Genomic DNA, 288358 nt, shown 5'->3' with positions numbered 1-288358 from the left:
GGCATGGGCACGAAAGTTTGAGAACCCTACAAGTTATGTAAAACTGGAAAAGAAAAGCAAGGGCTACCCAAAGTAATTCATGTCTTTTTCTGTCCAGCATGCAAATTCATATTGTTATTAAAATTTTTATTAATCTATTTTTTTCTTAAGAATATGTTATATAGTCCACATATTGAGTTGTCAAAGTTCTGAAGATGTCTATGATTACTAAAAGTATAAAACCAAAAATTTTGCAAGGTTTATTAGTATGCCAGTGAGCAATAAAATTTGGGCTATTTTGGATGACAACTTCTTCAGAGTTCATGGGGATAGAGACTTCAAAAAATATATATATATATATAGAAAAAAACCTATGTATATCACACTTTATCCTATTTTGCTTTCTGCTGATATTATGGGATCATCATTAAAATATGTTCACAATATGTTACATGGATTTACCTCCATAAACAGCAATATTGAAATGACTCAGAGTTCTTGAAAACTCAGTTAATACATAGAAAAACAATTAATTGTGCGATGTCCATCATGTTTTGTTGAGTATCTGTTCATATTGACCAATTCTCATGTCACACCTGTCATTAACTATTTTGAATAGCATTCCTTGAAAACAACGTTAAAATTTTCACCTTTGACATTAAAGAGCAACACTCGATAATTAATTGACCTTAAAACATTCAAGAAAAGATGGACTTTACAAGAATAAAAAAAAAACAGAAAATCAAAACAATGATTAAAAACCAACATTCTGAAGTTTCAAGAAATTCAGAAGAACCAGGAGCATAAAATTAACTACAATGCTGTTTTGATGGTAGGAAATGCCACTTGTATTTATATTAATCTGTGTTTAAATATCTGTGAAAACTTACATGTTCATTTGCAGAAAAACTCAAATTCCCTACAGAGCAGTTTGTAATATCCCTTATTATCAACTAATGAAGAAATTACTTCCATCTATCTCTTGATTAGAGGTGGAAATGAACTACAACACACTGGTCAACTGGTAGTTAAAATATTTTTTTAACATGAGAAGAGAAAAAACTTGTTTGCATTATTTTGTTGAAACAATCAACTTTAGGTCTTTTAAACAGATAAAATTGTTTGAGGTCACTGTTAGTTTGGATTTCCTAGAAATGTTTGGAATTGTGAGTTTACTCATAACAACATGAAGAAGCGTGGAGTCTTAATTTTAAATGCTGCAGAAATTCTTTGAGTCTTCTCACCCTGTTATCTTCCTGGTGATTATGGCAGTTAGCTGTGTGCTGGAATGACTACCCTGCTGTGGTGTTAATCAGATGAGAGAAGACCCTGCTGGGAGTTGTGGTAATTACACTGGCATAGTTCATCTCTTTTTGAACTCTCTCTAGGTCTTCATTTTTCCTAATAGCAACAGTGATACTAATTAAAAATGGATGTTAATTATAAAACTTTAAAATGCTCTTCCTTTACAAGTTAGTATAATCTTACTCACCAAGGAAAGAGATAAGTTTTTATATTCCTGCAGTCATATTGAAGCTTTATTTTTTTCTCTTCTAAGAAAGTTTCAATATGACTATTTTTGTAGAAAAGAAATGTTCCTTTACACAGGAACATATTTTTCATCCTCATTTAGACATATTTTGGTTCTTAAGCCCTTTTCATTTATTAATAAGTAAACTTTCTATAAAACTTTATGACTTATAAAATTGGCATCCTGCTTACAAAGAGTAGAGTGCTTATTGAAGCTTTGAAAACCAATCTTTATTTATAGATGGTTACTAAACTTCAACTAGCTGATGTTTTTGTGAGAATGACAAATGCAAATTAGAATTTGATGTTAATGCATTTATATATCCATTGAAACGTTTCATCTAAACCTCGTTTCTCATTGAAATTAAGTTCTTTAAATACTTGTTATTGTAAATAAATTCAAATAATATTTATTAAGGAAGTTGTGTTTCTGAAAATAATAAAATCGGCCTAAAATCACAAATGTATTAGTAACATGTATGATCATTGATAATGGAGAAACTTGGTAGCAAAATTGTACTGAGATGATGTGAATAGGGACATTAATATAAGAAAATCTTATGCATTTTATATCCCTAATTTAAATGTAAAACAGTAATTCTAAAATTGGAAGTATTATTAGTTGTGTTCCCATTTAACTTTATTTTTTTGCTTTGGAAAAATGTGTTAAAATGTCTAGCAAACATTTTCTAAAAGAATAAATGCTTCTGACTTATAAGCACCAGATAAGGTTCTAGCAATTATTCCATGAAATTTAGGACAAAGGAGCTAATTGAATGTATTATCATAAAACTCTTGGGGGAAAAACAAGTTTAGCAGAACTGTCAAAGGTTTTGCACATCTCTACTCTTTGTAGGATTAATCTCTTTGGAAGCACAAGATCTGAAGCAAATCATTAAAGAAGCAATCACATTTTAAGTGCCAATTTACCTAAAGGGATTGCCATTTTATGGATAACTATAGCATCTTTAAGTATTAGATGCTTTAAAAAGTTAAGATTTTGTATTTAGTCATCCAAAAAATTCTAAAACATACTTACCTATCTATGAGTAAAATAGGCTAAATATTATTGAATTCTTTAAAAATAAATCTTATTTCACAAATTTTGAATATTTGAGTATCATAAATGAATCTTGCCAAATGCAGCATATTTCCTTAAAATTCTAGACATTCAAATTTACTTAACTCTATGATCACAGTTTGATGACATTGAGGTCCTGCAGTTTTAAAATTCAGAATATATATAGTTCAGGTTCTCAATGCCTGGTTAGATTTACTCTTTGTCATCATCCCAGTAATAAACCAGTTTTGAAAAGCCATTCTTCTAATTTCTCTTATACTAGAAAAATGGCACTTTACAACCACGGATTCCATAGAGGACTAGTTTGACCATCAGTAGAATTTGTAGGGCCAAAATATTTAGGCCTTGAACTGGAGAAACAATTAAGACATTCAGGAAAGTGAAGAACAATGTAAAGAGATTAGTTTTCAATTATTTAACCACATGGCTTTTAGGAAGTTAATTAGTATATGTAAGCCATAATTTCCACATCTAGTTTGTTATGGGAATGCAATGATGTAATAACGTTTAGGAACACCATAGAGAGTATTATTATTATGCAATGAGTATGGCTTTCACCATTCTGCCCATACCAAACTCTTGATTACTTCATATAAACACGAGGAATTTGAAGATTCTTTAAAAAAGAGTAATAACATGATTGCATTGGGAAATACACTGGAGAATTTATTTGTGAACTTTAGAACTAAACCTACATGTTGAGTTATGATAAAGTGTTCCAATAGATAGAAAACCTCTTATCTAACCAAATATTCTAATTCTAATGGACTGATATTTCCAAAATCTGGTAATAAAAATAACATTATTGTAGGCAAGATAAATTAAATTAATGTCTTTTACCATTACAAAGCTTTTAGTAATGTACAGTTACAAAATTAAATGTACTTCTAACATTGATGAAGAAGCTCAATCTACTTTCTGCACAAATTGATAAGAAATTTAGCATCATTCTTTCAATACCATAAAGGATAGTGAATTTTTTGTTACAGAAAGGTCCACATTGAAAGAATATAATGAACAGTGTGTGCTATAAATTCCAAAACTTTTCCAGTTGTTCATATGTCCTGATCTTGATTATTTTTACTCATAGAAAAATACTGATTTATTATCTTGCATAAAACTAGATTAGTTAAGTTTCTTAGTTTCAAGTAAAATAAACCAACCTTAGCTAATTTAGAAGAAAGAAAATGGGGAATTCAGAGAAAAATTATAGTCCAAGAGAAATAGGATTTGAGGCATCCTGAAACAACACCCAAAATTATAAGTTACTGAAACATTCACAGTTTTTAATATGGCCTATAGCTGTCCTTGGATACCAAAAGTTATAGGAAACTTCAACCCTAGCGCATCCTAGAAATTTGAGCTTGCTTCCACAAACTCTACCCCAGAACAGAAGTTTCTGCTGTGACTTCCCTTCTGTGCCACTAGCTCCTGATCGATGGTTCAAGGTCATTCAGTCAGTGGACTGAAGTTCAATTGCCTGCACCCTCATCTTCAAGGGGTCTCTGCATCCAACAAACACACTATAAGGCAGGGATTTTCCATATATAGGAAGGACTCAGATTCTAGCCAGAAAAGAGCATTAACTGTCCAATATGAAAATTTTGGATTAGATGAATTAGTGAGAAACAGTCATGCTTTAGAAAACTCAGAAACTAAGTAACGGTTGGATAGAAGAGTTTGGTTTTTTTCTTTTATTCTTTTTTTTTCAGATGACACTTGAAGGCTTGATTTACCCATATATTGGATATTACACTCCTCTGTATTTATTTTGCTAATATTGCTCTGGACAATTTCCTGTTTTACTCCCTCTTTTCACAAGCAAGTTTATTCAAAGGATATTCTACCTCTGCCAGCGTTCATCCACTGCACCTGGGTATCTGTTCCCACCCTTCACCATAATTGCTCTAAGTTATGAATGCCCTCTAATTTCTATTTTAAATTTTATTTCAGCTTCTAACAACATTTCAACTACCCTGTGGAGAACTCCCACCTTGAAACTCTTTGCCTCTTCTCTTCCAGAAAACCATCAACTCTCAATTTCTACCTGTTTCTTTGCTCCTTAGTGATTTATTCAGTGACCACTAAAACATAGATAATCTTGAAGTTTCTTTTCTCTACATACTTTTCCCTGGGTGAATTCTTATCCAAACCCTTTGCTTCAAGTACCTCTCATACTCCTAATGTCCCATCTAATCTCTATATTTCCACTTTTCTGTTACAGATCCAAAATTCCCCAGTATCTATAGAAGAGTCTTTTAAAATATCATATCTCCTCTAAATTGACATGCATTTACAGACACAAATCTGCTCCACACCCATAATCCTTTTCTAAATTAAAGGCATTGTTACCCCACAGATAGGTTAAACTATGGGCATTATCTTAAAATACATATTTTCAGTGACTCTTCACAGCCAATCTGTCCCTCACTATTTCTTTCCTACTCCCAATGCAATAGCTGAGAACCTTAGCAATTTTCACTTCAGTTACTACATGTTAATATATTCCTAAGTGCTAAGTGCCTAACACACACACATACACAGACAAACACAACCTTTAAATCCTTCAATGGCTTGCCACAGACTAGAAAATAAAATTCACTCCCTTAACCTGACTTTCCCAGTCAAGTGAATGTAGTTCCTACTATCTCCTCTTAAATCTGTGCTTTGCCCTTAATGTAATCAAACAGTGACTCAGCTGATTTAATTTCCTGAAACATATCTTCTTTTACAATACCCTAGTACTTTGAGTCGCTGTGTGATATCTGGGAAAGGTATATGACACGATTTTAGGTATATATGAGAAAGAATCCTGCCTTTGCTTCCTACCTATAATTTGGGCAAGTTTATATCTCCAGATTTTAGTTTCCTGATAAAAATGGAGGTAGGTATTTGACATGGCTGTGATAGTATAAACAAGTTAATGTATCATCACACGTTTGGCACATAATTTTCAATAAAAGTTCCTTTTTATTTGTCTGGCACATAAGTTTCAATAAAAGTTCCTTTTTATTTGTCCCTCCATATACCTTTGAAACCCCTACTTGCATTTATTCAATTATTAATTACTGAGCATCTACTATGTGCCAGATAATGCATTACAAATGAGAAATGTGTATACATACATGAATAAAACAACCATATTTCCTTTTGTCCTTATTCCTTCTCTTTTCACTGATACTTCTCACCCAAATGTTTTTCTCATCTTCTGTGTCTGACAAACTACATATACAGACTCACGGAGGAAACTTTCATGCATTTCCTCCCTCCTAAACTTATGAAAAGTTACTCAAAAGTGTAGTGCAGCTTGTACATCAAAATGGAGTGTGTACATTAATTAATTTCAATTGTGTGTTCCCACCATTAGACAACAAACTCTTTGAATACAGAAACTATATATTATCATTTCAGTAGCTACCCACAAAATAGCACATAATAAAAAATATTCCTATTCTCAGATGCTTTAAACAGTATTTAGATTTCTCCAAGCATATTTTGAACACTGTCTATATATTAAGCACCAAGTTTAAAAAATTGGAGATTAAGATGTATGAGAATCATTGCTAAAAAGGGCATTTACATGAAAAAGAAAAGTTAAATGGCAACATAGTACACATAGTTTATGTAACTAATTAGTAGTTCAGGTAATAATTTCCAAAAGAGATAGAGAAACATCACTGTGGATTACTCAGTTAAGTGAAATTTCCATGGAGAGTTCAACTTTAATGAGAGGAGTTAAAAAAAAAAAAAGGACATTTATTTCTTGGTAGAATTGAAGTAAGCAATGGAGTAGAGCCAGGAATTTGTGGCATATTTTATGGGGAAAATATCAGATTAATTTTCTAAAGTAATGAATTCACTTAAGGAAGTCACAAATGATAAATTTGGAGACATATTCTGGCTTCTGAGATAAATAAAAGCCTTTAGTGGGGCTGTATGTTTCAGGTAGCAGAGAGTCATGACCATTGATTGAGGAGAAGGAGGTAAATAACATTGTTTTGGAAAGATTGGTCTGGTTATGAGTCTTGAAGATTTATTTTTTTTATGTCTCTTGATCTGGAGAGATTAGTTTAAAAACCTATCGTGATCATCTTTGTGTGAAATAATGAGAGTCGAGACTACGTTTGTTGTACATTCTTCAGTCTTCTGGTGAATCTAACTTATTTATGATGTCAAAATGATTATAGTACCTCCAGATAAATTATATGAAGCTCTTCTGTAATATATGTAATCACCATAATTGTATTCCATTTATTTTATTTCCAGAAGATAACTGAAGTAGAACTGCATTAAAATCATATGATAAATCATTTAAGATAAATATGTGTGCTGCTTCTTCATTCATTAAACATTTGAATGATTATCATTCTAGGAAAAAGAAAAAATGAATGATATAATTTCTGCTTTCACTTTGTCTACAACCTATTAAAGAGACAAATTTATTATATAAGTATAATGAGTCATGGATATTGTAAGGGTTTCTAAAAATAAAAAAGTATCAAGGGAGCACAGTTGTGGTAGGAATAACTTGAACAAATACCACTAGAAGCATTTGCGTGTGGGTTCTGTTTTGAACTAGATGTGGAATTTTGAGCCACAGGGATGGATGAGTAAGTGCATGGAGGCTAAGAGCGTCAAATAGGGAGAGACAGAAAAAAACACATGCATGGCATATTTGGAAATTGGCAGGAAGTCTACCTTGGCCTGAACAAAGGATGAAATGAAAAGTATAATGAAAAATTAATTAGGTCGATTGACTATAGTCATGGCACAGGTATATGTGTGTTTGAGTGTGCATGCATGTAGGTGTGTGTGTACACGCACAAAATGTGTGCTTGGGGAGTAGAGCCTTAAATATCATTCTCTGGATTCTGAGCATTATTTTGTAGTGAAAGGGAAGGCACTGGGATGAGAGAATAGGGGCAAAACAAGAGCTAATTGACATGGTTGGGGTTAGATTACAGTCATCTAGGCTTTATGATACTGACATCAAGAACTCATTGGGGATTTTGAGCAGAAGAATCACATGGCTGATTAGAAGCTTGGTTTGAGGAAAGAACTATGACAGTAAAATGTAAGATACACTGGAAATGGAGGTTGTGATTAAAGACAAGGAGATCAGTTAGAAGATTTCTGTAATAGTCCAAATAATATATATAGGAGGCCTGAATCCCCACCCCAAACCAAACACAAAGTAAAAATGTGTAGGAAAAAATAAACTAGATTCTAATAAGTAAAATTTGGTCTTAAAATCCAAAATCAAATACTGAGAATATTTGTTATTTAGGAACAAATCATATTTATTTTGGCTCAACAATTTTTCAGGCACTGGTCAAAAACTTATTATACACACAACCACCATATAAAAGAGGGAACATTATCTTATTGTGTCAAGGAGAAAACTTGTACAAACAATTTCATCATAATATTTCCATTTAAAATTATATTCATGATGAATTCCTTGTATATCTAAGGTTATGTTTTTAACACAGCTTTGATTCCTGATGTTTATAAAACATAACCTTAGAGGTATTGGATATTTCAAAGCACTTAAAAGGTTAAATATTATCTTAGTCAAACACATATAACATCTATTTATCCCTCATAAAGATATATTCTTGTTGTGTATATACATATAACATCTATTTATCCCCCATAAAGATATATTCTTGTTGTGTATATACAATATCATTGTTATACAATGTCATTTTAAATTCAACTGTGAAATATATTTCAAGAAGTATATTTTTGCCTTATCATAGAAGTAGCAATCATATTGAATACTGAACATCTTCAACTGGTTAAGAGCATCAAAATAGAACCAATAACCTGTACATTAAAAATTAAAATAACTTTATAAAAAAATTTGTTCTCTTTCAGAGGAAAGGAGTTATACAGACTATATATAAGCTATGAGAGACTTAGCTATGTGCTACTGTTATAGATGAGCCAACTATGGCTGTTTGGAAAATAACTCACCCAAGTTCTTCATTTAACCAGTGATAGAATAGGATTATATCCTAGGACTTGACTCTTACTCCGATTTTCTTTTCACCACATCATTGAGCTTAACTATCATTTATATACTATAGTTTTACATTAATTTGTAAAATTATAGATCATAAAACAGTGCTTTTCTATGGATCAAAATGTTTCACTAGTTTTCCTCATTAGAAACATTCTGAGGACATTTTATGTTTCTTAACATAAGAACATTTTAAATTTTATTATTAATGAGATGACAATTTTATTGGAAAATCAATTTTGTTAAAACTTAATCTAGTTGTGCATTCATTACCAGAATCAATTTTTGAACATATACGGTAGTATATAGTTGTGAATGCACAACTATATGATGATGCTATGAATAATTGACTGTACATTGTGGATGACTGTAAGGTATGTGAATATATCTCAATAAAACTGTATTTTAAAAACTTAATCTAAAAGATATAAAAAATTATAACTTTGATTTTTTTATCTAAAATTCAAATGCAAAATCGTTCTTCATAATCTTTGCATTATCTTCATTTAGCCAGCTATCTGGTTTTAAGATCTCTTGTAACACGTTCTAAAGACTTAAGCTTCCTAGTATATTTTCTTAAAATTCAAGGAAAGTTTTTAAAATATAGTTTATAAAAATTTTTTGCACATATGTACTTATATGTTTTCTACATTTAGAATATTTAGTTTGTAAAAAATTAATTCTCATAGTATTTACCTTTTTCCTTATCCAAATAATCTTCCAAATTTTTTTCTTTGTGCCATGTATATAAAGACTAATAGGGCTAGACTTTTCCAGGAATACTACAAGGGCAACTACCATTTTGACTTTAGCTCTTTGATTATTAAAAAAATACATAATGACTGAAAAACATTGTTATCACATGACAAATGCATTTCCACAGAAAGATTTGTACAATTTTATTTAGTAAGATGATGGGCAGATAGTTCCAAAGATTTTTAAATACCTTTTGAGTTTAAAATTTTCAAAGGAATATGGTAGAGGTTAGGGTTTCAGAAGTTACATGAAACTATTCCTATCCTTACCCTGACTAACTCATATTATAAGGTTTATTCTGACTGTTCAGTATCTTTTTAACTGCTTTTAGAATTCATAGTTTATTTTGTGCAGTGTTTTTTTGGGGGGGGCATGAACTAGGACATGACATGAGCTGACAAGGGTGGACAAGTCAACTTATTTGACACTTTTAAGGAACCCATCTGTGTTAAATTTGTTTTTCTTTGGATAAAATGAGGAAAATGATTCCTTTTCTCCCATCGTTATGAAGATTATTGTCTTTCTTCTGTCTACATTTTCTACTGAAAGGGTTTTGTATTTAAAAACGTTTTTATTGTGTTGGTAGATGTACCTCTTGCCCTTCTCTCATGCCACATTTTCTTTAGGAAAAGAAGGAAATCATTGAAATTAATTCTAAATCCTCAAAGTCTTATCTGAGGTCAAGATAGTTAAGAATAAATTTGTCACTGCAGATGAGTTGGCAATAGACAGTGTTCAAGAATCTTATTTCATATTCTTATATATATTTTCAAGTGTTAGACATGTAGAGAGAACTCAGCTTCATAGTAGTACAATGAAACAATACCAGAAAGCAAGGCATTCATATCACTCTCTATCTATCTATCTATCTATCTATCTATCTATCTATGAAACTGCAAGTCTTTTATCTACATTAAAACATTGAAATAAGACTTTCAATGGTGAATTAATTAACCAAGGATATAAACATAGTACGAATTTGGAGATCTGAGGGTCATCCAAGTACTGTGGGATCTCAAAATTAGTGTTTTTTTTTGTATTTCTACTGTTAACCTGGCACTAAAAATGAAAATTATCTGAAAGTAATTAAGTAGTGCATAATATTTAAGAATGCTTCTTCTACTTCTTAGGCCAGAAGGTAATTTTGCAGTAAGCCAATGAGTATTGGACTTGACGTCAGAAAATCTGCATTGAAATCATGCTGTAACATTGAATAAGCAACTCAAAATATCTGAACCCCAGTTCCTCATCTGCATTTAGAACTACTTCTGAATTATCTGAGAGTAATTGCAAGCATTATATGATGATTCATATAGAACACCAGCATATTGCCTCATCCATATTAACGCTACTTTTATTGAATGTGCATTTCGTATCATTGTCATCAAACATTTTTGCACAGCCCAAGATTAGGAGAATAATATGACAGAAAATGGTAAAATTTAATTCAAGTGTCTTCACTCTGCACTTGCAAGCAACACAGATTTTGTGAAGATCGTATTTGAGTGTAATATACTATATATGTCCAAACTTATGATAGCATCTTTAAACTGCTCCAATTTAAACACTGTAGTTCTACTTACTCCTCAATAAAATTCTTGTTCATGAATTGTTGATTTATGGGCATTTGTCACAAACAGGATAGGCCCATATGTTAAAAATATTTGTAATTTTTCTGTGACTGCCGTCAGTCAGATTTAGCAGATTAATTTTTATAATCTACCATCTTGGTTTTGAACTACATTGTGTTGGCTATCATACTATTTCCATTTTTTCCCTTAATCTAAGTCGTGAATGTTTTTAGGACTTGTTATATCTTTAAGTTAAACATATTGGTTGATATACAACTTTTTTTATAATGCTTTTGTATAATACTCCTTTTCTAATGTGAGTTTTCTAAGCAAAGTATTATTTCTGATCAATTTCCTATTATATTGATTCACCTTACTTTTTTTTTTTCCCTTAAGTCTCCTCAAGTCCAGCATTTTAAATGTTTTTACCTTTTATACGTCTTTGTAATATCCTTCCATGTAAGATCAGGTATGGTGGGTTGACTGCATTTTCTAGTGAAAATTAAAAACCCATTTGTTCAGCTTGACTTCTGCTTAGTGACAGCTCTGTGTATTTTTTACTGTGATGTGAATACATGAAGGATACCACATAAAAACTCACTGCATTATATTCTGTCTGCGTTGTGTGCTAAATGTGATTGGAGTAATTACCACTGTCTACTTCTTTTACAATGAAGTTGTTATGCCAAGGAGAAAAGTAAATAATACTCAATACCAGGCTTTTATTAGTTTCTGTCTTTAGTAAATGTGAATGACATGAATGGCAATAAGTAAGACTGTAAAAAGTCATAAATAAAACATTAGCACATTTTTTAGGAGCACAGGTGTAAATGACACTAATGAGGTAAGAATAAATATGTGATGCTAATTACTCTGGTTTACCTGAGTGTAAAATGTGAAAGGAAATGTAGTGCTTGACAAGAGTGTAAACAGGCAAATTGCATATATTGTATGCTTTTTTCTAGGAAATACTCAATTTTTTTATTTACCCTATGAGGATAGGTAATATCACAAGTCATACTGTATGAAAGAGCCAGATATGTTGCTAGTCCTAAACTGGTAAATTCACGTGTGTCTTGAGTGCGTGTGTGTGTGTGTGGGGGGGGCGGGGAGGGAGACTATATGCTACAGTTTATTTTTCTCTGTTTCCTTAGCATCAAATGATCAGTACATAATACTGCTTCATTAGACCTTCACATTGTTTTTTTCTGCAATTATTCATTTTTTATATGCCAAGAGATAAGGAAGGCAAACACGTCAGAATCCTAATTAACAAAGTATGCATGGATGAGGAAAGAATACTTTACAAAGCCAACTTATTAGTAAAGTTGATGAGCTATAGCAATGCTTTAAAATTTGGGGGGAGGTTGAATATTTGTTTTTTTATTTCTCTGCTAGAAGGGAATATGAATTTGTTATTATATTCTGTGGCTCACTTTCAGACATTTCACTATTTCCATTTGTATGGACTGGGGAAATAGACAATCTTATACTAATGACTTCATCCTTCGATATAGCAGACAGCTGCACATGGGACAGGTTCTAACGATTCCACCAAGAGATTAGCTCTAAAAATCATCCACTTCTCTCTGCTCATTGAATCCTACTGTATGCAAAAGGAAAAACTAGTTGCCTGTAAGTGTCATTCTGGACACTTTGTAAGTTTGTGCTCTGTCTTATACACAGCAGTGGTTAAAATTTAGCTATTGAGCTCATATATGATTAATGACACTTCTAGTTGTTTATCAACATCTTAGAAATTAGGATAGAGTTTCCACTTGGGACAGATTAGATAATAACAATGACAAAGCAGTGGGATGGCCAATGTCCTGACACTAATGAAATATTAGTAACATAAGTGACTATGGTCACTGACAACCTACAATGTGCAAATTAATTTGTATTCACTATGTCACAATATTTTTTTCTTAAACTTTTTATTTTAAAATAATTTTGAACTTAGAGCACGGATCCAAAAGTAATACAAAATTCATATAAATATCTCCAGCATAATCCTCCCAGATACCCAAACCCACTGTTTTTAACATTTTGCCAATTTGCTGTAACATTCTATCTATTCCTTTATCTACTATTCCATATATCAGTTGATATATCATCTATTTATCCTTTCATCTATTATATATCTTCTATGTATGTATCTATTTCTGTATCTATATTTTCTAAACATTTGAGAGTAGGTTGCATACATCATGTTCCTTAAACCAATACTACTTCCGTATTTCTTGAGAACAAGCATATTCACATATGAAACCAAATTAAGTACAATGACCCAAGTTCAAGAAATTTAACATTTATATAAAACTTCTGGTCTATATTCCAATAATGTCCTTTTGAGTGTTTTATCTCCAATATTAGATCTACTCCAAGATCGTATATTGCATTTAATTGTCTTTGATTCTTTAGTTCCTCTTTTTTTATTTGTGGAAGCATAAATACAACATAAAACTTCCCATCTCAGCCACTCCCAATCATATTATTCACTGGGGATAATCACATTCACAGTGTTGCACTACACTTACCACCATCCCTTACCAGAAATTTTCTGTAACATCAAACAGAGACTCTCCACCCATTATGCATTAACTCCTCATTCACCCTCCCCTCTGCCCCTGGAAACCTGTACTCCATTTTCTGTCTATATGAGTTTGCATGTTCTAGCTATTCCATATAAATAGAATTTTTTAATTTTTTGTCCTTTTATTTCTAGCTTATTTTGTTTAATATGATGAATCAAATTTCATTCATGAAGTGGCACTTATCAGAGCATACTTCCTTTTTAAGGCTAGTATTTCATTGTATTATACACCACATTCTGTTTATTCTTACATCTGCTTATAGACATTTGGGATGTTTCCACATATTGGTTATCATGAATAATGATGCTAAGAACATTGCTGTACAAATATCTGTCCAAGTTCCTTCTTTAAATTCATTTGGATATATGCCTAGAAGTGGGATTGCCAGGTCACATTGTAGTTCTAAGTTTAACTTTTTGAGGAACTGCCAAACAATTTTTCACAGTGGCTGTGCCATTTTACATTCACACCAACAATATAGGATGTTTCCTATTTCTCTGCATTGACCCAGAACTTGTTATTTTCTGTTTTGTTTTGTTTAATGGCCATTCTAGTAGGTATGAAGTGGCATCTCATTGTAGTTTTGATTTGCAATTCCCTAGTGGCTAGTGATGTTGAGCATCTTTTCCTGTGCTCTTTGGTTATTTGTTTATCTTCTTTGGACAACTGTCTATCTATTAAGTCCTTTGCTCATTTTTTTTTTTTTTAATTTGGATGTTAGTCTTTTTGTTGTTTAGTCATTATATATTCACACAAATACTTCAAAGTCTCATTTTATAGATGATTGATCTTTAGATCAGAGAGGATAATTGACTCCTCCATGATCACACAATGACCAAGTTTTAAAACCAGAATTCAAACTGAAACTCAAACACTTTTCATTTTGCATTTATGTTTTTAAAATGATTATGCATCCCAAATGACTGCCTCCATCCCAAATATGCCCTGAACAACATGCCCACTTACTCGGGCATTACTTTTCAACAAATTCACTTAGATGTTGCAAATATGTTTTATTCAAAACTGCAGAAATTTAGTCTTCAATTTTTACGTAATTGAATGAATGACACAACCATGGAGCCAGTTGTTGAGCCCAGAATGCAGGTTTCACATTACACAGATCTCTCTCCCCCGATTACAATACTTTGCCCATCAGTTTGTCCTGTCATCTTTGCCTCACATATGCTTCTCATATTCATTCACATTTCATTATCTCCATTGGTATCATTGATTGGAACAGACTACCATCCCCTCTCTCTCACACCTGCCCAGCCATTGCAGTGCCTCCTCACTGCTTTCCATATACATCATCTTGTTGCCCTTCAAACATTTTCCATGCTATAGTTAGAATGATTAAAGCCTGTTATACCATTTTCCTTTCATTCTACAACACTTTTCTCCTCACTTTGGTGCTTCAACCACTATAGATTTCTTTCAATTTCTCAAATGAGCTGAAAATCTCCTGCTTATAGTCCTTTGCAGATGCTGTCCTTCTGCCTGGAAAGCTGTCCACCAGGAGTTCCTTACTTAGCATTTGTGTATGCCTGGTCATCCTTCTTGTTTAAGTTCACATACTATTTCTTAAGATAGGAACTGAGCTTCAGATTAATTCAAGCTCCATTTTTATATTGTCCTGATTTACAAAATTTTCAGTATACAATTACATATTTATTGGTGTTATGATTTAATAGCACCCTTAATTTGCATAAGAATACATTTGTTGAGGAAAATGAACACATTTGATTTCCTTGTCTTTTCATCCTTCAGATCCAGCATATGCCTAGATAAATTATGTAATAATTAAATACATATTGAACATCTGAAGGTATGCTTGAGGCTAGAGCTAATGTTTTCATATTATGCCAAATTATTTGATGATGAAAATATCAAATTATAAATATCAACTCTTTTTTCCAACTGCTTATTGTGAAAGAATTCACCATAAAAGGATTTTGAAAGAAAATACAATAAACTGCATAAATTTCACCAAATATACCAGTTTTTAAAATTTTGTCACACTTGCTTTACCTAGCTTTCTCTCTTTGCTTTCCTTATCCTTTTCTGAACTGTTTTATATAAGTTGCAGTTATCATGGTCTGATACCACATCTCCAATTACTTTAGCATGTATTTCTTAAGAACAAAGCATTCTTCTCTATAACATTATCATACCCATTGTGCCAGTTTGAATGTATTGTGTCCTCCAGATGCCATTATCTTTGATGTAGTCTTGTGGGGCAGACGTTTTGGTGCTGATTAAATTTGCTTGGAATGTGCCCCACCCAGCTGTGGGTGATGGCTCTGATGAGATATTCCCATGGAGTCATGGCTCCACCCATTCAGGGTAGGACTTGATCAGTGGAGCCATATAAATGAGCTGACTCAAAGAGAAGGAACTCAGTGCAGCTGTGAGTGACGTTTTGAAGAGGAGCAAGCTTGCTAGAGAGGAACGTCCTGGGAGAAAGCCATTTTGAAACCAGAACTTTGGAGCAGATGCCAGCCACGTGCCTTCCCGGCTAACAGAGGTTTTCTGGACGCCATTGGCCATCCTCCAGTGAAGGTACCCGATTACTGACGTGTTACCTTGGACACTTTATGGCCTTAAGACTGTAACTGTGTAGCCAAATAAACCTCCTTTTTATAAAAATCAATTCATCACTGGTGTTTTGCATTCTGCAGCATTAGCAAACTGGAACACTCATGATATTTAACAATGCAAGGTAATAAAATCTTGACTGTCAGAATAAAATAATTCAAATATTCTTCTGAATGTTTTGAAAACTCATTGCATATTAGGTATTTTGTTAGGCATTTTACATCACTTATTAAAATAGAATTACCTTCTATAGATACAGAAAATAAGATTTATAATTTATCTTTATATAAAGATTATGTGTTAAAAAGCAGATTCAATTTTGAATTCTACTGGACCCCAACATACATTATTAACCTAACAAATCATAAAATTTCATGCTCATATTAGTAGGATTATTTCTAGGATTAAATAGAAATTAGACAATGTCTATGAAGTTTTAAATAGAAAATGTAATAGAAAGATTTACTATATACATTTGAATGCCAAGAGGATAAAAATGTCTCATTCAGTACTTTGAGATATTTTCTTTCCTACAACAGACTATATGGATATATAACGTTTTTTTCTGAGCTCATTATGGTAATTAATAATTGATAGCGTCTCTAGATAGAAATAGAATTTTAAAATTTATGAGATTAACACTTGATTTCAGACATATTAAGTTAGCAGATTTTATTTATTTTTAAAATATTCTAATAAAAATCCAGTGACCAGTCCAGGAAGAGCATTCAGCATAATTGACTAGGAGACACATTCTGGTTGACAAAAAGTATTTCATTTCAGGTCAAACCATCTGTTAGAAATTCTGTCCCTCCAGGGAGGGCATTGCCAAGTCCATGATTCATAGAACTTAACATCTTGATGAAATGCATTAATCTTTACCAGAAAACCTCTCTCCAAGTGTATGTGTCACTTCTTTACAGCAGAGTCTCTTCCTGTGGAAGAAGGTAAAAATTCATGAGGATATTTTTACCGCACCTTCCTTAGCAAGCAGAGAATGATCTCTAGTCAGTAAATGATCAAATAAACTGAAAAACAGTAAGATAAGGCTACTATTATGGTTTCATAGGGCTACCATAACAAAGCACCAAAAGGTAAGTGGCTTAAATCAACAAGAATATATTGTCTCACAGTTCCAGAGGATGGAAGTCCAAAATCAAAATGTCAAGGGGGATATGCTCCCTCTGACAAATCTAGGGAAGAATCTCCTGTTCCATGCCTCTCTCTGGGCTTCAGGCAGTTACTGTTAATTGTTGGCATTTCATGGCTTGTGGCAGCATAGCTCTTATCTCTGCCTCCATCACATGGCCATCTTCTCATTCTGTCTGCATTCAAATTTCCTATAGCTATAAGGATATCTGTCATATTGGACTAGGATCCATGCTAATCCAATTAGTCCTTATCTGCACAAACATATTCAAAGATCTTATTTCAAAATCCAAATGAGGTCACATTTATAGGTCTAGGGGTTAGGACTTGAGCATATCTTTTTTGGGGGACACGATTAAATCCAGAGCAGTCATCCCCTGAATTCACATCCTTCCCTTGTGCAAAATATACTCACTCGGTGTCATCATCCCTAAAAGTCTTAAACCATCTAACATCAACTCTACTTGCAAAATTTCATCTTCTAAATAATCTAAGTCAGATATGAATGAGATGAGAATATCAGTAGTGTCTATCATGGGGCAAAATTCCACTCTATCTATGGATTTATGAATTTATAAAATAAGTTATCTGCTTGCAAAATATAATGATGGGTTGATGATAGGATAGATATTCCCTTTCCAGAAGGGAGAAATTAGAATTTACAAAGGGACCATGGGTCCCAAGCAAATCTGAATCCCCGCAGGGCAAATTCCATTAGTTTTAAGGTCTGAGTAATATTCTGTGGCTCAGTGTTCTGTCCTCTGGGCCCACTTGGGCTGTGGTTCCACATATTTCAAACACTGTACAGCAAGCATGCCTTCTTCAAACAGGGGGTAGAATTCCTGTCATCTCCAAATGCTAGGGTGTTGGCCTCAGCCTCTTGACCTAAGGAGGTTCCTTTGGTCCAGATCTCTGCACCCATGGTTCCACCCTGAGAAGCATTCTTCCTTCATTTGTCCTGTCTCTGTCCACTTCAATCCTGGCTGGCAGTGTTTCTGCTGATAAATTATCAAAAAACCTTATTTTTCTCCCATGCAATTCAAGGGGTCCAAGAAATCATAGAATAGGGTCCTCCACAGATTATCGATTAGATCCAATCATTACACATCTAAATTTTTTTTAGCAAATAGCTGTCCAGCCACATCCTCAGACCTGTTTCCTGAGTGGGATAGACTGGGAATTTTCAAAATCATCAATTGTTGGTTCCTTTTGGCTTAACAGTTGTTATCTCTTTCCCCTAATATTTTTTATTAGGGAAATGGTGGGTTTACAGAGCAATCATGCATAAAACACAGAATTCCAATATACCACCCTATAATTAACTTCTTGCATTGGTGTGGTACATTTGTTATAATTGATGAAACCTTATTTTTATAATTCTACTGTAAGCAGCAAAGACAAAGCAGGCAGCACCTTCCACGTTTTGCTTGAAAATCTCCTCAGCTAAATATCCAAGTTCATCACTTAAAATTTCTACTTCCCATCCAACAGTAGAACATAATTCAGCTAATTTCTTTTCACTTCATAACAATTTCCAAAGATGACATTCATCACTTCCTTCTAATAGCTCACCAGAAATACATTTATCATTCATATTTCTAGCAATATGTTGCTCATGATGATCTGCATATTCTCTAAAATGTTATGGTTTCTCTGTAGCTATCCTTGCTTCTTTCTGAACCTCGCCAGAATCACCTTTAATACCAACAATTCTAACAATAATCTCTTCAAGGCAATCTAGCCTGTTACTATCAAGCATCTCAAACATCTTCCAGTCTCCACCCATTATCAAATTCCAATGTGACTTCCACGTTTTTAGGTACTTTTTACAATGGCACTCTACTTTCCAGTACCAAGAAATGTCTTGGCTTCCTAGAACTTCTCTAACAAATTACCATGAACTAGATGACTTAGAACAACAGAAATTTATTGTCTCACAGTTTTTCAGGGTATAAGTCTGGAATCAATGTGCAAGTAGGGCCATACTCAGTCTGCTGGCTCTAGGGAAGAATCTGTTCCATGATTTTCTCCTGGCTTTTGGCAATTGCAGCAAACCTTGACATTCCTTGGCTTGGGGCAATATAACTCCATCTCTGTCTCCATCAGATGTCATCTTCTCTGTCTGTGTCCAAATTTCCTTTTGTTTTAAGGATGTCTATTATATTGGATTAGGGCCCATCTTAAACCAGTTTGACCTTATCTTAACTAATATACATCCTATTTCTGAATAGGGTACATTTATGGGACCAGCAGATAGGACTTGAGCATATCCTTTAGGGGGCCAAAATTCAATCCATAAATGCTACTATATAGAGAAATATTTAATGATAAAATCAAGAAAAATAATAGCATAAAATTTAAAACTCATAAGGATATATAACTAGCAAACTAGAGTATTTCTGGGACAAACATATGATTTCTGAACGGTCTCACAAAAGGCATACATATTCCTATTCTGGAACTTAAAAATTTCAATAGAGGAATTGAAGAAAGAGTTTTCATTACTATTCATTATGTTCACAATTTGGGAGATGTGTCACCACATCTCCAGAAATAAGGCACACAATTTTTTTTAAAAATGACATAAAGCATGGATAGAAAACAAAACATATAAAGAGCATACTTAAGAGAACTAATACTCAAATTCCATTATTTCTGTAACATCAGATAACAAGAGAACAGACTTAAAAGAATTATCAATATAAAAAAGTTTTTCAGTTTATAGAACATGTTGTTTCCATAGACAAAAAATAGCCAATGAGCACAAGAAATAGTTAATTCATTAAATTTCACAAAATCTCATTGAGCATGCCCAATTAGTCAAGCAGCGTTTAAATATTGTAGATTCAACAGTAAACAAGTGAAGCCAGGATTTTTATTGCACAGGTTTTAATGAAATTCCTGGGAGACATTTTTTCCTGGAAAAAAAAGAGTAAAAATACCTATTACACAAAATCATTTCAGGTCATTATATTTGCTAAAATATGAGAAAAGGGTATGGAGTGGTAGTGAGAGTTTTGGGGTATAATTAATTGTGCAGAAATATCCGATCACTGGACATAGAGAAAATATATCACCAGTTTCCCATGAAAATAATTTTTATTAAGAATTTTAGAACAACAAACGCAAAGCATTAAACCAAGTACAATGTCCTTCTAAGGCAGGACCCTTGGCACTGCACCAATCACATGTCTATGTAGCTGGCCTAGGAAATGTTTTTTCAGGAGTCATCCCCATTATGAAACAGAGCCGAGGAAAGTGAAGGAAGGCTGCAAAAATAGGCAAATGATCAGCACACTATATAAAGAGCAAGCAAAACTTGCAATATTGACACTGTTTAAACCAGAATTCAAGCCAAAAACATTAGGTGGAATAAGAAGGAATTTAAATTCACAAGCTTACTGAAAATCTGTAGTTTGAAAATAACAGGAAAAATTACTTAACCTACTGAGTCATGCCTCAGAGAAACTTCATATGATAAATAATCCCTACTTTATTAAAATTATTTTATATTCAAGTAATAAAAATGTTAATATATTTTAAGAAGCTAGTATAAATGTATTAGCAACACTGAATGAGCATAGACCAAAATACAGACATAATTCAATTGTATTTAAGTACAAGAATGTGGGCATTCTATGTAAATTATAAGTAAAGCTGATTTGAGCAATTGATTTAATTATTCATACATCAGTGAGCAAATGCTCTTTTTAGGCAAGTGTATTAATTTTCTATTGTTGAATGACAAATGGCAATAAACAGAGGCTTCAAAAACAAACACTTATTATCTCAGAGCAGGAGTCCGGGCATGGTTTAGCTAGATCCTCTGCTCAAGGCACACAAGTCTGCAATGAAGATATTGACTAGGCTGCATTCCTTTCTGAAGTATGGGGTTCTCTTCCAGGCTCACGTGGTTGTTGGCAGAACTTGGCCTCCTTGACTGCAAACAGAGGTCCTCGTTTTATTGTTGATTGTCAACCAGTAACTGTTCACAGTGCCTTGCCTCGTGGCCCTCTCACAACATGGCAGCTTACTTCTTCAAGTCCAACAAGATAATATCTTGCTCCAGATACATAATGTGGAGTCATACATTATAACATAATTATAATCATATTCATAGGAGTGATTATCCCTTCCCCTTTACCATACTCTATTAATTAGAAGCAAGTCACAGGTTCCACTCAAACTGAACAGGTGTGGATTATGCAGTGAGGTGGAGTTATGGTTGCCTTATTAGAATTCTGTCTACCACAGAATACAATTTTTTATTTTGTTATTTTATTTTATTCTCATGAAATAATGTCTTCTTCTCATGAAACTGATAAAAGTATTTTGTTACATAAAATTTATTAAACAAAGAAAATATTATATTTTAGATAGCATAACAATTTACTTGTGGTCAGAAGTCATTCCTATTATAAAAATAAAAATAAACATGTCAAGAATATAGTAAAATAAAAATTATAAAGAAGCTATGTAAGTATGATAAGAATTATTTACCACAGCAAAACATCAATTATCATAGAGAGTAGTTAAATCCTAAGGCCAATTTTATTAAAATAAGAATCAATACAAGAATGCTTGAACTCATTCTTATTATTCACTATTCTTTAAGGAGCTCTAATACAATAAGAAAACAAAATGCCTGTATATTATTAAAAATATTAGCAAACTGCAAAATACCTGACCAATATTCTTCAAAACTGTTAAGACCATCAAAAACAAAGTCTGAAAAACTGTCGTAACCAGAGGAAACATGATGACTAAATGCAATATGGTATTCCGGATGGGATCCTCGAAGAGAAAATGCATATTAGATAAAAACTGAAGATGTCTGAATAAGGTATGGATTTTAGTTAATAAAATGTATTAATATTGGTTCAATAACCGGAATAAAAGTACCATACAAATGCAAGGTAATAATAGGGGACACTCGTGGTGAGTACATGGAAACTCTGTATTATCTTCCAATTATTCTGAAATTAAAATAATAAAAACATGCAGGAAGCTTTTCACTGTTAGATCCTCTCAGTAAAAGGTTGAGCTCTTCTTCCCTTCTTAAGCTATGTATGCTATTTGAAAAGCTCTAAAGTGATATATTTCATATTTCATCCACAATTCATCTATTTATATGAAAACTTGATTTTTTTTACTGAAATAATTCAGATTTTTGGTATCTCCTATTTTATGTCTTACATGGAAATATCCTTAATCTTTCTTTAAGGGCATTCTAGGACAGTAACAGATCTATTGAAGTGAGTTGCAGTAGTTAGTCTTCAGAAATTATTTTATGTGTATTTGCCATATTTGAATTGAAAACAAATCTTTTGTAAAATAGATATTTGCCATAATTTAATTGAAAGTGAATCATATTTTATAAAATAAATATGTATGGCAATAAGTGAAATATATCTATTAAATGCTTTCTATATCTTTAGCCATATTTATATTGTGCTACTTTCATACTATCTATATGTGGTAATTATATGAATCCATCTTAAAACATTAGGAAAGGCTTATATCATTGAAAATGATAAAAAGGGATATAATGAAAACCAAGAAGACTCACTTGAAAGTTATTAAAATCAGAGAATTTGATGAACTCACAGAAAAAGCCAGATATAAAATTTCTAAGAATTTGTTAAAAACTCCTACTTACAATAATAAAAGAACCCCATAAAATTGTTAGGAATAAATTTCACAAAATGTATACACTATACATAAATAAAACTATAAAAATGGCATTAAAATATGTAAAATCCAGAATAGAGGAAATATTGTATTTCTAGAAATTTTAATTTCAAATATTTAGTTCTTGTAGAAAATAATTATATACATAACCAATTTATAAAATCCCAGAATTTGGAATAGAAAAATAATTGCAACTTTAGATAATATCATAAACTTTCAAAAAAAGTAATACATTATTTTGAAAATGATAATTTCTCTTCAGGGAAATATTTTGCAATATGCAGTACAGTGGATATATCTACACTATTCTCTAGCAATTCCACTTCTAGTATGTAATGCAAAGAAATTTTCACATATTTGCAAGAAAAAACAAGTGAAAGAATTTTGAGACAAGAAAAAAATTATGTTTCTAAAAGTAATACATTAGAAACATACTCCATATCCATCAACAACAAAATGGATAAATAAATTGTGGGTATATTCACAGAATCAAATACTATGTATGAATAAGTATATAAGAATTTGACCCCATTTGTTAATATCATAAAACTTATATTGAGCAATTGAAGCAATTTCAAGGAGAGTATAAGAATGCTTCTATAAAGTTGTAAAATATTGAAAACCATACAATATATTGTTCATATACACATTTATTTGTGTGTATCATAAAACATTCAGAAAAGCATGGGGTAAGAAACAGCAATTCAAGATTGTGGTTATCTCTGTTAAAAGGAGTTTATGCAATGGGTAAGGAGTAGACAGGTGATTTCAACTGACTTGGTAATTTTTGTTTTTTAAGTGGATAGGTGGTACACAGATGTCCAGGACATAATTTTACACAACTCTGTATGCCAAATATTTATAATGCATTTTAAATGCATTTTGCTTGTGAACTTCAATATATATATACAGCAGTGAGAATTTTCAAAGTATGATTTAACAAGTAGTTAAACAGCAAATTTCAAAGAATGCCATAGGTCACATTTCCACAACTTCAGCTAGTTCCATGTATGGAAATATAACATATGTACAGAAAGGTGTTAACTTTTGATGTAAAGCTCAGCAAGCAGTTATATAGGTAATTTCAAAAATTGTTATGGGTTACAGTTCCACAGTTTCAGTTCTTTCCTTATTATGCAATATATGGTATATACAGAAAGGTGAAGACTTTCAAAGCACAATTTAATGAGTAGCTATAGAGCAAATTTCAAAGAACGTTATACATTATAGTTCTACCATGTTATTTACCTCCTTCCAGCTATTCCAACACCCCAGCATCTATTTATCTATGATCTAGATAGATCGATCTATCTATCTATCTATCTATCTATCTATCTAAGTTTCAGTATTCATAGACCTTTCTTAAATCTTATCTTATTTGTTGCTACCCCTTCTCTCAATATCATTCTCCATCTTTGGGGTATCTAGGCAGTGACCACCTGTTCTAGTTTGATAACGCTGCCGGAATGCAAAACACCAGAGATGGACTGGCTTTTATAAAAGGGGGTTTATTTGGTTACATAGTTACAGTCTTAAGGCCATAAAGTGTACAAGGTAAGTCTCAACAATCGGGTACCTTCACTGGAGGATGGCCAATGGTGTCCAGAAAACCTCTGTTAGCTGGTAAAGCATGTGGCTGGCATCTGCTCCAAAGTTCTGGTTTCAAAATGGCTTTCTCTCCAGGCTGCAGTTCCTCAAACTTGTCACTCTTAGGTGCACTTGGGGTATTTGTCCTTTCTTAGCTTCTCCAGAGCAAGAGTCTGCTTTCAACGGCCATCTTCAAAATGTCTCTTATCTGCAGCTCCTGTGCTTTCTTCAAAGTGCTCTTCTTGGCTGTAGCTTCTCTTCAAACTGTCACTCTCAGCTGCACTGAGTTCCCTCTGTTTGTCAGCTCATTTATATGACTCCAGTGATTTAATTTAGACCCACCCTGAATGGGCGGGCCAACACTTCCATAGGAATTATCCAGTCACAGTCATCACCCACAGTTGGGTGGGGCACATCTCCATGGAAACACCCAAAGAATTACATTCTAATTAACACTGATAGGTCTGCCCACACAAGATTACATCAAAGATAATGGCATCATCTTTCCTTTCCCCCCTTTTGGTCAAGTAGATATTTTTAATCCCTTGCTGTCAAGGCCAGGCTCATTCCTAGGAGTCATGCCCTATATCACCAAGAACAGTCATGATCCTTGTGGGGAGGGAAGTTAATGAATTTATTTGCTGAGTTGGGCTTAGAGAGAGAAAGACTACATCTGAGCAACAAAAGAGGTTCCCTGGAGGTGCCACTTAGGCATAATTATAGGAAGGCTCAGCCTCTCATTTGCAGCCCTAAATTTTACAAGCCTCAAGTCACTAGCCTGATTTAATAAGTAGTGGGATCCTAATTTCACTTAATATATATTCTATCCCTAGATAAATTGTCAGTTTCTTACATTATCTTCACTTTAAACAATTATAACATGCAACATCCCAGAGCTCTTATCAGCTGCTAATTATTAAGTACTAGTATTAGTGTAGTGTTGGTAAAATATTCCTATTAAATATAGTTGATAATGTGTAATGGGTAGTTTTTCCATATACCACTCTGTTGTGGACTCTCTGCACCACTGTCATACCTTATAAGTATAACTGCTAACACTTATTTAGGTTTCTGGTGCTACTCTGTGGGTTACATGCCTTTAAACAACCATTTACAAAAATGTTATTCTTCAATGCATCACTGATGCTTATAATCCCATTAATGAACCATAGTCACACCTGACCATTCCCATACCATTAAGTTCACCCTCATCATATCTGTACATATTATATTATCATTCCCCCTTCACTAGCTTCTGTCTATCTCTAGGTCCCCTACATTCTACATTATAAGACACTTATTTTACATTTTTCACAGAGTTCACATTAGTGGTAACATACAATATCTCTCCTTTTGTATTTTGCATATTTCACTCAGAATTATGTCTTCAAGGTTCATCCATGCTGTCATGTTTCATGACCCTGTTCCATCTTACTGATGTGTAGTATTCCATCGTATGTATATACCACATATTGTTTGTCCACTCATCTGTTGAAGGACATTTGGATTATTTGCATCTCTTGGCAATTGTGAACAATGCTGCTATGAACATTGGTGTGCAAATATCTGTTTGTATCACTGCTTTCAGATCTTCTGGGTATGTACTGAGAAGTGAAATTGCTGGATCATAGGGTAACTTGATATCTAGTTTTCTGAGGAAACACCAAACTGTCTTCCACAGTGGCTATACCTTTATATAGTCCCACCAGCAATGAATAAGAGTTCCAATTTCTCCACATTCTCTCCAGCATTTGTAGTTTTTTATTTGTTTAATTGCAGCCATTCTTATTGGTGTGAGATGATATCTCATCATGGTCTTCATTTGCATTTCCCCAATAGCTAGTTAAGATGAACATTTTTCATTATTTTTTTTTTTTTTAGCCATTTGTATTTCCTCTTCAGAGAAATGTCTTTTCATATCTTTTGCCCATTTTATAACTGGGCAAATTGTACTATTCATACAATTGTCATTGAGTTGTAGGACTTCTTTATATATGCAAGATATATCAGTCTCTTATCATATATGTGGTTTCCAAATATTTTCTCCCATTTGCATTGGCTGAATCTTCACTTTTTTGACAAATTCCTTTGAGGTAAAGGTGCTTTTGATTTTGAGGTGTTCCCATTTATCTATTTTTTCTTTCATTGCTTGTGCTTTGAGTGTAAGGTCTAAGAAGCTACCTCCTTATACTGGGTCTTTTGATGTTTAACTATGTTATCTTCTAGGAATGTTATAGTACTATCTCTTATATTGAGGTATTTGATACACTTTGAGTTAATTTTTGTATAGCGTATGAGGTAGAGGTCCTCTTTCCTTCTTTAGGATATGGATATCCAGTTCTCTCAGCTCCATCTGTTGAAGAGACTATTCTGTCCTATTCCAGTGGATTTGGGAGCCTTATCAAAAAATCAACCATAGATTTGGGATCTGTTTTTGGTTGTCAATTTGGTTCCATTGATCAGTAAGCCTATCTTTGTGCCAATGCCATGCTGTTTTGATTACTGTGACTTTATAGTAGACTTCAAAATCAGGAAGTGTAAGTCCCCCCACTTTAGCAATTAGAGGCCCCTTTCCCTTCCAAATAAATTTGATAACTAGCTTTTCCAAGTCAGCAAAGTTGTTGCAATTTTCATGGGAATTGCATTGAATCTGTAGATCAGTTTGGGTAGGATTGACATCTTAATGACTTTTAGCCTTCCTATCCATGAGCACGGAATATCTTTCCACCTCTTTAGGTCCCCTTTTATTTCTTTTAGTAAAGTTATGTAATTTTTTGTGGAGAGGTCTTTTACATCCTTGTTTAAGTTTATTCCTAGGTACTTGTTTTTTTTTTTTTAATTGCTATTGTGATTGAAATCTTTTTCTTGAGAGTATCTACAGCTAAGCCATTTCTAGTGTACAGGAACATTACTGACTTATGTGCATTGATCTTGTACCCCACCATTTTGCTGAATTTATTAGCTCAAGTAGTTGTGTCATTAATTTCTCCAGGTTTTCCAAATATGAGATCATATCATCTGCCAATAATGACAGTTTTATTTCTTCCTTTCCAATTTGGATGCCTTTTATTTCTTGGTCTTGCCAGATTGCTCTGGCTAGAACTTCTTGCACAATGTTGAATAATCATGGTGACAGTGGCATCCTTGTCTCTTTCTTGATCTTAAAGGGAAAGTTTTCAGTCTTTCACCATTTAGTACTATGCTGGTTGTGGATTTTTCATATACACTCTTTATCACATTGAAGAAGTTTCCTTCAATTCCTACCTTTTGAAGTGTTTTTATCAAAGAAGGATGCTGAATTTTGTCAAATGCTTTTTCAGCATCTATTGAGATGATCATTTGATTTTTCCCTTTTGATTTGTTAATGTGCTGTATTAAATTGATTGATTTTGTTACGTTGAACCACCCTTGCATGCCTGGGAATGAACCCCACTTGGTGTATGATTTTTTTTAATGTGTCTTTGGATTCAATTTGCAAGTATTTTGTTGAAAATTTTTGCATCTGTATTCATCAAGGAGATGGGCCTGTACTTTTACTTTCTTGCAGCATCTTTATCTGGTTTTAGTATTAGTGTTATGTTGGCTTCATAAAATGAGTCAGGTAGTTTTCCATTTTCTTCAATTTTTTGAAAGAGTTTAATATGAATGGCATCAGTTCTTTTTGAAAAGTTTGATATAATTCCCTTGTGAAGCCATCTGGCCCTGGGCTTTTAATTGTAGGAAGCTTTTTGATGACTGATTGGATCTCTTTGCTTGTGATTGGTTTGTTGAGGTCTTCTATATCTTTTCTGGTCAGTCTAGGTTGTTCATGTGTTTCCAGGAAATTATCCATTTCCTCTAAATTATCTTGTTTGAACAGTGCACAGTTGTTCATATATACTCTTAGGACTTTTTTTATTATTATTATTTCTTCAGGATGCACAGTAATGCCCCCTCCCCACCCCATTTATTATTTTGTTTATCTGGGTCTTTTCTCTTTTTGACTTTATCAGTCCAGCTAACAGTTTATCAATCTTGTCAAAAAACTATCTTTTGGTTCTACTTATTCTCTCTATTGTTTTTTGTTCTCTATATCATTTATTTCTGCTTAAACCTTGTTATTTCTTTTCTTGTACTTGCTTTAAGATTAGTTTGTTGATCACTTTCTAGTTTCTTCAGTTGTTCCATTAGTTCTTTGATTTTTGATCTTTCTCCCTTTTTAATTTATGCATTTAGAGCTATAAATATCTCCCTCAACTCTGCCTTTACTGCATCCCATAAGCTTTGACATGTTGTATTCTTATTTACATTCATCTGTAGATATTTAGCAATTTATCTTGCAATTTCTTCTTTGACCTACTGGTTGTTTAGGAGTGTGTTGTTTAATCTCCAGATATTTGTGAATGTTCTAGATCTTTGACAGTTAGTGACTTCTAGTCACATTTTATTGTGGTCAGAGTATATGCTTTGAATAGTTTCAATCCTTTAAACTCACTGAGACTTGTTTTATGCTCCAGCATATGATCTATCCTGAAGAAAGTTCCAAGAGCACCACAGAAGAATGTATGTCCTGGTAATTTGGGATATAATGCTCTATATATGTCTGTTAAGTCTAATTTATCACATTGTTTAAGTTCTCAATTTCCTTATTTGTCCTCTGTGTGGTTGTTCTATATATAGGATAGAGTAGTGTATTGAAGTCTCCCACAATTATTGTGGAAACATCTATTCCTTCCTTCAGTTTTGCCAACATTTGTCTTATGTACTTTGGAGCACCCTGATTGGGTGCATAAGCATTTATGATTATTATTTCTTCTTGTTGAATTGTCCCTTTTATTTATATATAATGTTTTTCTTTGTCTCTTATGACATCCTTGCATTTAACATCTATTCTATCTGAAATAAGTATTGCTACCCCTGCTTTCTTTTGGCTGTAGCTTGCATGGAATACTTTTTTCCATCCTTTCATTTTCAATCTCTTTGTGTCACTGGGTCTAAGATGATTCTCTTGTAAACAGCATATTGATGTTTCATATTTTTTAATCCATGCTGCCAATATATATCTTTTAATTAGGGAATTTATTTCATTCACATTCAATGTTTTTACCATAAAGGTAGTTCTTGAATTAGTCATATTAACCTTTGGATTTCAGTTGTCAGATCCTGTTTCCTTTGTGTTACTCTTACTGATACTCTTCATTTCTATACCCTTTCCCAGGCCCCTCTCTCTTGTCTTTTTTTTTTTTTCCTCAGCCAATAGATCTCCCTTTAGTACTTCTTGTAGGACAGGTCTCTTGTTAAAAACTTCCCTCAGCATTTGTTTTTCTGTGAAACTTTCAATCTCTTCCTCAATTATGAAGGAGAGATTTCTGGATGGATCAAAAATTCTTGGCTGCCAATTTTTCCCTTTCAGAATTTTAAATATGTCATACCACTGCCTTCTCACCTCCATGGTGCCTGCTGAGAGGTCAGTACTTAGAATATGTCTTGGAGTAGGTTTATTTGGATTTATTCTATTTGGAGTTCAATGGGCATCTTTGATTTGCATATTTATGTTATTTAGAAGGGTTGGGAAATTCTCCCCAACAATATACTTGAATACTCTTCCTAGCCCTTTACTCTTCTCTTCACTTTCTGGAACACCAATGATTCTTATATTTGTATACTTCATATTGTCCATAATTTCCCTGAGATCCACTTCAATTTTTAAATTTTTTTTCACCATTTGTTCTTTGTGCTTTTCATTCTGTTTTCCTGTCCTTGAGTTCACTAATTCTTTCCTCTGCATCTTCAAATCTGCTATTATGTGCCTCAAGAATATTTTTAATTTGATCAACAGTATCTTTTATTTCCATAAGATCCACTTTTTTTTTATCTACTCTTGCAAATTTTTCTTTATGCTCTTCTAGGGTCTTCTTGATGTCCTTTATGTCCTTAGCCATGGCATTGATGTTTGTGTATACTTTGTTGATTAATTGCTCCAAATTCTGTGTCTCTGGCTTTTTACTTTGGATGTTTAGGTTATCCATATATTCTGTTTTTTTCATATGCTTTGTATTTTTCCATTGTTTTTGGTCCCTTGGCATTTGCTTATCTTGATAGGGTTCTTTTAAAACATGCAGGATTATTTGAACATTTATCTATAATTTGGCAGAGCTACAGCTTGGTGGAGTGCACTTTCCCTGTCCTACCAGCAGATGGTGCTTCTCAGCCACTGCTTACCCTCAAACCAATTCTCCCTCATTTTCATCTATGCATTGAGTAAGGGTTCAAACCATGTGGAAATCCAGCCAGTGCATCAATTTTCCATGTGCACTGGGGACTGCCAGCCCTGTGGGTGGGGGGCATGCTCTGCACAGTTTGGCAGGGAGTCCACTCCAGGATGCAGTGGTCCCAGCCATTCCCAGGGCTGTGGGTGGAGTTCTCTGGGGCTGCAGATCTGCATGTCTCACCTTCCGGATGAAATGCCCCACAGTCCCTCTTGGCCATGTGCCTGCAATTCCCTGGGATTGGGGGAGGGCTTCTAGCACTTCCATGTAGTGCCCTTGCCTCTAGGCTGTGCCCACTGTGGGCTTCCATGGAGGAAGAGTGGATGCTGTCACAAATCCACCGAATCCCAAATTCCCTCTAGGTAGCTCTTGGATGCAGGTCTTTAAAGTGCTAAGGAGTGTGCACAGGGTGTGGAAGGCTGCTCCCCTCCACACTCATTAGCCAGCTCCGACTACCTGTTCCCCAGCAGCATTCCAGGCCATACACTCACCCGTCTTAAATGTAGTCTCTCGGCTTCTCCAGCTAAGTACCCACTATTTGATGTAGAAGTCCCTGCCCAGCCAGTAGAACCCTGGAACTGCTGTTCTGGAGTGTTTTCTGTCCTTTATCTAGTGCTTTTCATGGAGGAGAATGTTGTTCTGTCTCTCCTAATCCACCATCTTCCCGGAAGGTATAATGCATTTTTAAAAGAAAAACATCTCTTGTATGCACTATTTCCTTACATATCTTAAATTAAATTTTCAAGGAATCAGTGAATCATTAAAATTTATTTCATTTACATGTATACTCATTACTATTGTTATCATCATTAATGACAAGCCATTTTACCATGACTTCCAGACTTATTTTTACATTCACCTGTTACAATCATGCATGTAATATTATCAATATTTAGCATTAAAAGTTATCATAAAGAAGTAATATGCCCTTTTTAGATAGAAATATTGGATACTACAGAAGTGTGATAGCAATAATGGCATTGTTAAAATGCAATTCTTGCTAACTTACATTAAATAATAAACATAGAATTATAGTGGGACATGAGAAGGACATTTTCTACCAGAGGATAAAGCTTTCTACAAAGGTCCCACAATCAGAAGAGAATGGACTTGTACAAACAGCAAAATAAGTAAATGAAGAATCACAACTGTAATAAAAAATAAGTTAAGTACCTTCAAGAAAATGTATATACCTTAGAAGCAGAAGGATATACATACAAATTAAACTTTCTCTCCTACTACATTAGAAAATAATATTTATCTCTGTAGAATACATACTTATTCCTCTTAAGAAAGTAATGAAGATTTTTTCCCCTTCCATTCCATTTCTTAATCTGGTACTATATGATAGCAATTAACATCTGGGAGTGGAGATGACTGACATGGCAACTGTAAAACCAAAAGAAGCTTCTGTTCTTGTGCACAAATCGAGTGTTTTGATAATAATCGCAGACATGATGTGCCGTGCTTATTACTATTAAATCATTGTTGGCCTGAAGAAAACTTTGGTGCAAAAAGTCCTCTTGATTCTCTAACTCTCAAAAAGAAATAGCTGTAAAAGAGTTCTAGGAAAGCAAACATTCATGGTAGAGCTATATGATAACATTCTTGATTGTCCCTTCACCATGCTGAAGCCACCTAGCATAGTACTCAATAGAACTGATCCTGGTGCAAAAAGGAAAATCTCCTCTTTGTTGTACAGATGTTCAATAAGCAAGTAAACGTCTCCCTTTTTGTAAGCCTTTTATCAAAGAATGTGGATTAAAAATAAAATGATATAGAGGGAAGAAAGTATCCAGCTTTGCAAAGGAGTCGATTCATACTTAAAGGACTGGAAGGATCTTGTTATAATTTCTCAGCTGCTAAAACAAATGACATTCAATGGATTGGCCACTCAATGGACTTCAGCCATAATGGATTAAGGCCCACCCTCTTTCAGTTTGATCAGATCTTAACAAATAACATCTTCAAAGGTCCTATTTACAACTGGATTCATAGTCACAGTATCACGGATTGGGAATTGAACATGCCTATTGTGGGGAACATTATCCTATCCCCGAGAGGCCTAAGTAGTAAAGCTTTCATGTACTACACATATGTATAGTGTATATATGTGTAGTATATGTTGAAATATATATTGAATTTATAAGCATATAGATACTATTTCGAGTCATTTGATTAGAGGTGGTTCCTGTAGTGAGACTATAGATAAAGAGAGGCAGTGTAAAATCAAGCCCTAGATATCTCTAGGCCAATAAATAGGAAGCAGCAAAACTGTTTGTGAAAAAGTCCTCTGAGGTAGGAAGAAAATGACAAGACTATAGTGTCACAGAAGATGAGAAGCAAGTGTGTTTCAAGAAAGGAAGAGTGATCAGCTCCATTAAATCCTATGGAAATATCACGTAAGATTAAAAAAGAGCTATTTTCTTCACATTTTGCACATTGCAAGTCACTGTCGACAAGAGCACTTAAATAGCAAAAATGGAGGGAATTGAATGAAGCCGTATATGATAGTATAAAAGAGGAAGGAACTGAAACAATCTGAAAGAAAGAAGTTTGAGAAGGGTTGATAATAGATTTCATCTGGTTTGTACTAACTTTCATGATTTGAGAAATTTCAATGGCATTTTCAATGAGAAAAGTAGAGTCCTATGTAATTAATCTGAGAAATTCATCTAAGCAAAGAGGTTAACACTGACAGAAATGAAAGTTAAATCATAACTATTCATCTGAAATAAACAGTCCTGCTTCACCTTATAAAATGATTACTTCAAAAAATGATGTATGAAGCAAGTCTGCTAGTTAGTTGATTACTTGATGTGTAAAATTATCTGATACTTTAAAATAATAGATAATATCTTAGGGTCATTGTTATTTTATTTTTCAATCTAGTTTTTAAAAATATATTGTTTTTCAATGTTTTTTTTTTATTTTTCAAATAGGTTACTAGATATTTAGACAGGGATTTCCAAGGTGTAAGCCACTCTAGAAATAAAATAGACTGTAGGATAATTATTAATTTTTAACAATTCCAGATGTCCATTAAATAAATTATTGTAAAGCCCTGGATGATAACAGAAGCTCTGCAAGTCAGTTGTATAATTAATTGACTGGTTCTTTTTACTATTTTTAATGTAGCTTTATTTCATTTGTTAAAACCATCATAATGATATTTGAATACAAATTGCTTGAATTGCATACAGATAGTTAAAATGTACCCTAGAAAAATAAATAGGACTTAAACTTTATTATTTTATGTGTTTCATTTAGTTAACACTGTTGGCTAGGGGAAGTAATATTGAACCACTATAAACAGGAAGAAAATGCCTACTGCTAATTGTTCAAGCTTATCTTAAAATGGAGTTCCAACTAGTTGTAGCTGCTTATGCTAACAGGAAAAATACATTTTATGCAAAGAGTCCTCCCTTCTTCCCTCCCTGAGCCCCCCACCCTCCCTCCCTCCTGTAGGCACTAATTTCTTTGACTCTTAGCAAAAGAAGATATTTGGGGGATGCTCAATCAGTAACAATTTACATCCAAATCCCAGAATCCCCAGAATTATATAGTAAGAAGTAAAAGACTCTTAGGGATAGAAAATTAATTAATTTAAATCCCTGCTTCCTTTGATCCTGTAAAGTCTCAGAAAAGATTTACAGCATAGTTCTAAAAAAATGGAGCTATACCTCTTATCTATAGTCTTGCTTTGTTATGTTGAGCAATACACACAATACATGTGTGCATTTTCTTTAATAAGAACGATTTGGCCACTTCAGAACAATTAAGGGAATTTTTCTACAAACAGAAGGAGAGGCATATTTATTTCCCAACATCCATTTTTATTGGAAGATACTCAACTAAAAGGATCTTCAAATGTGTTTATTATCTGTAACAAATGCATGAGTTAGGCCATCTTATTTTATAATGGAAACCTATAAAGTTAAAAGCAGAGAATTGAAATACTACCCACTGAAGAGGTGGAACCCAACTGTTCACAATTGCTGGTGAATGCAAAAAGTGAGAAGAAGGAAAAAAAAACATAATATTTCTGATTCATTTTCATGATCCATTGGCCAGCTGCTATGACGAGAATCACTAATGAAGCGTGAGGTTCCATGCCGTTTGGCCTCACAGCATGAGACTTGCTTCACCTTATGGTCACATTCTCTCGCTGCTCCTAACACCAAAAAGTCCACGTGTTCTGAACACATTAAAATAAGATATGTACATATTATTCAGCTTTCTTTGAAAGTCGCTGACAGCCACCATACCATTTGTTAGAGCGAGAGCATTCAGCAGAGCATTGTTCTGTGAAATAGACTACAGAATCACACAGTGTGAAAGGAAAAATGTAAAATCAAAAGTTTTCTGGTATCTATTATTTAGTAAGGTTTTTGTTAAGGAGTTAATACTGGAGTAGCTCACCTATACTTTTTGTTTCTTCTTCTGAGAAAAATTGGGTTTTGGAAACAGAGTACAGTGTTTATTACGTGTTTCTGATGTTCCCGTCACTTATTATTTTTGTGTTGCATTTCCTAGCCCTGTAAAAAAAACAAAAAAAAAAATGTGGTCTTTGACACTGCAACTTACAATTGAGTGTTGACAGCATAACAATGAGATTTTCTTATAAGTGTTAAAAATAAAATTCATAAATGTACTTTTACGTTATGGCATGTCAAAATTAAACAGCATTGTTTTCTCTTAAGCCACCCACTAGTTGGAAAGAATGTTCAGTTGATGTGAGGATTATAAATCTGCAGTGCATTTTTTTTCTCTGCATCTTGTGCTGAGCTTGAAGTTGGGATTGAGTTTCAAATGCAAACAATTTGTAGAATTTCTTCTATGAATATTAGCAGTTGTTAAAAGATGAACACGTATCCTGTGTATATCTATTTAAGCATGCCCTAATTCAGAATGTTTAACCTGAATTAGTAGAGCCATTGAATGTGCTTTCTTACATTACTTAGTTCATTATATCATGAGTTTGTTCTATGAATAATACATTATGCATATAAGGAAGTTAGAGAAATTATAGTAACACAGAAGGCCACATTCCTGGCGTTAGTTGAGTTACAATTACGCCCAAAGCATTTCCTGGATATTTTGGATAAAATAGAAATTCCCTGTAGTCACCAATTGTTATATAAAGCTTAATGGTAATTTTTAAAAATGCTTGGAGTATTTCTTTTTTTTTTTTCTCTCAGAATCCCTCACCTTTGGATTCCCCAGAACACAGGATCTGAGGATCTGAGATCTATCGAAGGCAATCTATTTAGGCATGTTCTCAGAAAGGAAACCTTTCAGGAGGTGGCAAGCTGAATTGGACAGAGTGGGGAGGTAGACTTTCAAGTTGTTGCAACAAAGGCCACAGCTAGTCCAAAACTCAGCTTCGGAGCTAGGATGCTCCAGCTTGAGGCAAGGGGGCCAGGGCTTTAAACACCTGCAGGATTTCTCACTGGATCTGGGCTGCCCTGGGGAGGGGCCAAAGCTTTGGACATGGAGGTCTACTTCCTATAAGAGCAATTCCCAGAACTGGTCTTTGCTTTCACTATCCTGCCAAGCTTGTATCTACTGACAATATTTCATATGAATTTAAGCATTTTCAAAGCTCCCGTCTATTATTGACAGTATAGCATTATTTTCATAAGTAATGACACATAATATCTTAAATATTAGAAGAGATTACAAAGTTTTCATCTGCGGTCGCAGTTGACTTGTCTGGGGGAGGGTGGCGGCCGGTTGCTAAATCCTAGGCTCCCAGGATTGCTCCGAGGGTACCGGCGGCGGGGGCTCTTTCCCGGAGGCGAGGGCGAGGCGGGGGACTTGGCCAGGTCCCCGGCGGGAGGCGTGCAAAGTATGGAGGGCGGCGAGAAAGGAACAGGCGGGACACGTTTCTTTTAGGATGAAGAAAACCAAGAGAGAGAGCTTTATTAGGGGAGAGTACAAGCTTATATCGGGCGTTTAGAGGGCGGGGTAGCTGTAGAGGTTAAAGGCTTGGATTGGTTCTGAGAGGGCGCGGAGGTTGATTGAAAAGGGGCGAGAGTTGCTCCCGTAACGGTGTCCGGCAACAATGTATGCGCACCGGTGGTGATGGGAGTTGCACTGGCAACGGGGAGTGTCCGGGCAAGATAAGGGGGTGGAGAAAAGGCAGTTCCCTCCGGCAAGCCTCCCCTAACACTGGTATTTTGGGAGAGGAAAAGGGGCCTGCCTCCGGCCTCACTTTCCCAGGCCCGGGGGGCTGTGGAGGGCGCTGTCACCCGTACCCACTACCCTCCCCAGGGGTGGATCCGGTCCCCCAGCCCAGGCCCGCCAAGTTGAAGCACGTAATCAGTGTCCCGCATTTCCCCCTTCTTTTCTAATTAAAGGAAGAAGCTTACCGGAGAGGTCCGCTAAGGGATGAGGGAAGGGGGAGGTCGGGGAGGGGAAAAAGGGTTGACGGTGGCTCAGCGAGGCTGGAGCTCGGCGTTGGAGTGGCGCCCGGGCGCTCGACAGGGGCCTTGCTGCTTGCGGGATGGACGAGGGTGGGGGGTTTAAAGTTGGAGGTTTAGAGAAGCTGGAGCTCGAGGTTGGTGTGATGTTCAGGTGATCGAGAAGGGCCTCGCGGTCGGCGGGTTGACCGGTGGCGGTGAGGTCACGGAGGGTTGGTTGTCATCTCGGAGTAGGGAGCGTCAGAGGTGGCGAGTCGCTGGTACTGGACTTGCACAAACGAGGAAAAAATAGCATCCGTTTGTTTCCTTACAAGCTGGACAATTCTGCGGATAATGCAGGGTCCTAAGGTGAGAGCTAGAATAATCATTAGTAGGGGGCCGATGAGAGGGAGGAGGTATGGGAGGAGGGGGGTAAAGATGTGGGACCAATAGCTGGTGGCTTCACGGTCTTTTTTGCGTTGTTCCAGTCCCTCTCGGACCTTTTTTAGGCTGTCCTCGGCGAGACCTGTGGAATTGGCATATACACAGCACTCTTCTCCTAGGGCGGCACAGAGGCCTCCTTCTTTGAGGAGGAGAAGGTCGAGACCTTGGCGGTTTTGGAGCACTACCTCAAAGAGGGAATTGACAGAATTTTTAAGATGGGAAATAGCGTCTTGTAGGTGACGAATGTCCTCGTCAACAGCCGCCCGGAGGTGAGTTAGGGCGGAGTCTTGACTGGCTAACACAGCGATTCCGGTGCCAGCGCCTGCAAGACCTAGGAGGGAGGCAATCGTGAGGACGGTGATGGGCTCTCGCTTTTGCAGTGGGGCAGAAGCTGCAGTTGTTTCCAGGCGGAGGAAGAAGTCTTCCTCGCTGTGGTATAGGACCCTAGGGATGAGGACAATTAGGAGGCAAGTTTCATTAGTTGTATTGAGGGTTTGCACATTAAGGCAGGGGGTAAGCCCTGTAGAGGAGCAGAGCCATTGGGAGGAGTTATGAGGAATGAGAAATTTTGCAGAGCTGCTGGGAGATGAGTAGTCGGCGCAAGCTGTGAGGTTTGGAGAGTTACTTGAGTGAGGGCGGATGCACTTTCCTGTAAAGGAGACTGAATGAAAGGTTAGGGGGACGGCAGAGGTATTCCAATTGCATTCCGAGGGGCTGTCCTCTGTGTTTTCTGAAAAGGAGAGGTTGGAGGCAACTGGCTCATACAGGGGGGAGGAAGTGGAGAGGCAAAGCCAACAAGAGGAGGTAAGATTGGGGTTGGAGGAATTCACTGAGGTGAAGGCCGCTTGGATAAGGCTGAGGAGGGGAGAGGAGTAACGGGCGGGGGGCGGACGAGGTTGGGGTGGTGGTGTTGGCAACGCGCCGTTTGTAGCTGAGGTGCGGCTGGTTGGAGCTGAGGTGCGGCTGGAGAGCTGTAGAAAAAGGGGGTTAATGACTTTATTGGGACCAATGGCAGAGGGGTTTTTTTGTACAGCCTCCTTTTTTACAAGAATAAGGGAACCTGGGTCGACTCCTTTCAAATAAATTCTGAAGCCCCAGGTTCGACCGAGTAACCAGGAGGGATCATTGGGGAGCTGCACACTGAGATTTAAATGTGAGCAGGTACCTGTAGGTGCAATCTGGTGATGGCCTCCATAGATACCCCAGTTAATGGGTTCTTGAGGTGGTTTGCAGTTAAAGGGTGCCCATTTTAGAGTTAGGTAATGATCAGTGGCGTAAGTCTCCCACTGAGTGGCTAATGTTTCACATCCCCAATATGCACAGTAGTATTGGTTGGGGGAATTGCAGTACTGTTTTCCAGGATTTGAGGATGGGCACATATAATATTGGGCTTGATTCCAACCAGTGGGGCGTACGGAAGGAGTGGGAAATAGATCAGTTGCGTTGACAAGAAAGGAAGGTCGCCCTGCTGTAACCTGGGTTTGTATAACTGTGGAATCTTCCCACCGTGCCAAGGTCCATTTCCAAGGCTGGTGAGGGGAGTGGGGCTGGTAGACAGCCTGGGTAGAAGAGGCGAGAGCCAGCATGATCGTTAGAAGGGAAGCAATGCTCGGGTGGGGGTTATGGAGGTGTAGGGGGCTGGCTTTTGCCCGTCTATAGAGGCGTATAATTTCTCTGATTTCTTGTTTCTCCGGGGTTTCACTCGGACTGGGGTCCAGGCTCAGGTGTACTGTTGTCATCTGGTGCGTTATGCTGCGGAGACGGCGGCGTTCTCGTCTCGTTAGACGCGTGGTTGCTGGTGGCGGGCCGGATTGCCCTTCCTGGGATCCAGATTGGTTGTGCTGCATCATCTGGGAAAACACAAGCAAACCCGCGCCCCTGGGCGAGGAGTGGGGAGGGACCCTTCCAGGTATTATTCTCTGGGTCCTTCCAGTAGACCATCGGGGCCTGGGTGGGCCTATACGAGGGCCCCCAATGTTTATGTAGGGGCGAAAGCCCTTCCTTATTGAATGTGAGTAGATTAAGGTGAATAAGGGCTGCTATGATAAGGTCCCCTGGAGTTGCCTGGGGGAGCATTGCCCTCTCTTTTTCAACTTGTGTTTTTAAGCGGCGATGGACTGCTTCCACAATGGCTTGCCCCTGTGGATTATAGGGGATGCCGAAATGATGGGTGATGTTATATAACTGAAGAAAGGCCGCAAAGGAGGCACTGCGATAGGCAGGCCCATTGTCAGTTTTTATGTCCCAGGGGACTCCCATGAAGAGAATTCCCTGTCTTAGGGCCTTGATACAGTGTTTGGCCGTTTCCCCGGCGAGGGGGACTGCATAACACATGGCTGAGAAGGTGTCAATCATTACATGTACATACTTGAGGCGCCCAAAGGACGGAACATGAGTTACATCCATTTGCCATCTAGAATTGGGTTTTAGGCCTCGTGGGTTGACTCCCTGAGGTTGCAGGGGGCCAAGCGGCGCAAAGGGCGCACAAGTTGCACAATTGCGGACAAGATGTTTACAGGTATCTAGGGGGAGGCCACATAAATGATGCAATGACGTAGCCGAAAAGTGAAACCTGGAATGCAATAACTTGGCCTGGTTAACAGCGTCCCCCGGAGGGGCCGCTGTGTGAGTTAGCATAGCTTGGGTAGTCTGAGCTGAGACCGCTTGGTCTACTATACTGTTGCCATTAGCCAAGGGCCCCGGAAGGCCTGAGTGACTACGAATGTGGCTAACGAACCAAGGATCCTGTCTATGCTCTAAGATGCTTCTGAGGTCAGAAAGTGCTTTATCGATGGCCGAGTTCCCGGGGAAAAAGGTGGAAAATGCAAGGACTCGGCAGACCTGATACGTGTAGAGGCTGTCAGTGAAAATGTTTACTGGGTGGTTGCAGTGGGCGTTTAGCGCGTATGACACTGCCAGAATTTCCCCCACTTGGACTGAATGAAGGTTGACATAACTGAATAGGCGGGGTTCCGGATGGTCCTGCGAATAAGAGAGGAAGGCGAAACGGGTTTTGGAGGCGTCAGTAAAGACGATAGTGGCACCCGGGATGGGTGCAGAGGAGGGGAAAGGATGGAAGGGGCTGCGGAAGGGAAGCTTGGCGAGTCCCTGTAACAGCCGATGGCTAGGATAGTGGCAGCTGAATTCCCCATGAAATCCTTCTAAAAGGATTTGCATGTCCGGGTTGTCACGTATAAGCAGGCGGGTTTGGCCTGCGTCTAGGGGCCAAACAATTTTTTCTGGCGGCTCTCCGAATACATGAACAGCCAGGGTGACTAGATCTGAAGCTAGGCTGATCCAGAGCCGCACTGCGGGGCAAATTTTTCTAAGCCGGCTTTTAGCAGGGTGCACCCAAAGTAGAGGGCCTTCCTGCCACAGGCAGCCCATGGGTGTGCCGGGCATAGGAAGGATGAGTGCTATAAGATTGCCCTCTTTAGTGCTGAACCTGTTGAGACAGCAGGCGGCGAGTGCCTTGTTAATAGCGGCAATGGCTTCCTTTGCCTCCTGGGTGAGCTTAATGCGCCGGGAGATTGCTAGCGGCGGGGCTTCAGGGACACTCAGCAGCATAAAGAGTGGTTGGAGCTGTGCGGTGGTGATCGGCAACGCAGAGCGGAGCCAATTGATCTGACCGCAGAGCTGTTGAAGCTCAGTGATAGTGACCCGATCCGGTATGTCCAGCTGGGGAGCGGACGGGGCAATGGTTTTATCAATACTAAACCCTAAGAAGGCTAATGGTGGCACAATTTGAACTTTATCGGGCTGAACCGTAAGGCCGAGGTCAGCTAAATTAGTGGTGAGGTCTTTGAGGATTAGAGGAAGCGCCTCGGCGTCCTCAGAGGCCACCAAGATGTCATCCATGTAATGGATGAGCATGGCCTGCTTTCGCAGGGGGGCCACTGCGTGATTAACATACATTTGGCAGATGGCCGGACTGTTACGCATCCCTTGAGGGAGGACTTTCCATTGGTACCTGCTAGCCGCGCCCGCGTGATTGGGGACGGGAACTGTAAAGGCAAAGCGCGGGCGGTCTCGCTCATGTAGCGGGATGGAAAAGAAACAGTCTTTGATGTCAATGGTGGCTACATGATAGTGGGCCGGGATGGCTACCGGATGGGGGAGGCCAGGCTGCGGGGAACCCATGGGAAGAATATGCTTATTGATTTCCCGCAGATCATTGAGGAGCCTAAATTTCCCTGTGGCTTTTTTATGAATAACAAACACTGGCGAATTATAGGGACTAGTAGAAGGCTCTATGTGGCCAGCGTCCAATTGTTCTTGGACAAGGGCTTGGAGTGTTACTAATTTATGCGTGGGAAGGGGCCACTGCTCCACCCATATAGGTTCCTCAGTATCCCACTGCAGAGGAACGGGCGCTGGAGGTGTTAAACGAGCAGTGGCACACATTATTGGGGGGGCTGCGTGGTAAGCACTGCCCCAGAGGCGGCGAGGATGTCACGGCCCCATAAAATTTGGTCTATGGTGTGTAGAAATAACGGGCGGAAGGTGCCTGAGTGGCCCTCTTCATCCTCCCACTTAATGGGCCCTATGGCCTGAAGAGAGGTGGAGGTACCAGTGGCTCCCACTACCGAGGGACCATCGAGAACCATGCACATGGTGGCATACTGAGTGGGCATGCAAGAGACCTCTGCCCCTGAATCGAGCGTGCCCGTGTACCATTGCCCCTCTATTCTTAACTTGCGAGTAGGCTTTTCTGGGGTGATAGGGACTGTCCAGAGAAGCGTTTTACTGCCGGTGAAGTGATTAGTTTTATTAGAACCGGCCGGCACGCTGCCTCTTAGGGGCGGGGCTGAGGCTTGCCCCGCTTGGAGTTTAAAGCTTGCTCAGTGCCCTGGCGCTGACTGCCGTCAGGGCACCAGGGATAGCAGAGGTTTTTTAAGCTATCCTTGCTAAGATCTCTGGGGCTGCTCTTGCAATCGCGCACCCAGTGATAGCCACGCTGGCAGCGTGGGCAAGGAGTGGGAGGGGGGCGCCCATTACGCTGCATGAAAGGCGGGCGGTTGACTTCTGCATTGGGGCACTCCCGGGCAAAATGACCGCTCTGCCCGCACTTAAAACAACCGGTGGTGGCGGCTAAGGCGGCAGTGACAGCGCCAGAGACAGCCTGGGCTAGGGACGCGGCAGCTGGGTCAAAGGCACTGCAGGCGAGTATCCAATCTCATAGGCTCTTCTCCCGCAAGGGAAGAATAGCCTGCTTGCAAGGGGGATTGGCTCCCTCGAGAATGAGTTCTCGAGCGAGAGCCAGTTGGGCCTGGGGATCATTAACCTTTCGAGCGCAGGTTTCCTCAACCCTAGAGACAAAGGTGGCAAAAGGCTCATTTGGCTCCTGGAGGAGCTTGGTGAATTTAGTAGGCCGACAGGCAGAACAGTTGGCAAAAGCTCGCAAGGCGATTCCCCGAAGGATAGGCCAAAAGGCGGCAGGCGCATTAATATAGGCGGATGCATTTATAAACGCTCCCGTGCCCAAGTAGGCTTCGGGGTGATGATAGACTCCAGTGGCTGCGTCTTGCTCGCTTTGCTTAGCTGCTTCCGCCTGGAAGTGAGCACGCCAATCTACAAACTGGCCGGGGTTAAGAATGGAACGGGCAAGCGAGGCCCAGTCTTGGGGGAGGCAAAAGTTCATGGCGATATCCTGTAGTAATTGGGAAGCATATGGGCTACCTAACCCGTCTTCCTTGACGGCCCTGCGAAGCTGCTTGATAGTATCAGAGTCAATGGGATACCAGTCATACGGTTTCTGTGGTGTGGGGGTAAGGTTAAGAGGAAAGCAGCGAAAAGCATGAGAGAAAGGAGGACGCGCTTGCAGAGGGCTTGGCGCGGGAGTGGGGGTAGGGGGAGCGTTGCCCCAAGGGTTGCCTTGAGGTGTAGAAGGCAGCCAGGGGTTGTTAGTCTGCAGGGTGGGAGGAGCGGCGGCAGCTGCCGGTAGCGGCTCCGAGGGGGAGCTCGCCGGAGGGGGAGGCAGAAGTGGGAGGCCCCTAGCGTCGCAAGACGGCGGCGCGGTGGGAGTGGCTAAGGCATAAGATGGTGGACTAGCTCCGTCCTGTGAAAGGGCGGGGCCCAAGGCATAAGATGGCGGACTAACTCCGCCCTGTGAAAGGGCGGGGTAAAGCGCATGTGGTTTCCGGCCCAGCTTAGGGCTGACGTCATCGCCGGAGCACTTCCTCCCCTCGATGGAAGAAGAAGGAGGAAGTTCGCCATCTTGGCGAGGCTTAGTATTGCTTTGTTTTTGGGGGGCGACTTCGAGCGCGTTGTTAATTTGCTCGACTAAGGATTCTGTGTCCGAATCGTGGTCTACATTAGTATCGCTGTCTGAATCTGTTGGCTGGGTGGATAGGGCCTCCTTGGATTTAATGGGGCCTCGATCAGGGGGAAGGGAGCCTTGAAGGCAGGAGCGGACGGTTATTAAGGTGGGGAGCAAGCCGGGAGGGAAGCGCTTGCTCTCATGTTCCATGGCGTTGGTGACCCGATCAATAAGGCGATCATAAGTAACAGGGTCCCAAAGATGGCAAGTGGTGAGCCATGGGTTAAAGGGCAGCAGGAGGTCCCAGTATACCTGCAGCTGCCGGACAGACACTTTACAGCGATGTGTGTCTAGGAGACCCGCCAGAGCACGAACTTGGGGTGCTTGGCGTGCAGATAGATGATTACCCATAGCGGAGGGAGAAAAGAAAAAAAGAGGGGGGTTGATTATTGAGTAAAGAAAATGAGGTAAACCGTGGTCGCGAGGCCGAAGGAGACGGCGAGAATAGAAGGCAGGAGCCTCTAGTAGCGAGAGCAGTTTGGGGGGGGCGGTCGCAAAGAGGCACACCGCGCCAAACAAAGAAACAAAGACACAAAGGACCACAGCAAAGTAATGGAGGGGAAGAGGGAAAGCTACTGGAGGAAGAGTGTTAGGAGGAATGGGGGGGATATAGGAAGAGAAGACGAAAGGTAGTCGGGGGCAAGAGTTAGGTTAATGCGGGAAAGGAAGAGCGGCCCGGGCGCGGAGCGGCGTGGGAGAGGCGGCCCCAGACGTGGAGCGGCGAGGGAGAGGCGGCTCCGTGGGGCGGCGAGGGAGAGGCGGCCCTTACTTTGCAGGCAAGGAGAAGGGGAGCTGGAGAGGCGTCCGGGCGAGCGGGTGGTTTTACTGGACCGCTGCGTAGAGAGGACTTTTAATTCCAGGGGCCCCACGTTGGGCGCCAGTTGCGGTCGCAGTTGACTTGTCTGGGGGAGGGTGGCGGCCGGTTGCTAAATCCTAGGCTCCCAGGATTGCTCCGAGGGTACCGGCGGCGGGGGCTCTTTCCCGGAGGCGAGGGCGAGGCGGGGGACTTGGCCAGGTCCCCGGCGGGAGGCGTGCAAAGTATGGAGGGCGGCGAGAAAGGAACAGGCGGGACACGTTTCTTTTAGGATGAAGAAAACCAAGAGAGAGAGCTTTATTAGGGGAGAGTACAAGCTTATATCGGGCGTTTAGAGGGCGGGGTAGCTGTAGAGGTTAAAGGCTTGGATTGGTTCTGAGAGGGCGCGGAGGTTGATTGAAAAGGGGCGAGAGTTGCTCCCGTAACGGTGTCCGGCAACAATGTATGCGCACCGGTGGTGATGGGAGTTGCACTGGCAACGGGGAGTGTCCGGGCAAGATAAGGGGGTGGGGAAAAGGCGGTTCCCTCCGGCAAGCCTCCCCTAACACTGGTATTTTGGGAGAGGAAAAGGGGCCTGCCTCCGGCCTCACTTTCCCAGGCCCGGGGGGCTGTGGAGGGCGCTGTCACCCGTACCCACTACCCTCCCCAGGGGTGGATCCGGTCTCCCAGCCCAGGCCCGCCAAGTTGAAGCACGTAATCAGTGTCCCGCATTCATCCATATTAAATTATGAAAATTACATTGTTACTGGCATCAATGCTGCTGATGATATCGATGGCCTATAAATACATTTGTTGTTATTTTTATTATATTTATACTTGTTAAAGAAACATTATCAAATATACTTTTGGTTAGAAAGCACCCAGAATATTTTGTTAAAGTTTGAACACACTTTTAGTAAACAGGTAAAAACCAACATGAAGACAAAAGAAGTAGAAGTCTTAGTTTAGAAAACAGGTAAACACCAATATGATGACAAAGGAAGTAGAAGTCTTGAGAGAAAATATAGCACTTAAAATATCCAAATATATTTTATCTGTATTGTTATTTGTTATTATGAAAAACTCTCTAGGGAATTTTTTAAAAATAATATATAAATCAAGAAATCAACTCATGTTACAATTTCACATTTGTGAGCAGCAAGGTGACATTATAATAGAATTCAGTTACACCATCAGTCTTTCAGAATCCGTGGAATCTATACTCATATTAAATCCCTATTGCCAAATTTTTAATGGAGTCAATATTATTACTCACCTTTTACAGATAAGAAATCAAGGTTCAAAGAAGAGAAAGGAATTGACCATTTGATTAAAAACATAAATGATGTCTTAATGGCCAATGTCCTTTAGAATAAGTTTCATTTAAAATCAGTGAAATCCATCATGCTTCTTGGAAAGAAGAAAGGTGAACAGAAAAATAAAAACACAAAAATTTACAAAAAGAAGGAAAAATGGAGAAAGAGACCTGAAACCCTGCCTTCCAACAGCATAATATGGTAACACGTATAATAAAAAAAGAAAGACAATGAATATGCATTGACTTGAGGAAGTTCTAAACCCCATGTTTGAACTCTAATTATTTTCATTAATTAAGCCAAGTGAGTTCCTAACATATCCCAGGCACAAAAGCACAAATGGCCTTGCCCTCATAAGAGCCGCCTGTTGAAAATGAAGGATTCCATTATTTAAATAGTCTTTTTATTTTTAATACATGTATAATAGTATAGAAATAAAGTTTTAAAAAGGAAACTGTTTTGCTGTAGTTTTCTGTAAAAAACTGCGCAAAATAGTAGATAGCATGGGAAATGTGCACTGTAAGTTGTAGGGATGTTAGTTAATAACTTGTGAAAAGAAATTACTAGATTAGAATAAAAATAATAATAAGCTATTTTTGATAGAAGTTATAGCAATACTTTGGTCTTTGAAGACATCCCATTTACTGGAATCAGATAATAATTTGGGAGTAGTTAGGTCAGAATCACTGTCCATCTTTTGAAAAGGTAAGTGGAGCCTTTTCAAGAGCACGTTCCTTTTGGTGTACAAACTGAATTCTAAGGAAAGTTCCAGTGTGACTTCATCTGAGGTTTCCCCTCTAGCTTCTTTATGCTCTGAAATTTAGCAGGTAAAGTAAATAAAAAAATCAGTGTTTAGAAATGAAATACTGAATGCAAAAGTAAACATTGATTCTGGAAGTTAATGGCTGTCGAGACAACACACAGGAGAAAGATAAAAATAACTTTCCTTGTACCATTTTTCAGAGGTATAAGCCCAAGGGCTAAGAAAGTACAAAGAAAGAAAAGGAAGAAATGTGTAAAAGAGAATATGTATATTGAGAGAAAATATTTCTGTACTTTTCTTCCAAAATTTTATTTAAGATATTCACATTCAGCTGAGTTGAAAGAAATTTCCAGTGAGCATCCACTACCTACTTCTACAACTAATATTTTACTGTACTTGATCAATCATATCTCTACTCATTTTTCCATTCTTTTTTTCATACATGCTTATTTTTTATGTTTCACAGTAAATCCTATTATGATAATTAAATTATTCTTCACAATTCTCATAGTAGTCTCCATTTCCTTGCAAGAAAATGTTTTTATCTCAATTATTCCCTCCTTGAAAACAGTCTATTTAAAAATGCAATCCCTCAACACATACAAGTACATACATACACATGCACACACACACCCACACACACACCAACACTCCACAAACTTGGCATTTAAATTCCCATTATTCCATTTATATTTCTACAGAGCCCTTAGTACTTTTCCAGTTTTACTACAAGAACATAAACACCACAAAATCAGGAATTTAAATATTTTATTTTCCATTTATTTTGAATGCTAGAAGGATGTCAGGTGCATAATACCACTCAATATATAGGACATATTGTATTGTGTGTATATCCTCTGCTATGCTGGATACCTAACCTTAAATTTCCATAAGCAATTATATACTTTTTAAGATATCTAAACAGCTCTGCAAATTGACCCAAAAGTTCCTATCAATAAATTTTGCAACTTTTTCCCCAGTTTATTTCTATAGTTATATCTCTTTCCTGAAGATCTAGTTGCCAAGGTCTAGTTTTAATTAAGAACATTTGCAAATAGACTGATTTAATCCTTAGTTGGCATTTTCCCCATCAGTGTCAGTTCTATTTGTTGATTCTGCTATTATCTATGGCCAAGTGTCTTCTAGTATTTTTTTAACTATGGCTATCAAAATTAAAAAAGGTAACTGAAAACTGAGGCATGTTAAACACAGCCCCTAAACCATTATGAACATGTAAACATATAAATTTTTTGTATAGAATCATTCTCTGTTCTCTCTCTTGCTCTCTCTGGGTTAGGTATAGGAGATCAACAGACTTGCCACATTTAAGGAATAATAGAATGACTAAGCAGTAGGTTGGATTTTTGAGGGCCAAATAACATCACTTTCTCTCATGCCTTTAAATTTACACAAAGCCAACCTCCTGTGTTTCTTCCTATTCTAAGCTGTCCCAGTGCTTGGCTGTCTTGACAACCTGTTTATTATGATGAGGTCTCAGCTTTGACTTGATCTTGACATCAGTTGGCTCTTAGCTCAAAATCTGCAATTGAGATGGTGAAACTGTCATTCTTGTTGACCTTTTAACAGCTTGGTGCCAGAGACTCATTTTCTTTTGCTAGACTTTAGTTAACCAGAGATTCTGTGGGACAGTTTAAATCAGAGATTTAGAAACACAGGCTAACAACCTGACAAATGGGATTAAAACATTCAATGTGAGAAAACAAGCTTGTTATTCGAGCAGATGATAGGAGAATTTTAGTTTGGCTTGCATAAACTGCTTTTCAAAATACATGGGCCAAATTCAGCAGATTATTTTTCATTTCTCCTTTTGCCTTTGCTTGTGGAGATTGCTCCTGAGAGTAAAACTCTGTTCAGTTCTAGAGAACAGAATATATCAAACTAAAAGCTTATAAATAAACTTCAAAAGCAATAGAAAACGTACACCACAAATTAAAAAAAATGTAAAAATAGAGGATGTATATATGGCTTCAATATAAAATACTTACAAAAGTTCTTGCAAGGATAAATGTCTTTAAATTGATTAAAAAAAAAAAAAAATCCACCACAGCCAAATCATGCAGTTTTCAAAATAGGCAGTGATAATTGTTTACATAATAATATACATTTTCTATAGTTAGATAACTGTAGATTATAATTATGTCATCATACTACACATCATAGAAGAAAACAGGTATTTTATATACTCTTAATCTTGAAATCTTGAGAATATGAAAGTATTTATTGATATTTCCTTAAGTTTAGATCCAAATCTATGTGAAAGAACATTTATGGCATGTGTCTCATTTTTACTAAAAGCCCTTGTATTCTTAAATTCTATAAAATTCTTACATGAGATCCTCAGAAAAATGTGTATTCATGATCTAAATTTGGGGTCATATTTTCTCTTCTTTCCCTGTAATTTCTTATAGCAATTTCCCCCATTAAATGTCTGATACATATTAATCCTTTAATAGTAATTCTACCTGATCATTATAATAAATCAATTTAATGAGCATTTTAAAAACACTTCTGACATTCTTATCAAGCATTTAATAGCACAAATTAAGTAAATGGCAAATCATGATTTCATTTGTATTCACTGTAATAAATGATATTCATAAGGCATTATTTAGGCATTTGTCTGAATGCAGCTCTCTATTTCCATGGACATTTATTTTTATTTTGTCCTTAATTGAGTCAATTTGACTCATTGTTCTAGTTGGTTTTGTTAGCTGATTCCTGTCATGGAGTGCCTAAGAATTAATGCAGGTACAAATGGGAGAATTTATATACAGATATCAGAATTTCTGCCTCATCTTCAAAAATGAAGATGCAGGAATGAACTTTATGTTGGAAGTGTGTTTTCCAATTTGTTAACATCTCATTTGACTTCACATTATGCTTGCTTCACTACACTTGAATGATTTCCTGTCCCCTCTAGGCCAGGGATCTTACATCACCAGTGATGCAGGATTTATTAAAGAATATTATGGACACCTGTTCTTTGGTATCACCTGCTAAAGTTGGTTTGGTACCCTGTTAAGATTTGTTCCAATCCCAGTCCAGGTACAAGGCCTCATGTAACAGATACAGTTATCAGCAGACAGATAATTAGGAGGATGATTTGTTAGGGATCTAGTAAACCAAGAAAGAAATACTTGTAATAGAACCAATTGCTTGCCTGAACTAATCTCCAAATCTTGATCACAAGTCAGGACACACTCTTACTGGATGGATATTATGGAGAATGGATGGGTTGCTTGTAACTCTTTGTGTTCTTGTTGATTGCTAAATCCTAGAAAATATGCTTGACCTGGGAAAATGCTAAGGAGCTAAGTTGTTTTTTAAGAAATTTTCAGGAAAAGGGAAGAATGAAATATCCCAACTATCACATTCCTTGATGGTGAGCATGTATTTAATTTGTTTGTTTGCTTTTTTTTTTTCATTCCTTATTATTTATTCTCATAAAGAGAGCCCTGAACTTCACTTTTCCAACACCTTCAATATGGCTACTTCAGAATTGGGAACTTAATTTGTATTGTTTAAAATTTTCTAATGCAACAAAATGCAACATTTCAATGAAACACATTTTTCTCCTTAGCTGTTGTTGTGGAGCACAAGGGTGGTTTTTGCTGTTATTTTTCTTTCTAAAATAGTACTTGCAATAATTAAACTTTCTTGACTTTTGATCCAAGGAAGATGGGTTCTTGGTAACGCCCTTATATATTGAAAATCCCTCCACATCCCCCTGCCTCCACTGGTGAGTATTTTATGCTAACTATCCTTTAGTTTGTATCTTATTTTTGGCATATTCATCATGATTAAAGAGAAAGCACATAGCTTGCTATGCAGAAATCCTTGCTCTGCCATTTTTCAGTTACATTCAGGAGAATATGATCTTAGACAGAAAAAAAAAATACCCTTTCTGGGCCTCACTTTTTCTTCTTTAAATATGGATAATACAACTTGGTTTGCAAACCCCAAAAAGTTGTTTTGAACATCCATGATGATAGTGAATATGAAACTTGTTTAAATTACGACAATAAAGTATTGCTCTTACAATTAATATTTTAGACCAAGTCATTTTATTTTTATGTCTTCACCTCAAAATGAAACTTGTGAGAGCTGGAGTAGAAGTAGGATTGTGGGAGTGACTGGGAGGAGTGCTTTATTCCCAGGAATAAAACAAAAAAGAAACCAGGAAGATTGATTTTTCCCAATTAACAATCTTTCCCAATCGGCATTACCTTTCTAAAACACAAATGTAATAATATTGCTTTATTATGTCCTTGTCAATAGGATAAACTTCAAATCATTAGGCACAGCATGAAAAATCCTCTATAATCTGAATCCTGCCTTTATTTCCAGAACTTTATTTTTCTGCTATTTCCTTTATCATCTAATAAGCAAGATGATCTGTATCTATAAATAATTTTCCAAATAAACTTGTCTGTTTCATGAACCTTATTATTTTTTAATTGTAGGTCTTTGTGTTTGGAATTCCCTAATGCTTTTGTCAAATCTTTGTCTTTACCTGACATTCTAAGATACCAGTCTTATGACAGCACCTCTGTGAATTTTGCTTAACATTATGAAGAAAAGTGATTACTCCCTTCCTTTGGCTGTTATTATGAATTCTATCCAGCCTCTTTAGAAATGGTAGGAGAGTGAGCCTCTGGAGTAGAATGAATATCCAATATCAAGGCTCAAAGGAAAGAGATGAAAAATATATTCTGGAGCTTTACAACCTTCATTGGAAAGCGGACTGGACTGCTTTTGTGTCTATATGGAATTGGCCCAGAAGATGTAGGTGATAACCTGCTTTTAAACTACAGATCCTGGAAATAAGATTAATACAAGAGGTAGTGACATAAACTTGAAAGGGCCATGACAGAGAGAAAGAATCCAGGACTAAATGTTACTAAATCAGAGAAAGATAATTTAGAGTGGGGAGTAGAAAGCAGAGCCTGGAGTGATGCCTTACAATGAAATGTAATAAATTTTGCTGCAGAGTTAGATTTTTGTTTCCTGTCTGTTTGTTCGTAGAAGCGTATTTTCAGATTGATTCATGGAGAGGGAACAAGCTGTTAAGGAAACCAAGCCAGTTCAGAAAGAGAGAAAGGAAAGGGTGACCTGGGAGCAGTCCAGGGTCTGAGTAGTGAACTTTTGGGCTAATTAATGAGGAGGCTTCTTTGGCTTTGTTGCACAAGCCTAATATTCCTTAAAGCTATATCCCTAGGATTTGGTAAAAGCAGACCATATTTTGATAATGTCTGTTAAAGCAAAAAAATTCTTTTTTGGAAGGATGATATCAGGATAAAAATAAAGTTCCATTATTGAATAGTTATGTGCAAGATATTTTCTCAAGCAATATATAAACATAATTATATTTACTCCTCGTTAAAAATTCTGTTCATTGTTTTATAAAAAAGCAAATTCAATCTTGAATGCATTATGTAATTTGACCAGGATCTAAAAGTATTAAGAGAAGTAAGAATATAGGACAAGTCGAGTGTGCCTTCCCTCATCTCATGAGCATAATAAGCTTTCACTCGTCTCAATCTCTCTCATCTCTGTTTGCTTATTTTGGGGTTAAATTTTGCCATCTTTTGTAGAGAAAGCTGTCTGTTTTTCCATACACAATTTGTTTAAGTTATTTTATTTTAAATATTCTTACTAATACAACTTAGCACACATTAATTTTATGATTAAGTTTATGATTTACAAGAACTTAAGTTAAAATCAAAGATAAATATTAATAGAAGTCTTTTATGAACCCATAAAGCAGTATTCAGAACAATTCAGCATAAAGATAATGAATAGGATTTTACATTTTTATTTTGAATAATTACTTGCTGATTGTATTACATCTAACATTTTAAGGTCAGATCCAGAAACATTTTTTCCAGCTCTGGTTCTGGAACTTTGCATTAATTTATGTAATTTAAAAGAAAATAAGGTTTTATTTTTGAAGTTTCCCTAAACAGCAAGGAAACATATTTTAGGATAGATGAAAAGGCAAGTTAATATGCATTTTGCTAGTCCCAAGACTAGGATTATTTTCTCTGATGTTTAATACAGTGCTTCTTAGGATCTAAAATATTTTACCTTTAGATAACAATACTCAAAGTTTTTATTCAATTGATTCTTACTCTTGAATGGTACTTCTAGGTTTTGTAACAGTATTGTAAAGGTTTGAAAGCAGACATTGGAGTCTCTGTGTAAAAGACTGTGTATTTAGGAGAAGAAAGATCTCTTATTTAACTTTCATAAAAGAAAATTTTTCCTCCTTTATTTTTCTATTTCATAATTTATATTTGACTGTTGATATGAATGTAAAAAATAACATGAGAAACACAGGGAAGGAGCTGCTACCACAGATTTAACCATGAGGGAATTTGGTAGTTGGTGTCAAGTTTCCAGATAATTTATCATTCATTGTAGTACTGATAGTATGATAGGGGATGATAATATTAATAGTATACTTTTCAGAGATACGTAAGAACCCATGTTTAAAAAAAAGGAGAGTATTTTGCCCCATTACAAAAGAAAGAGTCTTCATCCTAAACTTGTCTCATATCATCCATAGGAATTAAATTTCTGCCAACTCAAAATATTCTGTAAGAGCTAAACTGCCCCAGAGAAACCAGAGTCCAACCAGTGACATGCCGTGAGACCAGAAGCACCTGCACACATTGAGGACATGGATGTATTCTGGACTTCTAATCAGAGATGGATTTAGTAACATCCCACCTTAATTCTACAGTGCTTTGGGGGAATTTAGAGCTTTGTTTCTCTCTTTAGACCAAGGTATTAGTATTTATCAAAGCTTACCTCCCAAAATCTTGGCTGAATTTATCATCACTCTTACTCATTGTACTTCCTTCAAGAAATTATTTAACAAATTAAGAGCAAAACTAATAGAACACAAACATTGATATAGTTATTGAAACACCCTAATAGGTCAGAAAGAGAAAATTGATAGTTCTATATTTTAAAATTCAACAATCATGTCTACCTAGAAGAAAAAAAGATTTTTTCTTATCTTGGTAGTTACTAACTACTTTTAAGCTAAATATGGCATTATAATTTAAAACTTCAAATTGAAGGATAGAGAGAATAAAACACCAATAAAAGGAAATTTTAAATATGTCTTGTTAAAATATCTTTGGAGATCTTTACCTGAGTTAATTGAAAGATCAACTTCAGTGAAAAATAAAAAGGGAACAAATGAAGGACTTTCCATGTAAGAATATGTTTGCTTGAAATGGCAAAGGGAAAAAATGCCAGCATTCAAATCATAAAGTTTATGACTGAAGTTAAATTAAAAAAAAAATGAGTTTCAAAAGAAAACAGTACGTATTATGAGGAAAAAAAATATATATAGAAAGAAAATGTGGGTTTTCTCAGTACAAATAGAAAGTATTGGCTCTCTAGTTACTGAAATTGAGGAGAAAATCTCAAGTACATTTTGCTTTAATTAATTTATTTACTTGAAGTCTCAGCAACTGAGTGAAAAATAGGCATTCCCCTAGTCCTGGTAAACAGCATATTGTACACATTATGATCCCTCATATGCTTCCGTCGTATGTGAATCAGTTAGGCAGATTTTATTATAAACAATATTAGCTGTGGAAATTAATATTGTTTAATAATTGTATTAGTTTATATAAAGTACTCAATAGTAACAATCCTAAGCTCTTCTTATAGGTATGCTTTATTAAAAAACTATCACACTTCAATTGCATTGCTAACTGCTTATCATTTTTTACAGGAATTCTCCAAGGTGATTCCAAAATTTGCATGGAAATGTGAAAAAACATAGAATACCAAAAATAATTTTGAAAATGAACAATATTGGAGGATCTAAATTACCTGATTTCAAATTCTACTACAGAATGTGGTATTGATGTAAATATAGATATATATGTAGATAAATTTAGCATAGTAGAAGATCCACAAAACCACCCATGCATATATATTGTCATTTGATTTTCTATAAAGCTGTCAAAGTAATTCAATTGGGGAAAGAGATTGTTTTCAAAAAAGAGTACTAAACCTGCTGTATACCCATATGCTAAAAAATGTGAACCATTATTCATACTTCAAAATATACAAAATTTATATAAATATAAACATATACCAAACATAATGTGGAAACTGAAATACGACCTGGAGTTATAGAAATGTTTCACAATCTGGGGTAGGAAAAGATTTCTTAAACAGGAGACAAAAAGCAAAAGCATTAACAAAAGTTACCTTTTTTTTTATCTCTGCTCTTCCAAGATAGTATGTACATATATATGGCTGACAAAAGATGTGCATCTAGAATGTGTAAGTCCCTCTTACAACTTTAATCATAATGATAATAACGACAATAATAATAATAAATTGATAAAATGTTGGTCAGAGACTGCATGCTGAAGATACATGAATAGCCAATAAGCACATAAGAATGTTTTACATGATTAGTCTACAGGAAATGCAGACTAAAACCTCAAAAGTTACCACTCCACATATTTTAGAAAGGTTAACATTATATAGACTGAGAAGACCAATTGGGTTGTAGAGCACATATTGCTGGTGGGAATGTAAAATTGTGCAAAAACTTTGGAAAAGAGTTTGCAGATTGCTTATAGAATTAAGCATTTGGCTAACCATGGGCTCCAGCAATTACATCCCAGGTATTTACTCAAGAGAAATAGCATATATCTGCTCAAAAATTTGTAAACAAATATTCAAAAGCTTGATTCATGTAAACCAAAAATGAGAACAACCCATTCAGTGATGAATGGATAGACAAACGTAGGTGTGCTTATATAATGGGATATACTTTGGCAATAAAAAGGGACAAAGCACTGATTCAACCAAAAGAGTATGCTGAGTGAAAGACACTGAACACCAAAAAGGAACATTCTGGATGATATATCTATGGGAAATTCTAGAACAGGGAAGAAAGTAATCTTTATATCAATTGTTATCATGTGCATGAACAAATAATGTTTATTCAAGTGATTCTCTCACTTTTGGCCTTTCATTTTACTATGTTAATAAGTCTTTGTAAAACAGTTCCCCAAATGGGAACTATAACTGGATTGATTATATATAGTCAGAATTTACTGATGTGAAGTTAAATCAATTGTGCTACTTTTGTCTACATTTTAAATATTGGGGTCTCAAAAGATGCTGTGTTTGGAGGTAGACAGTACTTCTGATCATATAGATTTGGCAAAAAATCTATATCAAAAATAACTATGAAACATTTTGTTGTACTGTCAATTTGGTCAATAAAGAGTATCTCCAATTAAGTGTTTTCACACAGGATGACAAAAAATACTAAAATATGAATATGGATATATAATATGCATCAAAATTATTTCCCTCATTTTTCTCCTCTGGCTTGTACTGTTTCAGACCTCTGATGGATATGACAAAAAAATGGAGTGACAAATTTGAAGACACCAAGAAATAGTGCATGGAAATTGATAGCGCTAGTAAGAGAAGAAAAATTACAGAGAAAATGAAAAAGAATCAGGAAATAGAACAAAAAGAGACTGCCAACCAAATAAGTAACCAAGAAGAGTAGTTTTGGAAATTTTAGAAAAATGAGATAAGAATGGAAGAAGCGACCCAGAATAATGCTAAATCAATTTTCTGGGGATTTTGACAGATTCGTGTTTCTTTTTGATCCATTCCTATGGACCAGTTTCATTTGAATCAGACATATATTTTATATTTATGGTTACTGTATGATATTTAAAAAATTTTTAGGCATTTTGATGCATTCATATCTATTAATAAGAAATTATCTATCACAAACTTTTTTGTGCCTTTTCCAAATTTTGAAAATGTTGTCTAATTTATATTTAGTTAAGTGGTTCTGTTAAAAAATCATGTATGATAGTTAATGGCTAGAAACAATTATAACACCCACAACAAGAAATTTATTGATTTTGTAAGGTTGGTTAATAAACAATATGTACATTAAAAACAAAAATTATAAAATTGAATAAATGAGAAGATTCACTATTTTGCCAAATTAAAACTCATGAAAACACTGTCAGAAAACTAATATTAAAAGCAATCAAATGCAAAACTAAATCTTATATCCTTTTATTTTATTATTTCATGCATCCCCTAAATTTATAGCAAGCTCTTACCTTGAAAGTATTGCAAACTCATTACAAGAAAATTCAGAAAATACAGATAGGACAAAAATAAAAAACCATATTAAACAAGCATAATCTCAATAATCTTTGATTGGTGTGGTGCTTATTAGTCTAAATCATTACATTTGCATACAATGCTCAATATTATGAAATAGAATCATTTTGTACATGCTATTCTTAAATATATAACAATATGTTTAGCCTCTAATTTGAAGCTGTTAGAGATTGTACTGAATTAGTGTGAGCTGATTTAATAGACTAGGATTGGAAGCAGTATATATCAGTCTTCCCACTTTCCATTGGCCAGATTTCAGTTTCATAGAAGAGTCTAGTTGCAAGGGAGATGGGAAATATAGCATATCTGCTCTATTTTCATGCCTTTAGGGCCTCCCAACTTTGAGCAGCATACACAAAAAAGGAAATAATTGACTAAAAATAAGTTTAAAATTGTAAAGTAAACTTTAAAATCTCTGAAAATTAATACATTTATTTAAAAGAGAGGAGTATGAATATTTTCCAGTAGTATGTTAATGGTAAAATGAGTGAAGTTCATCATTTTTGAACAATCATAATTATAACTAATTTGTTTTAATAAAATATTATTTAACCGGTCATTTAGATTTATTCTATCCATATTTATTCTATGCAGTTTTTTTTATGTAATACATCTATTCTATTGTTTGTATTTTTCAAGGAAGGTGCAGTTCTTCAGAAACTAAAAATTGAATAAGAAATATAAATAAAAAAAGATAATTCTATTAATTTCTTAAAATCCTAGAAATGGAAACAAAACAAAACCAAAAAAAGCAACCCTATATATAAAGCAGAGTTATACTACTTCTGATGTTCAGTTTCTTCTTGATAACTTTTCAGGTAGAAAGGATTCTTATTGACTCAAATAAACTGAATAATGTAAGAAATTATTTTCTTCTACACAAATGATGGCAAGCTGTATTAGAATTTGTATGTACCCTTAAATTGTCATTTATTTTTTTGTATTCAAGGCATGTCTATGAGTTATATTGTATATTTTGTTATGACAGTGACCATGTGTTTGTAGTCTAAATAAATGGTAATTTTTTAAAATGCCATTGTGTCAGGTTTTTCTATAGTGTGCTGATTATGACAGGTATAAGTAGAGTTGGGGTAGTGCAATAGGGACTGAGGTTTGGATAAACATAAAGTTAGCATACCTGTTTCACAAACTTAGGATCTATGAGAACTGGACTATTATCTTGTTTACTGCTATGTCATTGGCACCAAGAATTGTTCAAGACAATTAGAAAGTGCTCAATAAATGCTTGGTCAATGAAAAAATAAATAAGTTCTTGTGTCCTACTGGGTTTTGAGATGTTTATCTGACTTATTTGGTTAGGAAATAAATGGCATGCCTCTTATATTCTTGCTATGTATGGAACCAGTGATTGTATAATGGTAAATACATTCATTATGAATTTTGACTGCCTGGGTTCAGTTCCCTTTCTGCCACTTAGGAATTGTATGATCTCAGGGAAGATGTTAGCCTCTGTGTATCAAATTCTCAACTAGTAAAATGGGGATAATAATAGCACATAGTTGATGTGGTGATCAAATGTCAAATGTCAAATATCAGTGCCTGAGATATCATAAACACAAGCAGATACTGCATAATTCATTTAATGGAACATAGAGCTAAATTGTGTGCCCACTTATCTCAATATTCCCATATTATTTGAGTACTTGTTGAAGAACATATATATATATATATATATATATACACACACACACACACATATGTATATATATTCTAAAAGTTAACATTTTAAAAACTAAACAATTTATCTCTTAAATTGCATTAAAAATGTTAAAAATGAGTCTTGAAGGTTTACATTCCTAAAACATTTTGAAAGTAGTTACCCTTTGTGTTGTTCTTTCAGTAGTAGTTCCCTAGATAGCTTTCCTGTGTCAATCAAATGAGATTGCTTGCTATCATCTTTTAGAACAACTAATAGCAATATAAAAATGATAGGTAGATGCTAGAGAGATAGATAGATAGATAGATAGATAGATAGATAGATAGATAGATAGATAATCTGATTTGTTTACTACCTTATAATCGGTTTGAAATAAAGTCCTTGGAACATAGTGGAGATTCATTAAATGTGTGGTAAGGCAGTAAATGAAAGAGTATCAAGTCATTGAAAACATCTATTAATATTTTGGTTTGTAGAAATTCAATTTTACTTATAATTCAGTAGTATACATGCAATTTTCACCAAAGCTTAAACACCATGAAAAGAATTCTGGTTGTAAGAAGCTATTAAGTAATATAAACTCCTTAGTGAGAGGACTGTGATTCCATATTACTCTTTATGAATAATGTATATATACAGATGATAATAATTTATACAGTTCAATAAGGACTTTGTGATACAGGAAGGAAAAATACAGATAATGCTCCCATTCAGGTAACCTTAATTTCTATATTTAATTCTGATGATCTAAATAATTAGAAAAATGACACTCCACATAAGTATTTGGAATGGATTGGTAATTTTAGCTAAAAGGCATATTGTACATGCAGGTTTCTCATGGCTTTGAACTAAATATTCTAAGTCATACACGACAAGATGCAATGCTGAAATTTCCCTCTAAATTCCACTGTATATATGAGAGCTTTTTGAAAACTTGGCTTATTTCATGTTTTAATTGAGTATTTCAAAATTTCTGCATAAAATTATTTGGAACCATATTTATTTCAGTAAATTGCAACCTAATTTAGTAGTCAATTATAGTATTAATATTCATATTTCATTCTACCCTGTTAATATTCCTTATTCTAATCAGAATAAGCAAACCTTTGTTATTATTCACTGTTAACATCCTGCTAACAGATCACATGGGGAATGAAAATGTTCTTTGGCACATTGAAAGTACAACCTGAAATGGGGATATTTTTCTTGTTGGATTCAAGAGGGATACTGGTATAGATATTGAGAAATAGGAAATTAGCTAGAACAGGGCCTGCTTTTGCCCTGGAAAAGTTGTCTTTATGTATATAATTTTCTTTACTAATATAGATATATGTAAGAAATAACAGTCTTTAAGAAAACTATGTAAGAACTTTCACTTTACTGAAATTCATCTCAGCAAATGATTAGCTACCAGTTAGAAACTGGAAATTTTTCTTAGAATGCCAAATTTCACTTTACAGCTGCAATTTACACTATGAAATCTACAGTTCTTATTTTATTGCATAATCATGAAGCTTGAAGGAGCCTCAAGAGTTGTCTGCAAATTAATACACTATCTTCTTCATGGATTATAGAAAATTAACATGTTGATTGGTGTCATTTTGACCATGGGAATGCCATACAAATGGCTGATAATCAAAATTTTATGGCCAAATCCTCTGCCATAGCCGTTCAATATCCAAGCAAATATCCTAGTAGTTTCAATGTCAACAGGAGTAACTATTTTAGTAAATTGTTTCACATATAGTGAGCTAATTGGTCATATGCAATGCCCCCGTTCTAGTTTCTGAACTTGTTTCCACAGTAGCAAATTTAATGTGGCAATGAAAGTTATATTGGTACTTCATATTATTAATGAATGAGGGTCAGAAATGCTAAAGAGTGAAAACATAATGATTTAGTATATTCTGATTTCCTTATGTTTTAACAAAACGTTTCTCAAGAGTCAAAATCTGCAAGTTACAACTACTGTGACATTACTTCAATCCAAAGCTTGAGCCCTGACCTTGCATATGAGGCCAAATGTCATATTTCCCAAGCAATTTATAAGACATTTCTGCTTGCATGTGCTGCTTTTGACTAAAAGTGAATAGTTCTAAAATTTACTCTTTGTTAACCTTTCTCAGTTTTCCTATCTCCTAATAAATGCGGCCAGAAAAGTTAACTTTTCCTTTAAGATAAGTACAATCAACAATTATGGATACCTCAAAATTAACCTTCCTTTTGATCTCCATGGAAATCTTTTGTGTGGATCTAGACTCCAGTCCTTTATAAAGAAGATATTTGGTGAAAAATAGTAAGACCTTACTTAATTTTATTGAGCAATTACCTTACGCTGAGTGTCATAGATAAATTGTTTTAAATAACCCTCATAATATCACTAGGGTTAATATTAATACCATTTTACTGATGTAAGAAGTGAGGCTTAGAGAGCTTTGCCACCTTGTTCAAAATTGAATGGCTGATGGAAGTGAAAGAGGCTATAAAAGAAAAGTAGATATTTAGGGAGAAAAGGGGGAAGGAGTATCTGTGAGAGAGAGAGAACACAATTGACAGAATAGACGAAAAATAAGACAATGAGGTACTTCATGTGTCAATTGAGTACTACTATCAAATATTAATGCCATGAAATGTTGAAGAATATGGGGAAAGCAATTTTCTTTTCTTTTTATATTTGTTTAAGTTCCCAATTAGAACTCACTGTCATTTTCTTTGATTTTGTTGATATACCTTTTATCCACTGTGTAAATGCTTTAGCATTTTGGATGTGCTCTTAAAAAAACCCTCCCTAAATTAATTTACCATTGTTGAGCAAATATATACTTCTATATCCACACAGTCTAGAATAATTTTCTGCTGTGTTCAATATGGTAGCCAGTAGTCACTTGTGGCTGCTGATCACTTGAAATGCAGCTAGTAAGACTGAGGAACTGAAATTTTAATTTCACTTAATATTAATTAATTTAAACATAACCTTCATAAATTGCATTCTGAGAAATGACACCAGTTTTCTCCTACCTTGCCTAGGCTGTCTTAAAAATGTAAGCCTTATTCCTCTGATGGCTCTTTGCTTTGTGCTTTTGCATGTGTGTGAACGTGTGTGTATGAGAAAGAGAGAGAGAGAGGAGAAAGAGGGAGAGTGAGAGAGAGGGAGAGAGAGAAATGGGGGTGGGTGGGGAGTTTGGAGCTAACTGGAGAGATAGTGACTTCTTTTCCTGTGCTACAGCGGATCATGACGGTAGTTAGAGGCTGTCATTTCATTGGCTTCCTTACTTCAGGCCCCTTTTTAAAAGAGAAATATGAGCTGCATACACCCTTCTGCCATGCAAATTTTCTTCTACATAAATGTTTGGGGTGTAGCACCTACAAAGTCCTCACATGTCTTTCCTTATGGGGGCAAATTTAAAGGAAATTAGTGGGAAGAACTATAGATCTTATCCCGCGGTTGGTCTTCAACTACTACAACTATACTCAGCCTCTCACTACTCCACTGTTATTCTAAATTCCATCACCCTCAGCTTTTGCCTCGTTATATCTTGGTTGTTCCTCTGGTGTTGTGACCAAACCCTTATCCTTAAGGGGTCGAAACCCTAGAAATCATAACCCTCTCAGGCTGTGGTTGTTGCAATTGCCCATTTACAGATAAAATTCTAAATGTGAGCATCAAGAAATTCCCCTAGTTGACTCATATTTCCACACATAGTCTCCCTGTCCATATTGGATAACATCAGCCCTTCCTTGACCTGCTGACTGGTGTCAATGTTTCCTTACGTGAAAGTGACTCCTTTTCTAATCTGTTAACAAAGGAGTCCAATGTGCCCTTTAAACAGAAGACAACTATAACTTTTATTAAATAGTGTCCTTGCTGTTTCCCCTGGCAAGAATGCACTTTCTTTGTGATCCAACATCTAACCCTACAGAACTCAGAGTTGTAGTGACAGGAAGAAAAAAGGCTCCAATGTGTCCTTAGGAGTGATGGTAGGTAGAGTCCACCCCTTTGTTCCCAGCCTCATGTATTCTTCCTATGGGGGACACATACCAAACAGAAGTTTCTGATTCTTTGAGTAAACCATACGTTAGAGGATAACATCACAACCTCATAGAGTATTGTCTCCAAGTTGGTGCTTCAGCAGCTCCTTCAGTAGACATTCCAATACTGTCAGGCAATTTACTTCTGGATGGTGTGTCATACCCTTTTCTGTGAAGTGTGTTCCCTCATTGGGTGCTGTATTGCATATGATTCCATGTCTATGGATCAGACATTCAGTAACTCCCTGGATAGCAGTATTGGCTCGGGCTTTGCATGAAGGGAAGGCAAATCCATACCTGGAATAGATATCTATTGTTTTCAGAATGAACTTCTGGCCCATCCATGGCAGAAGAAGCCTGATGCAGTTAACTTGCCACCACGTGGCCAAATTGCTCCCTTCAGGAATGGTGCCAAATCAGGAGGTCAGCATTGGTCCCTTTTGCTGGTAAGTTTGAATTATTGCCATGGTAGTAGGTAACTCATCTTTGGTAAGTGGGAGTCTATGCTGTTGGGCCCATATATAGAATCCTTACCTTTCAGCCACTTCATAGGTTGCTGATCATCCTAGTTTTAGGGTGTCAGACAACAAAGGCTGACTAACATACTGGCTGAATCTTTTCATCTGTTTGGTTTTTCAGTGTCTCTTGCATGGCTGAGTCTTGTTGATGGGCATTAATAGGTGATGGAGTGATCGTCAACAATCTTCACACACTGGATTCACTCCACCTATCTAGACACATATTTCTACTCTAGACTTCATTGTCTTCAGTCTTTCAGCTCTTTTCCTTCCAGGCCCCTGACTAGCCAGCTGGGGCATTTTCCACTGCTTATGAATCTGTATAAATCTTCAAGGTGGGCCATTCTAGCTCCATACTAGAGGATGAACAGGTATCCTAGTCTAAGTTATGCCTTCTTCACTGCTTGTCAAGAACACTCCAGAATGTCTCTGTAAGGCAGACATCATCTATTTTTGCCTTGAACCAATATTTCAAGCCTTCTAATCCATAAACCAAGTTTAGGTTCCTTCAACTGACCTCCCTCCTTATTTCCATAGAAATGAATTGACGGTAAGCTGTTGGCAAAGCCATGACATGGGATTCTGTGCTACTGGCTTATGAAACTTACTAGTAGTTACCCTTTGGCCTTGCTCAAGATTGATCCTGGGTTTCCAAATTATAAAGGACTGCTTCTAGGGCTGTCCAACTATATGTCTTGGAATGTCTGAGAGAAGCCACTTAATAATGGGGACTTGGTGATTCAAGATCAGGTATTCAGTCTCTAACAGGGTCCAATAGCATGAGCTGTTTCTTAAAAGCATACAATTCTCTGTTGCAAATGCCATGGCCCTGCTTCAGATTCATAAGCGCTTGCAATGTGATTCTCCAATTGAGATTTTCCATAAAGTCTATATTGAAATTTTTCCTGAAACTAGCACCCCCAATGGGGTGTGCCAAGTTGTATAGTCAAAGAACAGGGCTGTTTACACCACATCTAGATGTGATATCTCTTGGATTTACTCAAAGCTTAACATGTCACCCAGAATGTGGACCAAAGCAATATTCCTAGGTATGTTAGTTACGGATCTCTAGAGAGACAGAATCAACAAGAGATAACTACAAATATAAGATTTATAAAAGTGTCTCATGCAACTGTGGGTATGCATGAGTCCAAATTCTGTAGGGTGGGCAGCAGACTGGCAACTCTGATGAAGATGTTTGATCAACTCCTCAGGCTGCAAACTGGTAACTCTGATGAACGTGTTCGATAAACTCCTCAGGAAATTAGCTGGAAACTTTGATGAACTCCTCAGGAAATGCTTCGCTGGACAGCTGGAGAAGAAGTGAAGGTCCTCTATCTGTCTTGCTTAAAAGTTTTCAACTGATTGGATTAAATCCAGCTGATTGCATTCTCTCATTGTGGAAGACACACCTTTTGTTGATGCAATCAGTTACCGCTGCAGCCAATTGACTGATGATTTAATAAACCAGCCTTCTGGTTTATTGACCAGCCACAAATGTTCTTGGAGTAATGGTTAGGCCAGTGATTGCTTTACCAGACACCTGGGTACCATCACCTGGCCAAGTTGACACATGAACCTAACCATCACAGTCCACACCTTGTCAACTTGGCAGTTATACACATCACCTTAAATCATGGTTTATCTCTAAGTAGAGAACAATAACAGACATATATTTTGCCTAACAATATTCCACTGTCCTGCGTGCAATCAGAAAAGCACTAAATTTCTCCAGAATAGGGTGCAAGTCCTTGGGTGACTTTAACTCTTAAAATTGATTTCCTTTAACTTAAATAGTGCAAAATGAACAATACAGCTTATGTCATATGATAAGAGAATAAGACAGAGAAGAAAGCAAAGATTTTGCTTTACAGACAAATATAAACATACTCATAACAAAACAAGGAGGAAATATTCATGCCATCATAGTCCTTGTTTCTATAACTGGTCACATGGTCATAGTTCATACTTATCACTACCTTCTTCCACTACTCATTCCATGTTCCCTTTACCCTCAGCAAGCACTTCAGCTGGCTGTGGTTCTTTGCCTGGTGGGGTGACCCAAACCTTCATTCCTGAAGTTTCTTGGCCAGAGGTAGTCCTGCCTGGATTGGGTTGTTGCAGTTTTCCATTGACTTTAATCACAGGGCATGATAGTAGTAAAAGACACCCTAAGATATCTCCTGTATTCCAGAGAAACTCTTCTTTACCTCCATTGTGTAGTTGCAGTGCTATTTCCCCTTGATAGTCAGGATCAATCACCCCACCCAGTACAGTAATCCCCTTCCTTGCCTGTTGATTCAGAGGCATAAGAAGCCCAAAGTGGCCAGATAGAAGTCTTAACTTCCAGTTCAGTGGAATAATTGTTATGTTTCTTGGTGAAAGCACTCCTCCTTTTGGAAGAAAGACTTGTAAACCAGCAGAGCTTAAGATTGCAGGGACAGGAAGCAAAAGATTTCCTAGTGGCTCACTAGGAGTGATAGTGAGTGATGTCACTTCTGTTTTCACCCTTTGATTCCTGGACCCACAAATCCTGGCTATGGAAGAAACAGTACCATAGAATGGATGCTGATTCAGAGCATACACAGCCTCCTGGAGAACACTGCCACATCCCTCAAGGTATTGCCACCTAGTTGATACTGTAGTTGAGTCTTCAACAGGCCATTCCACCATTCTACCAACCCAGCTGCCTCTGGACGATGGGGAACATGGTAAGACCAGAGAATTCCATGAGCATGTGCTTATTCCCTCACTTCATTTCCTGTGAAGTGGGTTCCTTGGTCAGAATCAATGCTGTGTGGAATTCCATAATGGTGGATAAGGCATTCTGTAAGTCCATGGATGGTAGTTTTAACAGAAACATTTCATGCAGGGACGGTAAACCCATATCTGGAGTATGTGTCTATTCCAGTAAGGACAAATCAGTGTCCCTTCCTTGATGGAAGTGGTCCAATGTAATCAATCTGCCACCAGGTAGCAGGATAATCGCCTCAGGGAATAGGGCCACATCGGGGACTGAGTGTGGGTCTCTGTTGCTGGCAGACTGGGCAATCAGCAATGGCCAGGTCAGCCTTGGTGAGTGAAAGTCCATGTTGCTGAGCCCATGCATACACCATGATCACTTTGTTCATGAGCCCATTGGGCAATGACAGGAGTGGCTGGGGAAACAGGCTAATTTGTATCCACCAAATGGGTCATTTTATCCACTTGGTTATTAAAATCTTCTGCTGAAGTACGCTCTGGTGAGCTTTCACATGGGACACAAATTTCTTCATGTTTTTACCCACTCAGAAAGGTATATCAACATACCTCTTCCCCAGACTTTTTGTCACCAATCTTCCAATCATGCTCCTTTCACATCCCTGACCATCCAGCCAAACCATTAGCAACAGCCCATGAATCAGTATACAAACACACCTCGGGCCAGTTTTCCTTCTTAGCAAAGTGAACAACTAGGTATACTGCTGGAAGTTCTGCCTACTGGGAGGATTTTCTCTCACCATTGTCCTTCAGGAACATCCCAGAAAAGGTCTGCAGTGCTGCAGCAGTCCACTTTTGGGTGGTGCCTGCATGTGTTGCAGAACCATCTGTAAACCAGGACTGAGTTTTCTCTTCCTCAGTCAAGTGAGTGTAAGGAACTCCCCAAGAAGACATAGCTGTGGGCTGGGAAAGATAAGGTAAGGTGGCAGGAGTGGAGGCCATGAGCATTTGGGCCACTTCCTCATGTAACTTACTTGCATATTCAGGACCCACTCAAGCTCTATCTCATATATACTATTTCCATTTTATAATGGACTGCTGCTGTGCATGCCCAACTTTATGGCTAGGTAACTCAGGTCTCATGGTAACTTCGTGGCCCATGTCTAAGCTTTCTTTCTCTACAAATGCCCAGTAGCAGGCCAACAGCTGTTTCTCAAATGAAGAGTAGTTATCTGCAGAGGATGGTAAGGCTTTACTCCAAAATCCTAAGGGCCTGCATTGTGATTCACCTATAGGAGCCTGCCAAAGGCTCCAAACAGCATCTCTGTTTGACAATGACACTTCCAGCAATATTGGATCAGCTGGATCATATTGTCCAAGTGGAGAGAAGCTTGCACAGCAGCCTGGATCTGTCTCAGAGCCTCATCTTTTTCCAGTCCCCACTGAAAACTAGAAGTTTTTCTGGCCATTCAGTAAATGGGCTAGAGTAACACACCCAAATGAAGAGTAAGTTGTCTCCAAAATCCAAAGAGGCAAACTAAACATTATGCCTCTTTTTTGGTCATAGAAGGGGCCAGATGCAATAGCTTGTCCTTCACCTTAGAAGGGATGTCTTGACATGCACCACACCACTGTATACCTAGAAATTTTACTGAGATAAAGAACCCCTGTATTTTTGTTGGATTTATCGCCCATCCTCTGCCATGCAAATACTTTACCAACAAATCTAAAGTAGTTGCTACTTCTTGCTCACTAGGACCAATCAACATGATATCATCAATATAATGGACCAGTGTGACATCTTGTGGGAGGGAGAAATGATCAAGGTCCCTGTGGACAATACTATGACATAGGACTGGAGAGTTGATATAACTCTGAGGTAGCACAGTGAATGTAAACTGCTGGCCTTGCCAGCTTAATGCAAACTGTTTCTGGTGGTCCTTACTAACAGCTATTGAGAAAAGAAGCATTTGCCGGATCAATAGCTGCATACCATGTACCAGGGGATGTGTCGATTTGCTCAAGCAATGATACTACATCTGGAACAGCAGTTACAATTGGAGTCACCACCTGGTAAAGCTTGTGATAATCCACTGTTACCCTCCAAGACCAATCTGTTTTCTGCACAGACCAAATAGGAGAATTGAATGGGGATGTGGTGGGAATAACCACCCCTGCATCCTTCAGGTCTTAAGCATGACAATAATTTCTGAAATCCTTCCAGGAATCTGGTATTGCTTCTGGTTTATTATTTTGCTAGTCAGGGGCAGCTCTAATGGCTTCCACTTGACCTTTCCCACCATAATAGTCCTGATTCCATGAGTCAGGGAGCCAATGTAAGGATTCTGCCAGTTGCTAGTATGTCTATTCCAAATATGCATTCTGGAACTGGGGAAATAACCACAGAATGGTTCTGGGAACCCACTAGACCCACTGTGAGATGGACCTGAGCTAAAACTCCATCAATCACCTGACCTCCATAAGCCCCAACTCTGACTGGTAGACCAGTGTGATATTTTGGGTCTCCTGGAATTAATATCGTTTTTGAACTGGTGTCTAACAACCCCCAAAATATCTGATCATTTCCTTTTCCCCAATGCACAGTTACCCTGGTAAAAGGCCATAGGTCCCCCTGGGGAAGGCAGGGAGAAAGATTAACAGTATACATTTTTGGCAGTGTAACAGGGTCCTTCCCCAAGAGTACCTGGCCTTCCCCTCATTCAAAGGGCTCTGGATCTGTAAACTGTCTCAAGTCTGGGAATTGATTAAGGGGCTGTGACTCTCTGTTTTTGTAATTTAGGGTAGGGTTTTGTTCACTTGCCCTAGAATTCTTCTGCTTATACATCTCAAGCAAGAATTTAGTCAATTGCCCATCTATTTTACTACTTGGTACTCCATGATCTACTAGCCAAAACCATAAGTCTCTGTGAACCAGATTATTTTGACTGCTGCTTTGAGCCTGTTTTCCATTATGGTAACCATGCCCACCTTGTCTTTGGTGATTAACTGCTGCCATGTGGCTTCTGCTGACTCGGGATCCAATTATCTCCATTGTGTTTAAGGATTCCAGCTCGGTGACAGCAGTTCCTGCAGTAATATCTGACCTACAGAGAAGGGCGACTACAGAGCTCTTAAGGGATGATGAAGCTAGTCTCACAAATTTATTCTTCACAGTTCTGGTGAAAGGTGTGTCCTCTGGACGTTCCAGGGGTGTGTGAGCAGGTCTTCCACTATAAATCTGCTCTAACATTCCAATCTCTCTAAGCCTTTGAATCCCCTCCTCTACATTATATCAGGGCAGTTATGGCATTTTGACCTCAGGTAATGCCAGTCATCTTTTGATCCACATTTCTCCTAACCACCCGAACAAACTCTTAGCACCCTTTCTAACCCCTCGAGCTACAACATTGAATGCAGAATCTCTGCTTAGTGGGCCCATATCAGTAAATTCAGCCTGATCCAACTTTATAGTCCTTCATTATTCCACACCCTTAATATCCATTCCCACACATATTCCCCTGATATCTGACTGTATAAGTTGGAAAACTCATACAGTTCTTTTGGAGTATAGCATATTCCCTCATGGGTCACACTTTGTACCTCACCCTTCAAGGTCTGTTGGGACTTTAGTCTAGTTATAGGTCTTGAAGCAAAGACTTGTGTTGGAGGTGGGTCATTAAAAGAATTAGATGTATCCTTCAAGCCATTTACCTCTGGACATTCTGTTGCAGTTTTATATCATGAAACAGGATTAATCTTTTCAGACAGAGGAGTGAGGGCTTCTTCCTCAGGGGGAGGAAATTGCAGGTTTAACAGGCACTGAAGGGTTAATCTCTTTAGGTGGAGGTTGCAAGGCAGGCTCCTTAGGGCTGACTGGAGGTGGTGAAGCTGTTTCCTTGGGATAGACCTCTACAGGTATATCTAACAAAGATCCAGCAAAATCCAGAGTCCCAGTGTCCTCATTGCCATTATTATCAATCCGTATGCCCCCATCCCAAGTTTCAGGATCCCATTCTTTTCCAATCAATGCCTTTACATGAATAGCAGACACCCTGCGAAGTAGAGATTTTAGTTTACATTGTAAATCTCTACTCACACCATGAAATTCTGGGTCTGCTTTTCAGAAATCTCAAGTCTGCAGCCAAGGAAATAAGATTTTCTGTCAAAGCACACATAGAAACCTTTACATCTGTCATACGGTGCTTAAGTTTTAAATTTGAAGACTTTAGCTCATCCCTTTCTCTTATAACTTTATCCAGCATATCTAAGAGCAACCAGCCAACATCATTATACCTCTTAACTCTGCAAAACTCTGTTAAGGTGTCAAAAGCTCTGTCACCCAGAGCCTTGCTTCATGTAAGAGCATGATTAGAAGAATCAAATGGTGATATTTTGCGTATTTCTATTGCCAACTCACACTATGGACTGTCAGTGCCCTCTTGATTATTGGAAATGGAGTCACCAGTGCCTTTGAATCTAATCAGAGAAGAAAACCAGTAGTAAAAGCCCATTTTTAGGATTCTGTTTCTCAAGAACCACTCCTGGTACCATGTTTTATTAGCTACGGATCTCTAGGGAAACAGAATCAACAAGAGATATCTATAAATATAAGATTTATAAAAGTGTCTTATGCATCTGTGAGTATGCATGAATCCAAATTCTGTACAGCATGCAGCAGACTAGCAACTCTGATGAACATGTTTCATGAACTACTCAGGCTGCAAACTGGCAACTCCAATGAATGTGTTTGGTAATCTCCTCAGGCAATGAACTGGCAACTTTAATGAACTGCTCAGGAAACACTTCACTGGTCAGCCAAAGAAGAAGTGAAGGTCCTCTATCTGTCTTGCTTTAAAAGTCTTCAACTGATTGCATTAAATCCATCTGATTGCATTCTGTCATTGTGGAAGACACACCTTTTGTTGATGTAATCAGTCACAGCTGCAGCCAATTGACTGATGATTTAATAACCAGCCTTCTGGTTTATTAACCAGCCTCAAATGTCCTTCCAGTAACGGGCCAGTACTTGCTTGACCAGATACCTGGGTACCATCACCTGGCCAAGGTGACACATGAACCTAACCATCACACTAGGTATGAAATGAATTGCTTCTAGAACCCAAAGAGATCTATCCAGCTTTGTTGTAGTAGGTAATGCAAGATGCAGCAATGTGTCTTTTTCTCTGAAGGAGATGTCTTAACGTACCCTCTAGGAATTTATAGAAATGGCAGGTTTGTGAAACTTTGTAGCATTTACCTCCCATCTCTGGGAGGTCTTACCAAGGAGTTTAGCAGGCTAGTCACCTCTTGATCATCATGACTTATAAGCATGTTTTCATTGATGTACTGGCTCAGTGTGGTATTCTGTGGGATGTCCAGCCATTTTATTTCCATAAAAGGGGGAAGCACTAGTTCTTATTAACAAGGGTAAGCCCCTTCTACAGGCCATGATGTTAAGAGAAATCTGCAAAGCCACAATCTTATTGGAATCCACCCAGTATCCCATCTCATGTTTAAGGGCCTCAGGTTTTCCTAAGCAGGACTGACATTACCATAACCAATCTGTCTTGGCTGATAATACAATCATTTTGAAGGTGTGTAACCATACCAGATTCCTGAGTATGCCCATTAGTGGTGCCCTTTCTCTCATTACAAGAGATAAGGTCTTCTTTGTTAGGAACATAAAGAGTCCTGCTGGCACTCACACAACATTTTTTACTGTTAGATAACTGCTCCCCATTTCTCATTGTACCTCTGTAGGATGCCAATGGAACCAGCCTACCCCAATGTCTTGGGATGCATCACTCCCTCCCCAGTATCTTCCAAATGTCTGAATCTAAACTGTGGCAAAGGTAGTCTTCTCCATTGAGGCATTTGCCCAAATTGCAGCCAGCTACTAGGCCAGTACATTGTGCCAGGGACTATCCAGACCCCATACACTTTTCAGCCAGTTGGTAAGTGATCCAGACCCCAAACCTTCTCATATTGCCTGCTTGCTCAGACCATTTCTGACATTACTACTGTGTCTGTTTGTATGCTCCATTAATCACAGGCAATTATAGTTCAAGTGCAAGATATTTGTTGTGAGTTAAGCCCATGCAAGATAAAGTGAAAAGAGCAGGTTTACGTGGGGGAAAGCTTTCAATCTCTCATGCAGTTCTGATATCCAAGGGATAAGAGGTAAAAGAATGGCCATTCTTTCAGAAGAGCCTCAGAATGTGATGCAGCTCTAAGAAAGTCTTGATCATCCCAAAGTGGAACTACAGAGCAGACAGAGTCCATTAGAGGAGAATGGCAATAGGCAGAAATTGCCAGTTTCCAGTAGCCCACCTGACTCAGCCATTCTGTGGGGGCTCCTGCAAACAGCATAGCCTTAGCTCAAATGCTGCAGTAGGTCCTGAGGGAAATGGAGCCAAAGGTTATCATTTAACTGTATTTTTCAAGTCAGGTTTTCTTTTTATAGGATATTTGAGTGGACATCTCAGTATCAGTCACAGCTATGTCTGTGCTGGGAGGTGTATTGGTTTGATTGTTTTGGCATACATTCCATCCTTGTAATTACTCATTCATTTACCCAGTCATCCAGCACATATTTTTGGCTATCTCCTTCATGGCTGACACTAGAAATTGAGTGATGAGCAAGAAGGATTCTTCTATGATGGGGTAATTATAGATTATGAAAATGACTGGAAAGGAATATATGATATGTAAAATAAAGAGTTACAGGTATCAAGAATGAGACTATTTTGATTTGAGACTAAGGGGTAATGGGGTAAGACTATTTTGAATCAAGTGGTCAGAAAATTATTTCTTTGATGGTGATATTTAACTTGAGGATTGTAATATTTGAATAAACCAGGCATGTCTCGAATAAGTAAAACACATTCCAGTCATAGGGAAAAGCAAATGCAAAGATCTTAAATGGAAAAAGGGTTGATGTGTTCCAGGAATTAAGGAGACACTACTGTGAGTGAAAAATACTAGAAAATAATTAGAAAGGAAGGAGGAAGATTGTGCATTCTCTTGTAGTTCAAGTAATGAATTTGAATTTTACTCTATATACCATGAACAGACAATGAAGGGTTTTACTCAGAGAAATGATCTGATTTGACTCCCTTTATTACATGATTGGTTTGTTGTTTTGTTAATTAGTGAAGAAGGGACAGTGGGGAGTTGAAATAGAAATATTCAAAGATATTATATTAGTGAAGTGTGGAGATACTATACTAGTCCAGAAAACAGATGGAGAAAACTCCACACAGTAATAATGGCCCAATTGGTTTATGCAAATATGGTTGAGCTATCAATCTGAAAATGTATTGAACCCTTGCTTCCTCATCTTTAAGTCTTAAACATCAAGAAAATTTTGAGGGAACTTAAATTAGCCTGAAGAGTATACCATTGACAACACCATACACAACATGTCAATTGATAATAGTGTGAAGAAAACAATGGCTTAGTGAATATTCAGACTAACAGTTCTGTTAAAGTAGCATATACCTATTAGCATATGCTTAAATTTATGTCATATTTACAATGATACCTTTCTAACAAAAACCATAATTATCTCTGTGCTTATCATCACTCTTGCACAAAGTCTATAGTGTTATCTTTTTCCCTGTTTTTAAATTAAAAAAATTTTACTGTTTCTCTATCCATCATTAGAATATGATCTTCTTGAGGACAAGGAATGTCTTATTTATGTTTGTATCTTCAGATCTTAGTTCACTGTTTAGCATAAAATATGGGTTCATTAAACATTTTTAATTAAAAACATGAAATGAAAAAAGTGAATCAGTGATTTAGCAAAATGGGAAAGTCTAGTAATGTTTGCTGAACCTATTTGTTTGGCCAGCAATGCATTTTAGTAACAAATAGGGAGTGGTCAGCATTGAAAAGTACCTAGGTTGGAGGGTACAGAATTTAAAACTAGGTATTGCTCACTGGTTCTTAACAGGCTGTGAGAAAACTAAATGAGGTGAGGATAAAGAGATAGGTAACAGCTGAAAGTGAGGGTTAAGGAACAGTTATCAAAGACGTTGCATAGCAATATAGGAATAGACCAGGGAATGGAATTTCAAGGTAATTGAAAGAAATGTCTCAGACAATGGACAGATTACAATGATAGGTATCTTTAAAGTCCAGGTGTGATGCCACTAAATGTATCCAAGGTCTGAAGTAAGTTCAGAGACACCACAAGCAAAGTTCAGAAAAGCTGTTACTGAAGTGCAAGGAAGCCGCCACAAAACATCTTAGCCCAAAGCTCCAAAATGTTATGTTTCTCAAGTGCTCACTGGAAAGTCTTTGTGAATTTTGTCTACCCTTGTGTCTGTCTGCAAATGCCTCTGGAAAGTAATAGCTCTTCTCTACCTTCTGCCCTCCAAACCTCATGAGAGCCTCCCATTGGCAGGCTCTAATCAGGAATCATAAAGGCAGTGGGATTTGGTAAATATTCCTGACATCTCTTATGAGGTGCAGAGACTAGAGAAGGAAGTTGTGTGATGACAAATTAAGAACAGATGTAGCACGAATCAACTTTTTGTCAACTCAGCATCCATAAACACCCTTTTGACCATGTTTATTTTCAGAATAACGTAAACACGTACATATTATTCTGCCAAACATGATGCAAATATTCCCTGTGTGACCAAATATTTACTCATACTTACTATACAAATGGAACCACTAAGTTCTATTTTCATTTTATCCCTCTCTGTGTGATGATCACACATTTGGTAGCTCATTTACAATTCTCTCTTAGACATTATACGACAAGTAGTGAATTATATGTGTAAGTAGTGACCACCTTTCATTAAAGGCAAATCTGTAAAGGGAACACTGGTTATATATTATCTATGGATAAAAAATAGACAGCAAATATGATTAGCCACCACCACATTCATTTCTGCAAGTCTTTGTGTGGCCATAATTTTTATTTATAATTTCTTTCTACCCCTACATATTACTTGTTTCTTCTCCCCTTCTTCAGCACTTCAATTGGTTATTATTCTTTACCTGGAGAGGTGATCCAAAACTCTATTTTGGAAGGGTTTTTACTATTATCAATCATGCTTATTTTGAAATTTTCATTAAGGACATCGAATAATAACAGAAAACCCAAAAAATCTTCTGGATTGCAGACATAGACTTGCTGGTTCCCACTGTGTAGTAACAATCCCATTTCTTCTTGAAAGTATCCCTTTTTGTATTTTAGTGACAAGAAGTGTTCAGAATCATCAGATGCTGATCTCAGCTTCTAATCCAATGTAAATCTTCTTGAGTTAATCTAAATCAGTGTATCCCAGAGTTATGGATATGGGGAACATTTTTTTTTTTCCTTTAGGATAATTAGAATAGTAGTAAATAAGCCACCCCTATTTAAACATCTGTTCCCATATATTCTTGTAGTCTGGCTGTAGTGGCTTAAAGCAGTATGTACCCCAGAAAAATATGTTCTTAAATTTAATCTACTCCTGTCCTGTAAGTAGGACATTTTGATGAGGCTGCTTTGGTTTAGCTGTCACCCATCTCAATCAGGATGGGTCTTAATCCTATATCACTGGAGTCCTTTGTAAGTGGAATGAAATTCAGACAGAGCAAAGCACAGGATGCAAGAGGTTGGACATCAGTGGAACCTGGAAGAGAAGGGAGAGACCAGGAGACACCGCCATGTGCCTTGTCATGTGACAGAGGAACCAAGAATTGCTGACAGCCAGCACCAGAATGTCACAGTCTTTAGAGAGCGAGCATCACTTTGATGATGCTTTGATTTGGACTTTATTTTAGCCTCAAAATTATAAGCTAATAAATTCCCATTGTTTAAGCTAACTTATTTCATGGTATTTGTTTGAGCAGCCAAAGAAACTAAAACCAATTTTGTGAGAAAAAAAGCACAATGTGTTAGTTGCTGGCAGGGATCACATACTACACATTACAGGGTATTCCTTCAGCTCCAAGAGTTGTGTCATTAAACCAGTTCCATAACTGAGTTGACAACAGGCCATTCTACCAGGTGAGGTGCTCTGGGGCAAGTGTTGTGTGGAAGACTAATTAATTCTCTGAGCTTAAGCTCTTTGCCTCACTTCATTTGATCTAAAAGTTGTCCCTTGGTCAAAAGTGATGCTGGGAAGAATAAAATGATTATGGACAAAATATTCTGTAAATCCATTTATGGTGGAAAGAGAAATCCATATGCATATAAGGTGTCTATTCCAGTGAGGACAAGTCAATGACTCCCCCTGCAGATGAATGGTCCAGTATAATCAAAATGCCACAACATGGCTGGATAGGCTCCCTGGAGAATTTTGGCATAGAAGTGGTTCAATTTTGTTCTCTGCTATCAGCAGGTGGTAATGTAGCAATGGCCACATCCAGATTGACCTTAGTGAGTCTTGGTATTGTTACAGAGGCCTCAATAAACACGAGTGGTCTTATGGATTACTTGGTTAACGAGGCCCAGCGATATGCTCAAACAATGCATATGTTGCCTCAAAAATTCAGTCTACTAAGAATAAGTTTTTCTTGTTGGAGGTAAACATTGGTTGTACCATGTTCATAACAATTGGTGGGAATATCTCAATATATCCCAACCATCTGAAAGCCTAGAAACATTAAACACCATCAGGCTTTTGATTTTGTGAGTCTTATTTTCCACTCTCTTTCATGATTGCTTCTAATTAAAGTATATGAGGCATCACCATTTTTTGGTTACCAGGTCTAATCAACATCACCATCAAGATATAGGATCCAAGTGATGGTTTGTGGGAGGGTGAGATTATCAAGTTCGTTACAGACTAGATGCCTGGAATGTTGACATAATCCCACGGTAAGAGAGCAAAGGTGTACTGTAGAACATGCCAGATAAAAGCAAACTTTTTCTGGTTATTTTTATTAATGAAAAAAAAATTGACTAAATTAGTAGGTACATATCAGGTACTAGGTATTTATTGATTCTATCCAGTAGTGTGACAACATATGGAAAAGCAGCAGAAAATGGAGGCACTAATTAAGTTTATGATAATGCATTTTCATTCACCATTATCTTTCTGTGCTCTGCACAGACTCAGTAGGTGATAGGAAAAAATAAGCATACACTTTTCATGTTTTGATGGTGGTACCCCAAAATCCAGTATTGCTTTTGTTTGACTATTTTTCTAGGGGTTTCCACTTAGTTTTTTCTGTTTAAGGGGACAAAGGTAGAGGTTATGATAATTTCCCAGTACGGTGAAACTAATTAAGCATTTAACAACAGGGGAAATAACCTCAGGAGGATTTCATGAAGCCATTGGTTGCATTATGAGTTGGACTTGGCCCAAAAGTTAGTTAATTACCTCACTTGCTAAGCTGTGCTCTAATTAGTGGGTTACAGTGGCATGCTTTTGTTTCTGAAAATTAGCATCCATTCAGAGCTAATGCCCAGTAATCTCTGAAATCTTGAAAATGTATCTTTCTTTCATGCACAGCCAACCTAGCAAATAGACCTGTGCTCTTTTAAATACTACTGGAGTAAATTTGGGGTGTAAATTTTGGGCAGTGTACAGAGATCTTTTATTGAAGAAATGCAGCCTCTCCAGTAAAATATTTTGGCTTTTGAACTTGCTCAGGTTTTAGGATTGAGTGAAGGCCTCTTATTCACTATTTGGATGACATGTTTCTGGTCACCAGAAATAATAAACTTTTTGCTTTGTGTGGTATGGCAAATATTCATTATCTACCCATATGTAGATGTGGCTGTTGGTGCCCATCACATGTCCTCTCGCTCTTAAATCTTCACTGCACAACTACCCAACTTTCGACTTTTAGTAGCTGCATTTCTTTGCCTGCAGGATTTTTTCTGACCATCTGGGCACAGTTTGCTATACATTTAACAGACATAAATGCTGGAGAATGACACCCAACCCTCAGGATGAGAACACAACCAAAGACTGAAGGATGATTTTCCAAAAAACCACTGATTCTTGTTTCAGAATCTGCTGAGAAAGCCAAATCAAGACACTATCCTTTCCTCGGGAGACCATAATAAATTAAAAAGTGTTGGTAGTGTTGAAGAGGTAACAAACAAATTCAGGTTATTAAAAATAAGATAAATCTTTATCATAGAATCTGTCTGTAATTAGAGAGTCTCCCATAATTGCTAGTGACCCTTAGTAGACATATGGGAAATTTCCACAAATTAAAAATTGCATTTCTACCAAGTTTATGTCTGAATAAAAAACGGAAAAGTCTTCTCCTCTAGGGGTAGACAATAGAAATAGAGATAGATAAATGATGGATAGATATATATGTATATGTATATATGTGTGTGTGTGTATGTATGTGTGTGTGTATATATATAGTCTACATGGAATATATTGTTTGCTTTACTAAATTAACATATACAATTATGTTGATAAATTTCCTTCCTACATTTCACGGGTACATTGCCTTGATTTTTGCTCTAAAAATAAAATGATCTTTGTAAACTCAAACCCTTTTGTGAAATCATTTAATAAAACATATCTTACATAAAGTAAAAAGTGAACTTTTTTCCTTTAATATTCACATAGTTACTAGACCAACTGATACCATTGTTCAGAAAGATCATGAGAAAGGGGGTGGCTAGCTTCCTGGCGCTTCAGACAAATACCATACAATAGGTTGGTTTAAAGATAGGAATTTATTGGCTTATGGTTTTGAGGCTAGAAGACCAAAATCGAGGTGTAATTGTGGTGTTGCTTTCTCTCCAAAGCTCGGCTTCAGTATCCTTGGTCCTTGACTTTCCTGTCACGTAGCGGTGCACATGGCCATGTCTTCTTTCTCCTCAGGGTTCCAATGGCTTCTTGCTTCCAGCTTTTTTCCATGATTTTCTCTCTGTGGCCATCTCTAAATTAAGACATCCTGATTCAGTTGGCCACAGCTTAACTAAAAATAACCTCATCAGAATGTCCAATATACAGTGAGTTCATGCTCAAAAGAGTGGATAAGATCAAGAACATGTTTTTCTGGGGTATATAACTCAATCTGCAACAAGTAGGGAATTCAATAAGAAATAAGATAAGTGATAAGATAGTACTCAAAATTAACCTCACATTTAAAATCCATTTTGAGAATTCACTATATCAAGAATAAGAAGTATTTCCACTTTTTTTCCCTTTTAAATTACAAAATTTACAAAGTTAAAATTCGTCTATCGAAAACAGTTGCAACCGGAAGAAAATATTTCCCTACTGAATTTTAATAGTCATTAAAAAGTTAGGTTTTTAATGCAATTGCTGACATGCTCTTGGCATCTTGATGTTCATTATTCATTTCTGCTACAAGGAAACCCAAACTTGAAGTGTTCTTTTGTTTTGTTTTGTTTTGTTTTGTTTTTTTATTGGTAGCTGACACTGTTCAATGCTTGATTAATTTTAAGACAATAAAAATAATACTCTCATATATAAATTGGTCTGGTTTAATGTTCAGACTCAATTTTAGAAAGGAATATTTTAATACAGCCTAGTTTGCTTGGTACAAGAAAGATCATAGATAGGCAGATGTACAGATAGTTCCCTTTGGTATTTTATTACCAGGAAATAAGCAGGGCTGATATAACCTCATCTTCTCATGACTACTGATTTTCATTCTTCCTTCTCTGTGTCATTCTAGAACTTTCTTCTGTGGGGTTCTAGATAGACTTTGTTTTTCATTAAGAAAGGCAAGAAATTAAATATTTTTCTGGTCACACCAGTAGCTGATTATTCAGTCCAGTTTTGTGACGTGTTGTACTTTATTACAAAAGTTGGTATAGCTAAGTAATTGAAAACATTATTTTATTTGCACATTGAAATTAAGCTGCCAACATAGATATACTGACTTCATGGTAAGTTGCCATTTGCCAGTATTATGTCCCAAACTAGAAGTCATTTCTAGTGAAGAAGAGAGGAAAAAAAAAAAAAAGAAATAGAAAAGAGATAAAGACAATGACACTTCTGACAAAGAAATTACTTGAAAAATCAATTTAATAGTAAGCCCAGTTTCAGTCTGTTTGGTAGTTTGAGATTAAATAATCATTTACCAAATTCATTTCTGTTTCTTTGGTTTAATCAGTAGTATTATGTAATGGCAGAAGAAATGACTTAGGGTGCTGAAATCAGTAATGGTTTTGACTTAACAACTGTGTGATTGATAAAACCTATTTGAAAGAGAAAACTTAATTCTATTGTCACATGTAATATCAGCAAGAAGCCTTATTCTACTTTCATGGTAGAACAATAGGAGATATGTAATTCTGACTAAATTTTTCTCACAGTACAGTTCATAATTAAATACATTGTCACAAGTGCCTTTTCTGCTTTTAAATTATTGAATAACAAAAGAATGGTTTCACTTAGATGGTATAAATTGCTATTCAAACTGAATCGTTCCTTTACATCTGTATATATAAATAATGTACACTTGATTTTTAATAAAAACATGGATTGAAATCGTGCACATCATGTACATCTTTGTAACAATTTATAAGATATTTGGTTATAGAATTTATAGTTTTATCAGTTTTGTGGTTTTAGTCATAATAGTTAAATTAGTCACCTGCTTACTACATAGAATTAGTCAAACATTTCACATATGTAGCTTCTAACTCTGGGAAATTTTGAATATATTCTTTACTTTTTCACAGTATACTAGATTTCCCTTGAGGCTTATGAGTTCTATTTAAATAAATCAGCAGCATATAGTTTCTAAAATAATTATGCACACACACACACTCAATTTGATACATTTAGTCTCTTCATCTGGATTACAACTTAGAACAAAAAAGCTTTTCTCAAATTTCTTATTGATCTAAAATTTCAGCTCCACAATCTTAAAATAATAAGAATTATACTAAAAGCTACATTAAAATAGTTAATTACAGAGTCAGTTTTAGTTGGTGGAAAGATTCTATATTGTAGAAGCCTATGAAACCAGGTTCTCAGTACTGGTATTGAGGCTAGCTAGAGATGAAAACTTAAACTTTCTCAGCCTCAGTTATTGTTGTTAAGTATTTGTTTTTTATCTTTCATTGGAAAATGGTTAAGATAATCAGAGATACTTCATCTAATACATCAAATATATCATACCAATATTGCTCCATAAAGCAAATTTATATTACAATTTTATTCACACAGTCATCTATTTTTTTTTCTAACAAGTATTTATCGGCATCTCCCTATGCACTTGTTATGCTGGGAATGATAGGAATACACATGATAGGAGGAAAAAAGACACTCTGAAAAGTATTTAATATAGTAAGGCAAATATATTAACCATAAAAATACTAATATAGATTTATATTCAATGGCTTATCAGAGAATAGAAGAAGGAGCTCTTAATTCTACTTGAGCAGGTGGGAGAAAGAACTAAAGAGAAGGTGATATTTGAGTGATGTTTTGAGGTTTCTTCATATAGATTGAGTTTTAAAGTAGAATGGTTGGAAAGGGGGAGATTAAAATGAGAAGGAAATTTTCTCAGTAGAGAGAACAACATATGGCAATAGAAAAGAGATTGACATATTCTGACATATTCAGCTACCTGAAAATAAGAACCCATGACTTGAGTTCAGGCATTTAGCAAGAAATAAAATTTTATACCATAAGGAGGCATATAAACCATCTGGAAAGAAAAGTGATAACACCAGAGTGATGATCACCCCATCCCTACATGGGGCTAATTTAATTGAGCCACTAATTTTTCTCTGCCGGAACTCTTCATGACCATACTCAGATAATTTACTAAATATTTCTGAGAATTCATACTTTTAAAAATGCTTTCTCACAAGATATACCTGGATTTTTAGTTTGCTTATGATGAATAAATTTGGAATTTATGCCTATAAACTCCTATGTCTATGGCTACAGGGCTCTTAGCAAGAAGCATAGAAGTTAGTCATGCAGACTTTTCCTATCTGCTTTAATCACAGAACAATCTTTTTTTTTTTTTTTCTTAACAAGCATTTAGTGAAGCATTACATCTAAGAAACCCAAACCAAAATGACTTCTGAGCACAATGGTCAACATAATTCTAAAAATCCTTTTGGTACTCTGGAGCAAAACAAATCCCATTAGAAACAAAAATACAACTGAGAAGCAACATCTGACTGATTCAGGCCACACGCGAAGAAATGAGGAGGTAGTTCCTGTATATTGCTTGTATTTAATGAATCATTACTAAAGTTTGGCGTTAGATAAGGTTGATGATTTGAATGCGTGCGTGCTGTGACAATTCAAGGTTTTCTGCTTACATATCATGAAAAATTTGGGAGCCTTTAGGTTCCCTAGAGAATTGAAGAACTGCATTTAAGAAAGTGGCATAATAAAATACATGTTTATAAACATATACATGTTTATACTTGTTTGCCTGTTAGAATCACCTAGACAGCTTTGTTGTTTGTTGCTGAAAACAATCCTGGATTCCATACCACCCTAATTAAGCATCACTTGGTATTACGGATAGGCATTGGCTTTTTTAAAAAAGTTTTTTCCTGGATACTCTAATTTGAAGAAATAATTGAGAACTGTACATTTACAGGAATCATTCTACTGAAACCTCAAGAACTATTTTAAATGAATTTCCATGCATAGATTATTAAAGTGGAAATAATTATTGAATCTAGTAACCTCCTCTGCTGTTTATATGTAATAGAAATGCATTGCATTTTCCAAATTAAATGATGTTATTGATGTCAGAACATTGTCCCTAAACAAACAAAAATAAACAATGATGAAACTATCCAGTAGTATAATTTATTTTTCTTTGCATTTAAAATACTAATGAAAATTGAGTGTGATCATTGCACAGCTAAGTAAGGATAACGTGAGACACTGATTGTATACTTTGGATAGAATATACAGTCTGTGCATATATCTCAATAAAACCTGCAGATAAAAAATGTCAAATATTTAAAATATAATGGCGGAGGAGGTGGGGCAAGATGGCAGACTGGTGAGCTTTAAGTTTTAGTTACTCCTCCAGGAAAGTAGGTAAAAAGCCAGGAACTGTGTGGACTGGACACCACAGAGCAATCTGTCTTTGGGCATACTTCATACAACACTCATGAAAATGTCGAACTGCTGAGATCAGCGAAATCTGTAAGTTTTTGCGGCCAGGAGACCCGCACCCCTCCCTGCCAGGCTCAGTCCCATGGGAGGAGGGGCTGCCAGCTCCGGGAAGGAGAAGGGAGAACTGCAGTGGTAGCCCTTCTCGGAAACTCATTCTACTGATCCAGACTCCAACCATAGATAGACTGAGACCAGACACCAGAGAATCTGAGAGCTGCCAGCCCAGCAGAGAGGAGACAGGCATAGAAAAAAAAAAATAACACGAAAAACTCCAAAATAAAAGCAGAGGATTTTTGGAGTTCTGGTGAACACAGAAAGGGGAAGGGCGGAGCTCAGGCCTTGAGGCGCATATGCAAATCGTGAAGAAAAGCTGATCTCTCTGCCCTGTGGACCTTTCCTTAATGGCCCTGGTTGCTTTGTCTATTAGCATTTCAATAACCCATTAGATCTCTGAGGAGGGCACTTTTTTTTTTTTTTTAATCCTTTTTTCCTTTTCTAAAACAATTACTATAAGAAGCCCAATACAGAAAGCTTCAAAGAATTGCAATTTGGGCACGTCAAGTCAAGAGCAGAACTAAGAGAGCTCTGAGACAAAAGGCAATAATCCAGTGGCTGAGAAAATTCACTAAACACCACAACTTCCCAAGAAAAGGGGGGTGTCCGCTCACAGCCACCATCCTGGTGGACAGGAAACACTCCTGCCCATCACCAGCCCCATAGCCCAGAGCTGCCCCAGACAACCCAGTGTGACAGAAGTGCTTCAAATAACAGGCACACACCACAAAACTGGGCGTGGACATTAGCCTTCCCTGCAACCTCAGCTGATTGTCCTAGAGCTGGGAAGGTGGAGCAGTGTGAATTAACAAAGCCCCATTCAGCCATCATTTGAGCAGACTGGGAGCCTCCCTACACAGCCCAGCAGCCCAGAACTGCCCTGAGGGGACGGCACTCACCTGTGACATAGCACAGTCATCCCTCAACAGAGGACCCGGGGTGCACAGCCTGGAAGAGGGGCCCACTTGCAAGTCTCAGGAGCCATACGCCAATACCAAAGACTTGTGGGTCAGTGGCAGAGACAAACTGTGGCAGGACTGAACTGAAGGATTAGACTATTGCAGCAGCTTTAAAACTCTAGGATCATCAGGGAGATTTGATTGTTAGGGCCACCCCCCCTCCCCGACTGCCCAGAAACACTCCCCACATACAGGGCAGGCAACACCAACTACACACGCAAGCTTGGTACACCAATTGGGCCCCACAAGACTCACTCCCCCACTCACCAAAAAGGCTAAGCAGGGGAGAACTGGCTTGTGGAGAACAGGTGGCTCGTGGACACCACCTGCTGGTTAGTAAGAGAAAGTGTACTCCACGAAGCTGTAGATCTGACAAATTAGAGATAAGGACTTCAATAGGTCTACAAACCCTAAAAGAACCCTATCAAGTTCAGCAAATGCCATGAGGCCAAAAACAACAGAAAATTATAAAGCATATGAAAAAACCAGACGATATGGATAACCCAAGCCCAAGCACCCAAATCAAAAGACCAGAAGAGACACAACACCTAGAGCAGCTACTCAAAGAACTAAAGATGAACAATGAGACCATAGTATGGGATATGAAGGAAATCAAGAAGACTCTAGAAGAGCATAAAGAAGACATTGCAAGACTAAACAAAAAAATGGATGATCTTATGGAAATTAAAGAAACTGTTGATCAAATTAAAAAGATTCTGGACACTCATAGTACAAGACTAGAGGAAGTTGAACAACGAATCAGTGACCTGGAAGATGACAGAATGGAAAATGAAAGCATAAAAGAAAGAATGGGGAAAAAATTTGAAAAAATCGAAATGGACCTCAGGGATATGATAGATAATATGAAACGTCCAAATATAAGACTCATTGGTGTCCCAGAAGGGGAAGAAAAGGGTAAAGGTCTAGGAAGAGTATTCAAAGAAATTGTTGGGGAAAACTTCCCAAATCTTCAAAACAACATAAATACACAAATCATAAATGCTCAGCGAACTCCAAATAGAATAAATCCAAATAAACCCACTCCGAGACATATACTGATCACACTGTCAAACACAGAAGAGAAGGAGCAAGTTCTGAAAGCAGCAAGAGAAAAGCAATTCACCACATACAAAGGGAACAGCATAAGACTAAGTAGTGACTACTCAGCAGCCACCATGGAGGCAAGAAGGCAGTGGCACGATATATTTAAAATTCTGAGTGAGAAAAATTTCCAGCCAAGAATACTTTATCCAGCAAAGCTCTCCTTCAAATTTGAGGGAGAGCTTAAATTTTTCACAGACAAAGAAATGCTGAGAGAATTTGCTAACAAGAGACCTGCCCTACTGGAGATACTAAAGGAAGCCCTACAGACAGAGAAACAAAGACAGGACAGAGAGACTTGGAGAAAGGTTCAGTACTAAAGAGATTCGGTATGGGTACAATAAAGGATATTAATAGAGAGAGGGAAAAATATGGCAAACATAAACCAAAGTATAAGATGGCCAATTCAAGAAATGCCTTCACGGTTTTAACGTTGAATGTAAATGGATTAAACTCCCCAATTAAAAGATATAGATTCGCAGAATGGATCAAAAAAAATGAACCATCAATATGTTGCATACAAGAGACTCATCTTAGACACAGGGACACAAAGAAACTGAAAGTGAAAGGATGGAAAAAAATATTTCATGCAAGCTACAGCCAAAAGAAAGCAGGTGTAGCAATATTAATCTCAGATAAAATAGACTTCAAATGCAGGGATGTTTTGAGAGACAAAGAAGGCCACTACATACTAATAAAAGGGGCAATTCAGCAAGAAGAAATAACAATCGTAAACGTCTATGCACCCAATCAAGGTGCCACAAAATACATGAGAGAAACACTGGCAAAACTAAAGGAAGCAATTGATGTTTCCACAATAATTGTGGGAGACTTCAACACATCACTCTCTCCTATAGATAGATCAACCAGACAGAAGACCAATAAGGAAATTGAAAACCTAAACAATCTGATAAATGAATTAGATTTAACAGACATATACAGGACATTACATCCCAAATCACCAGGATACACATACTTTTCTAGTGCTCACGGAACTTTCTCCAGAATAGATCATATGCTGGGACATAAAACAAGCCTCAATAAATTTAAAAAGATTGAAATTATTCAAAGCACATTCTCTGACCACAATGGAATACAATTAGAGGTCAATAACCATCAGAGACTTAGAAAATTCACAAATACCTGGAGGTTAAACAACACACTCCTAAACAATCAGTGGGTTAAAGAAGAAATAGCAAGAGAAATTGCTAAATATATAGAGACGAATGAAAATGAGAACACAACATACCAAAACCTATGGGATGCAGCAAAAGCAGTGCTAAGGGGGAAATTTATAGCACTAAACGCATATATTAAAATGGAAGAAAGAGCCAAAATCAAAGAACTAATGGATCAACTGAAGAAGCTAGAAAATGAACAGCAAACCAATCCTAAACCAAGTATAAGAAAAGAAATAACAAGGATTAAAGCAGAAATAAATGACATAGAGAACAAAAAAACAATAGAGAGGATAAATATCACCAAAAGTTGGTTCTTTGAGAAGATCAACAAGATTGACAAGCCCCTAGCTAGACTGACAAAATCAAAAAGAGAGAAGACCCATATAAACAAAATAATGAATGAAAAAGGTGACATAACTGCAGATCCTGAAGAAATTAAAAAAATTATAAGAGGATATTATGAACAACTGTATGGCAACAAACTGGATAATGTAGAAGAAATGGACAATTTCCTGGAAACATATGAACAACCTAGACTGACCAGAGAAGAAATAGAAGACCTCAACCAACCCATCACAAGCAAAGAGATCCAATCAGTCATCAAAAATCTTCCCACAAATAAATGCCCAGGGCCAGATGGCTTCACAGGGGAATTCTACCAAACTTTCCAGAAAGAACTGACACCAATCTTACTCAAACTCTTTCAAAACATTGAAGAAAATGGAACACTACCTAACTCATTTTATGAAGCTAACATCAATCTAATACCAAAACCAGGCAAAAATGCTACAAAAAAGGAAAACTACCGGCCAATCTCCCTCATGAATATAGATGCAAAAATCCTCAACAAAATACTTGCAAATCGAATCCAAAGACACATTAAAAAAATCATACACCATGACCAAGTGGGGTTCATTCCAGGCATGCAAGGATGGTTCAACATAAGAAAAACAATCAATGTATTACAACACATTAAAAACTCGAAAGGGAAAAATCAATTGATCATCTCAATAGATGCTGAAAAAGCATTTGACAAAATCCAACATCCCTTTTTGATAAAAACACTTCAAAAGGTAGGAATTGAAGGAAACTTCCTCAACATGATAAAGAGCATATATGAAAAACCCACAGCCAGCATAGTACTCAATGGTGAGAGACTGAAAGCCTTCCCTCTAAGATCAGGAACAAGACAAGGATGCCCGCTGTCACCACTGTTATTCAACATTGTGCTGGAAGTGCTAGCCAGGGCAATCCGGCAAGACAAAGAAATAAAAGGCATCCAAATTGGAAAAGAAGAAGTAAAACTGTCATTGTTTGCAGATGATATGATCTTATATCTAGAAAACCCTGAGAAATCAACGATACAGCTACTAGAGCTAATAAACAAATTTAGCAAAGTAGCGGGATACAAGATTAATGCACATAAGTCAGTAATGTTTCTATATGCTAGAAATGAACAAACTGAAGAGACACTCAAGAAAAAGATACCATTTTCAATAGCAACTAAAAAAATCAAGTACCTAGGAATAAACTTAACCAAAGATGTAAAAGACCTATACAAAGAAAACTACATAACTCTACTAAAAGAAATAGAAGGGGACCTTAAAAGATGGAAAAATATTCCATGTTCATGGATAGGAAGGCTAAATATCTTTAAGATGTCAATTCTACCCAAACTCATCTACAGATTCAATGCAATCCCAATCAAAATTCCAACAACCTACTTTGCAGACTTGGAAAAGCTAGTTATCAAATTTATTTGGAAAGGGAAGATGCCTCGAATTGCTAAAGACACTCTAAAAAAGAAAAACGAAGTGGGAGGACTTACACTCCCTGACTTTGAAGCTTATTATAAAGCCACAGTTGCCAAAACAGCATGGTACTGGCACAAAGATAGACATATAGATCAATGGAATCGAATTGAGAATTCAGAGATAGACCCTCAGATCTATGGCCGAGTGATCTTTGATAAGGCCCCCAAAGTCACTGAACTGAGCCATAATTGTCTTTTCAACAAATGGGGCTGGGAGAGTTGGATATCCATATCCAAAAGAATGAAAGAGGACCCCTACCTCACCCCCTACACAAAAATTAACTCAAAATGGACCAAAGATCTCAATATAAAAGAAAGTACCATAAAACTCCTAGAAGATAATGTAGGAAAACATCTTCAAGACCTTGTATTAGGCGGCCACTTCCTAGACTTTACACCCAAAGCACAAGCAACAAAAGAGAAAATAGATAAATGGGAACTCCTCAAGCTTAGAAGTTTCTGCACCTCAAAGGAATTTCTCAAAAAGGTAAAGAGGCAGCCAACTCAATGGGAAAAAATTTTTGGAAACCATGTATCTGGCAAAAGACTGATATCTTGCATATACAAAGAAATCCTACAACTCAATGACAATAGTACAGACAGCCCAATTATAAAATGGGCAAAAGATATGAAAAGACAGTTCTCTGAAGAGGAAATACAAATGGCCAAGAAACACATGAAAAAATGTTCAGCTTCACTAGCTATTAGAGAGATGCAAATTAAGACCACAATGAGATACCATCTAACACCGGTTAGAATGGCTGCCATTAAACAAACAGGAAACTACAAATGCTGGAGGGGATGTGGAGAAATTGGAACTCTTATTCATTGTTGGTGGGACTGTATAATGGTTCAGCCACTCTGGAAGTCAGTCTGGCAGTTCCTTAGAAAACTAGATATAGAGCTACCATTCGATCCAGTGATTGCACTTCTCAGTATATACCCGGAAGATCGGAAAGCAGTGACACGAACAGATATCTGCACGCTAATGTTCATAGCAGCATTATTCACAATTGCCAAGAGATGGAAACAACCCAAATGTCCTTCAACAGATGAGTGGATAAATAAAATGTGGTATATACACACGATGGAATACTACGCGGCAGTAAGAAGGAACGATCTCGTGAAACATATGACAACATGGATGAACCTTGAAGACATAATGCTGAGCGAAATAAGCCAGGCACAAAAAGAGAAATATTATATGCTACCACTAATCTGAACTTTCAAAAATGTAAAACAAATGGTTTATAATGTAGAATGCAGGGGAACTAGCAGTAGAGAGCAATTAAGGAAGGGGGAACAATAATCCAAGAAGAACAGATAAGCTATTTAACGTTCTGGGGATGCCCAGAAATGACTATGGTCTGTTAATTTCTGATGGATATAGTAGGAACAAGTTCACAGAAATGTTGCTATATTATGTAACTTTCTTGGGGTAAAGTAGGAACATGTTGGAAGTTAAGCAATTATCTTAGGTTAGTTGTCTTTTTCTTACCCCCTTGATATGGTCTCTTTGAAATGTTCTTTTATTGTATGTTTGTTTTCTTTTTAACTTTTTTTTTTTTTCATACAGTTGATTTAAAAAAGAAGGGAAAGTTAAAAAAAAAAAAAGAAAAACAAGGAAAAAAAAAAAGATGTAGTGCCCCCTTGAGGAGCCTGTGGAGAATGCAGGGGTATTCGCCTACCCCACCTCCATGGTTGCTAACATGACCACAGACATAGGGGACTGGTGGTTTGATGGGTTGAGCCCTCTACCATAAGTTTTACCCTTGGGAAGACGGTTGCTGCAAAGGAGAGGCTAGGCCTCCCTATATTTGTGCCTAAGAGTCTCCTCCTGAATGCCTCTTTGTTGCTCAGATGTGGCGCTCTCTCTCTGGCTAAGCCAACTTGAAAGGTGAAATCACTGCCCTCCCCCCTACGTGGGATCAGACACCCAGGGGAGTGAATCTCCCTGGCAACGTGGAATATGACTCCCGGGGAGGAATGTAGACCCGGCATCGTGGGACGGAGAACATCTTCTTGACCAAAAGGGGGATGTGAAAGGAAATGAAATAAGCTTCAGTGGCAGAGAGATTCCAAAAGGAGCCGAGAGATCACTCTGGTGGGCACTCTTACGCACACTTTAGACAACTCTTTTTAGGTTCTAAAGAATTGGGGTAGCTGGTGGTGGATACCTGAAACTATCAAACTACAACCCAGAACCCATGAATCTCGAAGTCAGTTGTATAAAAATGTAGCTTATGAGGAGTGACAATGGGATTGGGAATGCCATAAGGACCACACTCCACTTTGTCTAGTTTATGGATGGATGTGTAGAAAAGTAGGGGAAGGAAACAAACAGACAAAGGTACCCAGTGTTCTTTTTTACTTCAATTGCTCTTTTTCACTCTAATTATTATTCTTGTTATTTTTGTGTGTGTGCTAATGAAGGTGTCAGGGATTGATTTGGGTGATGAATGTACAACTATGTAATGGTACTGCAAACAATCGAAAGTACAATTTGTTTTGTATGACTGCGTGGTATGTGAATATATCTCAATAAAATGATGATAAAAAAAAAAAAGAACATTAAAAAAATATATATATAATGGCAAAACTATGCCCACTTATAATTTTGCCTAAGAGTCACCCCCAGAGAACATCTTTGTCATTCAGATGTGGCCTCTCTCTCTATGGATAAATTCACTACCCTTCCCCTTACATGGGACATGACTTCTAGAGGTGTAAGTCTCTCTGGCAACATGGAACATGACTCCCAGGGATAAGCCTAGCCCTGGCATTGTGGGATTGAGAATGCCTTCTTGACCAAAAGGGGGAAAAGAAATGAAAGAAAATAAAGTTCAGTGGCTAAGAGATTTTAAATAAAGTAGAGAGGTCACTGGAGGTCACTCTTATGCAAGCTTCAGCCAGATATTGCAAATTGCCACAGTATACCAGGCCTCAACCAACAGTGTTCCTAAAAACCCTAAAGAAAACTCTGGGGTCTATCTAAGACTCTATAAAAGTTTTACTTATTAAGTTTATTGTTTCAGAAACTTAAGTCCTCCAGGTTGTTCCTATGTCAGATAAGCCCGGAAACCCAGAGCTACCAGTTTCTCCAAGAACACCAACCAGTTTCATACCTCTTCTCCATAAGGTCAATGACTCTTTCCAGCATGAAGTAATCAAAATGGTCATTGCCCAGATATCCCTGAAGAGTGAGAGAATGATCAAATTAGAGGGAGGAGGTGTAAGTGAGAAACTAGGATTTTGAAAAAGATTATGACAACTGAATCATTATACGACAACTGAATCATTATATGGGTTTCTGTTTAGTTGCTAGTGTATTGGAAAAGCCAGACGGAAATACCTGAAATTGTTGAACTGTAATCCAGTAGCCTTGATCTTCAATAATGATTTTACAACTATAATAGCTTTCGTCTTGTGACCATGTGATTATGAAAACCTTGTGACTGACACCCCTTTATCCAGTGTATGTATGAGTAGATGGATAATAAAGATAATCATGAAAATAATAATAATAATAGGTCAGAATATGGGGGAAAAATACACCTGCATGAACTATGGACAATAGTTAAGTACTACTTTAAAATAATCTTTCATCAAATGTAACAAATGTAACTACTGTTAAAAAAAATAGCAGAATTACAAAAAGAAGTGTTAATTATCAAATGTAGCAAATTTTCCACACAAATGAAAGTGATGGTGGTGAGGTAACATATGGGAATTCTGTATTTTATGCATGACTTTTCTGTAAACCCACAAATTATTTTATAAAAAAAATTAAAAAAAAAAAACTAATGAAAGAGAATTCTAGTTCTGGCCATGAGAAAGTAGCTACAGTGAATTTTCTTTCTGCCTCAAAATTCTATAACATCTGGTAAACACACATATAAAATATTGCAAATGTTGGACAACAACCATTTCGGGGCTATGATCCTTGAAATCATAGGGAAACAGAAACAGTAAGCTCCAAATTTACCTAAACTTTTCTCAGGGTATGTTTTCCAAAGTACACAGGAAAATGAAATTTAACTGGAAAAGTATATATATTACTTGATGGAGGAAACAGCCAGGGCATAATGTTTTGGGGGACAGGGTACCAGAGAGGTAGAAACAACAAAGAGTCCACAAAAGTCTGTATAGTTGTGACCATGGTTCATTAATGGGATTCTAAGAATCAGTGACACATTGTAGGTGAATGTGTTTGTAAATGGTTGTTTAAAGGCATGTAACCCACAGAGTGGCCCCACAAACATAAGTAAGTGTTAGCATGTTATAATTATAAGGTAAGACACAGGTGTGGAAGGTTAACAACAGAGTGGTATGGAAAAACTACCCATTACATAAAATTAAAGACTATATTTAATAGGAATATCTTACAAACACTACATAATACTAGGGATGAATGATTAGCAGTTGATAAGAGCCCTGGGATGGATTATGTTATGATAATTGTTACACTTGTACAACTAAGTGAAGATGATGTAAGAAACTGTTCATCTCAGGATAGAATATATATTAATTGAAATTGGGAAACCACTACTTAATAAATCAGGCCCTCTACTTCAGGCTTACTCTTGTGAAATTTAGGTTGTAAATGGAAGGCTGAGACCTCCTATAATTATGCCTAAGAAGCACTTCTAGGGAACATTTTTTGTTGCTCAGATGTGGACTTTCACTCTCTAGGCCCAACTCAGCACATAAATTCATTACCTCCCTCACACAAGGGACATGACTCCCAGGGGAATGAATCTCTCTGGCAACATTGGACATGACTCCCAGGAATGAGCTTGAGCCTGGCAGTGAGGGATTAAAAATACCTTGACCAAAAGGTGGAAAAAAGAAAGGTAACAACCTGAGGTTACAGTGACTGACAGATCCTAGAGTCGAGAGGCTATCCTGAAGGTTTCTGTTATGCAAGCTCCAGCTAAACATCCCAAATGGCCACAGTAGGCCATGCCCTTGCCAAAAGTAGTCCCCAAATACCTAGGTCCTACCTGAGATTTTATAAAAGAATCACTCATTAAGTTTTATCTCTCAGAAACTTAAATCCACCAGAGTGTTCCTATGCCAGAAAAGACCTAAAACCCAGAGGAAACAGCCTCTTTAAGAACAATAATCAGATGCAGCCCATACTCCATAGTGTCGACACCCCCTTTTAATATGAACAAGTTAGGGTGGTCAATGCCTAGACACTCCTGAAAATGGAGAAAGAGATTAAATGAGAGGAAGGGATAGCAACAAACAAGACAAGACTTACCAGAGGGCTATGAATACTGAAACATATATATATTTTAGATGCTGGGGTGTTGTAATAGCTGGAAGGAGGTAAACGACATGATCGAACTGTAACCTTTAACATCCTTTGAAATTTGCTCTATAGCTACTCATTGAATTGTGCTTTGAAAGTCTTCACCTTTCTGTATATACCCTATATTGTATAATACGAAAAGAACTGAAATTGTGTAACTGTAATCATATCAATTTTTGAAATTACCTATATAACTGCTTGTTGAGCTATACACTGAAAGTTAACACCTTTCTGTATGTATGTTATATTTTACAATAATGGAAATAGCTGAAATTGTGGAAATGTGACCCATGACATTCTTCGAAATTTGCTCTCTATCTGTTAAGTCATACTTTGAAAGTTATCTCTGTTTTGTATATATGTTAAATTTCATGATAAAATGCATTAAATACAAAAAAATCTGCATAAAAATCCACCTGGTGCCTGGTGCTATACATATTCAAGGCAAAATTTTGGGATGCCTAGGATTAAAAAATGTAGCATGAGAATGGTAGAATGAGAGTCAAATAGGAATGTCAGAAGTTGCACAATGCTGAAAACAATTTTGGAGTTTGAACCCAACCAGAATGGAGAGACTTTAGTGAGTATTCAATTGGCATCCCAGAGAACTAGGGGAAATGGATAAAATTAAAATAAATCTTCACTAACATAGTCTAAAACTCAGTCTCAACAAGATAAAGGTGATCTCCCAGTAACTCAGCTGCATACCAGAACTAATATCAACAGTTTTTAGAAGACAACATAATCCAAATATTCAGTAAGTAATACCACAATATTCAGTACGCAATAAAAATCATTAAACATGTTGAAGTAAACAGTCAAGTGATATTCAGAAGATAAAACTGTCAATAGAAGCTGACCTAAAATTAATACAGATATGATAGTAAGCACAAGAATCAAAAGAGTGACAAAATGGATAAAAAGATGAGTTAACACTGGGATTAATTCACAGAAAAACAGTTTAGTGATCCTGAAGATTTTCAATTTCAAAAGAAAAATATCCAATTTGAGGCAAAGGAAAAATAATGGACGAGGGAGAAGGATCCCATTGGGTCCTGATGGGGACCCTATTATAAAAGCATTATTTCCTGCTTTGTTGTGTGAAAACTGAGGCTTTGAGATATTGGGTAACCTGCCCGGATTCACACGGCTGACAGGTGGTAGAACTCTGAACTGTTTATTAAATTACCAAAGCCCTCTCTCAAAAAGATGGAGATAAAAAAGAAAATATCAGATATTTGTGCCCAGAAAATATAATCTGATCCTCTGGTGTATAGTATGCTGGGATGAACAGGGTGTTAGAGTAAATCAGAACTAGATTGAATCCCGGCCTTGCAACCTTCTACTTGTGTGACTTGGGGCATTATATTTTACCTTCTCTGAGCCAAAATTTCCTTAGGTGTAGGGTAAGAATTTATGTATGCCTTTGTATATTGCTGCAAAAATCCAAAGAGTTAAGTTTATGAAATACCCAGAAAAATAATATTCATACTAGGTTTTCAAAATCTGGTACATTTTAGTGTTAAACAACAATAACAACAACAACAATTATATGTAAAGCAAACAAACATAAAGTATGGCCTAATTCTAGTGTGTGCATTTTTCATTTTAAGACCTAAAATTAAGAATAGGTACTAAACTATTAATCTTCATATACACAAATAGCTGAAACTATGAAATCAAATGTTGGACTAATATCAAGTTTTCCCTTTAAATTGTGTTTGTAACAGTTGTTAGCCATATATACATATATGAGGTGAGAGCAGAGAGCTGGTCTTTCTATAAAAAGCACTGAGAATCTCGTTTATGAACCAATTACTAATTTAAAAATTAGGGAGTCCCATTAATGAGCTTTACTATATGCCAGGCAGGTAATAATGTATGTGCTTCGAGTGCTGCAATGTAAATGAGAAAATATTTTAGCCTCCAAAGAACTTACAGTCTAATGGGGGTGAATGAACCTGTCAGCAGCAAAAATAAAACAGGAAAAATAAAATGTATACCAGCTTGAGATACCTGAAGAGGTACAGCAAATTTTCCCCTGGGAACTGTCATAGAGGATGTGATATTTACACTGTGGTCAAAAGAATACTTTTTTTTTTTTTTAATACAGAAAACAGAAGGACTTACCTTGCAGAAGGAAGCCCATATGCGAGTACATGGAATGTGCAAAAACAAAACAAACAAACAGGAGCAGCACAATGCATTCAGTGAAGTGTGAGACATTTTGTGTTTCTTGAGTACAGGAATGGGATGGGAAGCCTCCTGAAGCCTCTGCACATAACATGCTAGGTCCCGCTCCCATGCATAGCTGAGGGCTGTAATTGTTAACCTAATCTCAGATTAATCCACCTCACTGAATCTCTAGTCTGCCTTGGGGTCCTTGTCTAACCTACCTGCATATTGGAATCACCGAGGGAGCTGAAATTGCCAAGACCTGAGTTCTGCCCTAGAACAATTTAATTGGAATCCTGGGGTGAGGACTTAAGCACAAAGTATCCCAGCGATTCCAATATGTGTTCAACGTTGAGAATCAGTGGCCTGGTTACTCTAACCTGAGTTAAATGCTAATATACTACCAAGACAGGCAATAAGGAAGGGCCCAAAGTCATTTCATTTTACTTTAAAACTCCAAGATCACACTTTGCAGAGTATAAATTATCCCTTAGATGTCTTAATAGAAGGAACTCAGCTTTTCTAGTGGGGCATTCATGTGCTTCTAGCAAAGTACTGTGTGTGTGTGAAGGGGTCCTTTAAAGCTTTGCTTATTAAATGGAGATGATGTAGAAGTCACTATTATTTAACTCAGTGGATTCAATCTTTCCTTGGTACTGCACCTACATATTTATATATATTTTTGTTTAATAAATTAATTATGATACTTTATAATACAATGTGTCAATATATTGCATATATTGAAAAAACACAAAATGAAAAAATCAAAGATGAAATAAGTAACAAAATAAATGCTATTTTGCAAATTAGAAACTCAAAATGAACAAAATTAAAGGACTGATCATATGAAGTGGATGTTTGCCTTCAAAGATTTGGGAAAAAAAACATGCAACAAATCATTAGCCAGAATATCTGCAAAGCATTTATGTCAAAGTCATGGATGGGAGTAACCTAATGAACAACCTGTTAACAGTTGCTATTAAATAAATCAAAATATGACACATGCACACAGAAATAAGTAATGGACTATTTATTGGGAAACATTTTTCTTTTTTTTAGTCTCTATCATTTTTACTATTTGAATGGGCAGGCTCCTCTCATGAAGCTCTGAATTAGTGTTTCTCACAAAGTTCTTTAAGGACCAGTGTCTTTACAATTTAAATTAATACCAGGATTTTCAATATTAAACTCTCTCTATACATATGTTTTCCTTTCAAATTTTGAGGAGCAAATGCCATTTCTTCCTTTGTTCTCCTAGTTCATTGGTGTTCTAAAACCTGAAGATAGAACCTGTCAATCTGAAAATTGAACACAGATGGGTAATTTCGCTCCTCTGTGAAAACCAAATAAACTAATCCACAAAGGGTGAAATATCACAAAAGGAGAAAATAGCAACTAAATTTTGGAAGCTTGAAAGCAGATAAGCAAATTGTTTTACCAAATAAACCATTTTCTAGATTTTTAGTTCAAAAAATCTGGTAACCAGTCCACCATCCCAATATGTTATGACTTTTGGGGAAATTGGAGAAAGTATGTCATCTGGAGAGCATGCCGTAAGTTTGTAAGGTAGTGATAATGTTCTAATTCTTAATTTGGATATACACATGTTCAATATATTATTATTATTTAAACTGCATGCATTTTATACACTCTTCATTATGTTTGAAATGTTTCCCAAGTAGACAACAAATATTAATTGTATACATCATGCTTCTCATTCCACATGATTCCTCAAATTGAAAATGATTGTTCGTTCTTCTAATCATCAGTTAACCATTATTCTTTCAGTGATGTTTCCACTAGACAGGATAACGTTTATATGTAATGAACATGGTTTAATGCAAGGAGAACGTCTATAAAGATCTGGGAAATTTTGTCAGAGCGGAGAGTTTACAGATAGTGAGGCTGTCCATTAGGAAAAAGACCTGAATGAGGCAGTTTTCTTATAAACATTGGGAAAGTCAGAAGGGGGACTCAATCAGATTTTTTTTCCCAGCAATTCAAAATAGATACAAATTTAAATAAAAGTTTAAGAAGTCAATGTCTATCAACTGGATTTGACTAGAGGAAATAAGACACAGTGAGATTTAGAAGTCCATTTATAAGAGTAACATTCTTCTTGGGGTTTAAACCATGATATGTGTAACAACACCTGCAACTGAATAAACTGAATCACAACAATGACTCTAGGCTCAGTGTTAAATAATTACCAATGCTAACATATGATCTCCGACCAACTTAACATGGAATGTGATGAAACTACTCCATACAGGGAGAGAATAGAGCTCATAGTTGGCATTTCCTGCATGGAATAGTTCATATTGAACAGAATTAATTATAGAAAAACCCAAGAAAAAATTTAAAGTGTAAGGAGAGTTATTTTACACACCAGTGATTAAAACATATTATAAAGTCACTATTATTAAGCAGCATGGTATTGTTGTAAGAAAAGATTAGTGGAGTGTTTCTCTCCCATTACTTGAGGATTACCACTTGGAAAGACAGGTGGTCCAATCCAATCTCCTTGTAAACATGTTATTACCAAATATCCTGGTAAATAAACCACTGTTAATTTGCTTATTTGTGGAACACCCCTAGCAAGATGTACCTGGTTGCCAAAGATTATTTATGGTAAACAAACTAGAACCTATATTACCTAGTGTAAAACAGATGTTTTATGATCAAAATAGCTCTCTTCTGTGTAAGCAATGCAGCTATGCATATTACATAGACACTGCATATGTTAAATCTGATCTGGGCATGCAAGGACTGCCTTACAGTTACCTGTATTTTTGAAATTAGTCATAAATCTTGATTGTGTGTCTAATTTTAAAATTCAGTTCTTCATCTGTCTGAATCAGAATAATTTCCAGAAGTATATGCCAGCAAGTATGAGTATATACATAAAAAGTGATATTTTAATTAAAGGTTAAGAATAAACAATAAATTGAAAAGATAATTCAAAAGACCAATAATACACTCTTTAGCCAGAGAAAGAAAAACAAGATGAAGAGAAGTTAATTAAATATGCTGCTTATTTTTAAATAAAACACTAAGGATACATGTCAACAGGAAACACAGAGACAGAGAGAGAGAGAGAGAGAGAGAGGGAGAGGATTGATAGATAAATAGTAAGAGACAGACAAATAGATACAGATTTTTTAAAAATAATGTTATAAGGTACAGAAAATAATACCAAAGGGACAGTTACTGTCAGTGGAAGAAGGAGGCAGTAAAGGATAAGAAGGAGAGGGATGGGAGAAAATAAAGAAAAACAGATAACATTAAAACAAAAATTGTTTCAAAGTGCATATATTTTTTAAAAAACAGCATATAGGATATAATTCCATGTTTTAAAATATAATTGTGTGATTGTGGTTGCATGCTAAAATAATGGAAAGAGAAATTTCCTTTTATATTTCAAGTGATTTTACTATTTTCCTGATTCTTTCTTCTGTTTTTTTCCCCTCTTCGGATAAGTGTGTATTTACATATACGCTTAATATTAAAACTATTTCAATGAAAAAGGAATAAATGACTAATTGCTTTTATTAAATTTCCATTTTGTGTGAAACTTTTATTAAGCACCATTTATTGACTAACTCCTTTGTGCTATTCCATGTGCTAAGACAATACAAAATAAATAAAACTCTAGAGGTTTAAAAATGCTTCTTTCTTTAATGTGTCAGTTGAATTCTTTGCATAACATATTCTGTCTAGAATACTTACTTGACTAATGTGATCTGGTAAACCATTTGTATTTCCAAAAAAAAATTACTCTGAGGCAAAAACTAGCAACTTTAAAATTTGTTATATACTTATAAATCATTTAAAAATTGACATGGTCTTCTATCCTTATTCTAAATCTGTGAATATATCCTGTTTTCCATATCATAATATTTTATATTTGTAACAATAATAAACATTTTAGGCATACTTCTTAATTGTATAGAAACTCTGAAGATGAATAGTCCCTCTGAGGGATACCTAATATTCAGTACCTTTGTCAGTTCATGCCCTAGTTGTGATGCACTTTGTTTCCAGTGAAGCATCTGAAGAAAGCTGTCAACTGTAGTGGTGAAGAGGATGGACACTGGATTTAAACAGAGCTGGTTTTTATTCTTGTTTCTAGCAACTGCTTAGCTAAGCGAATTGTGACAAACAATCTCAGTGAATGATAGCTATATCAAGAACAAATAAAATTGACCTTGTAGAGTTATTTTAAGAAATGACATTTATAAAATGCTTGGAGTTCCTAATAAAACATGAAATAAGTTGAAGGCATTATTATCATAATTGGTAATATTGTATTTTTATTTATAGCGGTAGTGCCAGTATCAGTAATAGCAGCAGTAACAGACATAGTAGTATGCAAGTGATAAGCAGATTATAAGCAGAATTTATAAAAATGATAGTGGAAAACTAGTATAAATGATCCATGTCCTGCATGTTTATGCACATCCAAGGGTGGGCTTTACAAGGATTCTGTTCTGTGACCTTCTTAAACTTTCACCTTCTGAATAAGGCCTATAATATGTTGGGGGTCTCACTAAGCTACGAAAAACAAACCAAGAGCATCTTAGAACACTAACTCTGACTCCAAAATTCTGCTTCTGCTGCATTATTTGGTGTGCAGATCACTCCATGATTCCATATTCTGTCCTTGTTTCATATTTCAATGTCATAGGCATGATACAAAGCCCCTTGTATGTTTTCTCATCTTCCATTAAAAACATATTACACACTAGACGACTCTCTGCAGTCATGGAGGGAGAGTAGAACAAGAGAGTAGGCAAAAGTGTGGTTTTGACAGTGGATCTTGGGATCAAACCTGAGTGAACCAAGAGTGAGAATCTCAGACAGACATTGAAAAACTGTGAGGCCAGTGGATGAGAGGCGAGAAGCAGGGGAAGAATTGCTGTTGTCAGATTGCAGCGAGTGTGAATTGAAAGTAGGAACTAGCGGAGCAAATATGGGATTTTTGAAAAACCGTATTTTGGAGGTTGTATTGTTTTTGTTAACTGCCAGTCTAGATATTAAGCCACCAATTAGGGAAAGACACCAGTAGTGACACAGAACTTAAATGGTAAACAAGGTTCAATATGGAAAAAAATATTGTTATGTGAGAAAACCAATAGAATGCTTTTAGTACCTCAACTTTCTCTGTCTCACAGAAAGGGGTTCTTGGGCTGGGCACCCCTAGATAATGCTCCAGGAGAGAATCCCCACCCTAGGAGGAGACTGTGGACATGAGATCCATTAACTTGTCTGCCTGAGATAAGGAGATGTGAATGAAAGCAATATTCTGACCTCTGACATTGTCCTTTAGAGAAATCCATTTACCAGTCATAAAAATGCAGGTAGAATCTAGAAACTTTTCATGCTGACTTAGCTTAGCTGTCCTGAGTCAACTGATTGCTACTCCAGTTTGAGGTATAGAATGGAGAAAAGCCATCGAGGTTATCCAGAAAGGTGGAGGCAGGGGGGCGATTTTTCTCTCTTCTCAATAGGGCATGACCATGGTTAATTGCAGCTGAAATGGAAAGGAAGAAATTATCACTGGAAATGGGAAAATCAAGACATGAGGAGGTTGATGTGTTGGAGGGGTCATCTAAGTGGATTTTGAGCTCATTAAGAATGATGACAGTAGTGGTTATTTTAAGAAAGACAATAAAAGAAAAAAAAATATTGACCCAGATACTCAATTTCAATGACTGCGGAGGAGTAATGACTGGTTCTTTAAATGAATTCAACAAGGAGAGTTATGCATGATATAAATTGATGACAAACGTGGAGAAAAGAGTGAAGAAGAATGGCCTAGCAATGAGAAGGAGATCGTCGATACCAACCCCATGTCCTGTGGTACATGGGCTGTGGATAAGAATCAGCTCTCATGTGAGAAATCTGAAATGAAAGAAAAAAAAATCTTCAAACAGTAGCCAGCTTTGATTAGAGCAAGAATTTGAAGTGAACGTTCAAAGGAAAGGCTACGGACACAAAGGATTTTGTGATGTTAAACTGAGAACCATCAGTAGGTGTAATCAGTCTGAGGGGTTCGGATCATATTGGGGGCATTCCAGGCCACACAGTATTAAGAATTCTGGTGATAATATATTATTGGAGAAACTAAAACTTCTGAGGGAGCCTGAGGAAAGCAGGAATGTGAGGCACCATGCTATTAATTCTGATGGTTTTTTAGGGGAAAAGAATGAATAATCTGTAACTTTGATTCATTTCTGAGTATGGCTTAATCTTCAGTTTGTAGGAGCATGCCCTAGGTGTTGAGGTCCTGGCAGGGATATTCATAATAGTGGCATGCAAAAGTAGTTGTGCAGAGTATTTCAGTTTGAGCTGGAAAAAGATAGATGGGTCTTTATCAGAAGCAGATGGTGGTCCTAAATTCCAGGATGTTCCTATGAGTGGCATCACAGCACATGGTACTTTTTTCAGGGTGTCCCCATGTATTTATGGGCTTATCTAAATACTGTGGGATTCCCTGTAGGCTTGAAAACTCACTTGAGCATCAAGTTTATTCTCCTCATTAATTCGGCCTTCTTATTTTCCTTTTCAATGTTAGACACAATAAATTTGGAGTTTCCCAACTGGTGAAGATACATCAATTGTTTTGAACAGCATTAAATCGATGGACACCCCAAGTGTGAAGACACATTATATTCAAAAAGAGAGTAAAAGAAAGTAAATCCCAAAAATGTGTTTAGTTTTTTTTTTTTTTTTTGCAATAAGGTAATAGCTTTAAAGTACAAAAATAGCTAAAGAAACTACTAATTCAAGCAAACATAATCTTGAAAAAATATTTCAAACAATATTTTACGTTTACTGCTAATGGAGTTTGATATCTAAATACATAGGAAGAGGAGATACGTTACTATAAATGATAGTGTTGATGATTAAAATTTTGTTTAAATTTGTTTGTTAAGTATTCATATTCATTATTCCAAGTTATTAAAACTTTTTTAATATAAAGAACACTACTTATATTCCAAAACTTACAAGTGATAGACAAGTGGCCTGGGTCATCTATTTTCAAATGCTCCATAGTCACTGTTAGAAACCAGAGAAAAGGAAAAAAGACTCCTGAGGTAGTAACCATTTTTCACTTAGCAACACTTTTTTTTCCCTTTTCCTAGGAGTGGTAAAAATAACTTCAAATTAGGATATAGTACACTCTGTTTGATTGTGGATAGCAACTTGAGGGATTCAAAGCTTTTATGTGAAAGTATTTACTTTAAACAAAATATACAGCTTGATTCACTTTTCCTAAATTACTTTACCTACGTATTAACACAGAAGATTCTATAATAAGCTGTTTTATTTAAGGGAACAAGTAGACCTGGAAGAAATAAGTCTAAAGGAGCTGTAAATTTTAAACAAGTGTCTTTGCCTCAAGAAAACACTCAGCCTCCATGAAGAATTCACTAAGCTGCTCTTAACCAATTGGATCTATCTAGCCCCGGACAATATGCATAAAACTTCACTTCTTCTTTGTCTTCCTTCCTTTGCAGATGAACAAAGAGAAGTTCCCACTCCTATATTTCAAACCTGCAATTATTTTAAAACCATGAATTCCAAGCTCAATCACCATGCATTAGTATTGTCATATTTTATTCTGAAATATATAAAGTTGTATTTTCTAAGCATTTGTTTTCCCTTTTAAGAAATGAATTTCCATAATTCACATGCCTGAGATAGGAAGCTCTATTATCTACACTTTATAGATTGAAAGCTTCACCATTGGAAAAAAAAAAAAAAAGTGGCAATATATATATTTTTTCTATTGTCAGTTTTCCTTTGAAGCATCAAACAGGATATTGATGTTTCTTGGCACTTAAGCTATTTACTTACTGTGACTTAATGAGCCGTTATAAAGTGAGCCATATTCCCACCGTGTATTTCATACAACTATTACTAGAACTTCTTTTCAGAAGGGTTTATCTGCTAATCAATATCCTTCTTATTGTGCCATTTCCAGAGGTACTAAATATAATTCCCTTCTGAAACAGGGCTTGACTCTTATTGTTTATCCCTCTCTAATAGTTGCACAATGTACAACAGGGAATCTAACAGATGAACCATCTAGTGATTGTGCTGTGGCTATGTTCACCATTACTTCTGGACATTTCTGGGGAAGCTGAAAGTCCCTCAACTGTACTAAAAAGTAAAAAGCAAAGTGTTCCAGAAATTTGAAATTATATTTGCGATCACTCTCTTTTCTGAAAAAGATCATGTTAGGACATCAATTATTATATGGCTTAAAGTGACTGTTTAGGAAAGATCATTTCAGTTGATACATTCATAGAGACACGGGCAAAAATGTACCACTATTAATAATGAATATGATCGGGATTGTTACTCTTCCTTTTCTTGGAATATTGACGTTGAATTGACAAAGGTAGCAGTGAATTCGGCAGGCACTGTGCACAGCATTCCTACTGAGCGTGAGCACTCTCCATGTGATGTTTATTTTCCACAGATGATTTACAGGTTACAGACATGCTGTGACCTTTCTCTCCCAAACTGCCAACTGATTAAGCAGAGCTGATTAACTAACGGAGGCTAAACGCACTGGGTTATTTTCTCTGATGGGGGTCTTTAACAAAGCCCACCTCTCTGAATACTCCTGCTTCATTCGCTTGCAAATTACTGTGCCCAGAGAGGGCTTCACTCCTCCAGCCCCAAACCTGGAACCCTGCAGCGCCATCCTCGGCAACATCTTCCTATGTGAGGGACGTTCCTTATTAATCAAAAGCGCCGAATGGAAACCAATCAGATAGAGAGTTCGTTTGGCTTCAGCTGCCTCCTTGTCTGAGTTAAAAGTGATGCTCGGAGAGGGAGGTACACTGAGACGCAAGACGATTCGGCTGTGAAGATGCTATAAAAAGAGAAGAGAAGAGTGAGACGCGAGCAACACGGGAATTGTCAGTGCTGAGGGCTAAAGTCAGTTCAATTACTAAGCAAGGTAAGTGTTTGCTTGACAATATGAGCTATTCAGTTGTTGCTTTCTTGTAATGAAGTGGTATAAATATTGCTTTTCTTCTAGTTGCTATCTTGTTTTTTGTTTGTTTTTGTTTTTGTTTTTCTCTCTCACTCTCTCAACATTTGGAAGCAGGTAAGAATAGATTTTGTAGTATTTGGGTAAATTATTGAAATGCTGAGTGCCAAAACTTGCAACGTTTGCTTCTTATTTTACTTTAACCGAACTGTTCCGTATCCTAGCTCTTTTTATATTCCTCAAATTTACATAAAGGACATTGTTATGATAAAGCTAAACTTCAGATGACATTTGTTGGTTTTGGTGGCTTTCAATTGCTCACATAATGAATGTGCTTTTGTATATTATTACTACATTAATTTGAGAAGGACTCCTGGTTTTCTCATTAACTTTTGTTTAAGTGATTTGAATCAGAATGTCAAAATTAAAGGCATCTTTAGTCATAATTTAATAAAAAGTGATTTCTTTGTATTTAAAATTATAATGTAATAATATATAAATAATAAACAAATATGTATGAGTGGACATTGGATGTCAGGATTAAGGTTATCACAGAGGCTGGTAAGGGAGACTTCTTCACATATTTGTGTTTCTCACTCAGGTCAACATGCTGAATGTGTAAGTCAGTTGTTTATAATTGTTCTCAATTATCCACTGACAAATGCATACTAATGTATTGAAGACTGGCTGAAACCCACAGGAGGGAGAGCGTTTCAAAGGCAAAATTGGCATTTTAAAAAAAATTTCAAGTGATACAGAAAATTCAGTGATTTGATGGAGCATTGTGTTTGGATTTTTTCCTTGCATATTCAATATAACAATTCACATCAATTAAATTTTTGCAAGCATATCGATCTCAGAAAACGTATGATGAATTCTAGCTATCAGGTCATTTATATTCTACATATTTATAACTAAATACTGTAGCAGTGCATGCTCTTGGAATCTGTTTGAAATAACTACGTTGTAATAAAAGAAAAGTTGCCACCTGCCATACATAGCTTTACAATTATTTGTGTGATCTACTTTTGATGAGAATGTAATGAACTATAGATTTGAGGAGAAATGACTCATCTTTTCTGGAGATTTGTTGTCATTTAATATGCAGTTTTTATTCTCAATGTTGTAGATTTATGAGATTTGTAATAAAGATTTTTTTCACAAGGTTTCTTAAACCTGTGTAGCTTGAAAAATGAGTGGTTTTGGGTGATAAAAAGAAAGTGGTAACTTTTACATGACAAGAGGACACTTCATTTAGTTCTGTTTGCTATAGCTGTGAATTTAGAAGAATTTATCTATCTTTAGCAGTAGCCAACTAAGAATGAATTTGATTCTTCAGTGTTCTTAACTTGGAAAAAAAAAGTATGATTTTAAACTCTCCTGTATTCAGTAGAGAATGTAACTATTTTCAAATTCAGACACTGTTTCAATGCCTAGGATGTGAGGTGTGGAATATATTTTGTAGCTACATCACTGGTTAATCCAGGTTTGAGCTGTAGGTCTTTTGAAACATAAAGAAAATGAAATAAAATGCTATTCCAGCACATAACAGCAAAGAATTTGGACATGACATGAACAACATGCATTTCTAGTCTTGTCATTGGACATATTACAGTTTCAATTAAAATTTCTCAAATGCAAAGTATATCACTTAAAATATATGCTGACATGTTGAAATACTATTATTTCTATATTTGAAAAATGAGAAAATGTAAAATAAAATAAATGCAAGCAAAATTAACTCTGGAAATTATACAGTAGTATTAATTTAAAAGCAATTTCACTAATAAATTTCGGTTAGATTTTTTACTACTAATAAAGCAATAACGAAATATACCATAGTTTTAAGTTGATTTATATGGTAAGTTATGTTTTTTTTTCCCCAGGATGGAAAAATAGTTTCCTTTATTACACTACTTGAATATTTTAAACACTTTTGTAATTATTTACATAATTTTATTCTAATGCCATTATTATTGCATAACTGAAATAAAAATATCTTGTACCATGCCTATGTGTAGCAATATCATAATATCAAAGTTGTTTTTGAAAGCATGTGTTTAAATGTCATGTTGCTCTATTGATAAACTGTGTTTTGGATCAGAAGGTCTTCTGAAAGTCACCTTGCATGGAGAGATGTCACTTGGTATTTTCTTGTAACCCCTACACACTCAAAATAGAGTCAGTGTGTCATCCCTTTCATGGAACATTCACAAAGTTAAATATATAACATATGAAATACTCATTAAATTGGAGGTATTTTTCCACTGGCATCTCTCTTTAGGCATAAGTATTGATAGAGGCAGATACTTCTCGCCCACAATATTTTTTTGCAACATATGGATGAAGTTATTTGAAAGCTTTGGACAATTCTTAAAATTATAGAATATAGAAAGTGTGAGTAATTATGGCAATATGTTGTATGTAAGAAAGTATAAATTAAGGTAAAAGAATTTAAAGACTACATTGAAATAGTTTTCCTGAATAAATGTTAACTATAACTTGTTCCTAATGAAATTGAATGTTCTAGATTGAAAATTATTTAGTGTTAAAACAGATCCCTCATTGTAATTTATTATTAGTGTGCTATGTTCTTTAGGACTAATCTGGTTTGCTCAAATGCACATTTACAGGATTAAGTAGAAAGAAACTTTGCATTTAAATATGGTGCAACAGTTTTAAAATGTACAAGATATTTCAAATATGTATGCTTCTGACTTTAATAATATTTATACACATGTGTGTGTATATATATATATATATATACACACACAAATACTTATGCTATATCTTTTGCATATTAATATTGACTGTGGATTAAGTTTTATTTATGATGAGGTGTATTATAATAAAAACTCTAGTTGGGTTCTTGGTTATTTTATTTCTTAAATTATCTGCTTAATTAAAATTAAGTTTTCTTAAGGAAGAAGAAAAGATGCTAAATAGGGTGAAAAGGTCATAGGTTTAATATCAGTTTTGTTTCTTTTTCCCCCATGCTAATTTATAAATATGATAATTTTATTGTAGAAATAAGTCTTGTTTCATAAGATAAAGCAATTTGTTCCTTTGTGTCTTGCATATTTGTTTTCAGAAATGAGTTGTCTCATAGAATATATCCCAAACAAACCCCTTAATAGTCATTATATTACCCTATTTAGGTGGTCACATAAAAGTATGGAACTTTATAAAAGGGATTTTCAATATCTCCTACTCTCATATTACACAATTAAAAACTGAGACTTAGAAAGATCAGATTACGTATCCAAGGCTTTCAAATTATATATGAAAAACGAACAACATAATGTGGGAATAGATCGTATTGAGTCATGAAAGTCAAATATACATATATGCAATGTGTTCGGATGAAAACAATGACTCCTTGATGTTTTAAATATCCTGAAAAAGTTTTTTTCTCTTATGAGTCACTTCAAATTTCTCTGCCTGGAACCATTATTATATCATCACAGTAAGGATTGTGCAATTGAGGAGAGTGTCTTTATTGCACCTTTATACAAGTCCGTAACAGTCTCAACATATTAATGCACTTATCCCTAAATTTAGCATTTGTCTGAGATGGTCATAGAGCCACATTAAGCATGCAAAGTGCCTGAATAAAAGCATGGGGTCTCTGGAGCCTAACAAAGAGCTTTTATATTAGCATTAACAAGAAACACCTTCCAAAACATAAGTCATCATAATGAATCTTACTGGCTGTGAAGGGAAATTGGAAACATCAAGAAGTTTCTTGTTATTGTCCTGCTATTGTTGTTTTAGGAGGAGAGAGGAGGAAAAGGAGAACGTTTCTGAATATTTTCTTAAAGTGGTATTTAAGGTTTTTCTGTTTTTTTTCTTTTTTATTCCATTACTTTGGCAAATTATAAATCAATTTCATGAGCAATAAGTGCATATGTAGCCTCTATTTCTCTTGATGAACAAAATAATTCTTGGTCTTCCTAATTAATCAATGAAACACTAGAGAATATGATTGTTTCATAAGGATAAAGAGTCTGCCCTTCATGTCAATTTTTGAGATTGACTCTACAGTTCTCAAGAGCATAAATGACTTCAGTTTATTCTTTACTCCAAGTGCTAATTCAACTTATAATGGAAAGAGCATACTAGTAACTAATAGCCATTATTTGATTTTTGAATTTAAAGATTTAAGATGTTCCTAAATGAATTGGAAGAAATAGATATACTGGACAGAATTTATATTGGAATATGCTGAGCTGGCTACATATTATGTATTAGTAATGTAATATTCAATGTAGAGTTGACTATTTCTTCATATTAAGTGAAATAATATCTTAGCAAAGGCATACAAAATGGAGACAGTTAATATTTACAGAAAGTTACTGTAATAGAGAAGCCAACAACAATGCATATAATAATGTGTAATCCAGGGAAACTGATACTAATAATCTACTTCTTGGGTAAAATATACCTTATGTAAATGTAAAACAGGGACATCAGTCCTAAAAGTTCTGAAGTGAAGTTTTCCCTTAGATTACCAAGCAGCTTCTTTATCATCTATTCTTTGCTACCAATACAGGTAACCATACTAATTTACTGTAATTGCCAGAAATATTTTTCCAAAATATTCGTATCTATGGGTTATGAATACTTCAAAATAAAATAAAATTCAGAAATTCGAATATATTTATCACTTTAATAGTAATTAAGCCACAGATGAAACATCCAAGAAAACATATAGGTCAAATTATAGAGTGACAACTATGTGTATTTATCTATATTTTCATATCTATCTATATATATATATATATATATATATGCATGTATATCTGTCTTCAGTTATATCTCTGCATATCTGTATCTATACCTATATTTACAGACAACTAGACGTATTATATCATGAAAGAGCAGTAAAACATCAACTAGAATGTTTTTAACATTGGAAAATATAAAAATTCAATTATAGTGCAATCAAAATCAATTAGTCCTGATTCAAATAATTTTGTGAATCCTGAAACTGGGTTTTTTCATTTTCTTAAACTATACCTGCAAATTATCATTCTCCATTAACTCTTCACAGTTCTTTATGACCTCATTAAAGCATAATCTCTTTACCATGTATATTTAGTCTTCTGGTATATGGGAAAAGATATATACAAAATACGAATCATGATGCTACCTCAACCATATTTAGATAAAAATTAGACTATTTTAATCAGAAATAAAATCCCCATTATTTTTAATTTGTCTTGTATACTACAAAGCAAACACATTACATGGTGGTGTTTTATATTATTTATTTGGTGATTTTCTGTAGATGAGGCTCAGATAATAGGCACTTCATGTTTGCTATAATAGTGGGTATATTAGCAACTTCCTTGATTCCAAATTTGGTTTATATTAAAAATATTACAGTAAGATTAAATAGCATCATTCTCACTCTAACAAAATATAAACAATAATTAATTTAAAAAGTTAAGGATAAATGTTTCTATGACTGACATTCCTTCTAGATTAATGTGACAACTTACTAGTTCATCATCAATCAACTATGCACTTTACTAAGCAGGGTTTATAATAAGTTTAAGAACAATCATTTTCTATCTCCACAAAAACTTGCCAGTTTATCTAGGTGCTGTGATATTTTATTGCAAGGTTTCAACTGTTATTATTATTTTTTTTTAAATTAGAAGAGTCTTATATATGATTCTGGTATGTATTTCTGACAATGCTTAATCTTGCAAGGACTAAACAAATGATATATTATTATGATATATGTGCTTATATATGCAAATCATATCTACTTGTCTTTCATGTTCAGGATTCAGACCCCTGATAGAATCCTCAATATGTAGTTATTGTTATACCTGAAATAAATATATCTTCCTTTAAAATTAAAGAATTCTTAGTTTAAAATAGAAAGTTCTATTAAAATACAAACAGCAAATTTGTCAATAATTAATGGACCTTTTTAATATTTTAAGGTGAATTTAGTACATTAAGATATGAAAGACTTTTTTTTTTGCCAGTACTATCTGTCTATATCTACATCTATATCTTGACATCTGGACAGATATATAGATATGGATGCTGTGTCTCAGGTTCACTACTTGGGCCTGGTGGTCTGTGATGAACTTGGTTTTCAATAGCTGAATATGTACAATTAATTTATTTGACTAAGAAAGAAAATTCCAACTTTTTAAACCTTTTGTGATTTTAGAAAATTAAGAAGAGAATTATTCTGATAGAAATTGTGAAATAAGTATATATCAAGAAATCACCCTGACTTTTTATCTGTAGCCAAAGATGAGTATTGAAAGCCAACAAAGACTGTAGAGAGACAAGAAAGTGGTAGGATTCCGTAGCAAGCTCAGTAAGAGAGTCCTATTGCTTTTATTTTTTTAAGGCTTAACTCCCTATTCCCTACTCCTACTCTAGGTTCTGACTCTATGAGTTTGCTTATTCTGATTATTTCTTATCAATGAGATCATACAATATTTATCCTTTTGTGTCTGGCCTATTTCATTCAACATGATATCTTCAAGGTTCATCCATTTTTAGCATGCATCAGAATTTCATTCCTTTTTACCGCTGGCTAACATTCCATTTCCTGAATATATCACATTTTGTTTATCCATTCATTGGTTGATGGACACTTGGGTTGTCTCAATCTTTTGGTAATTGAGAATAATGCCACTATGATCATCAGTGTGCAAATATCTGTTTGAGACCCTACTTTCAGTTCTTCTGGATGTATATCTAGTCGTGGGACTGCCGGGTCATATGGTAGTTCTGTACTTAGCTTACTGAGGAACTGCCAAACTGTCTTCCACAGTGGCTGCATCATTTTATATTGCCATCAGCAGTAAATGAGTGTTCCTATTTCTCGACATCTTCTCCAACACTTGTAATTTTCTGCTTTTTTTGAAGTGAGCATGTGTCAAAGTGTTATTTAATTCATTAATGAAGGAATCAGCATATAGTAAAGCTAGTTTCTTTTCTATTTTCTTACTTCTTTCCCTTTACAGTTTGAATTTCATAATAATGCCATTGTGGATGTCTTATCTCTCCCCACCTCTGTGCTGCTTATAGGTTGACTCAGGTATCCAGAGTCAGATTTACTACTTGATAAAGTTCTGACTTGGAGATAATCACATCCCTTTATTGAAATATGGGAAGGGAGTTTATTCATTCAGCATAAGATGAAACTGTGCATATCTTACAATGTCTTAGAATGAAATTGAACTTTAAATAGACTCAAGGAGTAATAAATTGTTATTTCAGAGTTAAATATGTCTTTCATTACATTTTAAAATAGGTATTTATAAAATGAAGTCTTCTAAAATTACAAGAGAATGTAGGCAAAACAGCCATATGCAAAGTTATTAAGAAATCTACTCTGAATGGACAATTTTATCCAGATTATGGGTTTGGAGAAACGTATGTCAAACTTTTATAAATTTTTTTTGTCGTATATAATGTGGCTTTGCCAGTAGATTTTTCAAAATAGGTAATTGATAATTATAAATTTCTATACATAGCCATACAAAACAGAGACTTTCTATAAATGAGATGTTTTATAAACCATCAGTAGTTATATATATAAATTAGAATTGCAGTTTTAGGTAATTCATCCAAGTTAAACTATTCTGTTTTATTTGTTTTTCTTTCTCAGTATTTGGCTTGTGTCAACCTGAACTAGCATTAAAAGTGATTTTTATTTCCATCATGAGAAAATTTAGAAGTATTAACTAATCAACTTGTAATTAATATATAGTAGTTAACAAATAGAAAGCATGTAGGTTATATCACAGATGGTTTTTTTTTTTTAGTATTTAGTATATGATTAAATTTTCTTCAGTTACATTGATATATACATATATATACCGAGAATGTATATCAAATTACATACTAATAAACATACAATTATATCTATATATGTAAATACATGATACATTATTAACAGCTACTATTGCTAATATACTTAGTGATAGTTCTTTTGGTAAAATCATTACACGTGCTTTCTTCTTTAAATATAAAATTATAATTTACGAGGAAAGATACTATCCCCACCCACCTTCTTTTTTTCCCCTTTCCCTTCTCCTCCTTAATTCTAAATAATTTTGTGGCTAAAATAGGGTTTGCTTAAGTTGTACATTGTCTACTGCTTTCTACCAAACTGAGCAAAAAAGTAAAGGGATTTGTTGAAAGAAATATATCCTTTCCTTTTGATGAAAAGTGATGATTTATTTCTCTTGCTCTTTTGACTACTTGTGTTTTCTTTTTTTACCTTCCTTGCAGCTTTAGCTTTGCCACTTCTGTTTCCAGATCTACTGCTTTGCTCTTTCCTCTTATCATTCCTCCACACTGCCTACTACTCCTCATCCACTTCAAGGCAGAATATATTTAACTACAAGTGTCTATCCTGCTTCACTTGGCTTGCATTTGGGGGAGATGATTCATAGAACTGTAATAGAAAATGGATTCTCCAACATGAGAAACTCCTTAGATGTGGGAACAAATAAAAATTGGTCAATACCAATTTTAGAAACCTCTGCTCCGTGTCTCCCTATATTCACTCGCTGATTGATGAGAAATGGGCCTTAGGAGTTGAATACTACAGAGGTCGCAATTCATTAAGAGAGATGAGTAGAACAAGGAGAAGCACTGCTACTTACCAAGAGGGCTGGTGTGAAAGCCCAGGAATGCAGCCCAGCATGTAAATAGTGCATGACTGTTTTGGAGAACCGTTAAGAATAACTAGAGCTTGAAAAGCTAACACTGTCCTTGAATACTTACCACTCATCAAGGAGGAAAGTGCAAATTGGCAAAGTGTTTGCATACTGACTACTTGGCCTCAGCAGTCCCATAATTCATACAGCTAATTTTTCAGTTAAAAACTGATCTTGTCTCCCATTTCCATGTGGTAGAAATATCAGCCCATCTTATGATCCATAGAGTGATATCCTAAATGAATGCAGGTTTGTTGAGAAGTCTATTCAGAGTCCTATTTGCATGTTCATATTTCTTTCTTTTAACCTCAGAATCAGGACAAATGACTTCAGATTATTTGGAATAAATACATTCATCCATTCATTGATTAGTTATCTCATTTTCTTGCTTTTCAGTTTACTCGATGTTGAACACCTGCATGGTACTGTGGTGAAGCAGTATCCCAAGTGCTTGAGAGATTACCATCATACGAAAACCACTTTGTTTCCCCACAGCAGTAGCTGTTAGAAATTTTTTCTTGCCACTTGTGTCAATGTCTACCTGCTTGTAGCTTCTATTTCTTTGTCTTTGTTTTGCCCAATGTAGCTTGAAACTAGTCTGCATTCTACTCATATCTTACAGCATTATACTCATACAAAACAAAAAACAAAACAAAACAAAACACAACTACAACCTTCCTACACTTTCTCTTCTGGATAAACATCTTCATTTACTTCAATTTTAAATTGACTAACATTTTACAAATGATACCACCACTCTAGTTACCCAAAGTTAAGTGAACTCTTGCTTGATATTGTCCCTAAAATTGAAGTCAATAATTCAAATCTCAAATGGAGAGCACAAAATAAGTAAATAAAAAGGATTATAGCTTCCTTTTAAAAGCCACTTTTCAAATTATTTCATGACCATGTTTTTATTTGCGCTTACTGTTTCCAAAAGATGTACTCATAAAAAGATGTCTTTATGATCTGTAATTATCTTTTATAAAGTAACATGTTGCCAAATTCTGAGAGACAGATCCTTTGTTCTATCTAACATTGGTCTTTAACTGTCTAGGCCTTGGACCACTCCTCTTGGTCAGAACCATATTTTCTTTTTGCTCTGTTATCATAACCTTTATTTGTTCACCTAGCCAAAAAAAGTCTTTAACTATGGGGACATTTCACTAAGCATAATTTGTAAATTAAGGATCTGCCCAGGTAATCGCTGTTTCCCTCATCCTCCCCGACCACATCGCATCCAGAAATAAATCAGTACTTTCAGTCCTGTATCTGAGTCTTCCGCAGTTGGTTTTATCCTCCATTTTAATGAGATGGTATCTCAGTATCTGTAAACTGGTACCTAGGCATATATTTGAAATATAGAATTGTGTCATGGGATATTTGTGGCATTGAATTATCACTAAGTACAAGCTATACTCCTCTCAAAACAGATAACATCCTGTATGGAAAAGACTTGCCCATTCCTGGCTGCATGGCTTTGCTCCCGATATTCCCAATACTACAAATGTCATTCTCCACCACCAGTCCATCATAACAGTAATACCACTTACTAGAGAGTATGTCAGGCCCTGTATAATATATAGTAAATTCATGGAGTGGGGTCTAGGAATATTTATTTTTAACAGTAAGTCCTAATAATGCTTGTTCAAAAAACATCTGAGGGCCACTGCCTTAAAGGGCCCAGTATGTGGGTTTCAAATGGTCTAAAACTATCCCCAAATCTTTACAAAAATATTGTAATTTTGGTTTACTGTAGAATTTTCTGGCATAGCTTTCATGATATTCAGGGAGAATTTTTGTATTACCCAGAAGTTATAGACTGCTTAACAATATTTTATTGGAATGACAACAAAAATCCTCTAGGCTGATGTTAGTAAGCCACAGACTCTTCTCAGCTCCCACATTTACTTGTTCTGTTTGGTAAGTAGGGCATCTTCACTTCTGGGTTAAATTGTCCTGATATAAAATACAACAAACAAGAAATTTGGATAGGTAATATTTTATAGTGTTGAAGGTGGATTGGGTCCTTTAATCAGACATATGAGGTTTAAAACAGTTTTACTATATACTTCATCTGTGAGTTTTGAAACAGTCTTTTAATACTTCTGTGTTCCAGGAACTTCCTGTGTATAATTAAGATATTAGCATGACTTACGTTATAAGGTGCTATAAGGAAACAATTGATGGTTCCTATAATAATTACTGTTATTATTATTAATATGGTATTTCTTAACTTCATTACATCTGAGTAAAGAATATTGGGACACTTCATACCTAGAAGTAAGAAAGAGACCTAGTCTAATTTGATGGCTAATTTCATTGCTTCTGAATTTAGATAGGAAAGTCTGAAAGTCAGTTTCAACATTATGAAAATAAATATTCATAAATATATAATTCCTCAGTTGAGATACCATAAAATGAAAATGTTTGCATATTTTGAATATTTTTGCTTTGTAAATTTACACCATCTTGAAATTAATATAGATATTTACTGTCGTAGATTAGCATACGATGAAGTTTATTCCTTTAAGTTGGAGTGAATACATTACTCATGGATCTTGAAGATAAGAATGCATTATAAAAGTCTTTTAAGTCACTAGCAATGAAATTCCATAGTGTCTTATATCATTGCATATTTTTATGCCAGGTATTTAACTTTCCTTTTCTGTCATTACAGTTTTCCCTTTTATTCCTTGAATTATAGTAATGACTATAAAGTAGATGACATTCTTGACCTTAAAATGAATAGAGATTTTAAAGAAGGTTTATTTGTGTAAGGATTTTACTGTAGTTTGAAAAATACAGTTCATACAAAATTGACATTAATGATTATATTCAGCAAAATTAATTTTCAAGTTGTATTTGTGGTGTGTGTTAATGATTGCATAGTTTAACCCTAAACTTTGTAAAATGGAGTTACAAAAAATACAGAAAATATTTCAATATGTTATTTATAAAATTAGTTTTTTTTATAAAATGTATAAAATTTGGCTTGCAGCAAATATATATTCAACCCTTACTAGGCATCAAACATTTTTCTCGGTGCTGAAGTTAACAGCAGTGAACACAATACAAACAATTTTTAATCAAAGAAAGTACTTTCTAGAGGAGAGATATAAATAATAAATAAAATAATTATAAGTATCAATGAATGCTGTGAAAATAGATAGCATAAGGGAGAGTAACTGAAAGTGGAGGAAGCTTTAATGACAATGGCCTGGGAGGTTTTCTTGAGGAGGTAACTTTTAGAACTGAATTCTGATGGAAAGAAGGAAATATTATAAGGCAGAAGAAATGGCAGGTGCAAAGGTCCTAGGATGTTAACAAACTTTTGTTTTATACTATAATCTTAATTACAATTAATTTAATTTATAAAGCCCACATAGGTTTATTATACTTACTAATAGGATATTTATAAACTTATAGGAATGCAAAGTGGACATTTTTCATTTTTCACAGCAAGGTTACAATAACAGCAACTACACTCTTGTATATTTTATTGATTCATTAAAAAATGATCTAAATATAATGCTCATGCTTTTGATGCATACAAAGTTAGATTTTTACTAAATATCACTACTTATCTAGTAACAAATATTTCAATCTACTATGGAATATTTAAATATTAACTACAAGTGTCTAAGAATATTAGTTCTTTAGCTTCCCCCAGTTGTAAGTAAAAGAGTTACTCCAGTTAATCCAGGAAAGGGGGACTTTTGTAAGGACATTTATCTTTGTAACTATGTTTGTCTATGTCTCTATATTAGTATCTACAGTGATAAGGAAGAAAACAAGGGAAGCCAGTAATAGGATTGAACCACCTTTGGCTACATGTTGGGAGAGGTTCTGTCTTCTTAGAGGTACTAGGAAGAGTGGTATTAGTCATTCCTGAATTCCCTTAAACAGCTCCAAACATCAGTTTCTTCCTGTCTGTCTGATTTTATCTTGACCATGATTTTCATACCCCTAGTATAGCTTTCCAAAGAAGGAATCTGATTATATGTCTGCAATTCTTTTCTGTTTACAAGAATCTGTTGTCTTGCAGGTTCCACTCTCCTCACTATTGTTATCAGTGCCTTTATTTTCTCTCACTTTTATGGCTTTTCTTCTCTGTTTACTGACTTACTCCTTCTGTGATACCCAGTTTAATTTTCTGAGACAATTATATAATCTCATTTATCTTTCTTTGTACCAGGGATTTGGACAGTCTTTTGGTTGGCATCCAATAATTTTCTAACCATATTTGAATTAGTTGATGATCCCAGCCACCTTCTGTTAGGTTCGATAATGTACAATGTCTTTGCTGAAAAATGACCATTAAGATTTTGAAAGTATCTGGTTGAACACACTTTTTAAAAAAACTGTCTGCATTGTACTCAATAAGTACTGACACATCTGGACCATTTGTGCAATGCAAACTATTATAATGGCAATATTATTCCCCAAAATAGCATACATGTAATATGTTTTTCACCATACATGGTAGTGTTCATTTTGGCTAAAATGTATTTTACGGTCACAAAAACAAAAATGAAAATAATAATCAATTTGGATTTTTAGAGACTGTATCATAGAAATTTAACAGATATTTTCAACACACAAACATAATATTTTAAGTACTTTGCATGAATCATATTTTGCTAAATTCCTCCTTAAGTTCTTCATTGCTGAATTATCAAATAGATTCATATGCCACATTGGAAATTATACAGTCTTGATAAATTTGGCCTTAATGCCAACCCTGCACATCCCTAAATCTCTATTTCTCCTTTCCCAATAGAAGTCTGCACTGATTTTGAGATACCGAGTAGGGAAGAGCTCAGATTTATTTAAATATTATAAACTGTATAACTTTAAGGGATAAGAGCTCAGGTTCTTGAGTCAGAAAGACTAGCTCCATCTCTGGCCTCCAATTTGGTCTCAGTTGGGTTGCTTCATCTTCCTAAATCTCAGTTTCTTTATATGAAAATATGAATAATTATTATAAACATTGTCAAGACTTGTTACAATATTTATGTATCCAAGAGCTTATCACAGCAGACACAAATATTAATCTTGTTATTAGTATTATCCTAATGTACTCAAACTGCCATTTTCTGATACTATTTTTAGAAAAGCTTACAATTTTATTTGGGAAATGTGGCAATCATATTTTATACACATTTCAGGACATTTCATTTTCTAGAATTTTAAAAGAAGGTAGAAAATGACTGTATATACCTCCACACAAAAAAATGGAAAACTTGTTTTTGATCTATTCTTTGCTTTTACTTGATTAGGTAGTATATTGTCTCAAATGAATTTAAGAAAAATGGATAGCAGCTTTAAAAATACCATAAGACCAATCATAAATGCAGAGAGTGGGAGTAGCAATAAGAACATAGTAGATAAATTTGAGATGTTGGCTGTTGTTAAAAATTGTGTACGCAATCAGACTTTCAAAAGGCACAGTATAAACATGCTACCAATTATCAGAGTATGAAAACTCTGCTTGAAAATGTATGAAAATGTTTCTTGAAAAATATTTGTCCAATTTTTTCATCCTTAAGGAAGATGAGTTCAAACTGTCATAATGGTTGCTAATAATTTTAAATGCATTTTTAAATGAAAAAGGTTAATCCTACAAAACATGATCCCTCTCTTGGAAGAAAGATTTTAAATTAAGAAAAAAGACATCAAGTACGATCAGGGACTATTGCAGCAAGAAAGAAACTTAACTGACATTTTGCTTAATTGACTTGTTTGTTTAATCGGCTTGTTTGTTAAAGATACTAAAGATACTGGTAAAGATACCAAGAACCAGAGAAATTGCTTAAAGTGATTCTGGAGAAGAGAAACCAAAAGTAGAATACAGATCTCTTGAAATGGATTATTTGATTAAGGAATGCTTTATCGATATGGATATACTTTTACCAAATCATCTTTTATCATAACCGTTTCCATGTAAAACATGACATGCATTACAGATGTGTAACAAAAGGTGGATAATGGGTGTCATTTGGTTCATCATTGTGGCTGGGTCTGGCTTTCTCCAAAAACCGTACTGAAAGAACTGAATCCTGCATGTGGAGAAGAAAGCATGGATTTTTACCAGGGCCTGTCACCTCCAAGAACCAAGGGGAGGTTGACTAATTGTTTCCCTATTTTAGATGGTAGAACTGCACTCCAATATGGTAAAGTAAAGAGAGCAAAGGATGGGAGTATTAATACCAGAAAAAGGGGATTGGACTGCTCATTTACTATTCTGGAACTTAAGTTCTTTATTTAAAAAATGAGGGAGATAGTCTAGAAGATGTGTAAGTTCTCTTTTGGTTCCAAAGTTATTTGACTCTGTTTAAAAATGGTTATATTAAACTTGTAATCATTTCTCTAACAAATTTCCATCTCGGAAGGAAAAAATTAGAACAAGAGAAATAACCGAAATAGTTGGAAATGCCCAAAGACCTGGTTATCGTGGTCTTATTCAGGACTCTTAAAGGTATTTTCTGAGATGTAGATTCCTCTAGTTTGGTGTCCATTCTAGTACCAGATCTTTTGCATTTGTTCAGTTAAACTTCTTCACACAGCCAAAATTCCCCTTCACTGATCTCTGAATTTCTGTGCATATAAAGAATAAGGGTTGGAATTCCCTTATTGTCACACGTATTCAGAAACTTATTCATATATCATGTCTATAGACCACTCAGTTTCAAGGATTCTGTCAGTACATTAACATCCATTATAAACTGGTAAACTCAAATATCAACCATCTAAAGGAAAGACATGTTTAAGCCATCAATTTTAAATCATTTTTGTTTTAACAGATAGTGAATCTTCTCATTTGATTGAACTCATTATACATGCTTCTGAAGCTTCAAATTGTACTATTTTATGCACTGTTTAAACACACAAACTATTTTATATCACACCAAAAAATGCATGATATTAAACAATTTTCAATACAACCAATGGATTGATCCAGTAGAAAAGGAAAGTATATAAACCAATTTGAAATTTTTAAAGATTAATATAGGGCTTATTTACAGAATAGGTAATTCTAGTGCCAAATAAATCACTAAAAGTGATAACTCAATTTTAAAAATGGAATATGTGGTCAGTTGTTTCTTTAAGTGTTATATATTGCCATATTTCCACAATTCCTTCCTTCCTTCTGTAATTCATTTCACTGGTTTATGCCAAAAAAAATCTCTCTTTGGCACTTCAGTCACCAGATCCCTCAGTTTAACACAGAAGAAATTGCTATTCTTCATCATGTTCTATATATAGTATTATGGGAGTGATGAGGAAAGCATGAATGTGTAAAGACAAGTTCTCCCAAATCACAGAAGAGCAATGCCCTCTGTTTCAATGTAATGTCTTGAGGAAACACAGCAATACAAGTATCTGAGAGCCAATTAAACATTTTGCTTTCACAATCTATTTACATGAAAATTAATTATTTATAGGTAAATTATCTTCTCTCTTGCTGATTTCCTACGGGAGTTAAAGATTTCTTTCTGATGTTCTGAGGAAGGAAATTAATCTATTCACTAATTAAATTAATCCTATTGTAAAATATCATTTTATAATAAGATACTTCAGATTCTGTTTTTCTTTGGTGATAAACCTTTATTTATAATGATACCTTGCCTTAGTCTAGGGGGAACATGGATCGTGGCTGTTTTGGATAAAAAACGCATGTAACTATCACACAGGAGCTCTTTGCCAATGATATTGCTCAAGTTATATAAAGGCATATATTTTCCTGGTGTGTTTTTAATAGATGTATCATATTTTATATTACTTTTAGGGGTGTTCATATATATGGAAGCAATCTCAACATTATTGGTTCTATTTATATGAATGTAGAGGAAAATAGGGCTATTTGAATTATTCAATGTGTACCCAGTTCTTACCAGAAAAAAAAATTAAAGGAACTTAATGTTCCTTCCATAATTTGTCATTTATTTTAAAATTTTAGGATGATTGAAAAAAAAAAAAAGAATGTTCTTCTGGAGGAAATATTCAATTTGGGTATGATGAGTCATACCCATTAATATGTTACTAAAATAACTCAGTATTAGACTCCTTTAAATTTACATCTAAAAACAGTTTGTTTTACATAGGTAAAACTGATCCAAAATCTCAAATTCCCAGAATCAAGCTACTTAGCACAATGCTGTAGCACCCTCTTTTGGATGGCCTGAGATAGGATATGACAATTTGAGAAACAGAACCTAATCTACCTTCATTTCCTCTGTCATTTTATGTTAATTGAGACAAAATATATTGCATTATTAAATTGTATAATATTAACAAATTCAAGCAGTTTTCAAAATGAAAATTATCCAAATCTACATTTAGAAATAGGTTTGCTATTTGAATATTCAGTCATTGAACAACTTTTCAATGTTTCAGTTAAGGATACATTTTGAAATGTGTTTTAATACATATTTAAATTGCAGTAATAGATTGATACTCAATTTTATAAAGATTTTTAAACACTATTTCTCAAAATAAAATAGGTGAGTCCAATTATACTGTAAACAGCATAGTACTTATTCTTAAAATATGTACTAACCAAGAAATATCTTTAAAAGTATTGGTTATCACATATCATATATTTGATGAATTCCTATTTTAAATGTACTTAACTTATCCTAGTTATTTCAGTAATTATATTGAAAATAATACATCAAAAGGTATCAAGTAAACACATTGCATTATTCTCTTCTATGTTTATATGTATGTAAATACTTAAAATAATTTATATATACCTACATATTATATCACCTTTTAAAATCAAATTATCATATTTGGCAATAAACTTTCAATATTTCTTCCAATAACTGAAGTTCATACATTTTACAGCAGTATAAATGTAAGTTATATAATTATACTATATTTGATGTAATTGTTGTGTTCCAGGAAAAAATTTTAATGTTAAGTTTATATTTTAGATAAGTAAAAGTAAAAATGAAGGAATATATATTTTTTTTGCAATTGAAATTTATTTGCTAAACCTTTATTTGGGAAATAAGCATTTTTAAATAATTGTTTTAACTTAAACAAAAAATGGTACTATTTATACACAAAATAACAGTAAATTATTAGAGAAATTAATTTTTATAATAAATGTTTTTAAATTATATTTTGAAATACCAATGCTATTATCTAAACATGGAAAGTAAGTTATAATGCGTATGTCACCATAAAACAGTCAATAAAGGAATACAGTTTTATCATATCTATTTTAATGGTGTCTACTTCTTAAATCCAAGCCTCTTACAGCACAGCACTCCTTCTATTGCATTTAATTTTACAAATACTCATTTGGAGAATTCAAGAATATTAAATTTCATTTTAAAATTCCATATATGAAAGATGAATTGTATGAATGTTTACATGCAGAGAAACAACACTCTCTTGTCCCTCTTTATCATGTTAAACCTCGTTTTATTTGAAGGGATATATCAAATCAATGTTTTCAACAAGTGAATTTAAAAATTCATTCCACCTTATGTTTATTTACATAATTCTTAATTGAATGGACAATTTAACTTAATTTTTTCACCATTAAATATGAGTTGACTCCACCATCCCTACTAACTTACCTGCTCTGTGTGTTCTGTTGAAGTAGGTATTAATAAAATAAATATGCAAGGGCTTTACCATGAACTTTATTTTAGTATTCATGTATACTTCACATAGCTATTATGTCTCCTGGGCCAATTAACAATATGGCACCAAGGTCATTGAAGAATAAAATTAGAACATTCTAATATTTTCTACTAATGGAAGCAAAACAGGGTGAAATATTTAGAAAAGCAGGCTGGAATTAGTTCTAGCTTATAAAAATGTGTTTAAATATGTTATTCTTCCATTACATGAGTTAGTAAGGTGAAGTAGATATTTTTTAAAAAAGTAAAAAATCATTTTTTAAGAATAAGAAATATCATTAGAGATGGTCATACTGCACTATGAGCGTATATGTATCACTGATATCTGATTCTCCATCTCTGTTAATATCTGCATTTATGTTCTCATCTATAATAGCAAGTGCAAATCGAAGTTTTCCATTCTTCTGCATTTGCTTTTTCTGTTCACACCCAAATAAACCCAATCCTAGTCCTAGACTGCATGATAAAAGGAAACCCAGTCCATCCCACCAATATTTCTTTAAAATTCTGAGTAGAGTTTCCAAAAGTCCAGATTTTGCATGTTACCTCTTGCTTAGGATTCCTGCTCTAGTTTTTCTGCTGATCTCCATGCTTAACCCTATATTTGGCTCCTTCTCATTTCTCTCAGCATTACTAAAACCAGGATATTAGTACTAATAATAAATAAGAATTAATAATAATTCAAATTAAATGCCACCCTTTAGAGGGGGTTAAAAGGAATGAAAATGTTATTTGGAAACAAAAAGCGTCAAGAGAGAAAAACTAAAATCCAGTGCATCACTGCTAAATCTAAAGTTCAGCATCCAAGCACTGTCCCAGGACTTCAGTCCTGGTCATCTCTGCCCTTAGCTCTCAGACTGTAGACAGTGTACATTTCTCTAGGCAACAGGTTTTATCCTAGATTCTAACTTCAGTTTGGGAATCCAGAATCCTCCATCCTTGTGACACCATGGAAAAGGAATTTTATACACAAAAAACTTACTATAATAACACTATCCCAGATATGTCAACATTTCTTTTTCAGTTTTTTATGTCATTTAATAGAATAGTTAATGTCTAAGTATGACACATGAGCATTTGGGTTTCTCCATCAGAAAGTACAAGACCATAACCTAACTTGTTCCTAAATGATTTAAAGGGCTTGCCAAGAACAGAAAGAGCTTTCATTAAGGACTAATTACACTTTCTAATATTAGAATCTTTAAAACAATTTGCTATTAATTTACTGTGATATTTGTTCCTAATTATAAATATTCAGAGGTTAGAAATCCTTTTTATGATTTTTCTCTCCTAGTTTAAGGTGTATAAATAAAAAGGCTTTGGTTAACCTTTTTATTTGAAATATTTGAAATATTTAGAAAAGCAGAAGAATTCAAGAATACTAAATTTCATTTTAAAATTCCATATATGAAAGATGAATTGCATGAATGTTTACATGCAGGGAAACAACGCTCTCTTGTCCCTCTTTGATCAAGTCAATATGATATATGCAATATGATATATGAGGAACATTCTATTTATGATGTGTGAAAACCATTTCTCTTTAGTTTTCTTGTAAAATAATGTAATCCTAAATAATTTTGAATGACTTTCCATTTTTTGGGTTACTCTGCTTTATGGAGCACATTTGTAAAGTAGGATTGATTAAAATTATCTGAAAAAGATATTGGGTCTTAAATAGTTTTTTAATAATTAGTATAAATTAGGATTCATCTCTCAACCTTATCAGAACCAATGCCCACCTTTACTAATCTGAAATGTGTATCAAAGTTAATATAGTCTACATATATGCAAATTTTACATAAAATCAATATAATCCCCTAAGTGTAGTATAGAAGAGAAAATAAAGGAAAGCACTTTGTAATAACATGTATTCATTACAGCACAATTCCAGTGGAATAAGCATTACATCACCTATATGTGGATTAGGCAGCTAGAAATGAAGATAGATCCACGTGTGCATGACGACCTGAGCAGTTTTGCCTTCAGAAGTGTGGATTTCTAAAATGTTTTGCTATTGGTAAAGTTCTAAACAAAATAAACATTGATCTTCCCTTGATTTATAGGGAAATGTTCTCTCTACTGATTACAAAATGGATAGAACTAAGTTCTCAGAACCTTAAATGGAAGATAGAAAACTGTCTTAGGATCTAGGTTCTGATATGTTATGAGTGGGTTATTCACCTACACAAATGTGGACATGAGAAAATGCTTTAATGTCTGTCCGGGACTATTTTGAGGTTTGTAGAGCATCTAGCATCCTGGTGTCTGCCCAAAAAACATACCAGCAGTGGATCAAATCATTGTAATAATTGAAAAGAAATCACTCAAAAATTTTCCCAAAAACTACTTAGGGGAAAATAACTCAGTTAAGGACCACCAATTTAAATAATTGGGGAAAGCAGGTTATTCTTGATGATAAGAAAATAAAGCACAATACCAAAAATGAGAATGAGCACCCATTCCTACCTCACCCTTCTCCCTCTCTCCCTTCCCCCCCTTTCTCTCTCTCTCTCTCCCCCTCTCCCTCTGGCACACACGTACACACACACAGACACACACACATACACAATGCCCCAATTGGAAAATCGGAAAAGAGAATGTGAAGTAGTGAACTTGAGGTTAGAAAGGTGTGAGATCAGATAATAAGATTCTGAAAAACAAACAGCAGGATTTGAACCTGAAGTGGGTGGTAGCACCTGGGGCTGGTGTAAGCAATATATAGCAGAGGTTACAAGCATAAGCTCAGGAAAGTGATTGTATGGTTTCATATTCTAACTCTTATCCTGTAGGGGTGAGTTAATCTTTCTGTGCTCCGATTTTTTCATTGGTGTCTGGTAAGTATAATGGTTTTTGTCTAAATGCCCATATGTAAGTCTCAATGAAATATACCTGAAAAGGATATGCATATGATGATAAAGGAAATACAGACAGAAGCAGCACTTTATGAAAAGTTCTCTGAATGTTGTATTAGTTTACTAGGGCAGTTGCATTAAATTACCACAAACCGTGTGGCTCAAAACCACAGATGTATTTTTCTCTCAGGTTCCAGAAGGCTAAAGTCTGAAATCAGTGTGTCATCGGGGCCATGATCTCTTTGAAGTCTTAGGGAAGAATCCCTCCTTGCCTCTCCCTAAATTCTGGTGGTTGCAGGCAGTCCTTGTTTTTCCCTGGCTTGTAGGTGTATCACTCTAATTTCTGCCCCCATCTTCACATGGATGTCTTTCCTCCGTATGTGTCTGTGTGTTCCAAGTCTCTCGCTCCTTATAAGACACCAATTTTTGGATTAAGGGCCCACCTTAATCTACTAAGACCTCATTTAAAGTAGACTACATCTACAAAGACTCTACTTCCAAATAAGGTCACCAGGGTTTAAGACCTCAGCATTGATCTTGGGAGGACACAATTTAACCCACAACACAAATATGTGAGAAATCAAAGAAAAACCAGGGTGAGGAAGAATAGAAAGAAGATAGGAGTAATTTTGAAGTGATGATTTCCTAAATTTATTAGAGTTGAAGGTTTTGATGTAGGACAAGAGGAAAGAAAGGAAGAGAGAGAGAGTGGGAGAGAAGGAGACAATGACACTACTTCATAACACTTTGTTACCTGAAACTCCAAGTACTGTGAATGCAACCTTTTAGAAAACTGGTATGTGGATAAGTGGATAAAAATATGCCTATCTGCTCTGTAGATCAGGAACCACAGTGTTCTTTGGAACTTTCTATCATTTTCACGAAATTTTCTTGAATAAAAGTTATCATATCCTACATTTTTTATTCTTAAAAGCATTTTTAACAGTTGGTTGAACATAACAGAATTTTATTTCATGTATAATTTCCACATTGGATTTAAATTACTCTTTGATTAAAACTACCGTTTAGAAGAAAATTATGTGGCCAGTCATGCTAAACTTCCTCCTAAAATGGATAGAACCAAGTCCTTGGATACATAAACGCAACACTTGAAAAGCACAAAGTTCACAGATAGCTAATCCTTCAATATGTGCTAATGTTTTATAAGATATATAGCAGATCAGTTTTTACATTTATCAGCAAAATATGTTCCTTTTCTGAATTGATGGCAGATTATCTTGGGCAGTGATTCATTTCTGTACGTAATTTCTATCATTGTTTTCACATTGTAGCAGGTAGAAATACTTGATGTATTTATTCGTTAAAGGATACTTTTTCTCATCTTTATCCTTCTCCCTAACCACTACAGCATATTGATTGCCAGCACTGTGTGGAAAGAGGAGTGACTTGTGAATGTTTGGCTAATACTCACACTTGACATTTCATTGGTGTTCTGGGAAATCCAAGATAAAGGTTATTAATAGCAGGTTTTGGTGTGTTGGTACTTTCCTTATGAGGTTTATTGAGATAATACACTATTCATTTCCAAGAATTGTTGCAATTTAAGATGAAAATAAACCATTCATTATTTTAATATTTTAATTCATATTTTAATATGTGGATGTGTAAAATGATAGATTTTCTCACCAATCAATATTATATGAGAAGTTAGCACATCTTTGTCTATATAGTCTGTTGTCTATCTCTCTATCTATCTACTACAGTTGTGATGTCAATGACTCATTAGGTTAGGATGACAAAATCATGAACTAAAAATGATTTTGCACTAAGTTATTATCAAGATACCTGGCAAAGTGAATGTTCTGATTAGCAGTGTTGACACAAATGACCCTTATATGTTTATAAGCAGACTCCTATTAGAAAAGACAGCTGTGAAAAGTAAAGATTTTCATTTGCAAAACTTTCATGTAAAGTGTTTGGCAGAGTACATGGTTATAACATTATGCAGTAGAAACATGTATTAAATAATTCTGGGACTCACTATTAACATTCAGAGCGTATATTTTAGAATGTATGTTGAGTAACCTGCGCATTCCTAAGGGGCAAACAATTGAGGATAACTTTTTTGGCTTTGATGAATATATTTCATTTTAGTATTTCTTATCTCTGGTGCTGAATTGCTGTTTAAACATTAAAATAATGTTGCTTTGATAAATGCATAGGGGAAAAATGAAAAAGTAAACTGGTCTTATTATAGGTCAGAGTTAAATGAGTTTGCTTCAGAGAAGGATGCATATCAAGAGATGTAAGGGATTTCAGTAAAGCTTGATTTTAGGAGGTTAGCCCTGATGCAATTTTGATTTTTAGATTTCCTTTTTTTGCAAAAAAAAATTGTTCAAATGACGCCAGGTAGTGAGAGCATGATTATCTAAACTGAAAATAGTAAAGAATCTTCCTTTTTGTTTTCAGTGTGTAAATAACAGGGCTGTCTCAGTCCTCTATGAACCTCTTTGTGCAGTATCTATAATTAAATTTTAAGCAATTTGAACTTTACAATGCCTGAAAAATGAAATCCAATTATGGGCACTATGTGTAAAGTGAAAGACAACATGTTCAAATTGTCACTATAGCCCATAACAGGTATTCCATTATGTATCATTTTTATAAGCCACCGACTGAGCACATCAAGTCACTACAACCTTTAGTATATTATTCCTTCTATAAAACGAGATCACAGATCTATAATAACTACTGGGGATATGATAAGGATACTTAATTTTTATTATAAACCACTTTGGATTCACAGATTCTTAATTATTGAAAAACATTTGAGAAGAGTTGGCAGGGAGTGGTTGGAAGTGGTGGATGAGGATAAAAATAAATCAGTGAAATAAGAGAAGCTCTTTGTGTAAATTAATAATAACTGCAGTCCATGAGCTGGGAGCATAATTGATTCAGTCATTTGCATGTGAGTTTGGAGAGGTGGGATAGGAACTAAGCCTCATTTCTTAACAAATTTTCCTTATAAATCCATATACAGTAATATATCAATATGTCAAATAAGTGCTAATTTTACTACACTATCCTTCAACATGTTTTTGATCTGATGCCTTGATATAGTCAATCAAAACTATCACAAACTATTAAACTTATCTTATTAATTCCCAAAATCCATACTACCTTATTTGTATTACAGCACAGTAGTTACATCATGGGTAACTACTAGAGCCAGTCTCCCTCAGTATAAATTTCAACTATAACTGAAAAAATGCAATGCCCAAAATATCATAAGGAACACAGCAGAAATCAAGGCAAACTGGCCATCAAAGGCAAATGGGAGGTGTTTTGGTGAGAGGGAGTGAGGATCGGCTTATTATAGAGTTTGGCAGCATGTTGGGCCAATTGGAATGTACTTTAAAAAGTAGGAGTCAGAATAGATTGGGTACTGTCAGGAAATAGGGACCATTCCATAGATATGTATATATATCAATTTCTATTTGAGGCTAGAGGAACAAAGTTTGAAGAGATCATTGATAAAGACGCAGTAACTAGGAGAGGGAGACGTTTGGTCATTTTCAGGATGTGTAGTACCCTTGCCTTTGTCTCGTACGATCATGGCTGCTGAGAGAGCTCATCTGATATTGATATCCTGCTCCGTGGTTTTTGTTCAGCAAGGAACACAATGCCATAGCAGATATCAGCCCTCAGGACTGAACTTTGTTTACTCTCTCACTACCTAACAGATATGTTATCTTTGGGGATATATTTAAACACTCTGAGCTTTCATTTTTCTCATGAAAGATACTGTTGCATCTTTCTAAGTGTGTATCTTTCTAGTGTCTAAGATGGTAAGTATCTTCATCAACTGGATTTTGAGGTGATTGTGTGATTTAATACATGTGTTTCAGTCATAATGGTTTAGGATATACAGTAGCAATAAAAAGCCATGAAGTCTGAGTTTAAAACAAACAAAAAGTTGTTTTTTTCTCTCACGTGGTATATTCATCACAGGTAAGCTGGTGGAGGTAGGAGTGTGGCTCCTTGTCCTCGTTTTGGGAACTAGTCTGGGAAGTATTGTTACTTGAGAGATAGAGAGATAATGCCTTCTTAAACCTTCTTCCCAGAAATAAACTACATCACAAACAGTCCCACTTCAATGGTCATATAGCCACTCCTAACTTCAAGACGGCAGGAAAGCACAAGCCCACGGTCCGGGAATAGGGAGACGTGGAGCTATCTGTGACTGGAACTAATGACTACAAGAAGCTGTGAGGCACTTGAGACAGTTTCTGATCCATAATGTGTGCCTAATAAACAATAAGAAATCAGTACTATGCTATTATTATTATTATACCTCCAATTTCCTTTTTCCCACAGATTTTAATATTAATTGTTTATATATCACATATTAGTTTATTTTCAGAATAACTGAAAATTATTATCAGTTTCCCATCAAGATATTAAGGAACTATTCTTTGTAATTGTATTGTAGTCTTATAGGTTATTTGCAAAGAGAAGCATGCTAACCTTGGGATAGTTCTTTTTTTTATTTCTATATTTTTGGTCTGTTTAGATTTTATTTTTCTAGTAAAATTAAATAATCTGCATATCCACTATAAAGTTGCCAAATGGTATACTAGATGCATGTTACGCTTGACACTGTGTAGCTCTAATTGAAAACATTACCATGGTGATTGCTATAGTAACATTTAAATAGGCATCAGTGCCAAGAAATCTTTGATATTGATCTGATAGAGCCTATTACAGAGTGCACCTCCAGAATATAAATGGAATTTTGCTTGTGGTTCCATACAAACAGGCTGAGGAAAGAGGAAATGTGTGTGTGTGTGTGTGTGTGTGTCTGTGTATGTATATGTATATTATGTATATATATATATATTTAAATTTTTAAAATAATAAGAGCTTAAGAATGCTGAAATAGTGTTCATAGTTTAGATAATGATACTTTATTTGTTATCATATTTTTATTTTGGCATATAACATATATACATAGAAGTGGTAACTTTCCAAATGCAATTTAAAAAGTAGTTAGCAAATTTCAAAGAATATTATGGGTTACAGTTCCACAGCTGCAGTTATTCCCTTATTGTGAAATATAACATATATGAAAAAATACCTTTCAAAGTACGATTTAGCAAGTAGATACATAGGAAATTCCCAAAAATCTTATGAGTTACTGGACCATAGTTTCAGTTATTTCCTTATTGTGAAATATAACATATATACAAAAAGATAACTTTCAAATTACAACTTAATAAGTAGCTATAGAGCAAATTTCAAAGAATGCTGTGCTTTACAGTTGCATCATTTCGTTCTTTCCTTCTAGCTATTTTAGTACCCTAGCAACTAAGAAAAAGAAAACTATATAAAGATTCAGTATTCATTATCCTTTGTTAAATTCTACCTTGTCTGTTGCTACCACTTCCTCTAGTTTAATCACTTTCCCAATCTTCAGGGATGTCTAGGCAGTGACCACCCTAACTTGTTCATGTTGAAAAGGGGTGTCAACATTAGTGATACTTTATTTTGGATATCAGAGTCCCTCATATTGTCCTCTTGCATATTATATATCTAGTTTGAATTTTAACAAATTATTAAGCATCTATGTTATGTAAGTTGGTGTATTGTAATTAAGTATTTTAAGTTTATTAGGTCATTTAGTCTTTCATCATATATTTTAAAAATTGTACTCTTCTTTGTGCAAGATGATTTAATATATAGATGGGGAAAAAATTTCTATCCTATTTTTGAGTCACAGCCTAGAAAAGAGAGACCCATAAGTGTAAACATAGTTGAATGTTATTTAAATATAATTAACCTTGATTTCTCAATTTTCTAAGTCTTTTAAATGAATTAGCAGCAATCTCATGAGTATTATTACTACTATTATTATTATACTTAACCATATTTTACAAATTGAGAAACTGAGACAGATAGAGAGGTAAGTGCCTTGCCCAAAGTTATACAACTAGTAAGTAGCACAGCCTTCGGGAACAATCACAGGTTTGTGGTTGAAAAGCTCTTCATAGTAACTATCTGGCCTTAACTATATGGACCTAATGCTGCTAAAGCACAGAAGAATTTCTTACTTCTACCTGGTAAAATCAAGGAAAGATTAGAATGAAGAACAAACATTAACATTTAATTAGCATTTCCATATTTAGTAAAGCAATCATCAGAACTGTTTGCCAAATATTTCTGGCTTTCTCTGTAAAGAACTCATGATAATATGTGATTGTACTTTCCTCCCACCTCTGAATTTAGCCATAACTATATGAGATTTGCTTTGCCCATTGAAGTGTGATTGAAAGTGAATGTGTCTGTTCTATATATGGAAGGCTTAAGAATTTCTACATATTCTTTCTCTCCTTGCTTGGCAGTAACGGACGCATGTTGATCAGCTTCCTTTGCCTTTGTTTCCAGAGGATGATGTATATCCCACGGTCATTATATATCCTGAGCAAGCATAAACATTTGTTACTAAAGTCACTGAGATATTGAGAATTGTCTGTTAATACAGCAAAACCCAGCCCATTGTGACTGTTGCATAAATATGTACCAGAAGTGACATATTCGCTTAAAAAGAAGTATACAATTTGTAGCATTGGCTTAGAGCCCTGGTCATCCAGCAGTGAAGAAAGCCTTATCAGTGTCTCAAAATATGGAGATCTATCTTATTCAGTGGTGCAATATTTGATAAAATCACCACTTGTGATAACTTGGGAGGCAGATCCTGGAAGCAATAAACCTATAGTCCTGGAGTAAAATGTGGGAAAACAGTATACTGTAGTAATAGGGTGTGTGCGCCACTACCGGCTGTATTGTCAAAGTTTTACAAGAAAGGAATGAATTTAGAGAACTTTGGCCAGTTTGCCAGCAAGAATGGAGAATAATGCAGACTGACATGAATGGGGGATTGGCAGGGTGGAAGAGGCAACTATTTCTGACACTACTTGAAAAAAGAAACAAGAATACCTTTGTGTAAAACTGATTGATTGGCACACTCGTAGCAGAAACAAAATGAGTAGAATGACAGTCAGACCTATTTTTAAACTTCTGAATGGATTAAATAAGAAAAAGAGCCCAGGTTAGAGTCTGGTTCAAAGTAAATCTTTTAAGTTGAGAAAAACGCTTCATGATAAAAGTACTGAAGCTGTGACTCATGCAGTAAAGCTTGATATGCCCAAGGAACCTAAAATTAAGTAGACACAGCAAGACCCGAGGAGCAGTGGTAAGACAATGAATAAATATAGAAAATCTAGGAAATATGTTGGAAAGCAACTGTCTCTGTGGCATGTCTATTGACACATGAAATTCACTGGAAACAACCAGGTAAGGAAGCATTGAGTTTTTAAGAGTATTGTCCTGCCAAAGAAACCATCATCCCAGAAAAATAAAAAAGATAGTGCCCCATTGAGATCAAAATAATCCTAAAACCCTGAACTTCTACAGTCAGTACTCAGGCTGAGAAATCTGTTAAATCTCAAAGGAGTGCATATCACCCACTGCCTTGTCAGTGGTGGTAATTAAGGTCAATAGCTGCGAAAGAATCCCAGTAGGTGAAGGATCATGAACAATAGGGAGTGGAACTCTCCAATCGAGGATCTAATCGAGGTCCAGTTGTCCTCTCCCAGGATAGGAGGATCTGCAGCAAGATTCTTGGCTTGCCATGGTTATTGATTATTTCCATTTCTTCTGCTTTCAGAAGGAAAGCGTTTATTGTGGTCATACCACCCCCGTGTCACCACATGTGGAGGGAACTGATAGGTTATCTTATTTCAAAGTTCTCTGGACCATGAGAAGCTTAATTTGGAACTGATGTAGAGACTGTTACATAATATCCCCCTTCTAACCTCTAGTCTTCCCTCCTCTCCCCACACTCGCATTGCCTCAATGTAGCAACGACCAAATCTTTCAATTTGAACCTGAGGACAACACTGATGTGACTTTTGGTGGTCTTCCTTGTATTTTTTTTCCTCCAGAAGGAAAACTTAGCTTCATATTTGGCAACCAGTAGATTGAGTTGTCATGATTATCCATGTTATTTACCAAATCTTTCTAACTTCTGAGCTCATGAAGGAAGGTACTTCACTAATGCATTTACATTTAGACAAAGTAATCTGATTTGGCCGATGAAAAGTGAATGCAATAGATGCATGTCAATTCTGGATGGAGGTATTAAGAGGCCAAATACCAATTCCAGTTCCTTTTTTCTTGTAATGACAATGGTGGAAGCACAAATTTAAGCATGTGTCCCTCGGCCTGAAATTCTGATAATGATGAGTTGGAGCAATGTTCACTAGCTAATGTATGATAGATGTTTTGTGTGTGTGAGAAATTTGCATTATTGTTTAATACACTGAGATTTGGAGATTATCATCACATAGCTTAGCCAATCAAACTAATATATCCAGGCATTATTCTATGTACTTATGAGGCTTAACTAATTTAATTTAGTACATGCACATCAAGGAAACTGGGGAACCAATGGTTAAATAACATATTCAAGATCACAGAGCCAAGACTAGTGGAGTCAAGATTTGAAAACAGGTATTCTAGCTCCAGACATCATGCTCTCATACAGAGTGGTGCAATAGTTCTAGGTCTTAAAATTTGAACAGTTTCTCAGGCAAATTCAGGAAAAAAGTGAAAACAAAACAGAAATAAAAGCATTTGCAAATTTCCTTGTCATGAATAAAGATCATAGCGTGTTCTGGGAATTAAAGTCAAAACTGTTTATAATACAGAAAAGAGTGTATATGGGAAAAATGTAGAAAATAACACTTAAAAGGTAGGGAGGGAAAGAAGGAAAAGATAAATATCTGATACAATAAGGGAAGTTTGAAATTTCCCTCATTATGGGTAGCTGTAAAAGCAGACTAAGATAACTCAAACTAGTAACTTTGTGGGATATATGGTTTATAGCAGAAAAAGAATATATGCAGAAATAACTGTTAACAGACCATTTACATAGTCCAGGTAAAAGACAATTTGTGTTTACAAATAATTCCACTGTAAAATATTAATTATATAATGAAGGATACAGTTTCATTCCAGTGGTTAATTTACAGTCCCCATAGTAAGGATCACTTGGCTACTTCTCTAGGCTTCAGGAAACAATGGACTATTTAATGGTTATGTCCTTTTCTCTTAATACTCGCCGCCTAATCAGCCTCTCCAAAAGAGGCCAGGGACTTGTCTGCTTTAGGATCCTTGCTCTAGTTTTCCCTCTGATTGAAAATCCTGCCTCCACACAGCCACTAACCTAGCTTGCTATCTTCTTCAAATCTTTGCTAAAATAACACCTTATAACTAAGGTCTGCCTGGAATTTCCTTTCCTTTTCCTTACCCAACCTCCACACTAGTATCTTGATTGCATTATTCTATTTTTTTTTCAACAGCACTTTTCACCTTCTATCTACCGTATGGTTTTCATATTTATTTTGTTGTTATTTTTTTGCCTCCTTCTGTTAGAATGTAAGTTAACATAAGGGCAGAGATCGTTGTATTTTTTGTTTGCTAATGTACCCCAAGATCTCAGAAATGTGTCTGCAATATTTGAAGAATAAATGGGTGTCTCACTTAGAATAGATGCTCATTTGGACCACCGATCAATATAATCTCTCTTAGGTAGGGTTCCCTAGAATCAGAGACTGAGACTTGAATTTGCATGCATGTGACTGATTGAAAAAGTGGTTCTAAGAAGAAACCTGCAAGGGAGAGAATGAAGCAAGATAGAGGAGGAGAAAGCACCCAATACCAGTATGGTTCTAGAGCATATAATCAAATACATAGTTGACCATCCTTGAAGGAATGAAGCTGGCTATTTGTACCCCAGTATCATTGACTGTGGTGGTGAAGGGATTAACACCCTTTGGTAGTTTGTATCAGCTAAGGACAATTCTCAAGAGAAAGGAAGTAACTGAGCAGGCAATAGCCAACCCTCACAGAAGTGTCCAGTGTGAGTACTTGCTTGGTAAATAGGATCTGGGTGAGTAGCACAACATCTACAGAATCTTTATTAGCACTTACTACAAACTATGAAAGTGATTATGCCTTTTAAAATGGTTAGTGCAAATGCTACAATGACCCTCTCAAATCATATTTATAGTTTCCTAGGCAAATGTATATTGTTTTATTGCACATTACTAGAATATAATTATGTCATGACTTAATCAATAGTTTTAATCTGAAGAATGGAAAAGGAAGACTACAATATTATATCTGGATATAAAGAATATTAAATTGCCCAAGCTTATTAAGAGTGACTAACTCAGAATATTAACCCATTTCATTATTCCACATAGATTTTTCATTCCATTCTTCGGTTCTGCATCTAAAATATCTAAGCAAAAATTGCATATTTTTCAAAAGTTAAGCCCCCTCTTTTTCCAAATGTTGAAAGGGTTATTAACATGTAATCCATAAATTTGAACTGAAACAAATTACATCGATATTTGCACTCATCTCTAGTTGAAATGTATCATACCCCTCAAATATGATTATGTCTTTCAATCCACAGCAGTATTAATAGTATTTGTGATTTTATCACCAATAGAAATCACATATCATCCTAAGTATCTTGTATTTCCATTGCTTCTTTGAAATTGTGGTACTGATCAGACCTACTGCTAAATCTTGCAATTTAATGATTTAATTAAAAAGTACATACATTATATTAACACAACTACTTTAAAAAATATCCTGATAACTGCATTTTAATAAAGTTGGTTTCCATTGTAATACCATAAATTTAAATTTGTGTTTTAAAAACATGTCACCAAACTGACAAAAAGTTTCAGAGAACAAAAATATATTGACAATCCTATTTAAAATTCACTCCCTTGAATATTTAAAATATTACTAGTATCTGTATGTCTTCTGTGGAAACTCCCATGAAGGATCGCATACTTTTTTATAATTTGCCCATTTCTAGCTATTCAGTTTCCCTTCCTCTGTTCTGTACTGCCACTCCACCATAGTCACCTACCCATCCATCCCACACACACACCCCACCCACACACCTAAGCTAGCCAGTATTTTGGTCTAAAATATTTGTTTTCTACAGCTAATTCAAGAAAGGAGCCCTGTCTAATCTAATATTAGGTACAGTTTTAAATATGGACAATTTTTAACACAGTGTCCTTAAATGAGGAGCATTTAGCCTATGCTAACTCATGTGAGACACCTGTTGACTTGCATCTCAGACTCTGATTTTCATTGTGACACTAGAAGCTGATATGGACCCAGAGGCTGAAAATTAATTTTTGACATTCCACACTGATCGAAAATTTGGTATAGAAATTGAAGTTTTTCTTTCATTTCCTCAGTGTATTAAATATTATTCAGTAAGTGACTTCTAGTGGCAGCATTCTGTTCAAGGATCTTTCATAATCGAACTTGCTATTGTTATATATTGCAACTATATATGTAAACTCTTCAAGGAATGTGTCCTGTTCAACTACAAAAATGCTTAAGAAAGGGCACTTCATTTATATTTGGTGAGTCGAAAAATACATGGATTTTTTGATGGCATCATGACATGACACTGTATTACACAGAATGATTTATTTACTTTTCTCCTACTCCTAAACATTTAGTTCATTTCAAACGTTACCCCAGTGTTTCAGTCAGGGTGGTAGCTAGAAACCAAGGACACACTCAAATGCTGAACTGGGGAAAGGTTTAACTAACCAGGGATGGTGCCATAATAGGAACTGGCCAAAGCAGGAAGCTGATACCCTTCCAGGGCCTAAGACGGCAAGGGACAGAAGTAGTTATGACCCCAGAGATAGGATCTGGATACTCTAACAGGACGCCATCTGAAGGAGCATGGCTTTTGTAGAGAAAAATCACAACTCACTCTCCCACCCTCTGCTCTCTTGCTTGTTCCTCATCCTGGCAAAACATAACCAAGAACTAGTGAGTCTGCCAATGGAGTCCGTAGAGATTTGCCTCCTGCAGCACAGAGCAGAGTGGAGACCCAAGAAGAGATGTGCTTTCATCACTTGTAACAAATGTACCGTGCCAATGTAAGGTGTTAACAGTACGGTGGTATATGGAATCCTGTATTTTATGCATGATTGTTCCTTAAACCCACAACTTCTCTAATAAAGAAAATGAATAAATGAATGAATAAACGAATGTTGGATTCATCCTTAACTGTTCCACCTCTACTAGTATAACCACGATGAGCACATTGTTTCACCAGGATTATTTAAATTGCCTTCTCATTGGTTCCTTTCTTTGTTTGTAAAGTCTATTCTTCCTATAGTGGCCAGAAATACCCATTTGACATTTTAGTCACACCATGATCCTCTTTTGCCAGAGACCCTCAAGTGATTTCAGTATTGTGGAGGGTAAAACTCCTTATGATGGCCTGCAAGAGTCTGGAATTCTGCAGGCTCTTTGACCTCATCGTCTGTAAACCTCCCTCTGATTCACTCAGCTGGAGGTACACTGTGTCCTTTCTGTGCCTTGAAGACTTCTAGAATACATACCCTTCTGTCCCTCTTCCCACCAGTATATTTACATTTTGCTGTTCCCTTTCTCAGGGAACTCTTCCCATTAAAATCCTCTTGACTCACTCCCTAACTTCCTTCAGCTTTCTTCTCAAACCTCACTGTAACAGAGAGGACCTTTTCAACCACATAATTGAGAATAATGCTAACTCCCCCACAGATAACATATTTTCTATCCATTTACCTTGCTTTATATTTTTAAACAGACTGTATTTTTCTTACAAAAATTTTAGATTTACAAAGAAAAATTGGAAACATAGTACAGAGTTCTCACCTCATTAAGTTTTACCTATTGTTAAATTATATTTTGGTATGGTATGTTTGTTACAATTAATGGATCAATATTGATACATTATTATTAACTTAAGTCCACCACTTATTCAGATTTCCTAAGTTTATAACTAACATTTCTTTCTATCCCAAGATGCCCTCCAAGATACCAGACTTCATTTAGTAGTCATAGTTCCACAGAGCAAGGGAATACGTATGTGTTTATTAACCTATGTTTGTGTAATATGTCTATACATAATTGTCTTTATATTAAAGTACATGAATTCGTATTGCTGTCCCCAACTCTAATTCATTACCTCTCTTTGCTTATTTGTAATTTCCCATTCCAACCATGAGGAACCTGGCTTCCAACATCTGCCATCAATTAAATCAACTGTAAAATTCCAGTATATATGCATATCAATATCAGAATTGTTCATCTATACATCCATGAGAAATAATTTTATCAACTAGAATACAGTGTGAATGAGCAGTTCCTTTTGCATTTCCATATTTAATCAACACCTTTCCCTCCACTCCCTTCACTGAGATTGTTTCACACCTTTGCAATAAAGTTAGATTCACTTGTCACAGTAGATTTTCCTTCCTGGAATCACTCGATTTCCTAAATGATTTTTTTAATTTGCATACATTCTCTCCCTTAATGGTTTCTACTGAGAAGCAACTCTAAAGTTTTATGAGCTTTGAAAAATACATGCTGTCATGTACCCACCATTATAGTATCATACAGTATAGTTTCACTGCCCCAAATTTCCCTAGTGCTTCATCTATTCATTTCTGCCACCCTCCTTTCAAACCCCTGGCACCACTTACCTTTTTTACTTTCTTATGCCAATTCTAGAATATCATGGAGTTGGAATCATTCAGTCTGTAGCCTTTTCAGATGGCCTCTTTCAGTTAGCAATGTATATTTAAGCTTCCTCCATATCATTTTGTGACCAGTAGCACATTTCTTTTGATAAGTGAATATTATCCCATTGTATGAATATACCACATTTTTATTCATTCATTATTGCAGCTATTTTTCCCAGTTTTTGGAAATTATGAATAAATATTCTCTAAATATTGATGTACAGGTTTTTCTGTAAAATACTTTTAAAAAATTGGGTACATAACTAAGTGTGATTTCTCTATCATATGGTGAGACTATGTTTAGCTTTGTAAGAAACTTCCAAACAGTATTCCAAAGTGGCTGTACTATTTTGCATATATACCATGAAAACCTGAGAGTTCTGTTGGTCCACATCCTTGTCAGTATTTAGGTATTATTTGGAATTTTAGCCATTTTAATATTTATGCAATAGGATCTTATTTTAATTTGCAATTCCCTAACAACAAATGATTACGAACATCCTTTCATATGCTTATCTGGCTTCTATATATCTTCTTTGGTAAGGTGTTTGTTTACATTTTTTGCCCATTTTGTAAATGGATTGTTTGTTTTCTTATTGTTGAATTTTGTGTTCTTTGCATATTCTGGAAACAAGTCCTTCATAATATATGTGTTTTGCAAATAGTTTTTCCCAGTCTGTGCCTTGACTTTTCATTTTCTTAACAGTGTCTCTTACAGAGTAGAAGTTTTTAGTTTTTACACAGCTCATGATATCAATTTTTTTTCTCCCTGGATTGTGCTTTTGGCATTGACTCTGAAGTACCTTCCCAAACCCATGGTCACTGAGATTTTCCCTTTTATTTTCATCTGGAAGTTTTATGGTTTTATGCCTTAGATTTAAGTCTATGATCCATAATGAGTTAATTTTTCTGAAAGGTACAAGGTCTGTTTCTAGATACATTATTTTCTCACAGAGATATTCAATTTTTCCAGCACTATTTTTTGAAAAGTAAATCCTTTGTCCATTGAAATTCCTTTTCTCCTTGGCCAAAAATCAGTTGAACATATTTGTGTGGGTTTAATTAGGGGCACACTCTTCTTTTCAGAAGACTTACATGCCTATTTTTTCACCAGTGACATGCTGTCTTGATTACTGTAACTTTATAGTAAGTTTGGAATCATTTTGCTTTATTTTTTTAAAATTTATTTTGAAATAAATTCAAACTTACAGGAACAGTTGCAAAAACAATACAAACCCCATATACAGAACTCCAGCATACCCCAACGCCCCTCCCCTGATACCCTGATCCACCAACTTTAACATCCTGTCACACCACCATTTTTTTCTTTCCCTTCCTCCCTCTCTCCCTCCCTCCCTATCTATCATCCATCATCTGTTGTTCTGTCTTCTGAACATATGAGAGTAAGCTGCACACATTCATGAACAAACAATATAATTCACATATACATTTCCCATGAACAAAAACATTCTTTTATGCAATCCCATTAAGCGCAGCTAAGAAGTTCAAGAAATTCAACATTGATACAAGGCTTACATTCTATATTTCCTTTTTTTTTTCTTATGCCCCAACTGTGTCCCTTTGAGCCTCTTCTCCTCCATCGTCAGATCCCATCCAGGATCATCAGTAGCATTTAATTGTCATTATCTATTTAGACTTTTTTTTTTCCAATTGTGGAAACATATATACAGCCTAAATTTTCCCATTCCAATCCATCCCTAGCATTCCATTAGTGGGAATAATCACATTTAGAATGTTGCAATGCCATCACCTTCCCACCATCCATTACTAGAAATTTCCCTTCACCCCAAACAGAAACCCTACACTCATTTCTTAACTCCCCATTGCCCCTTCCCCCACTTCTCATAACCCATGCTCTACTTTTCATCTCTGTGGTCATATTCTCTGTTACTTTCTTTGTGTTTACCATGGGGCTTAAATTTAACCTCTTAAATCTATAACAATCTTGTTTCTCTTTGATACCAAATTAACTTCAATAGGACACATAAACTATGTTCCTATACTCCTCCATTCCCCCACCTTTATGTAGTTCTTGTCAAAAATTACATGTTTTACATTGAGTCCAAAACCACTGATTTATCATTACATTTTATGTATTTTAGATCCTGTAGGAAGTAAATAGTGGCATTGCAAATCAAAAATACAGTAGTATTGGTATTTATATTTACCATATGATCTTTACTGGAGATCTTTATTTCTTCATGTGGTTTCAGTCAATTGTTTAGTGCCTCTTCCTTTCAGCCTGCACAATTTCCTTTAGCATTTCTTATAGGACTGATCTACTGGTGATGAAGTCCCTCAGCTTTTGATTATCTGGGAATGTTTTCATCTCCCCCTCATTTTTAACCTCCAGGTGTTTATGAATTTTCTAAGTCTCTGATGGTTATTGACTTCTATTTGTATTCCATTGTGGTCAGAGAATGTGCTTTGAATAAATTCAGTTTTTTAAAAAAAATTATTGAGGCTTGTTTTATGTCCCAGCATATGGTCTATTCTGGAGAAACAGCCGTGGTCACCAGAGAAGAATGTGTGTCCTGGTGATTTGGGATGTAATGTTCTATATATGTCTGTTAAATTTCTCTATGTCTCTCTCCTTTCTTTATTTCTCTGTTGGTAGGACTCCCTTTAGTATCTGAAGTAGGGAAGGTCTTTTATTAGCAAAATCTCTCAGCATTTGTTTGTGAAAAATTTGAGCTCTCCCTCAAATTTGAAGGAGTTTTGCTGTATAAAATATTCTTGGTTGGAAATTTTTCTCTCTCAGAATTTTAAATATGTCATGCCACTGCCTTCTCACCTCCATGGTGGCCACTGAGTAGTCACTACTTAGTCTTATGGTGTTTCCTTTGTATGTGGTGAATTGCTTTTCTCTTGCTGCTTTCAGAACTTGCTCCTTCTCTTCAGTATTTGACAGTCTGATCAGAATATGTCTTGGAGTAGGTTTATTTGGATTTATTCTATTTGGAGTTCTCTGGGCATTTATGCTTTGTGTATTTATATTGTTTAAAAGGTTTGGGAAGTTTTCTCCAACAATTTCTTTGAATACTCTTTCTAGACCTTTACCCTTCTCTTCCCCTTCTGGAACACCAATAAGTCTTAAATTTGGACATTTTGTTTTATCTATCATATCCCTGAGATCCATTTCGATTTTTTTTTAATTTTTTTCCCCATTCTTTCTTTTGTTCTTTCATTTTCCATTCTGCGGTCCTCGAGGATGCTGAGTCGTTGTTCAACATCCTCTAATCTTGTACTATGAGTATCTGGAATCTCTTTAATTTGGTCAACAGTTTCATCTTATTTCCATAAGATCATCTATTTTTTTATTTACTCTTGCAATTTCTTCTTTATGCTCTTCTAGGGTCTTCTTTACGTCCATTATATCCTGTGCCATCCTCTTCTTCATGTCCTTTATATCCTGTGCCATGCTCTCATTGTTTGTCTTTAGTTCTTTGATTAATTGCTCCAAGTACTGTGTCTCCTCTGATTTTTTGATTTGGGTGTTTGGGTTTGGGTTCTCCATATCATCTGGTTTTATCATATGCTTTAAAATTTTCTGTTGTTTTTGGCCTCTTGGCATTTGCTTTACTTGATAAGGTTCTTTCAGGATATAAAAAATACCAATCTCTAATTTTTCAGATCTACAGCTTGGTGATGTACACTTTCTCTAACTAACCAGCACCTATTCCCCTCAAGTCAGTTTTCCCCAACTTTGTCTTTGTAGTGTGTGGGGATCTGATTCTTGTGGGGTTCAGTTAGTGCACTAAATTTGGGTGTGTTGTTGGTGCTGTCCGCCCTGAATGTGGGGCATGTGTCTGGGTGGTTAGGGAGGCAGGGCAGCTTTAGTAATCAAACCCCCCAGGTGTTCCTGGGGATTCAAGGCTGTTGCAAGAGTCTAGGCCTTCATTTCAGTCTTGCCACAGATTGTCTCTGCCTCTGACCCACAAGTCCTTGGTATTGGCATAGGGTCCCTGGGATTTCCAAGTGGGTCACCCTTTTTAGCCGTGCTCTTCCAGGACCTCTGTTGAGGGAAGGCTGTGCCATGTCACAAGTGTGTGCTGGCCCTCCAGGGAAGCCCTGGGCCACCAGGCCATGCAGGGGCATTCCCTGCCTGCTATAAAGATGGTTGAATGAGGTGTGTTAATTTCCCCCTTTTCGCACAGCTCCGCATTCCCAGCTCCAGGACAATTAATTAGCTGTGGGTGCACTAAAGGCCACTGTCCATGGTGCTGTGGGAAACACTCCCCGTCACACTGGGACCCTTGGCGCAACTCTGGGCTATGGCTCCGGCCCCGGGCAGGAGCATCCCCAGCCCTCTGGGGAGATGGCTGCAAGTGGCATAGTTTCTTTCTCCGTTTGGCTCCCCTCTGCCCCCTTGGCCCCGAGACAATCAGCAGCAGGTGTGGGAAGGGCTTTCCTCCATGCCAGACCCGAAGGTGTTGGCACAGACCGCTCCTGCCATGCTTCACTGAGTGGTTCTCACCACCATATTTGCAGTCGCTCCTGGGTTTTTTTTTTTTTTTTAAAGAACTAGTCCATCTCCAAATGCCAACTCATGGTTTCCCCACACCACAGTGTGGCCGCTGGACTTTCAGCCAGCTCACTCACTTGTTTCAGAATGCAGACTCCCAGTTCCACCAAATGCACAGTCCCTGTGGATTTAGCAGAACTTGTCTGGCTGGTGCATCACTGGAACTGGTATTCTGGATTTTTTTGCCCTGTCTCACCTAGCCACCATCTTAGGTTCTGTCCATTTTGCTTTATTTTTATTCATAAAACTTGACACCATCTGCCATAGTATTCACTTAATTATTCACATATTTACTTACCTATTTATTTATCATTTGTCTTCTTCCAATGACATGTAACCTCTATGAGCCAAAGGATTTTGTTTAATTCATTGCTGAATCCCCAGTGCCTAGAATAGTCTTTGGATATGACATGATTTTTGTCAGAAGTTGCTTAAGAATGAATGTATACATTTTTCTAATTTATTTGTTCATCTTCTTAAAGGTTTACAACTCTCTCTTATTTTGCTACTTTTTAAGTGTCCTTTATAAATCAATGATGTTAATTCATTCTCCATAAATTGTGTTGTTTTGTTTTGATTTGTTTTTTCTCTTATTCTGATGTATCTAAGGATCACCACTCACATGGTAGGAAATGTTGAGGCTGAACAGTTCTATCTTCTACATCAGTCTAATTACTCTTTCCCAAGTAAAGTTCTTTTTCCAACTGAATTCCTATATTTTCCCAGACTCCATGTTTGTTGTGCTTTGTCATTGTTGTTTATTCCTCAGAAGAAAGTGCTAATATGTTATGCCTGTAGCCTGTGAGTGGAGTAGCCTTAATTTTATTATAGTCCAATTGCATGCTATATTTTACTTGCATTGGCAATTTTTTTGTCTGATTTCCAGTGTTGGAGGACATATCAACTAAATATGTCACCATTTGTCTATAATAATGTGAAATTATGCATGTTCCCCAAGCAAGTAATACCTGGTTAGCCAATATTCTTAAGCAAGTCATAAACAGGTAGTTTTCTCCAAAGAGTGTTTTTTTTTTTTCATTTCTGTGACTGACTAAAATAATTTACTTTGAGGACATATCTCCATATGAAATATCTCTAAAATAATATTAACTCTTCCAATTTCTCCCCTTTCTTTATTTTGCTGTATTATAGGAGGTGCATTGTTTTAATAGCTATAACTGTATCCTGGCCATTCCAAAGGGAGTATCTTTGCAATAGATGATCATATGTGTGTGTGTGTGTGTGTGTGTGTGTGTGTGTGTGTGTGTGTGTGATTAGTTTATACCCTTGATTCTTATTTGGGGAAAAAGGACAGAGAAAAACTTGCTTGCCTTTGTCCTTTTAATGGAAATTCATGTTCCTTTTCACATCATGGATTGTTATCAATAGTTGTTTATTTTCTTAATTTACTGCCACTATCCGTATAGGCTGTGATGATTTATCTCAGATTCTAGCAATGATTGGTTTGTTTGTTTTTATATTCTATTATGTATAATGCTTCTATTATTACTTTGATAGTATATTGCCAAAAAAATAGTTCGAGAGCTTCTCTTCTGATACCAGTTTACATTGCTAGTTCTAAGGAAAGCATAAAACTAAACTTTTAAAGATGGGAGAGTAGTTGTGGTATCTATTTAGCATTGCTTATATGAATCTGGAAGCTCATATTTCTGCCATCTAAATCTGTTTTTCTTGAACCCTTTCTTGTAACATTTGTTTATATGAGTAGAATCCTAAATCACAATGTAAGAATAGTTGGGAATGGAGTTCCTGAAAAAACAAATCAGTAAATAGTTTTTGTCACCTGTATATATCTTAAATACCTATAACAATGCAATTATCAAGTATATATACATATATAATAAATAATTATCAAAAACTATGTAAAATAGATATTTAAAGCTTATATCCCTAAGCATTTCCTTGATTATATGTTTGTGTTAATCATATTGGTAGAATTTGATCTTTATGTGTCTAATTTACCTAATGTGTCAAGATTATCTCCCCAGCTGATATAAGAACCACAGTAAAATGTTACCTTTGTAACATTTTGGCTTCATCTCTCCAAACCTCTGATCTCTTATCTGAAAAAGGATTTAAATTGCAAGACAATATGTCACAGCTTTATTCTGAGGATGAACAGGTTAATCTATGTGTAAGTGCTTTATTATAAATCTTATAAAGGTAACATACTAAAATTAATTTCAGCTGAGAAACTGCTTTAAAAACAAGATTGGAATTATTAAAATGCCTTGTATGAGTTAAAACTTTTACAAATGTCTATAAATACAGATAGATACAAGAAAGAGTGATGTGAGTTATTTTTGGATGAGGAATTTAGATTCTGTAACATCCTACTTAATTACTATACTGTGCATTTATTTCTTGCTTTGCAAATAGCCAAAAGACAGTTTTCTGAAATGCAATTGAAATATAAGTGAACAAGGGAATAATAATAAAACAATTTTCAAATTCTAAAGTTAACAAGATTCAAGCGAATTCCCTGATTAAAAAAATCAAAGTTAAACTGAGTTTAAAATATTGTACTTTATAATACATCTGATGGTATTTATTTATCAACAAAAAGTGTGATTAAAATGCAGAGCATTTAAAAGCTGATAGAGATAATTAAGCATGGAAAATTTAGTAATCAGCTTGTTGCTATTGAGGGAATAAAGGATGTGAAGAATTTTTAATAAACCCTGTGAGATATGAGCTTGCTTACTTTAAAATCAAATGCAACAAAAAGCCCTTTAGAATGTGCACTTTTGTCTAAATATAGAGAAATTTACAGGTGTTAAATTAGCCACAGGAGGGTTGCACTAATGTTTCTAAGGGCAAAATAAATATGCCAAGAATTATTAAGAAAATAAAGAAGGTATTTATTCAAAGAGCTTTGAATTCAAACTAATATATTCTGTACTTTTGGCCAATCACATTATGAAGTTCACACTTAATTCCATATTATGCACATCTTTATGGATATTACTCTTGCTTCACAGCAGATTTTTATTCCTTACCTTAGGAAAAAACAAATAAACCTGAACTCTTTCAAAGACACACATATTTTCTCCCAGTACAACTCTTTCATTATTTCTATTCACTTGTTTATGTAAGGGAGTATTAAATCAATCCCTTATGTGATCCCAGTCTCCAAATAGGGATTATCCAATCTGGGCCCTAATCAATTAACTTATTAATCAATAAATACATATTAAGTGAATACTGTGTGTCATCACTGTCCCATGCAGAACACAATGATTTACAAAAGGCATCACCAGGAAAGTTACATTCTAACTCGAAGAAACCATCATAAAACATATAAGCCAGTAAGTGAAAAAAAAAATTAAAATTGTGGTTAATAAGGTAAAGGAAATAAATTAATGCTGTGATAGAAAGCAATAGACAATGAAGTGAGGTGAGCTATTTTTATAAAAGTTGTTATGGAAAATATCTTAAGAAAGTAGAATATGATATAGAAACCAAAAAACCAAAAAACAAAAACAAAAACAAAAATAAACAAAAATAAAAAGTAAGATAAGAGGGAGAAGATGACTATGGTTGAGCCAGGTAAGATTGATCCAGGTCTAAGTGTGAGTAAAGACAAAGACGTTGAATTCAGCCAGTGCTTATAGAACAAAAGAACATAATTTGTCTTTACTCACACATATGGAATGAAGTTACCTTGCAACAGTACAGTTAACATTGGAAGCATCAACATCAGTCATACAGAATTCAAATCCTGCCTTATAACCCTGTGATATTAGCAGGTTACTTCAACAAGCAAAGCCTCAGTTTGCCTCTCTGTCTACTGGCATAATTGTCTAAAGTAATACTGCTGTGAAGAGAGTTAAAGAAACTCTTTGAGAAGTGAAAATGAAACCATACTTAACATAATGCCTAGAACAAAGAAATTAAGTAACAGAATGAATGAATAAATGTAAGTGGTCAGCATCTGTGCTGGTTTGTATGTATTATGTACCCCAGAAAAAGCCATGTTCTTTGATGCAATCTTGTGGCAGCAATGTATTAGTGGGGATTAAGTTAGAACCTTTGGATTAGGTTATTTCCATGGAAATGCACTCCACCCAACTGTGAGTGATAACTCTGGATAATTTCCATGGAGGTGTGGCCCCGCCCATTCAGCATGGGCCTTAATTAGTTACTGGAGCACCATATAAGCTCAGACAAAAGGAGTGAGCTTGCTACGGCCAAGAGGGACACTTTGAAGAATGCACAGAAGCTGAAAGAGTAGCTGCAGAAGAGAGACGGTTCGAAGATGGCCATTGAAAGCAGACTCTTGCTCTGGAGAAGCTAAGAGAGGACAAATGCCCCAAGAGCAACTGAGAGTGACGTTTTGAAAAGGAGCTGCGGTCTAGAGAGGAACGACTTGGGAGAAAGCCATTTTGAAACCAGAACATGGAGCAGACGCCAGCCACGTGCCTTCCCAGCTAACAGAGGTTTACTGGATGCCGTTGGCCATCCTCCAGTGAAGGTACCCGATTGTTGATGTGTTACCTTGGTCATTTTATAGCCTTGAGACTGTAACTGTGTAACCAAATAAACCCCCTTTATAAAAGCCAGTCCATTTCTGGTGTTTTGCATTCTGGCAGCATTAGCAAACTAGAACAGCATCATAGATGTTAGTAGCTATTTTGTAGCAGTAGAGTCCAAGAATACTTGAGTGTCTGGGTTTAAATCTCAGCTCATCTGTTATTAGGTATGTAACCTTAAGCCATACTTAAACATCCCTGTGCCTCACTTTCCTCATACTAATAATATAAGGGATTATAGTAGAATCTACCTTAAAGAGTTGTTATAAATATATCAATTAATTCATATAAAATAGAGTAGTGAATCACTTCTCATAATTGCTCCGTATTACTAATTAGCTGAAGTGTCATTGATAGTAGCAGTATAAGAATCACTTTGTAAAGTTTTACCAAGAAAAGGAAGAAAACTGATTCTGGTTATCTCTAATAGATCTGCTTCTTTCTTGACATAGATGATACTCAATAAATGGCTCAACCATTCACCACATTGACCAACAGTTCAAAACTAATAGTCTAAGAATTATAGATGAGGGTGACCTCCATAACCGATTCATAAGAAAATACTATCTATATTTCTGAATACCTGAGTATGTGGATTTTATCCATGTCTTAAGTTTGGCTCCCAGAAGCCAGTGATTGATTAAGGAGTTGCTTCCAGGTAAAGAGGTCAGGGAAGGAGTGGAGGAAACTGGACAAGAGAGGAGAAAAGGCCAGGGAAGGAAAAAAATCCAAAAAAAGGTGTGATTATAGGCAAAGGGTCATCCTCAGCTTGACTCTGCAAGGGAGTGCTGGGATGTAAATAATGTGTGGGCTCTCATACTTGTGCACCTGTTAGACCTGGGCTAATAGATTCTGGTGGGGGGCCACCGTAAACTTGCAGGGACATTGGCTAGCTGTGCATGTGGGCAAAGTGGCTCTAGAAGTCCAAAAGAAGTCTTCCAGAAAGAGTTGCAGGTGCAGGCCATCACATGTAAAAGAACACAGAAATTGCAGGGTATTAGCTTATGTTTGTCTGTGTGTGTCTGTGTGTGTGTTTGTGTGTCCATATTAAAAGATCAAAGGGAACCTGAGCAGAGTATCAAGATCACTTCAAACCACTTTGCTACATACAGTCATATCTTTTCCTGGACTACAGCGATAGACTTTAGTTGATCTCCCCCTTAATCAAATGCCTTTCCTACCCTCTAACCTACCTTCCTCTCAGCAGCCAGATAGATCTTTTTGAAACATGTCATGTTAAAATCTTCCAGCAGCTTTTCACTGCACTGAGAATAAATGGAAATTCCTTACTCTACCTTATAAAGGTCAGAGGGTGCTGGCCCCTGCCTAAGTCCCTGACACCATCTAAAACAACTGGCCTTTTCTGCTCAGAGGCCTATGTCCCACACAGAGAAGGTGGGCATCTTAGAACAGTTCCCAGGGAATGAGGAGTATTGTCCATGAGATAATAGCTGTCGGTGAGATTCTGTTCATTTACCACAGTGCCATCACCGATTTACCTTATATGGGACAGATTCTGGGCCACTGGCCACTAGACAGTTCTATCCCATTATACTTTTTAAAGCACTATTTGACATTGTAGTTTTCTGATATTTAATTTGCAGTTTTACTTTGGCTGTGATTAAATTTACTAATTATCTGATAGCTTGCAGTATTATAAGGAGCTCAGTAACATCCTAATAAGGATAATTACTATCACTTTAGATTTTCAGAAAGAAAAACTAATGTGACTTTGGGTTTTCTCTCATTCTAGTGTATGTGTATTTGGGGGCATATATGACTATTATGTCAAGTAAGAACTTTGTTTAAAAGGTATGGAAATTATCAGATGTATGTATGTACGTGTTAGGCAGAGCCAATAGCTCTGGACCAAGGCAAGCATCTGTAATATTGTCCAACAATCACTGTTCTCTTCTCCACTGTATTGGTCCCATATCCATATGGTTAGAGTAGGAGCAGCCATGATTGATGATGATAATATGGATGATGATGACTAGATGATAAGATGTTGAGAGTTTGTGTGCCAGCACTATGCTAGATGCTTTACACTCATTATCTTATGTAAAAGAATAGTGTTTAAGGCTTGAATATGAAATCTGTCTTCAAATTTATAACCTGTATGACCATGGTCAAATCACTTAAAATCTTTATGCTTCAGTTTTCTCCTAGTTATATGCTGTTATAAAATTAAAGTAAGTCCTTATAATACATATAACTATTTGTATTGATAAAATTTCAATAGAAATTAATAAAGGTACCTGGTGAGCTGGGTACTAATTATTCCATTTTGTAGATGGAAAAATTGAGACCAAGTGATATAGGAAAATTGCCCCAAATCTCACAAATTGTAAGGGACAAAGCCAATATTTGAACACAGGCTGACAGATTCTAGAGCCTCTGTATTTGACCTTTATGCTTTGGTGACCTCATTTCTGAATCCATAGTTGTTTGCTCCAGGGTTAGGTATCTGACTCAAGCTGGACAAATGAGAGCCCATTCCCAAGACTTCTTCAAACTTGAATTAGAAGAGGCTACCAGTCACTTTGTGGAATGGAAGATGTTAACTCTGAACTGAGAAGATAGTATCACCCATATTTCACATCAGGTTGAGGAGGTTTAGTTTAAGGTAAGTTTGAAGGCATCAAAATATAGAGCAGGAAAGGAAGGGAGGAAGGGAGGGACATAAAGAAAGAGAGAAGGATTGGGAAGTGATGGCTCTCAATCCCAAAATTCTAGTTTTCATGAGTGGGAAATTTCTAGTTGTGTGTTGTTTTTTTTTTGCTGCTTTTATTCTTTCCTTCCCACAATTACTTTGATTTCATAACTCAGTGAATTCTTCCTGTGCCTACACTAATTTGAATTGAATCCTATTGCTTACCAAATATAATAATAATAATAATAATAATAATAAGGCTCCCACGTGTTCCAAATTAAAACCACCTTGCTAGTAGGCAAAATTAATTCTGAAATACTCAATGAACTGTTGTTTCTAATTCAAGAAGAATCAACTTACAATTTCAACTGAGAGAAGTTTCAAAATTCTGAAACAAATTATCCCATAATTAAAACAGTCATGCCTAATTTAACAATATCACAATTGTGTGTGCCTTTTTTCTTTATTGTTTTAAGAAATAAATGTGTTGTTATTTTTAATTATCAGATACAATATTTCTATTTAAGAACACATGCTCCTCAAACTTAAATAAATTTGAGAGACTTACTAATTACTTGTGGGGAAGAAAACAGTTATCAATTGTAAAGAATCAACATGATGCTAAGTATTGCAAGACAGAAACCAAAGTATATTTGCCTTTAGGCAACATGTTAACCTATTTAAAAAAAAGAGAAAATCAAAGAAGTTGGTAAAAATTGGTATATTACAGGCAGAAAGCAGTGTCCTTTAGCTTCACATATATATGTATATATTAGTCAATATTCTCTTTTTATTAAAGACTTTGGGACATGCAACACAGTCACAAAAATTAATTGCTGTATTGTTGGGTTTAAATTTTTTTTCAAAATAGTGCTTTAAATTAAAAAGACATTCATATTTTCAGAAATGTTATTTAGTAATGTTAAAACCGTTACTGTTTATTTTACATAAGCTATATTTCTCCCTGATTATCTATGAGATATATATGAGATTTTAACAATTATTCGCTGTTAATGTAATATAGATAAATAATGTGTATTTATAATGCATTATTTATAAAATTAAATAACACAGAATAAATTTTATAGATTACAAGTTATGTGAAAGTGGAATACACCCAAATAAAATCATTTTTCTCCCCCTACTCCTCAGGGGAAACAGACAAAACATTGAATTTGACCTCCTGCGGAAGCTGCAGAAAATGAGGACTTACCATTGCCTGCCATTATTCGTCTGGACCTATATGTTCATTACAATCGACACCATCCCTTTACAAGAAAAAGCTAACAATTATTTACAAAGCAAAAGAATGGTGGATCTGACAAAAGATGACGGTAAAATGCTGCGTCGCACCAAACGTGGCTGGATGTGGAATCAGTTCTTCTTGTTGGAAGAATACACAGGTACAGACACCCAATATGTAGGCAAGGTAAGAATTTTCATATGAAAAACCTAGATGCTGAAAGTGTTAACTGTTTATTTATTTTTAACAGAAACTTGCAACATCACCCATGATTATATAGAAATATTTAACTAATTACTGTGTTCAGAAGGTGTGCTTTATAGAGTCTAAGAGTAGGGTAGGTTGGGGGATGTGACTTACTCAAATAGCTAGTCCAGAGCACACATCAACATAAAATGTCAAAAATGGACTTTATTTTTATTAATTAGGTGGACATGCTTTAAATGTATGTATATCTAAAAGAAAAAAAACTTCCTTTGAAATTTAATTTAAAATCTTGCACAAGTAATCACTTAGTGTGTAACATAAACCAAGCAAACACAATTGTAATCTACCAAAAAATATACTAAAATATGTTTGTGTCTACTGATGAATGATTTGTCATAATTAAGAATAGTTTTGTACGAGAAACGGATAAATATAAACCCTTCTTGATGCCTCTGTTTTTTAACATCAACTAACCTGGGATACTTTCTGCCTGTAATCCAGACTCAAGGATTCTAGACACTAAAAATCAGGAGAAAGAAGTCACCACCTTTAGAATGATTTTGTGCTATTGAGTAGCAGCAAAGCCAACAGTTGCATTTGACTATAGACAATATGTAACTCCCTTACTGAGTCCAGTTTTAAAGAAATGGGTTCTTTACTTCTTTCCTCTTTCTTCCTGGTCTCAAAAAGACGATATAATCTTTCCAACATTCATGATTTTCTAATTTTTTACCTGACATCCCCTTACCAATCTCATTCATATTAATCTATACTCAGAAGAATTCACTGATTTACTGTGAATTCTCCCCCACCTATGCTCAATGTTGAAGTACTTACAAATTCTGAGAAAGAAAAACGTAAACAACTGAAAGCACTGACATTGTCTGGAGATCATACATTTTTTTTTCTTGATTCTTGGCACATACTACTGGAAGTGATTGCAATAGTCTGAGTATTGTTTGATCCTTTGGCACCATCAGGCAAATGTTATAGAAGAGGCCAAAAATAAAAGCATCAAAAGTACCTGATATCACAAAAGGCCTGCCTATTTCTTTTAAAACAGAAATATATTTGCTCTGTGAAATTGTTAAAATCTGGATCTGATGCTTCGTTGTGTGTGTGTGTGTGTGTGTGTGTGTGTGTGTGTGTGTGTGTGTGTGACAATATAATGTATTTTTCATGTGCAGCATCCTTTATCCAAAGTCTATTATTTCCTCTTCTTCTGAGATTTCCTTCCTCTGGTTCTGTAGGTCATGGTCATTTGGTCTCATATGTTCACTTGCTGATTCTTTTATCCTTCTATTTCTTCTCAGGTTAGTCGTATGGTATCCTCTAGCATCCTTCATTTAACATCACTTTTCACACTATAGTTAATAACTGACATAGGGTATTTCAAGTTCAACTGACAAATGCTTATGTCTAAGAACTTGAAATTGCCTTATGCTCCTTTTTCTAAGGCAATGCATAAAGGACAAATTCGGATCACAGGGACTTACATAAAAGGTTTCATCATTGGAGATTCACAAACAGAAAGTAATAGCTACAGATAAAAAGAGATACTCATAATCTAAAGGCAATGAAGGCTCTACTACTGGTTTGTTTTTTTTTAAAGGAGGAATCAAAATGCTTTCTTCTAAAAATTGCACATTAATTGATTTCTGAATTAACCACCATTACTGAACTGGCATTTTTCTAATTACTTTAAAGCTTTTTCTATTATACTTTAGATCTTTTTGCACCATCTTGTTTATTTTTTAATTAGTTCTATAATCTGACATGAACAATCACTAAAAGCATATGCAAATTGTTATTTAATCACTTTTCATATAGTATCTTATCATTTGTCTTGAGAACTTGACCTCTTTTTACAACCATGAACAAGTTATGGTATTCAAATATTTGTGCTTATTTATCCCTGACAACCAGATCCCAAGCCCTAAATGGAACGAATACCATTACAAGAGTTAGGGTTTTTGTCTAGTTGGGATAACTACACTAAAACTTTATCTGTTGATTGTTTTTTATGCTCTCCATAATAACATGTGTATGAAACAGAAACTTCAACAAAATAAAGTAGACTTGCTATCCCTTGGGGGAAAAAAATCCTTTATTTATTTTATTATAATAATACACTCTATAAAATAGGCCTCCAAACACTTCTTATCATTTATTAAAGTATTGATAATTTATACAAATTTTAAATGTTTAAAGTTAAATTAAAAACAATATTTTTAAAAATTAAATTATTTCCATTAATAAAACCTTTCCACTAATCTGTTCTCCTGGCTTTTGAGATCATTACTCATTTGTATATTGAGAGACTAGCCAGGCCCTTACCCCTGAACTTGGTTAAACACACACTAGTTCTGGTTAGAATTTAACCTTCTTGAACACCATGCAAATTATCTTTTAGTTTCTGGTTGTCCTGGATAAATCCAAACCTAGTCTTCAAGGATCCACCATATTGATGGTGTGTACCTCCCCTTTGAGGATAGGCCAGCTATATTTACCATGACCCATGACAGGTAAAAGATAGGTAGCTTCTAATAGGAAGAAATTTTCATAGTTTGTTCTCAATTTTACAGAAGCTAGAGATTATAGAAAATGATAAGAGCTATATTAATTTATAGATAATATAAAATTTTATAAAATCAGTAGGGCATATAATCCTTGGACACAAAAACTACTGTTTGAACCTTAATTTAGAGGAAGCAGCTTTAGAAAAAATTGAAAGTAATGGCAGCATAATTTCATAAACTACACATGTACATATACATAAACACAAAGCCGTGAGGTTAAGTCCTGATTGTGCCAGTCAGCAACTATACAGAACTTGCAAGTGACTTAAACTTTCCAACCTCAAATTTTTGCAAGGTTAAATTAAATTGTCATTGAGATTTCTTTTAGGTCTACATTTCTGATATTTTCTAGATGGGAAAAGAGGTTTCCATTGCAAGCAGGATGATTTTGTAAATGTTTAATAAAAACTGGCATGTGGATGAATCCAAGGAGGTGGGATTGCATATGGCATGATAAAAAAGAAACAAAAAGTATAGTCTAATGGGAGGAGATTCAGCCTCTGCAGTGAAAGGCCCTGAATTAGAGGCTATTCCTTTTACATAGTGTGGGCTGTGAATATCTGTTAGAAGCTCTTGTACAAATTAGTTATGGGAGCACAAGTCTGAGATGATCAGTTTTCTTTCATATTCGTGATGGAATGGAGGAGAAAGAAAATGAATTAAGATATTTTTGTAAGGAATTTTCTGTAAAATTTTTCTTCACATAATTTAAGACATTTGCAATACAGGAGAAAACATATCAGAAATGTTGGAATTTAGAGTAAGTTTTTCCTTTTCACAATAATACAATCTGAAGTTTGGTTGGTCACTTTTGACCGAAGCTATCAGAGATTTACAAAACTGTTTTATGTAATGAGAGAAACTTTTTGTTCTTATTCAAGAGGATTCCAAAGTCATAGCAATTGCCATCTAGTTTCTCTATAATTTGAATAGACATGTGGCTGAGTTACTTAGGCAGAATAGCAGTACTGCTCAAAAGAAGTATTAAAATATATTTGACAAGAAGCATAGCAAATGCTTCTGCTGTTTTGTTAGAGAATGTTCATGTACATTTGCTTTTCTACACGTTAGATCTAAGTCCTAAAGAATCCCTGGTTGATATGGATGAATAGTAAATTGATCATATGCCAATTATTATTGAGAATTGAGCAGAATTTAATATATTGATTTTAATTTCTGTTTGTTAATGCCCATTTATTGCATGAAGAGACACCAAATTTCCAGGTATAGTGTTTATTGTTTTTGAAGGAAAATATTAGGATTCATAAAATAATTTTGTAATATCCATTATGATCAATTACCATGACATTTTCATTCAAGGATAGGTATTTGTTACTTGCGTTGTGCATGGCAGTGCATGGTGCTAATTGACTATAAATAGTTAACATCAAAATATATTGAGATATCTTTGTTCTGATGTTGCCTATCAGTTTTTCATCATTTTTAATTTGGAAACTTTAGCTATACCACTGTTGAAATCATGATGAGTATAATCATAAGATCCTAGAGTGGCAAAGAGGCTTTAATTAAAATTAAATATTATTTATTATTTATTCTGCCTCCCTGGTTACAGTTGGTTATGCGTTACCTAAATCACAATGTAAAATGTATCAAATGTAAATTGAATAGAATTCAGGTTTATGTTTGACTTGTGAGGTCAATCTCTTTTACCCTTCCTTACATTGATGTATTCACTAAAACAACATCTATTTTAAAAATGTACTTAGGTAGTTTTCTCTTTAGACTTTAAGATGTGGCAGTTTTCTGGGTACAAGTACCATGTAAAGAGATGTTAGAGATGGAGTTAAAGTCAAATTTACTGAAGGATGTTTGGTGAATTTTTATAGTATATTATATTGTTTTTCAGAATCTAAATAAAATGTCTTTAGGAAAGTTCTGGAATGTTATTATGTATAGTGTAGTGCAGGGAGCAGCTGCTTCTGATTTACAGATACACTGTATTACAAAATTCTCTTTATATGTTGCCTGTTTAAAACTCAGAATGCATGAGAAAAATATTATGCATTATGGTTAGGTAATCTGGAGAATCTACGAAGACCTATTTCACACTTAGTTCTTTAAAAATGTACATTCATAATGCAGTCCTGTCTCAGTTCTTACTGTCAATATCCTAGGTATGACTGTATTGCCTCTTCACTGAGCCATTGCATCAGCCCAATGAACTTGCCTTTTCACTTTTCTTTGAAAATTAATTCTCAAATCATATCCCCCCCGACACACACACTGTTATTCAATACCAATCTCTTACACAAAGTGTCTATAGAAAATTAATTTGAATTTACTTAATTAGAAGTCAAAGTCTTGAATATTTTTGATATTCCAGTCTATGTTCTGTGTCTTCATTATTATAGGCTTAGTTCTATGTACATGATTTCTCTTTCATTGTATCCACGGTCCCTTTTGCAGGGAGTATATGAACCCCTTTTACATAATCTCATCTCTTTTTCTTGTTTTCGGTCCTATCACAAATGCCTCCCCTTACATAAAACCCATCTTCATTCTTCCCAGCTAGAATTCTCCCTCAAAACTATGGGCCACCAATCAAAATCTCATTCACGACACAATTTCAATTCTCCATTTCATTTCCTAGAATCTTTGATCTTTAGGCTTTGATTTTGTGCTAGATTTAAGTTTTTCCTTACCCCAAATGTTTACCTCTTATGTTTATTCAATATACATTTATTAGTCTGGGTCATCAGAGATTGATACTATGAAAAACAAAAAGACCAAAGAAAGTTTAAAAACAATTATATTCCTTTTTTTTTTGGCACAGATTACACCAAAGTCAAACTTTCTCAAAAGATGTGGTTTGTCTTTACTGTTCTAATTCCTTTCCCATATATCCATCATACTCAAGGGTTTTAAATGCAAACGAGCATCTCTTATTGTACTCTACTACCTCAAACACCACATGCTTTAGAACACTTTCACCCAAAAACAAGCTCTATGTCCTTAAAGCAAATAATTTCAAACTATATTAAGAAATAAAAGATGAGGTTAAACAACTAATTCCTTACTTAATTAGTGATTTTGGTTACTCCTAGACATTTTTGCATTTTGTAATTTAAGTAAACTTTTTTTTCCAGGAATACAGGTTACTTTCAAGCCATTTCTTTTTAAGTAGTAGAATGTAGGAGATGTTTACTAATATGGTAACCAAACTAAATATGTGATAGTACCTGAAAACTTCCATTTGTTTCAGTGCTCTTGAACTATCCCTAAACTCCAACATTTTCTTTCTCTATTTCCAAACCTCTAGATGAACAAATCTCTTACCTAGCCATCAAAAAATAGATAGCAGTAGTGTCAGAATCTCCAAGAAGATAGAAAAAGACAGATTGGGGAAAAAAAATGTTTAACAGGAGAATTATTCATTATAATTGTTCTTGTTTTTATTATTAAAAAGCAATGTGTACTTCCTACAAAAACAGTAGGTACAATACTGGTGGTGTTGTCTGACCCTACTATTATATTGTATTGTATGATATTTTTCTTTTTATTATCTTTTTTATTATTTGTTAAAAAAAAAAAACCTTTTTTTTTTCCTTAGTAATCAATATGTTCACATGCTGAGTGTGGTGATAACTGATTGTATACTGTGGAGAATTGTATGGTATGTGAATTTAGTTCTATAAAATTATATAGAAAATATAAACAGGGACAAAAGCACTGGAGAAAACATGGAGAGGGGGATGTACATATTGACTGTTGGTTAGGAGGCAGAATGGTGTAGACTTTCTGGAGGATAGTGGGGTGATTCCACACGAAGCTAAGTATGTGGGTCCCATAGGTCCTGCAACCTCATTATGGGGCATATACTTGGAGGATCTGAGAGCAGGGACATGAATGGACATTTGCACACTGGTGTTTACGGAAAGAGTATACATGATTTGCAGTGGGGGAGGTGGCCTAAGGGTACTTCGACTGAGGAACAGAAAGGTGAATTGTTGTGTGTACACACGAGGAAATACTGAGCTACTGTGAGAAGGGGTGAAGCTGTGAGACACGCAATGAGGTGAATGGAACCTGTAGACAGTATTTTGAGTGAACTGTGCCAGAAACAAAGGCAAACACTATAATGACTCACTAATGTGGGCTAATTACAATGTGTAAACTCAGAATTGAAACTTAGAGCACAGCTTATCAGGGGAGCACTTGTTGTAATGGTCCCTAGATTGAAAGCTCTTACAGCAGTCACATCTATTCCTGAATTGTAATGGCTATCTCCAGATTCTGAGATGCTGATCCCTTTGTGTATAACCTCATTGATCCCTGGAAATTTGGGTACCTGTGTGACACCTGCAACTCACAGCTAGAACTTGGCAGATATGAATGTCAGTATTAGCACATATAGAAACTGTTAAAAAAGCTAAAAAAGAATCCAGACTTCAACTAGAGATATGAATGAAGCAGATGTGGTTAAGGCTAGGACAAATCAGGCCAAAGGGTAAAGGACAATACTGACTGTGTTTTAAAACTTCAAATTCCATGTGAGACCAAGGGAAGAGATGTTTAGTTGGTGCAAGATCTATATGTCCTAAACAATTTAATTACACAGTTTTTCAAATACCATAATTACATGAAACTTTTAATAGGAAGTGAGACCTGGTAGGTTTGCATAGGTTAGTGTGAAATAGCAATACATCCCAAAGTAATCTGGACAGAGAATAAACATACATATGCAGGGCCTCCATCAGGAGCTGGGGGAAAATGCAGAGGTACTGGGCTTCCTCACTTGGATTGCTGCTGATGTTCTCACAAACATTAAGGACTGATGGTTTGATGTGCTGAGCTCTCTATCATGGGACTTGCCCTTATGAAGCTTGTCAATGCAAAGGAGAAGCTAGATCTGCTTATAATTGTGCCTGAGAGTCTCCCCCTGAGTACCTCTTTGTTGCTCAGATGTGGCCCTCTCTCTCTAGCTAAGCCAACTCAGAGGGTGAACTCACTGCCCTCCCCCTTACGTGGGATCTGACTCTCAGGGGTGTAAATCTCCCTGGCAATGTGGGATATGACTCCCAGGAATGAATCTAGACCTGACATCATGGGATTGAGAACATCTTCTTGACCAAAAGAGGGGATGCGAGATGAAACAAAAAAGTTTCAGTGGCCAAGATTCCAAATGGGTTGAGGTCACTCTGGTGGGCATTCTTAGGCACTATATAGACAGCACTTTTTAGGTTTTAATGCATTGGAATAGCTAGAAGTAAATACCTGAAACTATCAAACTGCAACCCAGTATCCTTGACTCTTGAAAATGATTGTATAGAAATGTAGCTTACAAGAAGTGACAGTGATTGTGAAAACCTTGTGAATCACACTCCCTTTATCCAGTGTATAGATGGATGAGTAGAAAAATGGGGACAAAAACTGAATGAAAAATAGGCTGGGGGGTTGTTTGGGGTGTTTTTCTTTACTCTTATGTTTTTATTCTTATTTTCACTTTTTCTGGTACAAGGAAAATGTTCAAAAAATAGATTGGGGTGATGAATGTGCAACTGTATGATAGTACTGTGAACAATTGATTGTACACATGGAATGATTGTATGGTTGTGAATATATATCAATAAAATTGAATAAAAAACCCACTAGGTACAGAAAATTAAAATTTAAAGATAAAATTTAGGATGACTATAATCACAAGACTAGAACAAGGTAAAACATTTATATATTCCTTCTACTTATTTACTGGTTGTATTTTTTAACATTGTTGAGTTTCTTGTGTTTATATCTTTTTTTAACTTGCCTTAATTGCTTTGTTCACACTGATTTTGCATATTATCAAAATGCTGGTATTAGTATTCCTTTTAACACTTTAAAATGTTTTTTTTTAATGAAATCAATCACTATTATTACTATTTTTTCTTTATTGCCTGTATGTAATATGTGCATTCCTCTGGCTGCTTTTGAGGTTTTGTCTACATTTTTAGTTTTTAGCAGTATGAGTTACATACCTAGATTGTATTTTTTGTTTATCTTCCTTGGACTTCACTAATCTTACATCAGTGTTTTGTTTTTTATATTTTCATCAAATTTGAAAATTATAAGGGCATTATTTTTTAAAATTATTTTTGTGTGCTGTTCCCTCTCTCTAATCTTTTCTGGAAACTCTAAATGCAGGTATGTTTGGGCACATGCTATATCATTGAGTCTTTGTTTTATGTTATTTTGAAATTTTTTTCTCTTGTTTGTATTTTGATAATTTAATTTTACTGTCTGCTGATTTCTTTTTTCTAGATTTCTGTGCCCAATCTGCTCTTATACATTTTTTTTTAATATTTCAGAGGCTATATTCCAGTTCTGATTTTCCTTTTTGTTTATTTGCTTTTTATATCTTTTATGAAATTCCTCATATCCTTGCCCATTACTTCAGTATGCCCTGTGAATTCTTTAATATATTTATGATATGTATTTTTAAAGTCTTGGTCTATTAAATTCAACATCTGAGCCCTCTTTATCGATCTCTGTTGACTATTTATTCTCTCATTTCTGAATTATGTTTTCCTGCTTTTTCACTCTCTAGAAAGTTTGGATTGCATACTGAATGTAATGAATGATACGTTGTGAGGACTCTGGATTTTGTTATCTCACTCTGGAGGCATCAGTAAATTACTGCAGGTTACTTGGAGTCTATGTAGGCTGTGTTTTAGATTATGTGTTTACTCCCTTAGTCCTGTGGTATAATCCTTACTCCTAGTACATCTTCTTACTCCTAAATTATCACCTTTCTGATGTTTCACTGGAAATCCCAAAATGATTAAGAAACACATCTACCTACAGAAAATTTGAATTTTAATCTCTTCTTACCTAGTGCTTGGCGTGGCTAAATTCTCTGCTCAGATTTTATTTCCTTCTCAGCCTGTTCCTTTTCTTAGGATTCCATGGAGTCTTCCTCTTCATATGCATAGTTTAGGAGTCAGCCACATGCCTCATATAATGCATATGCACGTTTTAGGGCTACCTCCTTTGTGGTTTCCTCTATTCCTGGAGTTTCTCCCCTCAATTTTTTTTTTTTTTTAATTATGAAAAAGTGTTTTTTTTTTTTTTTTTGGTGGATAATAAAAAGGATAATAAAAAGAAAAATAAAAATGTCATACAATGCAATATAACAGTAAGGACAAAAAATAATACTACTACCAAGAATCCCATATTCCTCCCTTATATCCCCCTCTCATACACATTCAACTTTGGTATATTGCCTTTGTTACAATTAATGGAAGCATACTGAAATGTTACTGTTGACCATGGACTCCAGTTTGCTTTGATTATGTTTTTTACCAAATACCATCTCTTTTTTTCAACACTCTGGATGGTTGACATTCATTAGTTCTCCCACATGTGAGAACATTTTTATATTTGTACATTTAGCAGCAGTCATTGGCCACTCAGCTTTGCCAAGACAGTCCCAGTCTTCATCATTTGTCTTTACCTCTGGTGTCCTACATTCCCCTATCCCACCTCTTTCAGCTTTACTCACAGACATCTTTGTTCCATGTACTTACAATATTGTGCTACCATTCCACAATATTATGCTATCTATTTCTGGATCTATACAATCAATCCTGCTGAACATTTCTGTAGTCCTTCAGTATCAAATGCCTGATCTCTACCCTCTTTCTATCTCCTGGTAGCCTGTGTTGTCAGCTTTTAACTCTCAAAGTTTGCTCATTAGTGTTACTTCATATTAGTGAGATCACATAGTATTTGTCCTTTTGGTTTTGGCTAACTTCACTCAGCATAATGTCCTCAGGGTTCATCCATGTTATTATATGTTCCATGTCTTTGCTCTGTCTTACAGCTGCATAATATTCCATCATGTGTATGTACCACAGTTTGTTTATCCACTCATCCATTGGTGGACATTTGGGCTGCTTCCATCTCTTGGCAGTCATGAATTATGCTGCAATAAACATCGGTTTACAAATGTCCATTTGTGTCTTAGCTTTCAGTTCCTTTGAGTATATACCTAGCAATAGAATAGCTGGGTCATATGGCACATCTATATTTAGCTTCCTGAGGAACCTCCACACTGTCTTCCAGAGTGGTTGCACCATTCTACATTTCCACCAACAATGAATAAGTGTGCCTCTTTCTCCACATCCTCTCCAGCACTTGTAATTTTCTGTTTTTTGGATAGTAGCTCTTCTGGTAGGTGAGAGATGGTATCTCATTGTGGTTTTGATTTGCATTTCCCTAATAGCCAGTGAAGTTGAGCATTTTTTCATATGCTTTTGAGCCATTTATATTTCTTCTTCATAAAAGTGTCTGTCCATTTCTTTTGCCCATTTTTTAATTGGGTTGTTTGTCTTTCTGTTGTTGAGTTGTAGGATTGCTTTATATATTCAGGATATTAAACCCTTATCTGATTTGTGGTTTCAAAATATTTTCTCGCATTGTGTAGGCTGCCTTTTTACTTTTCTAACAAAGTCCTTTGATGTGCAAAAGTGTTTGATTTTGAGGAGATCCCATTTGTCTATTTATTCCTTGGTTGCTCACACTTTGGGTGTAAGGTCTAGGTAACCACCTCGTATCACAAGATCTTTAAGATATTGCCCTTTTCTTCTAAGAGTCTTATGGTCTTAGCGCTTATGTTTAGGTCTCTGATCCAATTAGGGTTAATTTTTGTATAGGGTGTTGAGGTAGGAGTCCTCTTTCATTCTTTTGGAAATGGATATCCAGTTCTCCAAACACCATTTATTGAAGAGGCTGCTCTGTCCCAGTTGATTTGGCTTGACTGCCTTATCAAAGATTAATTTTCTGTAGATACAAGAGTCTATTTCTCAGCACTCAATTTGATTCCATTGGTTGGTATCTCTGTCCTTATGCCAGTACCATGCTGTTTTGAGCACTGTAGCTTTGTAATATGCTTCAAAGTCTGGTAGTGTGAGACTTTCCACTTCATTCCTCTTTCTCAAGATATTTTTGGCTATTCAGGGCAGCTTGACCTTCCAAATAAATTTGGTTATTGGTTTTTCTATTCCTGCAAAGTAAGTTGTTGAGATTTTAATTTGGTATTGCATTGAATCTATAAATCAGTTTAAATACAGTTGACATCTTAATTATATTTAGTCTTTCAATCCATGAACATGGTGTGTTCTTCCATTCTTGTAGGTCCTGGTTGATTTCTTTTAGCAGTTTCTTATAATTTCCTTTGTACAAGTCTTTTGTGGCCTTTGTTAAGTTTATTCCTAAGTACTTGATTCTTTTGCTATTGTAAATGGATTTTTTAAAAAAATTCTTCCTGTTATTGCACATCACTGGTGTATAAGAACACTACAGATTTTTGCGTGTTGATCTTGTAGCCTTCCACTTTGCTGTATTCATTGATTAGCTCTAAAAGCTTTGCTGTAGATTTTTCTGGATTTTCTACATATAGAATCATGTCATCTGCAAACAGTGAAAGTTTTACTTCTTCCTCACCAGTTTGGATGCCTTTTATTTCTTTTTCTTGCCTGATTGCTCTAGCTAGAACTTCTAGCACAATGTTGAATAACAATGGTGACAGTTGGCATCCCTGTCTTGTTTCAGATCTTAGAGGGAAAGCTTTCAGTCTCTCCCCATTGAGTACAATGTTAGCTGTGGGTTTTTCATATATTGCCTTTATCATATTGAAAAAAATTCCCTTCTATTCCTATACTTTGAAGTGTTTTCATCAAGAGAGGATGTTGATTTTTGTCAAATGCCTTTTCTGCATCAATTGAGATGATCTTGTGGTTCTTTTGCTTTGATTTATTGATGTAGTGTATTACATTATTTGATTTTCTCATGTTGAACTGGCCTTGCATACCTAGAATAAACCCCACTTAGTCATGGTCTATAATTCTTTTAATGTACTGCTGGATTCTATTTGCAAGTATTTTGTTGAATATTTTTGCATCTATATTCATTAAAGAGATTAGTCTATAATTTTCTTTTTTGCAGTATCTTTGTCTGATTATGGTATTATGGTGACATTGGCTTCATAGAATGAGTTGGGTAGTTTTCTCTCCTCTTCAATTTTTTTGAAGAGTTTGAGCAGTATTGGTATTAATTCTTTCCTGAATGCTTGTTAGAATTCACATGTGAAACCATCTGGTCCTGGGATTTTCTGTTTTGGGAGCTTTTTGATGACTGACTCAATCTCTTTGCTTGTGATTGGCTTGTTGAGGTCATCTATTTCCTCTAGGGTCAATGCTGGTTGTTTATGCTTTTCTAGGAAGTTGTCTATTTCATGTAATTTGTCCAGTTTATTAGTGTATAGTTGCTCATAGTATCTTCTCATTATGTCCTTTATTTCTGCAGGGTCAATAGTTAAGTTTCCTTTCCTGTTTCTGATTGCATTTATTTGCATCTGTTCTTTTTTTTTTTTTTGTCCCTCAATTTTGTTGATTTTCTTGAAGGACCAGCTTCTGGTTTTGTTGATTCTCTCTGTTGTTTTCCTGTTCTCAGTTTCATTTATTTCTGCTCTGATCTTTGTTATTTCTTTTCTTCTGTTTGCTTTGGGGTTTATTTGCTGTTCTTTCTCTAGTTCTTCCAGGTGTACAATTAATTTCTCAATTTTTGGTCTCTCTTCTCTTTTAATATAGGCACTTAAGGCAATAAATTTCCCTCAGCACTGCCTTTGCTGCATCCCATAAGTTTTGATATGTTGTATTTTCATCATCATTTGCCTTCAGGTATTTACTAATTTCCCTTGTAATTTCTTCCTTTACCCACTGGTTTTCTAAGAGTGTGTTGTTTAGTCTTCATATATTTGTGAATTTTTCAATCTTCTGCCTGTTATTTATTTCCAACTTCATTCCATTATGATCTGAGATAGTGTTTTTTATAATATTAATATTTTTAAATGTGTCCTCCGTCTAGATGTTCTATCCATTGATGAGAGCGGTGTATTGATGTCTCCAACTATTATTGTAGAGATATTTACTTCTTTCAATGTTCTCAGTGTCTGCCTCATGAATTTTGGGGCACTGTGGCTTGGTGCATAAATGTTTATGATTATTATGTTTTCTTGAATTGACCCTTTTATTAATATATAGTGTTCTTCTTTGTTTCTTTTAATTGTTTTACTTTTGAAGTCTACTTTGTCTGATATTAATATAGCTATTCCTGCTTTTTTCTGGTTGCTGTTTGCATAAAATGTCTTTTTCCAACCTTTCACTTTTAGCCTAGTCTTGTCCTTGTGTCTAATGTGAGTTTCTTGTAGACAAAATATAGATGGGTCTTGTTTTTTAATCCATTCTGTCAGTCTGTGTCTTTTAATTGGGGATTTAATCCATTAACATTTATTGTTGTTACTGTAAGGGCAATACTTTCTTCTCTCATTTTGTCTTTTGGATTTTATATGCCATGTCTTATTTTTTTCCTCTCTCTCTTTTTACCCTTTCTGATAATCTTCATTTCTACATTCTTCTCCAAACCTCTTTCTCCTGTCTTTTCCTATCATCCTGTAGCACTCCTTTTATTATTTCCTGTAGCACCAGTCTCATACTCATGAACTGTCTTAGTGTCTGTTTGTCTGAAATATTTTAATGTCTCCCTCATTTTTGAAGGACAGTTTTGCTGGATATAGAATTCTTGGTTGGCAGTTCTTCTCTTTCAGTATATTAAATATATCATACCACTCTCTTCTCGCCTCCATGGTTCCTGCAGAGAAATCTGTTCATAGTCTTATCAAGCTTCCCTTGTATGTGATGGTTTGTTTTTCTCTTGCTGCTTTCAGAATTCTCTCTTTGTCTTTGACATTGGAGAATCTGATCAGTAAGTATTTTGGAGTATGTCTATTGGGGTCTATTCTGTTTTGGGTGTGCTGTACTTCTTGAATCTCTAATTTTCTGTCTTTCATAAAAGTTGGGAAATTTTCAGTGATTAGTTCTTATATTATTCTTTCTTCCCCTTTTCCCTCTCTTCTCCCTCTGGGACACCCATAACATATATGTTTGTGCATTTCATGTTGTCACTCAGCTCCCTAAGGCCCTGCTCATATTTTTCCATTCTTTTCGCCATCTATTCTTTCATGTGTGTGAATTCAGATGTCTGGTCTTCCAATTCACTGATCCTTTCTTCTGCCTGTTCAAATCTACTGTTGTATCCTCCATTGTCTTTTTCATCTCCTCCATTATGCCCTTCATTCCCATAAGTTCTCTTATTTGTTTTTTCTACTTTATGAATTCTTCTTTATGGTCATCTAGTGTTTTTCTTATATCCTTCATCTCTTTTGCTATGTCTTCCCTCAATTCATTGACTTGAGTTTTGAATTGACTTCCTTCAGCTCATTGAATTGATTTAGCAATAATTTCTTCAACTCCTGTATCTCAGTTAAACTATTAGTCTGTTCCTTTGGCTGATGCATATTTTCCTGTTTCCTAGTATAGCTCATTATTTTAAGCTGTCTAGGCAACTGACTTTCTTGATTAGTTTATTCTGGAGCTTGTTTTCATTCTTTTACCTAGGATTTTCTTGTTGGTTGGCTTTGTTCTCTAACCTTTGGTGTTTAGATCAGTGTATTCTGGACCTTTAACTTAGATTCTGTTTAGTTGATCAGAGTTTTTCACCTCTTGTTTTTCTGTTTCTTGCCCTGCCTCTATGTAGCCTTTTTGTGTGGTGATCTCCTCAGATATGGTCAGCCCCGGTCAGGTTTTCCTAGTCCAGAGAAGCCCAGGTCTTGGGAGGAGGGTATGGAGTTTCCTTGAAAATGAGACCCTCCTGTGAGGCCTTTAGACTCTGCTTTTCCAATGCTTTCCAGCAGGTGGTACTTACCAGCCCACAGTCCTCCCACCAGTGTAAGGAGGTGGGAAGCCTTTAGTTCTCCAGATGACCCTAACCCAGTCTGGGTCATCATTGACTGAAGCTAGTTAATGAATTCCAAACCCTGGGATCTGAGTTCCCAAAAGGGCTGGGAAGTTATGGTCTTTAGTGAATTTTCTCTGCCTCTATACCTATTGCTTTGTCTTTCAGAGCTATCTTAGCTCTGCTCTTGCCTGGGCCCAAATTGCAAGTCTTTGAGGCTTTCTGTAGTGGGCTTCTTAGAGTAATTGTTTTAGAAAAAGAGAAAAAAAATTAAAAAAAAAAAAAAGGAAGGGCCCAGTATGGGCTATTTACAGTCTTTTCAGATCTAATGTGCTATTAAAATGCTAAAAGACCAGGAGTTGAGGGTGATTAAGGGGCAATCAAGGAAGCAGAGAAGCTGGCTTTTCAGTCAAGGGCTCTCCCTCAGTGGATTTGCATATGTGTCTGATTGTGTTTGAGACCCGCCCTTCTCTGTATTATGTTCACCTGACTCCAAAAAGCCTCTGTATTTAGTTTTCTATTTTTTTTTCTGTTTTGCTAGCCCTATCTCCCCTCTGCTGGGCTGACTGCTCCCAGATTTTCCAGTGTCTGCTCTCAGTTTATCTATGGTTGCAGCTTTCATTCTCTCTCCTGTTTCCCAGCATGGACAGCCCCTTTCCCCTGAGAATTGTGCCTGGCAGCGAGGGGTGCAGGCCCCCTGGCTTGGAGAACTTACAGATTTTGATGATCTCAGCTGTTCCACATGTTTATTGGTATTATATGAAGTTAATCCAATCCCAAATTCCTCTGCAATGTAAGTTCCATGCAGTTTCTAGCTTTCTACCAACTGCCGCAGAAGAGTAACTGAAACCTAGACCTCACCACTCTGCCATCTTGCCCCACCCTCCCTCCCCTCAATTTTTAGCTGTTAAGGCAACCCTGAATCCTGATCTCTGATTGTTCAACCAGGAAACACTGCTTGAACTCTATCCTCCACATGACAGGTGAAATTGGGTGTGCCTTCAATGAAAATGTGGTTAATGTGGAAGTCATATACTTTAAAAAACAGATTTTGTATGTTGAAGACTTTTTTTGTTTTTCTTTTCATGGATCTTTGGTGAATGGACTTAAGAATACTACATAGTATGCTTTCAAGTGTCTGATTTAAATGACTATTTTCAGATTTTAATTGAAGTACGCTAGGATTGATGATTAAATGATGCAAGTTGCTTGAAGAGAACATTATATCATTAATATATAATATTTCCTCCACCATGTAGGGCTAATGGCAATGACCTCATAGAAATACACACACATTGATTTATCTAGCGTTCATATTTCCCAGTGTTCCTAGAACTGTTGTTTCTACCTCTATCAACCACTGTTGAGATTCACCAAGTATTTTTAATGAGTTAAAAGGGTAATTTACTTAAAAAAAAAAAAAAAAAACCTTTCTCACTAGTACCTCTATTCATTTAAATTAATAACCAATATTTGTTGGTTATTATGATGATCAGGTTTCAAAAAGACACTTTTTAAAAAAGTTCCTGCTTGCATAGAATTATACTCTTTGTAGTCACTATAGTATATTTCTTATTAATATCTATCAATAAGAAATGCAGAATCAAATATCTTTCAAGCAGCAATATACTGGTTTACTTATGTACATAGCTTTTAATTACAAATCACTGAGAGAATCATTACTGGCATTAAAAAAATATTTATTTCAATAAAGCATGACTTAGCCAGTCTTTAAAATTCTTATTTCAAAATAAATAAAATGTACTGAATACATGAAAAAAAAAATCAAAAGTAGCTTAGTAAAATAAAAGTCTAAAATAATATCTTTTATACATATATATATTTTGAACTATTTTTAATAGTATCTAATCAAACTATATTCTATTTGTACTAAAGTTTGATCTTGACAAAATTTTCAAAAATGATAGCAATGATGTGCCAAATGTAGCAAATATATTTTCCCATAAGTAAATATACCCATTACTTCAAAATAATGATAGGTAAGAGGATGTTGAGATTTTATTATAAATGGATGCTATTGGGAAAAAATTAAAATGAATAGAATGAAAGGTCACCACAAATTTGAAGATATGTTGTTCATAGTTCATAAATCCGTAGTAGTGGCAGTTCTGAAGCAAGTCAGGAATCTTCAGTATCTATCTCCAAATTAGATAGAGCAGAGGTGTTGACAAATTTTCCTTTTCCTTCTTCTTAGTTCTGTTAGGCCAGTGCTAGCAAAGTCCAACTTGTTTTCTGTTGATAAATCAGAAAGGCAAAGTAAAAGTTAAAAATGTTGAGTTTCCCCACTGTAGAGAAAAGAGAGGGCATCACAGGTTGAGAAGGATGGACACATTTTTAGAGAGTGCCTATCCCCTATTTATACAAAGTACATCCTCTGATAGTGCTTTGGGGCAAAAGTCATGGAAAATTTTCTAGTAAAAAAGTAATAAAAGTGTGTTACGTTAAGGATGATTTTAAGTTTAAGAAAGTGTGCTGGAATGATTATTTGATTTATGAACACTTGCAGATGTTTAAAATAAATTTTAATAGAGATGATTTGTTGACCATTTTTAAGAGCTTTAAGGAGATGGAAAGAAATCCAGTTAGGGAATAAATATAAATGTAACAACAATTCTTAGAAATGCCATTAAATTGGTATTGCATATCCCTTCTCCAACTTTTTCTCCATAATTTTATTCTCTGTCTTGGATTAGTCAGGCATTATCATTGTGTCTTTTGGATATCTTAAAATTCTAAATCTAAAGTCAGTCATATAAAATGGGAAGTTTTCTCAATAGAGTGTGATAAAGAAAATTAGAAGACTGAATAATTTTAAAACTAGAAGTTTTCACTCTTTCACTGAAAGCCTGTAAGGAGAGGTTAAATATACTGGTAGTAGAGATATAAAAGATAGATAATCCCACACCTCATCAATAGCTGCAGTTATGATGGGATAAATGATTTCTGATATTATTTTCTGTAATAGAATTTGTATGTATTAAATATTCAAAAAATCATTATTTCACCTCACATACAAATTGTGTTCTGCATTTTCTAAGAGGAAAATATGAGCATATTCTGAGTTCTCAAAATAGGTTTTCTGATTGACCATTTTGTTATCTTGTTTTGCAAACTGACTGTGCAGGCCTTTGCTTAACCTTTCATTAGATTATCTTACTTTCTCTTATCACTTTATAAACATTCTTTATATATACTGGATGTAAATCATTTGTGATATGCAGATATTGAAAATCTGACTCTATATTTTCATTGCCTTCATAGATTTTTTGATGAAGAGAATTTCTCACTTTTCAATCTGTTCTGTTTACCAATTACTTCTTTTATACTTATTGATTCTGGTGTTCTGTTTAAGAAATATTTGCCCACTCCAATGACATTAAGATAATCTCTTGCTTTCTTCTAGAAATTTTGTTTTGTCTGTCATATTTAAGTCTATAAACCAACTTGAATTAATTCATGGGCCAGATATAAGCTGTGCATCTCACAGTTACATGTAAGATAGAGATCAAAAGTTACTTATGGATCTGTAATTGTCTCAGCATCATTTTTCTTAAGACCATCATTTCTTTATCACATTTCAGTGGCCATATTTTGTAACTCAGGTTTCTGTTTAGACATGTGTTCCTACTCTCTTTATTGATCTTTTGCTCTATCTTCATGTCAATTTACCAAACTCCCTTAATTATTGGAGCATCACAGTTTTATTTTTAATTTGGTGGTTTAACTCCCCCATAGTGTTCTTCTTCCTCAAGACCATTGTGGCTCTTCTAAGTCCTTAGAATTTTCATATACCTTTTAGAATTAAGTTGGCAATCTCTGTTAGTCTGAGGAACTGTTTCAGATTATAGGGACAAAAGCTACATGTCTATTAAGTAAGTGTGCAATCCTGGATTTAATCGTGCATTTGGATGGGGAATTTTCATAAAGCAACATAGGAACAATTGATATATTTGAAGGTGGATTGTGCTTATTTAATGTTAAATATAGTTATAATGTTAATATAGTTATAATGTTAATATTGAATTTCTTGAATTTTATTTGATAATTTTACTGTGGTTATATAAGAGAATTTCCTAGTTCTTGGTTATAAATGCTCAAACATTCATTCATTCAAGATGTTTACAAATAACTCTCAAATGGACAAAAGGAACGTATGACCTCACCCAATACTGAGGAATCTTTTTATAAAATTAAACAATTGCTTGTCCATTCAAATATAAAAATATGGTGTTGAATTTTATCAAATTCTTTTATCTGCAATATATTTCCACAGTCTTATGTTTTGTATTCCTTTTTTCTGTGTGGCAAATTACTTTGACCAATTTTCAAATATTAATTCAAATTACATTCTTATAATAAATTCCAATTGGAGATTTTATATTATTCTTTCCAAATATTCTTAAATTCAGCTTGTTAATATATTAAGTACTCTTTTCTTCTACATTCATGTGAAATCCTGTCCTGTAGTTTTTTTTCTATTTTAAAAATTTTTATTTTGAAATAATTTCAAACATACAGGAAAGTTGCAATAGTAATTTAAAGATAACAAAGACAACTCCAATATAACTTTTACCAATACCTATATTTACAAGTTTAATATTTTGCCACATTTGATATATCATTCTATCATCTCTCTTCTATTATCTATCTATCTATCTTCTATCTATCTAATCCACTGTCTATTTTATAAACATTTGAATGTGGGTTAATACATCATTCTCCTAGACCTCTACATACTTCCATGGATAATTCTTATGAACAAGGATATTCACTTATGTAACTACATTAAGTAAAATTATCAAGGTGAAGAAATTTAACATTGATACAAAGCATACAGTCTTTTTTCCAATTTTTTTCAATTGCCTCAGAAATGTCCTTTTCAGCATTTCCTTCACCATTATTATATCCAGTCCATGATCATTATTGCATTTAATTGTCATTGTCTCTTTAGTCTTCCTCTCTTTAATTGTGGTAACATATAAACAACATACAATTTGCCATCTCAACCGCTTCTGAGAATACATTTGCAATGTTGCATTCTGACTACAGTTTCTGGAAAGATGTTGAATAGTAGTGGAAAAGTGGGCATTTTGTCTTGTTCCTGATATTTTGGGGGAACCTGTCTGCCTTTCACTACTGAGTATGGCTTTAGCTGTGAGTTCGTCATCTAAGCCCTTCATCATGCTATGGAAATTGTCTTCTATTCCTAGTTTTCTGTGTGTTTTATCAAGATAGGGTGCTGGATTTTGTCAAATGCCTTTTGTGCCTCAGTTGAAATGATTATGTGTATTTTTTTTCCTTCATTGTATTCATGTGGTGCATTATATTGATTGATTTTCTCACGTCAAACTACCCTTTCATTCCTGAGATAAATCCCACTGGGTCGTGGTGTATAATCATTTAAATGTGCTGTTGTATTTTACTTGCTTGAATTTTCTTCAGGAATTTTGAACCTTTATTCTTAAGGGATATTAGTCTGTAATTTTATTTTCTCTGGTATCTTAAGCAATCTTTGGCATTGGGGTAATGCTGGCTTCACAGAATGAGTTAGGAATGTTCCCACTTCTTCAATTGTATGGAAGAGTTTGAGAAGCATTAGTGCTATTTCTTTTTTGAGGGTTTGGTAAAATTCACCAGGGGATCTATTTTGTTCTGGACTTTTCTTTGTTGAGAGTATTTTGTTTGTTTATTTCTTTTGTTTTGTTTTAATGATCAAAAAGAAGCCACATTGGGTAGTACTTCAATTCATGTGAATTAGCTTTGAAAAACACACACACACACACACATTTGCCACCCCACAGAATATGTAAACCCAGGAAATCAATAACTAAAATGACAAAATGAACACTGCTAAAAATTTTGTGATGAAAACTAGGTTAAAATGTTAGGTTTAAAATTTTAGCAATTGGATTCAAAGTCTCAGAAAATATAAACACATTGGGAATTTTAAGGAAAGACTCCCGAGTTCTGCTTCACAATTACTACCACATTCTAAAAGAATATGTCTTGGCTGCTATAATGTCCTCCTTGCTAGTATAAATCATTGCTTCATAGTTTCATGGAAGAAACAAGATGGTAGTTCACATAAATGGGTTTTAAAATTAGACTTACAAGTCAAAAGAAAATAAAAACTTACATGATCTCCATCAAATTACTAAAAAATTTTATCAAAATGTTGACCAGACAGAGAAGCCAGATCACTATTTAACTTTCCTGACTTCCTAAGAGCACAGGGAACACATGACTGACATTGGAGGGAGACCTGAGATCAAGTCTCACTGCCACCATAATTTGCAGTGTGAGGTGGGACCAGTCCTTTGTTTCCCTGGGGTTCTCCTTCCTCACTGTGGAATTGAATGGGGCATGGGCTAGACAGCTTTTAATAGATCTCTCAACTAAAATGATCGAAGTCAGCTTCAGACCCCATTTTGAGCTGACATTTAGGGTGGTAAAATAAATGGATTAAGAAATAGGTAATGGAAATATTTTCTATCTTTTGAACCATCATTCAGTTCTAGGAATTTTTTCCTGAAGCTTTCAACTAATGACTGGTACTGTTAAAAGGCAAGCAAATGAGACAATTGGCAATGATATTGTTAATTAAAATGCACAAAGTCCATGCCAAATTGGGGTAGAAAAGCAATGCACTACCTCATTACTGTAAGGAATCTGGATTTCTTGCATCTGAATTTCAAGAGCCATCCATCTGGTTGGGAAAATGCTAAGGGAGTTGCACAATTCAACTCATTTGATAGAGATCCACCTGAAATCCTATCACTAAGGCAACTTCAATGAAACTGGTTCAAACAGAAAGGGTGCAAGAGAGTTAAGTGTAAGATAGGATTTTCTTTTTATTTACAGAACAGAAAAATGATCCAAAGAGTAATGGCTTCTCATTTTTCATTCTTTAAAAGGAATACATATACCACTTTTTGAATTCAACACATTGGCCTCACTTTCAAAATGCACTACTTTATTTCCTCACAAGGCAGCCATACATTAGAAACCTCAAGAACATGACAGTCACATTATTTCTTTAGTAAATCCCAAGTCTTCCAGGAGCATCCCTGGAGCCTACAGCTGAAGGAATCAAATATTAAAGCTTTCTCCACAGCCACAGTTTCCTTTGATTTTTGGGTTGTTGAACACAAAGCTCACTGGAAAATTTGTCTTCTATATAGTCCATTTCTGTCCCTTAAAATGTTAGCTGTAGTTTTTATGTTTTTTTGTTTGTTTGTTTGTTTTTCTGATGAAACTCTGACTCCATCTTGAACAACTTCTTCATCAGAATTTCCTTTTGTCTTCTTGTAATATGTTCAGGCTTATCTTTAAGAAGCTGTTTTATCTTGTTTACTGCTAAAGGTGTCAGAGTGAGGGTGGCCTGGATGTGCTGCAGCCTTCTCTTTTTCACAGCCCGAACAGTGGCCCAGAGTAATAAAGCAGACATCTTGGCCATCCCATCATCCCTGTGCCTCTGGCCAGAGCTCATTCACCTCAGCCTCTCTCCGTGGACATAGCAGACGCATTGACCTGTTGGGAGGTTTATGATTAAGGATTCCATCCCTTTGCTAGTTATTGGTCTTGAGATAATCTATTTCTTCTTAAGTCAGTTTAGGCAATCAGAGTGCTTCTAGGAACAAGTACATTTCATCTACATTATTTAATTTGTTGGCCTGCAGTTGTTCATAGTATCCTCTTATAACCCCTTTCATTTCTGTTTGGTTGGTAAAAATGTCTCTCATTTAAATTTTTGTTATTTGCAACATTTTTCTTTTTTTCTTGTCAGTCTTGATAAAGATTTGTCAATTTTATTTCATCTTTTAAAAAAGCAACTTTTGATTTAGTTGATTTTCTCTTGTTTTTCTCTTCTCTATTAAATTAATTTCTGCTCTAATCTTTATTATTTCCCTCTCATTCTGCTAATTTTGGGTTTAATTTGCTTTTCTTTTTCTATGTGTGAGGTTATTACTGATTTGAGTTCTTTCTTTTTTAATGTAAGCATTTACAGCTATAAATTTCCTTCTGAGCACTGCCGTTGTTGCATCCTGTAAGTGTTGGTATATTGTATTTTTTTCATTTGTCTCAAGATATTTTCTGATTTCCCTTATGATTTCTTCTTTTATCATTGGTTGCTTAAAAGTATATTGTAAATTTCCACATATTTGTAACTTTTCCAGTTCTCCCTCTGTAATTGACTTTTAGCTTCATTCCATTGTGGTTGAAGAAGATGTTTAGTATGATTTCAATCTTTTAAAATTTATTTAGACTTGTTTTGTGACTTAATATATGGTCTATCTTGTAGAATGATCCATGTGTGCTTGAGAAGAATGTGTATTCTGCTATTCTGCTGTTGTTTGAAGATGTGCTTTTTATATGTTTGTTAGATCTAGTTTGTTTATAGTATTGTTCAATTCCTCTTGATAGCTTGCTTAGATGTTCCATCTATTATTGATAGTGGTGTATCGAAGTCTCCTACTATTAATGTAGAGCCATTTATGTCTCCCTTCAGATATGTCAGTGTTTGTTTCATATTTGGGGGCCTTGTTGTTAGATGTATATATGTTTATAATTGTTGCATCTTCTGGATGAATTGCCCTTTAATTAACACATAACATTCTTCATCGTTCTTTGTTCTTTTATTGTTTTGACTTAAAGTCTCCATCCCCACTCACTCTTTGTTAGTATTTGCATGGAATATTTCTTCCACCCTTTCATTTTTCACGACTTGTGTCTTTGAATTTAAGGTAAATATCTTGCAAACAGCATATAGTTGGGTCCATTTTCCATTCTGCCAATCTGCCTTTAGACTAGGGAGTTTAACCCATTGCATTTAAAGTAACTGCTGATAATTAATGATTTCTGCCATTTTGTGATTTAGATATCAGAGGACTTATACCTTATCGTCACTCAATTAATCTATTAATATTGTAGTAGTTAAGTTCATGTGTCAACTTGTCTGAGTTATAGTGTCCAATTGTTTGGTCAAAAAAACACTGGCCTGATTGTTACTGTGAACATACTTTGTGGACTTTAAATCATCAGTAAGTTGATTGCCTCTATGGTTGATTATATCTACAATCAACTAAGGAGATTGAGTTCAACAAATAAAGAAGTCTCATCCAATCAGTTTGAAGGCTCTAAAAGGAGAACTGATAATTTCAGTAGTCAGACAAAAGAATTTCCATATCCTCTTCAGTCAACCAGCTTATCCTGAAGAATTCATTGGAAAACTTCTTTGGAGTTTCCAGCTTACAGCCTGCCCTACAGAACTTGAACTTTCCCAGCCCCACAGTCATGTGAGCCAGTTCCTACAATAAATATGTATTAGGTTTATGTCAGTTCTGTTTCCCTGGAAACCCTGACTAATACAACTACCTACATTTATATTTCATTGATCTTTTGTAATGAAAACTTTGAATCTCTTCTCATTTTCTTTTGTGCATATTTTTCAGAAATTTTCTTTGTGATTACCATGAAACTTATAGTTAACATACTAAATCGATAAAAATCTCATTTGATTTGATACTAACTTAACTTCAACACATACACAACTATGTCCTTATACCTTTCCATCCTACCACCTCTTGATGGGTCTAGTCATAAACTGCAATTTGTCCAAAACCATATATTTATCATTTCTTTTAATGCACTTGCTTTTTAGAAACTGCAAGAAGTGCAGAGTGGAGCTACAAACCCAAAATACATAAGTACTGGCATTTATATTTACCCCTTTAGTTCCTTTACTGGTGATCTTCATTTCTTCATTTGCCTTTGATCTACCATCTAGTGTCCTTTTCTTTCAACCTGAAGAACTCCATTTAGCATTCCTTTAGGTCTGGTCTGTGGTGATGAACTCCCTCAACTTTTGTTTATCTGGGAATGTCTCTCCCTCAACTTTTAGATATAGAATTCTTGGCTGGCAATTTTTTTTCTTTTAGCACATTAAATATATCATCCCATGGCCTTCTTGACTACATGATTTCTGATGAGATATTGGCCCTTAATCTTACTGAGGCTCTCTGTGCATGATGTGTTGCTTCTCTCTAGTGACTTTCAGCATTTTCTTTGTCTTTGGCATTCAACAGTTTAATTACAGTGTGCTTTGTTGTGCGTCTCCTTGAGCTTATGCTGTTTGGAGCTTGTTGAGATTCTTAGAGTGTATATTGAATTTAGGAAGTTTTCAACCATCTTTTTAAATATCCTTTTTGCCACGTTCTGTTTTTCTTACCCATAAGGCATATATTGGTATGTTTGATTTTTTCCCATAGGTTTCTTAGATTCTGTTCACTTTTTGTTTCCATTCTTTTTACTTCCTACCCCTCAGATTGAATAATTTCAATTTTCTTATCTTCAATTCAATGATTCTTTATTTGATGAGCTCCAATCTGTAGTGAACACCTCTAGGGAATTTTTAATATCAGTTACTGCAGTCTTCCACTCCATTATTTCCGTTTGGTTCCTTTGCTATGATTTCCAGTTCATTATTGAAATTTTCTTTTTGTTTATATGTCATTTTCCTAATTTCCTTTAGTTTTTTGTCAATAATTTCCTTTAGCCCTTTGAGTATATTTAAACAATTTTTAAATGTCTTTTTGTGTTATGTCTAAAGGCTTATTTACTTCACTGTTAGTTTCTAATGTTTTTTCTTGCTTTTTTTTTTTTTTTTTGCATAGGACATCAGTTCCTGTTTTTCTGCATACTTTACAATTTTTGTTTCACACTGGGCATTTTAATATTATAATGTGTTATCTCTGAAATTTAGACACCAAGGTGTCCTTTCCTTAAACTTGTATCTGTCTAATGTTATGAATGAAATTTCCCTGTGTATGAGAAGCTAATGGAACAACAAAAATACTTAGAAAAGAAAATAAAACATCTTTCCCAGGCTTTAAAGATTGGCCTGTGCAAATGCTTTGCTGCAGAGCTTAGCCATCCTAAGAATGGTTCTAAAGAACAGCTTTAGGCAAATTGAAGAATCCTCCCAGTCTTTTGTAAGCATATGTCTTGTCCTGTGTATTCCTGCATGTTCTTAAGAATTATCCCATTTTCATGGGTCCAAATATTCCCCTTTACCCTAGGAAATAGTCTTTTTTCCATGTCCTGTTTGTTATATTGTAACTCTTAAAACCGGTAACCTTTTGTCCCAAGTAGCTATGATTTGATTGCTTTCTTATAGCATATAAATTTCTCTGATAGCCACTTTTTATATGCTGCAAAAGTTCTGAGATGGTGAGACAATAAGTGTCCTGGTTCAGTCCATCAGGCTGCCCCCAGGCACACTGATATAGACATACATGTGCCATCACATGTGCATAAGGGATATTCTGTTTTCGCTGGAGCTAGGACCAGGAAACTGTACTGCAAGTGCAGACCAGTTCCACAATGAGGCAGGGAAGTGATGTAGGAAGGGCCAGCAAAGGTACGGTAAGGTTTTCCTACTACTTTTAACTTGCTTTTTTTTCTAGAATTGGCACTCACTCAGTTACTGCAAGACTTTGACTGTTTTCCACACTCTGAGAAAGACAGTTTGGCTTATTTTTGCTTTTTGTTTAAAACTTTATGTTCTCTGAAATAATTTGGATGAGAATGGTATTATTTTCCCTTTTAATCTTCAGAGTAATCCACCAGTGAAGTCATCTGGGCATGGAGTCTTCCTTGTGTAAATGCTTTTAGTTAGATTAACTTTCTTGAATAGATATAGCATGCTTCAGAGTCTATTAAATTTTTAATTTGTTTTTTATTTTATTTTTAACTTTTAAAACATGATTATAAATCTTTATGCAAAACCTCCATTGTTCCCTTTAGTTTTAGAAAGATATTATTCACAGTTAGTTTAAAGTACTGGTTGGATAATTCCAACATCTGCATTTACCCTCAGTCTTTTTATACTGATAGTCATATTCCTTGGTTCCAGTTACTGGGTCTTGCCTTTTAGTAGCCTCAGTTTTAATTTGATGCTGGATATTGTGGATGAAAATCTTTAAATTTCATCTCCTTATGAGGAGATCACTTCAGTCTTCTTGAAACTGGGTTTTAAGCTTGTTTATGATGGAACTATTTCAATTTTATCATTACTTCTAGAATTTTCACTTCTTGAGCTTAACAGAAGTGTTGAAGGACTTGCAAGCCCCCAATCACTTGACAGGGATTGAACTCTAATTTCTGTCTCCAGATGATGAATTCTCTTTTTGTCTCCTTAGCCTTCTTGCTAATATTTTCTATTATGTTACTTGGAATTGGGTTTTTTACATGTGAAGTTCAGACATTAAATACTTGAGGGGGAAGTGGAATTTCAACACAGATTTGGGAGCTCCACTCTCAGCAGTTCTCCTCTCCGAGACTGTGCCCTTCAATTTCTGGCCATTGGCAGATTCCATGTCAGACCTCTGTCCCTTCAACCCAATAAGCCTATTGCTCTCTCCTTGGGCTGTAGTCTACATTCCCTCCATCTCCCAGAAATGGAATATGCCTTCAGGGGGAAAGCCTTTTAATGGTATAGCCCACAAGAAGCTTAATTCAAGGTCTCAGGCTTTGTAGTTCTTACTCTTTGGGCTGGGTCCAGTGTAATCAGACAGTTTTCTCTGGCTATCTGTGCATTTGTTTGTTTTGGTCAGGCTCTTATAATTATTTTGAGGGGGTAAATGTGAAAGAAGGGAGCCCACTCCGTCCTCCGTATTCCTGCAAAAGAAAGTTTTTTCTACTCATTTCTACAGGTTTTTTATAGCATACAAGGTAGTTTCCTATGTGACTGTTTTCAGGTATTTCAGGGAGGGTACATTTTTTCTAAAGCCTTGAGGTGTGTTTAAATACCTTTAATCTCAAGGAACAATTTCTTTGGAGCTAGATGGGAAACAGCAGGGGCAGGAGACAGGATCATGGAAAGAGCCCAGCAAGAAGCTCTTATCTAAATTGCTGTCTGCCTTCAGATATGCAAAGCTTTGGCCTTTTCCCAGCCTGGTGACCGCCTTCAGGCTTCCAGAGTTTGGGAAGTGGGCTTGTTGTATAGTTTATCTAGCCAGGGAAATTTCCGTGTCTCCACAGGTAAATTAGTCAACGCAGCTACTTTGTGATGAAAAAAGCTGAACACAGAACCATGGACATACTCATGTTTCATTGCATGTGAAAGACTTTTGATATTGTAATACTTATAAATTTTTCTTGTTTAATTGACTTTCTAAGTCAAAGAAGCTCTCCTCTATTTTTCTTTTTTTTTTTCCAACTACATATCATTTCTGTATGGCACTTTATGATATTAGGGGGAAATTGCTGTGTTTTCCATCATTGGAAATAGCATGAATCATTTCTTTAATATGATGTTTCACTCTAAGTATAAGATTTCAATACCTGGAGGTACTCTAGCATGTTAAGAAATGATCCTGCTATTCTTTGTTTCCAACCATTTTTTTTAAAGTATGTTAAATTTTATTAGATGTGTTTTGGCTATTATTAATTTGTTTGAAACATTTTTAACCTATTGATAGATAGATGATATAGGATATTATTAGATTTTCTGATGCAACCGAAGAGTCTCCAAACTTCAAATTCCTATGGTTCCCTTAAATTTCTAAATAACATAGATGTTGGCAAAGTGAGGAGCCTGGTCACAATATGGCTTGTTGCCTGTGTTTAAACAACCTGGGACTTAAGTAAGCATTTTACATTTTAAATGTTTAAAAGCAAATCATAAGAAGGATAACCTTATGTTTGAAATAAAAATTATGTAAAATTCAGATTTCAGTGCCCATAACTACAGTTTTATTGGAATACAGCCATGACCATTAGTTTACATATTATCTATGAATGCATTCATGCTGCAATAATAGCTTTGAGCAGTTGCAAGAGAGACCATATGGATCACAAATCCTAAAATATTTACTACCTGTCAGGAAAAAAATGTGCCACCTCCTGATTTACAGGTCATGCTTAGAGGTGTTGGATACATAAGGCCTAGGTTAGAGTCCTAGCTCTTCCCTCACTAGATGTTTATTACGTGTATTTTTTTAAGTTAAGCTTACTTATTCTCTTGGTACTTCAGTTTAATTTGTGAAATAGCAGTGGATAGCCACACTAGATTATTAAGATTGAGTTCATTTAAAAAGCATCTAGAATGGTGCCTATGATATAGAAGGGCTTAATTAATGTCAGCAGCTGTTATTATTACCATTGTTTTGTTACAAATAAGATGGTCTGAGTTTCTTTTAATAGAGAAACAGTCTCCTGCCAACCCATCAACATAACAATATGGGTGCAGCACTGCTTGATCTTTACCATTAGTTTTATTTCATATATTTGCTCTCTCATACAAGTAGACTGATACACTCAGTACACTATACCATTCTTCTTGTATTTTCTCCCCTTCATTCATCTTTATATTTGCCAGTGTGAAGTTATTGTGTGTTATAAACTATTACAGACAATTTTGTCAGAGTAGAGTGAGCAAAAGACAAGTTTTTCAACTTTAGTTTTAGACACCAGAGTCTTAGAAATTTAATATACCATTTATTAAGAGAAGAAATTTTTTCCTCCCTGTGTCCCAGTTTTGCCCTTTATTTACTGAGCTTTCTCTCATTTGGAACATATATTTCCCCCATCTGAAAACCCTTATAACAGCCTCATTCCCAAATCTCTAAAACTGTATAGCTGTACAGATAGGTGTATGTGTGCATGTGCTAAACACATTTTGTGATGCTATGTTATGCTCAGCTATGTTCAGTAGGCCTGATTTGTCCCAAATTGTCAATGAAGGTTTCATTAAGACTCATTAAATTACTTTCACAAATTAAAAGGGACCTTCACTTGTGTTAAACGCTGTCCCTCCCTCTGCAAAAGAGTATAATTACCCCAGATATGTTGTTTTCTCAGTTATAATGGTTATCTTCTTCTACACTTTATAGTAAACCACAAATACATTACTGGATAAACTCTATTTGGTCCCGTTCTGCTGAAAATATTTGTTAGAATTTTACTTAGGGTTGGTTTGAATTCACATTGTAAATTAAAATTGTTTAGTATTTTCTTTCTGTTGCTATCTTGGAAACTTGGTGTGCCAGTGTGGATGTATTATTTCCCCAAAACAACATTATCTTTAATGCAATCTTGTGGGGGCTAATGTATTAGTTTTGATTGGGTTGGAACCTTTTGATTGGATGTTTCCATGGAGACATGACCCACCCAACTGTGGGTGATGACTTTGACTGGATAATTTCCATGGAGATGTTACCCAACCCATTCTTGGTGGGTCTGAATTAAATCACTGGAGCCGTATAAATAAGCTGACAAACAGAAGGAACTCAGAGCAACTGAGAGTGAAATTTTGAAAGGGAGCTGCAGCTAAGAGAGGACAAAACACCACAAGAGCAACATTTTGGAGAACGCCATGTTGAAACGCAACCTGGGAGCAAGTGGATGCCAGCCACGTGCCTTCCCAGCTAACAGAGGTTTTCTGGATGCCAATGGCCATCCTTCAGTGAATGTACCCTATTGTTGATGCCTTACCTTGGACACTCCATGACCTTAAGACTGTAACTTTGTAACCAAATAAACCCCCTTACAAAAGCCAATCCATTTCCAGTATTTTGCATAACAGATTTTGAGCACAAGACTGTGATAATGTTTATCACTACAGTAATCATTGCACTGTTTAAGCACCAGACATCTGGGCTAAAAACAAATAAGCAAGTATCTTCCAAACCCATGAAAGGTTTAACTTGAATTTTGAAAACAGAAAAGAGCACTTTATATGCCTACTTATTTATTTATATTCGGAAATACAAAATCAAATACAAAAGTCTTAATTCTGCTCACTGAAGATAACCTCTTAGCATGAAGGCATGATCTTGACAAAATGGAGAAGAGGGGAAAATCTAAGTATATTGTGAGGATTCTTAGCTAAAACCAAGACATATGATAGAAACATAATGACGAATTATTTTGTTGGTGTTTCAATGCATTTTAAAATGTAAAAATGCATTATCGGTCTCGGGCAAGATGGCGGCATAGAGAGGAGTGGAAGCTAAGTAGTCCCCCTGGAACAACTACAAAAACCAGAAACAACTAGTAAATAACACAGAATAACTGCGGGGGGACAAACGAGACCATCCATTCATCATACACCAACCTGAATTGGGAGAACACAGCATAAAATCTGTAAGTAAAACCTGAGGAACCAGGTCGGGAGACCCCCTCCCCCATAGCCCGAGCTGCGGAGCCGTGTGGTGCCAGAGAGAAGCTCTCTCCCAGCAAGCAAATACAGCTCAGCTGAGCTCCAACTGGGGTTTTAAGTAGTGAGTGTGAACTGCTCACTACAGGTACGCAGCCCCAAAAAACAGACAGAAGCTTTGGGTGACGACTGACCTGGGAGAGCCGGAGGGTCGCCTTGGACTGGGTCTGAAGGGGACTATCTGTTTCTTTTTTGGCTCAGTGGAAAAAGCCCCAGTCATTTTCAGTTTCCAGGGCTGTGACTCTGGGAAGGGTGGAGACAGCACAAGCAGAGAGCAAGACCATTGAAATGCTAATGACCTCCACCTGAGGGGTCTGTCTTCTCTACGAGGAAAGGGGTGGGGCCCTTTCCATTCAGAACCAGACCCCAGAGCCTGGGGGAACACGGCCATACCTCCTCACACCAGTCAAGAATTATAGGCTAACAGGCGTTACCTGCTGGGCAGAAAAGCACAGTGACCTGAAGCATCAAAGGGTGGAGCAATTTTCTAAGACACACCCGCAGGGAAACCAGATACTGACTATTTCTTCCCTCTGGGACCTGAACCTGTTCTGGTCTGGGAAAACCTGATTTGGATAACCAAGGAAACCATGCCTAGACAACAGAAAATTACAACCTACACTAAGAAACACAAAGTTATGGCCCAGTCAAAGGAACAAATGTACACTTCAACTGAGATACAGGAATTTAAACAACTAATGCTAAATCAATTCAAAAAGTTTAGAGAAGATATTGCAAAAGAGATAGAGGCTGTAAAGGAAGCACTGGACATGTATACAGCAGAAATCAAAAGTTCAAAAAAACAACTAGTAGAATCTATGGAAATGAAAGGCACAACACAAGAGATGAAAGACACAATGGAAACATACAACAGCAGATCTCAAGAGGCAGAAGAAAACACTCAGGAACTGGAGAAGAAAACACCTGAAAGCCTACACGCAAAGGAGCAGATGGAGAAAAGAATGAAAAAATATGAGCAACGTCTCCGGGAACTCAAGGATGAAACAAAGTACAATAATGTACGTATTATTGGTGTCCCAGAAGGAGAAGAGAAGGGAAAGGGGGCAGAAGCAATAATAGAGGAAATAATCAATGAAAATTTCCCATCTCTTATGAAAGACATAAAATTACAGATCCAAGAAGCGCAGCGTACTCCAAACAGAAGAGATATGAATAGGCCTACACCAAGACACTTCATAATCAGATTATCAAATGTCAAAGACAAAGAGAGAGTCCTGAAAGCAGCAAGAGAAAAGGAATCCATTACATACAAAGGAAGCTTAATAAGACTATGTGCGGATCTCTCAGCAGAAACCATGGAGGCAAGAAGGAAGTGGTGTGATATATTTAAGATACTGAAAGAGGAAAACCACCAACCAAGAATCCTGTATCCAGCAAAGCTGTCCTTCAAATATGAGGTAGAGCTCAAAATATTTTCTGACAAACAGACAATGAGAGACTTTGTGAACAAGACACCTGCCCTACAAGAAATACTAAAGGGAGCACTACAGGGTGATAGAAGACAGGAGTGCGTGGTTTGGAACACAATTTTGGGAGATGGTAGCACAACAATGTAAGTACACTGAACAAAGGTAACTATGAATATGGTTGAGAGAGGAAGATGGGGAGCATGTGAGACACCACAAGAAAGGAGGAAAGATAACGACTGGGACTGTGTAACTTGGTGAAATCTAGAGTATTCAACAATTGTGATAAAATGTACAAATATGTTCTTTTACGAGGGAGAACAAGCAAATGTCAACCTTGCAAGGTGTTAAAAATGGGGAGGCATTGGGGGAGGGATGCAATCAGCATAAACTAGAGACTAACTAATAGAATCATTGTATTATGCTTCCTTTAATGTAACAAAGGTGATATACCAAGGTGAATGCAGATAAGGGGGGGGGGGTAGGGGAGGCATGTTAGACACTTGACATTGGTGGTATTGTCTGATTCTTTATTCTACTTTGAGTTAAGGTTATTTTTCCTTTTGCTGCTTCCTAGCTGTCATTTTTTTTTTCCTCTTTCTTTTTTCTCTCTACCTTCTTTGACTCTCCCTCCTGCCTTGTGGAAGAAATGTAGATGCTCTTATATAGATAGTGGTGAAGGTGGTGAACACATAAATGTATGACCATGCAGAAAACCATCGATTATTTACTTGGGATGGAATGTATGGTGAGTGAACAAAACCATATTAAAAAAAAAATGGGCTGATGACAAAACCTTGAGGGCAATATACTGAGTGAAATAAGCCAGACACATTAGGACAATTATTGCAGGGTCTCACTGATAGGAATTAATTACAATATGTAAACTCATAGACATGAAATATAAGGTACCAAGATATAGGATGAGGCTTAAGAATGGGGAGTGGTTGCTTAGTATGAGCAGAATGTTCAATTAGGATGAACTTAAATGTTTGGAAATGAACGCGGGTGTTGGTAGCAAGATGTGAGACTAACTAACAGCACCAAATGGAGTGTGAATGAGGTGAAAAGGGGAATCTCAGAGTCAAATATGTCACCAGAAGGAAAGTTGGAGGTCAAAAGATGGGAATGTATGAAACTGAATCCTATGGTGGGCAATGTCCATGATCAACTGTACAAATACTAGAAATCGCTTCCATGAACCAGAACAAATGTATGACAATACAATTAGAAGTTAATAATAGAGGGGCATATAGGGAAGAACTATATACCTATTACAAACTATATACTACAGTTAGTAGTATTTCAACACATTTTCATAAACAGTAACAAATGTACTATATCAATACTATGAGTCAACAATTGAGGGGGGTTGGTTAGGGATAGGGGAGGATTAGAGTTTCCTTTTCTTTTTTTCTTTTTTCATCTTTCAGTTTATTTCTTGTCTGGAGTAATGAAAAGTTTCTAAAAATTGAAGAAAAATTAAGTGTGATGGATGCACAGCTGTATGAGTGTACCCAGGGGCAAGTGATTGTACACTTTGGATCTTTGGATAATTGTATGGTATCTGAACAATCTCAATAAAAATGAAAAAAAAAATGCATTATCAACATGGTTTTGTACCCACATCATTCAAATCAGTAAAATTTCTTTTTATTAGAATCACTTGAAAAGCTTTGGTTATAGAAGAGGTTGGGATTGATGTATTACCTTTGATAATTATTTGCTTGTGATAAATTTAACTTCATTCTCAACTGTATATCAGCAGTTGATATGGCTTGCATTCTTAATCTTCAAGGGACATCTTTAGTAAAAGAAAACAAAACAAAATAGATACCCAGAAGGAGACTGCAAGCTAATGTACAAGAGAAAATGATATATTCATGCAATCAGATATCTAGTAGGACCATTCACAGGCAATATAGACCATAATGGCTTAGTTTTTTCAATTTCTTAAACCATAATCTGAAGTCATAGTATATAACCATAGTATGGAAAGCACATTCAATAATCACTTTTAAAGCCCCATCTCATAATCAGGTATCATTTCAAAGTTGGAATAACATTTTGCACTTACTGTTACATTACTGCAGTTAACATGCCCAAGTTTAAGACTCATCAGTCTCTCTCTTTGATCTCTTCCTCCTACCCTAGTACTGCAACCAAAATGCAGGATTGCGGGACAGTTTTAAATGTTTAGTCACATTCTGGGAATCCTGATCACAGTTCTTTATTAATTTTGCCTAATGCAACAACTGAAAATCATCTAGTAGGTTAAGTATAAAAAAGTAGATTCTTTTTTACTATTTTTATGTGATGAATCTCCTGGTTCTATTGATTTCTCTTTCAAACTCATAACTGTGTCTCCATATCTGTTGTTCTAAGTAGTCACACTCTCATTCATTGTCTCTAGTCAACTTACTTACAATTAGCTTCCTAACTGGTCCTTTTTCCCTTGATATTTTGTTCTCTCTTAAATTAACTTTCTCTCTTCTACCAAAATATTTTTTCTAAATTATTTATTACACTGTTATCTATCCTTATTAAACATTTTAATAGCTTTTCTTGCTTAAGGAAATATTTCAAATATTTTAAGATTGACCACTATTAGCATGGTCATTTCTTCACTTAGTTCTTTGAAAAATTTTACCTGATCAGAGATAAATGTAAGGTCAATAAATATAACTGAAATAATATTCACCATATTTATCTATCATTTAGAAAGTCCTTATTAATCTCCATACTTTTATGGCTTCTTCATACCTTTTATTCTAGTCTCTGATTATTAAATCCTGTTCAGATTTAAAAGGTCTACATCTGATGTCACATTTTTTAGTCCCTTCCCCACCTGCCAGTCATAAGTAGTTGGAATAGCTAAAAAATACACTTACTCTAGCTGAGCTTAGCAATCCACTCTTTGTACTTAGTTCCAGAAGGACATTAACCAGACCTTCTCATTTCTGCTTACAAAAATAAAATGACAAGGACATAACATATGCTATGGGAACTTAGGAACCCCCTACTTTATTGGTCAAGTGCTTGATCTTGAGGCTTGCTCAGGTGAAACTTATGGTTGTGAAGGGGAGGCTAAGCCCACCTATAATTATGCCTAGGAGTCACCTCCAGAGAACCTCTTTTGTTGCTCAAATGTGGACTTTCTCTCTCTAAGCCCAACTCTGCAAATAAATTCATCACCACCACCCCTCCCCCCTGATGTGGGACAGGACCCGCAGATGAATGAAACTTCCTGGCAATCTGGGACACAGATTCTGTGAATGAGCTTGACCCTGTCATTGAGGGATTGAGAATGCCTTTTTGACCAAAATGGGGGGAAAGGGCAACAAAATAAGGTTTCAGTGGCTAAGAGAATTCAAATAGAGTCAAGAGGCTGTCCTGGATGTTTCTCCTATGCAAGCTTCCCTTAGATATGCCAGATGACCACAGTATGATAAGCCCAAGTCAACAGTAGTCCTGAAAACTTTGAAGAATTCCCAGATCCCTGTCAGAGACTCTATAAAGGTTTCACTCACTAAGCTTATTCTTCAGAAACTTAAATTCTTCAGAGAACTCCTGCATTAATTAGGGTTCTCTAGGGAAACAGAATCAATGAGAAATATCTATAAATATAAGATTTATAAAAGTGTCTCATGCAACTGTGGATATGCATGAGTCCAAATTCCATAGGGCAGGCAGCAAACTGGCAACTCCAGTGAAGATGTTCGATAAACTCAGGAAATGAACCGGCAACTTCAATGAACTCCTCAGGAAATGCTTCACTGGTCAGCTGAAGAAGAAGTGAAGGTCCTCTATCTGTCTTGCTTAAAAATCTTCAACTGACAGGATTAAATCCAGCTGACTGCATTCTCTCACTGTGGAAGACACGCCCTTCATTAACATCATCAGTCACAGCTGTAGCCAATTGACTGATGATTTAATAAACCAGCCTGTTGGTTTATCAACCAGGCACAAACATCCTCGCAGCAACAGTTAGGCCAGTGCTTGCTTGACCAGACAGCTGGGCACCATCACCTGACCAAGTTGACACATGAACCTAACCATCAGAACTCCTATGCCCGCTAAGTAACCAAACATGGAGGCAATAGCCTCTTCAAGAACATCAGCTAGATGTGCCCCTTTGTCTCATGAAATTGACACCCCTTTTTAACATGAACAACTTAGGGTGGTCATTGCCTAGACATCCCTGAAGATCAGGAAAGTGATTAAACTAGAAGAAGGAGTAGCAACAAACAAGAAGGAATTTATCAAAGGATTATGAATACTGAATCTTTATATAATTTTCTTTTTCTTAGTTGCCGGGGTATTGGAATAGCTAGAAGGAAAGAATTGAAATGCTGGAATTGTAACATATAACATCCTTTGAAACTTGTTCTATAGCTACCTGTTAAATTGTAATTTGAAAGCTATCACCCTTTTTTATATATGTCATATTTCACAATAAGGAAATAACTGAAACTATGGTACTACAACTCAATAAGTTTGGAAATTTCCTATATAACTACTTGTTAAAGCATACTTTGAAAGATATTACCTTTTTTTTTAAATGTTATTGTATTAAGGTTCTCTAGGGAAACAGAAACAATGAGAGGTATCTATGAATATAAGGTTTATAAAAGTGATTCATGCAACTGTGGATGTGCATGAGTCCAAATTCCATAAGGCAGTCAGCAAATGGCAACTTCAATGAAGATATCTGATGTACTCCTCAGGAAACTGGCAACTTCTACAAACTCCTCAGGAAATGAACTAGGATCTTCGATGAATGTGTTCAATGAACTCCTCAGGAAACAAACTGGCAACTTTGATGAACTCCTCAGGAAACACTTCACTGGGCATCCGAAGAAGACGTGAAGGTCCTCTGTCTGTCTCGCTTAAAAGTCTTAACTGACTGATTGGATTAAATCCAGCCAACTGCATTCTCTCATTGTGGAAGACACGCCCTTTGTTGAGTCATCAGTCATAGAGGCAGCTAATTGACTGATGATTTAATAAACCAGCCTGTTGGTTTATTAACCAGCCACAGACATCCTCAGAAATGGTTAGGCCAGTACTTGCTTGACCAGACAGCTGGGTACCATCACCTGACCAAATTGACACATGAACCTAAATATCACAGTTATATTTCACAATAAGGAAAAAACTGAAACTGTAGAACTACAACCTAAGATATTCTTTGAATTTTGTTCTCTAACTACTTTTTGAATTTCACTTGGAAAGATGTCATTTCTATGTACATATGTTATATTCTACAATAAAAATATGATAGAAAATAAATGAAATAACAGAATAACATCAATAACACCCTGTGGCCCATTGAATTAGTGACTCCCTCCTCAAAAGAAAAAAGTTTAACATTCCTAAAGATCAGCTAAGAAAAAGTCACAAAGAACCTGCACATAAGAGCTTTCACATCAGTATTATCACTAAACTAAAATAAGAAAACGTGTTTGAAACAATAAAAGATGAAAAACTGCTCATGGCCTCCTCACAAAAATCCAACATCACCACTGACCTAATGTGCCAATGTCTCTAACCCCACCTCCCTCTCTTTAATAAAAACCCACGTGCCAAACAGCCTGGTGCATCTCTCCTTGGGCATGCCTGCACTTACCCCCTTGTGCATGCACTCTCATTCTCGTCAATCGACTTTTCTCACTTGCTTATACCTGCTTATCTCATTCTTAAATTTCTTCTCACAATGAGATGTCAAGCCTGAAATGGGGGCTCCCATATGTCACATATATACCTAATAAATTTTTGGCCTGCTTACTCTGTGCTGTGCTGTGCCCTCAAATTCTTTCTCATGGCATGGCCAAGAACCTGGAAGCCAAGTTCGGTAACAGTTGCTGTTTTCTCTGTGCTCTACTACTATATAGTTTATAGTGTTTTATAACTACTTATATCACACAGTTGTATGTCTGTGTGTGTGTGTGTGTTGTGAGTACACTTATGTGTAGACTGTGTGAAGAGAAAGTATTTAATCACTTTGCATTTCCTGTGTCCCTAATAATATAGGTCCATACACACATACACACACACACACACACACACGCATTTATTTAAAGAATAAGAACAGTTCATTGCAAATAAATCACAAGCAAACATTTTAATGGAAATCTTATTGCCAAAGCACATTTCAGCCATATATTCTATTTTAGCAATATATACAAAATTGTATTGTCCAATAGTGATTCACTCTAAAACTACCTAATTTCTAACTGCACAATGGCAAATCCTACTTAAAGCTGCTTCCACTGAACAAGTATTATTCTAAAGTTGGAAATAAATATGGAGAGCGATAATACATTTCTGTAGTTAACACTCTCTAAAGTATAGAAATTGCCTCTTGAAAATGTCGTGTTCAAGGCTACAACCTTCATCTGTATTCTATGAGATATTATATGACCAATGAGTACATTCTAATTTTCTCTCAAGTCATTTCATCCCTGGTAATGTGTACTTCATCTTCAAAGTTTTCATTGTGAATAAGGTTGGGTTCATATAGTACACACTCTATTTTCTTACTTTTTCTTCAAGACTAGAAATAGAGACTCCCATTTTAGCTTTGCATAAAGGTGAAAACAAGTGAAGTTTGCGTTTATGTCAAAAGGTAATTCATAAAATAAAAGGTAGCTGAAATGTGTGAATTGTGATAAGAATGGCCTCTTGTATATCAGAAGCATTTCTGATGTTTATACTGCTAAAATTCTTTTCCCCACTATGGATCAGAAAATGTAGAGGGAATAAAAGTGTATATTGGTATTCAGTGCAAATTATATGTGAAGATCCCAGGACCATTCATATTGTATTAACACTAGTTGTTGGAATCAATGTAGGACTTACAATGTTTATAAGAAAAATCATCTCTTTTATATTTTTACAGGGATGCAGGACAAGGTAAGCTTTGCAAAATGTGGGTTTTTTTTTTTTAATAAATAAGGTCTAGTCAATGTAAATATATGGAAAGAAAATTCAGTGCAGTCAGTTCAATGAAAGTTATGATTACAGACGCAAAACTTTAGAGAAAATTCAATTATCCTACTATGCTTCTCTGGAATTACTGGAGAGAGAGTTAGTTATTTCTATGCCTATTTTAGACTAACAAGACTGGTAAATATGCTGTTACTTGGAACAGTGAAACTTGAGAAAATATATATATATGTATGTATGTATGTATATGCATATAAGTATACATAAAGATAAAAATAATGATACAGTTTGGTGACATTGCTGTAAAGAAAAAAACATGATGTCTCTCAAATTATTAAAACTATTAATTTTGTTATGACTTCAAAATATATCATATGGAATTTTCAAGAAATTAAAATTGATTTTGTTATAAAGAAATTTTGAAACTAATCTGACTTACCTGGAAAATAGTGTGCATACATATATACTCACACAGAAGCACAAACACATTTAGATTTAATAATTTTCTTTCAACTAGTTGGTGAAATCAGCAGAAGGATAAGAAAAATGTAAAACTAGAATTCTTGATATCAATTAGCAATAAAATAAGGAAAATAGTATAAGAAGGAAAAATAAACATCAGTATCAGGCAAAGGGAATTTTGAATTTTTAAGTATAAATATCAGTCCAATTAAACTCTACAGTTACTTATTGAGCATTTGCTAATTCTAAGCACTCAGCTAGGAACTCACAGGTTTAAAGTACTTGTTTACAAGAATCACATAGTCCAATCTCATTGAGAGTAGGAGTGCACATATCAAGGAAAGAGCTAATTTTTTTCACAATCCACCTAAATGGACTTCTGCTTTTGTCATATTTCTACACTCAAATTAATTATTCTGACCTTTCAAAAATTCAAAATGAAATGCCTCTTCTGCTTAGTTAACATGAACAGATTTTCTACTTCACCCACAATAACAAAATAAATGTCAAAACTACAGTGAAATGCAACTCTTCTCCAATCATGCTTGTAAAAGCGAGAATGTTTGATATTTGGCAAGTGTTTTGAATTGCATTTTAGCTATAAGTATCCAAAAATAACCAAACAAAAATAATATTTACAGCTTGGTGCACCAAATCTACTGCTAGAAATTTATTCAGCGGACAGATTCTTAGAAATATATGAAAATACAGATATGGGAATATTCATTACAGCACTCAGTAATAACCAATGATAGCAACAAAGGAAACAAAGTATATCCATTCAACAATAATTGCTTAAATAGGAATGAAATATTATCTTTGTGAAAAATAATTTTATGAAACTGTTTAAAATTATTTTAGTAGATATCAAATATCTACTCAATGTACTGAGATAAATTATTCACTGGGAAAAAAGTGCAGAAAATTATTAAGTTGTAGAAGGACAAATAACTTCAGTTAATAGTTGCATATTTCTAAACTCTGTGCCTCATGTCAGAGTGGTAAGTTCATTGGGGATCATAATATTAATTTGGTCCTATATATTTCTATAATATCTATTCTGGTTTCCTGATTACTAAAACAAGTATCATACAATGAGTTGGCTTACACAGGAATTTTTGGGTCACAGTTTTGAGGCTAAGAAAAGTCCTAGATCAAGGCATCAGCAAATCAATACTTTCTCCCTGAAGACCTTGGCATTCTGGGGCTGGCTGCCTGCAATCCTTGGGTCCTTGGCTTTTCTGTCACATGGCAATGCACGTGGTGACATCTTCTTTCTCTTCTGGGCTCTGCTTACTTCCAGCTTCTTGCTCTTTCTGTTGCTTTCTCCCTCTGTGACATTTTCTGTAAGGTCTCCAATAGCAGGATTAATATCCATGCTGTTTCAATTGACAACACCTTAACTGGAGTAACTTCATCAAAATGTCCTGTTTACAATCGGTTCATACATAGAGGAATGGATTAAGAACATGTTTTCCTGGGGCTCATAACTGAAAGCCACCACAGTGTCTTGGATTTATCATATTCACAGATTATTTTTATAGCAAAGAAAAGTACCAACACTTCTATTTTGCATGCCATGAAAATCTCTTTAAATTCTAGGTGCTTATCCTGCCAAAGTTTAACCCTAGCCATTCTGAAAATACTTACAGTCCTGTGCTCATATCACACTTCTTATATCTCCAGACATTTTGTAAATTGTTTGCTCTTCTTGAAATGTCCTGCACAGTTATCACCATTTTTTGTTTACAATCTACCTAGTGAATGCCTATTCCTCTTTCAAAATCTACCTCCTACAGGATGAATTCCAGAAGTTTCCCTGAAACCTCCCCTGGGTCTCTTCTCTTTCCTGAATATATTCCTATATATACTTAATATCATCTTATATTTCCTTTGTTCGGATGTTTATCATCCTAATAAAATGTGAATTCATTAAATTAAAGTTTGTGTTTTCAACCTGTGAATATGTTATCTTGCATAGTTTCTGGTACACGGTAGGTCTACAATTTTTATTTAATGAATAAATGAAATAAAAATTGTAAGAAAAAAAATGGGAGTTTAGAAGTCTGGCTGCAATTTAGAATACAGTGGTGTGAATAGCTCTCACTTTTTCTCCCCACTGTAATCTCCATTTGGCAGGCATTTCTATCTGCTATAATTCAAGTGCTTAGAAAAATAGTTGGAACAACATACTAGATATTTAATAAGTTTTATTAAATAAACTCATAAATATTCATTCTGAGGAAACTGATTATTAAGGCAATTAAATAACTTCCTTATGGATATTAATATATAATCAATTTAAATTTAGATAGTACAATTTTAATTTCTATAGGAACAGGCCAGGTGGGAGTCCAACAGACACATGATCAGAGTTAGTGCTTTAGTGGGACTTATTCATAAAATATGGTGGTTGGTGACAGTAGTGGGGATGAAATTACCAGGGTGAGATATAGGAAAAGAAGAGAAGAGGACTACAAGAGGAACACTGAGGAATGCATACATACGGGGAGCAGTCAAAGGACCAAGTAATTCCTGAAAGAGTAAAAGAAATATAGGAAAGGACAGGGTACTGAAGAACCACAAAAAAGCAACATCACAAAGTTCAAGCAAGACAAATTTTGCAATGATTGTGTGATCAATGATGACACAATAATTAATAATTGGACTGAGAAAAATACTAGACTTTTTGTTTACTCTGAAAGAACAGTATGATTTTGCATGTAGAAACCAAATTATGAAGAATTTATTTAATGAATATATGGTAGATTGAATTATGTACCCAAGAAAAACATGGTCTTAATCTGAACACATTTTGTGGTTATGAACCCATTTTAAATAGGACCTTTTTAAGATGCTATTTTTAGTTAATGTGTGGCCAACTGAGTAAGTTAGGGCTTTAATCTGGATTACTGTAGTCTTTTATAAGCAGAATTCAGACATGCATAGAAAGCCATAAGAAACTATGAGCCAGAAGTAAGAGAGGACATCACCAAGTTACAGGAAAGCCAATGAACCCTAAGGATCACAGCAGCCAGCCCCAGCATGCCACTTTCTTCTGGGAAAAAGCATCACCTGGCTGATGCCTAAATTTTGGACTTCTTTTAGCTTCAAAAACTGTGAGCCAATAAATTCCCATAGTTCAAGCCAACATATTGCATGGTATTTGTCTTAGCAACTAAGAAACCAAGACAAAGTGATAAGAAAGAAAGTGGAGAGAGTTAGTAGAGACCTCTCATTTACTGTAAGGATTAAGAAAGAAGTGGTAGTTTTAGGACAAAGCAATGGACACAAACATTTTGTTGTTTGGATAAGAAAGTGGAAGAAATCATGTCACATGTGTCAAGGTGAATAATTTGAATAGGACTTGTATCTTAGATTGGTTCCTAGGGACACAGAACCTGAGACAGAACTTTATATAGAGAGAGTTTATTGGGAAGTGCTTTTTGAACAGCTGGGAGGGAGTGAGGGATTTAGAATTGTGAATAGCAATTGGACTGTGATGGGGATGCAAGAGCCAATTCCATGAGGAGTCTTAGAGCTGGAATTGCCCTTCAGAGCTTCCCCTAAGTGCACAAGGAGCCTGTGCCTTTAGATCTTGAATCATTCAGTGTCTGGTTGTCCATTTATGGTCCCCCATTTATGAGATTGTCAAAGAATTGCCAATCTGCTAAAGGGAGATATTTTAATTTTATGATAAAGTAGGAGAACTATTTTATAGATGAAGAATGGTTAAAAGACAGTATTAATGCCATCTTAATGCTTTATAAAAATAATCCATTTTTATTACAGGGATTTTGATCTATTGTATTAAAAGGAGATATCATGGGTAAAGGATATTCTAAAATTTTCACTGTAATTGAAAATGTGAAATATCACCAGGATATCAATAAAAATACAAGTTATTAGCTGTCAGTTTTTACCAAGGAGATAAATGTTTGGAATTCAGCTGGCTCAGAAGCTATTCTACTTATCTCTTAAAAAAAATTGCAGGTGCCTAAATATAGCAGTATTTACAAAAGCAGTTTGATTCATGAGGGCAAAATCCTTATATACAAGAAGCACATACTTTATTCTTTGGGGAAAAGAAAAAGATGAGCTGAGGGTAAATCATACATAATTTATATATTTATACATATTTTGATTTTGGTACCTATCCTGACATTGAGAAGGAACACACTGTAACTCAGTGGATCAAATTCTTAGAGAGTAGAAAAAAGGATTTCCTTGTTAAAGATATAGCTCTGTAGAAGCAATATAAACTACTTGATGCCTTGGAAAGCAACATGATGCTTTTGGAAATGTGGCATTGCTGAAAGACAGAATTGAAAAAATGTACCTCAAGTTCCATATTCTGTACAGATAATCATTAATCAACATAGAGGCCATAAAAACTTGCTCTATATTAAACATAAATTTTGTGAAGATAAGATCTTTGAACAAAACAATAAGGCATAAAATATTATGACATGTCCATTACAAAATTTGTGAAAATGCTATTCTTAATTTCTTGATTATATTTAGCATGAGTACTGCTTCTATTTTATAATTATAGATAATTATAAAATCTATATTATAATTATAGATAATTATAAAATCTATATTATAATTATAGAAAATTATAATATTAATCCTGCCATAGACTTTACATATAATCTGACAAAAGTTTTTCAATTTAGCGAGATGGATTAATTGTCTTTTTAAAGATCATGCTAGTGTTTATGCAGAAGGGTTTTCTGAACTACTACTCAGTGTTCTTTATTTCTTTTTATTAATATTTGCATTCAAATGAAAGATACATTTTCCCAACTCCTTATTTTATTTTTCAATTAACATTCATTGAATTATCTAATCTGGGGATACTTCACAATACCCATTATAATAGTGCATTAATTTTAAAAGATGACTAAGGAATAGTCACTAATCTGCACTAATTTTCATTGGATAAATGATAAGTACCAATCTGCATTTTTGTCCATTAGTCTAGACAAAAGATAATGATACAAATGCTCTTTAGTTTCTGTACTTTAGAACCTTTTGGTAGGAAGTTCATGGTGGCTATTTATTTATCCATTTGCTTGTTTATTTGGTGTTGATTTTACATCTTTGTAGCAAGCTATAAAGTAATGTTCAGTCATATACTGGCTGGACCCAAATGTCAATAAAAACCACTTCAGCATAAACAAGGAAAAACAGAATTAGGATTCAATGCCTTTGTGTTTAGCCTTATTTTCTCTGTACATTTTGGAAGAGTCTGAAATATAATTGATCCTTCCAAAATGAACTTAAAACTAGTCTAGCAGAGAACCTCATAGGACTATGGAAACAGAAGCTAGATTCACTGATATCCTTCAAAGTAATGGAAAATATTTTGTTATTGTTTTATTCTGCAGTTTTCTTCATTTTCCTTTGGGTCAAGCAAGCAATTATTCCTTGAAAAGATACAAGTCTAAATGCTATAAATTGAAGAGGAAATCATTACTAGTAGCTCTAAATGATCAATTCTAATGTGATTTAATAAGTCCGATCAATTACAGCTCAGTGTTTGTATAATAGTTGTATTTTCAAATAATAGTGACATCAGTGATTTTTTCACTCCTTTAACATCCTCATGAAATCACTGTACACAATAACTTTTTTTGCAGGGAAATATACTGACTTTTAGCTGTCAAAAGAGCACTTTTAATTAAGAAAAAAAAATTCAGTTGGAAAAATATTTATATAATGATTAGACTGAGGGTGAGATCTTAAGAATGGGGGTAGGATCCAAACCAACAAAATGATAGTTAAAATAATAGAGTATTTTTTTTGCTACTATTGAGGAACAGTACAGCAGAAATTGAAAGACGTTAAGGAGACTGCTGGTACAGAATGCTATGTTCTTGGGTGGTAAAGTTATCAGTTAAAGTCATTAAAAAAAACCCCAGGCCTAAGGGAGTTAAATGAGTTTTGAACAATGAGCACTTAGTGCTAGATTTTTGTCTGGGCATTTGTATTAATATTTGTGCATGTTTTCTTATGGCATACATTCTTTCCAGATCTCTAATTGACCTCTTTTGATAGTGGCCTATTTCACTCCAGTGAATGCAAACTCCTCTTGATTCTAGTAAGCATACAATTTATAATTTGTTTAAAATAATTTTGTTGTCATTGTGAACAGTGTCTTCTGGGTTCAGATTTCTAACCTTAGCTTAGTTACTTTCAAGCCACTGGTTTTCCTCAAATGTACCATGAGTTTTTTTTTTTTTTTTTTTTTTGTCTGTTCATATCTTTGACTGCTATTACTGTCAGCAACCCCAGAAGAAAATGATTAACTTCAGCTTTCAGCAAGGGAAGTAAGCCTACAGACTGACACGTTCATATTTACATCAGGCAGACAAACAAGGGGGACATCCTTTAGTTAAACAAACAAGGCAGAACATGGATGAAAGATAGTCTGATTTCTTAGAAAATACGTCTATAGTTTCCATCTGGAGATAAAGTGCCTCTTTGCCCATGTGGGATACGGGAAGGAGGGTGATGGAAATGAACCAACCAAAGGTGTCATTACACAAACAGTTCCTGGATTAACTGCTTCTATCACCTTCTTTCTTCTTATTTTCACTTTCCTTTTCTGATGATGCCATGGATTCATGCTTTTGGAAACAAACAGCCTTTCTCACCCACTCTGTAGGGTTCCTTTCTTTACTTTTACTTTTTTTCTTTTCCTTTTTCCCTCTGAGATTTGCTTCTCTTCTCTCTGAGTCATATTTTAGTAAATACCACTCATCTGTTGCACCCAAGGATTTGCAAAGAATTAGCTGATACTTCTCTTTTTGTTCTCAACACTATTCTGACCTCATTCACTTTAATATTTATTTTACCAAATTTCAGTAAGTTTTTGAGAAAGAAGAGGAAGAAATCTCACAAAGACTTTGAAATAATCCTCAAATAGAATGCATAGGTAAAATAATGGTGAGTTATTTAAAATATAATCAGTGTCAGAAAATATTAAGTAAAGAAACATGCAAAACTGTACAGCAGAGAACCCAAATAATGCTTATGAATTGCGCAATGAATTTGCTACCAAATAAAATAAAGCAAAATTTTAGGTATATATTTCTAAGCATTGCAGGAGGACTAGCAATCCAACAACAAAATAAAGTAAATATTCAATAGCTAGATTTTATTATTCTTATGATTTCAAGACAATTTCTAATGTGGACTATATATAAATCTTCTCATAGATAACACAAGAAAATGTCCTCAACTGCACTCCTATTACCAATTTAATTGCCAATTTCATGGAGTACTTTATGTCCTTTAGATTTTTTTAGATGATGTCAAGGGTGTAATATAAAAATTCAACTGAATAAAGGGACAGTTCAGTAGAAGCATGATATTACAATAAAAAAATTAAAGGTACAGAAGTTATCCCTTATCCAATTAAACAATTATGATATTTTAAGGAAACATTAAAAGCTAATACCAAATATAGAAAGGTAATTAAAGGGTCTCATAATGGGGGGGGGGCATGTACAAAACCTACTATATTACATTACCATGATATGCAAATGGTTGAAGCTAAAATTTATTGAGTGCTAACTATAGCCCAGGCAGTGTTCAAAGTATTTCATACATTATAACACATTTAATCCCCAATGTTGACTGACTCTATTATTATCATGACTTTTTGGAAGAATTTGATATAAAAAATGTTAAAACAATTGCTCAGGAAACATAAGTATCAATTTGCAGAGCTGGGTTTTGAACCCAGTCTCCAACTCTAGAATATCTGCTTTTAACCACTACACTACACTTATGCTTAGTGTAGCAAACATCAGCATTATATCTGGTAAATTTAGAAAGACTAGTGTAAGCTAGTGTAAGTAACTGAATGCATATAGTAAGCAGAATAATGGCATAATGGCCCCCAAACATGTCTATGTCCTAATCTCTGAACCTGTGAGTATGCTGTTACTTGGCAAAAGGGAATTAAAGTTGCAAATTAGCTGACCTTGAGATGGTGAGAGAGAAAGAGAGAGATGTGATTATGGAAGGATCAGAGAGATGTCAAATGAAAAGCACTTGACCTGTTATTGCTAGTTTTGAAGATGAGAAAAGGGAGCTATGAGCCAAGGAACTCAGGTAACCTCTAGAGACTGGGAAAGACAAAAGAATGTATTATCTCCTAGGTCCTCCAGAAAGTAAGGGGCAGCCCTACCTACACATTTATTTTAGGTCAGTGATACTCATGTTTGATTTGGAGCTACTAAACTGTAAGATAATAAACTTGTATTATTTAAGCCACAAGTTTTGTGGTAATCTGTTACAACAGCCTTAGAAGACCAATACAGAATTTGTTATATGGAAGTAGGATGCTGCTGTAACACATAACTAAAAAATGTGAAATGGCTTTGGAACTGGGCAAAGATCAATAGTTGGAAGAATTTTGTGGATCATGATAGAAAAAGCCTATATGCCCTTAGACAGAATGTAAGTAGAAATACGGATATTAAATACTTTGTTGATAAGGTCTATAAGGAAAGGAGGAGCATGGTAGGGAAAAAAGAAATCTAGATATCATCCTAGAAATGTCTAAAGTGCTGTGAACAGCCTGAAATAAACATGGGATTATTCAGGCAAAATCTGTGTAAGAGCTTCTTGTCCATAATAGAGTCAAACCCTGTGATTCTGGAGGACTTTAAACCAACAGTATCACTGTAAACTTGGACTTAAAGGGATAGACAGTAGGAAATGAAAGAAGGTCCCAGACTCCCGTAATTCTAGAGACAAGAAGCAGACAGGTAAAATTTCTCAGCTGCAATCATATGCTATATTTCAGTAAAGAGGAAGGATGACTCAGAGGACAAAATCTTGAGCCCAGATGGGCAGAGCCCTGAATCACAGAGGATGATCCCCAAGCCTTGAAATTTATTATGGAGTTTTCCTAGCTGGATTTCAAAAGCCAAAATATTTTTGCCTTCCAGTTTCTTCCCTTTGGAACTGAAGTCTATAACCGTAATGCGATGCTTATTCCCTCATTGTATTCATGGAACAGGTAACTTTTTTCTGTTTCACAGATCCACAGATGAATAGGAATTTTGTCCCAGATGGATTTTGCCCAGAGCCTCACCCAATCTGATTTACTTGGTATAGATGATGAGATTTGGGTCTTTTGAGACGATGAGATTTAGATGAGATTTTTGGATCATGAGTTAATGCCTTCATTGGATGAGACCTTTGGAGACTGTAGTAAGCTAAATAAATGGCCACCCAAAGGTATCAGATCATAATCTCTGATACCTGTAAATGTTGCCTTATTAGAAAAAAAGGGCCTGTGCAATTAAATTAATGATCTTGATATGGAGGCATTATCTTAGACTTCCTGGGTGGGACCAAATACATTTGCAGTGTCCTTATAAGAGAGAGGCAGAGGGATATTTGACATATTCAGAAGTGAAGGATCCAAAGTGACCACAGAACAGAGTTTGGAATGATGCAGCCAAAAGTCAAGGAATGACAGTGGCCACCAGAAGCTAAGAAGTGAGGAAGAAATTCTCTCCCAGAGCCTCTGAAGGGAGTAAAGGCCCACTGGCACATGGATGTCTGTTTAGTGAAACTGATTTCAGATTTCTGGTCTCCAGAACCGTGAGAGTATAAATTGTTGTATTCAGCAACAAAGTTTGTGATAAATTCTTACAGAAGTCATGAGAAACTAATACAGGGATGTTGGTACAGGGTGAACATATTTGGCATGTAAGATAGACTTATGGCTTTGAGGGCATGAGTGTGTACTGTAGTAAACTTAATAAGCCTCTGCAATTATGCTTATGTCCTAACCTCCAAAATCTGTGAATATGTTATCTTACGTTCCCCAGGGGGAGAAACAAACAAACAAACAAAAAACATATCTTTTATCTGATCTTGTGGGGACAGATTGATTAATCTTTTTGATTAGGGGTGACCTCTTGATTGAATGTTTCCATGGAGATTTGACCACACCCATTCAAAGTAGGTCTTGATTAGTTTACTGGAGTCCTTTAAAGGGAGCTCTCACAGAAAGCAGAGAGAGGAAAATGCCTCAGATATGCTAAGCCAGAACATACAGACATTAGATGCTTGGAAGCTGACAGAGTTCCTTGCTGATGCTTGGAGATGCTTAGAGATGCAAACAGAAGGACATTTGGAGATACTAAGCTAAGAGATGCTGGCCCAGAGTTTGGTCCAGAGAAGCTAAGTGAGGTTCCCAACACTTAGATGCACAGGAGCTGAAGAAGCTGAGAGAGACCCAGAGACATTCTGGAGAAAACCATTCTGAAAGCAACCTGGGAGCAAAGGACCAGCAGACACCAGCCACATGCCTTCCCAGCTGACAGAGGTGTTCCAGACAGCATCAGCCATTCTTCAGTGAAGGTATCCTCTTGATGCCTTAGTTTGGACACTTAGAACTGTAAACTTGTAACTTAATAAACCCCTTTATAAAAGCCAATCCATTTCTGGTATTTTGCATAATGGCAGTATTAGCAAACCAGAGCACATGGCAAACAGAAATTTGAAGATATGATTAAAGTTAAGGATCTTGAGATGGGACATTATCCAGGAAATTCCCAATCAGCCCTTTCTCATTCACCTGAATCCTTAACAATGGACAAATTTTTCTTGTTGTGGTAATAGAAAGATGTAACAGAGAAAGAAGGGGCAGGTATGTGTGATTTGTGAAGGTCTTGACTTGATTTGCTGGCTTTGAAGAGAAAGGAAATTATAGCCAAGGAAAGCAGGTGAACTCTAGAAGTTTGGAAAGACAAGGAAGCAGACTCTCCCTGTGCCAGTTTGAATGTATTATGTCCCCCAGAAAAAGCCATATTCTTTGATGCAATCTTGTGAGGCAGACATAATAGTGGGGATTAAGCTGGAATGTTTGGATTCGGAGATACGCCCCACCCAACTGTAGATGATAACTGATGGGATATTTCCACGGAGGTGTGGCCCCGCCCATTCGGGGTGGGCCTTGATCAGTGGAGCCATATAAAACATGCTGACTCAAAGAGACTGGACGGAGTGCAGCTGTGAGTGACGTTTTGAAGAAGAGCAAGCTTGCTAGAGAGGAATGTCCTGGGAGAAAGCCATTTTGAAACCAGAACTTTGGAGCAGACTCCAGCCACGTGCCTTCCCAGCTAACAGAGGTTTTCTGGACGCCATTTGTCATCCTCCAGTGAAGGTACCTGATTACTGATGTGTTACCTTGGACACTTTATGGCCTTAAGACTGTAACTGTATAGCCAAATGTCCTAGTTTGCTAATGCTGCAGAATGCAAAACACCAGAGATGGATAAGCTTTTATAAAACGGGGGTTTATTTACAATTACAGTCTTAAGGCCACAAAGCATCCAAGGTAACACATCAGCAATCAGGTACCCTCACCGGAGGATGGGCAATGGCCTCCGGAAAACCTCTGTTAGCTAGGAAGGCAGCTGGCATCTGCTCCAAAGCTCTGGCCTCAAAACGGCTTTCTCCCAGGACGTTCCTTTCTAGCAAGCTTGCTTCTCTTCAAAACATCACTCCCAGCTGCACTCTCTTTTCTCCCCCCAAGTTAGCTCATTTATATAACTCCACCGATCAAGGCCCACCCCAAATGGGTGGGGCCAAGCCTCCATCGGAACATCTCATCAAAATTATCACTGACAGCTGGGTGGGGCAAACTCCAAGCAAATCCAACCAACACCAAAACTTCTGCCCCACACAAGACCACAAAGATAATGGCATTTGGGGGACACAATACACTCAAACCGGCACATTCCACCCCCTGGAACCCAAAATGACATTATCTTTCCAAATACAAAACACATTCATTTCATCATAATATCACAAAAACTTAAATCATTTCAGTAACAAAAGTTAAGTACAAAATCCCATCAAAATCAATTTAGGCTTGGTCAGTCCTAAGGCATAATTCCCCTCTAGCTGTGGATCTGTGAACTTAGAACAAGTTATATGCCTCCAATATACAAAGAAGAGACATTCATAGGATAAACATTTCCATTGCCATAAGGAGAAACAGTAAGGAAAACAGGGTTAACAGGAGCAAAACAGTTCCTAAAACCTGCAGGACAAACTCCATTAGATTTCAAAGTCTGAGAGTCATTAACAGAACAATGTTGCATCCTTGGGGCTTGAGAGAGCAGGAGCCTAACCCTTCCCAAGGGCCTTTGTGGCAGCCCTTTTCTCTCCAAATGCTTGGGTGAGTGCTCCAACATTTCCACACACTGGGGAGACCACCTTCTCGGCCCCACCCTCCTCAAACATCGGGGCAGCTCCCGGATTCCCTTCCATCTCCGGGGCACACGCTCAACCCCTTCAGAACAGTGGGGTGGCAGCCAGGCTCTCCCCAATTTCCTGGAAATGTGCTCCACCCTCTTTGGGACCTGAGGTGGCAAAACTCTTCCAGAGCATTGAGGCGGAAAGCCCGCCCTAGACCTCCAGGGCAAACTCACCCTTTCCATGCATGTGGGCTGCTCCGCTCTCCCAGCCTGAGACCTCCTGACTCCAGACCTCAACCTCCATGGCTCTGTCTTTGAAGAGATTTTTCCTTTAATTTTTTCCTTGTCTGTCTCCTCCAGTCCAGACCGGCAATGGCTCTGTCTATAAAGATCTCGCAAAAATTGTGTTGGCTTTGCATGAAGCATACAGGGGTCAAAGCCATCAGACAATAGGACTTTCCACAGATCCTTTCTGGATAATTCCATCTCCAATCCTGACTTGTACTGAAATGGTGGCTGGGTTCCATGTTTGGTTACATCCTCACGTTGGGCTGTAGCTTCTGGGATTCCACCCCCTGGAAGCTCGTAATTTTCCAAGCCATCAGCTTCTGGTTTCTTGGAACCCAAGAGTTCAGTTCTAAGTTTATCTCTCTCTGCTCGCATTTTACTATAAGCTGCAAGGAGAAGCCAGGGTATATCTTCCACACGTAGTCTGGAGATCTCCTCAGCTAAGTATTCCAGGTTGCCACTTTTAAATTCTTCCTTCCATCTGACACCAGGACTCAATTTTGCCAAATTCTGTGCCACTTTAAAACAAGGATCGCCTTTCTTCCAGTTTACAACAACACATTCATCATTTCTGCTCAAGTCCTCATCCGAAGTATCTTTAGAGTCCATATTTCCACAAACAGTCTCTTTAAAGCAGTTTTGGCCTTTTCTATCAAGCTCCTCACAACTCTTCCAGAAACTCCCCCTTATCCATTGAAAAAGCCGTTCCAACATGTTTGGTATTTGCAGACTCAGCAGCAAAAGCACCCCACTCTCGGTACCAAAATCTGTCCTAGTTTGCTAATGCTGCAGAATGCAAAACACCAGAGATGGATAAGCTTTTATAAAACGGGGGTTTATTTACAATTACAGTCTTAAGGCCACAAAGCATCCAAGGTAACACATCAGCAATCAGGTACCCTCACCAGAGGATTGGCAATGGCCTCCGGAAAACCTCTGTTAGCTAGGAAGGCAGCTGGCGTCTGCTCCAAAGCTCCGGCCTCAAAACGGCTTTCTCCCAGGACGTTCCTTTCTGGCAAGCTTGCTTCTCTTCAAAACATCACTCCCAGCTGCACTCTCTTTTCTCCCCCCAAGTTAGCTCATTTATATAGCTCCACCGATCAAGGCCCACCCCAAATGGGTGGGGCCAAGCCTCCATGGGAACATCTCATCAAAATTATCACCGACAGCTGGGTGGGGCAAACTCCAAGCAAATCCAACCAACACCAAAACTTCTGCCCCACACAAGACCACAAAGATAATGGCATTTGGGGGACACAATACACTCAAACCGGCACACCAAATAAACTCCCTTTTTATAAAAGCCAATCCATCTCTGGTGCTTTGCATTCCACAGCATTAGCAAACTAGAACACTCCCCTAGGGCCTCGAGAAAGGAGCACAATCATGGTGATGTCTTGATTTCTCCCTGATTAGATTTATGTCAGATTTCTGCCCTAGGGAAATGTAAGATAATAAATGTGTGTTGTTTTATGGCATTAAGTTTGTGGTAATTTGTTACAGCAACAAAAAGAAACTAAGAAATTAAAAAAAGTATAAGCAAAAGTTTCTCATTATTGTTGCATTTAATTTGAACCTTGAAGAACCACCAGAAATTAATGTTTCTAATAAGTGTGGAGAGGACATTCTGAATGGAGGGAATAATGTCTGAAAAAAATGTGGAGCCAGCCATGCAAAAAGAAGCAGAACAATTGAGGAAAGTTAAAGTAGTGATTTTGATATTTGTTTATACCAAGTTTTTAACACCCTACTAGTCTAAAGTCTGACAATCCATTAGAAAACGTTATTTAAATTCAATTTTACATCAAGACATATATGGCACTAAGGGCACTTGATTTTTATGAAATTTGGTCAGAATTATTAATAATTTTAAAATATTATCATTTATTTTTCTTTCTACATCTGAGCTTTAACCATTATCTTCATTAGAACAGGGATGCCCTTAAAAGAAAAGAGTAGTGATATATATTTTTTTAAAAAAAATGGAAAGAAGTGGCAGCTACCAAAAATGAAAAGCTGAAGCTTCCAGAATTCTACATAGAGAATAAATGTTCAGAATTGTTAATCATAAATGAAGGAAGCCAGAAGGAGTACCATCATTAATTTGCCTTTACATATTTATAGAAAGTAATGAAAAACAATAATGAGGAGTCAGAAAAATAACTGAGTTTACATACTTTTCTGTCATAAAATGCTAAAATGACCTTTGCCAATGCAGACAAGTTGTCACTTTAAATTCAAAAGTTTGTAGCAAAATATATTGTAGCCCATGGTGAAAAAAGAAAGCCAATGTGGGTTCAGTTTAGTGAGTGAGGAGGGAAATAATGATGATAGATTTGGAGAGGTAGGTGAAAGCAAGTTCATATAGTTTGTGTGTGCTCATGTGTGTGTACATGTGCATTTTATTTAATGCAATGAAAATGTGTGGCAGTGTTTTAGGAAAGTGATTCATATGATCTGATTCATATTTTGGAAAATATAAGTCTGGTGATTGTATGGAACATGTATTCTAGAGGAAAAGGGACTCAGGGAGACTGGCTAGGTGGCCATTGAAGAAGCTCAATTTGGGTGATACTGTTAACTTAAACTAAGTTGTTAGCAGCAGATTGAGAACATAGGATTACAGAAGGATTGGATGAGAGGAGATGAGAGAAAGAAAAGAAGCAATTTTGATGTGATAAATCATGCTGAGGGTAGTATTATTTAATACAACAGGATGTCCCAGAGAAGTAAAAGAATGGGGATAAGCAGAGGATAGCTCAGGGAGACATGGAGAATTGTGTTTGGTCATGTGTTTTAAATGGCTTATTTGACCCACTGGTGGAGTGCAAAGCAGGCCTTGAATTATCAGATTCTAAAATCCAGTGAAAAGATTATGGATGCAGATGTAAATGTGAGAAACATTATATATAATTCATCTATAAAGTCATTTTCACTGGGTCAGCTATTTAGGGAGAAACTGTAAATAGAAGACCGGACTGAGGACTCTTGATATTGTATAACAATAAATTCACTGTCAGTATCCATGACAATGTCTAGGAGAAAATGCATTGTGAGTACATTTATAGTACATGAGTACATAAGTTTTATTTTGCTCTGTTACTTTTTGAAGTCCAAGAGAAGAAAAAACTTAATAAAAATATTAGTCACATCTACAAATTCACTAAGTAATAACTGAAACAAAGCTATATTGTGTATTTGTATATGTCAAATTATTGCCTCAGCATATTTTTCCAAAGAATTTGTGACATATAACTAAATATTATCTTCAATATTTTCTAATAAAAATGAAGGGAAAATGTTGCATAACTATAGAACCTCTATAAACAATAAGAAAATGCTGAAATTAATATGAAAGATCCACTACAGTTAGCATGCTTTATGCTGATATTGCATAAAATATTTATCATTTAACATGCCTCATTTTTAGATATTTATGCAATTTTCTTCACTGTTTTTAATAATGCCTCATCATTCAATTCTGTGTATCCTATACTAAAACTGTGTGCTCTTTAAGGGATGGAGAAATTTTTATTTAATTCACTGAAAATTATGCTTAGAACAATAAGAATCCCAGAGAGAATTGCTGTTTTTTTATTGAACCTATGTGTTGAGGATGAAAATTTTGTGGGCATATGTGACCCAAGGAAAGAGATATCTATCTTCTTTTGAGCTAAGAGAAACAATTGGGAATTACCTAATCAGACTTACATGAATCAGACTTTCCCCAACTCAAGCTTTATTAATAACTTCAAGGACATATGAATTCTAGAGAAAAAGGTAAAGGAAACAGAGGTTTAGGGTATTCAGTATAGCTCTCCAAAGACCATAAAATGCACTCTCCAACCAAAATTCTAAGGATTGGTTTCCTAAGTAAGATGTGTAGCCATTTGCTGTAGAAAGCATGGCATATTTAGGCTATGGAATTTCTACATTATAAACTCATCCCATTATTTTACGTGACATTTTCCAAGGAGGTTTGCCCTATTAATCATATATTCTTCATTTAGTTATGAAAAAGAATCCTAAGTTAGGGACATCCTGCTAAAATATTCCAAAGATAAGTGTTCTTCTCCTACCAAATGCCATTATTATATTTGTTAGAAAATCTGTTATTTAGTATGATGATAAGGAGATTAGATTAGACTCATATGCCTTCTTTCATTCCAAAGACTGTCTTAAGACAAAAATTGTTACAAGAAAAAAAGGACATTATTTTTTGGTAAAAGAGTCAATTCAACAAGATGATTTAACAATTATAAACATAACCTAACAATAGCAACATAAGAATAGGGCCCTACAATATATAAAGCAAACATTGACAGATTTGAAATGAGACATGACAGTTATATAATAGTTGGAGATTTCAATACACTACTTTCAATACTAGGTATTATGTCTAGACAGAAGTGAAAAATGAAACAGAGATTTGAACACTATAAACCAACTAGATTGTATAACATTTCATCCAATAATAGGAAAATATACATTATTTTCTGGGGCACATGGGTCATCCTACAAGATAGACCATATATAAGGTAACAAAATAATTCTTAATAAATTTTTTAATTATTTAAATCATAAATCACATCAAGTAACTTCTTTGACCAAAATGGATTGAAACTAGAAATCGGTAACAAAAGGAAAACTGGAACATTTACAATTATGCAGATATTAAGCATTATACTTTAATAATGGGATAAATAAGAAATTATGAGAGAAACTAGAAAATACATAAAGATAAATGAAAATGAAAACAAAACATAACAAAATTTATTGGATACAGTAAAAGCAATACTCAGAGAGAAATTTACAGGGGTGAGTATCTCTATAAAAAGGAATAAAAGTGGAAATAATTAAGCTTAGAGCAGAGATAAATGAAATAGAGAGGACGAAAACAATTGAGAGAATCAGCAAGAGGAAAAGTTAATTATTGAAAAAATCAATAAAATTCAAAATCCTTTTGTTATAATGGGAAATGAAAAAAGAGAAATGATGCAAATAATTAAATCAGAAATGAAAATGGTGACATCACTACTGATCTTCAGAAATAAAAAGATTGCAAGAGAATACTATGAACAATTATATGCCAACAAATTTGGTAATCAAGATGAAAAGGAAAAATCCCTAAAAACACATACATTAACTAAATTGACTCATGAGGAAATAGAAAAATCAACAAACCTATAATAAGTACAGTGATTGAATTAATAATCAAAGACCTTCTTCCTGGGCTGGGGAAAAATGTGAATATATTAAACTTCTCCAGTATTATTGATAGTCTTGCAGGAATTGGGGATTGCAAATTTAATAGGCCAAACCCTCAATCTTGGGGCTTGCCCTTATGAAGCTTGTTACCACAAAGGAGAGGGCAAGCCTACTTATAATTGTGCCTAAGATTCACTCCCAGAGAACCTCTTTGTTGCCCAGATGTGGCCTCTCTCTCTAAGCCAACTTAGCAAGTAAATTCACACCCCCACCATGTGGGACATGACTCCCAGGGATGAGCCTGGTCCCAGCATCGTGAGATTGAGAAAGCCTTCTTGACCAAAAAGGGGAAGAAAAATGAGACAAAATAAAGTTTCAGTGGCTAAGAGATTTCAGATGGATTTTGAGAGGTCATTTTGGAATTTACCCATACACATTATATGGATATCCATTTTTAATTTTTAGTGTATTGGAATAGCAAGAAGGAAATACCTGAAACTGTTGAATTGCAACCCAGTAGCCTTGATTCTTGAAGATGATTGTATAACTATATAACTTACATGTTGTGACTGCGTGATTGTGAAAACCTTGTGGCTCACACTCCTTTTATCCAATATATGGACAGATGAGTAGGAAAATGGGGACAAAAATCAAATTAATAAGAGGGGCCATGGGGGGTGGGATGCTTTGTGTGTCCTTTTTTACTTTTATTTTTATTCTTATTTTTATTTTTTTTGGAGCAATGAAAATGTTCAAAAATTGATGGTGGTGACAAATGCACAACTATATGATGGTACTGTAAACAGTTGTACATTTTGGATGATATGTGAATATATCTCAATAAAATTGAATTAAAATACCTTCCTCAAAAGAAAACTCCATGACCAGATGGCTTCATTAGTGAATTCCATGAAACATTAAAAGAAAAATCAACACAATTCTTCTCAGACTCTTCCAAGGAATTCAGTAGTAGTGAACACAATTCAAGTGTTGGCCAGCATTACCCTGATACAAAAGCCTGATAAAGATATCACAAGAAAATGAAATTACATACCAATTCCCCTTATGAATATACATGCAAAATTGTTTAACAAAACACTAGCCAACCAAATCCAACAGAATATTAAAAAGATTATACATCTTGGCCAAGCAGGATTTATCCTAGGAATGCAAGAGTGGTTCAAGATATGAAAATGACTCAATGCAATACACAACATTAATAGAATGAAAAAAATAAAAACATACATGGGTGTCTCACTAGACACCAAAAAGGCATCTGACAAACCAGCACCCTTTCTTGATAAGAATAGCTAGAAAACTAATTACGGAAGAGAACTTTCTCAATATGATAAAGGCTGTTTATGAGACACCCACAGCTAACATCATACTCAATGGTGAAAGACTGAAAGCTTTCCTCCTAAGATGTGGATCAAGACAAAGATTCTTTCTTTCATTGCTGCTATTCAATATTGGACTAGAAGTTTTAGCCAGAGTAATTAAGCAAGAAAAATAAATAAAATTTATCCAAATTGGAAAGGTAGAAGTAAACTATCTCTATTTTCAGGTGATGTAATCATATATATATATATATATATATATATGTATATATATATATATATATATAATCCAAAGGAATCCACAAGAAAACTATTAAGCTAATAAACAAAGTGGCAGGGTATAATATAAACACACAAAAATCATTGGTTTTCTATTTACTAGCAATAAACAATCTGAAAAGAAAATTAAGAAAACAATACCACTTACAATAGCATCTAAAAAATAAAATATCTAGGTATATATTTAACTAAGGGTCTGCAAGAATTTTATACTGAAAATTAGAAAATATTGTTGAAAGAAATTAAAGACCAAAATAAATGGCAAGATATTCCATGTTCATGAATTGTAAGAATTAATATTGTTAAGATGTCAATACTACCCAAAGCAATATACAGATTCATTTCACTCCTTATCAAAATTCCAGCAGCCTATTTTTTGCCTAAATGGAAAAGCTGACCCTCAAATTAATATGAACTGCAAGGGCCCCCAAATAGACAAAACTATTTTGAAAAAGAACAAAATTGGAGGATTTACAGTTACAGATTTCAAAATGTACTAGAAAGGTACAGTAATCAAAACAGTGTGGTACTGTCAGTAGAATAGACATAAAAACAAATTGAATAGAATTGAGAGTTCAGAAATAGACCCACACATCTATGGTCAATTAATTTTCAGCAAGGGAAAAAGGGCATGAAATGAGGAAAGAATAGTCTCTTCAACAAATGATGTTGGGGAAGCTGGAAAGCCATATGCAAAAGAAGGAAATTGGACCCTGTTCCAGTTTGCTAGTGCTGCCTTTTCACAAAACACCAGAAATGAACTGGCTTTTATAAAGGGAATTTATTTAGTCACAAAGTTACAGTTTTAAGGCCATGAAGTGTCCGAGGTAACACACCAACAATCGGGTACCTTCACTGGAGGATGGCCAGTGGCATCCAGAAAACTTCTTAGCTGGGAAGGCATGTGGCTGGTGTCTTCTCTGGAGTTTGATTTCAAAATGGCTTTCTCCCAGGATGTTCTTCTCTAGGCTGCAGCTCCTCAAGAATGCCACTCTTTGTTGCTCTTGGGGTGTTTGTCCTCTCTTAACTTCTCTGGAGCAAAAGTCTGCTTTCAAAGGCCACCTCCAAAATGTCTCTGTAAGTTGTAGCTCCTCTCTCAGTTCCTGTGTGTTCCTCAAAGTATGCCTCTTGGCTGTAGCAAGCTTGCTCCTTCTGTCTGAGCTTATATGGTGCTCTGGTAAACTAATCAAGGCCCACGCTGAATGGGCAGGGCTGCATCTCCTTGGAAACATCTCCATGGAAGAACTCAAAGAATTACAATCTAATCAACACTAATAGGTCTGCCCACACAAGATTGCATCAAAGATAATGGTGTTTTCGGGTACATAATACATTCAAACCGGCACATTCTACCCCGTGGAACCCAAAATGACATGATCTTTCCATATACAAAATGCATTCATCCCATCACAATATCACAAAAACTTAAATCATTTCAGTAACAATAGGTAATTACAAGATCCCATCAAAATCAGTTACAGGCATGGTCTTGTCCTAATGGAAAATTCCCCTCTAGCTGTGGATCTCTGAAACTTGGAACAAGTTATCTGCTTCCAATATACAAAGGAGGGACTCTCATAAGATAAACATTCCTATTGCCATAAGGAGAAACTGAAAGGCAAAAAGGGTTTAAGGGACAAGAACAGTTCCTAAAACCCATAGGGCAAAGTCCATTAGACTTCAAATTCTGAAAGTCATTTACAGAATGACGTTGTATCCTTGGAGCTTGAGAAAGTGGCTCTCCCACACTTTCCAAGGATCTTTGTAGCAGCCCTTTTCTCTCCAAACGCTGGGGTGAGCGCTCCAACATATCCACACATTGGGGAGACCACCTTCTTAGCCCCACCCTCCTCAAACATCAGGGTGCCACCCGGACTCTGCCTCTCTGAGGCAAAGACTCTACTCTCTCTGAACAGTGGGGTGGTGGTAAGGCTCTCCCTAATCTCTGGGGAATGTGCTCCATCCTCTCTGAAGCCTGGGTTGGCAACAATCTTCCTCAGCATCGAGGCAGAATGCCTGCCCTCAACCTCCAGAGCAAACTCACCCTTTCTGTGTGTGTAGGCTGCTCCGTTCTCCCTGCCCAACACTTCTTGACTCCAGACCTCAATCTCTATGGCTCTGTATTTGAAGACATTTTTCCTTCAATTCTTTCCTCTGTCCCCTCCAGTCCAAACCAGTCATGTCTCCAGATAGAGTTCTCTCAAAAATATTGTTGACTTGGCATGAAGCATGCAGGGGTCAAAACCATCAGACAATAGGACTTTCCACAAAACCTTTCTGGATAACTCCATTTTCAATCCTGGCTTGTACTGAAATGGTGGCTGGGTTCCATGTTTGGTTAAATCCTCACATGGGGCTATAGCCTCTGGGATTCCATGGCTTGGAAACCCAGAGTTTTTCAGGCCATCAGTTTCTGGTTTCTTTGTACCTAAAGAGTTCAGTTCTAAGTTTCTCTCTCTCCACTCACATTTTACTATAAGCTTCAATGAGAAGCCAGGCCACACTTTCAATATTTAGTGTTGAACTTGCTTCAGCTAAGTATCCCTAGTGATCGTTTTCAAATTCTGCCTTCCATCCAATACTAGGACTCAATTTTGTGAAATTCTCTGCCACTTTAAAACAAAGATTAACTTTCTTCCAGTTGGCAATGATACATTTGCTCAAGGCCTCATCAGAAGTCTCTTTAAAGTCCATATTTCCACAAATACTCTTTTCAAAGCAGTCTAGGCCTTTTCTGTCAAGCTCCTCACAATTCTTCCAGAATCTTCCCCTTATCCATTTAAAAAGCCATTCCAACATATTTGGCATTTGCAAACTCAGCAGCACTCCACTTCTCTGGTTCCAGTTTGCTAATGCTGCTGTTTGCAAAACACTAGAGATGGATTGGCTTTTGTAAAGGGGTTTTATTTGGTTGCACAGTTACAGTCTTAAGGCCATAAAGTGTCCAAGATAACACATCAACAATCGGGTACCTTCACCAGAGGATTGTCAGTGGCGTCCGGAAAACTTCTTAGCTGGGAAGGCATGTAGTTAGCGTCTTCTCTGGAGTTCTGATTTCAAAATGTCTTTCTCCCAGGATGTTCCTCTCTAGGCTGCAGCTCCTCAAAAATGTCATCCTTAGTTGCTCTTGGGGTGTTTGTCCTCTCTTAGCTTCTCTGGAGCAAAAGTCTGCTTTCAAAGGCCACCTCCAAAATGTCTCTGTAAGCTGTAGCTCTTCTCTCAGCTCCTGTGCATTCTTCAAAGTGTCCTTCTTCGCTGCCGCAAACTTGCTCCTTCTGTCTGAGCTTACATAGTGCTCTAGTAAACTAATCAAGGCCCACAGTGAATGGTTGGGGTCGCACCTCCATGGAAACATTTCCATGGAAACACTCAAAGAATTACAATCTAATCAACACTAATAGGTCTGCCCACACAGGATTGCATCAAAGATAATGGCATTTTGGGGGACATAATACATTTGAGCCGGCACAGACCCCTACTTCAACCCATATACAAAATTAACTCAAAATGGATCAAGGACTTAAATATAACAGCTGAAACTCTTAGAGATAATAGAGGCAAATCTTCACAACCTGTGATTCAGCAATGGATTCTTAGATAAGATGCCAAAGGCATGAGCAACAGTAGAAACAATAGATAAGTTTGACTTCCTCAAAATTAAAAACATTTGTGCATCATGGAACATTATCAAGAAAGGGAAAAGACAACATATAGAATGGGAGAATGTAGTTGCTATTGTATCTGATAAAGGCATGCCATCATATCTAATAACCATGTATCTGATAAGAGGTGAATATCCAGAATTTATGAAGAACTTTTACGATGCAACAACAAAATGGTAAACCAATTAAAAATGGGCAAAGGATTTGAACATTTTTCCAGTGATAATATACAAATAGAAAATAAGCATATGAAATAAGAAATGAAATTTAAACCATGAGCTATTGTTAATAGTACAATTATAAAAATGTGCTTTCATGAATTGTAACAAATGTTCCACACCAAGGCAAAGTGTTAATAATAGGGGGCTGTGCCAGTTTGGATATATTATGTCCCCCAGAAAAGCCATATTCTTTAATGCAATCTTGTGGGTACAGATTTATTAATCTGTTGATTAGGGTGGAAACATTTGATTATTTCCATGGATATGTGACTCATCAAACTGTGGGTGATACTTTTGATTAGATTATTTCCATGGAGGTGTGGACCTGCCCATTCAGGATGGTCTTGATTAGTTCACTGGAGAATTTAAGAGAGAAGCTAAGATCCAGCACACATCCAGATGCTTGCTGACTCTTAGAGATGGCTGGAGGTACAGAAAGGAGGATGTTTGGAAATGAAGCCCAGAGTTTGCCCCAGAGAAGCTAAGAGAGAAATAGAGACATTTTGGAGAACACCATTTTGAAATGTAACCTGGGAGCAAAGGAAGAGCAGACATCAGCCACATGCCTTCCCAGCTGACAGAGATGTTTTGGACACCATCAGCCTTCCTCAGTAAGGGTATCCTCTTGTTGATGCCTTAGTTTGGACACTTTTATGGTCTTAGAAGGTTAAATATGTAGCCAAATAAATCCCCTTTATAAAATCCAATCCATTTCAGGTATTTTGCATAATGGCAACATTAACAAACTGGAACAGGGATATATGGGAATCCTATATTTTATGCATGATGACCTGTAAACCCACAACTTCATTGGTAAATAAATACCAAAAGGAACCACATGCACAGTATGAGATAGCATTTCACACCCACAAGGACAACTATTATGAAAAACAAAACAAAACAAAACAGAAAAAAAAAAAAAAACAAATGTTGGAGAGTATACAGAGAATACAGAACCCTAGTGCATTGTTTATGGGAATGTAAAATGATGTAGCCACCATGGAAAGCAATATGGCAGGTCCTCAAAATGTTAACTATAGAATTGCTATTTGACCCAGCAATTCTACTACTCAGTATATACCCAAAGAAAGTGAAAACAGGATCTCAAACATACTTCTGCAACAATGTTCATAGCAGCATTATTCACAGTAACCAAAAGCTGGAAAAAAACCATGTGTCCAATAAATAAATAGATGAATAAAATGTGGTACATAAGCACAATGGAATATTACTGGGTCATAAGAAGGAATGAAATTCTGAGTCCTGCTGCAACATGGATGAACCTTGAAAACATTATGCTGAGTGAAATAAGCAAGGCACATAAAGACAAATAATGTAATGTCACTTACATGAGATATGTAGAAATAGCAAATTGACAGAGAAAGGAAGGAGATTAGAGGTTACCACATGTTGAGGGAAGAGGAAAAGGGGGAGTTTTTCTTTAATGAATATAGAATGTTTGCTAAATAAAAAAAGTATGTTTGATTTATCACATGGGGATATCAGAAGATCATTAAGCATTATGAGATGGGATAAATGGATATATTTTAAGGAATTGTTTTACAAAGTTTCATGAAGTTACTTCATGTGAATGTATCATATCATGACTTGATAAAAGGCACAAGTATAATGGTAAAACATAAATGAATGAATGAATCTATTTATATAAAGACGTAAACAGTTATTATCAAGCTATGGAAAAGCAAGTCTAGTAACACAGAAAAAGAGGCTTTTTTAAAAGCCAAAAGGAATGTATCAATAGGATATCCCTGATAGCAAGTATAGGTTCACATAGTGGATTTTAAGGATGCATGTAATTTTTCTTCAAGTTCTTTTGTAAGTGCTGGAAGATTAGCTCAGTATTGTTGATGGAAAAAAAAAGTCAATATGCTTTTTGGGATACCATTTCTTTCTTACAAAATTACAGAACCTGAAGTGTTCTCTGCTGAGTGGAAAGGGCATCACCTTTTCTCTACACCCATGTGAGCTGGAAAATGTCTTCAGGCAGAACTGTGAAGTGTGTTCAAAATGCTCTATTTGTGTATGTTCAGGGCTGAACATTTTCACTGATCCCAAATGATGTGTGTGAAAGAAATAATATAAACTCCTACTGTGATCATAAAGAAAACAAAAAGGAAAATATGGAAAAAAACTGTTCTAAAAAACAATATTAAAAATACATGTACAGTGTAATATAACCATGTTTATTAATTTGAACATTCATTATACTTTGCTTTAATTACCTTTGGATAGTATAATATCCCATTGGATATTCTGTTGTAAAATTTCAAATATAAATTATATCTACTGAATATACTAATCTCTAGTAAGAAATAAAATTAAACATTTTCAATTAAATTAAATCAAATTATGATTTTGTTTTGTCTACTACTTCCTTTTATTTTATGAATTTGCTTCATGTATTTTGAAGCTCTATTTTTAGGTCTGAACATAATAATGGTTGTTATATGTTTATGATGTATTGACACTTTTATCATTATGAAATATTCTTTTTCATGTCAAAGTCAATTTGTCTGATGTTGACATAGCTTTCATACTTTCTTACAGTTAGTGTTTGCTGTGCATATACATTTGTATTTTATTACTTTCCACTTGTGCTGTTATTTTGATATATGGCTCTTGTAATCTGCATGCAGCTGTGTGTTTTTTTTTAAATGGAATCTGAAAATCTTTTTTTACTTGAGTTTTTAGCCCATTAGTATGTAATTTAATTACTAATATGTTCATGTTTATATCTAATATTTGTCCACTTCTTTATATTTTGTCCCCTTTATCTTTTTTTTTTTAATTTCTTCTTTTCTTGTGGAACAAACTCTTTCTGTTTCCTATCTTTCTCTCTCTGTCTCTTTCGCTTTTATTTCCTCTATTTTCTTTTTAGCGTTACCTCGTATTATTTAGTGGGTTGCACTAAGGATTATATGTCTCCTTAAATTGTCAGGGTCCAACTCTAACATTATGCAATATCCAAAAATGTTAGAATTTTAAAACAATATAATTATATTTATGTTTCACATAATTGGTTATTGTTGCCTTATAATAACTTAATTATACTGTATTTTATAAACCCCATAATACATTGATATTTTATTGTATTTAAATAGTCAGTGGTCTTCAAGGTAGTTTTAAAAAAAACAGTTTCATATTTACTGACAAATTCACTCTTTCCAAGACTCATTCCTTCATTTATGTCAAGAACTCAGTCTAGGATTATTTCCTTTCAGCCTTAAGTCATTTGTTTAGAATTTCTTGAAGTGCAGGTCTGATGACAGTGAATCCTTTCAGTCTTTATTTCTCTTAAATTGTCTTTATTTCCTCATTTACGAAGATTATTTTTACTTGTCAGCAGTTTTCTTATTACATTTTCTCTGTACATACATTTATTCCTTAGATTCCTTTAAGATTTTTTTACATTAGAATAAAGCCATTCTATCAGTAATATAAAGATAACTAGAAAATCCCCAAATATTTGGAAATTAATACCATACTTCTAATTAACCAAAGATTAAAACCAAAAGGAATTTAGAAAATATAAGATTTTTTATCTTTAATTTTCATCAATTTCAGTCTGAAAAGCCTAGGTGTGATTTTCTTTGTAGTTATCTTGGTAAAAATTCACTGAACTTAGATCTCTGAATTGATGTCCTTCATTATGTTTTGTCATCTTTATCTCTTCAAAAAAACAGTTCTTCCATGCCATACTCTTCCTGTCATCTTATAATTGCAAATACATATATATCATATTGTCCTCCAATAGCATATTTATTGTATGTCTGTTAATTTCTGTATCTCGATTGTCTGTGGTTCTACTTCCTCAGCCTTTTTTTTTTGCTGGATTACATTCTTCTGGTTCTTTTTATGTCTGGTAATACATTATATATGAATTTATATAAAATTATAAAAAATGGATATGATCATTCTATATAAATTCATGTATATAAACTTTAATATGAATTTATATAAAATTATAAAAAATAATGGATATTATTCATTCTATATAAATTCATATATATAAACTTTAATATTAATTTTTGTAAAATTATTTAAAATAATGGATATTATTCATTCTATATAAATTCATATATATAAACTTTACTCTGGATGGTGTAGATGATATCATGATTTTTCAAATCTTGTTAGGCTTTGTTTGAGTTGGTCTATTTTAGTTTGCCTTTATCGCAGGATGCACTTTTTACACCTGGAATAGAGTCTGTACTCCTAAGGCATGGCTTTTCTCAAGTCTTGATGAGATGATGTCCAGTTAAGAGTGAGTCATTTTGGTGCTGTCAAAACTCCTGTCTCCCCACTGATACCCCCTCTAAAATTCTCTGTTGTACTCTCAGATCCCAAGCAACTTTCTATGCTGTGTCCCTGCAAATGTATGTGTACAATTCCATAATGAAACCTAGGAAAACTCTTATACAGATATCTCAGTTGGACTATACTGTGTCTATTTTCGCTTCATATGCTGCACGCAAATTGCTGGTACAATAGCAGCCCTGAAAGCTCATCTTTGTTTTTCTCACCTAACGGGGAGTCCTGATACATGCTCCACTTCCCTGCAGTAAAATTCTCCCAAAGGCAGAAAGCTAGGGTGAATATATCTTGTTGCTTCCCTTCTGCTGTTCAAGACCTAAAACCATATGATTCACAAAATCTGTCCAGTTTTATGGCTGCTCACTGTAAAAGAGTAAGTCTAGCTAATGCATCTTAGCCAATCCTTGAAATCTTTAAATATATTGTGTATCTGTAGATTTGTACTTAGTTTTCTTTTACTATAAAACTGGGTACTAATATATTAGTAATTCAGCCAGTGACTAATTAGAGCAGATAATAGTAATAAGTTGATAGATGTGAAATAAATGTGAAAATCTATCTTAAAAGCTGAAAATTCTTGAAAGGATTTTGGAAATTGACTTTAGCATTATTAAAACATACCTAATATTGTACTATAATGGTTATTTTAGTTGCTGTCTGCAGTAGCTATGCTGGCTTTCCTTGTTAAAAATTGGATAAAAGAAATTAGAAACATCCAAACATGATTTCACAGAAAGGCAAAGATTATGGATAATAAGCATTGGGCAGCTTGACATATTTTGGCGGAAAAAAAAAAAAACAAAACTACAAACAAACACAAAAAAACCCACTAATCGAAAATTAAAGGAAAATAGAAAAATTATTCAGGAATGTAATTATTTTTACCTTATAAAATTTAAGTTTTTTCTTTTTTATAATTAGTGATTGCATGGAGCCTAATCACTCCCAGGTTGATTTTAAAATCACATTATTTTCTTAACAGTCATTGAGTTTTGCTCAAACTATACCCTAGTTTAATGAGCCAACTAGACTTGCAATAATGGAAGAAACCATGGTTTCTGGATTATTTCACACTTTTAGATTATTTTACATATATGGGTTTTAATTTCTTCAAAAGAAAAAAAAAAAAAACCTACATCAGGGTCAACCTAAAAATGCTACTATTGGAAAGTAATAGAATTTCAAAAAGCTATCTAATATTCATTGTGCTTCTGGTGCATTTACTCTAGTTTTTAACAAGCAAATTAGTTATCTCCAGAGTGACAAGGTGGGATAGATGATTCATTGAGATCTGAATTGAAGAACTGCATTTGGTACTGGTATTAAGACATTTTATGTTGAATTCATTTCACAACTGACAAACAATATTCTTAAGGTTTCTACTTCTCTTGTGTTTCACTGATCATGTTTTTTAAATCCTGACTTTTGGGTTCATGTAGAAGATTTTCATTATATTTCACTGTATAATGGATTTTTACCATTGATTTCCATTAATTCTAAGTGTATGGTTCAAAATTAATAATGTACATGTCACATAAATTCATTATTTTTTGATACCATTTTTATTAGATTGTACCAGCACAGAGCCATTGGGAGCTTTTATTCTTAAAATGAAAATGTGAATGAAAAGACACTCTTTTAGAATGTGTATGATTGTAAAATAATTCTTTTAAAATGGCATTTCAAATTAACAGTATTAACATAAAATACTGAGGCAGAAATTAGAACATGTGGGAATGGAATAATAAAGCTAAATTACTGTGACTCCAAGATTTAAATGATTGAAATAATATTAGCATTTTTGAAAATATTTTAAATTAAACTAAAATTAAGTATTTTAAGACAATACATCCATGCTGAATATCCTATTGGTTCCTAATATATTTTAATTTCTCTTTAGAAATCTTCAGTCTAAGAAATATAACTTTAAAATATATAGAATTTTCTATGAGTTTTTTTTTAATTGATCATAAAAACATTCAGTCTAGAAAACTGTAGCGACTATGATTACTATCCTGCTGGGCTCAATATTTTTCAGACTCTTAAATATTCTGAAGGAGCATTAAATGTTCAAAAAGTGAATAATTTCCCTAGTTTATTTAAATATTAACCTAAGTAGGATGTGGAGCCCTATTAGAGTGTCAGAGACAGATTCTACTCCTTGCAAATTTTCATACATCACAATAAATGAAATATTTCTTAAATGCATAAAATAAAGGTATAATTTTTATTACAATATTATTGCAATTGTGGTAAAATATGGGAACAATGGCAGGAACAAAGGAAAATGAAAACATTTCCATTCGGGTGTATATATGTAAAATTTCCCTTGAAATTATTATCACAGTATACATTTTTTCTATTTTTTACTTAAGCAAGCATTTTATATTTTGCCTGCTCATTAATGTTTTCATAACATAGGCATCTGTCTTGAGGTCCTTGACATAACACATGGGTTTTGCCAAGCAGCATGATTATCAGTAAATGGCATCCTCACCCACAGATTTCCATTGTCTCTGTCTGAAAATGTATTTGTTAGCATTGACACTCAACCCATGTCTCTTGTTTCTTTTCCTGAGTGTGTAAATGTGAGAACGGTAGAATATAGGCTGTTTGGAGACATTTTATACTTAATGTGTTTTTTCTTTTTTTTATTCCTTTTATTTATTTTTCCTTCATTTCTCTGAGAAATAAATATAAATATATTCATAAGACCATGTAAAACATATATAGTTCAAAAATAAAGGAAAAAAATACTTAGGTCACTGTTATCAATTGTATATATTTGTTGAGAATATTTTTATGAGAAAATAAAAACATAAGACAAAATTACACTCTATACACTGAATTTTAATATAGCTTACTTAAAAGTATGTATCTTAATCAATCCTTTCCCTCAAAGTATATATATATAGGTAGACCATAATTTTCATTGGCTGCAGATCACTCCAATATACATTTTAGCTTAGCAAAATCCAGTAAGTTGAGCATTTTATTCATTTTCACAATTTTGTCAAATTATACAGAGCTTCTAATACATAACGTTCTCTATCCATCTACTCCTGTTTACATCCTTTCTTTATTATTTTCTTTCATTAAAAATACTTTATTTTTTTTCTCTTCTCTTGGAATAGAAGTACCAGCAATGCAAATATACATACAATATGTAATTAGTAATATAGTTTGAAATAGGTATTTGAAAAAGGCAGTTACTAAAGGAATATTATTGGCATAGAGATTTATGAGATGTAATTTAAGTAAAAAAAAGGAAATTTTATGTTATCAATGACAAACTTGTGGATATATTTAAAAGGATACTGTTAAAAGAAGAAACACTTGTTTTTTTAAGAACTATGAATTACAAAACAGGACGGCATCATGCAAAGTTCTAAGTTACATTGGGCAAGTAATTTCTTCATTTCTCTTACGCATTTTGCAGTTCAGAGGGATGGTTAACACTTACACGAATTGGGATGAGTATTGTCTTAGGGAAATGAAGTGGTCTGTGGAATTACAGAGCAGGCACATCTCTCCTAATTTAGGGAGTCAAGGAAGATGCCCCTGAGAAGGAAACTTAAAAATGAGATATGATGAATAATATGATTTAGTTGGGGAAAAATGTAGAAATGAGGGAAGAGCATCAAGGTGGGAGAAGCATATACAAACAAAAGGGGTGAGAGTTTGAACTGACCTCCAGAGAAATAAAGAAAACAACAATTGGAAACAAAATGATCCATATGAATACAATGCATAGCAAAGGGAAAAAGGAGGCAGAGAAGGAGATGGAGATGATGGCAAGATTATTGAGGATTTATCAATAAGATTAGAGAGTTAGTATTTCCCCTATCAATCAATCAGGAAAATGATAAAAGTAAAATAAAAAGTCTTTCCTTCTTTTAAGTAGTCTATCTTTTTAATAGATGAGGTTTAGGGAAATAAACAACTTGCCCAGTATCATGCAAAAATTTTGCATGTTACCAACTCTGTTTTGTAAGACTTTAGATTCAGTGTTCTTAAGCACTGAGCTTTGTTGAAGATTTTTAAACTAGGAAGTAACATGAACATATTTGTGATGTAGAAACATCACCCTCTTCAGTACAGAAAATTGTTTGGAGTAGAGGAAGAGTGGAAGCAGGCACTAGCTAGGAATTGATCAAGTATAATAGAAGAGAAGACCACTGTGGTAAACAGAGATGAAACAAGTAGATGGAAAGGCAAGATGTTTCAGGGAAGAATGGCTACATTTTATGATCTTTTCATCTGGGGTTTGAAAGTGGAGGAGGATTAATTTATGAAACCCAAATTTTTAATTTTGGCTATCCTAAAAAAACAAAAAACAAACAAACAAAAAATAAACAAACAAACATAAAAACAATGTTCAAATTGTCAAATGATTCAAAGAAGGAATGGAATGCCTCAGAAAGAGGTAGAAACAGGGAATTGTGAAGTGTACAATGAAAGACAACATAACCCAGGGTAGGCTAAAGACTCGAGTTTCAGAATAATGTTTGGATTACAGAAACCTTAGCATGTTTCCGATTCAAAATTTCAGTTACTACATGGTTTGTTGTAAACACTTAATTATCAGCCTTCTATTTTAAGAATTTTTTTATAGGTGAGGCATAGCAAATGATGGAAGATAATTTATGAAAAATAAATTCTGATTTTTCCTTAGAAATCAAATGGCCACAGGAAAATTCCCATGTATTTTATATCCCTTGAAAATTGCAATAAGCTTATAAAATATGTTCTAAGCCGTTAAATAGTCTTTGAAGGTCACACAGAATAATCTATGAAATTTAGAATCAAACAGTGGTCTCTGAAGACCAACTTGTGCTTCTAAAAACTATGTTATACTGCAGGGGTGTAAAAATCAATTTAAAATTAAAACTAAGCATCCTAAACTTACCAAAATAATAACTTTGGATGCTCTTCTTATCATATCTTTAAGTTTATTGATTTTAATTTAGTCAAGATTATATTACTATTTTACACTCAAGATCCAGGTCAGTGCGTGTTATCTTTTTAAAGCACTAGAGGCTTAAATCTTGATATATTATCTTTAGAAATATATTTGTAATACTGTAATGTGAGAGCAATGCATTCATTTTCATCTTATTTTAAATATAGTCCCTTATGATGTATAAACATAATTGTTTAAGGTTTTTTAGTATAATCAAAACTGAAATGCTTATATTCCCTGCAGTGATAGTCATTGAGATTTTGTTACAGTAATGTTTTGGGAAGATAAATTAATATATACCAAAATTATTTTTTCTGTAATAATGCATATATATTTACAGAACTCTTCTTTTCTACCTCTCCGAAGCTTCACACTGATCAAGATAAAGGAGATGGAAATTTAAAATATATATTAACAGGAGATGGGGCTGGCAGTCTGTTCATTATAGATGAAAACACAGGCGATATTCATGCTGCAAAGAAATTAGACAGAGAAGAAAAATCTCTATACATTCTTCGTGCCAAGGCTATAGACAGGAAGACCGGGCGACAGGTGGAACCTGAATCTGAATTTATCATTAAAATTCATGATATCAATGACAATGAGCCAAAATTCACAAAAGACTTGTATACTGCCAGTGTTCCTGAAATGTCTAGAGTCGGTAGGTATACTCTAATGCATGTAAACCATTTGTTAGCTAAGCTAATTATAATGAACACAGAGTTATATAATGTGGCCTCTTTCAAGATGAGAGCTATAACTGGAAACTACTATTTCATTTTATGTTACTCATTTCAAATAATTTGATATATATTTATAAATAATATAAATATATGAATTCTAGGCTGTGTTGTAACTGATGTCTAAGAAGTCTACTGCCAGCAGTTTATTCCATTACATTTGAATCAGCACTTCACGTCTACTACATTGCCATTCAAGTGGCAGTCAAATCGAATTTATTTCTGTCTGATATGAAATAAATAAGCAAAAGTCTCAGCAGTTTTAGGCATTTTTATTTAGGCATTTTTATTTGCATTATTTTAAACAATAACAACCAATGCTTGCACCTGAAACATTTTTTTTGAAATATTGTCTCAATTGTTCATTAAAACAAACTTATGTGGTAGGCATGGGAAACAGAACTGTAAATCCCTATTCTGTTAATTGAGAACCCAAGATTCAGAGAGGTTAAGCAACTGAATTAAGATAAAATAACCTGGTAGCATCACAACAAGATTCCAAGTCTTTTTATGTTATTTTGGTGCACATTCCACTATGAACACTGATTTATCATGCAACCTGAAATAAAATCATTTCACTTTTTAGGATTGCCCACAATTTTAAATGCCACTGATTATTATGCATGGGTGTCATTTGTTTGTGTGACTACGACTACATTTAGCTCTATTAACATGAAAGACTATAAATTGTTAATGAGATGAATCATTAAATGTTTCTACAAAACAGTGATATAAGCTTATTATAATATCCAAAACATGCAAGCAATCTCTCAAATCCCATACCATTTAGATGAATATTATTTTAAAAGCAGTTTTAAGTATGTAAGTTGGACACTTATAAAAAGGGTTTCAATTCAAAGTGATTTATATATTAGGAGAAGCAAACTCATATCTACCTTTATTGAGTGACTAGTGTAAAGAAGTGTTTAACTGAGTTGCTGTCTGGCCCAAAGAACCAAGAGTTTGTAAAGAAGTTGTTCTTTCCTCTAACCTCATGTAATCACATAGGTCTGAGAAAAGTACAGCTATATTGCCATTTCAGACATTCATCCTAATAATATGAACTGAACTTACCAAATCAGAAAGGAATCCTGTGAAATTGTAATGCTGTAGGATGAGACATGAGTGGATGTGTTTCCTTTAATATTCTTAATAACATTTACCCTACTTTTTTCTATAGTTTCATAGAAATAGTGCATTGGTCCATATGATTCTAATAGTGGGCTAACTTTGATATATATTATAGTCTCTTTATCGGCTTGTATTTAAGGTGAAGATATATCCCAATTTATATCTCCCTATCAGCTCCCTGTTGTTAAGTATTCTAAAGTACTTTAATTACCCGTTTAACACCCTTTAATCTTTGTAAAACACTATCATTTTTTTCTTGTATGTTATTTTTTCTTTGCCTGCGGTTTTGATACCTGTCAGCACAAAAACTTTCACTTATCTCTCTCCAGAAAGATTAGACATACCTAAGGAGGGAAAAAAAAAAAAAAAAAAATAATTAAGATGACAGAAATATTTAATTATGGGAAATTTTGCTAATACATTATTTTAATTTGAATAGACTTTTAAAGATTTCAAGGCATTATCTCCTTTTCAAAAACAGAAAATTGCTCTATCAAAGACAGTTCATAAACTATATTTTCTCCAAAATTATTTTTTGATACGTAAAGTAATAGTATCTCTTACTGTAACTTCCTGTCATTTATCTTCCTAATTCAAATATATTATTTCTCATCTATAATACTATTACATTCCAGATTATATTAATATTTATCGGTACATACAATATCAGGACTGGATAAAGAATTTTGATATATTACTTTTTAAAAAAATCTAACTATGGAATTTTTTGCTTAACTGGTTCATTTACCCCTGATAAAATGCAGAATATATAACTCTATGCATGGAGAAAGTCTTTCCAATTGACCAAGTGTTCAAAACCACTTCCTGTAAAACAATCTCTGTTTCATTTTCAAAAAGCTTTTATCGTGGCAGTACAATTTCTGAATATTGTAGGTCTTGAAAATGAGAATTTGAGCCATTGCCAAGTGTATTCGCCTCCATGTCTCGTATTCCAACAAAGCTGAGAAAAAGATTAAGCAGTCAGCTATATGTCTCAGGCTGCTATCTTTAACACTAGTAAATAAGGATTTAAGAACTACAAATGAACTTCGATTCCACTTGTAGAGGAAGGTTATTATTCTTAATTGCTAATACTGACATCAATGCATTAATTGCTTCCCCTTGATTCACCCATAGATTTAAGGCCTTCAACTGATTGGATGAGACTTCTCTCATTGCTGAAGACAAACTCCTCTGTTGATTGTAGATGTAATCAGCCATTGATGCAACCAAGGGACTAATGATTTAAGTCCATGAAATATTCTCACACACAATCAGGCCACTGCTTTCTTAACCAAGCAACTGGATAGCATAACCTAGTCAAGTTGACACATGAGCTTAAACATCACACACCTCTTTAAACAAATAAATAAATAATGAGCCTCAAAGAGTTAAATTGATTTGCCCCAAAACACAGTGTCAGCTTGCAACTTTCCTAGTTTAATTTTTTTAAAAGATATTAATAGATGCAGAGATAGCTGGATAAGTTTAACATATCTCAAGAAAGACAGATGCACATAAAAATTAAATATGTGTATCCCTGTTGAATCAGTCTTTACAAACAAACATTTATAAAATTGTTACATATATAAACCATTTCCTATCTAATTTTACTGCCAAATAGTATAAATTGTATAGTAATCCGTTACATTTCTAGAAAACAAAAAAACAAAACAAAACTTTCTATTCACTATAGTCCACCATGTTAGGTGTTTTCTTTTTCTCACTTTGCTATTATAAATAACATATCAATAATCGTTTTGATTTATGAATGTTTAATAACATACTTAATTATTACTGTGATTCAGGTTGCTGGGGCAAGTAACAAGTAGTGAATATGAGCATTTCTAGATCTTCAGACACTTCGTAAGATTGATTTCTATTCTTTAGATTAACTTCATTATTTTTTAGGTCAAGTACTTTTGGATAAGTTCAAATATCACATATTTACAATATAGTAAAAACAGTCACAACCAAACTTAGTCATTTTTTAAATTAAAAACTGTCAAAAAGGTACAAAGGAATATTTTGGCTGTGCCCAATGCAAAATCTTGAAATGATATCCACGGTAAAACAAAAAAGGAATTGGTAACAGAAGAAATGTTATAAAATTGATGGATTCACTATTTGCATTTTCAACAAATGAAATTAGAAAATTAGAAAACCACATTAGTTGAGTATCTCAGTGTTACTGTGGGGAAAAATCATTTTATCACTTTGCTTTGGTCTGTCTGTAACAAAGGCATTTTTTTTTTTTAATGATAAAAGATTACAGCTGGGATAGACTGGAAAAGTATGTAATGTGTGATATCATATGACACATCAAGTTCTTTGCAATTGAGGAAACACAGGCCTCATGTGGAAGAGCTCAATTTCTCATTTTATAATAATTAACTTTAAGAAACCACAAAAAGCCTGTTGCTAAATCATGTTAGTATTCAAATACATTTAATGAATATTAGTGCTTGAGCTGATAATGATAACAATAACATCAACAGCTAGGAATGAGCTATTAGTGTTTATTTTAATCTAAAATATATTAATTTTTGGATATATTAATATTAATATATAAATTAATAAATTCCATTATATTAATTTTTGGAATTTACAAAATCTTTGGAATTTACATAATTAAATTACACTCAAAATCTGATAAACATTCACTGTGAACTCAATTTGAAAATGTTATGAGTATGTAATATATGTGCGGCATTGAAGTAGGTGACTAAATCAATATGGAAATCAAGAACTTTAAAATTCATGGAAGAGGCAAACTTGTGAAAAATTATATGAAAATGTCCTACAAACTCATTTTGTCTAAGGAGATCCATGGCAGGCTTCAGTTAAAAGTGGTTTTAGAACTGTCTTGAATCTTTGTAGAGATCAAGGAAAACAAGAAAACTTTCATCAGTATATTTTATTATTTTTAGCTGTTGAGATTAGCTTCTTTCTAGCTTCTTTATCCTTTAAAGAGGTGATGATTTGCAACAGTCAAAGGAAACTAAATTAAATTTCATAAAGTAAAATTAATCTGAGGGTAGTTTTAAATTATATTAGAATAGAATTACACACTTTCTTACCTGTTTTTCTTTTTGAAATATCTACTAGTTTACTTACATGCAACAAATAGTCAATAATATACAGCAAATCGATAGGAATGATTATCTCTATGTAATCCACATTTTAAAGAGATACAGATGCTTCATAATCAGATACATCTTGTACACAAAAACACTTTGCAGGTCAATTTTGTATCATGTGTTCTTTGTTTCCTCATAAAAGCAAAGCCTCTGTATATTTCATTCTATTTGCAGTACACAGTTAATTTACCCAAGTAAAAAGCAATGGGTATGCTATAAATGTAGCTTTTATCTTTGAATACACCTTCTGGCTAGCAATTGATTGAAAATTACACGTGCAATTTATTCTATGGAAAATTTTCGGCCCCCACAATATTTCCAATTTATTAAAAAAACATACTCATTTTTAGCTTTTTAAAAAAAAATATTTTTAAGATAATTCAAACAATAAAATTAAGCAACACTTTCTTTTAAAAAAGATTAAAAGAGAAAAATTATTTTTTTTTTTTTTGAAGAGGCTTCATTTAAATAATTTCCTTCAAACATTGTATACTATGGTCTAACACACAACATTACCAACACCAGTCTTTCAGGAAGACCATTCAAAATGAGAACTATTTAAGTGTCTTTGTTTGGGTGGGGCTTCATATAGGCACATCTGTTATACAAGTGACTGCAACAGATGCAGATGACTCCAACTATGGAAATAGTGCCAAAGTGGTCTATAGCATATTGCAAGGACAACCATATTTTTCAGTGGACCCAGAATCAGGTAAGAACATTTATGTCTTTTTCCAATCATGTACAACATACGAATGCACAGTTAATTTATAGATTTTTCTATATTTTAAAACCTATCCATTCACTATCATATTTCTGTTTATCTAGAGTTATTCCAGGAAACAGAAAGCATAATCCCAGTTATTTAAATAGATTGTTTCAATTGTTAGCTCTTTAGACTTAGTAATTTAGTTAATATTTGAAACTCTAAATCAAAAATCAGCACATTATGTGGCATAGGAAATATGCAAAACCTATAAAGAGTGTGACAATCAAAATTAAGCCTGCTTATATGTCTAAAAGATGTTTGATGGAAGATATACATAATTTTAAGGATAACTGAACTATTTTAGCAAAACTTACTCCCTGAACAATAACTGTATTAGAATTCCTTCTGTTCTGTGAATTATGTTATATTAGTTAAGGATTGAAAGACATATATGCATACCAGCATTTATCTGTTTCTTATGATTAACTTCTTTAAAATGGATCCTCCTATGTGCAGCTTGCTCTCATATGTTCAGAGGACAGAGCAATAGATGATGGGTGTTATGGGGGGAAAGAGGGAGGGAGAGAGGGAGGGAAAGAGAGACAATGGTGTGACAGGATCTTAAAGGTGATGGATGGGGGTATTAGGGGAGGGGGGTCGGGGTATGATGGAGTTCTGTATATGGGGTTTGCACTGTTTTTACAACTGTTCCTGTAAGACTGAACTTATTTCAAAATAAAATTTATTATAAAAAAAAATGGATCTTACATAGGTTAAAAAATTCAAGGAATAAATTGCAAAAGATTTATTTTCTTTTTCCAAAAGGAATAATAAGAACTGCATTACCAGACATGAGCAGAGAAAACAGAGAACAGTATCAGGTGGTTATTCAGGCCAAAGACATGGGCGGTCAGATGGGAGGCCTTTCTGGAACCACCACGGTGAACATCACGCTGACGGACGTCAATAATAATCCTCCCCGATTCCCTCAGAGTAAGAAAGGTTTCGGTGATCTCATGTTGAAACTCTTCTCGAATACACTACCAACAGAAAGAGTAATTTAATTTAATTTAATTTAATTTAATTTAATGTTTAAGAAGCACACACAGGAGAAGACAGAATGTTTTGGCATAAAGGTAAAATCCAGAAAACCAAATAAAAACATCACACAAATTGAAACTGATGGTGCTCATTTTAATCTTTTTTTTTTTTTTTTTTTTTTTTTTTAACAGTAGGCAGTGGGAGAAAACAAGGACATGAGGTTCTTTTGGCAGCTTTAATTATCCTCTCCTACATTTCTTTGAATTTCCCAACATCCACTCTGATCGTCGTGTCCTTTCTTGCTCATCTTTCTTGGTTAGGAGCGTTGGCTCTCAAGTCTGACTGCCTGGGTTCAAATTCCATGCCTGGCACTCGCCTCTCCTCATTATCCCGTCTCTACATGAGAATTCTAGCCCCTTGTTTCATTGATTCTAAAACACATACTTGTTCACATTTTAATATCTGCAAAATCATATGTTATATTAAAATTGATGGGAGTTGAATTGGCAGCATTTACTTTTCTTGGCTGTGATGGCATGCATGTTAGATGTAACTAAGTAGAGTAGTATTTATGCTGCTAAACAGTGAAGATTAAATCACTTAATACCATTTTAGCCACATATGTTAAACCATGAACTGTTTGCATTCCATGAAGCCCTACAAATTTATATTCTAATTCTCTGCTAAAAATGCTTCTGTTTTGCAGTGAATAAAAGTATAAAAGACCCTATCTTAAATGTTCAATTAAGGGTTCTGAAATTAAATTTATGTTATTGATTTGAATAGACTAAACTTTTTTTCCAGATTGATTAAATTACAAATATTTGGTGATTCAACTTTGGTGGACATACGCATATTATAACTTTAAACAGAATAGCTTTGATGAAAAATGAACACTATGTCTAAATTAAACAACTTAAAACTTACATTCAATTTCTTAAAATATAAACTGAAAGCATGTGATATGATGAATTCTCAAATGGCCTATAACAATCTTAGCAAAAGTTTTGGAACTATAATAAGTAATAATAAACAGTCTCAAGGACTAGACCCTGGGCTAAGTATATTACACATATAATCTCATGTAATCCTCATAACAATCCTCAGAGTTAATTACTAGCATTATTGTCCTTATTTATAGATGAGGAAGTCAAAGTTACAGAATTTAACTAATTTGCCCAGTGGTGAACTTCAAACCCAGGCAGTTTGATTTACAAACCCATATTCTTCATGATGAAGCAAACTGGAAAAAGAATAGTCCTCCAAGTAGAAAGAACTTAGTTTTGCATTCTGATTTTTCCAAGCATTAAGTCCTCCCATGGGAAAAACATCCCTACCTTGTTGCTTATAGTACTAGTGTAAGAATTAAATAAATTAGCATAGATCTTATAGGATCTTATATGAATTTATATGAAGTGCAGCACATAGTAGATGTTTACAAAGATGTCTGACTTTAACTAACTTTTTTTGTATTTTTTCCTTATGATCCTTTGACCAGAAAGTCACAAATTAAAATGCTTTCTGGAAAAACAGAATGTAATATAATAAAGATTGGGCAGGCATGCAGAAAACAGTAGAATCCATACTCAATGTAATCCATACTCAAGGTAAAGCCTTTAAAATTAAAGTAAATAAGCAATAAACAAACAAAAAACACATGTTTATTGATTGTGGTGTGTGTAAATATTTTTCTATTCATGTATTAGAGCATAAGAATAAATGCATGTTCCTCCAATTAATTGGATACAAGTAAAAAAATGTTTAATGACAATATTGAAAGCCACAGATAAGTAGTAAATAATTGGTTTCTTTGTCCTTTTAAGTCATAAGAAAAGTTCTGGGGTCTAATATCAGATTTACCATCTATTATCTAAACAACCTTGGGACATCCACTTCATCGTTTGGGGACTTGTCTTTCTCATTTATGAGATGAGAGTGTCCTGCCTTCATAAATTATTTTCCAACTTAATAAGCCTATAATGTTGACAGCTTACAATTCAATGTGATGAAAAACTCTCCCAATTTAAAGTAAATTTATTTAAGCAAAAAAGGCAAAAGAAATGAAGACTTTCATTATCTAAAGACAAAATAGCAAAAACAGCTCTTATTTAATTCACAGGTACGTATCAATTTCATTCTCCTGAGTCTGTGCCTCTTGGAACCCATCTTGGAAGAATAAAAGCCAATGACCCTGATGTGGGAGAAAATGCTGACATGGAATACAGCATTGCTGAAGGAGATGGAGCAGACATGTTTGATGTGATCACTGACAAGGATACACAGGAAGGGATTATAACTGTCAAACAGGTTTCTTTTGCTGCCTTCATTTATTCATTTAACACTCTAAAGTTTATTTTGCTTTTCAATTAAGGCACGAAAGCCTAGGATTTATGTTTCTCATCCTTTACATGCTATCTTTCATATGTGTGGGAATAAGTGTAATTTCACTTCAAGTAAGTTAAGCATCTTCATCATTGACTTAAAGTTGTATTAAAACTTCAACTGCTTGTGCATATAGAAGACAACAATCAAAACCAGGGTTAGCTTAAACTTACAAGCATTTGTTTTATATTTCTCCATGAGAGAAAAACATAATCATGTAGCCATCACTGTTGCTTCATGCAGGATTCAAAATATTTTAATTATAAGTGTGATGGCCTATTCCAAGAGATAAGGTGTGACGATGCTATGTGTTTTATGGGTTTTCTTTTTTCTTTTTGATGCCATGTGGGAGAAAATTCTGATATTTTACATGGAATAATCCAGCTAAATATTCATTATTTTACATTGTCCTGGTTTCTGTCATTTCATCCACACCTTTTCACAGTTCTCAGAGTACAGAAATATATTTCATTCTTTTTGAAATGACATTTTTGGAAATGTAGGACCTAAGCAATCAACTTATATATAGTTTGGTAAACCTCTTTTCTTTTTATATCTTTTCTCTGATTTATATCTGTTTCTAACTTTAGTACTACTGCTGCTACATGATCTATAGATCCATTATTTAATACTTAATTTACCTGGGATGATTAAAACCTGAAGTACATTTCTAAGTGGGAATCAATCTTAATGTGTTTACAATAATATTTAGTTATTTCCCTGTAAATAAGTATAAGGCAAAACTAATGTTTACTAACTTATGTGACACACATATGAAACAATAATTGGAAAAACTATTTAGCCATAATTATTGCTACCAGTAAGAGAGCTGGTTATCAAATTTTGAAATTGTCTGCCATTGCAACGTCTTCTATATTATGCTAATGTTTTCTTATTTTATTTAACTCCAGAATTTGGATTTTGAAAACAAAATGCTGTACACTTTAAGAGTGGATGCAAGTAACACTCACCCAGATCCACGATTCTTACACCTGGGACCTTTCAAAGACACGGCTGTGGTCAAAATATCTGTGGAAGACATAGATGAGCCTCCTGTGTTCAGCAAATTTTCTTACTTGATAGAAGTAGATGAAGACGTAAAGGAGGGCAGCATCATTGGCCAGGTTACAGCATATGATCCAGATGCCATGAACAATTTAATAAAGTAAGTATTTTGAGAAAATTTATGATTACAGAAAAATAATTTTCTCACTATTTATAAACTGTTTGAAAAATACAATAATAAGTAATATATAACCAGAGTAAAATTAGCAAACATTTCCATAACATAAACTATTTGCTGCACTGTCTCCTAGTGCTCCAGATATATTATTGCATTTGATTCTTATTGTTCTATGATGTAGATCGTATTATTATACTTTCTGCAATAAGACTAAAACACTTAGGTATTAAATAACTTGTTCAGTATTTAGTAAGTGGAAAGCTGAGTTTTAGAATTAATAAGTCTGGCTTCAGAGTTTGTGATTTTAACCCCCATTACTCTTTTTTTTTAAGCAGTTTAATTGAGATATATTCACATACTATACAATCCATCCAAAGCGTATACTCAATGCCTTTGAGAATGCACAGAATTGTGCATTCATTGCGTCAAAAAATTTTAGAACATTTTCATTATTCTAAAAGGAATACCCCTTAGCAGTCATCTCTCAATTCCTCTATCCTTCCTCAGCCCTACATAATCACTAATCTAATTCTGTCTTTATAAATTTATTTATATTTACATTTTGTGTAAGTGGAATCATACACTATGTAGCACATTGTGCCTGGTTTCTTTCACTTAGCATAATGGTTTTTTAAAAATTGTTTTTTTTTTTCAATTAGAGAATTTGTAGGTTTACAGAAAAGTCATGTAAAAAATAGTGTTCCCATATACTGTCCCCCCATTGTTGACACTTTGCATTAGTTTGGTACCTAAGTTACAAGTGATGAAAAAATATGAAAATATTAATGTTAACTATAGTCCATGGTTTAAGTGTATTTTTTCCCTATACCACTTGTATTAGTTAGGGTTCTCAGGGAAGCAGAACCAACAGGAGATATCTATAAATATCGTGAGATTTTATAAAAGTGTCTCACGCAACTGTGGGGATGCACGAGTCCAAATTCTGTGGCGCAGGCAGCAAGCTGACAACTCCAGTGAAGGTTTTTGATGAATTCCCCAGGAGAAGCTGGCTGGCTTTAGTAGAGATGAAAATTCCCTCTTCTGACTGCTGAAGTTGTCACTTTTCCTTTGAAAGCCTTCAACTAATTGGATACATTTCAGCCATAGATGCAATCAACTTACTGATGATTTAAGTACATGAAATGTCCTCGCAGTAACAGTTAGGCCAGTGCTTGCTTGACCAGACAACTGGGCACCTTTACCTGCCAAAGTTGACAGTTGAAGTTAACAATCACACCACCTTATTACTAACACCTGGTAAGAATGCATTTATTTATTATAATTCATGAAAGAACATTCTGATATTTATACTATTAACCACAGTACATCATCCACAACAGCGTTCACTGTGTCATACAGTCCCATGTTTTGTATTCTAACTTTCCTTCTAGTAACATACAATGACCCAAAATTTCCCTTTAACCACATTTACAAACAGCATTAGTAATTACACTCACAATAATGTGCTACTGTCACCGCTATCCATTTCCAAATATTTACAATTAATCTAGATAGAAATTCTGCACAAATTGAGCATCAGCTCCCCATTCTCTATCCCAATTCTATCCCTGGTAACTTATATTTTAGATTCTAAGTCTATGAATTAGCTTATTATAATTAGTTCATATCAATGAGATCATACAACATTTGTCCTTTTGTGTCTGGCTTATTTCACTCAACATAGTGTCGTCGAGGATCATCCATGTTGTTGTATGCATCAGGACTTCATTCCTTCTTACAGATGAATAATATTCCATCATATGTGTATACCACATTTTGTTTATCCATTCACCAGTTGACAGACATGAGTTGCTTCCCTCTTTTGGCAATTGTGAATAGTGCCCCTATGAACATCAGTGTGCGACTGTCTGTTCAAATCCCTGCTTTCAGTTCTTCTGGGTATGTACCTAGTAGCAGGATTGCTGGACCCTATGACAGTTCTACACTTAGCTTCCTGTGGAACCACCGAATTGTCTTTCAAAGTAGCTGCACCATTTTACAATCTCACAAGCAGTGAGTGAGCATTCTGTTTCTCCACAAACATTCCAACACTTGTAGTCTTCTGTTTGTTTAATAGTGGCCATTCTAGTAGGTATAAAATGATATCTCATTGTGGTTTTGGCTTGAATTTCCCTAATCCAAGTGTTCCTATTTGCTAATGCTGCTGTCATGCAAAATACAAGAAACAAATTGGCTTTTATAAAGGGATTTTTTAGGTCATAAATTTACAGTTCTGAAGCCATAAAAGTGTCAAAACTAAGGCATCAGGAAAAGGATACCTTCACTGAAGATGAAGGCTGATGGCATCGGGAACACCTCTGTCAGCTGGGAAGGCAGGTGGCTAGCGTCTGCTGGTCCTTTTCTCCTGAGTGGCATTTCAAAATGGCTTTATCCAAAATGTTTCTGGGCTTGTCTCTCTTAGCCTCTTCAGCTCCTGTTCATCTAAGTATTGGGATCCTCACTTAGCTTCTCTGTAGAAAATTCTGGGCTAGCATCTCAAATGTTTCCAAACATCTCAAAGCATCAGCAAGCATTTCTCCAAAAGTCTCTCAGCTGCTTTGAGCTCCTTCTGTTTGTGAACTCTCTTATAGGACTCCAGTGATTAAATTAAGACCCACCCTGAAGGGGCAGGGTCCATATCTCCATGACAATAATTTAATCAAAGGTCTCCCCCATAGTTGATTAGGTCACACCTCCATGGAAACACTTAATCAAAAGATTAATGTCTACCTTCACAAGATTATATTAAAGAACATGGCTTTTGGGGGACATGATATATCCAAACTGGCACAGCAAGTGATGTGATCATCATTTCATGTGCTTTTTAGCCATTTGTATTTCCTCTTTGGATAAATATACATTCAAGTTTTTTGCCCTTTTTAAAATTGTGTTGTGTGTTTTTTGTTGTTGAGTTGTAGGATTTCTTTATATTTTCTTGATCTTAAACCCTTATTAGATACGTGGTTTCCAAATATTCTCTCCCATTACAAGGTTGCCTCTTCACTTTCTTGATAAAGTCCTTGAAATGCAAAAGTTTTGAATTTTGAGGATGTCTTATTTTTTCTTTTGTCTCTTGTGCTATGGGTGTAAAGTGTAAGAAACTATTGCCAACCACAAGGTCTTGAAGATGCTTCCCTACATTTTTTTCTAAGACTTTTATGGTCCTGGTTTGTATATTTAGGTCTTTGATCCATTTGTAGTTAATTTTGGATTAGGTGTGAGATAGGGGTCTTTACCATTTGGGTGGACTTGGCAGCCATGTTAAATATGAATTGGCCATAGATGTGAGGATCTATTTCTGAACTTTTGATTTGATTTCATCGGTCTATCTTTATGTCAATACCATGCTGTTTGGACCATTAAATCTTTGCAGTATGCTGTGAAGTCAGGAAGTCTGAGTCCTCAAAATTTGCCAAGATGTTTTTGGTTATTTGAGGCACTTCACTTTTCCAAGTAAATTGGATAATTGGCTTTGCCATTTTTGCATAGTAGGCTGTTGGAATTTTGATTGGGATTGTGTTGAATCTGTAAATCAATTTGGGTAGAATTCACATCTTAGAAATATTTAGTCTTCCAATGCGTTAACAAGGAATGCCCTTCCATATATTAGGTCTTCCTTGATTTTTTTAAGCAAAATTTTCTAGTTCTCTGAAAACAAGTCCTTTTCATCCTTGGTTAAATTTATTCCTAGCCATTTGACTCTTTTAGTTGCTATTGCAAATAGGAGGTTTTTTTTTTTCTTCCTTTCCTTCTCAGTTTGATTATTACTGATTTTTGCATGCTGATCTTGTAACCTGCCAATTGTTTACTAGCTCTTGTAGCTGTATCATAGATTTTTCTGAACTTTCTATATGTGGGATCATGTCTTCTGCAAATAGTGAAAGTTTTACTTCTTATTTTCTGATTTGGATGCCTTTTATTCCTTTTCATGCCTAACTGCTCTGGCTAGAACTTCCAGCACAATGTTGAATGACAGTAGTTACAGTGGGCAGCCTTGTCTTTTTCCAGATTTTAGAGGAAAGCTTTCACTCTTTCATCATTGAGTATGATGTTAGCTGTGGGTTTTTCAAGTATGCTCTTTATCATGTTAAAGAAATTTCCTTTTATTCCTATTTTTCAAAGTGCTTATATCAAGAAAGGATGTGGGATTTTATCAAATGTCTTTTCTGGACAATCAAGTTTATCATTTGGTTTTTCTGCTTCAATTTGTTAATATGGTGTTTTACATTAATTGATTTTTTGTGTGTCGAAACACCCTTGCTTGTCTGGGATAAAACTGACTTGATCATGGTGTATAATTGTTTTAATGTGCTACTGGATTCAATTTTAAAGTATTTTGCTGAGGAATTTGGATCTATATTCATAAGAGAAATTGGTCTGAAATTTTCTTGTATCTTGATTTGGCTTTGGTATTAGGGTGATGTTGGCCTCATAAAATGAGTTAAGTAGTGTTTCCCCCTCTTCAATTTTTTGGAAGAGTTTCAGCAAGATTGGAAATATTTCTTCTTGGAATGATTGGTAGAATTCAACTGGGAAGCTATGTGGTCATGGGCTTTTCTTTGTTGGGAGGTGTATTAGTTAGGGTTCTCTAGGGAAACAGAACCAACAAGAGATATCTATACAAATAAGATTTTAGAAAACTGTCTCATGAAACTGTGAGGATGCATAAGTCCAAATTCCATAGAGCAGAACTGGCAACTACAATGAAGCTGTTCAATGAACTCCTCAGGAAATGCTTCACTGGCTAGCCAAAGAAGAAGTGAAGGTTCTCTCTCCTTTTCCCTAAAAGTCTTCAACTGATTGGATTAAATCCAGCTGATTGAATTCTCTCATTGAGGAAGACATTCCATTCATTGATGTAATCAGTCACAGGTGCAGTCAATTGACATGATTTAATAAACCAGCTTTCTGGTTAATTAACCAGCCAGAAATGTCCTTGCAGTAATGGTTACACCAGTGCTTGCTTGACCAGACACCTAGTCACCATCACCTGGCCAAGTTGACACATGAACCTAACCATCACAGGAGGATTTTAATTACTGATTTGATCTCTTTATTTGTGATTGATCTGTTGAAGTCTTCTATTTCTTCTAGAGTCAGTGTAGGGTATTCATGGATTTCTAGGAATTTGTCTACTTCATCTGGGTTTTCCAATTTGTTGACATATAGTTGTTCATAGTATCCTCTTGTGATAATTTTCATTTCTGTGGGTTTAGTAGTAATGTCTCCCCCTCTCATTTCTGATTTTGTCTTTTTCTTTTTGTCAATCTAGCTAAGGGCTTGTCAATTTTTTGCTCTTTCCAAAGAAACAATTTATAGTTTTCTTGGTTACTTTTGTTTGCTAAAGATTCTGGAATGCAGTATACCAGAAATGTACTGGCTTTTTCAATGGAAATTTATTAAGTTACAAATTTACAGTTCTACAGCCATGGAAATGTCCAAATTAGGGCACCCAGAGAAAGATACCTTGACTCTGAAGAAAGGCTGATGCCATCCAGAGTTCCTTTGTCACATGGGAAGGCACATGGTGATGTTGGCTGGCCCTTCTCTTCAAAATGACTCTGGGCTTCTGTATGTCCTTGATTGTTCCTGCCAGGGCATTTCTGTCTCTCAGCTCTCTCCAAAATGTCTCTGCCTTTTATCCTCTCATAAAGGAAGATTGTTAAGACCCACCTTGAATGGGTCAGGTCACATCACCACTGAAATAACCTAATCAAAAGGTTCCACCTACAATAGGTATGCACCCACAAGAATGGGATAAAAAAAAAAAACATGGCTTTTCTGAGGTACATAGCAGATTCAAACCAGCACATTGATTCACTCTCTCTCTCATTTTGTAATTCTCAGTTTCATTTATTTCAGCTCTAATCTTTGTTATTTCTTTCCTTATACTTGGTTTGGGATTAGTTTGCTTTTCTATTTCTAGTTCCTCCAGGGTGTAGTTAGGTCTTTGATTTTAGATCTTTGTTATTTTTTCAAGTAGACATTTAGGGCTACACTCTAAATTTCCCTTTCAGCTCTGCCTTCACTGCATCCTGTATGTTTTGATATATTGTGTTTGTGTTTTCACTCATCTCTAGATAGTTACTTATTTCTCTTGCAATTTCTTCTTTGACCATTAAGAGTGTGTTGTTTAACATTAATATATTTGTGAATTTTCCAGTTCTTGTCTGTTATTAATTTCCATTGTCATTCCATTATGGTCAGAGAAAATGATTCGTATAATTTCAGTCTTTCCCAATTTATTGTGACTGTTTTGTGACCCAACATGTGGCCTATCCTGCAGAAAGATCTATGTGCACTTGAGAAGAATGCATATCCTGCTGTTTTGTGATGCAATGTTCTGTACAGGTCTGTTAGGTCTAGTTCATTTACCATATTATTCAAGTTCTCTGTTTCTTTATTGATACTCTTATAATGTTCTATCTATTGATGAAATTTGTGTATTGAAGTCTCCAACTATTAGTACAGAATTTTCCCTTCAGTTGTGCCAGTGATTGCCTCATGTATTTTGGGGCACCATGGTTAGGTGCATGAATGTTTGTTTGTTATTTCTTTGGGTGCATTGCCCCTTTTATTAATGTATAGTGCCCTTTTTCTTCTACAACAGCTTTGCATTTAAAGTCTATTTTGTCCAAAATAAGTTTAGCTACCCCAGCTTTTTTTTTTTTGGTTACTGTTTGCATATAATATATTTTTCCAACCTTTCACATTCAACCTGTTTTTGTCTTTGGATCTCAGGTGAGTCCTTTGGAGACAGCATATGGATGAATCCTACCTTTTTATTCTTTCTGCCAATCTGTGTCTTTTGATTGGGGAGTTTAACCCATTAACATTCAATGTTATTACTGTAAAGGCAGTTCTTCACCAATTTTACCCTTTGATATTTATATTCCATATTTCTGTGTCTCTCTTTACCCTTTTAGTTATCCTTACTAATAATTTTCATGTCTACACTCTATTCCAGACCTCTCTCTCCTGTCTTTTCCTATAAGCCTGCAGAACTCCCTTTAGTATTTTTTTAATGGCAGGTATCTTGTTCATGAACTCTCTCAGTTTCTGTTGGTGAATATTTTAAATTATCCTCATTTTTGAAGGACAGTTTTGCCAGATAAAGACATTTTGGCTGGCAGTTTTTCTCTAATAGTACCTTAAATCATACTGCTGCTTCTTGCCCAATGGTTTCTGATAAGAAATCAACACTTAGTCTTATTGCAGTTTCCTTGTGTATGACAAATCACTTTTCTCTTGCTGCTCACAAGATTATCTCTTTATCTTTGGCATTTGACATTGTCATTAGTGTATATCTCAGAGTAAGTCTATTAGGACTTATTTTGTTTTGAGTATGTTGCACTTCTTGGACATATCTATTTTTGTCTTTCACAAGAGTTGGGGAATTTGGGGCCACTGTTTCCTCAAATGTTGTTTTTTGCCCCCTTTAACTTCTCTTCTCCTTCTGGAAAGCCCATATTGTGCATGTATTTGTGTTTCATATTGTCATTCAAATTCCTGGTACCCTGCTCAATTTTTCCATTCTTTTTTCTCTCTGTTTTTCTGTCTGTAATGTTTTGATTGTCTTGTCTTCTAGTTCACTAATTCTTTCTTCTTCCTGTTCAAATCTGCTGTAGTGTGCCTTTAGGGTATTTTTAGTCTATTCTATTTTACCTCTCATTCCAATAATTTCTGTTATATTTTTTCTTTCAAATTCTTCTTTATGGTCCCCCCGTGTCTTCTTAATATTCTTTATCTCTTTAGCCATATTTTATTTCATCTCCTTGAACTGATTTAGGAGATTTGTTTGAATAACTTTCATTAGTTCCAAATTCTGCCTCTTCTCTGAAGTTTAATTTGTTCCTTTGACTGGGCCATATCTTCCTGTTTCTGGGCCATATCTTCCTGTTTCTTAGTATAGCTTATAATTTTTTTGCTGTTATTTAGGCTTTTTGTTATCTTGATGAGTTTACTGTGAAGATCAGTTTCTTTTTCTGGTCTAGGGTTTTATTCTAGATTGACTTTGTGTTAAGGCTCTTCTTTGACACTTGGTTCTACTTATTCTAGAGCTTTAGAATTGTCCGTGTTTAACTTACCAATTTTTTCAGCTCTTCTTCATCTGATTCTTTCCCTGGATATATGGTACAATTTTTAAGATTGCACTCTTTGTACAAATGTTTCACACCATGAGAAAGTTTCATTTTCTTTCTTTCTACCCAGGAAAACTTGATCTATTCTCTTTGTACTTGTTTTGCCTCAATAGCTTTATTTACACTCCTTTCATTGACTCTAGCTTCTTTTGTCTGGAAGGCAAATTCTGGGTGGAGGGTCACCCTACAGATGACTTTCCCAAGTCAGTATTTGCCAGCCAAAACAAAAGGGGTGGAAACCAGCTCCAAAGAGACCTGGGGAGAGGGTCAGGTAAGATGCTAAAAGGCTTTTTGATGGCTCCCTGAAGTTGCACTTCCCTGGCCTTCCCAGCAGATGGTACCCTTAGCAAACTGCTTCATGCAACCCTACAGAGGCGCTGTCTTTTTAAAACTCGCTGCTACTGCCCTTGTCAGTGGCATGATTGAAACAATTGCCATGGCCATCCCTGTCTGGGGCTGGCTGAAACAGAAGTTCATAGCCAGGGCCAGTGATTTGAATTTGCACTTCTAAGGCCATGATCAGTGTTCAGCTATGTCCCCACTCCCCCTCCCTTCCCCCATTCTTAGCAAAGTGAATATCCATGTCCCTCTCCATCTCCAGCAGTCAACCTTGGACCAGCCCCTGAGGTAGTCTGCCTTGAGAGTGAAGCTAGGCACTGGCAGCCACCACACCATGAGCTACTCACAGCTCTTTACTGCAGTTTTTCAGCTTCTCCCTCCTGCTCTTCTCTGGATCTGTACCATGCTCTCCCAGCCTCTAGACCCCAGAAGAGCTGTTTTGGATGGTTCCCACTTGTCCACTAGCTGTTATGGAGGAAGAATGAGTGCTAGAGCTCCCTAGTCCACTCTTTTCAGTGGACATTCCCTCAAACCCCTTGCTCTTGATCCAGTTCTTATTATATTGTCCCACTTGGCTAAACCATAGTTTAAACAATAAATAATCTAAACAATCTTTATGGACATGATATAAATGGATGAGTGGTGTTGGTAGATGGTGATGGGTGTATTGTTGAAAAGATATAGAGGGCTGGTGCAAGATAAACAACACTGTTAAATGTATAGTTAGCAAAATGCCCAAATTTCCAGTGTTTGAGATTGTCTAATTAGGGGAAAAAATGGTTACATTATTTTTGGACATTATTTTATAGAATTCATATCAGACTGCCACACATGGAAAATTAATAAGAACCATAATACATCTATGATTACTGTTTAATTTACCCTTTGGACATAATGACTATTTAACTATATTAATTCACAAAGCATGTTTATCTAAGTGTGTCCGAATGGAGATTTGTTTGTGGGATTAATATATTATTGAGTATGTTGACCTTTGCACTAACGAAACAGTCACTACATTTTTAATTAGTAGTTAGTACCCACAGTTTATATTAGCTTGAAATATTTGGTTAGTTTTAGGTTAATTAGAATATAATTCACTGAATTTCCTTCTATAAAATAATTGATTGGGTTCAAATTGTGTATTTTGCATACTGTTCAACATCATTTTAAAACATGAATTCTAATAATCCTAAATATAAGATTTTTTACTGATAGACTATTTTACCCATATAGAAAGTTATTAAATTTAAAATATACATACTATTTACAACAAAACTCTACTCAGAAATAATCTAGTTTTCTAAAGGACTGTGGATATTTTATTAGTTTATTCCTATCCAAAGACATATTTGTATTTTGTTGAAATGGTGTGAGTCTGGTTGGTTTTGTATGTAGACTTTCTTAAACACACAAAAAATGATGTTCAAAATTATTTCAGATTCTTTGCAACATTGAAATGGAAATAAACTTACAAGTTATGTTAAAAAAAAAGAGTGCTTATGCTAGTAGCTATAAATATTCAATAAATATCTGCTCTTTATAGTCCTTGCCAGACTCTAACAAAAATAGTCAATGTTGTCTCTGCCTTTAGTTCTTCTTAATATTTGTTGAACCAAATGCTTTAATCAACATTCATTTAAAAAGTCATTGATTGCAATTTTTTTTTTCCATATAATCACCCACTGGTAGAAAGTTGTAGACAGTGAAAGTATATTAACTCTTTCACTGAATTGTGTCAAGTGACATTTTCTGTGTCTACTGTGATGATGGTATTATTTATTAAAATAGTAAAATATTTGATTGAATTTTAAAAATATTGAACAAACCATACATTTTGGGGATAAATACTACTTGGTCACATTCTGCTATCATTACATATTGTTAGGTCCAATATACCAACATTTTCATAAGAATTTCCTTCCAAGTACTGCTTTGGGCTTGTCCACCCTACCCCTTGCATGCAAGTTTGTGTTGTGTTTGTGTTGTGGTGTATTTTCACTGAGTTCAAAATACTTTCTAATTTCCTGTTTTAAATCTTCTTTGACATTTAGTTTATACAGAAGTCTTTAATTTGGTTTCCAAATAGTTGGCTCATTTCTGGATAACTTTCTGTTATTTATTTTAATTTAACTCATTGTAGTTCATAAGGGTTATTTCTTGCTGGTTTAGTTTTCTTTTAATGACTTTGTCTGGATGTCTTATCTTGATAATAGTGCTTCATAAAATATAGTGGGGAATACAACAACCTCTTTAATATTTGGGAAGAATTTGTGAGACTTTTTTCTTAAATGTTTAGCAGAACTTACAAGTGAAGACATCTGGATCTGTGGTTTTCTTTTTTGATGAGTTATAATTACAAAGTTATATATATTTCATTGATAAAAGAATTTTGTTATTAAATTTTTTGTTTTTTAGGTTTGTTTAAAAATTTTTATTAAAGAAGTTGTGGGTTTACAGAACAATCCTGCAGACTTTCCACACAGCTCCCCACTACCAACATCCTGCATTGGGGTGGAACATTTGTTGCTATTGATGATAGCACTGTTTTATGATTGTACTATTTTTAGTGGTTGCTAATTTTGCTACAATTGATGAAAGATTATTAAAAAAGTAGTACTAACTACTGTCCATAGTTTACATTAGGTGTATTTTCCCCTATACTGCCCTAATACTAACACTTTGTATTTGTGTTGTACTTTTGTTATAATTCATGAAAGAATATTCTCATTCTTGTACTATTAATTATAGTCCATCATCTACAATAGAACTCACTGTGTTGTATAGTCCTATTTTATAGTTTAATTTTTATTCTAGTAAAGTCCCTGGCTTCAGAGGGCTTTGGTTTTTGAACTAAATTTTCCCCTTTTAACCACATTCATGTTATTTGATTCTTCTGTGAGCCAGTTTTTTGTTTGTTTTTGTTCATCTTTTGGGGAATGTGTGTATTTCATCGAAGTTGTCAAATTTATTGATGTAATGTTGTCCCAAATATTTGCCATTGTCCTTTTGATATCTCTAGTGATGGTAGGTCTGATATTGGAAATTTGTATCTAATCTTTTTTTTTCCTGATCCTGTGGCTAAACCTTTTTTGAATTTACCAATCTTTTCAAATTACTAACTTTTCTCTCATTGATTGTTTCAATGAACATAAATGTTTTCTGTTTTCTATTCCATTGTTTTTCTTCTCTAATCATCATTTTTTTTTTCTGTTTCATACATTGGGTTTCATTTGTTCTTCAGTTCTATTAAGTTGGGTAATATCTTCATATTCAAGTTTACTAATTTTTTTGTGGCAGTATCTAATCTGTTAATTTCATCAAGTGAATTTTTCATCTCATGCATTATATATTTTAAACATGTCTCTACTTGACATGCTTAGTTTGTCCACTAGCTTATTAAACATGTGGAATATAGTTTAAATGCCATTTTCATCTGATTCTTTCAACTGTGACATTTCTGGTTTGGTTTAGATTAACAGATTTTTCTTCTCTTTTAGCAGTCACATTTTCTTGCTTCTTTGCATGCCTGTAATTTCTTATTGGTTGTCAGACATTGTGACTTTTACCACATTTGGTGCTGGAGAGTTTTGCATTTTTACAAATATTTTTGAGGTTTGTTCTGATGTGTGCTTAAGTTGCCTGAAATGGCTTTATCCTTTTGATCTTGCATTGTGTTTCATCAGCTGCAAAAAAAAAGTGTCTTTAGTCTAGGGCTTATTTTGCCCTATTCATTAGGAAAACATTTCTGAGTAGTCTACCCAAAGCACTAATAATTTTGTGGTCTTCCACTGTGGCTGGTGACATCTAGAACTATTCTTGGTCACGAGCCAGCACGTAATTTTGTTCCCTAAAATCCTTTTGATTAGTTAACTGTGGCCTTGTGCAATCTGTTCTCATGCAAGTTCTGATCAGTTTCTTTTGAAACTTTCTCCTCTGCAGTACTCTAGCCTTCAAACACTAGTCACCTATGTCCCCCTTGACCCAGCATTTTCTTTTCAGCTTAGGGAGATTATCACATTAGACATGGGTTTCCACTTCCTTCTTTGTAGTCTGGAAGCTCCCCAGGCCAGCTGGGGAAGATTTTAGGGTTCATTTCATTTCTGTTTCTTCTTTCAGGGTTTGATGTATTTGTTTCCTGGTGTCCAGTGTTTTAAAAATCATTGTTTCATATATTTTGCCAGGGTTGTTCATTTGTTTAGGGCAATATGGTAAATCCAGTTCAGTTTTTTTCCCAACTTTTCCAGAAGACAAAGCTTGAAAAATGTATTTTTAAACATGTTTCTGATCATATAATTGTAGTAATTCATTTAGAAAACGTGGATGGCACAGGAAATTTTGTAGCAAATAAGACATCTATAATTATCTCCTCAATAGATCTCCAGCATTAATTTATTATAATTCATTCATGTATTCCAACTTTCAAACAAGTTATCTATCCTGTATCTCATTTTATACAGTTGAGATCATTCTATACTTAATATATGTAATCTGTGTATTTTTATTAATTGTGAATAATTGTTAGTCATTAAACTTATTAATAAACTTCTATTGAATAAATAACACATTATCACATAGGTGATACATCATTTATGAATTGGTTCCATTTTGATGGAAATTCAGGTTGTTTGGAGATTTTACATACATAAAATTTCTGGTCAGAGAATGACAGAAAAATTTGTAACCTTGCTTCCCAGTGAGTAAAACTGACGGACACATTCGTAAGTTTATAGCTCTCCCAGAAATGTGTTCCTTGTATAGGGTACCAAATCTTGTTGAAACAATGGCCTGTAATTTCAACTGTAAGGTCTCAAGAATTATGATAAAGAGAGGGAAAATAACGAGGGAACAAATTAGTCTTAAATCACACCCCTCAAATTACAACATCTATTTTGCCAATATTTAAGGTCATACCTGACAACATAACATATAGGCTGATTTCAAGCATAGGAAATGTACACTCAAAAAAAAAAAAAAAAAAAACCTTATAGATGCCCAAATACAGTGTACAGAAAAGCCAGCAATAATTCAAGAATATACTATTAAACATTTAACATGGGACTATTCCTCCTCTCCACCCCCTGGTGGTATCTAGAAGGATCTCTATACCAGAGGAAAAATAGACCATGCTAATTTTACAGAGGAATATTTTCCCAGGGAGAACTTGTGACTTACTTTTCACCCATCAGTAAATTATTAATCAAACATAGATTCTGAAATACATCTGTCACTCGCAGCATGAGATTATGTTTACAATTAGCAGCTGTTGTGAACTCCACTTCACCTCATTAGTAATCATGAATCTCCCAAGTTATAGGATTGATTATAGCTTTACAGTTTCTAAAAGAACATGTTGCCCCATTTCACATCACTTTTATGCTCAACATATTTAAAGTTCAATGATGTTTAGAAGAAATGCTTTCTACAGCTGTCAAATTGAGTAGTAAGGAACAGAACAAACTTGCTGGCAAGGAATTTAGTTATGTCTCAATAAAATGTACATCATTCCATCATAAATGGCACAAGGATATTCATATATATAGCAATGCTTCTGTATTATTTGCTTGATTTTATTGCAGAGAGTAAAATGTTGTTTAAAAAAATAATGCAGTTAATCTCTATAAAAATTGAAGCATTTTTTTTCAAATCAAATGATAAATAATTCCTTTTTATGACCCCATATTCTTTTTGAGGGGGAATGACGGTTTCAGAGTTCATAGATGGAAAGCATATTTCTGAAAAGCAGTGGCTGTAGCAGGAGGATCAAATCCTTTGCCTAACTATATTGACTTAGTGGAAAGAAGTACCAGCAATCCAGAAAAAAAAAAAAAAAGAATGCTAAGAATGCTATTTTGATACATTTCTTCATATTGTTGATTTGTTCCATTGTCTATAAACTTAGTTTAGATGTTTTCCTGCAGTTTAAAAATACAGGGATCTGCTATGTGTTTGTTAAAGGTGGAGAATAAAACTGAAAACCAACCAAACGAAAACCAGGGTTCAACTTCCCCAGGCTCAGTTTTCTCTTGCTGTTTTTCAATTGTTCTTTACTGCCTAGGAGATTGGGCCCTGTCCTTGCAGAAGGTATTCATAAAAAAATTATGCCAGTGGCCTTTTCTTAACTTATTGTTCAAAATTCAATGTAGGCAGATCAATAAAATATTATTATTATTATAGACCATCTGCTGGAACACAGAGATAGCTTTGTTCTGTTTTAAGTGTTTATCAGGCTCTTTCTGGTCATTTCTTGTAATCCAGTGTATTTATTATTAATATGTAAACCAGAACATCCTATTTTGTTTGAAAATAGAACTCTGGCTGCTAAATAAATGAAAATTATCTCTGAGCCTTGACAAATTATGAGACATCATTTGCACTGGGGCAATTTTTCTGAATATAGACCAGGAAGTTTGCAGTGTTAGTGTTAAGTGAGCTATTTCTAGATGGTCAAGGTGATTCTCCTTCATGAATCCTTAACTTGACAAACAGTGCCTTTCAAGGCTAAACCTAAGAGTAGGTCAGCCAGAAACTCAGGACTATTTTGGTTGTGCATAACCCTCAAGAGATTCAAAGCTGAACTTTTATAATGTAGCTATGCCTCAATCATAGTAATCCCTATTCTCATTACCAGGACAAGTAGCAATGGGGATAAAAAGGATTTTTATTTTCCACCTTTGGAAACTTTGGCTTCATTGCAAACAGGAAGAAATCCAAGATCTATTCTGTAGATCAGAAGTTCAATGCAAGTATTAATGGGCTAAAATCAAAGGGCCAGTGCAGGCAGGATCATGTTCCGTTATAGAGATCATTAACGGGTCTCTTTCATTGCTCAGCCAAGTTGTTGGGACATTTCAGTTCTTTGCTGTTGTAGAACTCAGGTCTCTACTTCCTTGCTGGCTGTCAGTTGAAGCTCATTCCTGGTTTACAGAGGCTGTCTGTTTCCCTTGGCTCATGGTGTCCATCATCCATCATCAAAGCCGACAATGCTGAGTCAAATAACTTTCACACTTCAAGTTCCTCCTCCTTCTTTTTCTTTCATTTTTGAAGGATGATATAACTGCATTAGACACATCTGGGTGATCAACAATGATATCCTCATCTCAGTGTCCTTATCCCTAATCACATCTGCAAAGCACTTTTGTCACGTAAGCTAACATATTCACAGGTTCTGGGGATCAGTGTGTGGACATATTTACAGTGGGGAGAGAGAGACATATTTTCACCACCATAGAAAGATAGACTGACATAGAGTATATAGCAGTATCTTCCATAGCCAGCTCTGATAAAGAAGAGTTCAGAAGTCTCTGAGTAATATATCATTTCATTTTAAGTTGAAAAATGTTGGAGGGATACTTTGGAATAAGGCTTTTGATTTACCTGAGATGTTCCCTGAAAACAGTCTTTCAGGAGAAATTTATTTTGCAACAGTCTCTTTATATGCATTTATACCAAATTCTGTGGACACACTTTCTGATGTTGCCATCGTTATTTTTAATATAATTTCCATTGTTAATGCTATTGACTCAATCAAATAATGACTAACATTTCAATTTGTATCAAACAGTGCAATAAGCTTATGGTAAGATAAGTAATTCATGTCACTTAAAAACTCCTTTAATATCTGCCACAAGAATGCTAATGGATAAAACTCCCTAATCAAAAGACACAGATGGACTTAATGTATAAAAAATTATGATCCAACTACACGTTGTTTGCAAAAGATTCACTTTACACCCAAAGACACAATAGGTTAAAAATGAAAGGTTGGAAAAAATATTCCATGCAAATACTAACCAAAAAAGAGCTGGAGTAGCTATACTATCAGACAACATAGCTGTTAAATGCAATTCTGCTTTAAGAGACAATGAAGACCACTGTATATTAATAAAAGGGGAAATCCACCAAGAAAAAATAACAATCATAAGTATTTATGCACCTAACCATGGTGCCCCAAAATAAATGAGGCAAACACTGGCAAAACTAAAGGAAGAAATAGACATCTCTACAATAATAGTTGGAGACATCAATATACCATTCTTATCAATATTTAGAACATCAACACAAAGGATCATAAGGAAACAGAGAATTTGGATAAGATGATAAATGAACTAGACATAACAGACATATACAGAACATTGCACCTCAAAAGAGCAGGATATGCATTCTTCTCAAGGGCTCATGGGTCATTCTCCAGGATAGACCACAAGTTGGGTCACAAAACAAGTCACAATAAATTTTAAAATACTGAAATTATGCACAGTATTTTCTCTGGCCATTAATGGAATGAAGCTGGAAATCTATAACAGGCAGAGAACTTGAAAATTCATAAATATATGTAAGTTAAACAACACACTCTTAAACAATCAGTGGATCAAAGAAGAAATTGCAAGGGAAATCAGTAAATATCTTGTGACGAATGAAAATGTGAACACAGCATATCAAAACTTATGCGATATAGTGAAGGCTGTGGCTAGAGGGATGTTTATAGCTCTAAATGCTTACATTTACAAGAATAAGAGCTAAAATCAAAGACCTAGCTGCACACCTGAAGGAACTGGTAAAAGAACTGCAAACCAGTCTCAAACCAAGTAGAAGGAAAGAAATGGCAAAAACTAGAGCAGAAATAAATGAGATTGAAAATTTAAAACAAAACAAAACAAAACAAAAGCAAAAACAATAGAGTGAATTAACAAAACCAAAAGCTGGTTCTTTGAAAAAAAACAATAAAATTGACAAACCCTTAGCTAGACTGACCAAAAAAAAAAGAAGACAGAAGATGCACATAGAATCAGAAATGAGAAGGGGGACATTAATACTGAAACTGCAGAAGTAAAAAGTATCACAAGAGGGTAATGTGAACAACTGCATGCCAACAAATTAGACAACCTAGATGAAATGGACAAATTCCTAAAAACACGTAAACAACCCTACACTGACTCTAGAGGAAATGGAAGACCTCAACAGATCAATCAAAAGTAAAGAGATCAAATCAGTCATTCAGATGGCTTCACAGCTGAATTCTACCAATCACTCCAAGAAGAATTAACGCCAATCCTGCTCAAACTCTTCCAAAAAAATGGAAAAGGAGGGAATACCATCTAACTCATTTTATGAGGCCAACATCACCTTAATACCAAAGCCAGATAAAGACACTACAAGGAAAGAAAATTTCGTACCAATTTCTCTTATGAATATGGATCAAAATTCCTCAACAAAAATATTTTCAAAGTGAATCCAGCAGCACATAAAAATAAATATATACCATGATCAAGTTGGTTTTATCCTAGGTATTCAAGGGTGGTTCAATATAAGAAAATCAATTAATATAATATACCACATTAATAAAATGAAGGGGAAAACCAAAATATCATCTTGGATGATGCAGAAAAGGCATTTGACAAATTTCAGCATCCTTTCTTGATAAAAACACTGAAAAATTGGAATAAAAGGAAACTTCCTAGATATGATAAAGTGCATATATGAAAAACCCAGAGCTAACATCATACTCAATGAAAGACTGAAAACTTTCCTCATAAAATCTGGAAAAAGACAAAAAATCCAATTAAAAAATGGGCAAAAGACTTAAATAGACAGTTCTCCAAACAGGAGATAGAAATGGCTAATAAAAGCACAGGAAAAGGTTCTCAACATCACTTACTATGAGGGAAATGCAAATAAAGACCACAATGAGGTATCATTTTCCATTCAGTAGAATGGCCACTATTAAAAAAAAACAAAAAAACAGAATACTACAAGTTTTGGAGAGATTCTGGAGAAATAAGAACACTCATTCTTCATGGTGGGAATGTAAAATGTTGCAGCCACTGTGGAAGACGTTTTGGCTGCTCCTCAGGAAAGTAAGCGTAGACTTGGTCTGGCAATCCTGCTAGTGTATATACCCACAGGAACTGAAAACAGGAACTCAAACAGATATTCACACACCAAAGTTCAATGAAGCATTAATCAAAATTGCTGAAAGATGGAAGCAACTCAACTGTCTGTCAACTGATGAACACATAAGGAAAATGCGGTATATACAGACAATGGAATATTATTCAGCCATAAAAGAGAGTAAAGTCCAGATGCATGTGACCACATGGATGAACCTTAAAGACATTATATTCAATGATATAAGCCAGGCACAAAAGGACACATATCACATGAACTCACTTATGTGAACTAATTATGATAAGCAAACTCATGGAGTGAGAATCTAGAATATACGTTACCTGGATATAGACTGAAGTTAGAGAATGGGGAGTTGATGCTTAACTTACATAGAATTTCTGTTTAGGTTAATGGTCATTGTATCACATTATTGTGACTTTAATAAACAACACTGTACTATAGAGGTGAATGTGGTTAAAGAGGGAAACTTTAGGATGTGTATTTTACTAGAATAAAAATTTAAAGACAACACATAGGACTGTACAACACAGTGAATATAATTGGTTGTAGATGATGGACTATAGTTAATAGTACAAGTATTAGAATATTCTTTCAGGAATAGTAATAAATATATGATACTAATACAAGGTATTAATAGGGTGGTATATGGGAAAATACACAATTTAATTATGGAGGGATAGATAATGGTATGATTTTAATAATCTTTCATCAATTGTAACAAAGGTAGCTACTGTTAAAAAATAATAGTACAATTATAAAATTGCTGTCATCAATTGTAACAAATGTTCCACATCAATGCAAGGTGTTGGTGGTGGGGTGGTGTATGAGAATCCCATATTTTATGCATGATTGTTTTGGTAATCCACAACTTCTTTAATAAAAAAGATTAAATAAAAAAAGAATTCATGAGTATAAATAATGACTGCAAAGTATACATAATCATAGAATAGTAATAATGGAAGCAGCCAAGTATATTGAGTTGCTTAATTTACAATTCTATTAAATAAAAAAACAAGAAAGTTGTTAGCATCTTAAAGGTCATGCCTTTTTTAGATCATTGTGTGAATTCTGTATAACTTTCAGGAGTAGTAGAACTAATAATCATAAAGCCATGCCTGGACTTAATGTGACTGTTTTCTACCAGATACACAGTGGATCGGCACACTGACATGGACCGGATTTTTAGTATTCACTCAGAAAATGGCTCTATCTTCACTTTGAAGCCCCTTGATCGGGAATCATCCCCTTGGCACAATATCACCGTTACAGCTACAGAAATAAGTAAGTTGCAGAAAAATCCATCTGAACACATTATCTTTCACCTATATAGTAAAATAATGATAATAAAGAGATTTTTTTTTTTTTCTGGAATAGAATAATGTTATCATTAGCAAGATCTGAGAGAAATTTTCTAGGGTGTGTTCAATCTTAAAATTATTTTCATGGTTATCAAATTATTAATTTATTTTAAACATGAGTCTTTCACATGTTATTGTAGAATAGGGATATAATCTTATCTCCTAAAAACAATGTTTCAGTCTAAGGAAATTTCCTACTCTAACTAATACTACATTCTCAATCATTTTCTGCTCTTTTTATTGTGCCTTCCATTTGGACAATGTAGAAATGTGAGATATTCTTAAACAATCCAATTGACAAAATGAATATCACAGAACTTACCTGTTGCTAAGTTACAAATGGGACAAATGATATCAGTGCTTCTCTGTAAATGAGACTGAAATTTTATACATGTTCTCATTGCAGATAACCCAAAACAAAGTAGTCATATCTCTGTCTTCATCAGAATTTTAGATATAAATGACCATGCACCGGAATTTGCCACGTACTATGAAACATTTGTTTGTGAAAATGCAAAACCTGGGCAGGTAAATTAAATAAATTTAAACTTTTTTTATTTTACATTTCTTTTTAAAATGGAAGATGAGATTACATTAATTTATTTGCACTACATTTTCAAGCAATCTGTTGTCATTCCTCCTTGCCACTTGTTTATCATCCCTTACCAAATAACACACAGTGATTTTAAAATAATTTTTAAGATTGTTTTTATTATGGAAAATAAGGTGTAATAGGAGCAATTACAACATACTCTTTAATTTATATGCTGGGTATGAAATGAATATTACATATATAAAAAACCTTAACCTAGACTCATGCTGATGTGGAGTTATTCATGAATATAATAAAAATAGAGAGCATTACTTATTTTACTCTAAAACTATAATGTACTTTAAAGTACATTTGTATTTATGTACCACCTGTTATTTTCTTTTGATATAATCCAAAAATGGGGATTAATAATAATTAAATTGTATCTATAAATACTGATAGTTGCTCCCAAATAACTCTCTACATATGTCATATACCCAGTGATACGCCCCCAAATGTATACAATTGCCTATTAACTTAGGCAGCATTTGATTTTAAATTTCAGCCAAAGCATAAGAATCTCATAATAGTTTTAATGGTAATTCCTACAAAATTATCAAGGTTGAATATGTTTTCATAAATAGGTGGTCATATTTTTCTCTTTATAGTCTATAGATATTTTTACCTGTTCGTTGGGATGCTGGTCTTTCACTGATTCATGTGAATTATTGATATAATATTAATATAAGAGCTGATGATATTGGCTATAATTATTTTAATATATACTATTACTATTAGATTTCTATGCTAAAATTTCACATAGTTGGTACAAATCATAATTTTCTTGTTGAAATTAATAATTAAAATTTTAAATATATATCACTGATACAGTAATACTTTAAATATATATGTATACCGACACACACATTCTCAAAGCTAGTTAAACAATTGTCCATATAATCACTTCAAGAAACCAGAGTCTTATAATCAAAGGAAAGGTATAATTTATGATTTAAAATATTACTACAAATTAGATTTATTATTTGATACTCAGGATCAGGAGTTAGATGAGCAAGACTGTTAGATCTTACACATTTGTTTCTTACATTTTGCTCTAACTTGCTAAGAAAAAAAATAGTGTTAAGTTTGTATTAATACTCAAGCACAGACAGAAGCAGTGTATAAAAGCAACATAAGGTTACAAGTCATTCTGCCCCAATAAAATGAACGAAGTTATAGTTTATATCAAATTAAAGAAGAAAAGCATTGATTACTGAGTATTCAGGGTGGTATGGCTATAGAAGGGACAAAAGAACTGGGACAATGTAGAAATTAAACTTCTCTGAGGCTCAAATAATTGTTCATCACAGTATGTTGGAATATTATACCTGGAAGTGGTGTGACTATTTATTTTTGTAGACAAGACATCTGAAAGTAAGTTTAATTAAATTACGGTGATTTCAAATCACTCAGATGGCAGATGCAGGATTAGAAAAACAGGCACCCTGATGAGTACCTTCATGCTTTATCTGATGCAAAATGCCCTCAATGGAATATTTCTGCACAGTCTGTCATTTGCACCCCATCTTACACCATGGCACAGCTCTAACCTGTATTGAGCCCAGCCAAAGGGCTCTGTAGTTTCTCGACTTCAAAACTGTTTTTACAAAACTTTTAAAAGCCTTTATTTTTTATATCTAAACTTTGTGAATACCATTAAAAGAAAAGCGAATGATTTGAATAAAATATGCAGTATAATTGTAGTTATGTTGTCCCATAACTTGAAATTAGTTACTCTCACATTCTATGATAAATTGTTCATTCTTCCAAATACATATTAATAGCATTATTAATCTGCAAGAGAGGCTGTTTTAAAAGCACTTGTGTCGGAAAAAAAGTTTCAGTTACGTTTTTGCCTCTGAGAAAATAATTACCTATTGGCGGCAACCAGTTGATAACCAGTGAACAATAAAATAGATTAATGCTTTAAAGACAATGTTAAGAGGATAGATATGGGGGTGATTAAACTTTTCTTTAATGTTGGGCAAGGCAGTGGCAGGAAATCAGATGGTGATTCATAGAGATGCCCTGCAAACTAATACCTGGACATTTTTCAATCTTAAATAAGTAACATAGAACCATAAAATTCCTTGACATCATTTTCTGGAATATTTGAAGCACAGATACACTAATTAAAAATGTCTTGTAATAATAAAATCATATTTTATTTCTTATATTATATTATATTATATTATATTAATTTTTGCTTCCAGTTGATTCAGACGGTCAGTGTCATGGACAAAGATGACCCTCCCCGAGGCCACAAATTCTTCTTTGAACCAGTGCCAGAATTTCCCCTTAATCCGAATTTCACCATTGTCGACAATAAAGGTATATAACATATGTTAGAGTAAAATCTGTCAAACTTGAGGATGCACAATTAAAAACTGCTCTGAGTTTGTTTTCACGCTCCCCTTTTCTCTCTCTTTTTTTTTCTCTTTTGTTTCAGATAATACAGCAGGAATCCTGACTCGAAAAGAAGGGTACAGCCGCAACAAAATGAGCACTTACCTCCTGCCAATTTTAATCTTCGACAATGATTATCCGATCCAAAGCAGCACTGGAACGCTGACGATCCGTGTGTGTGCCTGTGACCATCAAGGAAACATGCAATCCTGCAACGCGGAAGCCTTGACCCTCTCCGCCGGCCTCAGCACCGGCGCCCTCGTCGCCATTCTTCTCTGCGTTATCATTCTGCTTAGTAAGCAATGCCCCTCGGAATCCTCATTCTGCCTGCAAAATTCTCGCCAGGCCTTGCCCAGTGATTGCGCGCTGAATAGCATTCTTCTTGATAGCTAAAAATTACAATATTTTAACTTTTAGATAAAATTATCTTTTCAATTTGGAAAATAATTTTTTGTCAGTGGGGATGGGTCTAACTTTCTAGCGACCAAAAAATCAAAAAATAATAGCCCTATCTACATTATATGTTACATTATATTTATATTTATAGTGGTTATTACTAACTAGCCATGGTCACTGGTCTAAGGATATTTGATGTAATAATCGATTTAATCTTCACATCAACTCTGTAAGGTAAATACTTTTATTCTTATAGAGAAAGGCTACATAACTTGTCTGAAGGCAGAAAGTGTTTTAGTCAGTATTCAGATTGTTCAACTTCAAAATTCTTCTTTATAACTATTATACTAAAAATAAGACAAATTTACCTTTACAAACAAAATGCTTAAATACTAAATTATGTAAATCAGATGGCTCATTGGCAAACGCATTACAGTTATCACAATAACGTATTTTTTTCCTACAGAAATTGTTGTTTGTAGGTGCATTATACCAAATTTTAAAATGACAGTTCAGTTTTTGAAATATCACTCTTACACTGTGGTAATACCTAGCCCTGCAGTGTTTTCTAAACAATGTCATGCTTCCAATAGCAAATGTTTTATTTGAGCATGCCTTTAAGGATAACTATTTAATTTAATTAAACAGTTGTTCTCCTGTAAAACATTGCCCCCAGATTGTTTCCATCAAATACTCATCCCAAAATGCTAATACTTAGGGGAACAGAGCTAGCCAAATTAATGTTTGAATGCTCTTATGTACTGGCACCTGTTTATTGCAAATCCTTTCAAGCTTATCTGGTTGAAATCCCTTTGGCGGGTATCTTTGCTGGACTTTAGTGGGGATTGATAAAAGAGGGGAGAAAACATTTGTCTCAGTTGAAAACAATTTTCTCAGGGTAGTTTAGGACACAGCCGCCATTACCATGGCCATTAGCAGACCCCACCTCCACCTGCTGCTAGAATGTTCAGCTCTTTAAAAAGATTCTAAATTGGCTTACCCTTTTAGCTAATTAACCCAGCAGCAGAGAAAAAACTCAGAATGTGCTTTGAGTTCTAAGTTAGCAAATAATACACTAACAGAAATCACAACAAAATAATTTGATTATGTGGTTCTTATTTTACTTATAAAAAGTAGAGAAGTTATAAATTAGTTCAGTCAATATTAAATTTAGAAAACCCTCTCTTGCTAGTGCATTGCTCAGATTTGGTACATTTCTGATCTATGTTGGCCTTAAGTTTTATATTCATTTAGTAGGAGAGACTACAGACATGCCTTATTTTTACTGAAGAGTTTTTTTTTTTTGCTTGTTTTTGTTTTTTGTAAGGCTCAAGCCTGGGCCTGATTTATATTATGTAGTGGGTTCCTAATTTCACATTATATATATATATGTGTGTATATATATATATGTGTGTGTGCCACACACACGTATATATATACACACACATATATATATATATATATACTCTCCCAATATAAATAGTCAATTTCTCATGTTATCTTCACTTAATTATGCAACCCTCATCACTCTCAACTTTACACAATTATCATAACATGAAACAGCCCAGAGCTCTTATCAGCTGCTAATTATTCATTCTTAATATTGGTGTTTTACTGCTAAGATATTCCTATTAAATATAGTCTATAATATGTAATGGGTAGTTTTTCTGTATACCACTCTGTTGTTAACTTTTTCTACGATGTCATACCTTATATGTATATCATGCTAACATTTATGTTTGTAGTGGTACTCTGTGGATTACATGCCTTTATACAACCATTTACAAACATGTTCACCTTAAATGCATCACTGATACTTACACCCATTAATGAACCATAATCACACTCAACCATTCTCACACCATTAAGTTCACCCTCATTATCATATCTGTACATATTAGATTATCATTCTGTCTTCACTATTTTCTGTCTATCTCTAGGTCTCCTATAGTCTACATTATAATACACTTATTTCACATTTTTCATGGAGTTCACATTAGTGGTAACATACAATATCTCTCTTGTCCTTTTGTGCCTGCCTTATTTCACTCAGCATCATTATGTCTTCAAGTTGAAGAGGTTTTGTTTTTTTTTGTTTTTCTTTTTCCTACCAGGTAGGAAGGGGCTGAGAACACTGTTCTGGCCAGCATGAAAATACCATTGGACAGGTTTTTGTCTAGTTATAAAGAGCCACAAGGGATATGTTAGAGTATGCTTTCAATGTCAACGTGTTTTGCTTTGTTTGATTGATCTAGGTACAAAGATTGAGAAAAGGACTGATAATATTTTGAGCCAGCGTTTTCTTATTTTTCAATGAAATATAATTAGTATTGAAAAAACATTTAACTGGCCTATGAGTAAGGGAAACTTGGTTTTTATTAGTGCCCAGAAATGTTTATGTGCTTTTTGGAAATTTTCTTAATATATTTAATCCTTACTTTTCCCATGTATAGAATTAGAGACTTGACCCGTTTTCAACAAACAAATTATATTTGGGAAATGAAGTGTTTTTCTCTTTTTTGTTTCCCCATGTATTTTATGAATCCCAACATGTATTTATTATGCAAATGTTCCTTATAAATACATGCATAACGACTTAAATTCCAGTAATGTAACAACAAATAATGTGCCAGGAAGTTCACAGTTAACTTCAAAGATTAAGTATTCAAGCAATGAAACCTACAGCAAGATAATGGGAGTATAATTGACACTTCAAACCAAAATCTTGAATGCAACAGTGGAAATCTAGAAACTCCTCATTAACAAGATAATATTTGAGCTCTCTTGTAAGATGAGTAAAAGTTAAGAAGAGTATGAGTTTGAATTTGTAAGAAGTAGTTTTTAGAGTTACATTTCAGATTTATCAGATATCTGATATACAAGCAGACTTTGAAAATCAGGACAGTAAATGACTAATTAAATAGATATGAGATATGCATGTATGTGAAACAGATCCCATTTCTTCCCATATCACATATATATTTATATTTATATATTACATATATATGTACATATTTACACATACATGTATACATATATTTATACCAATATATACACATTTATGTATATGTATTCTTTTTCATATATTTCCTGAAAGTCATTAAGAGAATATTCCCTGTAGCTCGATAATAACAATTAAAGCTTCAGAATTTTAGTATTTCAAACAAATGTGTGTTTGGGAGAAGTGAGAAATCAAGGAATTGCTGTTGGATAATTGTGAAAAAGCCATAATTAAAGTTTCTTCAATTTCCTAGCCCCATAGGGGAGTCAGTCTTGAAAGTAAATAAATGACCCTGTGTTATTTGCTCCTCTGTCCATACAGAACATCTAATCACTGGCCCACGGCAGTTCGTTCTTGTATAGGGTAGTTACTCTTTTGATGCCAACAATCTTAGCACTTCGCACGCCATACAAACTTCACACAGAAGTATACCGTATTTAATTAAATCCTGCCATGGATTCTCATTATTTCTTTACTTTTTAAATAGTTTTGGTTGTGCTGTTTGCTGCATTGAAGAGGCAAAGAAAAAAGGAACCTCTGATAATTTCAAAAGACGACGTTCGAGACAACATTGTGACGTACAATGATGAAGGGGGTGGAGAGGAAGATACCCAAGCTTTTGACATTGGCACGTTAAGGAATCCCGAAGCAAGAGAAGACAGTAAACTTAGAAGGGATGTAATGCCTGAAACTATTTTTCAGATAAGGAGGACTGTGCCTCTGTGGGAAAATATTGATGTACAAGATTTTATCCATCGAAGATTAAAAGAAAATGACTCAGACCCAAGCGCACCTCCTTATGATTCACTGGCAACATACGCCTATGAAGGGAATGATTCTGTAGCAGATTCGCTCAGTTCTTTGGAATCTTTCACCGCAGATTGTAACCAAGATTATGATTACCTAAGTGACTGGGGGCCTCGTTTTAAAAAACTTGCAGATATGTACGGGGGTGATGACAGTGACCGAGATTAAGTATTGTATGACTTAATCGATATTAGTGAAAGTACTGTCTTTGTTACAAGATTGGATGGCCGTATTCTCTTCCTGTAAGGAAATAAAACAGAATCGAAAATGCAAGGAATACGTAGGTGTTGTCTTAGCAAAGGTGTACTTTATCAGTAAATTTCTGTGAATGAGTACGAATGACATAGATTTTAAAAATTAATAATAACCAGTTCACCCTCTTTGCCTAACAATCTGAAGGAAAGTATATCATATCAATAATCGTAAAAATGCTTAAAAGGCTTTTTGTGCCTTTTCTTAGATATAAGAACTTTGTAAATGGTTTCTTAACTGACTTATAGTCACATTTATTATTAAATAAAACGTGCAAACTGCTTTGTAAACTATTATAGAAAAAAATATATCCCTAAAGAAATAGGAATGATTATTATTGCCATATTTATTTAGTTTAAGAATGTCTTTGTGTTAATTCATTCATATTTTTTATAAATGTATATTTATATTTTTGTATTTTTATGAAATAAACTAGTATTTATAAAAATAACTTTCATTTTATTTAATTCTTAGAGGTAGTTGTGATCTAACATATAACAGACAATGTTTACATCTTTAAATGTAAAACATGATTTACTCAGGGAAAAAGCAGCTAAGAAGCTGGGACTTGGACCTAGAATGCAGTGGGACTATAAATAAGCTTTTGTACAGTTTGTGATTTTCTGTTTCAATCATTTAAACATGGTTAAGTGTTTATTGAACTGCTGATGTCTGACCATCAAAAGGATGTGAGACACATTCAGAATATAAATTATTATAAATACAGTTATGGATAATAAACTTTAATTGTTGCATAATTCTTTACTATTGGATCAACCAATGGATTTTACTGGAGAGTAAATTAACTATGTGTCAGTCATGTTAGATGAAGAAAAATCTAAATCACTCTTCACTCATGAATATTATGGTTTTCAGAATGAGAAATAATAGTTCTCATTTCTTTTATCTGTGATTAGAAATGGAATATTTGCATAGCTCTGGGTACCACATTTAAAATGCGTATTGACAAACTTTTTGTCTGTGTATTCTTGATTGATTTTATTGAGGATATTCAAAGTCATTGTGTTTGAGGAACTCTTATAAAAACAAAGGACATGTACCCTGTATAAAAGAAACCTTAAAGGATATGATGGCTATTAATGGTTGAAATTGTTCCGAAAACAGAATGCAGTTGTTTAAAGACATGGGAAGGGATGAGAAGTGAAAAGGAAAATTGGACATAATCATTTCCAAATCTTTGAAAAACTGCTGTGCAGAAAACATGCCCTGGTTTGGCTTGGAGAGAAAACCTAAACTCACAGATGGAAACGTCACAAGAAAATTGCATATTATTCATTTCTGTGCCAAAAAATTATCCTTTTTTTCCTCTTATATCACTCATCCTTTAAGAAGCCAGTGTCATTCCCACTGTGATTCCTAGGTGTAATTTCTCTAGGTTGAATTCCACATTGACTTGTTTGTTACCAGGACACTCCATTTTCAATGGAGATGCCCAATTATAGACAGGCACTTGCTCTATTACATTGTTCTCATATAAAATTTCTGAAGGCTGAGATTGTCTCAATACATTCTTTTCATCATCAATACCTAACACATATTAAATATTTAATTCAATGCTAAAAAATACTGGATACTTAAGTAATTTGAAATTTTCTAATGATTAGAATTCCCCAGGAAATAGAAAGAAAGTACCTTAGAAGAAAGTTTACCTATTAATAGAGTTGTTCCAAAATGGACCACGTAAATACTTGAGAAGGAGGATATTACCAAGGTCCTTTACAATTATTTTATTCTATAATCACTAATGGGATAAGTGCCAATATGTAATTAAATCCTAAAGGGGCTGTACAGACTGTTAAGTATAATGGCTGTGGAGTCAAAGATTGTGTGGCATTAAAGGGGGTACACATAGCCTCCCTGGCTTTACCATGCTTGAAATATAAGAGCAACACAACAAACCAAGCTACCAACTACAGACTTACAATTACCATTAAAGTCATGTTGATTGGAAGTCATATAATATATATATTAAATTTTTAATCCTGATTATGAAGAAATGTCCATCTGACTACCTTTTTTTTTTTTTTGGCAATGAACTAATGAAGTCAGTTTCACAGTTCTCCCTTTCCTTAATCAAAAAAAATGACTGATGTACAAAGTGTTTATAAGGAGGACGGAACTCACAGTTTTCCTATTTGCTAAGAGGTCTATTATTGATTTTGCTATAAATCAGAGGATTTGATTTGATCGAAGAAATGATCTGATCTGTTTAATAATAATACTTACTATAGTACAGTTTTCCAAAATTCTATGATATTCTTATAGTGGGAAAAATGCATTTTGGAATCAGAAGAACCAGGTATTTAGATTCTCTACTGAAAAACTAAAGAAATTTAACTTCTCTCCAAAAGTAAACATAATAATACCCTGTTAAGTTTCAGTAATTTTACTTAACTAAATGTGCATGACACAGTCAATAAGTATTAGTTTCCATCACTTGATTCTCATGAACCATGGGGCTGGTAAAATTTGAGCATAATTAAGACTTAATGTGTGCTTACTTTCCAAATAAAATAAATTAACTTTCATTATTTAAAACTTAATGGTAGAATTAAAATCAGTGAGGTAAGCATTATTTCCAAAATAATTTCATTATTTTATTCCTAATTTCAACAATTTTCAGCACATCATGCACAAGTATATAAATAGCTGATTTTTTTCCAACATGGGAAGCCTATGTACTTTATATGTACTTGAGTACATAGCCTGAATATTATTATAGTCAATCCTGCTCTCAGGTATATTTAATAGATTTCATTGACTTCAATATTCAACTTAATAAACAAAACAACATTAACATTAACAAAAAAAGCAAGCAAAGAAACAAGGGGAAAAAAAAGCAAGCAGAAACATCTTACCTTGGTCAGTGGTTCAAATTATCCCAATTGATCATTCCTTCCATGTTGGCATAAATACCACAATTTACTTCCAGGAGTTTTCATTATCTGGTTAGCCTTCTACTTTAAAGTCATTCATGCTCAGTCTCCTTTATTGATTCCTTCTCTTCTTTCTAACTCTTTATTTTGGACTATATCATGGTTCAACCTTTGTTTTTTGTTGTTTTTTTTTTCTTTTCTATTTAATTCTAACTCTTGGTTATCTTACCCATTCTCCCAGTTTATTATATTTTTGTATGCATATATATGGTACATACATATAGTACATAAAGAGAAGGAGAATTGCCAAAGTTATACCTCCCATATTTACCTCTTTCCTACAGTCCAAACATGTATCCACTAACTATTCTAAATATCCATTAAAATGTCTAATAATCATTTTGAGAGTAACATGTCCAAATTTTAACACTTACATTTCACCCTTAAATCTGTTTATCCTCAATTTGCCCATCTCAACTACTTTCAGCTCTGTCTTTCTAGTTATCAGGACAATAATCTTGTAGTCATCCTTTACTCTTCTCATTGTGTTATCCTCCATATCTAATATTTTGGAAAAACCTATGGACTCTACGTTTGAAATTTTTTCTGAAACAAAGTTCTTCCTCACTTCTCCTGCTGTGTACAACACAACTGTCAATCTCTCATCTGGTTCATTGCAATGCATTGCTAAGTGTTCTTTCTCTCACTAGCCTTTGCCACTAGCATCTGTTTTAAACACAGTAAATAGAATGGGTTGTTTTTCTTTTTCTTTTCTTCTTTTTTAAGTTAAGAAAAATCTGAACATCAAATTTCTCTGCAAAAGTCAACAATCATTCTTCATTCACAGGAGAATAAGTCCTCACAATTTCTTCCAAGGCCATATTGGATTGGTTTCTCATTAGCTCTTTGCTTGCACTTCCTCTGGCTGCTTCTCCAGCTAATTTCCCAACAGTCATCATGGACTCCCTACTGTTTCTTAAAAATACCAAGCATTCTTCCAATGGACAGGCAGAGCACTCTCCTCAGACATGTCTTTCTCTTGGTATCACGTAGTTAACCCTCTCACATTCTTCAAGTTATGGTTCCAATGCCACGTTCTTAATGCGGACTACTTTGACCAGTCCATTTATAATCATAATTGGCTCCCTGCCCACCCTAATTCTCCTTTTTTTAATTAAAAAAAATATATATATATATCCACACACACATATACATATATTTCCATAGTATATATCAGTATCCAACATAATGCATAATTCATTATGGAATTTTTTTGTCTGCCTTCTTCTACCAGAATGTAACCACTTTTTGGGCAAAAAGTTCCATGTATTTTATTCATTCAAATTTTCCAAGTGCCTGGATTATTGTCTCATATCTTGTTGGCATGCCATAAATATTTGTTGAATATTGACTAAAATGCTCAATATATCAATATGAAAATTTTCTTAAGTAATATATTATGAATTCATGTGAACAAAAATGTGAATTAAGCTTAAATTTATTACAGTGTGCATACTTTCAATGCAATGTTAATTATAATGTAGTCTATTAGATCCAAGTTTTTTTGTTGAAATACTTGAAAAGCATTATTTGAAAAGATCTTCTCAAAATTTGTGAAAAATGTGAATAACTTTTTACAGTGTAAAAAACAAAACAAAACAAAATGCCTCTCACTGAACTAAAAATGGTATTCAAAGAACCATGCTTCTAAAATAGCATAGGAATGAGATTTTGCTAGATTTCAGATCATTAATGCCAAATATCAGAATCAAAACATAAGCCCACACAAAGGAGGAATAAAATAAATCAAATTTTCTTCTGTATAGTCTCCTAGTCACTGGACTGTTCTCCACCCACTATTTCCTTGTACTTGGGTAACAGTGTGGGTTCTGGCAAGATGAACAACTCTAAGAAAATGTTTTCTTATTTAAATAGGGCTAGTTGCTTTCCAAATTTTTTGTAGTACAATATACCTATTTTTTTTCAGAATAACTATTATTTGATGAAAATTTATATGTAATAAGTATTTCAGTTCTTTAAGTGTGTAGTCAAAATAGCAACCAAGAAACATTGAAACCTCATCTGACCTGCAGTCTTACTTTTTTGGACAGACTATTGTCAGCTAATATAGTGTCAAAAACCACCACATTATTGCCAGCATTTAAAAAAATCAAAGTGTTTTACATAAAAATTCATTTCCTCTGGATTTTCTTGAAGAACATAATATCCTACAACATTGGACTCCCATTTCTGCATGGGAACATTTGGCTAAAATCAAATGTAGATTCCTTCCAGTTACATAAGAGACTGTATTTATCTCTCTGTAGACCAAAGTAGCAGGCATTGATCTCTATTGTACTCCTTTTTATTATATGCCTTTATATGACACAAAGAATTTAAAACATATTTAAAAACATATAAAATATAAATTTGTCAATTTAAAATATTTTTTAATTTTATCAATAAACAGCAGATGCAGATGAACCATCATTTTCCTCTATCCCTACCCAGTGGCAAACTCAGGCATGAAGATGCTATGAAGCATTCCCTCCATAAATTTCTGTATGTATATAAACAAGAAATATTATTTATTGTTTTTACAATTTTCACAAATGGCATAATGCATGTGTGCTTTGAAAATTATCATTTTACATTCCATACTACACTTTGAAATTCATCCATTTTGATGCATTATCATTAGCTCATCACTTTTAATTTCTATGCAGTATTTATCATTTATGTATTTATATCCCCTTATTAATTAACCTTGATTTTGTATCCAATTTTTCAATGTAGAAAATACCATGGCAATGGATATGCTACTACATGAATACCTATGAATGAAGAGAAAATTTCCCTAATTTAAGTATGCAAAAATATGGGGTTGGTGGAGCATTATGAGTGGCCCATTTACTGCTTCCAAAAGACTTTCTAAAATGTTACCAACTACAGTCCCACCACTATTGTATAAGTTTCTATTCTCCCACACCCTGTAAACCTCCTTATTATCACACTAAAAATATATGCCATTCTGATGGGTGTGAAGTGATATCTCTTTGTTTAAATTGCATGTCATTGCATGACTCAGACTCTTAATGAGGTTTTCCTCGTATTTATGTGCCACTCATATAATTTTATAAAGTGCCTGTTCATTTCTGTGACAGTTTTCCTTTATATTTTTATATTATCTTGTTTCTAAACACATGATTAGAGTCTTGATTGTAGTTGGTCTTCAATAACATGTAATACTTTTTATAAATATGTGGCTTGCCTTTTTGCCGTATTTAAAATCAATGTGGTTATATATGCCATTTTATTATTTCCCTGCTATTTTTTGCTTAAGTTTTTTAATGTATCCTTATTGCTTATTCTGTCCCAAAATTTCTGCCAGATGTTTAAATCTTCTCTCCAAGTCTACAAACACAGATAAATGTGTAGAACCAATTTCATATTCTGGAAGAAATCTCTTCTGCAGTCATCTAGACTACTCCAACTTGGATCAATTCCCTCCTTGCAGGGTACAGACCTCTCATCCTGCTATTTCCTCTACCATCAACCTTGAGATTCTCTTGAGCTCCCCCTTAGAGTTGGAATTCTGAAACTCATATTCCATTCCAGCAGTTTGTTTGTTTTCATTGCTCTCCCTCCTCTTAAAAACAAAATAAACAGGACTATATATCTTCCAAATTATGTTATTGCTTGTTTGTTGTTGGTTTTTTTTTTTTGTCTAAAATTATAGTTCTTTCGTATATTAAACAAACAAAAAATGATCCTTGCTAATGAGTTGATCTTTCTTCTCTGGCTGTATTTGGTACCCCGAAGTTCCCATTGGTTGAACGCTATAATTTAACATCTTGTGTTAGGGACATCACAGACATCTGTTAAGCAGCCATTTCCCAGGCGTTACCTACCCCCACCTCCTTCTCTGGGAAGTCACAAACCCACACTAAGCAGCCTTCCCCTACCCTCTCATTTTTTGCTATTGTGTTCCATTCTGCAACCTGGGGGGGGGGGGGGGAGGGAGATGTTAAGTCTAATGAAAAGGCCCTGCCAAACTGTACAAAATGAGCAAATGCTTCTCAGAACAGGAAATCTCAGTGGCAAGGTCCGCTCCCCTTCAGGTGGCTAAAATCCACACTCAAACAGCAGAGATTGGTCTCTCTTCTCTGGTGCAGGGTAGGATGTGCGGAACCGCCATCTACTGACTCCAACTTTGAGCTGGTTTGGCCACCCCGGAGCCCGGCCATGAAGGGACTTCTTCCCCCACTCTTTTGGACTACATAAGTGACAAGGAGATTTGCCCTTTCTGGACTCTTTATTCTCTATAATAAAAGGATTATTTGTTGAGAGTTTCTATTATGTCTTGAATCTGTGTTCCCACAATGCATTGCTGTAGTAACTCGCTCCATGCCTTGATAACTAGAAGTCTCTCTTATGGACACTTATATAACAGCTTCATTATTTTATATCATCTATCTCTCCCTTATAGACATTAGACATCTAACTTTATAACTTCTATTGTGATGCTCAGAGCCGTGCACCCTCGTCCATTTTGAAAGCAAGTCACATAGCAGCCTACATGACCAGGACAGATGTTAAAAGTCATCAGACCTGAGAGTGGCGGATGGGGAGGTGAATGGTATTGTAAACAAACCATTGAACTCCCCTCCCTTGATCACTGCTAATATCTAAATCTCATGAGACCCTGTTGAAACTTTCTTGTCACATCCTATGGACCTAAATCTTTATAAGCCATCCCCTTGACACTCCTTTCTCTCTTTTTCATGTGGTTTACTTTCATGGCCAATGGCAACTGTGAAAGCATCATCTCCTGTCAGTAAATCCCAGTTAAATCAATGTCCACTTCCATGCCTGGTGTGTTCTTCAGTTTTAGGGCTAAGCTGGTTTAGAACACCTATTATAAAACATTGTCTGAAATTAAAAAAAAAAAATCAAATGCTACTGTTAATGAATATCACATTTGTTTTTAAATTATTACAAATTTCATATATAATCAATATTCACACTAACATAAATGCATATATATAGAATCATGTGAAAATACATTTTTGAGTCATTATATCCTTGAGGTGGATGTAAATATCTGCATTTCTCTATTTGCCTTTATCATAACCATTCAATACTAGCTTTCATTGCTTAGCAGCTTTGTTTAATACTTTTCATATATTTGAAAATTCAGTAAGCTCACATTCTCTTAATTATCATTGCAACATGATCTAGAAAATCATTTTATATGACAAACTGAAACCATGCCAAGTGTAAATTTCTTATATATTTATTTTAGTTGTTATAATTATCAGACTACGTCACATTTATAAACACTTTCAAATGTTAACTTTTTAAAAAATGGATCAGTTGTGTGATGTGTTCATTTTTAAATGTATTTTACATAGAAAATAGATTGGTACCATGTTCTACTATTAATAGTGTTAGCATATAGATAAAAGTTATTATTTTAATGAAAAACATCACTTAAAATTGTAATCTGCTTTCTTCAAGATGCTTTGTCAGTGAAAGACACTTTCTTGGTAGGGTCTTATATAAGTGACTGATTATTGATTTGTTCATTTTACTCCTTATTAAAAGTGAACATTGTGTGAGTCATGAGAATTAAAAAAATAAAATACTACAATGTAGAATTTCTCTTAGGATTTTAGAATTCAATTATATAGATAAAACATGAACACAAGGAACTGGCCATATAATGTATGTGATTATGGCTTAGAAAATATGTGAAGATTAACGAAAGTTAATATAGTATTTTGGCATTACATATGTTTCAAAATGATGTTATATCACAGGAAAAATCATTGAAAGGTATCTTGGGATAAAATACTGTAAGAAATTATTTCCAGTTGATTAAATACAGTCAATTGTAATATCAATATTTAAGTAAAGTATTAAAGTATTTTGTGAGTTGTTGTCTTGTGGATTTGGTCTTGATAAGTAGTTTGCTGTGAGTATAATCCACTAAATAGTATCCATAGCCACAAAATCTTGTGACGACATTTTCTTTATGGTGGTTTGCACTGACAATTGTTGCCTACAGATTTTGCTGGTTTTCCCTCCAACATTCCACACATTGGGGAAAACAAAGGAGAGCTTTAGAGCATACACAACAGACATCTCTGAAAAATCCATTTAATTTTAGGTTTGAGCTCATTCTAATACAAATCACTGCCATTACATGACAACAGGTATTTCAATTCTGGGTATGTGGCAGTAAGGTTAAGGAGCAGCTCTTTTTAAAAATGAGTTTCAGTGAACAGTGTTGATAAAAAAGCATCTTTCTAATACCTTTGTATGTTACCCTGCAATGCAATAATTTAATGTTCCTATGCATATTATAGGCAGCATAGCATTTTAAATACCTGTAAAAGAGACACTTTTGTGATTGTTATTGCTGACACTTAATGTCAGTTTGTCCAGACATATCCCATCAAAGAAAGACTAGTGTGCAGCAATAAATCTTCTAAAAAGACTACTTATTCTCATGTACCTTTAAAACATCTAAGTAATTAAAAATATGCACCATAAGTTGAAAATGGAGATACTATTAGGTAAATCAGATACATTCAACCATTTGAATAAATATGTCAGGTTTTAGGTGGTAGGAGCGATGGACTTTGGTAGTTTCCAATGAAAAGCTGATTTACTTGGTACTAGTACATTATGCCATCCAAAGCAGTAAGAGCTCAGTTATTCAGAGTCTAAATCATCTGGCTGATTCTTTGAGAACCTCTGTGCCTCTGCCTTCTCTCTTATGCCTTTTACTTTCTAACCATCTTCTCTATCAGAGGTGCAGAAAAAGCAGTGAAATTAAATCTGGTCAGTTGGTAGGAAGTTAAAAACAAGGTTTAAAAATTGTTTTTGGATTACCTCTTCTCCTTGTTCTATTCTTGCTTTCCTTTTCTCTCTCTTTATCCCTATTAGTCACCAGGGTATTTTAGAATGTGCCACTTTGTAAATATTTTTCCCCTGTTGTGTGTTTAAGTCACATCTTTTGTAGCATTCCATATATCTTTAATGTTAAGTAATTTAAAATTGGAATGGAAGAACAAGCTTGAGATTTATTATTTACAACGTCTTGTACACAGAACTTTTCATCTAATGTTAGGTTCCAAGGAGAATGTGAATTTGCAGATAAATGAATTGTATGGAAACCAAATAAATAAATCCCTTGTGTTTGGGAGAGATAGAGCCTGAGATTTGACAAGAAAAGTACAAGGTAACAACTCCAACTGCCAGGGTCAAAGGGCTAATTTTTAAGCATATATACATTATGACAGTCTTGAGAAAATATTAACTATAGGTCCATTCAGTTATTTTATTTAACCCTTAGTTCACAGTCTAGGTCAAAGGGGCTATTCACAGTAGAATGCACAATATTGTTTTCTACAATTCTATTCCATAAGTATCTTGTTATCTTGTAGAAAACTTTACAGAACATAAATAACTTAGAATAGCCTGAATGGGAATTAATTTAAAATTTTAAATTTTATTTCAGTTGCAGTAAAAGACAGATATAGGTGGCATGTAACTTTTGGCAAAAGGCACTATTCTCTAGTTGATGTTCATGTTGTCATCATAGTTATTTTTCACCCTTAAAAAATTTCTTCCCTGTGATGATATAACTTATAGAAATTTGCTGTTTCTAATCATGGCTGAGTCTATTGCCATGGCTCTTTTGAGAACAATTATGTTTTTAAAAATACCTGCTTTACTTCCTTAGTTGTTAAGCATGGAAGCCAACATTAATTTTGAACTAGAGTCTTCATTTTTGTTTGAAATGCTTCTTGTATTTTTGACCACAAGCCAAATTAGCCTTTAGAAGGTGCTATTGCTAACTGTGGGCAACATTAAAGGCATTTTTTCTTTCTTTTTTTTTTTTTGGTTGGCTTTTACTGGAAGAAGTTATCTAAAAATGACAGAATGTATAATCTTCTGTATGGCCAACATTAGGTCTGGATTGTCAAGATTTTCTTTTGTTAAAGGAAATAAAAGAAAAATTACCACTACTGAATTTACTGTTCTAAGCTTAAGATTTGTGCCTTAATACTTGGAATTTTGATGTCTCAAAACCAGACCAACGGAAGTGCTGACTTTGTAAAATAAAGCTGAAAATACTTAACTCTGCACTTTAAGGTTTAAGTTTTACTCTGTCTGAATTAATGATAAGCAGAGCAGCCCTGAGCAATATTTTGTTTATACAATCCTGTTGAAAATAGAATGTATGTTTTTTTTAAACTCCACATCTTTATCTATGAAAGCTGTGTAAATCTTTTTAAAAGGCAATTTTTAAAAAATTTGTTTTTCTGACATTCCTGCTAAAAATTAGCCTTTCAAATGGTGATAAATCTTTTTACTAAGTACATAGGTATTCCCTGTACCTGAAGACTTATTGCTGCCTCGCAAGAAAATAGAACTTGTATCTTAAGCAGTGAAAGAGAAATTAGCATCAGGTTATAGTCAGGTTTTTGATATCTAAAAATTGTACTTAAATAATATATATGGAACTTTTCTAAACATATAAAGATAAATATTTTCTCATTGCCTTTTATCCCATCTTTACCATACTTAGGGGTAATATATCTCAGTGGTTTTCTTAATTATTAATTTGCTCAATTATTTATTTTATTCATTTATTAAAAATGATACTTTAGTATCAGAAGTGTCTGTGTTTTTAATTACAGGATGATGTGCGTTAGGTTATTGAAAGTCTATGAGGGTTGGGAAAAGGGAAAAAGAATGATTTTATATTAACATGCATTGAATACTTATATGTGCCAGGTAGTATACTAATCATCTCACAAGGATTATCTACTTAGTTATCAAAAGTCTTTCATTTAGCTATTGTCCTAATCTTAATCCTACATAACAGGGAACTAAAATCTACATAAGAGCACAATTTAGAATGATGTGAAGCAAAGATTTTAAATCTTTTATGACAACTTGACTCAATGAGTTTCCCTTTTAACCCAGGTGCTATACAGAATCATCATTTAATAAAACTGATAGCATGGTAGCATTGATCCAAGAACTCCTTAATAATGTATTTGTCTCAGACAATATCAATCACATTCAGTTTACAGAGAAAGAGAGAGAGAGAAAAAAAAAAATGGAACAGAAAGTTTAATAAGAGTTTGAAGATTTGAAAAAAACAAAGAATATAAAATATTTTCCTTGCAAATAAAAGGATCTGAAATTACACAAGCAAATTCTGGATGAAGACAGTATCCTAATCTGAAGCCATATATCTAATGATAAATTTCAAAAAATGAACTTAAAAAAAACTCAATATATTAAAACAAAGACCTTTGTTATAATATAAAACAAGGAGTTCATTACAGTACTTACAAAAAGATTATTGTGCACTTAAAGTCACCCAGTAACTGAGTAAATATTAATTCTTGAGCAGCTTGAAACTCACAGAAAGTCTAAAGTTGTTATAAAAATACAAGAAGATACAGCAAGAGGGCAAAATGCAAGGATGATGTAGATTAAAGTGTCTCTTGTTAAACCTGCAAAGCTTGCAAGTAAGAAATGCTGTATGCATAACACTGTAATAGAAGGAAGCTTAGGAACCCCAAACTGGTAAAGTGTTAACATGTAGATTCTTGGAGAGGTTCTAAATTATCCTACAGCTGAGGCTATGTCAAAATTGCTTTGGAGTCTGAGTATCTCGGTCAAGTTTTAAATCACAAAGTTACAGGAAAAGGGCACAAAGGTTGTTAGTTTTACAATGTTTTTTAGGATAATGAATTAACTACTCAGAAAATATTTATTAAATGTCTGTACGCATTGGAGGTTACATTCTAAGTTGTAAACCAAAACTGAGCATGCCATATATATGAATACTAAATGAGGGAGAAAGGCCAAAATAAGAAATAAGGAGATTAGGGAAAACATTATCATTTAAATGAAGTTGAAATTTTACTATGTAAGTACTAGGGAACCATTTCAGGTATTTTTATTTATTTGTTCTCTTATTTTACATATACTCTGCTAGCTGTGTGGAAAAGATATTGAGAATAGAATCAATGGGGAGACTGGATGAATAAAATTTGCTAAAGATGATTGGAGTACCATAGAATACAAATAATGTAAAAATAAGTAAATGTAGTGGGGATTTAAAGGAACTGTTACAAACAAAAAGTAGTGATGCCTATGAATGAGATCATCAACATGACATAGTAAGACATTCCCTGAAAATGACTCCCTGGAGATTCAGCAAAAAATGGACAAACTCCACTTGCATAGAACTCTGGAGGACAATAGAGACTTGTAGAACTGAAGAAAAAGAAAAATATGTCAGGAAATTTCTGTTCTGCATATGTTGGTCCATTCCCTTCCCCTTCACACAATCCTGGGCAGTTTGGGAGTCATGTAGAGGCAGTGGCCTGGGTCCTTCCCAGTGAGGACACAAATTATTGAACCACTCACAGCAGCAAGTTAGAACCCTAAGCATATCCAGACCCAGGGACCAAAGTCTGCAGAGACCCAGGGTAGAACACAAGCCACGGAGGACTGCTACATACAAAAGGATCCCCTGGGGGAGAGGGAGACACCATGGTAGAACTTTGGCAAGTGGTGCACTCACTTAATCCAGTTGCTGTTGGCTGGATCACCTAAAAGCAAAATAGACTTTTCTGAAGTGACGTACCTTTCTGGATTGACCCCATCTGGCACCCCAAGGTGGGATACCCTAATGGGAAAGAAACCAGAGACAGAGAAGCCTCACAGGAAAAAAAAAGGCAGGGGATGGGGTGGGGTGGATGGAAAACTGAACTGCAGTAAGATAGAATGGGTCCCAGAACTTAAAGTGTAAGGAAAATGGACACTAACTGAGGGAAACAATTTAAACAAATCTTAGGAATTAGGGAGAAAATTTTATACAAAATCAAACTGAACAGATCAAGATTCCCTGGGAAGGAACAGAGGAAAGCACATTTTCTCCTGGAGGTGAAGCAAATGCAGAAAAAGTACAATTCTAAAAATTATACTGCATATTCAGGGCAAGAATCAGATGAAGAAGAGCTGAGAAAATCTGACTAGTTAAACACAGGCTATTCTAAACATCTAGGATAAGTTAGACAATGCATCAGAAAAGAACCTTAGCACAAAATGAATCAACAACAACAACAAAAACCCTACACAAAAAAGAGAAACTGTCTTTTGCATTTAAATCAACAAGACAATCAGGTGGCTAGACATCAACAAAAAAATTTCATGCCAGAAGAAAAAGAAAGATATGGCTCAATCAAGGGAACAAATTAAAACTTCAAGGGAGGCACAGAATTTGAACTAATCAAATCTCCTAAATAAATTCAAGGAGATAAGGGAAAATATGGCTAAAGAGAAAAAGGATGTTAAGAAGACACTGGGTGGGCATAAAGAAGAATTTGAAAGTATAAAAAGAAACATAATGGAAATGATGGGGATGAAAGGCACAATAGTAAAGATTAAAAATACACTCAATGCATACAACAGCAGATATGAATAGGCAAAAGTATCAGTAAACTAGAAGTTAGGAAAATTGAAATCATGTAGTCAGAAAAATAGAGGAAAGAATAGAAAAAAATGAGTAGTGTCTCAAGGATATCAGTGACAATGCAAAGTGCACAAACATATGCAAGCTGGGTGTTCCAAAAGGAGAAGAGAAGGGAAAAGGGAATAATGGTTCAAAATTTTGCTATGTAAATTTACATGTCCAAAAACTGCAATGTATTCCAAACAGAATGAATACTAATTGACCTACTCCAAGACACATGCTAATCAGAATGTCAGATGCCAAAGATAAAGAGTGAATTCTGAAGGCAGCAAGATAAAAGTGGTTTGTCACATAGAAGGGATCCTTTTAAGACTAAATTCCGACTTATCATCAGAAATTAGGAAGCAAGAAGGCAGTGGTAAGATATATTTAAAAATAATGAAAGAAAAACTGCTGGTCCAAAGTTCTTTATTGAAAAATACTCTCTTTAAAAATGAGGGATATTTTAATGGATTCACAAATAAACATACCTGGAGAATTTGTTGATAAGAGACCTTCCCTACAAGGAATACTTAAGGGAGTTCTGCAGGTTGGAAGAAAAAGACAGGGGAGTGTGCTTTGGAGTGGTGTGAAGAATGAAGATTGCCAGCTAAAAGGTTATGTATAAAACCTAACAGTACTGAAATTTCATTTTAAAAAATATACCGAAACATAAATGAGAAAGGGATCAGTCAGATACATCACCAAAGAGCAACTGTACAGAAAAGGAGGTTGTAATAAGGGAAAAGAGAGACAAGTAGGTTGAAACTGAAAGGTTGTGTGGAATATCTTTTTCATCCTTTCACTTTCAATCTATTTGTCTTTGGGTCTAAGGTGAGTCTCTTGCAAACAACATATGGTTGGATCATGGTTTTTTATTCACCCTGTCAATATCTGTCTTTTGATTGGGGGATTTAATTCATTACTGTTCAGTGTTATTACTGTAAAGGCAGTATTCCACAATTTTGTCCTTTTGTTTTTATATGTCATATCTTTTATTTTACATTACTTTATTTATCAAATAAAAAAAAAAGACATTTCCAAACAAAATAAAGAGAAGCAATGGGAAAAAACAAAAATCCTGAAATAAGTCATTACTTCCAATATACTCTGACCACACCAAAAGAAAATTAGTGAACCATAGTCACACCTAAGCATTTCCATGTCATTAAGCTCACCCTCAGTATCTTGTCTGCTCTTATTAGATTATTGTTCCCCCTTCCCTAGCTGCTATTTCTAGGTCCCCTATATTCTACAATATAAGACACTTATTTTACATTTTTCAGAGTTCACATTGTTGGTAATATACAATATTATAAACCTTTTGTGTCTGGTTTATTTCACTCAACATTATGTCTTCAAAATTCATCCAGGTTGTCATATGTCTCTTGACTTCATTCCTTCTTACTGCTGCATAGTATTCCATGGTGTGTATATACCATTTTGTTTATCCACTCATCTGATGAAGGACATTTAGGTTGTTTCCATCTCTTGGCAATTGTGAACAATGTCACTATGAACATCAGTTTACAAATATCAGTTAGTGTCATGGCTTTCAGATCCTCTGGGTAAATACCAAGAAGTGAAATTGCTGTATCGTAGAGTAACTCAATATATAGTTTTCCAGGACCTCCAAACTGTCTTCCAGAGTGGCTGAAATATTATACAGTCCCACCAGCAATGAATAAGTTTTCCAAGTTCTCCACATCCTCTCTAGCATTTGTAGTTTCTTGTTTGTTTAATGGCAGCCATTCTTATTGGCCTGAGATGATACCTCATTATGGTCTTGATTTGCATCTCCCTATTAGCTAGCAGAGATGAACATTTTTTTTCATGTGTTTTTTAGCCATTTGTATTTCCTCTTCAGAGAATTGTCTTTTCACATCTTTTGCCCATTTTATGATTGGGCTGTTTTTACTATTGTTGTAGAGTTGCAAGATTTCTTTACATATACACAATATCAGTCTCATCAGATACATGGGTTGGCTGCCTTGCTATCTTTTTGACAAATTCCTTTGAGGTACAGAAGATTTTAATTCTGAGGAGTTCTCATTTATCCATTTTTCTTTCATTGCTTGTGCTTTAGGTGTAAGTTCTAAGAAGTGACCTTCTATTACTAGGTATGGAAGATATTTCCCTATATTATTTTCTAGGAGTTTTATGATACTGCCTCTTATATTGAGATCTTTGGTCCATGTTGAGTAAAGTTTTGTATAGGATGTAAGGTAGGGGTCCTCTTTCACTCTTTTGGATATAGATATCCAGTTCTCCCAGCCCCGTTTGCTGAAGAGGTTGTTATATACCAGTTCAGTGGATTTTTGGGGCCTTATAAAAAAATCAGTTGACCATAGATCTGTGGGTCTATTTCCAATTTCTCAATTCAATTCCATTGATCAATATGTCTATCTGTGTGTTAATATCATGCTGTTTTGACTGCTGTGGCTTTGTAGTAGGCTTCAAAATCAGGCAGCATAAGTACTCCCACTTTGTTTTCCCTTTTTAGAATATTTTTAACAATTTGAGGCATGTTCCCCTTCCAAATAAATTTGAAGACTAGCTTTTCCAAGCCTGCAAAGTAGATTGTTGGAATTTTGATGGGAATTGCATTTAATCTGTAGATCAGTTTGGGTAGGATTGACATCATAATGATCTTTAGCCTTCCTGTCCATGAACATAGAATATCTCTCCATCTCTTTAGGTCCCCTTTTATTTCTTTTAGTGGAGTTATGCAATTTTCTGTGTAGAGATCTTTTACATCCTTGGTTAAGTTTGGTCCTAGGTAGTTACTTATTTTTTTTTTTAGTTACTATTGAGAATGGAATCTTTTTTCTTGAGTGTCTCTTCAGTTATGCCACTTCTAATGTATAGGAATGTTACTGACTTAGGTGCATTAATCTCTTATCCTGCCACTTTGCTGAACTTGTTCAGTAGCTCAAATAGGTGTGTCATCCATTTATCAGGGTTTTCAAGTATCAGATCATATCATCTGCAAATAATGAGTGTTTTGCTTCTGCCTTTCAAATTTTGGTAGCTTTTATTTCTTTGCTTGCTGAATTACTCTGGCTAGAACTTCTAGCACAATGTTGAATGATAGTGGCTACAGCAGGCATCGTTATCTCATTCCTGATCTTAGCAGCAAGGTGTTCAGTCTCTCACCATGAAGTATTATACTGACTGTGGGTTTTTCATATATGCCTTTTGTCATATTGAGGAAGTTTCCTTCAATTCCTACCTTTTGAAGTGTTTTTATCAAAAAAGGTTGAGATGATCATTTATTTTCCCCTTCTGATTTGTTAATGTGTTGTATTACATTGATTGATATTCATACATTGAACAACCCTTGCATGCCTGGGATGAGCCCCACTTAGTCAGGGTGCATAATTTTTTTTTAATGTATCTTTGAATTCTATTTGCAAGTATTTTCTTGAGAATTTTTGCATCTATATTCATTAGGGAGATTGGCCTAAAGTTTTCCTTTCTTGTAACACCTTTATCTAGTTTTGTTATTAGAATGATGTTGACTTCATAAAATGAGTTACATAGTGTCCAATTTTCTTCAATTTTTTGAATGCGTTTAAGTAGGAATGGTGTCAGTCTTTTTGGAAAGTTTTGTAGAATTCCCCTGTAAAGCCATCTGGCTCTGGGGTTTTTTTTATAGGAAGCTTTTTGATAACTGATTAGATCTCTACTTGTGATTAGTTTGTTGAAGTCTTCTATTTCTTTTTTATTCAATCTAGATTGTTCATGTGTTTCCAGGAAATTATCCATTTCCTGTAAATTATCTAGTTTGTTGACGTGGAGTTGTTCATAATATCCTCTTATTTTTTATTTCTTCAGAATCCACAGTAATATCCCCCCCCCTCCATTTATTATTTTACTTATTTGGGTCTTATCTCTTTTTGACTTTGTCAGTCTAGCTGTAGGTTTGCTGATCTTGATGATCTCAAAGAACCAACTTTTGGTTTTATTTATTCTATTGTTTGTTTTTTTGTTGTTCTCCATATCATTTATTTCTGCTTTAATCCTTGTTGTTTCTTTTCTTCTGCTTTGTTTAGGATTAGTTTCCTGACCATTTTCTAGCTTCTGAGTTGTTCCATTATTTCTTTGATTTTAGCTCTTTCTTCCATTAATGTATGCATTTAGACCTATAAGTTTCCCCCTCAGTACTGCCTTTGCTGTATCACATAAGTTTTGATATATTTTGTTCTCATTTTCATTCATACCTAGATATTTAGCAATTTCTCTTGAAATTTCTTCTTTGACCCACTGGTTGTTTAGGAGTGTGTTGTTTAACCTCCAGATATTTATGAGTGTCCTGAATCTTTGATAGTTATTAACTTTTAGTTGCATTCCACTGTGGTCAGAGAATGTTTTTTGACTAATTTCAGTCTTTTTAAATTTATTGAGGCTTGTTTCATGCCTCAGAATATGATCTATCCTGGAGAAAGTTCCATGAGCACTAGAGAAGAATGTATATCCTGGTAATTTGGGATGTAATGTTCTATAAATGTCTGTTAAGTCTAATTCATTTATCACATTGTTTAGGTTCTCAGTTTCCTTATTGGTCTTCTGCCTGGATGATCTATCTATAGGAGAAAGTGTTGTATTGAAGTCTCCAACAATTATTGTAGAAGCATCTATTGCTTCCTTCAGTTTTGCAAATGTTTGTTTCATGTGCTGTGGAGCACCTTGATTGGGTGCTCCAATCAAAGAGGTGTTATTTCTTTTTGGTTAATTGTGCCTTTTATTAGTATATACTGTCCTTCTTTGTCTCGTAACATCTGTGGATTTAAAGCCTATTTTATCTGATTTTACTTGTCATGTTTTCTTTTGTCTCTCTTCACTATTCTTTTTCTAGTTCCTCCAGGTGTCAATAAAATTGATAAACCCTTAGCTAGACTGAAAAAGGAAGAAAAAGATAGAAGATACAATAAATGAAATCAGAAATTAGAGGGGGGACATTACCACTGAACCCACAGAAATAAAAAAGGATCATAAGAGGTTACTGTGATCTACTATATGCTAACATATTAGACTACATAGATGAAATGGGCAAATTCTTAGAAACTCAGAAACAACCTACACTGACTCTAGAAAACCTCAATAAACAAATCACAAGTAAAGAGATCAAATCAGTCATCAAAAACCTCCCCAAAAAAGGACCAGATGGCTTCATAGCTGAATTTTACAACCATACCACGATGAATTACTACAATCTTGTTCATACTCTTCTAAAAAATTGAAGAGGCAAAAATGCAACCTAACTCATTCTTTGAGGCAAACATCACTCTCATACCAAAGGTCTATGTACCTATCCTTGTGCCAGTACCATGCTGTTTGACCAGTGTCAATTTGCAATATGCTTTATAGTCAGGAAATATGTGTCCTCCACTCTGTTCTTCTTTTTCTATTTACCCTTCCAAAGAAATAAATTTGATATTTTTTTTTTCATTTCTGAAAAGTAGGCTTTTGGAATTTTGATTAGGATTGGATTGAATCTGTAAATCATTTTGCATAGAATTGACATCTTAATGATATTTAATTTTCCGATCCATGAACACAGAATGTCTTTCTACTTATTTAGATCTTCTTTGATACCTTTTAGCAATGTTTCACAGTTTTGCGTGTATAAATCCTTTACATCCTTGATTAACTTTAATCTAGATATTTGTTTTCATTGCTATTATAAATGGAATTTGACACTAATACAATGTGTTAATAAGATAGTGATATATGGAGAAAATACACTTATTGTAAAGTATAGACAGTAGTTTGCAGTACAATTTTCTTGTTCTTTCATCACTTCTAGCTGCAGTACTACACTACTGCAGTGTACCAACAATAAGGGGTATATGGGAATCATATATTGTTTACATGATTTCTCTTTAGACCTACATCTTCTCTAGTTTAAAAAATTATACAATACTAATAAAAATAACATAACATATTTCATAGGCTGCTACTGGGTATTTGTCATATATGTTGTACAATTATAAAAGTATGCTATCATCATTTGTAACAAATCTTCTTCACTGAAGCAAGATGTTGGTGGTGGGGTGGTGTATTGGAATCCTCCATTTTAAGCATGATTGTTCTATAAACCCACAACTTCTCTAATAAAAAACTTGAAAAATAATGACACATAATCATTAGTATTTACTTCATTGTATTTAAGTTGTGAGAAAGAAAAAGGCATGTACAATAATCTGTAATCTGTCTTAGGTGATTGAATATATTGTACTGTGGTTAAACAAAACAAAGAAAACACATTCAAACATTGGAAAATGTAAAACAGACTGAATTTGATTTTGGATATTTTGAGCATGCAGTTCCTGTAGTTTATTCAGAAAGGGATGTATCCAGTTAGCAATTGGATGTTCAGGCATGAAACTCAAACTGGTGGTCTTGATTGAAAATTTGGACCTCATTTGACATGGAATTGTTAATTAAAATCATAGGGCTACTCCCCCATATGTGAGATCTGACTCCCAGGGGTGTAAATCTCCCTGGTAATGGAGGATATGACTCCCGGGGATGAATCTGGACCTGGCATCGTGGGATTGAGAACATCTTCTTGACCAAAAGGGGATGCAAAATGAAAGGGAATAAAGCTTCAGTAGCTGAAAGATTTCAAATGGAGACAAGAGGTCACTCTGGTGGACATTCTTATGCACTATATAGATAACACTTTTTAGGTTTTAATATATTTGAATAGCTAGAAGTAAATACCTGAAACTATCAAACTCCAACCCAGTAGCCTTGACTCTTGAAGACAATTGTGTAACAATGTAGCTTACAAGGGGTGACAGTGTGATTGTGAAAACCCTATGGATCGCATTCCCTTTATCCATTGTATAGATGGATGAGTAGAAAAATGGGGACAAAACCTAAATGAAAAATAGGGTAGTATAGGGGGGTGATTTGGGTGTTCTTTTTTATTTTTATTTTTTATTCTGATTTTGATTCTTTCTGGTGTAAGGAAAATATTCAAAAATAGATTGGGGTGATGAATTCACAACTATAAGATGGGACTGTGAACAGTTGATTGCACATCATGGATGATTTTGTGGTATGTGAATATATCTCAATGAAACTGAATTAAAAAAAAGTCATAGGGCTAAATAATTCATGCAGAGATAGAAACAAAATGGCTATAGACAGAATCCTGAGTGGCAACAAATGTGTCTGAGAAGAGAAAGTGAGTGAAGAGTGAACACTCTAATTATCGAAAGCAATGGAGGAGAGAGGGTTGGAAAATAATAGAGTTGTTTTTATTTCCAATATTGATGGAAGACTGAATTATGTAAAGACAAAAAAATGCTCCCAAGTCCCATTAGTGGACTGTGTCACTCAGTTTTAGTGAAATAGTGCTGCAGAACTCCAACTACAGAAGTGAATTAAAAAAGTTAAATGAAGGAAATAAATGGAGTCATAGTTTTAAATGATCTTGGTTGTAAAGATGTGACAGATATAGGGTAGTAGCTGGAGATACATGCTGATAACAAATGCTTAGTTTTTAGTAAAATTCAATGACAATAAATATATGTTATCATTAGGTGGAGGAGTGTTAGTAAATATTCATATATTTAGCTTGAGAGAAGTTTCTCATTTTTTTCTTTTGTCTTCTTTTCTGAAAAAGTATGTGTGTGTGAGTTTTACAGATGGGACAGTGGAATATATCCAGTAAAACTACAAAAGAAAAGATAAGAGGGAAACGGAAAGTTTAAAAATATAGAATTTGTATTAAAAATGGAATAATTAAAAGGCCAACATTTTAGAGAAAAGGAAAGAATAAAATAAGAAATCTGGGTCCTATTAACATCTATCTTCAGTCTTTGATGCAGCTCCTCCTATCCTGTTCATTTTGTTTACTATTAAGGGTCAAAGGAGATTTTCCACACCCCAAGTCAAGAAAGTTCTCCGTATTCTTAATAATCAAGTGCAGTAAGGTGGTGATTGTCTCTGATGAAGTATAGTCAAAATTAGGAAACTCAAAGAAGAATTAGTAATATATACATTTTTCCTATATTTATCTTAAATATGTAAAGAGTTTGGCAGAAAGAATAAAGTGAGACTTTCCAGACAGATCAAATGGAAGGAATAGAAGTGAGATAATAATTAAGTTAAAAACTGATAAGTTTCCAGAATTAACAAGACATTAATATTCAAATTATTAAACCCATTGATCCAGGCAGGATAAACAAAAATAATTTTAATGCAGAGCATCAAAAAACTAGAAAGAAATGACACCTCACTATAAAGATTAACAAGTAGGCCAAAGCTGACATCTTAGTAACTACAATGGAATCCAGAAAACAGTGGAATAAAATGTCCAAATTATTAAGAGAAAATTTCTGTCAATTTAGAATTAAAATCCCAGGGCGAAGTAAGTATTTTCAGAAACAGAGAACATCTGTTAACACATATCTTCGTAAGGAGTATCTCATGAAATAATTCAGTAAGGAGAAAAAATGATCCCTGAATGGGAGAATAATATACTAGAAGGAATAGTGGCAAAAGAAAATGGTTAATATTTGAGTAATTTAAAGAGATATTAACAAAATATACAGTAAAAATATTTTGTATTGTACAGGAATAAAAATCAATGAATTTAGAATCAAAAAAGCCAAAATAGTTTTTTGACAAGACAAGTGAAATAAAATAGGTAAATCTTTAGTGAGTGTAATCAAAACAAAGCAAAACAAAACAAAAACAAGAAGACATGAGTAACAAACATCTGAAAAGCAAAAGGGACAGAGAGAGAAATATTGCAGTCATTGAAAAGTGAAAGGCATATTAAAAAATACAAATATTTTTGAAATTATGGATAAAATGTACAAGTTTTTTTAAAAAAATTATCTTAGCAAAACTGACTCTTTGAAGACTTGAATAACCCTATAATTACTTTAGATATTAAATCAGTGGTGAAAATCATAACAGCAAATACTATATAGTATTACTAACTTCTAAGCATACTTTGCAGTTCAATTATTTAATGTAATGCTAACAACAACCATAGGAGATAGTTAATATTATTAGACTCTTTTTACTATGAAGAAACAGAAACACAATTAGCTTAAGAGATTTCTGGGATCACTCATGCCATAACTGAAATAATTTGGATTTGAAGTAATACCATGTAACTTGAGAATCTGCATTCGTCACACTTACCCACATGGATGTCTGTTAGATCTGTTTCTGTTTGACATTGTACTAGAGGATCTGAAGTATGCAATAAGACATGAAAAGTAAGTAAAAATGAAATTAGCTATATGATTTCTAGTAATAAAAATTGTCAATATCTGGAGAGAAATCCAAGAAAAACGAGTACACCTTGATTTGTTGAGATGGAAAATTATCTAAATAAACAGATATAAAACGATATTCATAGATAGTATGATTTGCTCTTTTAAAAAAGTCAATTTTCCCCAGAATGAGGCACACATTCATTGTAATCCCAATAAAAACTTAAAAGTATCTTTGGGATAAATTGAAAAATTTATTCAGAAATGTGTAAGAAAATTCAAGGTATCAAGAAAAACATGCATGAAGAAAAATGTGCCAGGACTTATCTACTATATATGTATTATTTTAAAGGCATATTAATTAAAACACTCTAGTATTGGAACAGGGCTAGATGAATAGATAAAGAGAAGAGAATCGAGTGTAGTTCCATAACCATACTGACACATGATATATGGACAGTTTATTATGATGAGACTTGGCATATGAAATATGGAATGGCAGACATGTGGAGTGGAAAGAAAGATTTTTCAGTATGTGGTACTTGAAAAATTTCTTATTATGTACAAAAACTGGGAGTGGATATCTACATAACACTACAGTAAAAAACATACAATCAAAATGTACAATAAAAAGCATACAGTCACATATGGATATCTACATAACACCACAATAAAAAGCATACAATCAAAAAACAATTACAAATAATTTAAAGAATCAAATGCAAAAATAATACTGAAAGTCCTTTAGGAGATAATGTAGTAGATTATATCCATGTCTATGACATTGGGAAAATGTGGTGAAGCAAAAGGGCAGACATGCTAAACATTAAGGAAAAGAATGATAGTTTTATCTTCATAATATAATGAATTTCTATTCATACCTAGAAATAAGAAAAAGGACCAAAACTATAAATCACAGATGAGAAGGAGCTATTTGCAACACATCAAACCAACAAAAATAAAAATCCAGATCTTCACAGAGAAGTTTCATCAAAAACCATGAAGGCAACACATTCCGACAGAAAAATGAGCACAGTACTTGAATAAGTATGGTGATTGGAAGGCTGGATGTACCCCAGAAAATGTCATGTTCTTTTTTTATTTTTTTAATTGTAGAAGAGTGACAATTTTATTTCTTTTCATGTTCTGGAGCATAATATATTAAAAGTTTTTCCAGGACTTGTTTTGCCAGATAAAAGTAAACAATTAATTGATATTGTTAGGAAATTTTTCCTGTAACCAGATAAAGCATTCTGGTCACAGTGTCCTTCTCTGTCTCTTTTAATTGTTTTATATTCAAAGTTTACTTTGTCTGAGATTAATACAGCTATGCTCAATCTTTTTTTGGGTGTTGTTTGCATGAAATATCTTTTTACAACCTTTCACTTACAACCTGTCTTTGTCCTTGGGTCTTAAGTGAGTCTCTG

The 288358-nt window shown here is 34.9% G+C and overlaps 1 protein-coding gene and 1 pseudogene across 5 annotated transcripts; one reads left to right on the top strand and one right to left on the bottom strand.

Moving 5' to 3' along the window:
• The first annotated feature begins 104512 nt into the window (after positions 1 to 104512).
• On the top strand, positions 104513 to 269798 carry CDH9 (cadherin 9). 5 transcript variants are annotated; one of them, XM_037799354.1, is made up of 14 exons: positions 104566 to 104631; positions 151089 to 151257; positions 152437 to 152713; positions 226078 to 226372; positions 231315 to 231434; positions 232257 to 232424; positions 234592 to 234779; positions 235766 to 236019; positions 255571 to 255707; positions 256191 to 256312; positions 258590 to 258707; positions 258826 to 259077; positions 268606 to 268697; positions 268932 to 269798. In XM_037799354.1, exons 3-13 carry the CDS (start codon positions 152486 to 152488, stop codon positions 268662 to 268664), a joined length of 1941 nt encoding a protein of 646 aa, XP_037655282.1. In that variant the 5' UTR covers positions 104566 to 104631; positions 151089 to 151257; positions 152437 to 152485; the 3' UTR covers positions 268665 to 268697; positions 268932 to 269798. The 5 variants fall into 5 exon arrangements, with proteins under 5 accessions (XP_037655280.1, XP_037655282.1, XP_037655281.1 ...); XM_037799353.1 differs by having other exon boundaries at positions 268606 to 269798; XM_037799350.1 differs by lacking the exons at positions 268606 to 268697; positions 268932 to 269798 and adding an exon at positions 262667 to 264539.
• Positions 175213 to 175570, bottom strand: LOC119506346 (annotated as a pseudogene).
• Positions 269799 to 288358: the final 18560 nt, after the last annotated feature.

The sequence above is a fragment of the Choloepus didactylus genome, chromosome 11, assembly GCF_015220235.1.
Source record: "Choloepus didactylus isolate mChoDid1 chromosome 11, mChoDid1.pri, whole genome shotgun sequence".
NCBI classification, from domain to species: Eukaryota; Metazoa; Chordata; class Mammalia; order Pilosa; family Megalonychidae; genus Choloepus; species Choloepus didactylus.
The sequence above is the reverse complement of the archived record's forward strand: the minus strand, read 5'-3'. Positions and strand labels throughout refer to the sequence as shown.

What these genes read in the sequence shown, in the direction of transcription:
- CDH9 (XM_037799352.1), top strand. Translation starts at nt 152,486, where the DNA reads ATGAGGACTTACCATTGCCTGCCATTATTCGTCTGGACCTATATGTTC. An exon ending in TCCTCCCCGATTCCCTCAGA is followed by an intron (nt 232,425 to 234,591) that starts GTAAGAAAGGTT and finishes TTTAATTCACAG; the next exon opens with GTACGTATCAATTTCATTCT. An exon ending in CTGCGTTATCATTCTGCTTA is followed by an intron (nt 259,078 to 262,666) that starts GTAAGCAATGCC and finishes CTTTTTAAATAG; the next exon opens with TTTTGGTTGTGCTGTTTGCT.